Source organism: Sturnira hondurensis, unplaced genomic scaffold (genome assembly GCF_014824575.4).
Source record: "Sturnira hondurensis isolate 20B ecotype Veracruz unplaced genomic scaffold, ASM1482457v3 Scaffold0018728, whole genome shotgun sequence".
Lineage (NCBI taxonomy): Eukaryota > Metazoa > Chordata > Mammalia > Chiroptera > Phyllostomidae > Sturnira > Sturnira hondurensis.
In genome coordinates, this window is record NW_028091359.1 from 16,507,592 (window position 1) to 16,751,384 (window position 243,793).

At 49.5% G+C, this 243,793-nt stretch overlaps 16 protein-coding genes, 2 long non-coding RNA genes and 5 other non-coding genes across 49 annotated transcripts; 10 read left to right on the forward strand and 13 right to left on the reverse strand.

Moving 5' to 3' along the window:
• Positions 1–631: 631 nt before the first annotated feature.
• On the forward strand, positions 632–22,104 carry SLC13A2 (solute carrier family 13 member 2). The gene is made up of 12 exons (XM_037070087.1): positions 632–931; positions 13,233–13,361; positions 14,136–14,272; positions 14,381–14,586; positions 15,152–15,323; positions 15,410–15,532; positions 17,927–18,145; positions 18,384–18,472; positions 18,742–18,863; positions 20,006–20,167; positions 20,765–20,902; positions 21,424–22,104. Exons 1-12 carry the CDS (start codon positions 830–832, stop codon positions 21,589–21,591), a joined length of 1,767 nt encoding a protein of 588 aa, XP_036925982.1. The 5' UTR covers positions 632–829; the 3' UTR covers positions 21,592–22,104.
• Positions 22,105–29,873: 7,769 nt separating this feature from the next.
• FOXN1 (forkhead box N1) lies at positions 29,874–57,662 on the forward strand. 2 transcript variants are annotated; one of them, XM_037070244.1, is made up of 9 exons: positions 29,874–29,929; positions 43,529–43,665; positions 44,066–44,521; positions 46,885–46,995; positions 48,768–48,898; positions 50,204–50,300; positions 53,741–53,948; positions 54,130–54,621; positions 56,168–57,662. In XM_037070244.1, the coding sequence occupies exons 2-9, from the start codon at positions 43,543–43,545 to the stop codon at positions 56,485–56,487; spliced, it is 1,938 nt and encodes a 645-aa protein (XP_036926139.1). In that variant the 5' UTR covers positions 29,874–29,929; positions 43,529–43,542; the 3' UTR covers positions 56,488–57,662. The 2 variants fall into 2 exon arrangements, with proteins under 2 accessions (XP_036926139.1, XP_036926140.1); XM_037070245.1 differs by lacking the exon at positions 29,874–29,929 and having other exon boundaries at positions 43,514–43,665.
• A 7,211-nt stretch (positions 57,663–64,873) lies between these two features.
• On the reverse strand, positions 64,874–70,547 carry UNC119 (unc-119 lipid binding chaperone). Of its 4 annotated transcripts, none has more exons than XM_037069702.1 (5): positions 70,245–70,547; positions 66,750–66,863; positions 66,158–66,260; positions 65,832–66,004; positions 64,874–65,578 (listed from the first exon to the last, which is right to left on the reverse strand). In XM_037069702.1, exons 1-5 carry the CDS (start codon positions 70,468–70,470, stop codon positions 65,466–65,468), a joined length of 729 nt encoding a protein of 242 aa, XP_036925597.1. In that variant the 5' UTR covers positions 70,471–70,547; the 3' UTR covers positions 64,874–65,465. The 4 variants fall into 4 exon arrangements, with proteins under 4 accessions (XP_036925597.1, XP_036925600.1, XP_036925598.1 ...); XM_037069705.1 differs by having other exon boundaries at positions 66,750–66,814; positions 70,245–70,326; XM_037069703.1 differs by lacking the exon at positions 70,245–70,547 and adding an exon at positions 67,328–67,410.
• A 941-nt stretch (positions 70,548–71,488) lies between these two features.
• On the reverse strand, positions 71,489–83,927 carry PIGS (phosphatidylinositol glycan anchor biosynthesis class S). The gene is made up of 12 exons (XM_037069701.1): positions 83,856–83,927; positions 83,443–83,582; positions 83,246–83,357; positions 79,249–79,338; positions 78,881–78,972; positions 77,372–77,579; positions 76,740–76,882; positions 75,940–76,054; positions 74,667–74,812; positions 73,800–73,900; positions 72,819–73,029; positions 71,489–72,473 (listed from the first exon to the last, which is right to left on the reverse strand). Exons 1-12 carry the CDS (start codon positions 83,887–83,889, stop codon positions 72,198–72,200), a joined length of 1,668 nt encoding a protein of 555 aa, XP_036925596.1. The 5' UTR covers positions 83,890–83,927; the 3' UTR covers positions 71,489–72,197.
• Positions 83,928–85,939: 2,012 nt separating this feature from the next.
• Positions 85,940–90,262, reverse strand: ALDOC (aldolase, fructose-bisphosphate C). The gene is made up of 9 exons (XM_037070108.1): positions 90,155–90,262; positions 88,235–88,356; positions 87,937–88,148; positions 87,762–87,816; positions 87,507–87,667; positions 87,312–87,395; positions 86,890–87,064; positions 86,566–86,765; positions 85,940–86,444 (listed from the first exon to the last, which is right to left on the reverse strand). Exons 2-9 carry the CDS (start codon positions 88,344–88,346, stop codon positions 86,349–86,351), a joined length of 1,095 nt encoding a protein of 364 aa, XP_036926003.1. The 5' UTR covers positions 88,347–88,356; positions 90,155–90,262; the 3' UTR covers positions 85,940–86,348.
• A 413-nt stretch (positions 90,263–90,675) lies between these two features.
• On the reverse strand, positions 90,676–112,676 carry SPAG5 (sperm associated antigen 5). Its single transcript, XM_037070111.1, has 24 exons — positions 112,535–112,676; positions 112,219–112,344; positions 106,643–107,742; positions 106,360–106,543; positions 101,227–101,301; positions 100,651–100,743; positions 100,426–100,560; positions 100,090–100,209; positions 99,879–99,971; positions 99,663–99,776; positions 99,197–99,290; positions 98,895–99,042; positions 98,718–98,820; positions 98,408–98,541; positions 98,072–98,210; positions 93,360–93,471; positions 93,110–93,196; positions 92,726–92,846; positions 92,520–92,631; positions 92,043–92,123; positions 91,723–91,878; positions 91,564–91,638; positions 91,353–91,433; positions 90,676–91,136 (listed from the first exon to the last, which is right to left on the reverse strand). The coding sequence occupies exons 1-24, from the start codon at positions 112,571–112,573 to the stop codon at positions 91,065–91,067; spliced, it is 3,594 nt and encodes a 1,197-aa protein (XP_036926006.1). The 5' UTR covers positions 112,574–112,676; the 3' UTR covers positions 90,676–91,064.
• Positions 112,677–118,631: 5,955 nt separating this feature from the next.
• RSKR (ribosomal protein S6 kinase related) lies at positions 118,632–125,017 on the reverse strand. Of its 7 annotated transcripts, none has more exons than XM_037070344.1 (12): positions 124,723–125,017; positions 124,109–124,354; positions 123,928–124,011; positions 123,726–123,794; positions 121,403–121,472; positions 121,071–121,175; positions 120,839–120,879; positions 120,593–120,620; positions 120,370–120,459; positions 120,194–120,282; positions 119,920–120,030; positions 118,632–119,469 (listed from the first exon to the last, which is right to left on the reverse strand). In XM_037070344.1, exons 1-12 carry the CDS (start codon positions 124,861–124,863, stop codon positions 119,248–119,250), a joined length of 1,296 nt encoding a protein of 431 aa, XP_036926239.1. In that variant the 5' UTR covers positions 124,864–125,017; the 3' UTR covers positions 118,632–119,247. The 7 variants fall into 7 exon arrangements, with proteins under 7 accessions (XP_036926239.1, XP_036926240.1, XP_036926244.1 ...); XM_037070345.1 differs by having other exon boundaries at positions 123,738–123,794; positions 124,109–124,357; XM_037070349.1 differs by having other exon boundaries at positions 118,632–119,115; positions 124,109–124,357.
• Positions 125,018–125,170: 153 nt separating this feature from the next.
• On the reverse strand, positions 125,171–157,078 carry BLTP2 (bridge-like lipid transfer protein family member 2). 3 transcript variants are annotated; one of them, XM_037070341.1, is made up of 39 exons: positions 156,890–157,075; positions 155,990–156,110; positions 155,458–155,507; positions 155,013–155,160; positions 154,719–154,837; positions 154,221–154,281; positions 153,849–154,038; positions 152,948–153,071; positions 152,679–152,803; positions 152,376–152,443; positions 152,123–152,268; positions 151,077–151,195; positions 150,804–150,967; positions 150,388–150,646; positions 149,666–149,871; positions 147,442–148,537; positions 146,830–147,021; positions 146,488–146,690; positions 146,248–146,366; positions 145,903–146,123; positions 145,401–145,591; positions 145,170–145,269; positions 144,819–145,021; positions 141,695–141,989; positions 138,119–138,276; positions 137,341–137,547; positions 132,176–132,275; positions 131,755–131,937; positions 130,251–130,372; positions 129,594–129,749; positions 129,390–129,511; positions 128,632–128,812; positions 127,915–128,001; positions 127,607–127,717; positions 127,333–127,468; positions 127,093–127,223; positions 126,821–126,922; positions 126,395–126,529; positions 125,171–125,972 (listed from the first exon to the last, which is right to left on the reverse strand). In XM_037070341.1, the coding sequence occupies exons 1-39, from the start codon at positions 156,955–156,957 to the stop codon at positions 125,790–125,792; spliced, it is 6,702 nt and encodes a 2,233-aa protein (XP_036926236.1). In that variant the 5' UTR covers positions 156,958–157,075; the 3' UTR covers positions 125,171–125,789. The 3 variants fall into 3 exon arrangements, with proteins under 3 accessions (XP_036926236.1, XP_036926235.1, XP_036926237.1); XM_037070340.1 differs by having other exon boundaries at positions 155,987–156,110; XM_037070342.1 differs by lacking the exons at positions 125,171–125,972; positions 126,395–126,529; positions 126,821–126,922; positions 127,093–127,223 and having other exon boundaries at positions 127,334–127,484; positions 155,987–156,110; positions 156,890–157,078.
• A 2,993-nt stretch (positions 157,079–160,071) lies between these two features.
• Positions 160,072–169,296, reverse strand: SDF2 (stromal cell derived factor 2). The gene is made up of 3 exons (XM_037070339.1): positions 168,907–169,296; positions 163,338–163,534; positions 160,072–160,754 (listed from the first exon to the last, which is right to left on the reverse strand). Exons 1-3 carry the CDS (start codon positions 169,055–169,057, stop codon positions 160,467–160,469), a joined length of 636 nt encoding a protein of 211 aa, XP_036926234.1. The 5' UTR covers positions 169,058–169,296; the 3' UTR covers positions 160,072–160,466.
• On the reverse strand, positions 161,079–161,185 carry LOC119003839 (U6 spliceosomal RNA). Its single transcript, XR_005070042.1, has one exon. It is a non-coding gene; the product is annotated as a U6 spliceosomal RNA (small nuclear RNA).
• Positions 169,297–169,402: 106 nt separating the features above from the next.
• SUPT6H (SPT6 homolog, histone chaperone and transcription elongation factor) lies at positions 169,403–200,916 on the forward strand. 2 transcript variants are annotated; one of them, XM_037070337.1, is made up of 38 exons: positions 169,403–169,526; positions 174,614–174,689; positions 178,903–179,044; positions 179,806–179,958; positions 180,059–180,135; positions 180,495–180,687; positions 180,917–181,001; positions 181,616–181,889; positions 182,266–182,367; positions 182,620–182,736; positions 183,065–183,154; positions 183,360–183,502; positions 184,024–184,172; positions 184,322–184,420; positions 184,900–185,029; positions 185,113–185,263; positions 185,424–185,578; positions 185,769–185,964; positions 186,325–186,464; positions 186,582–186,699; positions 187,713–187,789; positions 188,023–188,158; positions 188,454–188,591; positions 188,671–188,838; positions 189,475–189,602; positions 190,880–191,087; positions 191,590–191,737; positions 192,565–192,707; positions 193,820–193,960; positions 194,997–195,192; positions 195,558–195,796; positions 196,371–196,484; positions 196,654–196,778; positions 198,495–198,607; positions 198,863–198,940; positions 199,035–199,201; positions 199,637–199,824; positions 200,133–200,916. In XM_037070337.1, exons 3-38 carry the CDS (start codon positions 178,936–178,938, stop codon positions 200,317–200,319), a joined length of 5,175 nt encoding a protein of 1,724 aa, XP_036926232.1. In that variant the 5' UTR covers positions 169,403–169,526; positions 174,614–174,689; positions 178,903–178,935; the 3' UTR covers positions 200,320–200,916. The 2 variants fall into 2 exon arrangements, with proteins under 2 accessions (XP_036926232.1, XP_036926231.1); XM_037070336.1 differs by lacking the exon at positions 174,614–174,689.
• A 1,585-nt stretch (positions 200,917–202,501) lies between these two features.
• On the reverse strand, positions 202,502–210,502 carry PROCA1 (protein interacting with cyclin A1). 5 transcript variants are annotated; one of them, XM_037070094.1, is made up of 6 exons: positions 210,053–210,502; positions 209,371–209,473; positions 206,184–206,270; positions 204,085–204,220; positions 203,633–203,794; positions 202,502–203,543 (listed from the first exon to the last, which is right to left on the reverse strand). In XM_037070094.1, exons 1-6 carry the CDS (start codon positions 210,080–210,082, stop codon positions 202,889–202,891), a joined length of 1,173 nt encoding a protein of 390 aa, XP_036925989.1. In that variant the 5' UTR covers positions 210,083–210,502; the 3' UTR covers positions 202,502–202,888. The 5 variants fall into 5 exon arrangements, with proteins under 5 accessions (XP_036925989.1, XP_036925990.1, XP_036925991.1 ...); XM_037070095.1 differs by lacking the exon at positions 209,371–209,473; XM_037070096.1 differs by lacking the exon at positions 206,184–206,270.
• A 2,090-nt stretch (positions 210,503–212,592) lies between these two features.
• RAB34 (RAB34, member RAS oncogene family) lies at positions 212,593–218,020 on the reverse strand. 7 transcript variants are annotated; one of them, XM_037069830.1, is made up of 11 exons: positions 217,551–218,020; positions 216,440–216,652; positions 216,136–216,227; positions 215,227–215,295; positions 215,034–215,135; positions 214,867–214,931; positions 214,681–214,732; positions 214,418–214,499; positions 213,823–213,913; positions 213,587–213,694; positions 213,096–213,503 (listed from the first exon to the last, which is right to left on the reverse strand). In XM_037069830.1, the coding sequence occupies exons 2-11, from the start codon at positions 216,491–216,493 to the stop codon at positions 213,436–213,438; spliced, it is 783 nt and encodes a 260-aa protein (XP_036925725.1). In that variant the 5' UTR covers positions 216,494–216,652; positions 217,551–218,020; the 3' UTR covers positions 213,096–213,435. The 7 variants fall into 7 exon arrangements, with proteins under 7 accessions (XP_036925728.1, XP_036925730.1, XP_036925729.1 ...); XM_037069831.1 differs by lacking the exon at positions 217,551–218,020 and adding an exon at positions 217,460–217,544; XM_037069832.1 differs by lacking the exon at positions 217,551–218,020 and adding an exon at positions 217,315–217,402 and having other exon boundaries at positions 215,227–215,292.
• Positions 218,021–218,650: 630 nt separating this feature from the next.
• Positions 218,651–222,438, forward strand: RPL23A (ribosomal protein L23a). Its single transcript, XM_037069838.1, has 5 exons — positions 218,651–218,755; positions 219,382–219,565; positions 221,213–221,389; positions 222,080–222,149; positions 222,378–222,438. The coding sequence occupies exons 1-5, from the start codon at positions 218,731–218,733 to the stop codon at positions 222,390–222,392; spliced, it is 471 nt and encodes a 156-aa protein (XP_036925733.1). The 5' UTR covers positions 218,651–218,730; the 3' UTR covers positions 222,393–222,438.
• LOC119003852 (small nucleolar RNA SNORD42) lies at positions 219,235–219,298 on the forward strand. Its single transcript, XR_005070054.1, has one exon. It is a non-coding gene; the product is annotated as a small nucleolar RNA SNORD42 (small nucleolar RNA).
• Positions 221,070–221,140, forward strand: LOC119003857 (small nucleolar RNA Z17). The gene has a single exon (XR_005070058.1). It is a non-coding gene; the product is annotated as a small nucleolar RNA Z17 (small nucleolar RNA).
• On the forward strand, positions 221,949–222,014 carry LOC119003853 (small nucleolar RNA SNORD42). The gene has a single exon (XR_005070055.1). It is a non-coding gene; the product is annotated as a small nucleolar RNA SNORD42 (small nucleolar RNA).
• On the forward strand, positions 222,194–222,265 carry LOC119003858 (small nucleolar RNA Z17). The gene has a single exon (XR_005070059.1). It is a non-coding gene; the product is annotated as a small nucleolar RNA Z17 (small nucleolar RNA).
• A 247-nt stretch (positions 222,439–222,685) lies between the features above and the next one.
• On the reverse strand, positions 222,686–225,383 carry TLCD1 (TLC domain containing 1). 2 transcript variants are annotated; one of them, XM_037069836.1, is made up of 5 exons: positions 225,269–225,383; positions 224,705–224,940; positions 224,301–224,383; positions 224,121–224,203; positions 222,686–223,400 (listed from the first exon to the last, which is right to left on the reverse strand). In XM_037069836.1, exons 2-5 carry the CDS (start codon positions 224,896–224,898, stop codon positions 223,017–223,019), a joined length of 744 nt encoding a protein of 247 aa, XP_036925731.1. In that variant the 5' UTR covers positions 224,899–224,940; positions 225,269–225,383; the 3' UTR covers positions 222,686–223,016. The 2 variants fall into 2 exon arrangements, with proteins under 2 accessions (XP_036925731.1, XP_036925732.1); XM_037069837.1 differs by lacking the exon at positions 224,705–224,940 and having other exon boundaries at positions 225,033–225,383.
• A 928-nt stretch (positions 225,384–226,311) lies between these two features.
• NEK8 (NIMA related kinase 8) lies at positions 226,312–236,620 on the forward strand. Of its 3 annotated transcripts, none has more exons than XM_037069822.1 (15): positions 226,312–226,536; positions 229,956–230,161; positions 230,400–230,632; positions 230,863–230,994; positions 231,931–232,139; positions 232,303–232,382; positions 232,466–232,647; positions 232,739–232,889; positions 233,293–233,369; positions 233,677–233,794; positions 234,410–234,560; positions 234,790–234,953; positions 235,061–235,219; positions 235,404–235,562; positions 235,943–236,620. In XM_037069822.1, the coding sequence occupies exons 2-15, from the start codon at positions 230,026–230,028 to the stop codon at positions 235,969–235,971; spliced, it is 1,980 nt and encodes a 659-aa protein (XP_036925717.1). In that variant the 5' UTR covers positions 226,312–226,536; positions 229,956–230,025; the 3' UTR covers positions 235,972–236,620. The 3 variants fall into 3 exon arrangements, with proteins under 3 accessions (XP_036925717.1, XP_036925716.1, XP_036925715.1); XM_037069821.1 differs by lacking the exon at positions 226,312–226,536 and adding an exon at positions 227,585–227,716; XM_037069820.1 differs by lacking the exon at positions 226,312–226,536 and adding an exon at positions 227,748–227,991.
• LOC119003471 (uncharacterized) lies at positions 231,071–238,117 on the reverse strand. The gene is made up of 3 exons (XR_005069970.1): positions 238,038–238,117; positions 233,835–233,842; positions 231,071–231,081 (listed from the first exon to the last, which is right to left on the reverse strand). It is a non-coding gene; the product is annotated as an uncharacterized LOC119003471 (long non-coding RNA).
• On the forward strand, positions 237,127–243,210 carry TRAF4 (TNF receptor associated factor 4). The gene is made up of 7 exons (XM_037069828.1): positions 237,127–237,442; positions 240,366–240,417; positions 241,003–241,107; positions 241,176–241,337; positions 241,427–241,588; positions 241,669–241,824; positions 242,081–243,210. The coding sequence occupies exons 1-7, from the start codon at positions 237,300–237,302 to the stop codon at positions 242,711–242,713; spliced, it is 1,413 nt and encodes a 470-aa protein (XP_036925723.1). The 5' UTR covers positions 237,127–237,299; the 3' UTR covers positions 242,714–243,210.
• LOC119003470 (uncharacterized) lies at positions 238,732–243,545 on the reverse strand. The gene is made up of 3 exons (XR_005069969.1): positions 243,466–243,545; positions 241,607–241,610; positions 238,732–238,742 (listed from the first exon to the last, which is right to left on the reverse strand). It is a non-coding gene; the product is annotated as an uncharacterized LOC119003470 (long non-coding RNA).
• Positions 243,546–243,793: the final 248 nt, after the last annotated feature.

Here is a 243,793-nt window from a genome sequence, read left to right on the forward strand (position 1 = left end):
ATGGCAGTTCAGGAAAAAAACTAAAAAACAAAAAACAAAAAACAAATGAACAACAACAAAAGAAAACCCTAAACTTTATTGTATACCTACCATATATCAAAGCTCGCCTTACCATCAATGGTCTAATCTGAGCCTCATGATAGGAAGAGATTGCAGCAGAATGAGGAGGAAGTGGCTATTCTGAGAGGTTAAGTCAGTTGATCAACATTATGAATTTAGTAAGAGACGGTCGGGACTGATAGATTTAGACAGCCTTTAATGCAGTTTTCTAAATGCTGAGAAGGAAGAAGAGGGCCCGCTCTGGGCCTCGGCTTCCCACCATCTTAGACTGGAAATTACTAGAGGGCAAGGCTGCCCCGCCCAGGGCCCTGTATAAACAGTTCACGAGAACCTGGTTTGGGGAATGAAAGGAGGGAGTGAAGGCTGGGCTAGGGGGAGAGCTCAGGGAGTTGCCCTCAGGAGCCCAGCTGTGGGGATTCCCATGTACCCTTCCTTCTCCCGCTCCTCCAGCCAAAACCCTTCTACAGCCTTCATAGACAGAAGGAGTTAATTCTTGTAACTTCTCAAAAGAGCCTGAAGCTTTTACTCCTTGATCTCACCCTCCTCCCTTTCTCTGCAAAGCCTTCCTGGTCTTTACACTTCCTGCAAGTCCCTCCTCCTTACTCTCACCCCCGGACTCCAAAAACACTAATTGCCAGGGTGGGTCAATGGTTAATGCGCCACCAGCTTTATATAAGCCTGCCCTGGCCACCTACCTGCTTTAGTCGGCCCTTAGTTCCCTGGAGTCCAGAAGAGACCGTGCCTCCAGCAGCCCTTCTGGGTCCACACCATGGCCACCTGCCGGCAGGCCCTGTGGGCTTATCGCTCCTACCTGCTTGTGTTGATCCTGCCCATTCTCCTGCTGCCTCTGCCCATCCTCATCCCCAGTAAGGTAAGAACTTGGGGCAAGAGAGGGACTGTTTGGGCCAGGGTTGGGGATCCTTAAGGACAGCTTAACCTACTCATCTGTCCCAGCCTGATAGTGAGGCTACAGTCTCCTGGCCTTCCGGAGGGGTAAAGGTTAACAGATCGATCAAGGCAGGCATTTGCTTGTCACCCAGGACTAGGAGCCCAGTGTGAGCTGTTTAGGTGCACTTGCAATTGACTGCCTTGGGAGTTAGGAAGCCAGTCACAGTAAAAGAGGTGCAGGTGGGATGGTGTTAGGCAGATGGTGTTATCTGCCTCCTATGTGCCCACGCTGCCCCGGCCTGGGCTCAGTGGCTAATGAGCAGGGCGAGCCTCTGGAGGGGACAGAAGGGGAATAGGGTGAACCTGGCCTCAGGCAGTCTGTGCCATTAAGAGTGTAAACAAATAGTGTCAACAATAAAAATAAAGAAAAAATAAACACGCTCAAAAGAAAAAAGAGAGAGCATATAAAGAGAAAGAGAAGGTACTCACCTGCGACCCTAAAAGCTGTCGGCCGAGAAGGAGGTGGGACCTTGTCCGTGGGCACCACAGACAGCTGGGTGGAGGGGAAGGGTCCCTTTCTCCAGCCCCCTGACCCCAGGTATTTATACACTTTGGGGGTCCTCTTGAAAGTAAAAGAACACAGAATTACAAATCTAAAATTAGTGCAGGGCTTGGGGAAGGGTCTGTTCAGGACCAGGGCCTGGAAGCTCAAGCTTCACAGTAAATCTCCCTCGGGCAGGTCCCACGATTAGAAAGCAGCAGAGCTGGGGGTGTGGCTCAGCTCCAAAGCCCGTGTTGTCTTCTGTCTACACACGACCTCTGGAAGGCTGGCAGAATCGTGGCCCAGGCCCACCCCACAGCCCCAGAACTGTCTACTGAGCCATATTCCTCCTTTGGTAACAGCTAGGGAAATTGAGGCAGGCTTTTTATTCATGCTGTCCAAAGGGGATGGGAAACTGGGGGTGGAGGGGCGCAGCCACTGGGCCCCTGACATCTGCTAAGTGACAAGGCTTGGAGGACTTTTGAAACAAACTTGGTCTCAGAAGTGATTCTCATTTTACCCTCAGGAAAGCACAGCCCAGAAAGAGTCAGCAACTTGCCCAAGGTCTCACTGGAAAGCCTGGGTCAGTACTAGAAGCCAGGCCTGCTGGTGGGCGTACAACACCTCAGGAACCTCCATCTCCCCTGTGCTGCACCCAGCTCCTGCCCACAGACACGCCTCCCCTGCCCTGAGTCAGATGACCTATCCCCAGTACTACCTAGGGAGGTCAGCCCCTCCGCTGGGATACTGGCTCCCAGCCCCATTCTAGGGCTTTGTCCCTGTAATTACCTTCTCTCTTTCCTACATCCAGTTCCCCTTCTCTGCCTGATCTCTCCCATTAGCACACACACGTGCTATAATGTCCCCCGTCTTAAAAAACAAGCCAACTCTTCACTGACCCTACATCCCCACCACATATGCTTCCATTCTCTCCCCTCTCACAGGGAAGGCCCCCAAGACCATCAGCATGCACACGTCTCTCCTGAGACCATCCTGGTCTCCAAGACCCTACCTACCCAGGGCTCTTCTTTGAGTCCCATTCACTTCCCTGTCACCAAACCTCTGGTCCCTACCCACCCACCTCAAACCCTCAGCAGCATTGCTCACAGCTCATCACCCCCTCTTTGCAATCCTATCATCTTTTGGCTTTGGTGACACCTTCTCCTGGTTTTCCTCCCCCCTTAACTTTTTCCTGGCTTCTCCTCCCTGTTCGTTTATTCTCCCCCAGGTGATCTTTTGCTGTCTCCTGCTTTAAAAAAGCATCTCTGCCTGGCCAAGTGGCTCAGTTGGTCAGAGCATCCTCCTACATATACGTCAGAAAGGTTGCAGGTTCAATCCCCAGTTGGGGTGCATACTTAAGTTGCCATTTTGATCCCCAGTCTGGGCACATGTGGAAGGCAACTGATGATGTTTCTCTCTCACACACCTCTCTCTCTCTCCCTCTCTCTAAAAAATCAATAGACATCTCCTAGAATGAGGATTAAAAATAAATAAAGGAACGTCTCTATGCTGATGAGTCCCCAGTCTGTAAGCCTAGCCCTAGCCTCTGAACCTGCATTATCCGACTAACACTAGACTCGTCCACCTGAGTACTGTCTTTAGGCAGCACCCACTTCCACACGTCTAGGACACAGCCCTCGTTGCCCATCTTTCCTAACTCGCTCCTCCTGCAGACTCACTCATCAATCAATATGTGTCAACCCTCTGTGTTGGAGCCGTTCCTGATTCCTCTCTTTCTGTCATCTCCACACGCACCAGCAGGTCCTGTTGCCTCAACATCCCCCAAATACTCTGAATGGGACCACTTTCCACTGCCTCCTCTCTTGTTCCGGCCTCCATCATTTCTCGCTTTTCCCTGTCCCTCCCCACACCATCCTTCACCCCACCACCTGGTCTTTTCAAAATGTAAGATCATGTCGCTAGCCTGCTCAAAACCCCACACTGGCTTCCCACCAAACTTCATATGAAATCCAAACCTCTGAGGGCAGCCACCAGTCCGTGGGGCTCCGCCCCCACAGACCCCTTCATCTCCACGCCCAGCATCCTGTCTCCAGTCCGCTCTGCTCCAGTGGCCCCACTTTCTCTCTGCGCCTCAGATTGCTCCTCTCCCTGCCTGGAATGTTCTTCTCCCAGATGCTTCCTTCTCCTCACCCCTTAGGTTTCAGCTTAAATTCACCTCCTTAGAAAGGCCTTCTCTGATTACCCCCAGTCAATCTTTATTACAGAACCCCGCGATTTTATTTAGAGGGCTTTACCGTCTGGAAGATGTATCTGCTTACCTTCTATCTACTCTCTGACTTTCTACATTAGAATGTAGGCTCCATGAGGACAGGGACTTTGTCTTTTTCCAGGCAGAGTCCACAGGGCCTGGCACATGGTGGATGCTCAGCAAACACCTGTGGAAGGAAGGCAGGGAGGGAGGGAGGGAGGGAGGGAGAGAGGGAGGAATGTGGGCAAATAGGGCCTTGTCCTGAATTCTGCTGAGTCCCTGCCCTCTGCGGTGAGTTCCTAAGCTGACTTCCATGCCCCTGGTCCCTGGGAAGGAGTGGTTCCAGGGTAGGCTCTGACCTGTGTCCATATGATAATGTTGACATTTATTTATTGAGTTTTTCTATTTTTTTAGATTGATTTTAAAGAGAAAGAGGATGGGACAGGTAAAGAGGGGGCAGAGTGAGAGAGGGAGGGAGGGAGACCGAGAGAAACATTGGTTTCCCGTTCCACTTATTTCTGCACTCACTGGTTCTAGTATGTGCGCTGATCAGGGATCAAACCCGTGACCTTGGGATATCAGTACAACGCTCTAACCAACTGAGCTACCCAGCCAGGGCTTGAATGTTTTGATGTGCTAGTCCTTGTGCCAAGCACCTTGAAGCACTAATCCACTTTACAGACTGTAAAGTTAGGCACACAGCAGTGATTTGCCTGAAGTCCCAACTAGTAAAAGGCAAAGGCTGGACTGGAACCTGATCTTGGGGTCTTGGTCTGAGGCTGTTCAGGGGTGCAGGGTGGTGGCCCTGCTGGGAGTCGGGCCTTGAGCCATCTGCCCCCACGTTCACCCAGCTGTCAGCCAACCCTCCCGCTGCCCATCAGTCTGGGATGTCGTTGGGTGCCTGCTCTGTGCTGCAGGTTACCGAAACAGAGTGCAGACATCTTGCCTTCGAGTTGTTCTCAGTGTAGAGGAACGTGTGTGTACGCAGAGGTACAGCCAGAGGCCTGCGGGAGCTCAGAGGAGGGGAAAGTTCCTCCAAGTGAGGCAAGGGAGAATCCTAGGTACGAGGTATTTGAGTTGAGCCTCGAAGGCTGAGTGAGATTCCAACAGTCAGAAGCATCTGTAGAGGGAAGGCCAGGTGAAGGGGCTGCAGGAGCAGAGGTGCAGGGGCTGGGGGACTAGCTACGGAATCCTTAAAATGTCTGTCACCTTCTGGTGGTCCCAGCAGGTGGGGGACAGCGGACCTGAGGCCTTCTCACTGCTCCCCCAGCCCTACAACCATACAGTGAAGAGGCATCATCCGTTTGCCAGAAACCTCGCATCCATTCACCCATTCATTCGTTCATCTATTCATTCACTTCTTAAGGGACACACTGTGTGTGACAGCACTGTTTAGGAGCGTTGTTGGGGGTGTGGTGGGAAAGCGGAAAGACACACAAAAAGCCTCATTGTCCATGCTGTGAAAACCAAACAGCAGCAGAGTCTGTGGCTTAGGGAGGAGCTGCTCTGGGTGCAGCGGTCAAGGGAGGCCTCCTGGGTGCTGATACTCACCGGAGGACCAGAACGGCAAGTAAGAGCCAACCAAGCACAGCTCGGCAAAGAGCAGTTTGAGCAGAACACACAATGCAAAGGCCTGAGGTCAGGGCTGGGCTCGAAAGGTGGAGGAATACACAAGGCTATTATGGCTGGGGGGGGGGGGCGGGGGGGGAGGGCGGCTCGAAGGGAGGAGACCACAGCTTAAGTTTAGTTTATTTATTTATTTAAAATTTTTTTATTTAATTATTTTTCAAGTACAGTTTTCTGTCTATTACTCCCATCCCATCCCACCCCCCTTAAGTTTAGTTTAGAGAGGAGGCAGGAAGAGGTCAGCCAATGTCAGCCCTTTAAGGCCAGGGTAAGGAGTAAGGGTTTTACGATGAGGGCCCATGTTGGGGTGAATACTTGCTCAGGAGTCAATCAGCTAGTAGGTTAGAATCAAAACCACAGATGTCTCCCAAGACCCAAGGGGACCTAAAAACAGCCTCCCAGTGGCACAATGTCTCCTGGGACAAAGCTTAGCCGAGATCTACATTGTATTCACAGTGAGAACAGAAGGTGGAATTCCTTAATCTGGATCACCTGTCCCCCTAAGACACAAACGTGTGCGCGTACACCCACTCAGAAATCTGTGTGACTGAAATACCCTCACTGCAAGCTGTCCCTGCACCCCAGGGGTGGGCTCGGGACTCAGATGACTCACTGCGGGCATGAAGACTGTCCGCACAAGGAATTTGGACCCCAGTTCTGGGACCCACCTCTACCTTTAGAGACTTCCTGGCTCTTGTCTGAGAAGGCAGAGTCCAGGGACCAAAACAGGGATTTGGGAGCCAGAGAGACGTGGGTCAAAATCCACTCTGCAGCGTGTGCGGTCGCGTGACCTTATCAGGCCTCTCGGAGCCTCTCACCCTCCAGGGGCTGTGGTGGGAATGAAATCACATAACCTGAACAGGTGCGGTATCACCAGCACTCCGGGCTCAATAAACAATGACTCCTTCTGCCCTTGGCCTCTTGTCTGAAGTCCTCGCCCCTGAAAAATAGGACTAGCCTCAGGCACTGTGTCGATGCCTGGCCTCTATACCATAGATGACTTTTGTTCAAACGAGCCATTGTAGGCCTCGGCGATTTCGCCTATGAAACAGGAAGACGAAGTATGCCTGGTCATCCCCACCAGAATGGTGAGGCGGGGTCCCTAAGTGTGACCCAGAGCAGCACTGGGACTGTGTGGAGGCAAATCTTCTGGCCTCTTGGGTTTCTGGGAGTAGGATTAGGAGAAGGAGCCAACCTCCAGGGCCAGGGGAATCCCTGGAGTAGGGACAGAAGGTTCCCCAACTTGAACTTCGCCCCAAGATGACCAAATCTGTCCATGTTTCTTGGCACCTGCTAAGTGAAGGTCGGGAAGGGGAATCCATGGTAGAATCTTCCACAGCACAGTTTCCTGGATACAATCCAGCAGTGAGGCCCAGGGCTGTTGTGGGGCTCAAACACTCAGAGGAGCGTGGGAATGCTTCGCTTGTCATCTCAGCTGTTTGGCTCTTTAGTGGACACAGGCAGGCCTGGCTCTAGCTCAGACCATGAGGTCAGGATTCTTTCTTCCACTGTTGTTTTCTCTGACACTCGGAAACCCATTGTTTTCCTTTGGCCTCTTAGAGCAGAAGATGATGCAACAAATTCATAAACATTAAGGTGCAAAAATAAATGAGATAACCCAGATGAGATCAGGCAAAGAATAGGAAGGGAGTCCGCCACCACCACTCGCTTTAGGCAGAGTCTCGAAGACAGGTAGGCAGGGGCTGGAGACATGTCCGAGTGGAAAAGGGAAGGCTTCGGGTGTTCCCTGATTAGAGGCTGTTGGCAGCGGGGAAGCTGGAGGCGTTGGGGTGGGAGGTTGCTGACTGCAAGCAGAACGTCCAGTGTAATGGGTTAGGGGAGCATATTTGGCTTTCACTGGTTGGTGCTGAGCTGGAAGTGGGGATAGAGAGTAGGGGGTACCATGAGGGAAGCTGGTGGTCCCTGAGCCAGTCCTGACTGTTTGGGGCCAACTGCTAGAGAGGTTGTGGTCCAGCTGCCCAGGCTGGTTGCTGCGGAGTTTGTATTTCAATCCACGGACTGGCCGTCTTTCCCTCTGTGTATTCAGTCTCTCAAAGGCAGTAGGCATTTGGCATGGGCCTGATATTCCTAGAAAGGCTACCACACCCCCCTACCCACCCTGGGCCTCCTTCCCCAAGTCTCCAGCCTGGCTTCTCCCCTCGTGGTCACTGCCTTGCAGGACAGGGCCCCGGGAGTTTCCTTCCTCCCATTCCTCCTCCTCACCTCATCAGCCACCACCCGGACCCTCTGTCTTCCAACTCCTGCCGTCTCTGGAGTCTGGCTTCTCTCCCCATCTCCACTGCCATGACCTGCCCTGAGCCCCTGCCGCCCTCTGCTGGACACCCAGCCCTTCCTCCTGGGGCCTCCCGGCCTCTCATCCTGTGTCTTCAGGTCCGTCTGCCATGAGACAGCGGGTGTAAGTCCTTATTCCCATCTCTATGTGATTTATTTTTTAGGTGGCACATGCACGTCATACAAACTTCAAAGCACAAAAAAGTGACATGGAGCGGTCCCCGTCCTGCACTCTGCCCCAGTGCCCGGCCTAAGGGCAGTCTCAGTGACCAGCATGGTGTCTGTCCCCCAGAGCAGGGACTCCACACCCTTGGGGATCTGAGGGGACAATTCAGGAGGGCTGTGGCCTTGGATGGAAAAAAGTACATTTTATTGCCAATAACCTCAATGAAAATTTAGCATTTTCTTCTGTTAGGGTGTAGATGACAAATCAAAATAGTATAATGATAGCTTTGACTTTGCCACCAGAAGAAACCACAAATAGTTTCATATCACATTGGAGCTGTTGCTGGTACCTTGAAATATATTGTTTATGTTCCTCATGACTTTCAAATTACAGTAGCTGGTAACCAGTGAAGGTCTACTAACTAAGAGAGAGTCACAGATGTCACTTTCTTACCCATTTTTATATTTTAATCACTCTATTTCAATACAATTAGTTTCCTTTGTAATCCTATGTATTTCATTTAATTCATTAAAAAATGTATTTTCTAAGGGGGTGGAAGTCTTCATCAGGCTGCCAAGGGCACCCTGGTACCAAAAAAAGGATAGGAACCTCTGAACCACACATTTAAAATACACATGTACATACGAGGTCTGTCCGGAAAAAGCCGAGCCATTGTTAGTGTAATGAGAATGATTTGCAGCCAAGGAGAGTGGACTGGAATGCGCATGTGTGAACAATGACGGCTTCACTGTACTAGTCAGTGGAGATGGTAGCTGCCATTGAATGAGTACATGTACTGTGTGGTCGTTACATTAAAAATGACTTTTTCCAAACAGACCTCGTGTGTCTCTGTGTGTATATACTTTCAAATGTATTTTTTAAATCACATGTGATAGCATCAGTGTAATCTTTCAGTAGAAACACCAATGTAACCACATCATTCTCTCTGCTTAAAACCCTTTGAGGGCCTCCCATCTCCACCTCTGTCTTCTGGATGAAGTCCTAGAGCCTTCTCAGGGCACAAAGGGCTCTTTCCAAGCATCACACCCCTCCGAGAAAGCACCTGGATCCTTTATGCCTCATTCTGTTTCCTCTGTGCTTATTCCCTCACCCCAGCACCTCTTCCCTCCCACCGAGCTCCTCATCCCTCAGTGCCCCCACAGCGTGTCCTCTCAGCCCAGAAGGAGGGAGACTCAGGGAAGGGGGCCCTTCTCCTCTATGACCCCACTTTTTGTCTTCCCTTTGCAGTAGGGCTTGGCAGTCTGCCACCCAGTGCCTTGCCTCACTCCTCAGACCCAGAAGTGCTTACTACCAGCAGCATCCCTAGTTGCCAGGGGCTGAGGGGCCAGTGGGAGCAGCCCTCTATGTGCCAGCTTGTCCCCCACCCTGGGTTAACCTTCAATGACCAGGGGAAATAAGTCGTGCCCCCTCCAAGACTGTGGGCATATTTGCCGCTGCCCAACAGCCACAGGCTGCTCTGCACCCATAACGAACGGGTAAAGGCCGCAATGCCCGCAGGTCCCACACCTTGCCCACAGCCAGGGTCCAGAGTCTGCCCTGGATTCCCTGGCACCGTCATCTTCATTCTGACCTCTGGCATTCACCCTGGTTCTCCAGCAGCCCAAGACGTTTCTGTCCCAACACTAGTGCTGCCCCCTACTGACTGCCATCTGCAGTCCGTTATAGTTTTCAGCTACATGTTCACATCCCTCGTTCTTATAACAACCCGGTAAAGAGGGTGTTTCTCTTATCTCGTTTGTGATAAAGAAACCTCATAACGGAGGTAAATGCGTCTACCACTAAAAATGCTCAGGGCTGCGCATCCAGAAAAAAGGCCGAGAGAACCCTGGCTGGTGCAGCTCCTCAGATTGAGTGCCCCTTGCAGGAATCTTGGAGACAGATGCTGCGGCTTGGACCAGGCTAGTGGCCCAGAGCTGGAGAGAAGTAAATGGGAGCATCTGAGGCAAAGGACTGGCAGGACTGGAGACCTGGAGCGGGAGCACATTTGTTAAATGAGTGTCTGGTGAATAGGTTTGATCCCCGAATTCCCACTTCTAAAGACGTAGGTGTTGACTGACATGAGACACATGTGAGGCCAATAGGAAAGGACCCCCAGGGCTCTCTCTATGGGAGGCCCAAGGGGCTGGCACCTGACTCAGAGTACAAATAGCTCCCCAAATCAAACCCAGGCCCTCCAAGGTTCAACCAATAAATGTCGGCAAGGCAACGCCAGCCTCCCTGAGTCTCGGTTTCCTCACCTCTCAATCCGGCTACTGAGGCCCGCTGTCACACGGAGATGTGATTGGGGAACGAACTGAGAGAGAACCTCTGCCTGACCCCGGAACTCTCCACCCTGGCTCACCTCTGTGCTGCTGCGGCTTCTAGAGCTCCCTTCTCCCTCCCACATAGGGGTGGGCCTGGAAGTTTAGGAAATTCCCAAAGCGATTCAGAGGGGCCACAGTAGTTGGTACCAGGTGAGTGTTTTCTTTCTCTCCTCTCGGGAATTCTAACCCATTTCTGAGCCACAGCTGCCTTTGGTTGTCTGGTGGACTGTGGCCCTTCTCGGAATACTGCTTTGAAATGCACAAAATAAAATGCATAGAATATCATAGGAAACCCATTATTTTGAAATTCAGCTATAAAATATGAAGAAATGAATTGCCATTCAGATATAGGTGCTTCTTCAGGAATGTGCTGAGTAAGATCTAGTGTGGGTTTAGGGACAACCATGATTTCAAAATACTGGTAAATGGAAACACTACTTTGAGATCCATTCTGAGATAACTGTAGCAACTGACCTGTGTGGGCATCTAACAGCTAACAGCCACAGTCAAGTCCCGTGAGGAAATCACCAGCAGTACCATTAATAGTTTTGTTGCCTAAGTTCATAACCTTCGGTAGCTGTTAGCAAAAAAGTGAGAGTTTTCCCACTGGACTTCACGGAGTTTGGGGATTCCATGCCCAGTTAAGAACCCCATGAACCAGGAAGAACAGGTCAGCAAGTTTTGCCACAGCTGCACAGACTCCCCAGGAAGGTGGGATGGGACGTGGGGCCAGAGCCACCAGGGCCAAGGAAGGCTCCTGGATGGAACTGTGAGACCAGTTCTGGGCTTTGATCCAGAGAGGGAGGGACATGGAGAAGTTGCAACACAGGTAAGGGAGCCTCAGACCGATCGCATCAGAGCTCCCAGGGGCAGGTTTGCCTACTAAACAGGCCCCTTCGGAGTGTGGAAATGGGGTCTGGGAAGTGAAGGGACTTGCATTGAGTCAGGTAACAGGAAGTGCCAGGGCCCATGGCAGATAGCTCTGTTTGGATTCTGTGCCCCCGACGCACCAGTAGCTACCGTGAGCCTGAAGCTGGGGGCCACCCCTCCAATGCAAGGGATTGAGCTCAGGGTAGAAGGTAAATGCTGGGGCTCAAGAACCTATGGCCTGGTTTCTCCACTTGTTTGTGTGCCTTTGAGACATTTATTCAATGTATTTGCACACTGGTTTCATACCTGTGAGATGAGAACAGTTGTCGTTACCTCAGAAAGCAACTAAATGCCATTAAAACACCTCTGAAGTACAGTGTGGAGAGCACAGTGCTTGGCATGAGGCAGTCCCCAGGACCCTTCTGCTGCGGTGATTGGCAGAGCTTCCTCCCTGATTCAGCAGAGTGATGGCCTCCCCAGCCCCCCTCCTTGGAGGGATGACAGGGTCCATGGGGCTGGCCTGCCCTTAGCCCCAGGGGAGGACGAGTAACTGGCTGCTTCAGTCTTTGCAGGTGAAAAAGTGATTAAGGAAACAGCAGCCTCAGCAGAATCAGCCTCCTGCTGGGGGAGGAGTAGGGGTGGCTCTCTGGTCAAGGGTCAAGGTGGCCCCACCCCTGGAGCCCAGGAGTTCAAGTTCAGGGTGAGGAGAGGTGGTAGGGGTTTGTTGGAAAGAGAGGGAGCCAGATATGAGATAGACCTGGCTCTCCGCCAGGGCCGTGTGCAGTACCGCTCTGGGACTGCTAGTTACATGCTACGTCCGACTTGGTGGGGACAAATCTCCTGGGGTTGTGCGGTCAGACACCTTTCCCAGGTCCCTTGCTGCCTCTGCTGCTCCCTAGTTTTGTGGCCTTGAGCCAGCCACTTACCCTCTCAAGCTCATCTCTGAGGGGACCACCATGCCCGCCTTAATGGCTATTTGAGTTTCTGTAACAACAAAAAAACAACAAGCTCCTAAGAATTGCTCCAGAAACAGCAGCTTCTTCTTCCCCCAGCCCCACCCTCACCCCCCGCCCCCGCCGAGGGACACACCCCAAGCTTCAGGGTACTAAGGGGTCGCGGTACTAAAGGGTGAGCCCAGCACGTAGCAAGGTTGTGGGGGAAACAAAGAGCGCAGGGCAGCTGAGGCAGGTAAGAGATGAGGGTCCCCCTAGCCCCACTATCCCAGCCTGCAGTGCCTTCTTTTGGCAAAGAATTGGCAGGTACCCCTGAGGAGGCAAGGATATATGCACCAGTCTCCACCCGACACAGGCTTCCTTCTGGCTGATTACCCCCCTGCCCCCTTCCCTGTCAGCCCCGCAGAGAGGCTCTGTCACTGAGGGTGGGCCTCTGACATCAGGTGTTGACTGTCCGACTCTCATTTCTGCTCCAGGCCTGAGGTCAGGTCTCCCTAGATTTGGAGGCCTCATTGCAGAAAGGGGGGCCTCTGGTACCCAAAGACTTACAAGACTACGACCCAGGGTTCACCCCACAATTCCCTACACAAACCTTTCCCATACTCTATCAAATGTGAATGGCACCTCCCAGAGTTGCACCATGCGATGCCCATGCCAGGTTACTGAGCGCTGCATGGTGATCCTGGCACATTTTCTTGCCATTCCCAGAGGGGATTCCCAAAGGGTTTTGCACCATTCCCAAAACTGAGTGACCCCTTTATGCGGGAAATCTTTGCCCGGAAGCCTGCTGAGTCTTGAGCGCGGAGGAGTCAGATGCCACAAAACTGACTGTCCTCACGGAGCTTCCCTCATAGCAGAGGGACCAAACGAATTAAATCATCACACAGATAAATACATTCTACAGGCCCTAAGAAAGCTAGGAAAGCCAGAGTACCAGCCAGGGGCCATGTTGCCCAGGCACCAGCCTGGCAGCCCCCCATCTCATCAAGGCCCCCCCCCCCGGGCCCTCTGCAGTCTCCTGGGGCTGGGGGCGCCTAACAGCCAACTCCAGACTCTCCAGCCCCTTCTGTGGGGCTGGATCACGATGTCTGGGTGCCCCAAAGTCAAAGCGGGGAGTGCCTTGCTTTGTTTTCCATTTCCATTTTGAAATGGAACCAAGGACTCAAAGATCGGTGACAGTGGGATTCACAGGCTCTCTCCACACTGTCACGGACGGCCTGTTTTCTCTGGGGAAAGGAAGTGACAACTCTGGGGTATAGGCCTGTCCCCTGCAAAACCTCTGTTGCTCTCCTCCTGCCCTCAGCAAGCCTACTGTGGCTACTCCATCATCCTCATGGCGCTCTTCTGGAGTATGGAGGTTCTGCCGCTGGCTGTCACTGCCCTCTTGCCCCTCATCCTGTTCCCCATGATGGGCATAATGACTGCTTCTGAGGTAAGCCACCCTCCCCCCCCCACCTGTCTACATGTGGAAGGGCTCTGGGGAAGGAGGGGTCTACTCCTACATGCTGGGGATCCAGGAAGCCCCTCAGAAGCAGGCCACACAGAAGAGGCGTCCCTGTCTCCGCCTGGCAGGTCAGAGAGCACTGAGGGAGGCGTAGGCTAGAACACAAAGGGGGAGGATATTCTAGAGGCGCCAAGTGCAAGGCTAGTGTCGCCAGCTGATGCAAAGTGGGAGTGATTAGGGTGAAGCCAAGGAGTTGGAAAGGCCTGGTGACAGGGGAAAAGGAGGAATCCCGCCAAAGAGCTTGATTTCTCTAGTTCAGTGGCTCTTCAACTTGAGTGTTCTTAAACTGGAGGGCTGATTAAAACAGAGATTGCACGGCCCCCACCAGAGTTTCTGATTCAACAGCTCTGGGCCAGGGCCTAAGCATCTCATTTCTAGCCAGTTTGAAGAACCACTGCTCTGGTTTCTAGAAACAACACTAAATGACCATCTCCCCGTCGGTGGCTGTAAACAGGACAGGGGTCAGGCTGGATTCTCTCCCAGGCACTCCTGAGGAGAGAAAGGGTGAGTTTGGCAGGAAGAGAGGAACCTGTTAATACTGAATAACAGGCAATCCGAAGATCATTTCCCTTTGGTTCCAAGAGCCCAGAGACTGACCTGTGTCTGTGGGAATGTCATGGTTGTGGCTGTACCCTGTAAGCCCAAGGGCCCCGGTAGGAGGCCCCAGGGTCTTCCTGCCTCTCAGCTGTCCCTGCCTACCAGGTCTGCCTCCTGTACCTCAAGGACACCAATATCCTGTTCATCGGCGGGCTGATGGTGGCCATTGCGATCGAGCACTGGAACCTGCACAAACGCATCGCCCTCCGAGTGCTCCTCATTGTCGGGGTGCGGCCCGCTCTGTGAGTTCCCACAAACCAGGCCAGGAGAAGCCAGTGCCAGGGGCGTTCTGGGCATCCAATCCCTGAAGGGACACTGGGACATCAGTGAGGCTGTCTGTCTGTCCCCAGGCTGATGCTGGGCTTCATGCTGGTCACAGCCTTCCTGTCCATGTGGATGAGCAACACGGCCACCACAGCCATGATGGTGCCCATTGCACACGCTGTCCTGCAGCAGCTGCACGGGGGCCACACGGACCAGGACCTCGAGGAGGGCAGGGACAACCCCACCTTTGAACTTCAGGAAGCAGGTCCCCAGAAGGAAGTGACCAGACTTGGTGAGAAAGATGAGGCTGGACCTTGCCCCAGCCCTTCGGCTCCCAGGGAGGGTCTGAGAAGACATCCATTCCCAAGGGTGGTCCTCTTGGATCCATTAGGGAAAGAGGGAGGCAAGAAGCGCTGTGGCCAACTTGTCCTGGTTTTCCTGGGATTTTCCTGGTTTTCAAATGTGGAGTCCCATGTGCTGGGAACCCCCTCAGTCCTGGCAAAATCGAGATGCTGAGTCACCTTGTGAGCGGAGCTAGAGTCTGAGTGCACGATCAGGGGTCCAGGCGCTATTCTTCCTGTGCACTTTGGATGATCCTGTGCCCTTTTCTAGGCTTTAGTCTCCTTCTCTCAAGAGAGGTTGGGCCAGATGGTGTCTGAGGTCATCCTAACCCGAGACCCCAAGGAGTGCTGGGCCCTCGCAGACCTGGAGGCAGTCTCTGCCCCGCAGCAGCCCAGGTCTGGGCTTCTCACCGACAAGGTCCCCTGCCTACACCTGAGGGACCCCAGAGCTCCAGCCACGATCCCCGGAGCTGACCCCACTCACACTTCCCAACCTGAGCTCTCTCTTGGTCCCAGATAATGGGCAGGTCCACCCTGGTCCTTTGAAGCCAAAGTCACAGAGGGACCGGGAGCAGCTCCGCTTTTCCCAGGGCATGAGCCTGTGCGTGTGCTACTCGGCCAGCATCGGGGGCATCGCCACACTGACTGGCACCGCCCCCAACCTGGTGCTGCAAGGCCAGGTCAATGAGTGAGTGACCAAGACACTCTCACTGGGTGGGAGGTGGGGCCTGGTGGTCATTGGCAATGCCAAGAGCAGCCTGTGTCCTTCTTCAGGCTCTTCCCGCGGAATCCCAATGTGGTGAATTTTGCCTCCTGGTTTGCCTTTGCCTTCCCCACCATGATCATCTTGCTGCTGCTTTCCTGGCTGTGGCTTCTGGTCCTCTTCCTGGGGTTCAAGTAAGTGTTGGAATGGGTGAGAGAGGCCCAGGTCCCTGCCCTCATCCCCCAGGAGCTTTCAGTTAGGTGCCCAGATGGCCGTGGTGGAGAAGGGTAAAATCACCGTCCCAGTGGGAAGCCCTCTCCCTCCCAAGGCCCCTCGGTGCACTTGGCCACCCCTCAGTCCCCTACCCTGTTTGAGGTCATTATTGGGCCAAGAGTGTTATTATCCCAGTTAGCAGATGAGCAAACTGGGTCTTAAGGACTGGTATACAACCAGATTTGGGTACTAGTGCTGTGGTTGAAAACCGGGTCTGCTGCCCAGGCCAGGCCCCGTTCCACAGCACCCCGCGGTCCTTTGGCTCCCCCGCAGCACCTCAAGGCACTGAAGGAAAACACACCGGGTGTGGTCAGTTGCAAAAGCATTATTGTGTCCCTGCTGGATGCCTGGTCCCATGCCGGGCACCTAGATCACTGAAAGGCATTGGGCACAGTCCCTGCCCTTGGAGCTGCCCCTCTGGTGGGTGAAGGCATGGTGGGGCAGTGACACTGGGAAACCCAGGTGCTGTGTGAGCACAGCCCATGAGTGTGGGGGCTCCAGAGCCCCTGGAGGAGAGGATGCCTGAACTGAGTCATGTGAAACTAGAAGTCAGCCAGGTAGAGAATAGGAAAAAGGCATTCAAGGCAGTGGGAACACTGTGCACGGAGGCACAGAGGCAAGAAAGAACACACGTTGGGGGTAACTCTAGTTCTGTGTGGCTGAAACATAAAGAACAAGAAGGAGGTCCTGGCTGGTGTGGCTCAGAGTCTTTCTCCCTCCCTTCCCCTCTCTCTAAACAATAAATTGTTTTTTAAAAAGAGAACAAAAAGGAGTATCAGGAGATAAAGTTAAAGAATACTCATGGGAAGGATTTTGGATGATTTCCTGAGCCATATAAAGAGTTAGAACCGCCCTGGCTGGTGTAACTCAGTGGATTGAGCACGGGCCTGCGAACCAGAGGATCACGGTTCGATTCCCAGTCAGGGCACATGCCTGGGTTGCAGGTGGGTTCCCTGCAGGCCAACTCCCAGCAAGGGACGCACAAAAGGCAACCATACATTGATGCTTCTCTCCCTCTCTCCTTCCCCTCTAAAGATAAATAAATAAAATCTTAAAAAAGAGAGAGAGAGTTAGAACCATGCCCTAGATGGTATGGCTCAGTGGATTAAGTGCCAGCCTGCAAACCAAAAGGTCTCAGGTTTGATTTCCAGTCAGGGCACATGCCTGGGTTGCAGGCCAGGTCCCCAGTTGGGGGTGTGTGAGAGGCAACCGATCAATGTATCTCTCACACACAGATGTTTCTCTCCCTCTCTTTCTCCCTTCCTTCCCCTCTCTCTAAAAATAAGTAAATAAATAGAATCTCTTTTTAAACTATAGTACAACTATATATAAGGAAAAAAAGTTGAAAACTTGTCCTTGAGGCCGCGTGCTAAATAGGTTTTATTCCTACTAATAGCCCTCGATTACTGTAGCCACTGGAGTTCTGAGCTGAAAATCACGTGAGACCTTGCTAGCTCTCAGTAGGAATAGAGTCTGGGATTGATTAGTCACGTCTGCTAAAAGTACAGGGTATGAGAATGGGTATGAGTTATATTGTGGTATGAGTTATTTGCCCTTCCTGCTTAAGCAGTGGGGAGCCACAGAAAGTTTTTAAGCATTGTTGCTGTGCTTTCGAAAAATCACTTGGGCTGGTAAGAGGAGGATGGATTGAGGTTGGGGGCTCATACAAGGCAAGATGGTAGTCAACGGGCCCAGCACAGTGCCAGGCACCATGTGGGATTCAAAGATGAATGAAGCATGGGTTTTGCCCTTGAGGAACTCACCATCCAGCAAGGGAATTGTGATTTGCCCAAGTGAAAAGTTGAAAGTCACCATGAGTTAAGTAGGTGGCATACAGAAATGGGCTAAAGCCTTTTTGGGGTATGATCTTGGTGGGGCTCAGGCTGGCAGAGGATGCCCAGAATCTGGCTGGAGAGGGACAGGAGGATTTCCTGAAAAGCCGTTGGAGGTGGGCAGCAGTGAGTCAGAGCCAGACAGAGGCATGGGATCGGGGCCTCCAGGTCCTCCTCACTCTGGGCAGCGGAGGACTTGGCTCAAGAGAAGCTTGGAAGGAACAGGGGGTCGGTGGGGCAGATGGAGCAGGGCCAAACATGGGAAAACCTAGCCCCCAGCCCCAACCTTGTCTCTGCCTCACGACCCCCCTCCCCAAATCTCTGCTCCTCTCCCAGAAAGTTGGGCGGATCCAGGGCCTTGGTGTAGCAACTCTGAGAAGGCCTCTGCAGGGCCTCAGCCTCTACATCACATGCACTCAGAGCCCCTTGCTCCCCTGCCTGGTGCAAAACCTTCATGGGCTGTCCCTGCCCCTCTACCTGCAGCTTCCGGAAGAACTTTGGTATTGGGGAAGAGGTACAGGAGCAAGAGAAGGCGGCCTTCCAAGTCATCAAAAAAGAGCACAAGCAGCTGGGCCCTATGAGCTTTGCAGAAATTGCTGTCACAATCCTTTTTGTCCTGATGGTACTGCTCTGGTTTACTCGGGACCCAGGCTTTTTCCTCGGCTGGGGCAACCTGGCTTTTCCTGATGACAAAGGGAATAGGTGAGCATTCTTGGGGGAGGGAATACTTTCAGGGGCTCACCTAGCTGAAGGAGGAGGGAAGAGAGCAGGGCCCCCAGAGAAGAGCAGGAGGTAACATTGGAGGGAAGGAAGGGGACACTTGCCAGGAGCTGGCACACCTGTGGGAGGGGCTCCTCTCTACCACCTCCTCCACCTTGCACCCATGAGCACCCTGAGCATCCCTGAGCCACTAAGCCTGCCCTCCCTGCCCCACCTGTAGCGTCGTGTCCGATGGGACAGTGGCCATCTTCATCTGCATAATTATGTTCGTCGTGCCCTCCAAGATCCCAGGGCTGACTCAGGATCCAGGTAAGCACCTGGGCTGCTTATTCTTTCAACTTAAGCAGGGAAGGGCCTCCGGGCATCTCATGCCTTCTGGCATGAAATGCATTTAGACCATATTTGGCAGGAGTAGACAAAGCCCTGAGAAGCTGGTGTGACTTGCCAAGGACACAAGGACTCAGGGACCCTCCTACACACATTGAGCTCTGATAGGGACCCGCACAGGAGGCCCCAGATGGAAGGGAAGGAAGGCCTGTTGACTCTTGGTGACCCATCCTCTTGTGCCTGGGGAGCAGAAAAACCAGGGAAGCTGAAGGCCCCTCCTGCCCTTCTCAACTGGAAGACAGTGAATCAGAAAATGCCCTGGAATGTCATGCTCCTGCTGGGCGGAGGCTTTGCCCTATCCAGAGGCAGTGAGGTGAGAACCCCAACCCTTCCACAGCCCGTTTGAGGGAGACCCTGTCTCAGGGAAAGAGGGGCCTTGCTTCTGTCCCTCACAGGAGAGACTTGATCCCCACTCTGGAGTGCCCTGGTGGTAGTCTTTGCAGCTGCTTGCTGGAGAGAGGTTTGAGTGTCCTCTGAGAGAGGGGGAAAAAACACCAGCCACAGGGATCTTTCCCCAGTTGGGTTCTCAAAGCCAAGGGGAGGCAGGTTCCTCTGGTGGACGGAGACTGTTCTCCATAACCACTCACCCACCACACTGCACCCTCTCATCCCTTCCAGGCAGAGAAGGACTAGAACCTGGGAGTAGCAGGCTTTGGGTTGAAAAAGGTCAGCCTGCTGCAGCCACCAGGGGGCGCTGTGATCACACCCAGCCAGGCTCTGGGACCAGGGCATCAATCATTTCCAGGGCCTCCACCCAAGAGGGAAATCCTGGAACCTGGACCCCTGGGCCCCAGTGTTCCGGCTAAGCCCATTCACTGCACACACAGGAGGCAACTTCCCAGGGTCAGGGATTGGTGCTGGGGACTCCTAGGTCTGAAGTTAGTTCATCCATCAAGCATTCACCAACTGTGCCATGCCCTGCCCTGGGCGCTGGGTAGCCACCCTGGAGCTCAGTCTAGTATTACAGATATGGACAGCACAAGACCTTCTGGCTCTTCTGACCCTGTGGACTTCTCCCAGGCCCCCTGCCTCCCCGCCCCACCCTCACCCCATCAGTCTCTGCTCATCTCCACCAGGACCCTTCCAGGCTCTCCCTCCTCTGGGACTGCCGTTAGTGCCTCTGGGCTTGAGGGGGCAGACAGAGGGTAAGGTTGGCCAGGGACCTCCTGAGAGAGGTCAGGAGAAGTCTGTACTCCCACCAAGTCCCAGGTTTCCCAAGAACGTCCTTTGACCCCCTTTCTGAGTTTCTTGTCTGCCCCTTCTCCCCACACTCTGTTCTTCAAGAGCAGAAGAAATGGCCTCTTGATTCTAGCTGGGTTTTCCCTCCCAAGATGCTCTTGATTTTGAAAAATCGTGAGAGGCATGGACAGGAAGGGGACCCTCCCAGAGCCTTGGCAGGGGCTCTGGGAGCCCAGACAGCCCAACCTCTCACATACCACCCTCTTCTGCCCACAGGAATCGGGCCTGTCAGCGTGGCTGGGGCAGAAACTGGCCCCACTGCAGGATTTGCCTGCTCCCACCATCATCTTCATCCTCTGCCTCCTGGTGGCCACCTTCACCGAGTGCGCCAGCAACGTGGCCACCGCCACTCTCTTCTTGCCCATCCTGGCCTCCCTGGTGAGCGAGTCCTGCAGGCCCTCCTCCTGCCCACCGTCACCCAGAGGCCCCACCTGTGGGTCACAGTGACTTGTCTGCACCTCCTCTCATTTCCAGGAGGGGACCTCTGAGCTACTACTACCTTTCCCCCGGGCTCTCCAGGTTCTTGGGCCCAAAGCTCCCTGGTCCTTGACTCACCCTATCCCTGGTGACGTCACCCCTTGAGTATCCTGATGAGGCCGATGGCCTCGCCCACCTCCCCAGCCCAGCCTCTGTTCTGGTCATTCCTGAGGTGATGGGGTGACATTGCTCCCAGAAGCGTCCCCAGCCCCTTCCTCCCAGGCGCGTTCCTGCAGCCTTTGATGATACCCCGAGCCCCTTTGAGATCTATTTTATGAGCCCCTCCCCTCACCACGTCCCACAGGGCAGGGCTGCACAGTCATTCTTTCCGGAGAGGTCAAGAGGCCCTTGCCAGGTCACCCAGTGCCTTCTGGCAGAAGTGGTGGGTTCATGGCCAGAGTGTGTGTTTGGGGTGAGAAGCAGGAGAATTGGGTGGCCACACCTTCCCCTCTGGGATGAGGACGACTAACAGCTCTTCCCCGATGTCTCCCCCTCCAGGCTCAGGCCATCTGCCTCCACCCTCTCTATGTCATGCTCCCTTGCACTCTGGCCTCCTCCCTGGCCTTCATGCTGCCTGTCGCCACCCCGCCCAATGCCATCGCCTTCTCTTATGGAGGCCTCAAAGTGTCTGATATGGTGAGTGGCAGGGGCCCCAAACGTCTCAGCACTCTTCCTGCTCTGCCTCCCCATCTGGGCAGACTACGAAGTAGCAGAAAGCCCCTGAGATTGTCAGAGTTCAGAGTGGACCCTGCCTGAGGTAGGGAGCAGCAGAGAGGTTGGGACATGACCCCCAGTTAGAGCACCTGCCAGGCAGGGTCCTGTCAGGCCCTGCCAGGCCCAGTCCATGTGAGTGGCAGAGATAGGGATGAGGGATTTTTAGGGAAGGTTCAAAGGTGCCAAGCAGCCACACCCAGGGAACTCAGAGGGAACAAGGCCCAGGACCCTGGAAGCTCATGAGGACCTTCTCTTTCTCCTGTTCGCACTGGGAGTAAGGCAAGAGGCAAAGGCATTGCCTAGTAGTGCAGGTTAGACACAAGGGAGGACTTCCTAAGAAAGAGTTTTGCTAGTGAGAGCTCCTGGACACCTACGGACACCGAAGGGCTGGGTGCTGGCCCAGCTCAGCGCTGGCTCACTCACACTGACTCTCTGCAAACCAGGCTCGGACAGGATTCATGCTCAACATCACCGGCGTGCTGGTCATCATGCTGGCCATCAACACCTGGAGCTACTCCATCTTCAGCCTGCACACATTCCCCTCCTGGGCCTACTCCAACACCACCTCCCAGTGCAAGGGCACACAGGCAAACGCCACCCTTAGACCATAGACCAGGGTATAGTCGGGCCGAGACCAGGAAGACCCTGCCCGTCCCTACATCTCTGAGTTGGGTGGAGACACCCAGGCTCCAAACCAAGCAGTGAGAGAAAGGGACATGTGCACACAGCCTGGAGTGTGTCTGTCAGGGGCTGTGTGTGCACTCAGTCCTGTGCGTCTGAAGACAGTGTGTATATAGTATGAACATGTCTGTGTGAGCATGTCTGAGAGGGGGTTGTGTGTGTGTATGTGATCCTAGGGGTACATGCTTAGCAGTACATATATGTAAGTTCACAGATGGTATTACATGCTCTCTCTGCACCCCAAATCTTGATCTCCCCAGCTTGGTGCATGACCCCTTTGTACTATATTTATTGAAGCTCAAGATTGGTGTGGCCTGTATAGCAGGGCCTACCAGTGGTTGCCATGGCAATAGCCTCTGGGACCTGCCCAGAATACTGTGCTTTCCCAGCCTCTCTGGTTTGGGGAAAGGGCTCCAATACTAATCACATTAAAGCTTTTTTCAGTCGAGTCTGGAATGGTTTTTCATAGCACTTTCCAGGGCTGGTCCAACACATAGTTCAAGACCTAGGTTGGGGATTATGGTGGGAAGGGGCCTGGCCTGTGTCCTGTATGGTGGCCCCCTTGGCACCCCTCCCACCCTGGGGAGAAGGTAATGGCCAGGAGCCCTTGCCAAGGCCAATCGGAGTGGGCGCAGCCACCCAGGAAAGCAGCACTGACGTCACCCGGCCTGGCTAATTGGGAGCTGCCAGTCCCTGCGTGTCTTTGGGAAAACCGGCCTCCAGGTTCCCAGAGCACTCCCTGGGCATTTACATAAAACCCTCGGCCCCTGCCAATTCCTCACCGACCCTTCATCCGGCCGGAAAAACCAGTCCCACCAGGCCAGGGGAGGCAGGCTGACCCATGCTAAGTGCCCACAAAGATGGACCCTCACCCACAATGGCAGCCTGCAGCAAGAAGGATGCAGGTGAGACTCACAGGAACAGGTTCAAAAACGGGCACAGCCTCCAGAGTTCAAAACCCGAGAACACTCTGGATCATTCTGCCTCCCCACCTCCCCACTACCCGCCCTTGCCTCCCCGCCTTCCTGAACTCTGAGTTTTTTCTACCTGGCAAGGTGAGATACGGGAATGGAGAAGGGCCGTACCACACCCACTGTCCTGGTAGACCGACATGCCTTCCTGGCTGGAAGGTCATCTTTATATCAGTCCTAAGTCTCCCTCATTGTGGACAGTGGTATCCAGAGGGAAGTTTCCAAGAGTCTTGTTCACTTCCCTCCTGTTACAGTGGGAGGAAAAAAAAGATTATTTGCCATCACTCTCATGCCCAATAAATGAAGGCTGAGTTGTAAAGAGAGAGAACCAGAAAGAATTTAATTCTAGATTTTCTCTGGTCTGGGCCTTCACTCAGCACTCCTGGATCTGGTGCTCAAGGGTGGTGGGCAGGCACAGATGGGAGGGACCTGCTGCAGGAGGGAGAACATGGCTGTCCCCAGGGGACAGGGGATCCTGACAGGACATGCCAGACAGCCAGTGGAGTGAGGAGTGTCAGGAGAATGGCTCCACCCCCACCCAGCCCCCCAGGCTGGCATTCCTCATTTATGAAGTACATCATAAATCACCGCTCCCACCCAGACCCACACTGAGACCCGAAAAGGCCCCAGGCAACAGCTCCCCCTGCTCCCCGCACCCCTGCCACCACCACCACCATTGGGAATGGGCCAGAGGCAGAATGGTAGGACTCCTTCAGAGGCTTACCCACAATGCAGTGGGTTTCTAAGGAGCAGCCCCAGCTTCATCTGCAAAAAAGACCCTATGCTACCACTTTCTTCTAGACCCTGGTTGGGTCCCTTAGTCCAGCCCTGGCTGGGGAAGAGGTGAATGTGCTTTTCAAGGGCACATGCCCCCCCCATTATCAGCTCCCCTTCATGCGTATCCTCTGACTTTCCCCTCAGTACTGCTCAGAGAGGACCAGAGGTGGACTAAGGTCACACAGGAGTCCCAAAGGATAAAGACCGGGCTGGCCCAGCCTTCTCCAGGGAGGAAGTAGGTGAAAGCTGGCCTGGGGTTTGGGGATCAGCTGTGGTGGGTGCCCTGGCAGAGCTTGGGGTCCAGGCCTCCCCCAGGTGCTCAGAAACCCTCCTCAGCAGGTGGGAGGGCAGACAGGAGGCAAGTGGCACCTGTCAGCATAATCACCGTCATTAGCTGGGCAATAAAGCAGCACAGACCAGGCCAGCCTTTGAAAGAAAGGCCTGTCAGCCCAGGTCAGGTGTGTGCAGGCTCAGCCCTCCTGCACACAAACTCAGGGCTGTGGCAGGTGGACAGGGCCCTGGGGGGACAAGGGTCTGCATCCTCTCTGCCTGGGCACCCACGCCCTTCACCTATGGCTTCCACAAAATATCCCAGCTGCTTTGGGTGTCTCCAACCAGCTGAATGTGTGCAGTGAGGGACTCAAGAATGGCCACGGAAGTGAGCTCCTCATTGCTGGAGGAGATCCACGAGGCCAGAAGCAACTGGAGGACAGTCTGCCTGATGCAGCTGTGTCCTCAGTTGTTCGCACAGGGCTTGAACCAGTGACTGTTGTATCATTGAGTGAATGTATCAGAGGTAGAGGGGGCTTCTTGCTCCTGGAGGGAAGTTGGACATGCTGCCCTCAGAGCCCCTTTCCAGGTTGCCGTGTGTGACGTGCTGTGTGACCGTGAGGCATCTTGGTCTCTCTGGGCCATTGTCATCTTAGGCTCAGCATAGGTCCAGACTTCTACTGGAGCCAACTCCTACTGTCTTCCCCTGCCCCTGTCCCCTGGGGTCATGGGAACGGCCCTGTTTGCCTCACCCTTCTCCTGCTGGCCAGCCCCAGCCCCAGAAGCCACTATGGCAGCCAGAGTGCCTGGGAAAAAGATATCGAGCCAAGGTTTTCAGGGAGAAAGGGGTAGAGAGGGGGCCCTTGTTATGAGATGGAGAAGGTGGGAGCGGGGCTACTGACCCCATTCTCTGGGTTCACCTTGACTTGGGCTTGGGTGAAGGGCAGCTCTAGCAGTTAGTGTCCTCAACTGCAGAGTAGGACCCTTGGGGTTTCAGGCCATGACTTCCCTGTCTCCTCAAAGCCTCAGAAGGGAGGCTGCTTCCTGAAGAGGGAGGGGTGAACTGTGCGGGGGGGAGGTGGTACAGCCGGGGTATGGAGTGAGGGGTAAGGGGTAGGGTAAGAATGGTATGGGTGAGGTTCTGGTGGGAGCCAGCCTGGGGAGGGTGCCTCCACCCCGTCAGGGCCCCATGATTCGTGATTAGCAGCGCCAAGAGGTTCTACTGGGGCAGGGTCCTGGGGAGCCCTTAACCTCAGGAAAGGGATCGGGGAGAAGAGGGCAGGTGGAGGTCAGCGAAAAGGACCAGAGCAGGTTGATTGGAAAGACTGACAGGAAGGAGTTGCTCTTAAGGGTGGGAGGCCCACAGAAATGCACACGCAGAGCTATGAATGCTCAGGTGCACACAGAACAACTCCCAGACCCAAGCACAGCGATGGATGCCTGCACACACAGTTACACACACAAACACTCGGTGTGCACAGTTACGGGCACACGCAGCTCTTCTACACCCAGAGTCATTCACAGACACACACACACACACACACACACACACACACACACATGCACGCCCTTGGTCGCACCTGTGAGCCCGAGAACAGAAGTATCAAATCTCACACACTCACTCTCACACACAGTGAACACGCACTCACAAACAGCAAACACACACTCTGGCACAGCTCCTCCCCGCCTTCATGACTGCACCTCCCTGTAACAGGAGGGATTAAGACAAGACAGGAGAAGCCTGCCCTCCCCACCCACAGGACTCTAGATCTGTCCCTCCCCACTGGACCCCCCCCCACCACCACCACCAAGCTCAGCAGTTGGAAACTCCCTGGATTTCCCAAAGGGTCAGCCAACCAGAACAGGCTCAGACCTCCCAACCCAGCGCCCCTGCCACACACCCTCCACAGGTCCGCCAGCTCTCCTCCATCACCCACAGCCACCGTGCTGCCTGGTCTCCCCACAGAAGCCTGTTCTGAGTAATCTCAGACCTCTCCAACCCTTCGTTGACATGGGGTGCTCCGGCCTCAGGGCCTCGTGGCAGCTCTGCTTGGGCCCAGACCCTCCACAGATGCTCTTAAGTGTCTTCTGTGCCAGTGGAGTGAGACGGAAGGCCTGGGAAGTAGCAGGCCCAGTCTTGGAAACCCATTCTAGGAGACAAGTCTGGCTCGCATTCAGCAGAATTGGACAGAAGATGGCCAGCCCTGATGTGGGGCATAGGGAGGGGGCCCTCCACCAGCACACTGGGGCTACCAAGGGTGGGAGCAAGCTCTTCCTTTTCCCTGGAGTCACCAGACTGGAGCCTGGCAGACATCGGTCCCCAGGGTTTTCATCCCTCAGCAGGGCTGCCACTGGCTCAGAGCAGCCCAGCCCTGGGCAGAGCCCAGCCGCAGACAGTGAACCAGTCCTGACCTTCAGGCTTCAGAAAGACAGAGCCTCCCCGGCCCAGGATGTATAACTGACTCCAGCTCCAGCCCATCCAGGCCAGAGCCCAGCTCAGCTACAGCTGCAGGCCCTGGATGCTGGAGTGTGGGGCCCCAAACCTCCAGCAAGAAGTCCCTTCCAAGGGGACCAGAGCCGACATTACAGCAGCTAGAGTTGAAGCTAGACACCAGAACAGACTTTCGGGGTCTAGGAGAGAATTCTGAGGAGCTGGCGTGATGAGAGAGGGAGAGGATGGTTCTGTCTGGGGGCAGAGAATGAGGGGAAGGACCCCCCAAAACCTCTAGCATTCCAAGGTTCTGTGGAATCCCTGAAGCTCCGGCTTCAACGCCCAGACCTCATGCAATGAGGAGACAGCTTCCCAGAGGAAAGAGGGAGCCAGCGTCCGCACCCACTCCCGGGGCAGAGGTGGGTCCCGTCTCAGGAGAGGGAGAGGCTCCTCTCACCCCTCAGAAGCAGTCTCCCTGTGGGAAGGGGGAAGCCGCCATCTTTCCTATCTCCCCATCACAGCCTTCCTGGGACCCTTGGGCCCTGAATTAATTTGCAATTCCTTGATTTTTAATGAAGTTGAAAAACTTTTCATTTGTTTACTGGCCATTTGCATTTTATCTGTGAATGCTTATTCATATCCTTTGCTCCATTATTCGGTGAGATTGTTCTTGCTTATTTAGAGGTGCTCTTTATATATTATGGGTATCACCCTTTTGTGATGTGTGTGGCAACACTTTCTTCCAGGCTGTTTTTTCACCTTTTAGCTTTTTTATGGTATCTTTCACTGTAATGAAATATTTAATTTTTACTTAGTTAAGTTACATATTCCTCTACAGGTTCTGGATTTGATGTAGTACTTTAAAAATGCCTTTTCCACTTCCTAATTATAAAAAATGTTTCCTATATTTTCTATTTACTTGTATGGTGTTCATTTTATATTGATCTTGAGTCCATCTGGATTTTTTTAAATGGATAGTGTGGAGTAAGCCCATCATCCCAAGTCCCCTTAATGAATTCTTTACGTTCCTGCCACTTTAAACCACTGTATGATCACACACCCGTCTCACAAACACCCAAGTTGACTCTGAACCCTGCTGTCTTCCATTAATGTATTTGCTAATTTGCACCAAAATCACACCATTTTAATTGCAGAGGGCTTTTGAGCACCTTCATATCTGGCAAAGCGGGTTCCCCCCTGTTAGACTTCTTTTTCAAAAACGTCTAAGCTCAGCTCATGTATGAACTCTCCCCCAAACTTTGGAATCCACTCGTGGAGTTGGGGGAGGGGGGGTTAGACTTTCGATCTGAATGGCCTTCAGTTTATAGGTTATTTAGGTCACAGTTGACATCTGCATAACATACTGAGCTTTGCAGTTCAAGAACGTGATATGCTTTTACATTTTTTCAGGTCTCACTTTACATCTGCCAGTAAAGTGCTATCATTTTGCTCATGTCGATTTTGTGCATTTCTTATCAAGTTTATTCCTGGGGATTCTGTAATGTTATTGCTACTGTGAATTGGATCGTTTGTCTCCTCACATTTTCCAATTGGTTATTTTAGTTGCATAGAAATGGGATTGGTTTTTCTATACTTAATGTATATCCTGCTGCCTTACTAATTTCTCTCAATAGTTCTAGTAGTTTTTCAGTTGATTCTCTTAGATTTCCTACGTAAACAATCACGCCATTGGTAATTCTTGAAGATTTTGCCTCTTTCCTTCTTAATGCTTGTGTCCCTTATTACTTTTTCTTATCTTATTGCACTTACCAGGGCCTTCACAACGATGTTGCCTGGTAGCAGCACTGCACTACTCCAGTTACCACTTTCCTGGTTCTCTGTGCCCAGATTATCTGGAATTGCCTGGGAGTCTAGAAGCAACCATTAGCCCTGTGCACATCAGACAGGAGCAAGCAGCAAACACGCTAGTAGGTCCTGCCCTTTCACTGTGAAACTTCACCAATGATTAGGTTAAGGGAGCACAGTTTTGATTGCTAGTGTGAGACCCAGGGAAAGGTGGGCTGAGTCAGGGGCCTTGTTCCAGCCCCAGAACACAATTCCCATTCCCAGGTGGGCAAACCAGCACACCCTCATGTCCCACCTAGCACCACTGGGCTTGGCGAAAGGGAGCTCACATTTATTGAGCATCTGCTATATACGAGGGATTGTCTAGGAACTCTAAACATTGTCTTCTTTAACCCCGCAACAACTCTGTGGGTAAATAATACTATTCCTTGTGAACAGATGAGGAAACCAAGGCTCGGCATAGTGCGCATGGAAGGAGCCACAGCTAACCACCCCTCCCAGATGGGCTCATTGTTATCTGCCTCCGCACCCCCTCTTCTGGGATGAATACTCCCTGCCTAGACAAAGAAGTCTCCAAATGCTTTAGTCTGCCCACACCGGTGCCAGGAGACTACCACCATCCCCTAGCCGAGGCTGACATTACCTCTCTCCTCGGAATGAGACAGAGTGAGCGGGGAGGAGCCGACCTATCTCGCCCTCAGGCCAGAAGCCAAGGCCCAGGTCTTGCTGGGCAGCAGATCTACTTCCACTAGGTCCCTGCAGCCTTCAGCTCTGGGGAGGCATGAAGTGGGCTTAGAGGACAAGAGGGTGTGGGGAGGAGGGAAAGAGTGGCCAGGGACAGGAGACAGGGGTGGGATACAGAAGATGACAACGGAAGCGGTGGGAACGTGGTAGGGGCAGGGTCTGGGCAGAAGCAGGGAGGGCTGTCAGGGACCCGGGACAGGCCCGAGGCTCAGTCCAGGCAGGAACAAGGGGCGGACTCCCAGGGCTCACCAGGCACTCTGCTCCCAAGGTGGACTCTGGGGGCCGGGACCAGAGCCCCCACCACGTGGGTTTGTGTTTCTGTTCTCTGGACCGCAGAGAGTGGCCCTGAGACTGGGACACAGAACCCTGGGGACCCTGATCTTCACATACTCGGTGACACAGATACACACACAAGGAAGAGGGCCAAGCCAGAGCAGAGACAGGGGGCCAGACGCGGTGACACGCAGGAGGACGCGGGCACAGGCCAATGCAGGGACCCAGAGCCACACACAGACCCGGAGAGGAGTGTGCAGGCACAGGAGAGACCCACATGCCACAGACACGTGCACACATGGGTGTGCGCACACCACACACAAGGAGACACCCCAAAGGTATCAGAGGGATCCCAGCAAGACACGGAGATGACCAGACCCCATGGACAGGCCATTCTCAGCAATCCGTGCTCATGCCTGGCCCTTGAGGGGTCACAACTACCACCTGCCCCCTAGGCCTCAGGGACCCCTGGACCACCACCTAGAGCTGCTCCCTAGAACCCTCTCGTCAGCCCCATGAACACACATGTTCACCCAGCTCTACTGACACGAGTGCATGTCCCAACAGGCCTGTGCCCCACCTCAGGGGGCTGACATCCCCCTTCTTGGGTGCAGGTGGGGGCCACAGGACAACCCCCTCCTTCATAGGCCACAGGCTGTGCCTGCTGGCAGACACAGGGGACCTGGGCTGGCTCAGGAGGAGGGAGGGGCTAGGGGGGCCAGGGCGCGGCTGGGGCGGGCACAAGAGCCCGTACCTGTCAAACAAGAGCCAAGGAGCAAACTAGCTTCTTAGTCACCTTGCTCTTCTCCCCGTTTTGGCAGCAGCCCCTCAGGGCAAGGGGAAGCTGATATCATAATTATTGGCTCACCCAGCAGCTGCCTCCCCTCACCTGATGTCAGCACAGACCCGGGACAGCCGAGCTGACGGACTGACAGACGGACTGAGCTCTTGGCCCCCCAGCTGCGGGCCCCCACGCCGACCTGCTTCATTGAGCAAGTAAGAGGAGACCCGGCCCAAGTCAGCCGTGGAGGCCAGCAGGGCCGGGCCAGGGCATGGGGTGGGAGGGGTTGCTTTTTTAACGGGCTGGGAAGTGACTAAGAGCGCTGGGGTCCTCCCCATCTTCTCACTGCAGCTCAAGGGAGACTCAGGAAGTGGGTGAGTGCCTGGAGGCCAGAGAGGACCCTCTCCTCCATGCTCGTCCCTCTTGCTCCTGTCTCAGGTTGTCTAACTTCAATCCTTCTTGCTGTAGCAAGGTTTTTCATTCTGGTGTTTGATGGATTTTGTGTGTGCCTCTGGGTGTTGAGAGGGTGTGCTTAGCCACTCTGTGCTTGAAGAAAATGAGGACTCGGAAGTGCTAGGACTGGAAAACTTGAGCTGAAAGACAGGGAGGCAGATTCCCAACATAGTGGTTTTTTCAGGTAGAGAGGGGAGAGCTCAGATCTGGAGGCTGGTGGTGCCAAGGGTGTGTTTTGACCAATGAATCACTCAGCACCTCAGGGCAGCCTGGGCTGGGGTCTAGATGCCTGGGGTCTTGGCGGAAGGTCTGACTTGTAGGAAGGAGGTGGTGCACCTGGCAGAGAAGCAGACAGGTGGCAGACAGGTGCTGTGACCAGTACCTGATGCTGAGCTCAAGGCAGAATCCCCCAGCAGCCTAGGACCACCTCTGTCCCTGAAGAACCCTGAAGCCAAGAGGCCCAGTGAGCAGACCTGGAACTTGCAGGGAGCTCTCAGACCCTTCAAGCCTAGAATTGGGGTCTGGGAAGTGAAAGCCCCTAGGGAACTGGCTGGAGCAGCAGGAAGCCCCCTCTGACTCCCACGGCTCCTCCCCATCCCCTCCCTGATCAGGTAAGGTTCCGGCATTCCCCGTGGAGTCCCCCAGGCCCTCCCTAAATGTCCAAAGAACATGTTAAATTTAGAAAAGACTCTACCAAGTGGGCGTGATTGCCTCTCCTCTCTGCACCTACAGGTGTGGGGGGATACCCTTGTATGTGCTTTGTGACCAGAGACAGCTGGTCGGAGGGAAAGGACCCGGGTGGAGAGGGCACATTCTCTTGAGAAGTCCTCTCACCTATCCTCCTGCCTCTAGGTTGGTCATTTCCCACACTGCACAGGGCAGTCCCCTCCTCGATTTCCTAAATGTGAGGAGGAAACTCGATCCACTCCCTCAGGGTCATGAAGTCTTTCTTGGAGTCTCAGGTCTCTGGTACTGCAGGGTCTGGCTCTGCTTGCCCTCAGAGCCTTCTCTTTTCCCCACTGAAAAACCCAGTTCCTCTGGGCTGACTGGGGAAGGGAGATGGGGGGACCATTACTCTCCAGGCTAGTCCCCATCACACCTGGCTCAGCCCTTTCACCCCCTCGGTCATTCCCTGACCCCCAGGATGCGGGCAGTAGAAGGTCACGCGGCACGGTTGGAGAGCAGCACCTCCCAGCCTGGCTCCCGTCTCCTGGCCGGCCAGGCTGGGCCTGCGTTGTGCTCGGGATCCTCAGAGGCAGAGGTGCCACTGGGAGAGGCACATGTCCTCCCAGCTCCCGCCCAGCCCCGCCCGCCCTGCCTCTGCCGAGCTCAGCTCCGGGCTCCAGGGCCTGCCGAGGCACGCTGCCCCCCCAGGCCCGGCGCCTCACTCACCTCCCAGGGCCGGGAACCTGTTCTCCCAGGAATGCCAGGGAGTTCTCAGAGGGTTTTATTTCCCAAGGGCTCAGAGAGTCCCAGAATCCTGTTGATTCTGCTCCTGGGAAGGCAAGAGAAAAATTAGGGGGGGTTGGGATCCCTCCCTGTTCCCCATCTTTGTCTCATCCACACACTGACCCCACATGGCCCCCGACTAACAGCTTTCATCATTCATGTGAGAAGGGAGAAAGCCTGATACAGTTAAAGACAAAGGGAAAGCCCACTAGTAACACACGCCTTCTGGGGAGCTGGCATGTATCCCCTCCTTGAGCCCCCATACAGAGTCCCATCTGCCCTCCAAGAAGGCAGTGCAGCACCATTTCCCATGGGCTGTCCATCCTTCCAAGCCAGGAAGTCCTTTTTGATGTCTAACCTCCCTTCTTCCAGCTTGAGTTTCGTGGATCAGAAGAACCCCCACTGCCTGCACAGGGCTCAAGCATATAGCCAGAGACTATTACCAAGTCACAGTGAAATTTCCTGGGAGTCTGTATACAAGAAGGGACAGAAAAAAGACCCCATGCCCAATGACCCTCTATTTCTCCATCTCCATACTCTAATGAGGAGAGGGCTTTGGAAGCCACTTCTGCCTGCCTCCTCTTGTTCCCCCATAATAGAGGGATTCAGGGGACAGAGGTCCTGCAGGTATGCCCTCCTGTCTTTCCTTCGAGGTCACAGCCCACCCTGGGGAAGCCTGAAGGTGGGAGCCCAACAACCCGAGATTGGCTTCTGCAGCAGGAGAGGTTGTCATAGGTCTTCAGAAAGACGTTCCAGCATCTTAGAGTGAGTTTGGCTGGACGGTGTGACCACAGGAGGTGGTTTCCTGAGTAGAGAAGCAACCATTGATCTGGGGTGGGTGTGGCAGGGCTGGCAGCATGCCCAGGAGCAGGGGAATGACAAGGTGACCTCCAGGACAGTGCATCTCAGAAGCATCAGTCAAAGGTCCCTGAGTAATTTTAGTCTTTCCAGTTGATCCATTCCCACCCTTTGTCCCTTCCTCCATCTCTCTGCCCATCCCCAGACTCAATCCCCACCCCACCACTCCATCCCAGTCTCCCTTCACAGCCCGACCCCATCCCCCGTTCCCATCTCCTACCCCAGCCCCACCCTTTTCCTATCTAACTCCCCATGCCCAATTTCACTTCCATCTCCAAACCCCATCCCTCACTTCTCTTTCCACCTTACCCCCTCAGCCCGGCCTCCATCTCCATCCCTAACACCATATTCTCATCCCCCACCATCCATGCCTCCCCAGGATGGATCTTTCCATACTTTGCAGATCCCCCTTGGGGTTCAACACCCGTCACCAGCGCCCACCCCAGGTGCTGGTCTGTCTTCCACCTTCTCCCATTTTTTGGGACAAGCCCAGAGCCAGGCTGCTGGACAAAATGGATGGGATGGGATCATCCCTGGAGGAGCCCTCAGGGATCCTGTCTGGACCTCAGGTCGGATGCCGGACAGACAGTTAGAATGGATTTGGGTACAACAAGACAAGTGAGGTCTGATGTCTCTACACTGCAGGTGGGTGGCAGGTAGGAGGGGACGTGGAGGCAGTGGCACCTTCCTCCGGAGGCTGGGAGTGTAATTGCTCTAATTTGCATGGCCAGTCCCAAGGCAGGGAAGGGAGAGGGACAGAAGCTGAAGCAAGGAGGCCTGCTGGGTTATTTAAGAGTGACTGCCATGGAGAGCATCCCCCGGTCTCTACCCCGCCTCTGGCTCTTGCTTAGTCAGCTCAGATTAATGGGGCTGGGGAGAGAATTAGCTGAATCGGGATCTCTCAGGGAACTTGACGAGAGAACCAGCTCTGAGTCACGGAGAAAAGGGGACCCATGCTCTCACGACTCCTCTGGAAGGGGCAGGGTGTAGGCACCCCTCAAGATCCCCAGAAATGTCACAGAGAGACCACTGGGAGGCCTGACCTAACCCTCCACCTCGGGCTCCTAAGAGCATGCATGGTCTGTCAGCTTCCAGCCCCGCTCTCCTACACTGAAACTCCTGCTTCTGATGAATTGCCACTGTCCCGGGCATCAACACACACACACACACACACACACACACACACACACAGAATGGGGCTTGTCTATGGAAACTGATCACCAGGAGGAGACAGTTGGGCATCCCACCTACACTAGTAAATTCCACAACAACGTCCCAGACGATACCCGCTCATCAGCCTTAGAAGGCATAGGTTATGCGCATGGACACGTGCACACACCCCCACTGTGATCAGAAAGTCTGATTACCAGACTCTGTACTTAGCACAGAAGTGTTCACTGCCCGAGGTGTCCCCAGCACCTCTCTGGGGAACAGGGGAGCCCACATGGGGCCTTGCAGGGCATGTGGCTTTGGGGAGAGGTCTCAGCCTGTTTGGAGCTTTCTATGAGCATGTCCAATCTGCCAGAGGTGGGATGGGCTTTGGAGAAGAACTTCTCTGGGACGACCATGCCAAGCCCAAGAGGCTCAGGGGCGGTCAAGAGAGAAAGGTGGGGTTGGGAGCCCAGGAGCTAGATGGGCTCAACACGCCCAGAACCTGCCACTTTGCATCCTTCTCCTCGCATGGGCACAAAAATGATCAAGTGTGCAGGGCTGGCTTCACCCAACCCAGGTGCCCGGGGGAAGGGCCAGTGTGCAGGTGCTGAGTGGCAGAGAACAGTCCCTTCCACTGGTGGGGCCTCAGTTTCCCCATCTGTCAGGTACAGAGGGGCTTGGGTGGGAGGGCCTTCCAGTGCTTTTCTCATTCCGGTGCTTATCAGTCCAGGCAGTTAACATACTGCATGCCTAACTCGTGCCTAGTACGTGTGCTAACTCGGCTCAGAGGCTGTGGGGGGGAAGGGCCCAGTCAGTACTTGTTTGTTTTGTGCTAGATCTCTATTATTAGTGGTGCTGGCAGAATTAATATCCTTAAAAATAGAAGGCTAATGATGAGCAGTCCTTCTGATAATGATATGTATCGAGTGTGAGAGGTCTGTGGCCCAGGGAATGGCAGGGTCCTGTGCCATCCCATGCCCCCACCGAGGCAGCAGAGAGGGGCGCAGGGGCTGGATGTGAGCGTTCTTGGCCACACCCGTGGGGAGCACCCTGGGAAGGGCAAATGGTTGAAGGGGAAAAGATCTCGGCCTCCACTCCCCTCCTGCAGTCCCCCGGGCCTGGGACCCCAAGGGAGGAGGCAGGAGCCCCAGACGAGACGGTGTTGCTTTATCTTCCTCAGAGCGTTTTGGACATTCTGGTTCTCACTGAGTCCCCAGGTCAGCTAAGCAAGGTATGTAGGGCAAAGATGAGGACCCCATTTTATAAAAGAAGAAACAAGGCGCATTCCTGTGGCTGTCCCACACTGATGGCAGAGATGGGAGAGGATGCTTCTGGAGGTCTTCGGTCAGCAGGACTCCCTGGGAGGGCCACGGGGGTGCAGGGGAGGCTTCTGAGATGATACAAGCCAAGCTAGGGTATAAGGTGAAGCAAGGTTCTGTCAGCCCTTTTGGTCTCACAGTTCAAATCCTCAGCTGCCAATCACCACCACAGCCAATCAGTTCTGTAGCCAGTTTTTTGCCAGCGCAGCCCACAGGAAGTTGAGGGTGGGACCACCGGGCTCAGCCCTGAGTGACTTCATATCGAGGAGGGACTTCTAGACCACAGGACAGCCCAGCTATTGGGCACTCAGAGTCATGGGACTTCCTCCCATTCCCCATCCCATTCCACCACCATGCTTCAGTGGGTGTGGCTCAGGGAAGGTGATGGAATTCTTCCTTTCAAGAAGGATGAAGACAGTATTTCATAATATGTAAAAAATCCCCTTGTTCCTTCAGTCACTCCCAATCTCACCATCCATTCTTTGGTCCTTTTCACAGCTGGGCAAATTAAGGGTTAGAAAAACCCTTCCTCTCTGGAAATCAGTGTGCGGACCTCAGACCTGCATTCCGCACACTACCCGCTGGGAGGATTGAGCAGGGAAGAAGTCCCCACCCCCTGGAGCCCAGCCCTCCAGTCAGGCCCCCAGTAGTTCTAGGACACTTTGGCCACCTGCATGTTCCTTGCCAGGCCTGTACACTCGCCATCAGATTCAGTCATGACTTTAAAAAGCCCTGGGGAAGATGGGAGGTTCGGGGGCATCTTCTCCTTAAGTTGCCCGTCTAAGTGTTTCATGTTCTTGGAATTGAGGAGTTTACTTCCCCCTCCCCTGCTCACCTTGGAGGGCAAGTGCACCTTGCTTCCGGGAGCAAGATCTGAAGCTGGGCTCACAGACACAGAGCTGGACTCCAGAGTAGGCAGGAGCGGGGAAAAGGCAGACTGTGAATGACGCCTAAGAGCAGCAGATCCCTGGGGCTGGGATCGTTTAGGGGGGAGGTCTCTGAGGAGAGGCCTCTAAGGAGTAGGGGGAGAGCCAACCTCTCAGACGAGGCGGCCATAACAGAGGAGAGAAGGGGTCCTGATAAGTGTGTCTCAGAACAGGATGGATGGGAGCTCTGAGGGTTAACATTTCCTGGTTTCCTTGAAACCAAGCATCCTTTCCTTCCCATCTACCAAATAAGCATCCACACGCAGGTCGAGGACTCCCATCGATCTGCCGTGTGTTCACCCTTCTGTCTGTTCATCTATCCATGTGTTCATCCTTCCATCCAGTCGTTCGTCCATCCATCAGTCTGTCCATCCATTGATCTGCCAATTCCACTTATCCATCCTCCCAATTCATTGATTCACCAATCCGTCCATTCATCCAACCACCCATCTGTCATTGTCCATCCACCCAGAGAGGTCAGGCCCCCGTTGGTCTCCCCAGCGGTGCTGGGAAGGGCCTGTGGTCCTGTGGCATTTATGGGGCATGTGACCTGCCTACCTGGCCTGGGGAAGCAGCCCCGCCCCAGCCCTCAGGCAGGGGGCTGGTCCAGGCATGTGGGAGTATTTATACCTCCATGGAGGCTCCTGGGGTGTTGCTGGCCTGATGACTCCCTGAAGCCGTGATGGTGGCCATGGCCCAGAGCCCACTGTGAGTGCTTGGATTCAGCCCCATTTGTCCCGAGGCTGGGTGGCAGGGGCTGGGGACAGGCTGAGAGATGGAAAGCTGCCCGGATGTGGTCAGGGATGGTGGAAAGGAAGGGGTGCTAGGCAAAGAAGAATGGGAAAACAGGGAACTGTTGGAGCCGGGCATCTGCAGCGAGACTGGGACCCACCCTGCAGGAGGGATGAATCCCTTGACGTTTACTAACCTCTGGAGGGTCCCACGAGGAATGGCAGGAAGGATAAAGTGAGAGGACTAAGATTAGAAGGGAGATTAAGGTTGGATATCTGGAAGAACTCCCAAATCAGCCCCGGGCATAGAAGGTAGTACAAGTGACTTTTCAGGATGGACATATAGAGGATGCCCTGGGACTAGCCTACTTCCAGAGGCAGGGGGGTGACTGAAGTGGCCCTGGAAGGGCCCTGGTTAGGGGGATGAGTGTGACTCTGCTGCAGGTGCCAGTGGCTCAGATTTGAGGGAAGCATCACACAGAGACCAAGTTATTCATCTTTTGTTCTTCTTCACTTCACCCTTGTCTATCTGTCTGTCTGTAGCTGCTTCTCAAAGCGCTGTCATCAGATCTCAAGGCAGGGGCAGCTGACCCATTTTCTAAAACCCAGGCAGGGTCAAGAGCCATAGGAGCCAGAATTTTGGCCTCAGAAACCCCAATCTTGGTGAGAGGAGAGGAGCCAGAGACACTCTCCTTCTTGGCACCCTCAGATTCGCAGTATCCTGGGGTGCCCAAGCCTCAGGAGGGGGCCTTCAGGCCCTTCCCTGCCCCCACCCCCAGGTAATTACTGAGCTGCCCCAGGGGACCCCTCCCAGCAGCCAGGCAGGCGGAGCCCCGGGTGGGGCCACAGGCAGCACTGGGCACGGGCCCCACCCCTCGTAAAACATGCTGCCGCAGCCAGCAACAGAAACCATTAAGGCGGAACTGCACTGTCTCCACCTCACTCATAAAGGGCAGGTAGGAGGCACCCCAGGTAGGATGCAGCCCAGGTGGGAGGGAGTGAGGAGAGCCCCATGAGGGTTCTCAGTGTCCCCTGTGACTCAGCTGCTCACAGGGGATACAGGGACAGACCCTTCCAAGGACACCTCCCACCTTGCCCCCGCCACCTGCCACTCCGGCTTCCAGGTGTGAGCAAGAAAGCTGAGGTGTTCCTGAAGCGAGGCCATGTGGCGTAGTGGTTAAGCCCACTGGCTTTGAAGCCTGTTTCTGATCCTGGGGAGCATAATTTACTAGCTGAGTGAACTTGGGCAAGTCTGGGTAACCTCTCTGTGCCTCAGTGTTCTCATCTATAAAATGAGGATGACAATACAGCACCTGCCTTCTGGGGTGTAATAACCTAGCCAGCTGATCCTGGTCCCCCTGAGGATTTCCTCAGGAAGGCCCCTCCTGAAGGCAGAGCGGGGCAAGGGCCCAGCTGACAGCTCTGTGGACTGCAGACGCCTCCCCCTGACCAGCGTCAGCATCTTTACATGCAACTTATTCCAGTGCCTCATTGTACTTATAAGCCAACTGAGTACAGAAAGGGGAAGTAACTTGTCTAAGGTCACACAGCCAACAAACCAGGTGTCCCCCGACCCCCACCCCCAAATGGTCCTTTTGGCCTGAGTCCTGACGTGCTGGGGAAACGGTCTTCTGGAGGTGGGAAGACATGCCAGGTGGAGGGGGCACAGGTCTGGCTGTCTGTGAGACAGGCACAGAGCAGGGGTTCCAGAAGGATCGCTGTTGACCCTGGTGTCATGCTCCGGGGGAATTTCTCACCTGCCACGCTCCTTACTCAAGTTAGAGGGCCATTTCTTTCTTTCCCCTGGCTCCAGGGGAGATGTGCTTCTCCCACCACGCCCCCTGCCCTCCCACTCCCCAGGGGTCATGGAAGAAGTTCCGAGAGCAGAGGGTGGACAGAATACCCAGACACTGAAATGGCAGGCCGCTAAAGTTTTTGCCGAGGTTGTACCCATGCAGTGTGTGTATGGGGATGTGGTTGGGGCTCCTGAGGCCTGAGAATCAGTAGATGTGGTTTTCCGTTTTAACTATGTGGCCCTGGGCTTGCTGCTTCTCGCTGGGCCTCGGTTCTCTTCCCTGAAAAATGGGGGTGATGACCTTACTTGGTGTGCTGATAAAGGTTCACCAACCAGCTCTCCAGAAAAAGGGGGCTCCAATTTATTGTTTGTAGTATTTACTAATATCTGTAGGAAACAACCCCCACCAAGGCTGATTTGGGCTGATTTCACTGAAAAGAGATCTGGAAAGAGACGGACACAGTTGGCTCTCGCAAGCCCAGAGCTGCCACCTCCAGCACACCACTGCCTGCTCCCCTCTGGGGCAAAGGGCAGGTGAAATGAGATGAGAGATACAAAGTGCTTTGTACACGGCAGAGCGCTTTATAGATGTGGAGCTGTGATGATGATCATCCTTGCAGTCAAAGGGACCCCGGGGCACATGGTGAGCCCTGGCCTAGCTCCACCCCAGAAGGCAGAGGGAGGTTGTGGGTTGTGGGTGCCCACACTCAATGTCATGTAGGGTAGCTCCTGGGATCTGAGCAAGGAGGAGAGCTGGCTGGACCTCCTGCGTTCATCTGCTGGGATTTGCAAACCCACGTCCCACCGTGCTTCCTGAAACTGAAGTGGGTAGCATGAAGGTGAGCTGTCAGTAAAGGATTCCTTCTGAATGCAGACGCCATCCCCAGGACACAGGGGCCATCAGAGAACCTCCTGAGGGATCCCAAGCAACCGTCACTCCCTCCTTACTCTAATCCCCGTGAGTTTCTTAAAGATTTATTTGTTTACTTTTAGAGAGGGAAAGGGAGGGAGGAAGAGAGAAAGAGAAACATCAATGTGCAAGAGATACATCAATCAATTGCTTCTCCCACATCCCCAGCTGGGGACCCGGCCCACAACCCAGGCATGTGCCCTGACTGGGAACTGAACCAGAAACCTTTGGATTGGCAGGCCGGTGCTCAGTCCACTGAACCACACCAGCCAGGCCCCCCATGAGTTTTTTCAGCCACTCCATCGCAGGGGGATGGCTGAAATGATCTCTGAGACCAGAGAATCAAGAGGAGGGAAGTTTAGTCCTGACTGGTGTGGCTCAGTAGATTGACCTTGGGCCTGCAAACCAGAGGATCTCGGTTCGATTCCCAGTCAGGGCACATGCCTGGGTTGCAGGCCAGTTCCCAGCAGGGGACGCACAAGAGGCAACCATACATTGATATTTCCCTCCCTCTCTCCTTCCCTTCCCTGATAAAGATAAATAATTTTTTTTAAATCTTTAAAAATATAATTTTTAAAAAGAGGAGGGAAGTTTAGGTTTTGCAAATGGGGTAGGAGGATGTCAGGGAGATGGAGGTCGGGGGGGGGCAGGAAGAGGCATTTCCTCTACTCTGTCTGCCCCCACACCTAGAGCTCATGCTTTAAATTAACTTTGCCCCACTGTTAATTATTAATAATAGCTATCATTTATTGAACACATACTACACATTAAGCTATTTACAAGCAATATTTCATCTAATCCTCCAGAGAGATACATATTATTAGCCCTATTTTACAAATGAGGAAACTGAGGCCTAGGCAAGGAAGTCGAGAAACTTGTCCCCCGAAGTCCCACAGTCACTGGGATTCAAATCCAGCTCTGACTCCAGAGCTCCTCAACTAGCTCATCCAACCTCGGAAGCTCCACCGGCCACTCTGGGTTGGAGTTGGGATCCAAGGCAGCCTCATCCCCTCCCTGCAGTGAGTCCCTCCCTGTGATGGACAGGTCTCCGTATATCCACCAAGCAGAGCCCCTCGGCCCACCCCTGAAGCAGAAGGGTCCTTTGGAATGAGGCTGGTGGAGGACCCCCTCTTTCTGGGACTATGTGATCTTAGGCAAGTCACTTAACCTCTTCTCTCAGCCTTCTTTCCTCATTTGTAAAATAGAGCTCTGGCTGAGGTCACCAAGGGGGTGCTATGGTCCCAGAATCAGGAGTCATTATTATCACACCTTCCCGGAGGAAAACCTGCACAGAGGGACTTCTGTATCCTCCATGCAAAGCAAGAGAGGGACCTCCAAACTCTGCATAGCCTCCCTAGCTCTAATCCTGCCCCAGGGGCTTGGAGGAGGTGGGGTGGTGGTTTGGCCAAGCCAGGGTATGAAAGTCAAGACTGTGAACTGAAGCTTGCAGTTAAGGCCTCTGACATGCAGGAGCTTAGCTAGAGCTACATACAGGCAATGTCCTAGGACAAAGGGACTGACACAGGGATGAGGGTTAGACAGATGCTACAAGGATCCTTCTGGGAAGGCCGGACCCTCAGCAGGAGATGCAGCCCAACCTGGCTCAGAGAGGCCTCCTCAGGGTCCTGTCTCAGAGGAGCAGAGCTGGGGTCTGAGCCCCCAGAGGCTGGGTTGAATGAAGGCCAGGCAGACGGGGCAGAACTGGCAAAGGGCAGCTGCCACCTCGGCATGGAGCCATTAGCCAGTCTCTCCAGGCCTGTCAGGCCTGAAGCAGCGAGGCCATCAGGAAACTGGAGTCTTGGGTCAGAGATGACAACCGCATTGGGCCAATGAAGCAAGATGTGCCACATGTGTCCTTAAGTATTTTCTATGTGTGGGGCACTTTATACACATAATCTCTCTTAATCTTCTTGACAGCCTTTGAGGTGGGTTCCCAGTGCCCATGGATCAGAGGAGCAAGGAAAGATACAGAGAATCACACAGTTTGTTCAGAGTCACCGAGCCAGGAGGTGACACAGCTGGGATTCAGACTCAAGTCAGCGGAAATCCTAATCCCTTGCTCGTAACCACACTTTATTCTGCCTCTGGAGAGGGGGCTGACCACCGCCCCACAGATTACACAGCCTGAGACCCGTGGGAGGAAGAGTCCCCCCACCCCCACCCTTGCCTCTGCAAACTCTGGGTCACAGCCAGGTGTGACAGGCGGGCCCCAGCTGTCCAGGAGCTGTCCAGGGAGTGGGGGCCAGACCAGGCGGTCATGCGGAGCCAGAGATGGGCCGCCCTGCACCTTGGGCCCCATGCCTGCTCCATTTCGGTGTCCAGTTACGGCCAGCTCTGCGCTTCCGCGGTCACGCCACATTTAGCATTGCCGAGTGAGCGGGCGCCTGGACATGGAGAAGGGGCGGTGGAGACTCTTGAAGGGGCGGGAGAGCCTCCCACCAGGCCCTTGCTGGACCCTAGCTGTCAGCCCCCTCCACCACTGATCCCCTGAGGGACTTTGGGCAAATGCCTTGTCGCTGTTAAGCCCCTGTCAAACGAAGGAGATACGTAGTTTACTGAGCAAAGCTGTGCTAACCCCAGGCTGGGCACCATGGAGTCACCAAGGCCACCCCTCCTTCCCAGAGCTCCTAGGAGGGCACAGCCGGGGAAACGTGGGGTTAGCCTGCTCTGCCTGAGTGGGTCTTGGGTAGGAGGCATAACCTCATGCTTTTCTTGTTGCCTGCCCCAACCGCAGCTAATCCCACCCCCACTGTGACCCTCACCAAATGAAGAAACTGTAAGACCAGTGCAGCCTCCAGAGTCAGACAGATTTGGGTTCAAATCCTGACTCCATTAAGGTCTAACTCTACGACCTGGTCAAGTCACATAACCCCCCTGGGCCTCAGTTTCCTCATCTGAAAAGTGGGATTAATAATGTACTTTCCTCTCAGAGGTTCTAATAAAACAATGAGAAAAATACTCCAAATCATTTACACAGTGGCCAGCCTGGATCGGTCACTCAGTAAACGGTAGCCTTTGTCAGAGATCATTTAGGGAAAGAGGAGTGAATTTGAGAGAAACTGCCCTTTGCACATGGTGGAGAAGGAGGAGATCTGAGTATGATAATGATAGTAAGAGCCATATAATAAGAATATTAATAATGACAGCTGGTGTTTACTGAGCACTGCCTACATGCTAGGCGCTGGGCTACGTTGTATGCATGGTTTTATTTGGTACAGCATGCCCGAGGGGGAGGCCCTAGCTCTCTCCCCAGTTTGGGGATAGTGATGCTGAGGCTCAGGGAGCTTTGCTGGTGCAGCCAGCAAGGAAAGGCCAAGGATGTCTTTGAGTTGAGTCCTCAACCGCATAGTTGTGCTGGGCACAGTGTACTCCTACAGTTCTAGAAGGTCTGAACAGAAAGAGCCCTCAGGTAATGTGTAGTCTAGCCTGTCGTTTTTTGAATGCTGAAACTACCGCTCAGAAAGGGCAGTGGCCTGCACAAAGCTTGGGGAACACAGGAGAGAACAGCGCATGCCAGGCACACCGCAGTGGACCGGTGATGGCGTCTTCTGTGCCGTGCCAGGTTTCCAAGGCCACCAGCAGTCAGGTCCCCTCAGGTCCCCAGTTCTACAGTGGTCATGCCAGCCAGGCCAAGGTGCCCGAGGGTGGCACCACAGGCCTGGCCTCTGCTGAGGGCTGGTCCCCTGCAGTATGAGGGTCACTCCCACCCCAGGCCTGGGCCTGGCCCACTTCCTTCCTTCTTCAGCTCCCCTTCCTCTCAGGGCCACCCACTCAGTGGCCCTTCCTCTCAGGGCCACTGCGCAGGGGCTGCTTGCCTCAGTTGCCTAGCCGAGTCCTTTATTGTGGAGACAGGAGAGAGAACAAAGGGGCCTGAGGCAGGGTCTTGCTGGGAACTGCTAGTTCACTGCTCTGTGGCTGCAGAGTCTGGGGCACCTCCCTCCCTAGTGGGCATGGGGGGCTCCTAACCCGTTCATTGTGGTCTCTCCCCAGGAGTCTTCTCTCTGTGTGTATTTTCCTAGTTCTGTCTCTTAGGTTGTTTACCTCCTTACCTCTGCTTCTGATGCTTTTCTGTCTGTCTGTCTGTCTGTCTGTCTTTCTCAAGATGGCTGGTTGGAGTCAGGGTACCAGCCCAGGGATGGGGCGGGAGTGGAGGTGGTGGACTTGGGATTGGTCACTCCTGGATGCTGGTTCTCATTCTCATCACAGCCAGCTTTCTTCGAGGCCAGGACTGGGTGATGGTGTCGCTACTTCCGCCACAGTCTGACGTCACGCTGCCGGGCCCCACCAGACTGGAGGGTGAGCCCCAAGGGGACCTCATGCAGGCCCCAGGCCTTCCAGGCTCTCCTGCCCCACAGAGCGTAAGTACCTGGCACCCAGGCCTGGGCCAAGGCCAGGGCTGCGGGCTGCATGGGAAACAGGTGAACAGTCACCCCGACTCTCCAGGGTCCTCCCTGGGGTCTGTCTTGTCCCTTCCACCAGCAAACAAATGCCCAGTGACTCCAAGATCCAGAAGTACTCAGATATACTTGCACCTTCAGTCTGGGACTTTCCCAGGGCAGGGACATGTGTCCACTACTGGGCACACCCCAATTTAAGAGCAGTGTACACTAATCAGATTGGGGTTTCCAAGGGCAGGCTGGGTCTCCTCCATCAGTTGGAGACTCCCCAGAGCTCAGCCCCAGCCCCTCTCTCCTAGCACAGAGTAGGATCCTTGTCCAGCCTGCGCTCACAGGTCTCTACCTTCTGTCCACCCCAAAGCACGCCGGCTTCAGCTGCTCGTCATTTGTGCCCGATGGCCCTCCGGAGAGGGCACCCTCACTGCCCCCCCACAGCCCCAGCATCGCGTCACCAGGCCCCGAGCAAGTCCAGTGCCCAGCTGGCCCAGGCCCTGGCCCTTTCCGGCTCTCCCCCTCAGACAAGTACTCCAACTTCAGCTTTGAAGACAGTCCAGCAAGCAGCCCCGGGCGCTTCCTCAAGGGAAGCCACGTGCCTTTTCACCCATACAAGCGGCATTTCCAGGAGGACGTCTTCCCTGAGGCTCAGACTGCCCTGGCCCTAGATGGGCACTCCTTCAAGCCCCCAGGGGTACTGGAGGCCTACGAAGAGATCCCCGTGGATGTGGGGGAGGCCGAGGCCTTCCTGCCTGGCTTCTCAGCAGAGGCCTGGTGCAACGGGCTCCCCTACTCCAGCCAGGAGCACAGTGCCCAGGTCATGGTAAGTACCAGTGGTCAGCCGGCATCCCCCACCCCCGTGCTTTGGGCCAGCTCCTAGCAGCCCAGTTGAGTCTGAGATCAAACTTCCAGCCTTCCCTTTCCAGACTTTTCCTCCCAAGTTCAGTGTATATCAGGGAAGCAGCAAGCTCAGAGACTAGAGGTCTCTTGGCTTCATTCTAGACCCCCAGGTCAGCTCGGGAGGAGATGCTGGCCTGGCCCAGTAAGGAATGGACAAGCGAGGTAGGCAGGCCAGGCTAAGGAAGCTGGCAACTTCCCAGTGGCTCCTGAGTCAGGATTCCAGTGTGTGACTTCTGTTTGTTTGAATGTCAAGAATCCCCAGCCAGACCTATACGCCCATATGCAAATGTGAGAAGAAAAACACATTCCAGAGGCCAAGAGAAAGGATGCAGGGAGGAGCCACAGAACACAATATTCCCTTCTGAGCATCTGCAGGCAGAGCTGAAAGAGGGCTCAGGTCTTCTCAAAGGACCTTCCTGTCCCCATTCTTTGCCCAGGTGGGGCCTGGGTACATTCATAAAAATATCTTGACACTTTGGGAGGTCAGCATGTCCTTCTACCACTACATCCACAAGCTGTGTGATCTTTGGCAAGTCACTTAAGCTCTCTGAGCCTCACTCGAAAAGTATGTATAACTGTCTACTTCATAGGCTTGTTGCCTTGGGATGAGGAAAGCCAAAAGGAGCTTTGCTCCCTGCTCCCCAGCTTTGGAGATCCCTGAGGTGGAATGCCCTGAGTGGGCCCAGCCCAGCCCATGCCTGCTAGATGCCCACCAGCCCTCTTCACCTCTTACCTTCAGATAAGCTCCCATGCATCACCCCCCCCCCCCCCGCCAGCCACGCCCAACAAAGGCCTCTTTCCAGGCCTCTTTCCTGTCTCTATCCCTGGGAGACAGAGACAGGTGTGGCCAAAATAGGACCTTGTTCTGGTTCTGGTTCTGAGGGCTCCTCCTCAGGCTATTGAACACGACAGCAGCTCACAGTGAGGGTGCCGTCATATCCGATGCTGCCCCCCACCCAGTGTTCACTCAGTGCCAGCCCCCGGCCACTCTGCCAGGTGATAGCTTTCAAGTGCCCTTTTTAATCCCCATGACAAACCTCTAAGGGCTTTCCACTATCTCCATTTTGCAGATGGGTACACTGAGGCTCTATAGAAGCCAAGTGATTTGTCCCTTAGCCTATAACAGGTGAGGCTGAGACTTGTGCCCATGCCCTTACCACCCGTGTGCCCACCACTGACAGTGGAGAAAAGCTCGAGCCCAGAGCCTCTCAGCTACCTACTTGACTCTCCAGCTGACCTGAGCACCTCACTTCTCCTTCATGGGCTCAGCCCCATCATCTGCCAAATGAGGGGGTTAGACATAGTGCTCTTGGCCCTTCCAGGCCTGAGATTCTATGATTATGGCTATCTTTGCATCAGCAACCCCAGGGCACACCCAGAAAGAGCTCACAGCTGATTTGACCCTCTGGGCCCAGATGCTGGTTCCCAAGTACCTTTATAACCCCTGGAAGGGTAGTCCACCTCCTCCAGGCCTTGTTCACCTTCCAGCCTAACTGTGCCCACCTCTCCCAGCCCCACTCAGGATAGAACTCTGTGCTAGGCCCTGAGGGCTCTGTGTGGGGCTCACAATTCATGGGAAGCCAGAGTCTGTCCAGCACCACTGGCAGCAGCTGCAGGCTCCTTGAGCCAGTTTGAGAGAGTGCCATTGTCTTGTGCAGACCAGGGATGGTGGGGCAGACTCCCCGGAGCAAGGAGCAGAGATTAATGGGGGGACAGAGCAGAGAGAAGATGCACCAGCCCCTTCCAGGGAGCCTGCTAGAGCTTCCTTGGCCTTTGCAAAAGAGGAAGTGTCAGGGCCTCAGGGGGCCCTGGTGGACCAACCCGTCTGGCCAGTTCCTGCGCTCACCTTACCATGGCTCTGCAGTGGGAATTCTGGAACTGTGGCCTTTTCTGTGGTGTTCTCTGTGGACCTGTTCTGAGAGGCTGGGGGCTCTGAACCAGCGAGCAGGCCCTGGGCTCAGCTTGGTGAGTTGGGCCAGGAACTGGCCCCACCCCAGCCTCAGTGAAACCACCGACAAGCCTCCCCAACTTCTCCAGACCTCCCACCCTCAGTCTCACACCTGCAGTGAGGTGGGAAGTAGTGAGCATTGTCAGTTCCAGCCCCAGCTCCACCACTAACTTGCTGAATCCCTTTGGGAAGATTTCTGTCCTTCTCTGTTCTCTGTTCTCCAGGAACAAACTTTGGGGGAGGCAGAGTAAAGGTTGTTTCTTTGGAAAGTTTAAGACGCAACAGAAGAAGGAAGAAAAACGTCTAGCCCAGTCATCTCTGCTTTTTTCCTCCATCAGGGATCAGAAGTCAAGGTCAAGCCTCCAGCTCTGGAGAGTGTTCCTGGCCTGTACTGTTTCCAGTCCCCCTTGCAGCACATGTATTGCCCCTCCCAACCTCCCTTCCACCAGGTGGGTCTGGGGCAAGCGGGCACACTTCCCCAGAGTCTCAGGGTATTATGAGGGTGTGCATGCACCTAGGTGGGCAGGTGAGGGCAGCAGGGCCCCAACCCTTGGCTGCCAACTGGGGTGGGGGACAGTGGTTCATGGGAAGGAAAGCAATTGCCCTTCTGGAGGATTAGGTGGGGCTTTTCTGAGACCTAGGCAGGATCTGAGAGGTCTCAGAAAAGAGAATGGGGCTGAGACGGGGGCAGGGCCCAGATATGAATGAAAAGGGAGGGTGGAGAGAACCAGACACAGTCGAGGGAGAGAGGAAAGGAGTATGTGGGGTGACACACCGGATGGACAGGGCTGGAAACCATGTGCTGCCGTCTGGGACAGCCACTATCTTGCTACGTGTCCTCAAACTTCCTTTTAGCCTGGACAGTGTGGGACCAGGGGTAGGGCTAGGGGAACTTCCCACCTGGAGGATCCTAGTCCCCATCGTCTTTGGCCCTTTCTCCCCTCCCCACCTCGCTGCCCGGCTTCAGCTCCTCCTAGATGTACCAAGTAATTAGCCCACACTGGCACGGGATGGAGGTTTTTAAAAAGAGAAAGAAAGAAAGGAGTCCCAGAGTAGCTAAGCAACTCCCAGGAGTCACTGGGCAAGACAGAGCAAGTGGCTGCCCAGCGCCCAGCTCCATCCACCTGCAGCCTGGCACTGAGACAGGCCCTGCCTGTGGAGCAGGTTCTACTCCCAGCCTTTGGCATTGGCCCTGATCGTGGCCCAGCCAGGGAAACAGGCACGTGGCAGGGGGAGGTAATCAGACAGCTTGCTCTGTGGGAAGAAAGAAAGAGATGGAGGGAAGCAGAGGAGACACATGAGTGGCCATCCCACGAGGGGCCCAGCCGGAACTGCCAGAGCCATCCTGAGGCTCACGGTCTGACCCAGAGTACGGGACGTGTGTCTGAGGCAGCCTGGCCCATCAGGAGCTGAACCACAGCAGGGTGAAGGGGCTACCACAGCCCTGTCCTCACTTAAATGTCCTCACCATGCCCAGCCCTGCTTTGATGCCCTCTACGTTCTGCACCCCATCCTCCGACAAAATGGCCGCACCCAGGGCTTTATGGAGCCTGCAGAGAGGGTGACTCAAGCACTAAGTGCCTCTCGGGTGACCTGGAAAAAGCACATCAGCTTGGAGCAGATGGGGGGGTCAGAGTCTCCCTCCCCCCTCGCCCCCATAAAACACCATCCCTGGCACCACAGCCACTCCCTTTGCTGTAAAACCACCTCCCACCCCCACCTGCCCACCACCATGACTGACCCGTTCAAAGAGCCACTGAAACTCATAAAAGGTGGCAGTGCCCAGCAAACGCCCAGACTGGACATCCCACTTCCTGCCGGGATGCTCCAGGAGAAGCAAGGGAGGCCTAGAGTGCCTGCCCAGGAGGGTTCGGAAGCCAGGACTACCCTTCGCACTTCTGGACCGGCCAGGCTGCTCTCCCAACACCACGGCAACCAGAGTACCTAGAGGGTCTGAGAGGGAAGAGCTGCAGGGAAGGAGCTTTGAGACCTCTGAGAGCCTGGATCCTAGAATGTGGCCCTCCTCACAGGCACTCAGAGGTCCACGCCCCTGGCCAGCCCCCTCAGATAGCTCTGCCACTAGGACCCACGACCCTGAGTAGTGGAGTCTAGGACTGGGGAGAGAAGAATCTAGCCTCAGCTCTCTCTCTGGGGGAAGGGGACCCTTCCTTGGGAAGGCTGGTTACCATGGCAACCACTCTGCCCCCTTTGACCTCAACAGTACTCACCAGGTGGCGGCAGCTACCCTGTTCCCTACCTGGGCTCCCCCCACTATCCGTACCAGCGGATTGCACCCCAGGCCAGCACCGATGGGCACCAGCCTCTCTTCCCCAAACCTATCTACTCCTACAGGTATGTCTCCCAACACTACTGGGTGGAACAAAGAGGGGTGAGAGGACCCCTGGGTAAACTGAGGCATGGTACAATGGTAATGGGGGTTATAGTCAGCGGGCTTCCAGAGCATGTTGGAGAAGGGGTTTTTTTCTTGGGGACAGGGGGACAGACTAGATCACCTCAGACCTCTCTCCTGACCCTGGGAGCCATGTCTGGCTCAGCTTAGCAGACCTGGTGCCCTGCGGTGAGCCTGCTAACTTCTAGCCTCCTGGGCCCCAGGGCCTGAGACTGAGAGTTGAGGAGGGATGCTTGCCCCATTTCCCCCCATCCCTCCCCAGACACAGAGAGAAGCCCCACCCCAAAGCTCTACTGAAAATAAGTGAGGAATGACGACTGCGGGTGTGACTCAATTATCCAGCATCTGCCAGATGGGGTGCACATGCTGCGGCGCCGGGGTTATAAGCACCAGGCCAGCAGCACCCAGCCTCTCTGGGAGACCTTCCACCTGAACCTTCTTTCATTCCAACAACAGTGTCATTCGACTTCCCGGGTGCCAGGCCCCACATGGGGTCGGGTCATTAGCCAGTGTGAGCTGGGGGTAGGAGAAGGAATTTAAACATCATCCAGGAACACAGAGGAGGGGTCTGTGGGAAGCACAATGATGCGTGGAAAGAAGCACACACAGCCCTTGGGGTCCGGCAGAGCCACGTTCAAGTTCAGGCTCTGGGATTTACTAGCTGTGAAACCTTGAGCAAAGTATTTCATATCTCTGAGCCTGTTTATTTATTTTTTAAAGCAATATTCAGGCCTTTAGAAGGATTAAGTGTGGGAATGTACCTGGCACATTGGAGAGGCTCGAGAAACCTTAATTCCCTCCCTTACTATGTAACATTTATGCAGTTGGCTGAGGGATGGCTGGTAATGACAGCTTCCATTTAATGAGTGCTTCTATGTGCTAGGCATCATCCTTAATCCTCACAATTCTGAGGTAGCTATTACATTCTTCATGTCAAAGCTGAGGAAACCGAGGCTCAGAGAGGTTTAGGCACTTGCCCAAGGTCACACAGCTAGTGAGTGGCTAAGCCAGGACTGCAACCCAGGTCTCTCAGATTCCACGGAATCCACATACACCTGTAATTCCCGGCTTCAGTGGACACTTTTTCATCCCTTCTCCTTTCGACCTCAGACAGCCTCTCACCCACTAATTCTGCAGAAGGCTATTGGTCCTCAACTACTCCAGCCAAGGCAGGGCAGGGCAGGGGGCTGGGGGAGTCTCTGGGCCTAGTCAGAGGTTAAAACTCTCAGGGTTTTCTCTGCCTTCAGCATCCTCATCTTCATGGCGCTTAAGAACAGTAAAACCGGGAGCCTTCCAGTCAGTGAGATCTACAATTTTATGACGGAGCACTTTCCTTACTTCAAGGTGAGCCCAAGGTCCACTCCCGCTCCCCCACGCCCAGATTCTGGGCGAGTCAGGCCTCTCTGGGCCAGAGGATCCAGTCGGGAGGTGGGAGAAGAGTTAGAATGAAAGCCAGCAGAGGGTTTGCTTCCTCTGCCAGCCCCCACATGCTTCCCCTTGTCTCCACTTCAGAAGGACAGAGTTCCACTTGAGGAAGAGAGCGAGCTCAAGCCATCCGCCCAAGGTCACAAAGCAGGCTGGAGTCAGACCCTATGCTGGTGGGAGGTGGACGCGCCAGTCCTGTTGGGCTTCAAGGAGCATCCACCTGCACCAAGTGGGGAGAGAGAACTGGGGAAGAAATGAGAGACTGTCCCCACCCTTGCCCCCGGGATGCTGTAGGGCTGGAGGAATTGGGATAGGAGCTGGCCAGCCAAGGCGCCATGGATGCTGGGACTGCAGAACCCATTGCCTTCCAGGGAGAGATTAGGATCTGCCTCTGTGGGCGGCAGGCTCAGCTGCAGTTCTGCCAAAAAGCGGGGTGTGGGCTTCATGGTCTCCGAGAATCCCAGGGAACTGGCTGGTTCACCTAACCTTCCCATGTACGGGATCGAGTTCCCATTATCCACAGAAGGGGCTTACGGGAGCTCTCCCAGACTCCCTCCCTAGAGGCAGGGCAGATGCCCTTCTCTCCTGATGGGCAAACACATCAGAGAGATTGATCCATCTGTTCAAAGTCACTCAGCAGGTGGGACCAGTCGCTGGCAGCAGCTGCTTGGCTTTCCCTTCCAACCCCAGACCCTGGAGTTCAGATCACCCCTCCTGGGGGGGGGGGAGGGAGCTGGGGCCCCGGCGATCCCCAGCTCCACTTGCCAGTGAGGGATCCCGGTTCCACATCTCTGCGGCTGTCCGGCCAGGGGATCACTGGAGGCTAGATATTCAAACAAGTTTGTACTTGCTGAGCTGCCATCAGAGGAGGAGTGGGCAAGATGGCCAGAATGGTCCTGCCAGGAATGGGAAATTAGGGTCATCTGCCAAAGGTTCTGGAAGGAAGAGGAGGAGGGAGGAGCGTAGTCTTTGGGACCCGAGAAGCGTGAACGCAGGTCCCCAGGGCTGCCCCTGTACCCCAGCAGGTCAGGAGCCAAGCTCGCCCAAACCCCTAAAGCCTTTGGAGGGTCCTCTAGGACCTTAAGGGGCCAGGCCCAAGAGAGGGAAGTGCGGGCCCTGCCCCACGGCTCTCAGCCTTTCCTCCCTGCCAACTCCCAACCTGGCCCAGCCCCTCCCTGCATCTCATCTGCCTGGCTTAATTATTTTTCCTGGGAGCTGTGTAATCCCTGTTTTATAGGGCTGGAGAGCAAAGAGGTCTGGCAGCTTTTTTTTTTTTTTTGGTTCTAGTTGTTGCTCTTAGCAGTTGCATCACTCCCTCACTCCAGAGTTTACGTTTGACTTCAGAGAGAAAGCATCTTTGAGGATGGCTTCACCCAGATGGGGAAGCCAGCCCCGTGGGGTGACCTGGGCAGGGCCCTTAACTATGGGACACAGTTGAAGTCTGGGCTCTGTCACTGCCTCCTTGTGTGATCAAGGGCTGGGCCCTTTCTTTTCCAAACCTCAGTTTCCCAATCTGTACAATGGTCCAGTTGAACCAGATGGCACATAGCTTCCTTCTCTCTCTGACACTTCCCCTCTGACCCACCTAAGGAATGAGTGCAAAGATCCCCTGACCCCTTCTCTCTCTCACTCCCCATTTGAAGATCCTTCTTCTGGGCAAAGACAGAGTGGACCCTGGGGTGGGCAGCACTCATGCCGAGGTAGCTGAGGTGGGTGTCCTGCAGCCCCATGAGTCAGGGCTGTAGGACTGGGGACATGTCCAGCCACTGGACATAATTGCTAGTGCTGACCGTCCTTCTTCCAAACAGGAAGTGGCTGGGGTGGGAGCTGCCCTGGCATCCACATTCAGATTTACGGGGCTATAAAGGGTCCAGTGCCCATTAACTCTGCCCATCGGGTGATACAGCCTTGACTCCTAGTAGGGACTGTCATGGGAGTTGAAGGTGGCTGGCTGGTCTCCCCAGCTGGCTGGCTGGTCTGGTGGCTCGAGAATTCTTCCTTGTGACCCTGGGAGCCTTGAGGGTCATCTCAACCAGCCCCTTGCCCCCAGGCCAGCTGCCCTTAAGAAAGTTTCTGGTAGCTCCTGCCAGCAACTTGCAGTGACTCGGGCATCAGGGCCCAGTTCTGCTGGGCATGATTCAGCCGGGCTGCTCCCTGGGGCAAGTGAGCTGGGGAGGTGGGAGTGGCCGGCCCTCATTAAGCAGAAACTGTGAGCTGAAAGGGAGAGAGGCCAAGGGGAGCGGGTGAAGGGCCCCCACCCCGAAGCAGGAACTCTCTCCACAGTCACCCCACTGGGTCTGGGACTGTCACAGAGCCCAAAACAGAGCTGGAGGGGGAAGGACTGCTGGCACCCCCACCACCGCCTCTCACCCAACTGAGTCAGCCTAATGGTTTTTACAACCCTCCCCAGGCACAATTACCGCACTGGTGGCAGGACCAGGCCTCCTAATGGGTGTTTATTTTGTGGGCACGAGCACCCCCAGCCTGAGGGCTGGCCTCCCCACCGGGGCACACCCCTGGGGCATGATCCGGTGAATGAACACTCCCACCCCCGTATGCATACAATCGTGGATACCCACACACCCCAGAGAGACTTTCTCACACACACACACACACACACACACACACACACACGTACCTTCAGGAACACACATCGTCACACTCAGGAATTCACAGACTCATACCCTGGAGACAAGCTCACACCAGGGAGAAGCACTTAGGGATATGTGCCTGCTCATACACAGCCTCTCTGTCTCTCTCACACTCACTCACACACACATTATACAGATAAACACACCTAAACTCAGATAAACATACCAGTTTATGTGCAACAGTGCACAAAGCCAAACACCAACCTCACCCACCTTTCTCTTCTGCCACATTTGTCCCAGTGGGAGTGTGACCGACCCAAGAGAACATTCCATAGCTTTGCCCTCAGTCCCTCTCCAAAGTTGGCACCAGAGACCTCAGAGCAGGGAGTTCTTTTTCCACAAAGGGCTCAAGCACAGGCTCCAAGACCCATGGGGAGCCTGATTCCAGGGGCGGGAGAAGCCAAGGCCTCTGTAGCACTCACCAGCCCTTTCCTTATGAGCCACCTCGGCCACCCTCACAGTCGGCCAGGGATGGGGTAGGAGGAAGGCAGTTATTTTAGGTGAAAATAACTTGTGGTCAAGGTCCCTGCCACCCCTCCCCCACCCCTGAAGGGCCGGAGCCTGGGCCGGGTGCTGAGGCAGATGAGCCCCAGTGCGGGGTGGGTGGTAGTTCTGTGCACTGAGTGGAGTTTTCCTGGAGCCCAGACCCAGAGCCGGCTCTGGCTGTCTGACCCTGGCCCAATTTCTTGTCTTCCTCTGCTCCGGCAGACGGCTCCCGATGGCTGGAAGAATTCTGTCCGCCACAACCTATCTCTCAACAAGTGCTTCGAGAAGGTGGAGAACAAATCAGGGAGCTCCTCTCGCAAGGGCTGCCTGTGGGCCCTCAACCCGGCCAAGATCGACAAGATGCAGGAGGAGCTGCAGAAGTGGAAGAGGAAAGACCCCATCGCTGTGCGCAAGAGCATGGCCAAGCCAGGTGAGGCTGTCGGGCTGCGTGAGGCAAGGCCCAGGGTCCCCACGCACCAAGGAGAGAGAGAGGAAAACTGGAAAAGGAGGGTCAGCGAGGAGGGAAGGGACCTGAGTGTAGTTCTAAGGCTGGGGAGGGTTTGTGGGGAAAGTGAAGTCTCATGATGTCCCTCTCTCTTGGGCTTTTTCAGAAGAGCTGGACAGCCTCATTGGAGACAAGAGGGAGAAGCTGGGTACCCCACTGCTGGGCTGCCCACCCCCTGGGCTGGCAGGGTCAGGCCCTGTCCAGCCTCTGGCACCTCCAGTTGGGCTCTCCCAGCCACTGCACTCAATCCACCCAGCTCCAGGTCCCATTCCTGGCAAGAACCCCCTGCAGGACCTACTTGGGGGGCATGCGCCCTCCTGCTATGGGCAAACATACTCACACCTCTCACCAGGCCTGGCCCCTCCTGGACCGCCCCAGCCATTGTTCCCACAGCCAGACGGGCACCTAGAGCTGCGGGCCCAGCCAGGCACCCCTCAGGACTCGCCTCTGCCTGCCCACACCCCGCCCAGTCACAGCACCAAGCTGCTGGCTGAGCCTTCCCCAGCCAGGACCATCCATGACACCCTGCTGCCAGACGGAGACCTTGGCACTGACCTGGATGCCATCAATCCCTCTCTCACCGACTTTGACTTCCAGGGTGAGCTGGGGGTGGGAACGGGGAGGTGGGACAAAACTGGAGATGTACACCTGGTGGCGTGGCCCATCCCCACCGAGTCTCCAGGCTGCAGCCTGCTGGCTACCAGGATTCCAGTGGACCGAAGCACAGAAGGCCCGAGCAGGCAGAGGTGTCAAGGCAAAGAGGAATGCCCTTGCCCTCCTCCTAGTGCCCCTGAACATGTTCCCACTGACCCCATCATCAACCACTCTCAGGTCTGGATAAGCTGGAAGGACCATACTTGGTGATGAGCAACCGATAGTCCTAACATTCCCAGAAGCAATTGTGTCTTCTGAGTTAACCTTTTCACACAGAAAAAGGATAGAGATCTTCCCCCTCCAGGACCTGTCTGCTTCTGAGGAAGAATGTGAGGCCTCAAAACAGGCAGGTCCTGGAGACATTTGGGGGTAGGAGTCTGGGGAGAGGTTCTACCCACTCCGCTCCACCTTGTCTGCTCCAACTCTGTATGTGGCCAGGCCCACCCATTTCCACCTGAACTCGTGTCCCCCGGGCCCTAGTTCTGGCCACAGGAGGTTCGGAGGACAGCTGAACCAGGCCTTCAGCACCCTGCGTACACGGAGATGAAAACATCCACAAGCAGGTGGAGGCAGCTGACCTGCGAGAGCTCCCGGTCTGACAGGGAGTTAGATCCTCAGCCCTGTCCAGAAGTGGGAAGTAGGGCTCAACAGCCTCAGAGGAAGCTACAAGCATGAACACTTACTTGACCTCCATTATCACACAGCATGCTAGTCGCTTTACATACACTCCCTTGGGGTTTGTGGGGTAGGAGGAACAATTAAACACATTTCGCAGAAGCACAGAGGTTAAGTAACTTGCTCGGGGTCACTTAGCTAGAAAGAGGAAGACTTAGGATTGGAACCCAGGCAGCAAATTTCAGTATATAGTCCAGCCTCCTTCCACCAGACCCTGCAACCCCGACACCCAGGGCCATCGCCAGGTCCCGGCTACCATCATGCAGGTCACTCGACGTAAAGAGGGGCATTAGGCAGCCGCTCTATTTTCTCGTTGGAGTAAGGTGTGCTTGTTGGCTCTGCTGCTGGTCCTTACCCTGCAGCAGAGGAGGCCCAGGAAGCCAAGTGCAGCCACCTCATCGGGCCCAGAAGTGCATCGTGGGAAGATCTGTGGTCTGGGCTGCAGATCTACTTTTCCTGGGAGCCTGGGTAGCAGCCAGGGAAAAGAATTCCTGGGGCCCCTCCACCAGGTGACCCTGGAGTGCACAGCAGCTGCACCAGCCCTTTCAATCAGCAGCTTTCAAATCCCCACCCCACTGTCCCCAACCCAGAAAGAGCCCCAGAGGCCGTCTGGGCTGTGGCTTTTAGGCCATATACAGGAGGAGGAACCAGAGAGGTTGGACAACTGCCTGGGGTCACACTGCTAGTGCCAGGGTCTGTTTCCCAGCAGATGTCACCCGAATCCCACTCTGTGTAGCGTGTGACAGTCATGGGGTGGAGGTCAGACAGGGCCCCTCAGGTGCCTCCCAATGATGCCTGTTCTCTCCCCCAACTAGGAAACCTGTGGGAACAGCTGAAGGATGACAGCTTGGCCCTCGACCCCTTGGTACTGGTGACCTCATCCCCGACATCATCTGCAATGCCACCACCTCCACCACCATCCCACTGCTTCCCCCCTGGGCCCTGTCTGGGAGAAACAGGCAGTGGGGCAGGTGACTTGGCATCACCAGGCAGCGGGGGCCCGGGAGCACTGGGTGACCTGCACCTCACCACCCTCTACTCAGCCTTCATGGAGCTGGAGCCCACGCCCCCCACGGCCCCTGCTGGCCCCTCCGTGTACCTCAGTCCCAGCTCTAAGCCCATGGCCCTAGCGTGAGCCACGCCCAGCAACAGCTCCAGCCTTTTCCTGGCCTGGAAGTCCTAGCTGACCGCCCACATCGGGCTCACCTTAAAGGTCAAAGAAGGAAAACTCCCAGTCCCCTATGCCTGTAAGCCAATTGTTTGTTAGCTGGCACCTGAGAGTGAAGACGACACCACCCAGGATGCTGCCCCTCACACATTTCTGCCACCTGGGGGCCAGTCCCTCAGGCAGAGCCCCTGGAGAGCAGTGTCTGGGCGTGAAGAACACACTCTTCTCCACATGCAAGGCTCCACGCAGGTGTGCACAGGCATGAGCACACACTTTTCTGACATACACCCCCACATACCTATGTCCAGAGGAATCAGAACTACATCACAGAGCCTGACTTCATTTCTGGGGCAGCTGAAAGCTGAGGGCTTCAGTTACCAAAAGCTCAGAGTCCCCATGCCAGGTCCAAGACCCCTCTGAACACTATTTGACCTCTGCATTCCCTTCAGGCCTGGCCCCCTGCAGGCACGATCCTTCCCAGAAGTCCCTGTATTTATTCTCCCGCCTAGATCCCAACAGCCCACAAAGGAGGCAATATGGAGCCTCTCCTCAAGCTGCCTGGAGACTCCCCAGGGGGCTGCTGTGCAACAGCCCTGCCCCTGCCAGGCCCTGCCCAACCTCAGCCGATGCTCTGTCCAGCCCCAGGGTGACCCACAGGAGGGGCCACGTCCACCCCAGGACCAAACTGAGCCCAATTCCGACACGAAGTGTTTGGAAAAGCCCCTGCCCTTGGAAACTTGAAAGTGTCCTTTTCTCCCAGCCCTGGGTGTAGGAAGGGTCCCTCCATGTCACTACAGTCTCACTCCTTCTCTATAAGAAGTTCAAGTAGTTTAGGCCCCAGCTTATTAATTACTTCTAACTGTCTGAGGCAGCCTGGGCATGCAGGGAAGGCAAGCCTGGCACAGGCTGGCCGGGGGAGCACCCACGTGGGTTGCAGCCCAGTGACCTGCTGTGCCCCACCTGAAAGCCCAACCCCCACCAAGTGGGGGCCTCAGCCTACCCTGGGCCGGGGGACAGCCAGAACCCCTCAGATGAGGCACAGCAGATCCCTCAGTGGCCCGCCATTGTCCCCTGTCCTGGAACAATAAAGCAAGTGTCTTTTGATCTCAGCTACTGAGCCTTCCTTTCTAGACCTCTCCTCCCTGGGGGGAAAGGTCAGGCCACACTGGTTATAGATATCCTGGGCCTGTGGCTTCATTCCACCGTCACCCAGGACTGGGAAGCATCTGGGAGGACTTCCGGACCAGCCCGAGGATGAGGGGCAGGCGGGCAGACTCTCTTCCCAGGAGAACTTGCACAGGGATGCGAAGCAGCAGCTGCCCTGACCAGAGGAAGAGAGGGGAAGCCCTCCCTGACATTCCTTCCAACTGCGGTTCACCCCTCCCTCCAGCAACCCTCATCTCCTTGCACAAGACGGGGTCGCTTCCGTGTCCAGGCTGTGGACACGGCTGTGCCTTCCTGCTCCTGCTCCTTCCCTGCCTGGGGCTCTGGGTCCCACAGGAGACATGGTTGGAGCACAGCCTGGGGCTCTGCTCCAAGGGGCCTGGAAAATGGCGTCTGGAGGATCAGGGGCCTGCTCCATCCCGCTTCAGACTCACCTCCCATGTGCTACCTCCAGGCAGGCGGCTACCACCAAAAGGCAGCCCGAGAGGCAGCCCCACACTCTGCCTGAACGGGGATGAGGAAGAAGTAGGAGCCAAAAGCAACACACGGGCCTCAAGTCTCACAGCAGCTACTGGTGGGGCCTCTACTTAGAAAGTTCTTCCAGGGACCAGGCCTGGAGGACAGCCAACTTCACCTGCCACCCCGGACGGCAGTTCTACAGGTCCCATAACAGAACCCCACCCTGCATCAGTACCCTCCCTACCAGAGGCTCTAAGGCTGGGTCTAGCCCAGAGGGATAGGGTGGGGCGAGGAGTAGAGGAAGGCATGGCCAGCTGGTGCACCCAAGAGGAAGATCCACCGGCCCCACCCCAGCCCTGCCTGTACAGGAAGAGGGTAAAGGGTCAATGTCAAGCCCCCAGATGATGTTGCACCCCAGTCCTGACCAACCCTGGGCCTGAGTCTTGATGCCCAAGCCCCTAAGAACAAGGCAAGTGTTTCATGGGAGAACTTTACTAGGTCCCACTTCCTTGCCTCAGACTCAGACCCTGGGGGCTCAGACAAACCTATTGCACCTCCAGCCTCTTTGGGGAGAAGAGGACAGCTCCAGGGGTCCTCGGTCAGACCTCAGTCCCACAGCCCATTCATCACACCTGTGAGTGCACTGGCCCCCCCACTGCTGAGTCAGGTGGCAAGCACACAGGACTTCAAGTCTCCTTTTTGTTGTTGTTGTTGTTTGTTTGTAACCAGGCTGGCCCTTAGGCTTTTAAAACTGAACAACGGTGCCTCTGTGAACAGAGCTCCACTATCCTGCTCATATGCTGCCCCCTGCTGGCCACCTCACATAAGTGTTCAACCACTATTTTAGGATGAGCAAGTCTCAAGGGACAGTCTGGAGGTCCCTGAGGGGAAATTACCCCTTTTGTTTAGGGGCTCTAAACCTGAGGGTTTTAAAACTGGTTAGAATTCATGGGTCTAATGAACTTTGATAAAGAAGTTATGGGGACTTCCGCCAAGATGGAGGCATAGGTGGAAACACTGTGCCTTCTCCCACAACCAAGTTTGAATACAACAAAGGTTTGGAGAACAAAGACACAGCCAAAGAACAGAAAATTGAATTATATGACAACAGTCCGACAACAACGAACCATTCAACCAGGATGGTAAGAGGGGCGGAGCCAGCAGCGGAGCAGGGTCGGGCAGGAAAGATCCCCCGACCTAGGCGCGCAGGTAGCCTGGACCCAGTCAGGGTGTGGGGCAGACTGACCGAGGTCGCACATTGGCGCACAGTGAGACGGACCACGCAGGCCCCAGGGGGTGAGGGCTGATGGCGGTGGCACACTCGCGTGCAGTGGGACGAAACGCGTGGGCCCCAGTGACAGTGGCAGCTGCGGCACCTGTGGCTGCGGTGGCGGGAGGTGGCAGACGGGATGCCATTGCTCCTCTGTGACCCCGCCCCCACATACAGCGTCACAACCCAGCGACTGAGTTGCTGTGCTCTGGTGAACACCTAGGGCTCCGATCCTGCTATGTAACAGGCACGAACAGCCCAAAAGATGGCACAAGAACTCAAAGTCCCAGAGCCGATAACTCTAAGCGACCAAGAGATTGCCAGCCTCTCAGATGCACAGTTCAAAACACTGGTCATCAGGATGCTCACAGAATTGGTTGATTATAGTCACAAATTAGAGGAACATATGAAGGCTAAACTAATTGAAATGAAGGGAGATGCACAGGAAACCAATAGTGATGGAAAGGAAACTGGGTCTCAAATCAATGGAATGGACCAGAAGGAAGAATGATACATCTAACCAGAAAAGAATGAAGAAATGAGAATTCAAAAAAATGAGGAGAGGCTTAGGAACCTCCAGGACATCTTTAAACGTTCCAACACCTGGATTATAGGGGTACCAGAAGGGGGAAAGAAACAGCCACGAGTGGAAAACCTATTTGAACAAATAATAAAGGAGAACTTCCCCAGTCTGGCAAAGGAAATAGACTTCCAGGAAATCCAGGAAGCTCAGAGAGTCCCAAAGAAGTTGGACCCAAGAAGGAACACACCAAGGCACATCATAATTACATTAGCCAAGACCAAAATGAAGGAGAGAATCCTAGAAGCATCAAGGGATAAGGGGACAGTCACCTACAAAGGAGTACCCATCAGACTGTCAGCGGATTTCTCAAAAGAGACCTTACAGGCAAGAAGGGGCTGGAAAGAAGTATCCCAAGTCATGAAATCCAAAGACCTACAGCCAAGATTGCTCTATCCAGCAAAGCTTTCATTTAGAATGGAAGGGCAGATAAACTGCTTCTCAGATAAGGTCAAGTTCAAGGAGTTCATCATCACTAAGCCCTTATTATATGAAATGCTAAAGGGACTTATATAAGAAAAAGAAGATGAACAATATGAACAGTGAAAGGACAGCAAACTCACAGTTAGTAACAACCACACCTAAAACAAAAGCAAACCAAGAGGACAGCTAGATCAGGAGTGGAACCATAGAAATGAAGAACACATGGAGGGTTAGCAACAGGGGAGTGGGAGGAGGAGAAGGGGGAGAAGGTACAGAAAATAGCATAGACAATAGGTAGAAAATAGATGGGGGGGAGGGCGAGAATAGTAGGGGAAATATAGAATCTAAAGAACTTGAGACACGTGGTTATAAACTAAGGAGGGGAGAATGGTGGGGGAGGGAGTTTGCAGGTGCAGGGGAATGAAGGGGGGGAATAGAACAACTGTAATGGTATAATCAATAAAAAATATTTTAAAAATTTAAAAGAAAAGAAATTATGCCTTCATAGCCTTGGCTGTGTAGTTTAATTGGTTAGAGCGTCATCCCAATACTCCAAGGTTGTGGGTTTGATCCCCAGTTAGGGCACATACAATAATCAACCAATGAATGCATGAATGGATGGAACAACAAATCAGTGTTTCTCTCTCTCTCTCTCCCAAATAAATAAATAAATAAATCTTTTAAAAATCTAAAAAAAATAACCAGAAAGACACCACACCTTCATTTTTATTCATCTCTACCTCAAATTTAGAATGCCCCTTGATTTTGAACGCCAGTGACAAACCACAATAGCTTTAGCAACCTCTGTGACTTCACCATTAGGAAGAGAAATCGCAAATGTTTAAATATTACATTATAGTGATTGCAGAATGGATATGGATAGAGGTGTCTATACACAGTTTTTAATTCCCCAAAATATAGGGTTACAGTATGTTTTATGCACATAAACACCTTACTGTCCGTGCACTCCAGCAGACGATAACAAAGGGGTCCAGGACACAAAAGAGAGTCAAGTATCTTTGCACTAGTTGCCAGATGGTGGGGAAGTGGTGGGTGGCTCTTAGACGACTCGGGAGGAAGGCCCAGGGGGGCTTGAGACAGCGGTTCTTCACCAGCTGGAAGGGAAACATCATGGTCTTTTACAGTGGGCTCAGCAGTCCCAAGTTCAGCCTGCAGCCAGCCCAGGTAAGCATGAATGGGCTGTCCCCCTCTAGTATCTGGGCTTTCCTGCTCAACCCAGTGGTAGGGTCTTCATGACACCCCTGAAGAGTCAAAGTAAAAATATCTGGCTAACTTCAAAGTGACAGAATCCAAGTGCAGTCCAGAACAACCTTCAAAGTCAATAGCTCGAGCTAATCACAGCCAGGACTAGCCCCACCCCACTGTGTCTTCCTCCTTCTACTGTCCAGGAATCCCCTAGGTTCTGAGGGAAAGTGCCAGGAACCAGACGCAGCAAGTGGCCCCACTAGCAGCCAGACAAATGCCAGAGACATAGAGACTTAAAAGGTGACAGGGGGCCAAGGGACACGGGCTTCTCTGGGTAAGTGCCAACTGGTACCTGGACACAGGCCTCTCTGGGTGAGTGCCAACCTGGTATCTGGACACAGGCCTCTCTGGGTGAGTGCCAACCTGGTACCGTGTTCTGAGGATGAGGACCTCAGAACATGGACGGCCCTCCCTGCCGGAAGGTGGATGTACAGCAGGCCCAACCCAGGCCCTCAGCCCAATCTGGCTTATAAGGCACGGTGGGGACTGTTATCCGGTGGCAGGAGAGGGTCCTCTTCCTGACACCAGTGTAGGCCCAAGAGGCCCTCTTATTCACCATAACTTCTCGTGTAACCCCACAAACGCCACCTCCAACCCCAAATACTGCTCTACTTATATAGCCTCATCTGCCAACCAGTCCCCAGCCCCACCCCATGCCCCTGCCTCGCCTCTGTGGCAACTTCTGACCCCCCACTTCTTGGTGAAATTCTTCGTTCCCTTTGCTTCAACATAACCAGCTGCTCTAAAGCAAGCTCCTGTGCCCACCGTTCTGGCCGCTGCCCCTGTCTCCATTGTCACCTCCTCCCCTCCACCCCGCTCTCAAACACTCCCCAGCCTTCCCTAGGGTTACACGCTCTTCTTCAGTGACCCTCAATTGCAGGTGTGGACTGTTGGCACTAAGTGCCCGTTAATTAGAGGACATTTGGCACTTCTGCCCCCTGCTCACAAAACCCCAGTAGTGCCAGCTGGGAACCCTGTAACCTCAGCCACCCTCATAATCACCAGCAATCAACTGTGACCACTGACCTCCAGGCATCACCGTCTCCAGCCTTCATCCCCTTCCGGGTCTCAGTGCCCAAATTTCCTGTCTCATGATCACCTCCACAAGGACACGTGGACCACACCACAGCAGGTTCCAACTTGAACTCACCACCTCTCACCAGCCCCCACCATGATCCAACCTGGGTTCCCAGGTCCGGGAACAACACCCCAATCCACTTGAACCCTCAGGTCAAAACCAGGGATTCAGCCCTGGCTGGTGTAGCTCAGTGGATTGAGCACGGGCCTGTGAACCAGAGGCTCGCGGTTCGATTCCCAGTCAGGGCACATACTGGGTTGCAGGCCAGTTCCCGGCAGGGGACACACAATACATTGTGTGTCCTCGGCAGAGGCAACCATACATTGATATTTCTCTCCCTCTCTCCTTCCCTTCCCCTCTAAAGATAAAGAAAAAAATATATATATATATACTTAAAACCAGGGATTCAACCTCGGCTCCTCCTTGTCTCCAAGTCCCTCACCCCATCTACCACCAGTCCTGGAGATTTCACCTCTTAAAAATCTCAGCTTCATGTCTTTCTCCCCATCTCCATGCATATGGGCCTGATTCAGTTCGCCTTCATCTCTCACCCAATCCCTGCTCCTCAGTGCACCCTCTGCCTCTGGAGGCAGAACAGACTCGGGGTCAGGCTGCCTGGATTCGAATCCTGACACCGCCACTTAACTGCAACGCGGGGCGAGGCAGATTAATCTCTCTGGGCCTGCATCTTCTGCAAAATGAGCATAACAGCGCCTTCCTCAGAAATTACTGAGCCTTCTGTTAACATATACAAAGTGCCCAGCTGTGGGCTCAGCACTCAATGTTATTTTTAGTCTCACTCTTTCCAATCCACCTTCCACTCAGCCAAAGATAATCTGACCACATCCTCCTCCTCTGTGCCCCCCATCTTCCTCAGGAGAAGCCCCAACATCTGACCAAGGCTCCACAGATCTGCCTTCCTTTCACACTATACTCTCTCTTGAACACACCTGACAAATCTTGCCTCCAAACCTTTGCTTTACGCTGTTCCCCGGGCCCAAACGTGCTCTTCCCCGTCTCTTCCCATCAAAGTTGTCCTGAGTTCTCTCACTATTCCAACCCTGCCTCCTCCAAGATTCCTCCCCAGAACCCTCCAAGCAGGTGGCTCTTGCTCCCCTATATGTCCAGCCCATTGCACTCTAGGGGCAGGTATTTTTTCCGTGTCTCACTCATTTTGGAATTCCCAGAGTGCAGCCCAGGCCCCGGCCCCCAGCAAGGGCTCCACAGGAACTGGCTAAATGCCAGTGCATCTAGGCCCCTTAAGGATTAGGTTTGACTCCTCAGCCCAGAGATGACTGGCACCAGACATATCCAAATTAGTGCCTGGAACAGTAGATGTGAATCCTGAGATAAACTCTCCACCTACCCGAGTTCCTGAACTTCCTCCATGAAGGAAATGAAGACCTCCTCTGGGGCTGGAGGCTGTGTTAAATGCAGGGGGCCCCACAAGGCAGCTGAGAGCAAGAGGGCTCCAGGCCCTGAGTCACAGCCCTGTCCACCTCCTCTCTCAGATGAGGACTGAAGGCACAACCTACTGGTCCTAGTGGCCTCAGGGGGTCGGAGAAGGTAGGGTGAAGAACAAGACCACCTCCCCGTATCTTCCCTGCCACCCGAGTTGGGGCCCTTGACCCACCAGCCTCTCTTCTGTCAGGGTTGGCTGTGACTTTGACCTAAGCTTCCCCTTTTGGGGTCTGAATCTCCTCCCCCCCTTTTTAAAAGATTTATTTATTTTTAGAGAGAGGAGAAAGGGGGAGGAGAGGGAAACATCGATGTGTGGCCAACTGGGGAGTGGCCGACAACCTAGGCATGTGCCCTGACCGAGAATCGAACTGATGGCCCTTTGGTTCACAGGCTGGCACTCCATCCACTGAGCCAAACCAGCCAGAGCTTGATTTTCTTTTAAATTATTGTTGCCATTTAGTCTTCTTACACCCCCTCCCCGCAGCAATCACCACACTGAATCTCCTTTATCAAAGGAAGAACCCTGTCCAGCTGTAACTAAATGCTGACTCTAGGTGCTGAGAGGATTAGGGCACAAGAGGACCGGGGACAACGTTATCACCTGATCCCCACCCCCACCTCCCCAACAGACATACACTGGTCCACAGCCAGAGAACAGAAAAGGAGAAAGAGTTTATTGAAAACTATATACAGTCGGTCTAGCCCCTACCACAGGTGGCAGTCTGGGCCAGTCCCTCCCACACCCCAGGCAGTGTCTTGGCCCCTGATGGAGGAGGCTAGGGCTGGGGCCAGGGCCCAGGCTCCCTTGGGAAGCTTGGCAGCCAGACCCTATCATGGATCTTCATCTGTGAATTAACGAATCTAAGTGGCCTGCCGGTGGTGGGCAGGAGACAAGGAACGGGCCCCTGCCCTGACCTAGTCAAAGCCTGGATAGGTGCACACTATTCTGAAACAGCCAAGAGGCCCAGCTAGGCTGTCCAGAGTCCCGTCTACTCCCACAGGAGGCCTTCCTGGACACGGAGGCAGAGAGCCTCCCTACCGCCTTGCCCCACCCCAGGTGCCAGAACCCAAGAGCTTTATGGGCTTAGACTGAGGACATCAGACACCCACCCTCCCAACACTGACTCAGGGTCCAGGGCTCCTGGGACGCTCCCCAGGCAGAAGACTTGGGGCTAAGAAGTGAGTGCTGGGGCAGTCGCAGCCGAGGGCCCGGGACTCTCCTGGGGCAGGGAGCAGCTGCGGGGTCAGGGTGTCCCACTGTAGGAATAGTCTGCTTTGTTGTGCATCACCAGCCGGTCGTCCACGAAGTAGAAGCTGTCAGACTGCGTCTCATATGGGTGGCGGATCATCTCATTAACTGCAAGAGAGGCCCAACCATGTGGGGCAAAGCTCAGGAGCCAGCTCCAGGCCACCGTAGGGCCTGCAGGACCATGGGATGGGGACCAGCCGGACAACCTCACAGGCCTCTTTGAGCCTGAGTTTCCCTATAGGTGACGTGGGAATGGTGGCCAGACACAAGACACCCGGGGTGGGAAGCAAGGCGGTCAGACCCAACCTCCCCCCAGCTTGGTCTCCCTGAGGCCCCTGCCCACGGGGCCTCGCCCACTCACTCAGCTCCTCAGACAGAGGCGGGAAGTCGTAGATGTGCTCGCAGGTGTTCTTGCTGCTGGGGATGCAGAAGCCAAAGTGGAAGTCAAAGCTTTTGAGCAGCTGGTTTCGGAAGTAGTGCCTCTCAATCATGCGGAAGTTGTTGACAGGCTTGTCTCCCACCGTGAACTCCACCCTGAGTGAGAGAAGGGGAGGGCTGAGCTCGGCCTGGGAGTCCGCCAGCCAGGTTCAGCAGACTGCCCCTGAGAGAGGCTCAGGGAGAACTCAGGAAGGGCTCACTTCCACCCACCCTCACCCCCGCCCTTGCCCCCCTGGCCCTGTGACTCACGTGGCTCCCACCTGCCTCAGGCGGAGGAAGGCAGGCGTGAACTGGTAGCGAACAAAGCGCCCGGCATTGGGGTCCAGGTCCCGCCGGTTGATGGGCAACTGCTCTGTAAGGCACCCCAGCTGGGGCTCAGTGGGCTTCAGATGGGGGCCCATGCCCACCCAGGGTTTCACCCCAGGGCCCCCATCTCTCAGAACTTTTAAAAATCCCAGGAGATTCTGATGCACACTGAGGGTCCAGACTTTCGGCTCAATGGTTCCATCTGGGGGTTCCAGGTCAGCAAGTCAAAATTTTCAACTGAGGTTCCGAGGGGCCACAAGCAGACACAAGGCCTGGGGCCTCTAGGACTGTAGTTCCCAGGAAGATCTTCAGAGGGCAAGCTGGCAGGGACTGAAGGGACAGAACTGTCCCAAAATGTCCAACCCCAAAAGCGGATGAGAAGGAAAACAAGAGGCGCGCCCTGCCCGAGGACTCCTGGGAATAATGGGGTCCAAGCCCAGCTCCGCTCTGACTCCTCTGCAGCCTGAACGGTCCCTGGGAGCCCACCTCACGGCTCATATCCACTCCCTCTGTCCATGGCCCACCCGTCACTCACCTGAGGCTGGGGGCTTCTTGATTTCAAAGAGGACAGTGCCTGAATCCATGTCCCGAATCTTGAACCTGATGAAGTCGATCTTATATATGTTCTCCTCTGGGGAGCACAGGTAGTCTAGGGGAGACAGATGGCTGCTGCCAGCTCAGCTTGTGTGGGACCCCGGACTAGCTACTACTTTCTCAGATCCCTAAGGTCACTCCCTTCCAAATAAAGAGAAATGAGCCCCTGCCCTTGAGGAACCCCACCGTGCAGAGGGAGGCAGCTCTGTGACTGGGATCTAATGGGGAACAAACAGCTCCTCCTAGTGGCCTCTGGGGGCAGGGAGGGGCAGGGCAGAGAAGAGTGGAAGACCCACTTTATCCCCACTTTATCCCTCCTACCCTGGAGCTGAGAGGGCCCTTATCCCAGACTTCGCTTTGCCAGGGTTGGCTTGGTGACTCTGAGTGAAATGGGTCTCCATTCTCACGGCAAGCTCCCAGCATGACAGGGCGGATACAGCCCTGCCTTTGGGAACCTTACTCTGAAAGGACACAGCCTGCCCTCAGGAGACATGGTGGTTCTCTGGGGGACACCCTCACCTCCGCCACATGCCTGCCCCTGGTGCCACATCTAGTGTGTCAGCCAAGGACCTCCCCTGGCCTGGGTAGTGATGGGGCAGGCGAACAGCCCTTCCCTGTTCTTCCTGAACCCTGCCCCCCTCCCCCACCCATCATCACCTCCTAGCCCCATAAGCAGCTTATACAAGCCTGGCTCCCCTAAGCAGCTTAGCCAAAGCTCTGCTGACTCAAATCCAGAGCCTGGAGTATTGGGGGAAGGGAGCCATCTCTGCCCCCCTCCCCTGTTGATCTCCAAATGGGAGGAAGTCTTAGCAAACAGAGGGAACCCCTTCAAAGGTCATTTAGCCAGCCTGGGCTCTGAGCCACTCCCAGAGAGAAGAGTGTGGGGGGGAGGGGGACAGGAAGAGGGTGTGGCAGGTGCAGCAGAGGGTGTGCATGGGGGTAAAGGGGAGTCTTCAGTATTCAAAAGAGGAACCAGGAACAGGGGTGGCCCCGCCTGAGGAAGCTCAGGAATACCAGGGCCTGATCCAACCCTCACCACTTACAGCAACTGCAAGTGCTCCTGAGGCCCTGGAGACAAATAGGAAGGGGCAGTGAGGGGCAGCGAGGGACTCTGGTGCTGTCAGCCTGTACAGCACCACATCCTCCCCATAGAGGCCCGGAAATCGCCACCCCCTATGGGCCACCTCCTATTCCTCTGGGGCAGGAAGAGGAAGTAAATGTAAAGTCATTCTCTCTTCCCCAAGCCAGGGGCAGCACCCTCCAGGAAGCCCTCCTGGTAGCCACCTAGCACCAAGGCGTCCAGCAGAAACTGCACTGGGCTTGGGAGGGGGCCTGAGCTCAGGCCTGTCCACCACAGCCCGTGCTGGGGAGAAGGCAGAAGGAGGAAATAGGAGTGGGCATCTCACGCTGTACACTCGTTATTTTCACAGAAAGTAAGCACTAGTCCAGAGATGTAGACAGAAGGTGCTGGGCGCAGGGAGAGGAGGCGGCAAAACTGGGAGCAGGATCCCAGCTCCATGTAAAACATCCCCTTCCTCTAGTCTCCAACTTTTGGAGCTTCTCCTCTCATTTGGGAACTTCCTGCGGTCTGATCTCAGTCTCTCCTACTGCAACTCAGCCTATCAACCCCTGGGTCCTCAGTGGAGGTGAGGGAAAGGGGATGCCAATGGCTCAGGACACCACAGCCACTCCCTCCCCCTCAGCCACAAATAGCTTCCTAAGCTGGATTCAGGGACCAGTAATCCAGGCGGAGCAAACCTCCAACCTATGTGATTAGGGTCAGAAGAAACCAGGAGGTGCCAGGATGGCAAGCCTTCGCACCCTGCCCTCAACTTCTATAGAGAAAAGAGCTTCCTCTATAAGCTCCTTCCTCTACTCATCCCCCACAGATGCCTCAGCTTAAGGTCTATGAATTTCCTCCAAGTGAGGAGACAATAGTGGTGTGTGGGCTGAACACCCCTCCCCCCCAGTAGGTGCAAAATAACCTCTAAAGTTACCTAGGACCTGTACAGGTCAGCCTGACCTCCAGACATCCTATAAGCAAGTTCTGCCCCAGAGCTAACCTGGATCCCAAATGCTGCTTTTGCCAATTATAGCCCAACTGGCACCAACATCAGACTGGTCCAGGGCCCCTCTCACTACCAGTGTCTACTTGAGCAAGGCAGTTCAGCACTCTGGAGGCCCAGCCAAGAATGGCTGCTGCCTGGCTCAGAGAGGAAGGAGAAGCTGGTCCCCCAGGGACCCAGATGTACAGGCCCAGACCTGCCATCATGGTCCCCTCCTCAGCTCTGTCTGGCAGCCCTGGGCCCTGCTGCTCCTACAGCTCCAGAGCTCAGGCCTGCACCTCCACAAAGAGGCCCCGAGTTGCTCATAGAGGGAGCCAGGGCAGGGTCACTGATGAATGAGGCCACAGCAAAAGGCAGTCAACTGCCTTTCCAAATGCCTCCTTCTGTTCTTTGAGGCTCAGCTACCACTTCTGCCATGAGGCTTCCTAGCCCTGTTCCCTGCCTATGGCGACCCCCCTCTGCTGCTCTGAATGCCCAGTTGTCTGCTTCCAGGCAGCAACCAGTAGCAGTCCTCTGGGGCCCTCAGTACTACTCACAACGGAGCCCTGTCACCAAGCATGCACAGCACACCAGGCACTGGTGCAAAATCAGAGAATTTATTTTCACAATGGCCCTGTAAGGTACATGCTGTTATCCCCATTTTACAGATGAACATGCTCAGAGAGGTGAGGTTACTTGCCCAAGGTCACACAGTAAGTTACATGGCACAGCTGGGACAACCCACGCAGTCCAACTGGGAAATTCAACCACCATGGAGATCTCTAGGCCCCCAAGAAGGGGACTGGGCCTGGTCCAGGCTAAGGTGGGTGGTAACCTACTCCCTTTGGAGGGCCCAGGCCCAACCCACTAAAGCTTCCTCCTCAGGTCCTTTCCTGGGGAGGGAGATGGCCCCAGACTTCCTAGGGGATCCAGAGTGAGAGCATTAACGATCAGGGAGACCTGAGGGTCTTCATGTTACCTAAGTAACTCAGCCTCTACGTCGCCTGCAGGCTGGGGACTGAGGACAGACTGCACTCAACCTCCCTCCTCATTACTGCAGAGGAACGACTCAAAGGGCTCTAAAAAACCTCCTGGGGAAGGGGTCGCAGTTGCAGCTGCTGCCCCACCTCCACCACGGGAAAGAGGGCTGGACTCCTCAAAAAGGAAGGAGTGGGGTGGAAATAAGTCTCTAAAGGGAGAGGAGAGAGCACAGGAGATCAGGGAAAGGGGAGACATGGAGATCTCAGGCTCAGCGGCAGAAGGGTACAGAACTCAGGCGAGGGGTACCCGGTGGGGGAGGCGAGGCAAGGGGAAGGCGGGAAAGGGGGCGGGGGGCGGGGTTCGCGAGGGCCCCCTCCCTCCCGCAGGCACGCTCCCTCGCCGGTGCTCACCGCCTGTGATCCGCTGAAGCCCCAGCACGTCCTCCGGCCCGATCGGCTGCCTTCTCTGCAGCGGCCCTGGCCTGGGCCCTGGGCCTACCTCAGGTTCCGACTCGGACCCGGATTCGGATTCCGCCTGAGGCTGCGGCTCTGGCTTTAGCTCCACGGTCAGGCCCGAGGTCCCTGGAGCGGACTCCGCCCCCGTTCCGGCCCCGCTGCAGCCCTGCTTCACCTTCATGGCCTCGTGGGGCCGCGGCTTGCCTGCTGCCGCTGTGGCTGCCTGCGCTGGCTGGAGCGAGCAGGGGGAGTCTGCAGCCCCACCCCCCGCCAGGGCCTCAGGTACCGCCCCGCCCCGCCCCTGGGCCCGCCCACCGAGCTGAAAGGATGGGGACGCGGGGACCCGACTTTCCACCCAGGGCAAGGTGGGGGCTCGCCCTTTGCTTCACTCATTTTTTCAAGGGGTCCTGGCTACCTTTCCTGTGCCTCGCCCCTCTGCCCTTCCCTCTGCCCACAAAGCGAGTTACATCTCAGGATCTTTGCCTGGAATACTTTTTCCCCAAGGTGGCCTCTTCTCCTGGTCTCAGCTCAAAGGCTCTCACACCTAATCCAAAGTACTCATGCCAGTCAGTACCTGACCAGCCTAGTTTTTCCTTCTAGTGCATTATCCAAAATGTTTCACTTGTACATTGACTCTTCCGCCTAAAACAACAGTTCTGAGAAAGCAGGGATCCTGCCTTTGCTCTCTGTAACTCACCACTTGGCACGGTACCAATGCTCAAAATACTTTAATTTGTTTAGGTTGATTTTTAGAGGAAGGGAGAAAGAAACATCAATTTGTTGTTCCACTTATTTATGAATTCATGGATTGATTCTTGTTTGTACCCTGCCAAGGGATCCAACCTGCAACTTTGGCACATGGGGGATGATGCTCTAACCAACTGAGCTACCTGGCCAGGGCAATATATTCTTTTCTTGAATTCATAAATGAGTTAGTTTCTGAGGTCTTACACTCATACAAGCCATTCTCTCCCAGACCCCCAGCTAAAAAGCAGAAGTAGATGTTAACAGCCTTACTGGGCAAGCCAGGACATGCCAAGGGACAACTGCCTAGTTGTCTAAGCCACCACAGGGCCCCCAGGACAAGGAGGCAGGAGGTCCCACGGCCAGTCAGAAGCATGATGGCCTGTCAGCCCAGGAGGAGATACTAGGGGACCATTACTTACATATGAATGAACCAAAGCTCTGCTCACACTTCATGTCATTCCAATTCAGTCAGTATTTATTGACAGCCTAGAATATGCCAGACACTTTCAAATGCGTATCACATTTAATCCTCACAACCACTTGGTAAGGGAAGTATCACTGGTGTTCTTTTAACGAATGAAAAACTGAGGCTCAGGGAGATTAAGTAGCTTATTCAGAGACCCCCAGATGGTAAGTACAGAAGCCAGGGTTTGAATTCAGGCATGTTTGATCCCAAGTCTCTATGAAAGGGTGAAGGGAAGCGCTGCCATACACAGCACCAGGCTGTACTCAACAGGTGTAACTAGCCAGGAGGGAGGGGAGCTCAGGAGGCGCCCCCAGAGGTGACCTGTGCCTGGCCCTTCCCCGAGAGCAGTGCTGGGCTCTCTCTGAGGGGCAGAAAGAAGCATGGAGGGGAAGGGGCTAGAAAACCACCTGGGCTTTTCCCTGATGTTCTCTCCCAGTGCAAAAGGGCTGGAACAGGGCAGAAGTACAAGCTGCCTCTGCCCCAGAGATAAGGGGCCTTCAAGCTCAGCCAAAGGAGGAGACCAAGATGACACATCTCTTGAGGACGGGGGTGGGACATCTGAGCCAGAAGAATGGAGTATTACACTTGGTGGCTGGAGACAGGTCATTCACGGCAGGCCCCATTTATGTGCCTCTCAATCTAGCATCTGCCGCCCTGGCCAGAAGGGAAGGCTTCCTACTGAGATGCTGCCCTGCTCAGTCTATCCTCACAGGCTTTTTCCAGGACTCGTGGATCTCCAGGAAGATCTTGACCAGAGACAGGATGATGGGCACAGCCATAGGCAGGAAGAGCGGGATGTAGATGGCAAACTTCTGGTCATCAGGGAAATAGAGGAGGTGGAGGAGTGAGGGATCAAAAAAGGCACGCTCCGAGGATGTCACAGCTTCCCGGCTGGCGACGAAGGCAGAGGCCAGGTGCCCAGAGGTCAACTGCAGTGCTGACTCATAGACTGCATCTACAGCCCTGTACACCTAGGAAGGGGGCAGGGGATTACCAGTGAGTCCTAGGCACTTATGAAGAGGGTGGGGGTGACAAGCTTCGCTGTTCCTTCCATCTACCAGACAGGTTACCTGGAGTTTGCCCAGGTTATAGGGAGGCTAGTATAAAAGGGCTGTGGTGTACTTTCTTAGTACCTTACATCCCCCCATCTGCACTCCTGCTGGGGGCTGGCACTGCCCTCTAGAGGAAGCCTCAGGCACTCAAGGCTGGCATGCCCACACACACCCTAGACCCCAGCTGGCTCTACTTTCCCCATACCCTGACCCTCAGTGGCCACTGCAATCCTGGGCCACTGAGTCCATTCCCCGCCCGCTTACCTCGGATGCCACATTGTCCTTAATGACAATGTTGCTGATCTTGCCCAGAAGCTGGGCCAGGGAAGTGAGAGTGGTGGTGGCCGTGGCCAGGTTCTCCACTGACCGAGCCCACAGGAGCCGATCTACCTCCCAAGTCATTAGCCCTTCACTCTTGGGCCCTGAAAACAGGCATTTTGGAGGCAACTTGGGCTGAGAAATTCCAAAGAGCAGCCTGTAGGAACAGCAAAGAGTGTCAAAGGGGCTGAGACTAGAATGTGGGAGAAGATGGCTGCAAGTCCTAGAATGACGGATTTTCAACCTCACCCAGACCCACAGGGGCTGCAGGGAAGGGCCTGGGGCTTCCTGGGAGGCCGGTGGCAACACTGAGCAACCCGGTGCCCCAAACTCTGGTTTACCTGTGCTTTAGCTTTTCCCTGTTTTACACTGGACTTCCAAGATCTTGTTTGACAAAAGGTCCCACGACTAAAATATTTCTGATAACACCAACTTAGTTTAATCCTCTCGCCTTATCTACCCTGTCTTTGGACAAATGGGGCCACCAAGCCTTCGTGAACGGATGATCCAGGACCACCTCTTAAAGATGCGTGTGCTGTGCCTCTCCATTCCTGCACCCATGGCAGAGACTGCTCATCAATCAGGATCCTCTTTCCTAATGAGCCCAAAGAATCTTTAACACAGGGCATCAAGCAGCCACTATCAATAGATCAGTTGGCATAAGAATTAATAGCCATTTTTCTTACACACCCCTAATTCCATCCCAGGGACCTGACAATTCATGAGCCTATTTTTTCTTAAAAGTTTTTGTCGGCAACTAGTTCTTCTTAGGAGAAAAACCAAGTGATCCTTGGAAACCTTTCTTGGTTTCCTGGGGTTCTAGGCACAGCTGAGGTGACCCTGCCAGGTGAGGTTTTACTGGAGTCAGCCCAGGAGGCTGTGGTCAGTCAGCAGCCATGTCCCCACGTGGATCCCCTAGGACCTCACCGCAACTGAGCCAGGAACACCTCCATCACTCGCTCCATGTCCACCTCAACTCGCACAGGCAGCTCCGAGGCATTGTAGGCTTTCGGGTCCACGTTGTACACCTGCACGGGGTGGGGAGGTGGCCTCACATCACACCGGGGCCATGCACAGCTGTGCCCTAGACGCTCTGGTGACCATGAGAGAAAAGACAGGCACAGTCTGTGCTCTCCAGAAATTATAAACCTGATGGTTCAGCTAATATTTTTTGAATATCTATTAGGAGCTTTCCATAAATTATCTTCATTACCCCCTCAAAAATCCTATAAAAAAGGTAATTTTTATTCCATTTTAGAGAAACTCCTAGTCTAATAGAAGAGACAAAATTCCCAAGTCTGCAAGAGGCCCACAAATAGGTCCAAGATCTAAGATGTACACTGAAGAGTCCTCAGGAAGTACAAACTGCTACACACAAAAAGGTCATACTTTAGCCCTGGCTGGTGTGGCTCAGTGGACTGAGCACTGGCCTGTGAAGCAAAGGGTCAACAGTTCGATTCCCAGTCAGGTCACATGGCTGGGTTACCAGCTAGGTCCCCAGTAGGGGGTGTCTGAGAGGCAACTACACATTGATGTTTCTCTCCCTCCCTTCCCCTCTGTCTAAAAATAAATAAATAAATCAGTCAGTCATATTTTAGAAAATATTGACATAATAAAAAACAGCAGGGGCTGGCAGAGGAGGGGCACGAGCTCACAGTACCCTCACTTCCTCGGTGCCTGCCCTCCGTGGCTGGGCCATGGACGATACCAGAGGAATAAGAGAAGAACCATCTCAGGGAACATCTGTGTGCCCCCAAAGCTTGGGCTCTGGGGTCTGCACAGTGCGAACATTACCATAATGCCACCCCAGCGGGGACTGTGGAAGGCGTTGGTGGCCACCGGAGCCCCATCCTTGTCCTGAATGTACAAGGGGGAGTGGGCAAGCTCAGGTACATAGAGCAGGAAGTTGAGCACAGGGTAAAGGGAGGCAGCACTGGACCCTGCAGTACAGAGAGAAGGGCAGTCAGAATGGTCAACAAGTCCGACCTAGATCCCAGTTCTAGTTCGGCCTCGAACACACCGTCACTGACTCTGGGCTTCATTTTTCCCAAATGAAAACCACTGGGATATTCTCCAGTCCCGAGTTCCTGTGGCAAAGAACCTCTGATCATTCTCCCAAGATGTATCACGTGCCTGAAGTGCAGTCCTTAGCCCCAAAATGCCCCGGAATCTCCCCTCCTCCAACAGGCCTCCCTTCACTGTCTAAGCGAGCTCTGGGGACTCCGGCCATTCACCCATATTATTGTAACTCGTTTTATGCACAAGTATAAATGTGACATCACGTCAGTTCCCTGCTTAGCACCCTTCCATGGCTAGCCACTCACGCCAAGTTAAAGTTCAAACTCCTCAGTGCAGTCCTTTATGATCTGATGCCTGCCTGCCTGCCTTGCCACCATCACCTTGGTCACCCTCTCGCAATTCAGCCACAGTAAACTTCTCTGAGCTTCCTGAAGGTCTATGTGCTCTTACTCTTCTACATCTAAGCTCACAGACAGTTCCCTTGCCTGAAATCTACCTCCATACACAGCACTGCTATAAAGCAGTCCCTCATACTCTGCTGAAAAGACAGGGTAGAATTTGCCAAGACCTCCCGTTCTGCCCCCGGGCCTAGCCCTGATGTCTTAAATTTCACAACTAGTGATACACTCATTTTCGTTTTCCTGTTTTGCAGTTCTTGGTGACACCTACTTTTCCTAGGTACACCCCCAAAATGAAAAACTGGAATCCTAGTTTCAAGGTTCCCCATTCTGCCTTCATGTACTTTTGCTGTTATCTTCCCTACATGTGTAACCTATTTTTTTCCTGGGTGGTTTGCAGGGAGAGAGACACACACTATCTGTTCATTTATAAAAAGTGCTGGAAACGTGTTTAATAAATGCTTTTGGATATGGTGATGTGGGGAGGGAGTACCACGATAAAGTAGCCTAAACGCCCAACACTCCCTTGACGTCCTCAGACCAACCCAACCTGGGGACCATCGCTGTACACAACCCACCTATGAGCGCAGGCTGAGGCTTCTGGGTCCCTCCCTGACCCAGCAGAAAGACCCCCAACCTCAGGAGCTCACCTAGGCGGGACTCCACTGGGTTGATGACATGGGGGAGGTTGTGTGCGGCCAAGTAGTAGCTGGAGGAAGCTGGGTCAAAGCGGGGGTTCACCCCCAATGCCGCATAGTAAAGGATCTAGAGAGCAAAGAGAATCTTATTTCATTTATTGACTTATAGTCCACTCTGTCCCAAAAAAGATCTGAGGAGGCTTAAAAAAATAAAACGATGACAAGACTAAATGTAATAGACCAAATCAGGGCTGAGAGAAAACAGGTGCAGGAAAAAATAACAAAGCCAAGGGTAAGGTTAGAATGCTAAATATGTTCTTTGAAAACCACAGTTTACCAGCCGTTCTCACAGCCTAAACAAAGAATAACAGAATTCAGATCAAACAGAATTTGGATCAAATCAAGTCGGTCAGTCAGAAGTACTTCCTCCCACTACCAAGACCTGAGAGAAATTTCCCCTAGATTTTCCCTCACTGTATTACACAGAAAGCTACATTCTTCTCTCTTTATTGTTACTACATTAGCGCAGTTCAGGAAGTTTTTTTGCTGTTGTGAGGACAGCATGACTGGTAAATACGGCTCTGGAGGGAGCCACAAGGAAGCCAGTTTTTAAACAAGCATGGATGGAACTCCCTGAGCTGCTCACAAGGAGGGGAAGTAGACACCAGTCACATACAAAGGAAATTCCTAGCCAGTCAACAAGCTCAAAGAGCTAAAAGAACACACTACACCTGTGGATACTAAATACGGATGGACTTTGAAAAGGACGGTGCAGTCCAGGAAAAGGACTCTTCCGCCTGCTCCAGCCTCACCTGAGAGTCCACAGAGAAGTTGCCGGCAGCACTGAGGGCATTCAGAAAGGGCTGCACGTAGCGCCGGACAGCTCCCTCAATGTCCCAGTGCACGTCATGAGACTTGGGGTCTGGGTTGAGTAAACTGAAGGTGATCTCATAGCCTAGGGAAACAGGAGTCAGGGAATCCAGAGGCTTTGGTGGATGAGGGGCAAGGCTGCCCCTGGCTGAGCTGAACTTGTTTCTGCTCTGCAAAGACACTGACTGTCATCACAGAACCAATGGGAGGGTAAAACTGGGGTGAGAAACACTGGGCGCTTTAAGAAAAAGCTACAGCCCTGGCTGGTGTAGCTCAGTGGATTGAGCTCAGGCCTTCGAACCAAAAGATTGTGGTTCGATTCCCAGTCAGGGCACATGCCTGGGTTGCAGGCCAGTTCCCAGCAGGGGACACAGGAGAGGCAACCATACATTGAGGTTTCTCTCCCTCTCTCCTTCCCTTCCCCTCTAAAGATAAATAAATAAAATCTAAAGAAAAAGAAAAAGAAAAAGCTACAGAAGAAAGAAGAGTTGGCATGCAGGTTCCCCTCTCGCCCCAATGCCTCCACATAATTCATTTCCCTCTCCCTTCCCGTAGTAAAGCCCGGTCACTCTACCCAAACTGGACTTGAGAGGCCGCCTCTTATCCGAGCTCCACTTGTCCTCCGGGAGGTGGTCAGCCAGGGCTGCAGCAAGCACATCCTCATTCAAAGACATGGCCTGGGCTATTTGGACTATGCGGCGCCCAATGATGTTAAAAGCCTGCCGGTGTATTATTCCCCTCATGAATGCTGTCCTGTTAGGCCCAATGTAGCTCATCATGTCCTACGAGGGGCAAGCAAGGAACAGAATGCCCGTGGCTCAGAGAAGAAAGCAGAAGAGCACTCTGGCTCCTGCTTCTGCGAATCTGGCCTTGTGCCGCTGACCAACAGGCATGCACCTCTTTAGATTCATAGTAACTGTTATCTCGGTATTTCTGAGCTATGGGTATATATGAGCGTCTTCCTTCATTTCAGTCCCCTCCTCATTCCCAAGAGACACAGTTCCAGGAAGTATCAAATCTTCACAGGCTGGAACTAAGAGACGGCATGCTGAACAAAAAAAGCAGGATAAACAGACGGTCTGATCTAGGGAAATGGCACAGGGCAAAGCCTCAAGTACAAGAATTCTCCCAGCAGCGCTATTTAAATAAAAAAAAATTAGCCCTGGCTGGTGTAGCTCAGTGGATTGAGTGCAGGCCCGCAAACCAGAGGATCGCGGTTTGATTCCCAGTCAGGGCACATGCCTGGGTGGCAGGCCGGTTCCCAGCAGGGGACTCACGAGAGGCAACCATACATTGATATTTCTCTCCCTCTTTCCTTCCCTTACCCTCTAAAGATAAATAAATAAAATATTAAAAAAAAAAACTGGAGACAATCCAAATGCCCATGAACAACAGAATGGATAAACTGTGATAAACTACAATGAAACACTGGGCAGACTTAAAAATGAAGCCACACATATTATCATGGATGATTCTCTCAAGTATAAATGTTGAGCAAACTGAAAGTTGCAGAATATGTGCTGTATTATACCATTTATATAAAGGTCAAAATATGTAAAATTAAAGGTACTGTTTATAGAGATGCAACAAATGATAAAACTTGAGTGGCCTGTAACCACAGAGACACATGGAGCTCCAACCATATCACTTTAATATTATAAGCTGAGGCTGGGTACTTAGACATTCATTAAAATTCTTCCCTCTTTTTATAGGAATTAAATATTTCATTATACATTCATAAAGAAAATGGTGCACAGCATAGCTTCCATGAAGCCAATGGTTCATGAGAAGTTCAATGTATTGCCCATGTTACCATCACTGCCCACTGAAACCTGCTTCTTTCTTTTATTCCTACTGATTTATTTTCCACTTTAAATGGTCACTGGAACTGTAACCATATAAAAGTCTTGGATTTTGAAAACCAAAGTTAATGAAAAAATTCGTATTTGCATTCTTTACAAAATATATTTGGAGAGTTTCCCATAGCAAATGGAAGAAATGGGCGGCAACACTGCAAGGAGTGACCAGGGAGAGGAGGAGCTGACGGGGTCAGGCAAGGCCACGGCCTCTCTGCTCACCCTACCTGGGGGAGAAGTGAGGAGCGTTCAGAGATCACGTACACATTCAGGGAGCCCACTACTTGCTCCTGCGACTTGGCTAACATGGTTTCTGCCTCTGGGGACAAGAGCAGGTGGTGTACCAGGAGCAAAAATGCCATTCCCTCTCCCTCTGGCCCCCATGGAGTGCCTAAGCCACCCCTCTACCTCCCACTGCCAGCCAGCTGACACTGTGGGCAGGCTTGGCCCTCGGTGGCCCAAGCTGCAACACATGTCATATACAGCTTTCCCAGAGGGATTTTGGAGTTAAGACAAGGTACAAAAACGATACCTTTAGGGATCAGAAGGGAACACAGGCCTTCATGTTAAATGGTGGGATCTTCCCTTCCAGTACCTTGCACACTGCTCAATGACAGGGCCTCTTCCTCATGGTCCAAAGCCATCCGATAGTCCTTCTGGAAACGGCACTTAATTTTCATTTTGTCTGAGGAGAAATGGAAGCAGCACGATGGGAGGAGCAAGTGTCAGAGCAATTCTAACAATTTCTGCACAGATGGCGTCAAACACACGACACTCCACCTCTTCCATCAGCCTGTGTACACTCTCCCTTCATCCTGAGGTCCTCTCCCACAGGGAGATCTACTACAATATTCATTACATGAATAGGTGAAAGGAGAAAAACCGTATGACCACTCTAGTAAGTGCCCCAAAGTAATTAAATTCAGTGAACATTCTGGATAAAAACAAACAACACAGTTAATAGAAAACACTAAATAAAGTTCTGCTAAAATTAGGAATAAAGCAAGATGCCTGCTAGTTCCTCTATTATTCAGCACTATTCTTTCTGAAGTTCCTGACCAATGTAACAAGAAAGAGAAACAGCCCTGACTGATATGGCTCAGTGGATTGAGTGCCGGCCTGCAAACCAAAGGGTCACCTGTGCAATTCCCAGTCAGGACACACACCTAGGTTACAGGCCAGATCTACAGTAAGTATGGGGTGCGTGAGAGGAAACCACACATTGATGTTTCTCTCCATCTTTCTCCCTCCCTTCTCCTCTTTAAAAATAAATAAGTATTTTTTTAAAAAGAGAGAAATACCTGGTCGGTGTAGCTCAGTGGATAGAGCACAGGCTGTGAACCAAAACATCACTGGTTCGATTCCCAGTCAGGGCATATGCCTGTGTTGCTGGCCAGTTCCCTAGTGGGGACCACATGACAGGAAACCACACATTGATGTTTCTCTCCCTCTCTTTCTCCCTACTTTCCCCTCTCTCTAATAAATAAAATATTTTTTAAATTAAAAAAAAAAGAAATAAAATATATTTGAAAGAAACAGACAAAATGGCCACTTTTTGTTGTTTTTTTCTTTAAAGATTTTATTTACTTATTTTTAGACAGGAAGGGAGGGAGAAAGAGAAACATCAGTGTGTTATTGCCTTGCACACACCCCCACTGGGGCTCTGGCCCACAACCCAGGCTTGTGTCCTGACTGGGAATAGAACCAGTGATCCTTTGGTTCACAGGCCAGTGCTCAATCCACTAAGCCACACCAGCCAGGAAAATGGCCCGTAGTATAATTTTTGAAGTAGTAAAATTATTTTCCAAGAGAATCCACTGAAAAACTATTAGAACTAGTGACAGTTTGGTGAGATGACTAGATACAAGAATCAGTAACTTTCTGATAAATGCCAGCAATATCTAATTAGAAAAGCAGGTATGTTTAAAAATTCCAACCGCAATAACTATAAAAAACATAAAGATACCCAGGAATGAATGTACAAAATTGTAAGAAAAACCCCGGAGACTTTACTGAAGGACATAAAAAACCTGATAAATGGAAAGCACATACAAGGCTCTTAGATGAAAAGATTAAATATCCTAAGTATGTCAATTCTCCCTAAGTTAATCTATACCTGTAAGACAATCTCAAAGTGATTTTTTTTTGTCCCTGAAACTTGACAAATACAACCTAAAATTTATTGAGAAAGTTCTTTATAGAATTCCAGGCCACATAAGCAGAAAAATGTCCCTGGCTGGTGTGGCTCAGTTGGTTGGGTATCATCCTGCAAACTCAAAGGTCACCAGTTCGATTCCCAGTCAGGGCACAAACCTGAGTTGCAGGTTCCATCCCCAGGTGGGACGTGTGCAGGAGGCACCAATTAATGTTTCCCTCCCTCTTTCTCCCTCCTTTCCCCTCTCTCTAAAAACAAATAATATCTTTTAAAAAAAAAGACAACCTTCAATGGCTTCCCTTCTCATCCAGAATAAAAGCTGTATGTGAGTCTGACCCCCTTTTGCCACTCTAGTTTCATTTTATTTCCTCTTACACTGTCCCTCATTCACCTCACTCTAGCCACAGTGGGATTCTTACTGTTCTGCAAAGAAAGGCACTGCCCCTCCTCCTACCTCAGAACCTTACACTTGCTTTACTCCCTGCCAAAATGCTCTTCTCCCAGATACCTACACAATTTACTCCTTCATCTTTTCCTTTTAGGTCCCTACTCAAATAGCCTGTTTTCAAATGATGCCTCCCCTGGCCACCCTATCTAAAATAGCCACGACCTCCCCATCTCCCTCAAAATAACCCTCCCTATCTCATTACCCAACTCTATTTCAGTCCTATCACCATTTAACATACATTTCACTTGTTTATCTTTTTAATTGTCTGTCTTCTCTGTCTATTTTGTTCACTGCTATATCTCTAGCAACCACAAAAATATCAATAAATAAATATCTGTTGAATAGATGAACAACCCTATTTCTATCCCTATTTAACAGATGAGAAAACCAAGGTTTAGAGAGGTTAACCTCACCCAAATTCACACAAACAAGTGGCAGAACCAAGCATTTAGTACCGCACTCTTAGACCAAAATTTCATACTCCTTGCCACTCCACTATTACTGAATAAATACTATGTCACTAACTATGAAGAAGTCCATAAGAAACTGACAATAATCAAGGTGCAATCTAACATGTGAGATACAATCCAATTTTTGTTTTGAGAAAGAAAAAGTATGTGTGTGTACATTAGGTTGAACCACATGAAATACTATTTATTTTTAAATGTGTGACCCAGGTTAAAGAGCTAGAAAGTAAATGGCACACAGGCACTTCCTGGTCCGGACTCAGCCTCCATCTCCCTTCACTCCCAGTCTTTCACTCCTCACTGGAAAGGTAAAGCTGCTTATGGACCGTCCCCCACAACATGCTAATTGACCCCTGCATGCTTTTATGCAGGAGGCAGCCAGCACAGTTTGTTGGTGAAAAGCTTTAACAATGGAATCAGTCAGGCCTGGGTTCAAACCTAATCCTACCTCTTACTAGCTAGCTGTGCGATCTTGTACAAATTAAAATCTCTAAGTCTGTTTTGTTTTGTTTTGTTTTTTCATTTACAAAAAAAAACATCCATTTTTTTTCAGTCTGTTTTTTCTCCATTTTTTCAAAGTGGAGATCATAATGTAAGAGGGTATGAAACGAGACAGCACATGTAAAGTGCTTCACCTAGTTTTTGGCATATAGTGAACAATGACTAATAATAGCTATCATTACTACTGGCTCACACTATTCCCTCTCACCTCCCCATTTAAACTGAATTTCTACACATCCGTTAAAAATCCAACTTAAAAATTACATCCCTCAAAACTTTCTCTGCCTTTCTTTCCTCCTAGAGAGCTAAAGGCTTTCTTAACTGCAATCTTTTTCTTATACATTCCTGTTTTCTTTTTTTAAAAGATTTTATTTATTTCCTTCTTTAGAGAGGGGAAGGAAGGGAGAAAGAGAGGGAGAGAAACATCTAGGTGTGGTTGCCTCTCTGGAGCCCCCAACTGGGGCTCAGGCAACCCAGGCATGTGCCCTGACTGGGAATTGAACTGGTGACCCTTCATTGAGCCTAAGCTCAATCCAGTGAGCCACACCAGCCAGGGCCGATTTCTTTATCTAAGTGTCTTTCTCCCCTACCAGAATATGAATTTTTTGAAAGCATTATTGGTTTCTCAGTCATCCCCAAATTCCTAGTACCTAATACTCAGTGTTTTTATTTATTTCCTAAGTGTTTAATGTTAAACTGAATGAGGTCTCTATACAAGTTCAACTTGATTCCAAATCCTGTATTCTTTCTACTACATCCCACTTCCTCCCCTGTCCTCTAATGAGCATCAACTAATTCTGATCAGGTTGCATGTTTATGAATAAAATTGCCTCCTTAATGCTGAATACTGAATTTAACGTTGTTTTTCTTCTAACCAAACACACTGTTCATTCACAGGGCCCTTTTCCTAAGTTTTTAACTACCTTTATGGGACTCCTACACCCCTACCCAATGCATATCTGAACTGAGCTCAGACCGAAAACGCAGCTCTGACTCCCCATCCCACCCCCCAGGAACTCACATTTCAGAGGGATCTCTCTCTCATACACAACGGTGAAGGGCAGCTTCACTGCATCGTCCAACGCCAGTGAATCTCGGGTAAACACGACAGTGACGGGCACCCGGAGCCGGAGCTGCGGGAAGGCGCATCAAGGCCATCAGGTGAGTCTGTACCTTATGGATGGGTTGTTCCCTAGCCCTTCCTCATCGAGGTCTCACCCGCAGGGAATTCAGCAAACTGATCTCGGAGTAAGGCAATGGGGCCCGGTAGGTCTCCGTGGTCTTCCACCAGAGCGGCAGCCCCAGCACGATGGCCACCGCCGCGAAGAAGAGAGCGGCGCGCTTGCCTCGGACCACCTCTGGAGGTACGCGGGTACAGAGTGAGGCGCCGGAAATGGGCGCAGGTGTCGGCCCCACCCACGACGCGGAGGGGCCCCTTAACCCGAAAGCGGAGGCCCTCGGCCAGTGCTCGTAGGAAAACCCGTGCGACCAACCGGCTTGGGCCTAAAGACATACTGTCTGCAACGACCCCCGACCCCTAATCCTCAGGACCTCTGGCACACCACAATCCCCGCCCCCTCATTCTTCCCTCGCACCCCGCGAATCTCACGCCCCAAACCGAATGTCACCACCTAGGTCTGAAGCTGCAGCTCCTGCAGCCGCCATGCTTGATTCTGACTACTCTAACCCTGGGGCGGAGCTGCGAAAGCCTCCCCCAATCAGAAACGGCTAGGGGGCGGGACAACAGGCTCAAACGCTGCCAATCGTGAGCGTCGCGCCGCACATCGTAGTAGTTAAATACTGATCTGGGTGACCACAAGAACCTCTATGTCTGTTTTTCATCTGAAAAATGGAGCTATTTAATAAAATGAGATCACTCATGTAAAGAACCTGACACATGGAAATGACTCAAATGTCACCCGTCACAATCAGTGCTTATCATCCCCATCATCGAGTTTCTCTTCCAGGTACCCTATCCTCAAGCCTCAAACATGGAGGTGGCGAGCTAGTGGTGCCTGTCTAGCTGTTTGACTCACTCGGTATTTTTAAAAAATCCTCACCTGAGGATATGTTTATTAATGTTTAGAGAAAGAAGAAGAGGGAAACATCCGTTGGTTGCCTCCCATCCGTGCTCCCACCGGGATGGAACTAGCAATCTAGGTATGTGTCCTGACCTGAGATCTAACCTGAAAACTTCTGGTGTACCTGACACTGCTCCACCCAACTGAGCCACCTGGCCAGGTTTAATTTTTATTCACTTACTGATTTGTGAGAGATCAGTTTGTCTTTCCACTTATCTATGTATTCACTGGTTGATTTATTTGCTTGTTTGTTTATAGAGAGGGAAGGGAGGTAGTAAGAGAGGGAGAGAAGCATTGATGTGCAAAAGAAACATTGATCTGCCACCTCTCACACGCCCCCAACCTGAAACGGCCTGCAACCCAGGTATGTGCCCTGACCAGGAATCCAAATGGCAACTCTGGTTTGCAGGAAGACACCCAACTGCTGAGCCACACCAGTCAGGGCCATTGGTTGATACTTGTGTGTTCCCTGACCCCCTATCCAATGTCCATCCTTGGTTTATCAGGACAATGCTTTAACCAATTGAACTATGCCACCAGGGCACTCATTCAGTACTTTTAAATTTTTCTTAATTCATTCCCAACTTGTAAATATCTGAATACTTAAAGTTCATAAGCACGAAATCTGTATTCTGATCACTTGGGTTCAAGTCCTGGCTTCACCCCTTCACCTGAGTATTCTTGAGAAGTTAATTAACCCCTCTGTGCCTATTTCCACATATTAAAATAGGGATAGTATATACTTTATATAGAGTTCTAGTAAATGAGTTAAAAACATAAAATGATTAGAATAGGGCCTGGCAGGAGCACATAGAAAGCAGTCGAAGTACTAGCTATTTTTGTTAATATAAAGTCAGCTCACACTGGGCCTACATTCCCATATTGCAATAATTAGCTGGTATAGCATTGATTGTGCACTTTACACACAGCAAGGCCTCTGCAGTTCACACAGGACACACCTAGAAGGTTTTCTTATCTTTTTATCTGCTCAGATAGACCCAAATGCTCACCCTAACCCCCACACCCCAGCCAAGTGGTCAAAGTTCATGAGAACTCACCAGAACTGCTCTTGCCTAGATCCTTAAACTGGGACCCCCTGTGGCCCCATCTACCCGAAATGGGAATGGGCAATAGATACCCTGATAGATATGCTGCTCAGTCTGGCCTTCCCAAGCCTTGGGGTTTCCCCTTCTTGGGCAGGAATCCAGGTGCTCCTCCTGCAGTGGCTCCCTCTAAGCAGAATGTGTCAAGCCTTGGCAGAACTCAACACAGCTGAGAGATGAGACTCCCAACCCCTCCTATCCCAGTTTTGGGCCTTGCACAAAAGCTGCCTTTAGGAATTGCTCGAGTCTTGCACCAAGCTGTCCTGCTACAGCTGCAGCTTACAGCCTGTAACTGAAAGCAGTTACTGAAAGACCTGCAGCACTTCATACTGCCACACTTCAGCCTTGGGCAGCAACAGGCAAGAGCCTGAGATGGGAATGGTGATGGGTGTGCCTTTCCCCCATGAATTTAAAAGCCCAGTGAAACTCAAAACCCATCTCTCCACCTCCACAGTCAGAGGACCTGGAGACAAATCAGCAGAGATCAGAAACGAGGAGGTAGGGACTTGATGTGTAAAACAGACAAAATAGCATGTTTTGCTATCATTTATTTGCAATGTGCTATGTACCCAAAGTATAAGTCAGGTCTAGTGTCCTACCCTCTGATCCCAAGAGAAAGGGCAGGCAAGGAGAGCCCAAGGACAAGCTACCCCATCATGGGGAAATTGCAGGGTCTGGCAAAGGCAGGGGGAGACCTGGGCATCCTGCTCTGACTTCTGGCAAGTTCTCCTGCCCTCAGCCATGAGGGGCTCCCTGCCCTCCCATCTAATGGTCCCAGGTGCAGCAATGGGAGAGGGGAGGAGAAGAGAAAAAGGAAGATGACTCAATGCTGGATGAAGGCATCTTTGCTCTGCAAGGCTATGTGGCCCAGGCTGTAAGTAACTACAGGCAAAATTGGGTGCAGGTGGCTAGGCCAAGAGCTGTGGAATCGAATGACTACTCAGTAGGCATGATTGGCAATATAGAGGGACTGTGCTGCCGCTCCACCATCTTCTCCACTGCCTTCATACTTGCCCTGGGCTGCAAGCCCATTCACCTGCAAAAGTGAGGGGAGGGAAGGTGTAAGCAGGCTAAGCCAGCCCACAGTTGCCAAAGGCTGTAGTCTCTGGGTGCTAGCCCCCCTGCCTAGCTACATACCCCCACCCCTAGCTCCCAACCTCAGCTCGCTTGACGAACTCCTCAGTGGCAGCCTCGGCATTGTCTCGTTGCCCTCGCCAGGCATTGAGTGCAGAGGCCTGCAGGGCACGCCCATAGGAGAAGGTGAGGGCCCAGGGCCTCGGTAGGGGGCAGCGGTTGATAGCATTGAGGTTCAGTGATGCCTCCTCTTCACTCTGACCTCCAGAGAGGAAGGTCACTCCTAGAGAGGAGAAAAACTGATTAATCACTCCCTGTTTTTCCAGGATAAGGGACTCTTGAAGGCCACAAGAAGAACCTAAGGACGGGTCTTAAGGATAGGAGCAGGTTTGGAAGCAGAGTGGTACCTGGGACAGCTGGGGGCACAGTTCGACGCAGGGCCGTGACAGTTGCCATGGCAACCTCCTCTGGGCTATACTTAATGGGACAGGCATGGCCAGGAGTCACCATGTTGGGCTTCAGCAGGGTCCCTTCCAGGTACACATGATGGTCATTCAGAGCCTTGTACACAGCAGCCAGGACCTAAGGATCAAAGGAGGTTCACTAAGGTCTGGGTCCTTGCCACTTACTGCTCTGTGCTCCCTGTCTAGGGGTGGCTGCATGGGCATGACTGTCCGGGCTAGTACAGGCTCACATTCACAGGTCTGTTGTAGGACCAAGTGAAAAAGTGCTTGGTAAAGTGCCTGCATCTGAACCAGAGACTGTGGCGAACAAGCTTCCTGTCAGGCTGTCCCTGTGGTAAGTGTCTGTGCCCAGGTTGTGGACCCACCTTCTCTGTAACATACTGGCAACGTTTGAGGTCATGGTCTCCATCAGGCAGGATTTCAGGTTCCACAATAGGCACAATGCCATTCTGCAGGTAAGAGAAGAGTAGCTTGGCAGGGGCAGCAGGTAGGATGGAAGAAAGTTCTCTTTCCACCAGGCACAGGTCCCCCACCTGAACCCCTCACATGTGCACACACACCTGCTGGCAGATGCTGGCATAGCGGGCCAGCACATTGGCATTCTCCAGAATGGCCAGTGCTGAGGGCGTGCGCTCACTGATTTTCAGCACACAGCGCCACTTGGCGAAGTCGGCGCCATCCTTCTTGTACTGGGCGCAGCGTTCTGAGAGCCCATCCAGCCCTGCAGGCATAGTGCCAGTCTCATCACTCTGCCCCTCTTTGCCAGCATCAACCACCCACTAACCCTGTGGTCCCGAAGCCCACCCATCCTGTACCTTGAGTGGTAGTTTCTCCATCAGTCCCAGATAGAGGCACTACACCTTTGTCAACCTGAAAGGGAAACAGGCAGAAGGCTAAACCCAGACAGGATTCTCCTTACCACCACCCCCCACACACACACACACACAACTATTTCCACACCCAGCCCCCATCCAGGGCCAGTGGCTGCACCTTGATGCCAACGACAATGCCCTTATCCTGGATGGTACGGACGAAGGGGACACCATTATCATCTTTCTGGTAAAGTGTCTCATGAAAGAAGATGACACCCCCAATGCACTTCTTCACACGGTCATCAGCGCTGAATAGGACCTGGCGATACAAACGGCGGTTCTCCTCTGTGTTCTCCACCCCAATCTGGCTCAGCCGCTTGGCCATGCTGCCTGGGGGCATACAAGGATGGGTCACGAGATCATCCCTAGGGCTTCCCGGCTACTTCTACCCTACCCAAACACAGGCCCCCACCTACCTACAGACTCATCTGCGGCCAGGATGCCTTTGCCTGGGGCCACAATCTGGAGGGCAATGTCAGACAACTCCTTTTTCTGCTCAGCAGAAAGGGCTGGGTATGAATGAGGCATGGTGACAGCTCTGTGGAATGGAGACAAGATATAAAAGCTGCACCCCATCCACTACCTCCTCTGCTTCCTCCCTTGGCCATATGGTCCAAGTGGCCCTCCCCACTGGCCCCCAAAAGCATGAGGCTGAGAACAGGGCAGCAGTCCTTGGCATGGGTCCTGGGCATCATCAAAGTGGCACCAATTTCTCTGACAGCTAGCAGGCTTAGTGCCCCAGTTCCCACATCTCCCTTTGTCCGTGATGGGCATCCTTCCCAGTCCCAGAGAAAGATGCATCGCGGGGGTGGGGAGGTAAGCAGCCCTGAAGCTACAGGTCTTCTTATGAAACTACTGCCCAAATGAAGATGCCAATCCNTCCAAGTGGCCCTCCCCACTGGCCCCCAAAAGCATGAGGCTGAGAACAGGGCAGCAGTCCTTGGCATGGGTCCTGGGCATCATCAAAGTGGCACCAATTTCTCTGACAGCTAGCAGGCTTAGCGCCCCAGTTCCCACATCTCCCTTTGTCTGTGATGGGCATCCTTCCCAGTCCCAGAGAAAGATGCATCGTGGGGGTGGGGAGGTAAGCAGCCCCGAAGCTACAGGTCTTCTTATGAAACTACTGCCCAAATGAAGATGCCAATCCTCCTTTCATTGAATTTGGCCCCTTCTTCAGGTAGGCATGAGCCCTGACCTTCAACTGCCTTTTTCTCATCCTTAACAGAGCCTCTAGGAAAAGTGCACTTACTTCCAACCCTTCAGAATGAGGCAAAAGGACCCATCACCCTTCTTCTCTTGGCTTGTGGAGGAAAAGGTTGGGAGCAGGAGAGTAGGTAGGGAAGAGTGGCAAGCTTCTATAACCTCTGCTTTCTATACCCCAATGCCTCTGCAGTCAGGAGATGGGAGCAGAGGATCAAGATGGAAAAGAATGAGCCCTGGCTGCTGTGGCTCAGTGGGTTGAGCGCCAGCCTGCGAACCAAAACGTTACTGGTTTAATTCCCAGTCCAGGCACAAGCCTGGGTTGCCGGCCAGGTCCCTACTTAGGCAACCGATTGATGTTTCTCTCACACATCAATGTTTCTCTCCCTTTCTTCCTCCCTCCTTTCCCCTCTCCCTCTAAAAAGAAAAGAAAAAAGGAAAGGAATGAGTAGAGAGGCTGAGGAAGGGGGAGAGAGATGCAGGAGGAGAAGGCAGGGTGATAGTGAGGCTAGCCAGTCAGGGTAAGGACCTAGAGAAAAGGCAAAAGAACTATAGAGGAAACTTAGCCAAGGAGAGAGAGCAGATGAGATTAAAATGGTCTTGGTGGCCCCGGCCAGGTGGCCTAGTTAGCTGGAGTATTGTCCCGTACACCAAAAGGCTGCAAGTTTCATTCCTGTTGAGGGCACATACAGAGATTTCGGGTTCGATCACCAGTGAGGGTGCGTTTGGGACGCAACCAATCGATGTTTCTTTCTCACATCGATGTTTCCCTTTCTCCCTTCCTCTCTGTCTAAAATCAAGAAACATATCCTCGGTGAGGATTATTTTTTACTGTTTTTTTTAAAGAATGGTCTTGGCGGAAGAGGGTGACCCCAAGAAAAAACCCAGTAGGCAGAGGAAGATTTGAATTGGAAAAACTGAGGTCCCAGCCTAATTGCTTAGAGGAAGGGGTGTTATGGGAGGTCTGAACCGTGGGTGGACAGAAAAGAGAGAGGATGTAAGGGAAGATGTAAGGATGTAAGAGGAAGCTGAGAAGGCACATCCAAGGGCCCCAAGGGGCAGGGCAAGGATGGCAGGGGGAAGTCAGGAAGAGGAAGCAGGGATGCTGAGCAGCTCCCGCCTCGCCCGGGTCTCACCTGTGCGCACTGAGTTAACGGCGGCAGCACATGAACAGACCAGTTTCAAGCCTGCAAGAGCTGTGGCTTCAGCCCGGGCTCCTGTAAATGAGGCTGAGGATGCCGCAGAGCTACGTGACTGCCAAGGGGGCGGGGTTGTCACCTCCCCGCCCAGGCCACGCCCCTCCCAAGGACTGGTGTTCTGTCGAAAGCCACGCCCACAGAGGCGGAGCAACGAGGTGGAGTGACTACCCTGCCAGGACCTTGGAGGCTCTAGTAGACTGTCCCCCTCCCACCTCTTGGATCGCTGCCACCAGGGCCCCAGAGGCAGGAAATGGCCTTGCCCTCATTTCTGCCACAATTGCCTTTACCGTGTGCTGGAGGTTGGGAATTAAGCCTGGTCTGGTGAAGGAGAGTTTCCTGAACAGTCACAACAGGTAGGGTAGGCAGCACAGAGGCACAAACACAATGTCAGAGCCCAGGACAGGGAGTAAGAAACTGATTTCCTCCGCCCTCACCCCCTTATTCACCAGGGCCTACCCTTGAGGGGGATGGAGAAAGTAAGAGAATGAAGCCTTGTCTGTCCCCCACACCCACCCCTCAGGCCGTAAGCCAGGGAACAAGCAGTCCAGTGCCCAGCATATTAGGGGAAGGGAGAGAAGGGAGGAAGGCAGCCAACTTTGGCCCTGGAGGCAGCGGAAGGGGTGAGTGGCATATCCCCAGGCTGCAGGGTGGGCCAAGCTGCTTCTCCCTGACTTTATCCATCCCCTCTCACCCAAGAAACAAGATTCAGTGAGCCTGAAGACATACATTAAATATACTTTATTTAAATAGCATTAAATCTAGCTGGCTCTATGCCAGTTGGTCCTGGTGTTGGGGTGAGGAAATATTGAAGGTAAAGAGGGGTAAAACAGATCCAGCTTTTAGTTTCTCAGCTCAGAAATTCCAGCAGTCCCTGTAGCTCCTTGCAACCCCTCACAACCTCTGGGATGGACAGCAGAGTCTGGGAAGAGAGGCAGAAAAGGCAGCTCAGAGTCACAGCCCCAGGAAGCACCCAGTGAATTAGAGGGGAGAAACCGAAGCCATAGCCACACAGAAGCCTGCAACAGTGAGCCAGACCCAGCTGCCAGCAGTCTGGGAACCAGAGCTATGTTCATCAGTATTTCCTGGGGCCAGGCCTTATACCAGGTGCCTCAGTTCAAGTCCCTCCCTCCTTTACCTCATAAATATGCTGAACAATGTCATCTAGTTTCTTTAACTCCTTGTCAGAGCGCCGAAGATTCTCCTCCAGGATGTTTCTCTAGAAAGCAAATAAGTTGCATAAGTCATATGCTTAAAAGAACAGTATAGCTTGTGGGGAAAGTAAACTATGGCAGGGCACTTGCTAGTGGTAATGACAACTGGCCCCCCAAAGGCATGGGAATTCTTACATGGCTCTGAAACTTGACCATGAGTTTTGCCTTCTCATTTTTCATCTCCAGGAACATCACCCTTAGTTTGTCTACCTGTAGAGAGATATGTTCGGCTCAGTAGGGGCACAGCCTCCAGTTCCCACCAGCTGCCCAGCTCCTGTGTTATCTCTGAGTCACCTCCTGGGAGAGCCACACTTTCTCCTGGATCCAGTTAGTGGCCATGGGCTGAGAGTTGGGGTCCAGCTGGCCTGCCAGAGTCTCTTGGAGCACCTTGGTCTCTGTCTCCGCACGCCGAAGCGAGCGAGTGAGCTGAGTCACCTCCTCTCTAAGACTCTGGGGATGAACATGGAGAGGTATTCAGTAGCCCTCAAAGGTCCTCTCCATCAAACTTATTCCATTCTGTGAACAAGGTAGACCAGCGGATCCAATTCCCATATATGAGACCCTGGCTACCAGTGACACATAAGGCAGAGGGCCAGGCATCATGATGAACATACGATGAGCTCGCCACTCTTGTCAATCTGCTCTAGAATCTTCTCATTCTGCTGCTGTATCACTTCCTGGAGCTCCTTTTCATTCTGTGAGGAAAATGGAGGTAAGAGGGCACTGAGAGAGCCGACTTCTTTGTAGCCTTTGCCAGGAGATAAGATTTAGTACCTGACCCATACTCAGCCCAGGTTGCTACCAAATGATAACACTCTTCTTCCTCTAGGGCTAAGTCAGGCTAGGCACATCCCAGTGTCGAAAGAGCTCTGCTAAGAGTTCCTGACTTCTAGGTCAGCCTGGGAGATGTGTCAGCCCATAGCTGATTCCCAAACATTTGAAATATCTGACCCCATGTAGGGCAAAACTAGGGCAGTGGTTGGAAAATCCCTACACCCAGATTCCCAGAGAGATGGAGAGACAATGGTTCCCAGTGGGCCAGTACCGCTGCCCCAGTTCTTCATCGCCCCACTTCTAGGCCCCTCCTTCACCTTGTAGCGCAAGCACAAGGCCTGGTTCAGCTTCTCTATGTCTGCTTCCTTTGCCTTCTGGGCTTCCTGATGCTCTTCTTCCTGGGCCTGGAGCCTCGCCTGCAGATCACAACTAGGGGAGAGACGAATCCAGCATTGTTCCTGTCTTCTCAGGAGCTGGGCCCTTGATATAAGGGGCTCTTTCACCAAGACTGTACCCAACTCACATCTTCTGCTGCAGAGCTCTGATGGCTTCTTCTTTAGACTCTTGCAGCAGGGAACACAGGCTCTGAAGCTCCAGAGTCGTAGTACTCATTTCTTCCAGGCTCTTTTCCATGCCTGGGATCTCTGAAAGAGAAAGTCCTGATAGAGGTGGGGCCCTCCAGCTCTGGATGGAAGGAGTGTGTGGTCATTATTTCCACAACTCTTATCCATGTTCCCTACCCATAGGATTTGAGTGTCCGGAACACTGCAGGTCCCAAAAGACAGAAATAAAATGAGCCCAAGTAGAATTGAGGTTTTTAGAGCAAAGCACTTTTCACTGCTTTAGTTAACTTTATCATCACTACATGATCTAGAAATGAGGCAGAATCCCTGGAGCCCACCCTAACCTGTAGGCTGAAGGGAAACCACTGATGCAACTCGGGTGAAAGCACTCTTGTCACTTCCAAGCAAGGACACAGGAGCCGATTCTGACTCTAAAACAAAAACAAACCATGGTAGAGGGCCTCTCTGGTGACCCAGTCAAGGTCCACCATAATGGAAGCCTGGGAGAGATAGGTCTGTTGGTGGGCATCTTTAACAGCTGAAGATATCAGCAGGGTAACAATTTTCCCACCCCTGAACCCCAGGGCCTTTAACCTCTGTCTGCCGTTACTGTCGATATGTTTCCCAAGAAGGTGCTGTTGGAGGGTGGAGAGTGTTCCTGGGCAGAAACACAGGCTGTGCTTTTTAGGAGGATCTCCGGTTCAGCCTAAAAGCAAATGAGAACAAAACATCAGCTGCTTTTCAGGCTTAGTGATCTCCCTAAACCACCACGTACTCACTAGACACCTCCTCTAGAATGTTGTTCTATTACCTCTCTTCTCTATCTTCAACTTCTCCCTTATCTCCTTTTCCTGAACTTAATTTTCTCTCACTAAAGCAACAACAATCATTTTTTAAAAAAACCTCTTCTTAACCCTAAATCCCCTTTTACCTACAGCCTTTTTTCTTTCCCTTCAACTACAAAGAAAGAAAAACCTACATTTCTTGCCTAAAATCCTCACCATCTGTTGACTCCCCAGCCCACTATACTAAGGCTTCTGCAACACTAATCCACCAAAATTCTATTATTTGGGTCAATGGCATCCTTACTTTCAAATGCAATGGACATTTTTCAGCTCTTATTTTACTTGACCTATTTGATAATCAATGACCATGTTCTTTAGAAACTTTCTTTTCTTAGCTTCTCGGACATGACTCTTTCTTCTTCATAGGTAGGCCTTATACCTTTCTGATATTTCTTCTCTCTACCCACAGGTCCTTAATTGTTGGGGTCCTCCTGGTTAAGCCTTAGCCCTCTTTACCCTCTAATCCACAGGTGGCAAATACAAGGCCCGTGGCCCTCCATCTTGTTTTCTGGCAACTTGTTTCTACCTGGCAGTGCCAAGCTGTTAAGGAGTAGTTACAGTTATACAGTTGTAAAATTACATTCGGCCCTTAGAAGGCAACCGCGAGCCTGACGTGGCCCCTGGTGAAAATAAATTTGATACCCCTGCTCGAATCCTTTCCCCAGGTGGCCTCGCCTTAAGAGCTCTATAAAAATATCCATTTCTACATGGATAACGCTTCACTCTGTTTGTCTTAACTGGATTTTTCCCCCAATTTCCAGACCTAGAAGCTCAACTGCCTGTGAAAAACCTACCAGAATGTACCACATTTCACCTGAAATTAGTATTCATAAAGCTGAGCTCACCATTCTCCCAGTCCCACTCTGTCTCTCCTGCATGTATGACCCAAGAGCAGGGGGCAGCTAATTACTGTCAGCAGCTCAAATCTGATCTGCTATCTGTTTTTGTAAATAAAGTTTTATTAGACAACGGCCACATCCATTCATTTACATACTATCTATGGCTGCTCTTGAGCTTCAAAGGCAAAGCTGAGTAGTTAAGACAGAGAGCACATAGTTCACAAAGCTGAAAATATTTATAACATTTCATGTTATAGGAAGTTTTCCAATCCCAGTTCTAGGAGTGTGACCATCTTTCCAGCAATTTAGAGATCATCATTCACTCTTCCACCATACTCCTACATCAAGTTGGTCACAAGGTTCTATTACTTCTACTTCCTAAATATGTATTGGATTCATCCAAACCACCACCTCCTATCTGCCCCATCTATAATTGCCATTAGTTCTGGCCTTCAAAATCTGGCTTCCTGCCTCCTTCTCCAGCCTTGTCTCCTTGTCATCCTTACCAAAAAAACACCTGTACTCTAATTATAAAGAGCTACTTCCCAGTCCCTAAACTTCCTGTCGCATTCTATATAAGCAGGGCTTTGCCTTGTTCACCTATATTCCCGCACCTCATCCAAACCTTGTTATGAGGTAGACACTACAAAAAAATTATACACAGTGCCTCTATGACTTTCATATACTGTTCCCTCTGCCTTGTGAGCCTTCTTATATACTCACTCCTGACAAACTTCTAAGCTTTAAGACTGCCCAAGGGTCACCTGCTTTGAGAAGACATCCTAACTCTCAAAGTCAGAACTGATGCTCCTTTCTCTGTGCTCCCACAGTGGTCATCCATGCAGACTTCTATCATGATCACGAGTCAGAATGACAAGTATACACATTCCTGTCTTCCATGCAAGACTACAGATTCTTTTGCATTTCTTGTGCTCAGCACATACTAGGGAAGAGGGTCAGATCACAAGCACTTTCATAGTTCAGGATCCTGTTGGTATAAGCTAATTAACTCTGTATTCTGAAAGATATCAACTATCTATTTATTTATTATATTTTTTAAAGATTTTATTTATTTATCTTAAGAGGGGAAGGGACGGAGAGAGGGAGAGAAACATCAATGTATGGTTGCCTCTCGTGCATCCCCTGCTGGGAACTGGACTGAAACCCAGGCATGTGCTCCAACTGGGAATCGAACTGTGATCCCTTGGCTTGCAGGCCCACACTCAGTCCACCGAGCCACACCAGCCAGGGCTCAACTATTTATTATTTAGGGTGCACTGCAGGGAAGCCAAAGAAGCAAACTAAATTTCTGCTTTCTTTTAAACACAGTCTAGTTGCAGAGACCAGACATCTAAGAAAAATTAAGAGAAGTTCAAAAGATCACTGAGTCCATGTGATCTGGTAACATATCAAAGAAGGTGAACTACAGAGTATTTTAATAGGAAAGGAAAAGGTGTTAATGGAGATGGGACATTTGTATAGTGTATAGGCAGCCTAGTCTAGTTGCAATAAAGGGTTCATAATAGGGAGATAGGAGACAATGAAAGAAAAGTTTGAGCCCTGGATATGTAGCTCAGTTGGTTAGAGCAGGGGTCCTCAACCTCCGGACCAGTACCAGTCCGGACCTGTTTGGCTGATCGTGGTCACATATTCATGTGCAGATAAACCAGCCAAAAAACGGGCAGTGAGACAGGCCGTGCAACCCAGGGCACCAGCGACAGGAAATAAAGCCTAAAAGCACCAATTGAAAACACTTATGAGAGTTGAGGTGCCGGCAGAGACTCCAAGCCTCACAGGAGAATTTGTTGGAGAGACCCACAGGGTCCTAGAATGTATACAAGCCCACCCACCCAGGAACCAGCACCAGAAGGGCCCAGTTTGCTTGTGGGAAGCGACAGAGGGGACTGAAATCCAAGGGAGAGCAAAGCAAGCGCCATCATTCCCACATACAGCATCACAACCCAGCACTGGGTTGACCCACCCTGGTGAACACCTAAGGCTCTGCTCCTCATATGTAACAGACGTGACCAGACCACAAAATTATGGCTCAAACAGAAGAACAAATCAAAGCCCCAGAGCAAATACTTTTAAGCAACCAAGAGATAGCCAACCTATCAGATGCATAGTTCTAAACACTGGTGATCAGGATGCTCACAGAACTGGTTGATTTTGGTTGCAAATTAGATGAACAAATGAAGGCTACACTAAGCGAAATGAAGGAAAATGCACAGGGAACCATTAGTGATGGAAAGAAAACTGGGACTCAAATCAATGGAGTGGACCAGAAGGAAGAAAGAAACAACCAAACAGAAAAGAAGGAAGAAACATGAATTCAAAAAAAATGAGGAGAGGCTTAGGAACCTCCAGGACATCTTTAAACGTTCCAACATCTGAATTATAGGGGTACCAAAAGAGGAAGAGGAAGAGCAACAAGTGGAAAACTTATTTGAACAAGTAATAAAGGAGAACTTCCCCAATCTGGCAAAGGCAATAGACTTCCAGGAAGTCCAGGAAGCTCAGAGAGTCCCAAAGAAGGTGGACCCAAGGAGGAACACACCAAGAAACATCACAATTACATTACCCAAGATTAAAATGAAGGAGAGAATTCTAGAAGCAGCAAGAGATAAGGAGACAGTTACCTACAAAGGAGTTCCCATCAGACTGTCAGCTGATTTCTCAAAAAAGACCTTGCAGGCAAGAAGGGGCTAGAAAGAAATATTCCAAGTCCTGAAATGCAAGGACCTACAGCCAAGATTGCTCTATTCAGCAAAACTTTCATTTAGAATGGAAGGGCAGATAAAGCACTTCTCAGATAAGGTTAAGTTCAAGGAGTTCATCATCACTAAGCCCTTATTATATGAAATGTTAAAGGGACTATCTAAGAAAAAGAAGATAAAAAATATGAACAGTGAAAGGATAACAAACTCATAGTTATTAACAACCATACCTAAAACAAAAGCAAACTAAGCAGACAGCTAAAACAGGAATGGAGCCACAGAAATGGAGATCACATGGAGGGTTAGCAATAGGGGAGTGGGAGGAGGAGAGGTGGGGAGAAAATACAGAGAATAAGTAGCATAGACGGTGTGGAGAAAATAGACAGGGGGAGGGCAAGAGTAGTGTGGGAAATGTAGAAGCTAAAGAACTTGTGACACATGGACATGAACTAAAGGGGAGGAATGGGGGGAGGGGGTGTGCTGGGGGGAGGGGAATGAAGGGGGGGAAATGGGACAACTGTAATGGCATAATCACTAAAATATATTATTAAAAAAGAGTAGTGTTTTAGGGAAACCATCCTACTGAATAAAGATACAACTGGGAAAATCTCAGTAAACTAGGAATAGAAAAAAACGTCCTCAACTTGATAAAGAATATCTATAAAAAGCCTACAGCCAACATCAGACTTAATGGTGAGCAACTTGAAGCTTCTCCTCTAAGATCAGGTACAAAACAAGGATGCCCCCTCTCACCACTCCTTCTCAACATCGTAGTGAAAGCTCTAACTAATGCAGTAAGACAAGAAAAGGAAATAAGAGATATTCAGATTGGGAAGGAAGGAATGAAACCATCTTTGTTTGAAGATACAATTGGAAGGAAAGAGAAGGAACACCCAGATCCTTACCTTCTCCTTTAGTTTTGTCTGTAGGAAGAGGGTCAGGCTCTGTAGTTGCTTAGTCAGCATCCTTAGCTCTTGGGCATACTGGCGTCTCTTCTCCAGTTCTTTCTCCTCATTCTCTGCTATGGTACTAGCCAGTTTAGCCCTGAAATAAGGAAGGAGCAGAGAGATTGTTACCTTCTCTGAACTCCTCTCCCAAATCCCACAGAGAGCTGCATTCAAAGAGGGAATTAAGGCTCTTGGACCCCATCACAATTCCATTCCTGGAGTCTTTAGCTTCTAACAGAGTTCCTGGGAAAGATAAGCACTTAGAAGGAAAGCACAGAAAGGCAGAGATCTTACTTCAGGTTCTCTACAGTGTCCTTGAGATCCTCACACTGCAGGCTGCGCTCCCGGAGCACTTCCAGTGTGGTTTTCAACTGACACTCAACCTGGCCCAGCTCCAAGTGAGCTACCTGATTCTCTTGGTCTGCAAACTGGGGAGACAGGAGAAGGAAGAAAGGAGGGAGAAAGGGTTGAGAGTGGGGTGATGAATCTAAGTGGGAAATGTTAGAGACCTGGGAACAGAGGCTTTTCCTAGTCCAGTCTCAAACCTCAACTCAGTACCCTCAGGTAAGAGTCTCACTCCTGCCAGCTCCCCTGCCCAACTTACCTCCAGAGTCTCCTTCAGGTCCTGCACCTCCTTGGCCAGGACAGCATGTTGTTGCTGCAGCTCTGCTTGCACATGTTTTAGTGCCATCTCTTCCTTTTTCCATCTGCCAGAGACATTAGATCCCTTTGGTCCTGTATCTTGTGCACCTACTGACACAATAACCTGACAGGAACTCACTGAGTAGCCTGCTCTTCATTGCTCTGGGTAAGCTGGCTGAGCAACTCATCCTTCGTGGCCAGGTCCTGGGCACAGTGGGCATGCTGACTCTGTAGCTCTTTTAGCTGACTCTGCGTGCTGGCCAGAATCTGCAGCTGAGCCCGGAGATCTAAACCAAAAGTATCCTAATGACACCATGTGGTCACCAGGCCAGAATCTCCCCACACCTGTGCTCTAAACAAGTGCTGTAGAGCACTTTCTTGCTCTATCACCACACCCCAAACCTTAGCAGGGCACAACTGCTTGCATGCATGCACACTCACCTGTTGCCAGGCGACTGTTTTCCAACTCCAGTTGTTCTATTTGGCCTTTGCAGTCCTCTAACTGGGTAGAGACTTGTTCCAGCTCCCTGGAAACCTAGGAAGAAAAGACAGTTTTCCTCCCACAGTTCCCCCCGAATCAAGAGTCCCAGGACTTGGTCCAGCTTCTCTTTCTGGACAGAACAGCAAACTACCTTGAAGCTGGGCAGCAACACTGCAGCAAATAAGCCTGATCCTCAGGAAAAAGTGGAAACAGGAGAAAAGTTGCTGAAGAAGATGCTGAAGGGCAAAGGAAACAACTGGGTCCAAAGCCATCTTACAGGGAAGGGACCTGGATGGTCTCCAAACCCACAAGGCAGAAAGAAGACAGGTCTAGGGTAAGAGGCTAACGATACTACTCATTTGAAAGGCCTTCTGTAGCGAAGGGGAAGGAACCCAGGCCTAAGCACTTGCCACTCCTGGTTTGTACCTGCTCCTTTTCCTCAATCGCAGCATCACGTTCCTGTAGGGTCTGCCGGCTCTTGGCTGTGAGTTTCTCTGTGAGTTGTCGAGACCGGCTCAGCAAAGCTGTCCATGTTATATACTACCAGGAGAAGCAAGCAGGTCAGTTAAGCACTCACAAAACAAGGTTTCTAATGGGGTTGGTTATGAGTAAAGGAATGGTATAATGCCCCCAAATACTCACATCCAGTTGCATGGATGTCCAATCCTGTTGCAAGATTGAAGTAAGACTCACTGCCTGCTGAGCCAACTCTTCTTGCTCAGTATGAAGACCTACCTACACAAGAAGAAGTGCCTATGGAAGGGGCCCCCTTCCTCTGGATGCAACAGGGAGGTAATGACCATCTTCCCGTGTATCAGCATGGATCTCAATAAAGAAAATGTCCTCAAATTACCAGTTGGGTCTGGGTTTCCTTCAAGAGTCCTCTGAATTCCCCCATGGATGCCAGGTCCTGCTCCAGCTGGCTGATGCGCTGACTGGCATGTGCACAGAAAGCCTCTAGCACTGTTTCTGCCTGTTTAGGGAAGAGGTTTAGAGGGCACGCCCAGCGGACAGAGGAGGGAAACAACACAAAAATCCATACTGTCTGCTACAATGTTAGTTTAATTCGTTGTTCCCCAGGGCAGGCAATTCTGAGACCACCCATCTCTGTCTCAAGTGAATTTGAGTTCGTGCAGGAACCCTAAGGAAGAAACCACTCACATCCAGGAACAAAATCCTGACATCTTACCGCATCCTTGCCTCTAAGAGCCATTTCCTCTCTGTGCTTTGCCTCCTCCCTTTCCGTTTTAAGGCTCTGGAGCCTTGCCCTCAATTTCTTCAACATGTCAAAACAGCAGGAAACCAAGGTTTCTGCATGCTGAGACTACAAAATAAAAATCACATGTGTATCTCGTTCCTTCTTTTGGCTTTCAGTCCCACCAGAGGCCTCTGCCTTAACCTACATGCTGCTTACCTCCTGATTCACAGTAGTTCTGTCTTCCTCTAAGTGCAACAGAGATAGGTGAAGCAAGGATACCAGCTCTTTAGAGACCAGCACCCATGATTGCTGTAAAGGGAGATGATTAGGCTAGATCAAATAAGTCACTAAGCAGGAAATAAAATAAGCAGGGACACACTGGTGAGGAAAGCCATTAACCCCAATTTTAAGCTCCAATAAGATGTTCTTAGCCCTGGCTGGCGTAGCTCAGTGGATTGAGTGCGGGCCTGCGAACCAGACAATCGCGGTTCGATTCCCAGTCAGGGCACATGCCTGGGTTGCAGGCCGGTTCCTTGCAAGCTAACTACCAGCAGGGGATGCACAAAAGGCAACCATACATTGATGTTTCTCTCCCTCTCTCCTTCCCCTCTAAAGATAAATAAATAAATAAAATCTTAAAAAAAAAAAAAAAAGATGTTCTTAACAAAGGTTTGGAGACCTCCCTCCCTTCATTACCACCACTGAGTACCACCATCGGCTAACCACCCAGGATTCTCCATTCTTGATTTTCACAGGAGACCCAGTGGTGGAATAAGATCAATGAACACTTACCATAACATTCCTGGTCTGCTGCAGAGTCTGTCCAATCTCTTGGGTCTTTCGAAGATGCTGAGGTTTCTTACTTACCTAGCCAGAGAAACAGCATTGTTCCTTTTGCGCAGGGAGCAAGCACCACAAGTACCTCATTTCCCACCCACCCACTGAGATACAAGAGCCTTCTCTATTAAAAACAGAAGCAAGGCCCGGCTGGTGTGGCTCAGTGGATTGAACACCTGCCCGTGAACCAAAAGGTCGCTGGTTTGATTCTTAGTCAGGGCACATGTCTGGGTTGCAGGCCAGGTTGGGGCCCTAGCAGGAGGTACAGAAGAGGCAATCACATATTGATGTCTCTCTCCCTCTCTTTCTCCTTTCCTTCCCCTCTCTAAAAATACATAAATAAATTAAAAAATTTTTTAAAGCAAGAGCTGCCCTGGCTGGTATAGCTCAGTGGATTGAGCATAGGCCTGTGAAGCAAAGGGTCATCAGTTTGATTCCCAGTCAGGGCACATGCCTGGGTTGCGGGCCAGGTCCCTGGGGGGATGCATGGGAGGCAACCACACACTGATGTTTCTTTCCCACTCTTTCTCCTTCCCTTCCTCTCTCTCTAAAAATAAATAAATAGCCCTGGCTGGTGTAGCTCAGTGGATTGAGCATGGGCCTGCGAAGCAAAGGGTCATCGGTTTGATTCCAAGTCAGGGCACATGCCTGGGTTGCAGGCCAGTTCCCAGCAAGGGACGCATGAAAGGCAACCACACATTGATGTTTCTCTTCCCCTCTAAAAATAAATGAATGAATGAATAAATAAAATATTTTTTAAAAAAGCAGGAGCAAGATCAAAGCTTGATGAAGCCAAGTCAGAAAAAATTCCGGAGATAGGTAAAAGTTTCCTTTTCAAAATGTCTTTTTTTCTACTTATAAGAATACTGTTTATTGTTAACATTTTGGAAATACAGAAGTGATTAAAATGGAAAAAGAAATCATTACCAATTTCATCACCTAGAGCAGTGACATTTAACCAACACTACCACACCTATTTCAAGAGATTTTGATTTACCTCCTCACTGAGATTTTGCTATCAGGATTTGCTGTAACTGGTGAGTATATTATAGTTCCCAGCTGCCAGGGGTTGGGGGATAGAGGGAGGTATAGACTACTAATTTCAAAGAAATTACCATATTCAGTAAATTTTAAGATGATTATATTTTTACATTTTTAGCACCACCAAAATTGGGATGCATCTCAATATTGTGTCAGATTTGATGAAAGACAGTAATGCTTAAGAAAAACCACAATTGAGATTATATATTTATTTATATTTGGTGGACTACTTTTATTACTTAATTAAATTACTACTTTTATTACTTAATTTCATTATACTAATGTTATTTAGCCCTGAATTTATATTCACTCTTATTGTAATAGCCTGAAACTGGGATATCTGCTTTAGAGGGACCTATCAAAGTGGAGCACCATCCATTTTTAACTTCTGCTGATAATTTACCTCACCTCAAATCCTCTCAGAGGTTATCTGAACTCCAATTTCCTTTCTTTAAAAACCTTGAACATGTTAAACTTATTTTCCCATGTTAAGAATTCTTCATAAACAAATTTTAAATAACTGTAAAATATCCCATCTTATGGATACACCATTATTTTTTTAAAAGATTTTATTTATTTTTGGAGATGGGAAGGGAGGGAGAAAAAGAGAGAAACATCAATGTGTGGTTGCGTCTCGCATGGCCCCCCACTGGGGATCTGGCCCGCAACCCAGGCATGTGCCCTGATTAGGAATCGAACCTGTGACCCTTTGGTTCACAGCCCATGCTCATTCCACTGAGCTACACCAACCAGGACAATAGACCATTATTTTTTATATTTTTCATTGTTTTTATGGGGTTTTTAAAAAGATTTTATTTTTTTGTAGAGAGAGGGGAAGGGAGGGAGAAAAAGAGGGAGAAAAACACCAGTGTGTGCAATTGGTTGCCTTTCACACGCCCCCAACTGGGGACCCCACCATGACCCAGGCATGTGCCCTGACTGGGAATCCAACTTGTGACCTTTGGTTCACAGGGCAGCGCTCAGTCCACTGAGCCACACTACCCAGAGCTCATTATTTTTGTTTTAAAGCTACCATCTTTATGCCAAAATTTTTCCCCTTAGGATATAGCCCTAGAAGTAAAGTTACTGGGTCAAAAAGCTTGAACTGCTTTAAGAATCTTACTTAAATGTCCTTCAAAAAAGGTTGAACCCTGCCCTGACTGGTGTAGCTCAGTGGATTGAGTGCGGGCCTGCGAACAAAAGGATTGCAATTTGATTCCCAGTCAGGGTACATGCCTGGGTTGCAGGCCAATTCCCAGCAGGGAGGCAACCATACATTGATATTTCTCTCCTTCTCTCCTTCCCTTCCCCTCTAAAGATAAATAAATAAAATCTTAAAAAAAAATAAGGTTGAACCCAAAAGATTGTGGGTTCGATTCCCAATCAGGCTACATGCCTAGGTTGAAGGTTTCGTCCCCAGTTGGGGCATGTACAAGAGGCAACCAGTTGATGTTTCTCTTTCACATTGATGTTTCTCTCCCTACCTGCCACTCTCTCTGAAATTGATAAGCATGTCCTTGGGTGAGGATTAAAAAAAAAAGTTGAGCCCTGGCTGGTGTAGCTCAGTGGATTGAGCGCGGGCCTGCGACTCAGACCATCGCGGTTTGATTCTCAGTCAGGGCACATGCCTGGGTTGCAGGCCGGTTCCCTGCAGGCCAACTCCCAGCAAGGGACTCATGAAAGGCAACCATACATTGATGTTTCTCTCCCTCTCCTTCCCTTCCCCTCTAAAGATAAATAAATAAAATCTTTAAAAAAAAAAAAAAGTTGAACCACCTTATATTCTACTGTCAGTAGGACAATGCTTACCAGCATTATCTATTTTATTCTTTGCTATTTTGTCAGAAGAAAATAGCATTACTGTTTCAATTTTCATTTTTCTGATCATCAGTAATGGTGAACTTCTCAAATATTTATTAGCCATTTTTATTTCCTTATTCTCTGTTCATCATCTTGGAGCAGATAAAAATCTTAGTGTGCTATGTAGAGTAGACACATATGATCTCAAAGGCAGCAGAGCTATGGAAAGACCGAAGTTCTGAGAGAAAAGCAGGGAGCCTTCATTACTGCTGAAAGGCAGTCATCATCTCTGGAAAAAAACTGACTGCTGGAGCAGCAGTGCCGAGTCACGACCTCACAACAGTCAGGATGTCACAGCAGTCTGGATTGAAGGGGGCAGATCTCTTAGAGTTCATCACTCCCTTCTCCAGCAAAGCAGTGATCACTCCCTCCTGTGTCGTGCAGCAAGGCACGGAGTACCCCATGAGCCCTGGACAAGGAGCACATGCTGTGCAGAGCTGGGCACTCAGGCAGGTGATGAGATTAGTGTGAAGGAGGAAGCCAAGCGGCAAGGACATGGCACTGTGAGGGGAATGGCTGAAGGTGCTGTCATTTCTCCTCTCTGGTTCTGCTTCAGTGGCCTCCAAAGGGATTTGGCAAGCTTCAGGGGAAGAGGTACAAGGCTGACTAGGGGATAGGGAACGAGGTCAAGGACAAGAGAAAAGGATACAAAAATAAGAAAACACAGGAGAGAAACTGAGCAGCTAAAGGACCAATAAGCCTATAGTTTCCAGGATTTGGGCAAAAGGTAAAGTCATCATTTGAGAATATTTTCAACACAAAAGACGCCTCTGGGCATTTGGAGAACATCTCTTCTTAGCAGCCGCCACCTATTAACCTCACCAGCCATGACACTGAGGCTCTCAATTCCACCCCCCACACCATCCCTCTCCCTCCTGAGCCTGTACTGTCGCCGCTGGAGTCCTTTACAATTCTTTCCCTCTCATATCTGCTGAAATAGTTTTAAAAGACTGGATGCCCTTAAGTTTAAATTGTTATAAAGGCTATAATTTCTACCATATTGAGAGTACTGACAGTTTGAAATAGAACTGTTAAATCACTCAAGTATATCCAGTGGTTTGAATACATACATCATAACGACTTAATGCCTATTTTATACCTTTAAAAATACATGGACAACCTCTTCTTTAACACCAGTCAGAAATGTTATATCATTTTTTCTTCTTGAACCTGTATTTCTAATGCTCACGGAATTTTATCCTAATGTATTTTTACCCTTGCAAGTCTCTTCTTAACCAATACATCTAGAACAACAAAAGTTCATTTAAATTTAAATTTAAATTTCTTTTAAATTCCTACGACCACAAACTTTTACACGAAAAAATTTCGTTTGGCTAGAGAAATATTTTTATTAATCGTATACTAATTATTGTAATGTTATAATTTTAATAAAATCACAAACATGCCTTAGAAAATTTGATTGGTGATCATCCATTAATGAAATGGATGAAGTCTTCCTCTACTTATTAGTTGATGCGCCTGAGGATTACTGTGATTGCTACAATAAGGCATGGTTCAGCAACAATTCTATGCCTACTTTCAATCCCTCTAGATGTGAGCACTGAGACATCTTCACAGAAGTAATGGGAATAAGAGTGAAACAAGGCAAGAAGAGCACGCCATCCAATTCTAAGCTCCTTTGCAGATACATGTCAAAAACCTCATAGTGAACTTTCATCAGAAATGTTTAATGATCCACTAAAATAATTAAAAGTTTTCCTTTGATTTTGTTAAAAGTGTGCAAAAATGACAGGTTATATGATTATTATAGTCATTCACTTTCTTAGCATGTACACAAATATTTTCTATTATTTGATTGCTATCCCCGGACAACCTAAGATTCAGGTTAGGCAGTAAATATGAGTGTCTCGTAAAGCGGGCAAGGGCAATTGAGAATGGGGAAGTAGGAAAGCAAAAAAATTAGCAGAGTCATTTGGAAGGTGAAGATCTAGAAACCAATTCCTTTAGGGCTTTCCTTGCTTACATTTCCTTGGAAAGTCTTGGTGTACCCAAGGGGTATAGTGAGTACCCACAGCTTTAAGGAATTTTCCAGATTCCATCTTTTACATATTCTAAGGGTGAACCTGTGGTTAAGGAGTCTCTTTCACCCTCTAGCAGTTTATTAGCTTAATTTCTGAGGAAGCGGGCCCACTGGAATCTTCCACACTTTGGGAGTAACCTCCTTACCCCACTGAGAGAGGTGTCAGTTGTGTCAGTCTGTGTGCTACTGTCCTGAACTTCTGGGTGAGGGGTAGTTAGCTGGCTCTTCCAATTCCGCAGATGGCGGGAGAGACCCTCCAGAATGACAAGAGAGTTCATCAGGGTATCTTCTAGGTCATGTCGAGATAAGGCAGTCAGATCTGGAGGATGGCTACAGCAGAAACAGAACATGAGAAAGCAGGGGAAGGGATGGGAGTGGCAGATCCAGGTTAACGGAGCCCAGGAGGCACAAGGATATAGGGACACTTACCCCCACAGGAGAGGCTCTCCCTCAGAAGTACTGTCCTTGGTGCCCACCGGGCCTGTCTGGGATGTGTTTGTACTCTTTTCCTGTGGTGGTGCTGGGGGAGTAAACCAAGTCCCCACCGAGCAAGTAGGGAAAGGAGTAGTGCCAGTTGCAGCATCCCGAAGCACAGAGGGAAGGGATAAGCTCTGGCGGAGATTTTCCAACATGACTGAGGTATTTAAACCTTTTTCCAGCCAGGCCAGTGGGGACATCCAAGGCTCTGCATCAGAGATGAGAATCCTACCAGCATCTTCTACTGCTGGGCCTGGAGCTGCCTGAGACTCCATTTCTCCTGGATTTGGGGTCAGGCATGTGAATGGAGTATCTTCCATATTGGAGACAAGTGCTTTATCTCCCAACTCAGCCTCCTCAGGGAATGTGGAAAAGCTCATCTCTCTTTCCTCAATAGCTCTGTGCTCTACTATTTCAATTTTCTCCCCTGAGTCCACATGACTGACAGGGAAATCTGCTGCTAAGGAAGTTGAAGAGGGAAGACAGAGCATGGAGGAAGGCAAGAAGGCATTACTTTCAGAAGACACTAAGTCCTCAGGCGCAGCCTCAGTTCTACTGCCTGTCAGGCTTTCCTTGGAGCACTGTAGCTGCTGCTCAGAACAAGGATTTGGTGGGTACTCCAAGAGATAGGATGGAGGATCCTGAAATGTAAGTTTCTCAAGCACAGCAGGAACAACTTCTGAAAAGGTGTCTTCCATGCAGGGTTCCACTTCCTTTCTCAGCAGCTCACCTGGTCTCAAAGGCTCGCCTAGAGAAAAACCATTTGTCTCTGCCTTGGTATTCAAATGGGCCTCAAATGTAATGTGTTGCTGCTGCCCTCCTGGAGAGGATACACAGACTGTGGTTTTAACCACATTGTTGTCCAGTGGGTCTACTGCTTCCTCGGACGTTTTAGGAGTAGAGTTGTTTTGGGGAATCAGATGTAGGGGCTGCTCATCTGATTCACGTTGACAAGTTTCTAGCCACTCTGAGGGATGGATGAACTGTTCTGATGGGGAGTCTGTCATCTTAGCATTTTCAAAATCCACCGAAGATGAGTTATTGTTGCCCTCCTGCCAAAGGAAACATAAGTAGTTGATTAAGGCAGTCAACTACGGTTCCCAACATAAAACGACGGGTACTGGATACTGTCCAAACTCAAAAAAAGAAGAGTTCTCATTTTCTCTGCTTAGGTAAGACTTTGGCTAAGCCTTGCTGCTCAGTACAGAGACCCAACAGCAGAGAAAGAAAAGCCAGAAGTCTTTTTGGGTCCTTCCAAGTGAACCCACCTACAATATAAACAAGGCTAAGATAATTCATCTATACCACAGGGAGAAGGTAGCTTGAAAGTGAGCCCACTCCTCTTCAATTCTGACTCCAGCTCATTTCAAGGCGGAATAGCAGGAGCACTCCCTAGGCTCAAGCTCTGTTAGAATTTAGAGTTGGTACAAGATTTTCTTCCTTCCAGAACAGATGAGAAATTGGGAACCAGCATCAGAGAGCACTTGGCCCACAGAGATCCATGGATCCTAAGGGAAAAGGGCAACATCAACCTGTGCCAGTAACCTAGTCTCCCTGAACCCCAAGAGCTGAAGGTATGCTAACCACATGGGTCGACCATTTAACCCTTGGATTTGAAGGGCTCTAGCCTTTGTAGGAGAAGAGAATAAAGGGCAGAGAGTCCCACCTGGTGCCCTAATAAGAGACTGACAAGCTCCTTCCTGCTGGTTCATGGGGACAAGGACCACTGTACCTTCTACCACTTCAGGGTTGCTGGTCCTGAGACTCAATGAACAAGAAAAGGAAAATATGAATGTACTTAAGTGGATGTAGTAGTCAGAGAAAGAACAAATCCTAACATAGTTAGGAAAGGCAGACACCAACAAAACACAGCTGATGGAAGAAAGAGACGACAATTTGAACCAAAAAAATAAATGAGCGTATAAAAAAAGGTCAAGTACAACACACAGACACACAGACTTTCTGATAATAATAAATAAATATTACTGTTAAACAAAAAATATATAGTGAAAAGAACTATAAGAGGATGGCCTGAGTTGAGACTGGAATTACTGGCCTGGACAATCAAATGGAAGAAATACTTTAAAGAAAAGATAAAAGTACCCCCCAAAATATAAATATTAGGGAAAAGCTGAGAGAATTGGAATATAAATCCAACACAGCTAATATGGGGCCCTGGCTGGTGTAGCTCAGTGGATTGAGTACCAGCATGTGAACAAAAAGGTCACTGGTTGGATTCCCAGTCAGGGCACACACATGCCTGGGTTGCGGACCACATTCCCAGTTGGGGTCGTGCGAGAAGCAACCAATAGATGTATCTATCACACATCAATGTTTCTCTCCCTCTCTCTCTCCCTTCCTCTCTCTCCAAAAATAAATCAATAAAATCTAAAAAAAAGAAATTAAAGAAAAATAACAACCCAGAATAATCTGAAATTATTATTTAAAAAAACCCCAAATACCTAACATTTGAACAAAACAAGTTCCAGGAGGAAAGAGAACACATACAAATGAGATACTGATTAATAAATACAGGCTGGGGCAAAAGTAAGTTTATAGTTGCTCATATGGAAAATAATACAATAATTAATAAATAATAATACAAGAATAAACTCTGTGTTTTGTGTACTCACAACAGTAAACCTACTTTTGCCCTACCCTGTATTAGGAGAAAATTTCTCTAAGGTTAAGAAAGACCTGAGTTTGCATAGGATTAACAAGAAAAAAATACAAAAAGAGATAAAACTTCTGGGCTACAAAGAAGACAAAACTATCTGAGAAGTTTCAGACAGAAAGACAAATTATTAAAAAAAGAAAAAGAAAAAAGAATCAGACTTACAGGAAAAGTCTAAAAAGGGCTTCTAAAAAGGGTCTGCAAATGTCCTATTTACTGACCTGAATATTGGTTACAATGATGGGTGCTTTACACAAATGTGTTAAGCTATATGTTTAATGTACTTTCACATATTTTAAGTTTTAAAAGTTTTTCTTTAAAGATTCATTCATCATTTATAAATGTTCTGGTATGCATTCTTTATAGCAAAGTGTTACTAACATCACATCTTATTTATTTTGCAAATCAATATATTTTCTGTATTTATTTTTTTTAATTTTTTTAATTTATCTTTAGAGGGGAAGGGAAGGAGAGAAGGAGAGAAATATCAATGTATGGTTGCCTCTCGTGAGTCCCCTGCTGGGAACTGGCCTGCAACCCAGGCATGTGCCCTGCCTGGGAATCGAACCTCGATCGTGTGGTTCGCAGGCCCGCACTCAATCCACTGAGCTACACCAGTTAGAGGCAATTTTCTGTATTTAATTATAAAAGTTTTTGAAATTTACTTGCAAATACACTTTTTCCATTTGGCTCTATGATTTGTTAACCTAAAGCTGTCCATATACTTAATTTTCTTAAGTATTCATTTTAAGTAAAGCACTCATTATACAGGAATTTGTATTTTGGGAGTGCTTGATCTATCTACAAAGAAAATTAGGAAAAACCATATCATAAAATGCTCCTAGAAGACTCAATTGTATTTTTTTAAACTGTTAATATTAGACTTGTATAAATGGAAGTAATTAAGGTATATCATTACTGTAGTTTAAAAGTTATACATGATAAGACATACTTTATTTTTACTGTATGCTTCTACTGAATGATCTATTCCCAATGCCAAGGCAAGCATGAATAAAATTAGGTTAACTGTAAAAAAAGCTTTTTTTTCTTTCAAAGTACTGAAGGAAAAGTAGAAAATAAATGAGATAGCAAAGAGCTACCTGGCAAAGCAAAAAGAGAGCACAGGCAGCAATAACATAAGAAAACAAAGAATGTAAGGTTATAGCCCTGGCTGGTGTAGCTCAATGGATTGAGCACTGGCCTGCAAACCAAAGGGTCACCAGTTTGATTCCCAATCAGGGCACATGCCTGGGTTGCAGGCCAGGTCCCCAGTGGGAGCCACATGAGGGGCAACCACACATTGATGTTTCTCTCCCTCTCTTTCTCCTTCCCTTCCCCTCTCTCTAAAAAATAAATAAAATCTTTAAAAGAAAAAGAATGTAAAGTTATAGCACTATTATGATAGAAGATATAACTATATATGATATAAAAATATAAATTAGTCAATACTAAATATTGACTAATATACAGAAGCTAAATATACAAACTAAAGACTTTTAGATGCAAAAGTACACCTTAAAGTTCTTGTTGTGTTTATCAAGTTCCTATTTATCCTATTTAAAAATATCTTAAGAACAAAATATTTGCATATCATAAAACTGATAAGGGATTAATATCCAGAATATATAAAGAACTCCTAAAAACTCAACAGCAAAAATCCCAAACAAATCAACTTGAAAATGGGCAAAGGACTAGCCCTGGCTGGGTAGCTCAACTGGTTAGATGCCATCCTGATACACCAAAGTTGCAGGTTCAATTCCCAGTCAGGGCACATACAAGAAGCAAACAATGAGCCCTGGCTGGTGTGGCTCAGTGGGTTAAGTGCTGCCCTGCAGATGGATGGAAAGGTTGCTGGTTTGATTCCAGGTGGGGACACATGCCTGGGTTGCAGGCCAGGTTTCTAGTAGGGGGGTGAGAGAGGCAATTGATCAACGTTTCTCTCTCACATCAATATCTCTCTCTCTCTCTTTCTCCCTCCCTTCCCCTCTTTCTAAAAATAAGTAAATAAATATTTTTTTAAATAAAAAATAATTTATAAAAAAAGACCACTACCCTCATACATCTGTTACTCAGGCTGTCATCCGTCTTCACATATACTTCTTTCTTCCTCTAACCTATTTTATTTATATCCCATCACCTTCCAAAAATAATTCAGACTGCATGAAAAACAGATAGATTGAGAAGTCACTTGATCAGGTTAATGAAATACAAAATCATAATAAAAAAATAAAAAGCAAATCTTCCTATTTCAAAGAGTATGCTAGCTATATCTGATCATCAGATTTAATCCCGAGCTTTCTGAAGCCACAGCAATAGGGAAAACATGGCAAACTACCTAGTTTTCATTATCAGAATGGGAAAGGAATAGAATGGATAGAAACAGGGTGGGGCAAAAGTAGGTTTACCGTTGTGAGCATGTGAAACAGAGCTTATTCTTGTATTATTTATTAATGATTGTATTATTTTCCATAGAATGACTGTAAACCTACCTTTGCTCCACCCTGTACTGCCTCATTCTGGCAGCTAGCTGTCTGACCTCTACAGAAGTGAGCCCATGTTAGAGGGAGACTACTAATCAAAATGATATTGTAGAATTTTTCTCTAGTTTCATAAAGATTAAACGGGGCAGGAGGTAATAAAATCCTACAGCTAAATAGAGGTACAGGTTCTCAGTGGATTTCTTTTAACCACCCTAGGGCACCTCTCTGTTGGCCTGAATAGCTGTAAATGGATGTCACTAAGGTAGAAGACTTCATTATCGTTATTAATTACGTTCTAGCTGTGGCCCTCAGTTCCTCTGAGCTCTCGGCCTCGGCAAAAAGCCCAGTGGAGAAGCTGGCCAGGTGAAGCTCACCTGCAGCCCCAGTTTGCACAGTGATGGGGTCAGCGAGTAGCATGTCTGGAGCCTTTTTCCAGAGCCGGTGAGGGCACCGGGCTGCAGGTTAAGTTCTTGGAGAGGAGTTCTCATAGCTGGTTTTCCCTGAGAAAGAAAGGAGAGTGTGAGGAAGCCCAGACTCTCAGCCCGTTCCTCCTCCTAAGCAGTCTAGGACGCAAGAGGCTCCTACCCCAGTGGCGAGGAAGCGCCAGGACCAACAAAACCTTCCACACGCCTCCACCCTCGCCCCCAAGCTCGACTCAGCTGTCTTTCCCCATGTGGCTCTCCCGCTCACCGGTTGGGGAGAAGGCGACAATTTTTTTACACGCCACATCTTCAACACAGAACGCAGAACGATCACCTCGCAGATCTAAGAGGTGACGGCTACTTCACCCGCCGTCTACGTTTAAAACTGCGCCTCGCTTCCGGATTGGCTGCGGAACCTCAGTGCGTCAGTCTAGCGCGTTGGCTCGGGGATCAAGACCAGTGGGCGGAGGGCGGGGCCAGCGGGGGCCACGCCCCTCCCGACTGACGGTCGCACGCTTGCCCTTGGTGGATCCCTACCCGCTGACGCTCGCTGAAGGGTCGGAGGTTCGTCAGGCCTAAGGCCGGTAGGTGACCACTCCCTCAGGGGAGTCCATCTCTTCTGCTTCCAGTGGCCCACTCTCACATCCTGTCAGAAAAGTTGTCTGCGTGGCCTGGCCTTTGGAAATTTCTCCTCAGGTTTCCCTCAGTTTACCTCTCGCCTCAGCCTCGACTAGAAAGAGCCGGCCAGGGAGTCTGTAAGGGAAAACTGAGTGGAGCGGTTTTTACTCAGGCTTGGTCTGTCCATGCATACTTGTAGGTTCTGCGGCAGTAACGGCCTGAGACCTAGTTCTCAACCCCATTTTATCCCCATTTTACAGACGAAGGAATTGAGTCATCGGTCATGAAATTTGCCCAGTGCCCCGCAGGTAGTAAATGACTGTCAAGATTGCAATCCACACTACCAACTACATTTTCCAGTCACTTAATTCCTCTATGTATGGGAAATCTAGCTTAGCTGTTGAAGGTGGAAACAATAAAGGCAAGTATTCAGAGATACAAATTTATAATTATGTTCCTTTGAACACTTACAGCACCTTATTTACACTATTGAATATTTCAAGTGTGGCTAGTCCAAATTAAGATGTTATAGGTATAACATACCAACTGCATTTAGAAGACTTTGTATTTTAAAAAAAAAGAGTGTAAAACATATTATTTTTAAAATATTGGCCCTGGCTGGTATAGCTCAGTGGATTGAGTGCTGGCCTGCGAACCAAAGGGTTGAGGGTTTGATTCCCAGTCAGGGCGCATGCCTGGGTTGTGGGCCAGGTCCCCAGTAGGGGGCGCGCAAGAGGCAACCACGCATTGATGTTTCTTGCCCTCTCTTTCTCCTATTTCCTTCTGTCAAAAATAAATAAACTTTTAAAAAATATTGATTACATGTTGAAATATTGTAGGTATATTGGGTTAAATAAAATACATTAAAAGTAATTTCTCCTGTTTCTTTTTACCTTTTTAATGTAGCTACTAGCAAACTTGAAATTACTTATGAGTCTTACATTTCTGTTGGATAACACTGCTCTGGAAAGATAATGGTCCCAGACTGCAGGCACTAGAAGTAGCAGTTGCTTGAATGAAAAACTGGGAGAAAGACAAAGTAAAAACACAAATTTGAGATTGCCCAAGACTCAGCAGGAGTCCCAATGTATATGTACTTCTGGTCAGAAATATTCAACAAATGAAACAAAGGTGGGAAGTGACAAAAAAAACACAATGGAAAACTTTTAAGTGCTAGTAGAAAAGCTTGTATATTATAGAAATGTGTGAATCAGAATGCTTAGCAATTAGTATGTCAGATGCCAAGTGAGTAGCCAAAGGATATGGTGCTTCCAGCAGCAAATTAAAAGGGATATGGAAGGGTAGATATGAGAGGGAGAACACAATTGTAAATAGGTGTCTAAAACAATTAATTTGCTGGTGTTGTATAAATTTTTTTAATTTAGTGTTTTTTAATTATAAAAATAGCAGATGCTTGTTACAGGAAGTGAAATGATACAATGCAAAGATGTATTAAAGGCAAAGCTTCCTGTCTGCTGTAAACAAAATATGTACACCTTTATAAAAACATGCACACACACGTGTTTTGTGTTTACACACATTTTTTTTTACCATCAAAATTAACAGATGTGCACACTGGGGTGTCTAGAATTAAGAGCTAGTGCCTTTCTATTTTTTCCCTCTTTCCATGTGCATTACTCCTCTCTCCCTTCCATGTTCACTTTTTCATGTTCTTTCTCTTACATACACACGCAAGGAAGGGGAAGAACGCATTGAGTCCTTTACACAAATAACATCATTTCTTATACCCCTGCATTTTTTTCCTCGATGTCTTCTATAGAGCCTCTAAGTCAATGGATATAGATCTAGTTGACTTGTCACGTCATATTCCTTGCCCTTAAAAATAGGTTCTCTTTTATAGTTTTTAAAGAGTTCTGTTATAGGCATTAACTGTCATCATGTTGCAAGTATTTTTTAAGATCTATTTTTTGTCCATTGACTTTATTAATGCTATCTTTAGCCAAAGATAAAACTCGTGTGGTGAATATATTTATCTTTTCTTTCAGAGCATCTGGCTTTCTTGAGTGATTCATTCATCAAATTTTTATGTAATTGTTTTTCTCTTTTATAGTGCTTTCATTTTCTGTTCTTGGTCTAGGTATCTATTCTAGTCCTTGATAGGTCTAGCCTCCCAAATGTTCTTCTAAGATTAATGTTTTGATGTTCACATTTAAACCCTTAATGTATCTAGAATTAAGTCTTGTTTGTGATATATAGTAAGAGTCCAGGTATTTAAAAACAACTGTAGTTTTTACATTTTAGGATTAAAGCCCTGGCTGGTGTAGCTCAGTGGATTGAGCACAGGCCTGGGAACCAGAGGATCGAGGTTCGATTCCCAGTCAGGGCACATGCCTGGGTTGCAGGCCAGGTCCCCAATTGGGGATGCATGAGAGGCAACCACACATTGATGCTTTTCTCTCTCTTTCTCCCTCCCTTCCTTTCTCTAAAACTAAATGTTTTTTTTAAAAGATTTAACTAAGGAATAGAGATTACCAGTTTTTAAAAATCAGTGATGGGAGAAAAAAAATCAGTGAACAAGTAAACAAAAGAAGAAATCAATATATTGTAAAGTAATTTAGATTGGGGTGAGAAACAATGAGTAGAACTACAAAGACACTGTTCTAGAAGAAGTACATAGGATTGGTCTTGAGGCTAATTGTCAATTCTTTTTATTTTATATTTTAGAGAGTGGGGAAAGGAGGGAGAAAGAGAAACACTGATGTAAGAAACAAAAAGACTGGCTCTCATCCATGCCCTGACTGGGGACCGGACCCACAACCCAGGTATATGCCCTGACCAGAATCAAACCAGCAACCTTTCACTCTGCCAGACAACAGTCAACCAACTGAGCCACATTGGTCAGGGCTTAATCTTAAATTCTTAAAAAAGGCAGAGGGAGTAAAGGCAACATATCCATATTTACAGGTGAATCTGATTTCTTCTAGGTAATTAAAGCATAGGCTTAAACTTAAAAGATCATTTCAGGTTGTACATTTAAAAATTTTAAGTGAATTTAATATATATAAATAAAAAGTATTATATTTATAGGCCAGTGATTCTGAATGGCAGTAAAGGGTGCCTTCCAAGGATGAACATAACAAAACTAGGGGGTATGGGACAGTGCTTTTTTCAAAGTATACTACCTGAAACTTTGATTTTCTGTCTCCCCCTCCACTCAGCCCTAAAAAATCACTGTTGTAGTGTACCACTGACTGAATAGATTGTGTTCACAATATCCTCATTTGGTAAGAAATTATTCAAACTACACTTACATGATGATGGTCTCTAAGCAATCTAATATGACCTAGAAAAGGGACCCTAGTGACATGCTAAGTTCACCATGTCCTAAAGACCTTAACTCAATATGCTGCTGTGACTAGAGAGGCTATATAATGTTAGGTGACCTGAATATTAATTAACACTGAGCCAGACACACAGAATCATTACACCGTCTGCATCCTACCTTTGAAAAAGCATTACAGAAATCTGAAACCCATCCCTCACAATTAAGAACCAGTGGTTACAACCCCCTCATTTTATACATGGGAAACGAAGATCCAGAGAGGTTAAAATAACTTGTGTAAGGCACTGAGATAGTTATGGATGGATCCAGGCACCAGATCTCCTAAATTCCGATATAAAACTCTTTAACTACTATTTTAGAAACCATTAATTCCTATTTCTAGTATTCATGGTTTTTATCCAATGTGCAGTTCTGGTCACTAAATGTAAATTTAAAACAGCTTTAAAAAGGTGTCTAAAAAGAAACAAATTAGATAATCAAAAAATATTAAGGATACATTCTTTTACTTTTTTTCAAAGATTTTATTTATTTACTTTTTTGACAGAGGGGAAGGGAGGGAAGAAGAGAGGAAAAGAAATATAGAGAAACATCAATCTGTTGCCTCTTACACACCCCAAACTGAGGACCAGGCCAGCAACCCAGGGATGTGCCCTGACTGGGAACTGAAGCTGCATCCTTTCAGTTTGCAGGCCAGCACTCAATCCACTGAGCCACGCCAGCCAGGGCTCCTTTTATTTATTTATATCCCAGCCTCATTCCCAGAAGGCTTGCAAAGATGCAGATAATATAGTAAGATAAAACTGAAAAATAAGAATTAGGAAAGTAAGGGTAGAAAATAAAGGAAACGAAGGAAAAACGTATCTGTTAGGCAGGGTAGATAGCAAACCAAGGAAGGGAAAGGAAGGGAGATACGTCTCACCCATTAATTCAGCAGTCCTGAGCCTGGTCAGATAAGATTGCCAGGTGTTCCGAAAATCAAAAGAAAGACTGTGATAAGTGCAGGAGGAGGGAGCCTTATGTATCATTTCCGCTATCTGGGAAAGGAAGCCTTTGAAACTGTATGTTAATACCAAGGTATGGAGAAGGGAGGAGGAGGGGGAAATTAGAAACTGGCTACAAGCATAAAACCCCTAAAATCCCAATAGTAGGTGCATACAGTCTACCAGGTGCCCACTTGCACCTTAGTGCTCAAGTATATTTCCTAAATAAACTTACTATCTCATTTCTACTCTACTTGTTATCTCTTGACTGAATTCATCTCTCAAGAGTGAGACAAGAACCAAAGAGGGGGAGCCCCCTAACTCAGGTCTTCCTGATAACTGTAGCTACCATACAAAATACACAATGTGAAGTCTTAAACCCTTGCTGGAGCTGGGCCACAATTTGGCTCTAAGTAGTCTAGCATCAATATGAAAAGAAAACTACAGTCAGTTGAATATTTAGTGTCTTTAAGGTAAAACCAAACAGCAATTCAGGGAAAGTACAACTGGGTTCAGAGAAAATTTCTCCTATGCATCTTTAAAAAGAACATTATGAATTGTAATCATAAATACCCTTCACAGTATCTACAACAATTAAGTTTCATAGGAATTTGATACATGTTGCCAAAGTATAATCCAGAAAAAGCAATTCTATAAGAGGCAAATAAATGCTATCTATGTATAGGGAAAATCTGGCTTAATCCAGGACAGAATTAATAGAAGTACACAGAATATTTTACAGACTCCTTTTGGTCTGAAAAAAGAAATCAGGTATGACTGAAGAAAAATAAAAATGAAGCTTTTGAGAAGTTAAATAAAAATAAAAAGAAGTCAAAAGGCCGGAAATATATATAAATTTAAGGTCCAAATGATTTTTCTTACTAAAGGAAAAAGTTCTTAAATGTTAAGGTTGATGTCATGCCTCTTGATCCCTTGGTTTACCCATTAGAAACTGAATCCTGGGATGTCTAGGGCAATGATCAGTTTAAGAATCCTTATGTCAGCCCTGGACAGGTAGCTCAGTTGGTTGGAGCATCATCCTGATACACCAGGGTTGCAGGTTTGATCCCCGGTCAGGATACCTGCAAGAGTTGGCCAATGAATACATAAGTGGAACAATGAATTGATGTTTCTCTCTCCCTCTCTCAGATCAATAAATAAAAAAATTTTAAAAAAGAATCCTTATGTCTTTCAAAGAGGTTTTGTTTTGGAAAAAATGTGGATAGCTATTCCAGTTACCCTTTTTTTTTCTTTTTCTTTTTTTAAAGATTTTATTTATTTATATTTAGAGGGGAAGGGAAGGAAAGAGCGAGAGAAATATCAATGTATGGTTGCCTCTCATGCATCCCCTACTGGGAACTGGCCTGCAACCCAGGCATGTGCCCTGACTGGGAATTGAACCATGATCCCTTAGTTCGCAGGCCTGTGCTCAATCCACTGAGCTACACCAGCCAGGGCTCCAGTTACCCTTAATATTTAACACACCTATGTTTTACTTCCTATTTATTCTCTTTCTCACATTAGGCTACTGTGATTCACTTTTCAAATTTTTTAAAATTAAATTTATTACAGACTGGCTTTGTGCCCCCAGAATCATATGATTTAGATACATATTTAGGGGTTGAAATGCTAGCTTTTGAGACCTCTGAGAAATATTCATACTGCTTTTGACAAGCCTGTTAAACATATAAATAGCACCTTGGGAACCCATGAAATGTTATTATTGCTCAAGAAAGGAAAAATGATGCATAAAAAAAGTGTAAAAGTGAAATAAGCCTCTGGCTAAAAGCTTCAGGGTTTGAGCACTGGAGAAATGAAAACCGAAAGAGGTCAACACTCTGATCTGAGATGTTGAATTGAGAGGTGGGTTATATGATGCAGGAAGGGCTAGGGCCAGTTATGGCTGCCAGTAGCAGAATGCCCAAGAATTAATCTCTGGTACAATGCCTAGAAGAAGAACACAATGACAAGAAGTTATAAAGTAAAAATAAACTGGATCATCAAGGTGGTCATACTGAGTAGGCAGTGGAGGTGATCCTCAGGTTCCCAAATAGGCCCCTCAATCTATAGTAGAGGGCCTCAAGCAGGACTGGAGTGGACCAGGTAGGACTCCAGGTTACAGTCAAAGTCCTCAAACAGCATGGATTCTGATGGACTAGGCTGGGTAGCTTGGGTCTCCATGACAAAGTTCACTGGCTGCTTCTGTAAGAGTTCTGGGTCAAAGGCCACACCCCGAAAAAAAGGGTGGACCTGGAAGTGATGCAAATGCCGTAGACGCTGGAGAGGATTCTGGCATAAGAGCTGAAGGGAAATAAAGCAACAAGGATAAGGAACTGGGATAGGAAAGGGGCTGTTAACCAGGACACTGGAAAAGGAAAAAGAAGTTCATGGAGCCATGGAGGGCAGGAAAAAGAACCCTAAAAAGGAAAGGTTTTCTGAGAGAGGGAAATAGGCTAATGTAGAGGCAAAGGCAGGAATAAAGGAGCTGCGCCGGTAAAAAGGTATCATTGACCCATTCTCATTAGTGACCTATTATGGATGGGGAGGATATATCTGGAGGACCAGGAACTCAGGAATGAAATTTGAAATGCTGGTTAGAGGACAAATAGTGACATAATACTTGATCAAGTTGGAACCCTGCCCTTCAAATAATTAATCAGTGGAATGGGGAAATACCACTTCAATGACAGGGAAAGGAGAGAGTGAATGGTTTGTCTGGTAGTCAAGAAGGAAAGCAGTGCTCACCCTTACCTCATGGAGCAGAAGTGAAAGCCCCTGGTTAAGAGAAGCTGGGATCTCAGAGCCATAGTGGGTCACACTTGCCAACATGGCCACGTGATCTCTCGCTGCAGCCACTGGGAACTGAGTTAAGAGGTGGGGGGGGTGTCATTTCTTAGCAGGAAGGAGGCAAGGTTTCCTAAGGTTTCCTAAGGTGGGAAGACCTTAGTTTTTGGTCAAAACTAACTTTTTGCCCACAGGGCAAAAACTTTTCTCTGCCCAGCATCAATACCATTCATTCTCTCACCTTTCCAGTTGCCAGAGAGAAAAGCAAGACACCCAGGGACCACCAATCAGCAGCATGGTTGTAAGGCCCTCCACTCAAGACCTCAGGGGCTACAGATTTGAAAGATACTTGTCATTGACATTGGTTGGCTATGCTCCTGCCCAATGCTTGCCCACCAGCTTTAGCTTTTTTCTTACCCATGTACTGAAGAGTGCCACAGATAGTATAGGCTCGAGCTCCCTGGGGCAGGTGGCGGGACAGACCAAAGTCTGTCAATTTCAGATGACCTATAAAAGATAGTGCAATGAAAAAAAAAAAGATAGTGCAATAGCACTACTCTGTTCCATCCCTCATCAGCCATGGCTTATTCCCAAACTGAAATACCTCTCATTCTGCGACTAGGAAAAGAAAAGGACTTACCTCGTTTATCCAGAAGTATATTCTCCATCTGAAAAATCACAGGGGAGAAGTTATTATTCATCCTCTTCCTGGATACCCCACAGCTGAAGAAGACACCCTACTCAACATTCAGGTCTATATTTGGAAGGACCTTGTACATCAGGGCCCCAAGGTCAGTTGTTTTCAGCTACTCCATGTTTTCTTAGACATGTGGAACTTCTTACTAAGGCCCCTCCTCAGACAAAGAAAAAAAGCACTTAACTCTACCTTCACATCTCGATGGATGATGCCCAAGTCATGGAGATAGCCTGTGGATGACAGCAAGTGCATGGGGTGTGCTGCAGCTCTCCTGTCCTTTCCAGTCACCCTGGTGGCCCCACCCCATCCCTATCCCTGTTCTTTGACCTCCAGAGTTACTACCAATTTTCTTCTTTCTGTCCCCCCCATCCCCCGCCATTAACTCTTCCCTCATTTCCATTGCCACTCCTGTTTCACTTACACAGCACAAGGACCAGCTCAGCAGCAAAGAGGCGAATGGAAGCCTCAGCAAAGCAGCCAACCGTGGACCACAGGGAGTACAGATCTGTGCTGCAGTAGCTGCACACTGCAAAGCACCAGAAGTCTGGGCGAATTTGGGGCCTATTGTGCCTGGGCTCAAGGCACTGTAGACCTTCCGCCCAAACTGATGCCATAAGCTGTTCCCTCTCACTTTGGGAGAGAGAAATGCTGTGAGGAAATAAGGCAAAGGCAGAACAAGCCAAAGGGGTGGATAATCTCAGGTGGGGAATATGATAGGAGGACCTTGGGAATGAGGAGAGACCAGTCACTCACTAATGAAGAGGTGCCGTTTTCCCTGCCAGCTGTCCCCCAAACTGTGTACAAAAGGATGGTTGATCTGTCGCTGGGGACAAAGAAAACAGGAAATTAGGGAAAAACAGGGTCACTGAGGATCAAGGCAGCCAAGAAGTCAGAATATATCTACTTGTGCGGAAATATATTGCCTCCACCTCTAAGGTTAACTGAACTAAATTGGGACTGTCTGCCTGGGACTGTCCAGGAACCAGCATAATACTAAAAAACACACTAGGACATGCTGGAGAGATTTCCCTAGCACCGCAGCAACAGCTGGGGCAGATAGGCCATTGCCCAGGCTAAGGGGTACCCAAGACGAGGCTAAGTTTGGGGTGGGGGCAGGGGCAGCAATAGCTGGAGGAAGCCACTGCCACCAGACCCCCCCACCCCAGCATGAGAATCAAGAAGGTGAGGAAAGGATAGAGATGGGGGAAGGGGGGAAGATATTTTAATGTACATTTTATTGAGGAGTGCATTTTACTGTAGAACCAACAGAAGTTGTGAATAAAGGTAACTGTGTCAGCAAATCTCAGCAACAACACAACAAACACTTCTTCCAAAGGGACTAGACCCTCTGAAGGGAGCAGTCTTGTGGGGTGGCTCTCAGAAACCCATGATAGCAGCAACATGGCAGAGAAGGTGGCTCTGAGCTCCCCCAGGATGTGCCAGGTACAGAGGGCAGTGTATTAGTGCCTGTCATGGGGGGAATCCTTCCCTTTTGTAGTAAATGCTGAATGTATGTTCACTCAAGCCACCTGCTTACATTAAGTGCCATCCCTGATTGCTAAACTGTCACCTAACAATCGAAGTTTGACATGTTCTTGCAGTTAGTGCTTGAAACTCATAAACATCATGCTTTTTAAAGTTCACTTAGCTGTTTTTGTCTAATAGACTTTTGTATATTAGACTTTTAGTCTAATATACAAAAATATTTGTATATTTTATCACCAGACCATAGTGGCAGATATTTTGTTTTTAAACACTTACATACTAATGGCTCAGTACTGAATGATTTGACCTTTCCAATTCTGTATGTGTTAACAGATTAATTTTATGTTTGCATGTGCATTTTAACATTTTAAACCCTAATTTTTATTACAGGAGCTATATGTATTTTTCAAAAAACAAATTAAAAAATTTAGATGAGTGGGGAGCACTGGGGTGGGGTGGGCTGGGATGGGAGTAGAAGGCAGAAAACTGTACTTGAACAACAATTAAATTTAAAAAAATTTTAGATGAGTAAAACAAGAAAATAAACACTGGCTATTCCACTAAAAATCAAGAATTATAGTTAATAACCTTGATGGAAATCCTGATTTTTTCCTATGTATTATAAAAATGTTACATAATTCTTTTCTCTCCTCCCCCTTTCCTTTATTTTAGTCATTCTAGTAGGAATGGGGGTGCTATTTAATTTTGGTTTGAACTTGCTGTTCCCTGGTAACTAAGGATGTTGAGCATCTTTTCACGTGTTTATGTTTTTATGTGTATATATGTATATGTGTATGTATATACAGGTCATTCAGATATATTCTTCTGTGAAGTGCCTGTGGGTTCCTTTGTTCACATTCTCTTAAGTAGTTTCCTTTTTTGTTTGTGGTTGTTTCACAGGTGAGGGTAAATCCAGTCCCTCTACTCCATCTTGACTGGAAGCAGAAGTTCCTACATTGATTTTTAAAAGTGTTAACCCAATCTTACTGTATTTTTTGGACTATAAGACACACTCCCCCCACAATTTGGGAGGAATAATGGTTGTTAATGCTGCTGTTGAGTCCTGTTTACATTTACTTTAATGAAATATTATTATTTATGTTATTAAATATTTTACCACATTTTTTGCTTCAAAAATTTTCTCCCTATTTTCCTCCTTTAAAATCTAGGTGTGTCTTATGGTCCAAAAATATGGTATATTCCTAGAATAAATATAACTTGGTTGTGATGTATTTTCATATTTATATATTGCTGCACACAGATTAATATTTTGTTTATGATTTTTGTATCTACTTTCATGAGTGAAACTGTTTACAGTTTTTCTTCTCTGATAATGTCCATGCCAGGCTTTGGTGTCAAGATTATGCTGGCTTCATAAAATGAGTTGGAACAAGTTCTCAACAACAAACAAAAAAAAGAACCTAGACTAACCCTGCTGATAGCTACTTTTCTCAGGATCTACTTTGGTTGGATCAGAGGGATGGGCAGAACCAGGAAAAGCAGGACATTTGTACATTTGTACAAAAAAGGTACTTTCTCCACCTGTAGTTAATAGTTCTTCCTAGGATCCTTTCCAGGGCTCTGTGCATACCTGGATGCTAACCTCCTCTTTGCACTGCCTCAGGATGTCCCTCTGGAGGACCTTGACCTTGGGCACCACCTGTAACAGGACAGGGATGATAACTCCCAGAGGGGAATAATGCTACTGAATTGTTGATTCCTCCCAACCTTTCCAGAATCAAAACTGGAGGCAGGGACTAGAGAATAATGTGGAAGAGTACCTAGGTCCCTACCTTCACTGCAAACACTGCTTTCCGGCCACAGTCTAGCACCTTGAAGACAGTTCCAAAGGAGCCTTTAGCCACAAGACCTAAAATCTGTACAGAAAAATGGAGAACAGAGCAGTTGAGACTCTGGTCATTTATAGATTTCTCCCCAAAACCAAGATGTCTTCCAGTGATTCCATTGACCTACCTTCAGCGGCCGATGCCCCCTAAGGGGCCTAATGGGAAACTCCGGCAGAAAGAGGTTGATGATCTGAGGCACTGGCCACTCAGACAGAGGCTTCTCAATTGGCGGTGGGGCTGACTCCAGGGGATTCTGGTGCTGGCACTGATGCCCCAGTAGTCCCCACAGTTCTTCCAGGCCTGACCTGGTGGTCCCCACACCTGACCAGAGGCCCTTCCAGCCTCGGACCCAGGGGCCCTGGATGTTACCACCCTGCTGAGAACCAAGGGAGGCCACTCTAAACCTGTGCCTGAGGCATTACAGATTCAGCAGGCACTTCCTCTAATAGCAACTCTAGAGACCAGGCAAAATTGCCACCATTATTCTTGCTTTGGGTCAAGATCTAGATTTCCTGAACGTGATTCAAATCCTCTAGGAAGGCAATGTTTGGATATTTTCTCCATGAGGCTTCCAAGATTCAGCCTGCACCTCCCAGTATGGAGCTGGGATACTTTCACAGTACAGCCTTCCCACCCCCACAGTGGGCATCACTAACATGCTCCTCACCAGTCATTTCTCAGGCCTCAAGCCCAGGTCTTCTTCACCTCCCCTAGACAGGCTGCCAGAGCCCCACAGCCTACCTCATGAAGAGCAGCTGCCCGGGCATGTCCCTGCCGACAGCTCGCTGTTCCCATTCTCAGCCTCTGCTTCTTCTCTCCTTTCGCTAAATCTGCTATCCCAGTTACATAAGCAATTCCTCCCCCTGATGTTGCATTACACATGAACCCTGGTTCTTGCTATTCGTGACTAGGAATGCAAGTGATGCAGCCAAACCTCACCCTGATCCCCAAATCCTATTACCCCTGGTCAGAACAAGTTTACAGCCAGAACTAAAATGTACAGAGAGACTTATCAGCATAGGGCTAGTGTCACACCAGAGCTGGGAAATATCTGCAATACAGTTTTAGACAGGAGGGAAGAGGCTACCCTCTTTAGAGTGGCAGCTAGAGTTATGTATCTTCGGTTGATTGGGAGGGAAGGATATAGACAAGATGAACCCATGCACTCAACACAATTAAAAAAACAGCATCAAATTTAAAATATATATTTTTCTCCTTAAATCATTTTCTTACCATTTTCAAGGGCATATCCCAGGGGGACCCATGGCCAGTCCTGGCTCCCACAGCCATCTCTCCAAGTGAGCTTGGCACAGATTGTGGGAGGGGCTCATTCCCCTCGAACACTAATACCTCTTTCATACAAGGCAGTGGAACGAGGCACAGGTCAGCCCTCTGCCCCCAACTTTCTGGCACAGGGGAAAGAGCAGCTATACTTAGAGAAATATATATGTATTTATACATGTCTATTTATAAAAAATTTATCACACTTGATCAGAACTGTCCCTCACCCTTTCAGCTGACCCCAGGGGAACCAGATCCTCCTGGGGCCATTCCCTGGGTCTTGCTCTTGATGCCTCTCTGGCCCTGGGCCTGCTGATCAGTGTGAGGTAGAACTCAGAATTATTACCCACCACTCTCCGCAGAGAACAGACCAGCTGCTAAAAAGCAGTGCCCCTCTCTGCAGTACCCCGTGGGATCCTAACCCCAACAAATCCTGATGGATAAAGGTAAGTGCCTCCCACCCCACAAGTCTCTGGGGTCTGAGCCAGAGTCAGATCCTGTACTGCAGCCACTCTTGGATTGCTGGATCACTTGCGCCTGCCAAAAATGGACTTCTTGCCAGGGTTCTTGTTGCCCACACTTAGACCAATGAGGAGCCGGGCTTTCTCCTCTTCTTCCTGCTGTTGCATGTTGAGGTCGGATTTAGTTTCTAGCTTTCCCCGGACCTCTGACCCCGTTGCAGGCTTCAGCCTTAGCTTCTCTTTGATTACCTGATAGAGGAGTAAAAGGGAGGGTAAATATTAGTGGAATGGGAAGAATTAATCACAGAATTAATCACATTAACCAATTCAATGATTTATTAAATATACACAAAGGCAAAATGGAGCAATTCAAATCCTAAAATGATCTCTGCTTTCAAGCTTACAGTCTAACTAGAACCCATTCTAAACCTGAAATTGTGCCAGCCCTCAGTTTCCTAAAAATTGACAGTAGTTAACTTATACAAAATAGTAATCACTCAATTTAATCTGAGTGAAGTCATGGAGAGAGCAGAGATAAAAGTTGCTCACTTTATTCACCCGCCCCATCCCAAGACTGCTTGTTAATACATCCTACAATGAAATGCTCCTGGGCAGAGGATATGTGTTGCCAGACCCTGCTAACCAAACAGCCATGAACTCTGCTGGGATACCTGGGCAACCAGGGCTTTCCGGCTGTCCCTCTTGACAGCCATGGCAAAGTCTAGCCATGTCCATGTGTTGTTGTGATACTCCAGACAGGGCAGCACCAGGTTAAGGTCACCCCAATCCACACTGTTCTTCTCACCCTGCAAGAGACGGATGGGTAGGGAAGAGAAGAAGGGAAAGAAATATGTCAGTTACCACTTTTAGTTCAGGTTACCACTTTTACTCAGTTACCACTTGAGTCCAAGTCTAGTACCTTCCTGTAGCTGCAACCTACAACTATTGATTACCCCTTACCTCAGTTTGATAATGGGAGCAGAGAAAACTTACCACTCATGGGTCAACTTCATAAGCTGGACTATCTTCATCTTTTATGATGATCTTAGCTGGTTCCCTTCCCACCCTGTTCTAGAAAGTGCTGGGGAGGAACCGACCTTGTAGCTGACACACAGTGGAACCTGTGGAATCTTTATGTAGATGAAGGAGTTGTTCATCGCAGCTCGCTCTTTCATCTTGTCAATATCATCCACAGGGTGCTAGGAAAGGCAGGAAAGGAGTATGAGCCCCTGAAACTTAGGACTCCAAACATCTCCATCTTCTTGCATGTCTGGAGTAGACTCAAAGGCAACAGAGGAAATCCCAAGCCTGCCCTAACAGTGTCCTAGGACTGTTCCATTTTTTTCATCACCAGGGGCACGTCCAGTACCTCAGGGACTTTGCGAAATGACCTTCTGACCCCAGAACTCCGATTCAAGCCCTGTGCCACACCCTTCCCAGGGCCCAGTGCTGCTGCATCATCTGTTGCAATCAGCTGTCGAGGCTTCACCACTGGTATTCCTGTGAAAAAACAAGCACACCAGCTGTTGTCCTCTTTCTGAAGCTTCAGCTGTCTCTGAGGCTGCTGTGCTACCCCAGTCTTCTGGAGCTCCACAATAAAAGTTCTCACCAGTAGTCACCAGTTTGGACTTATCTTCCTCATCACCAACCTCATCATCTTCCACACTTCGGCCAGGAAAGAAAAACCCCATTATTCTATGAAAGAACTGGTGTGTCAGCTGGATGGTGAGAGGCACCACATTTACCTAAAGAGGAAAAAGGCTGAAGAAGCAATTAAGTTCAGACACCATCCCTGAGTTTACCTACCCCTAATGGCGTAACACAGCACACGGATAGCTTTGACTGCCCTTTGTTCCTGGATCCCCAAAAGACTGTTTACTAACCTCAAAGTGCTCCTTAACAGAGATACCCCCAACAGGGGGCCGGACTTTGCTGAAGAGACGGAGGGCTAGCTGTCGTCCAGACTGGCAGGAGCTCTGGGGCCGTAGGACTACCTGTAGGACAGAGTGATAAATCAACCTCCAAATCCTCTATAGACTAAGAGAAGCACTGGTCTTGCTAAGACAGGCAAGCTTTCACCATCTCAGATCACCACACTGTTTCCCATTGTGGGGTTATATGGAAGGACCATCACAAATGGCCTGGACTAGAAAGTATGTGAATGGGCCAGGAATAGGGAAATAAGACTTGCCTTATAGACAGCATTGGGGAGGAGGTTGTTCATAGTGAACCAGCCCAACTCCAGAAGATGTTCTGCTGTGTCATCAGACTTATTCACCTATAAAGACAGATTACCCCCCCAACCCCCAATCCATTATATGCCTTTCTCCGGCACTTGCTAGAGAATTACTATATATCCTACTTGTTTTAGGTTTTCCATATGCCTAACCCCAAACTTTGGTATCTTTTTCACCTCATATAGTCAATGTACCCTCTAATCCCATATTTCTTATGGGTGCTACCAGCCAAGGCACTAAATGCCAGGAGTACTTCCAAGTTGCTATGACATTCAAAAATGGTCTCATTCATTACCAAACACCCTGGAGGGGGATGGGGGGAGTAAGGAAAAATGAACAATGTCCACTCCTTCATGCCATGGATAATTGCAAGAGAGTTTATGCCAGTATAGTATAATTAAGGTTCTATTCCAAGCAGGGCCACATTTCTAGGGATAAGATTATTCATTGAGGAAAGCACTTGATCACCTTCATCTTTATCTGCAATACTTAATATTACAAACATGTATCTAAGGGGAATGCTGCTCATGTATCATTAATAAACTTTAATACTATCATCAATAGTTAAATAATAACTAGCTCCATTTTGTTTCTTTCTGTGAGTTATACTCATGAGACAGGTCAGTGTCTCTCAATACAGCTGCCCTTGTGTGACTGTGTATATCCAATACCTTGCTATAAAGGAACCGCTGCAGCTCCAGTTCAGCAATTCCTAGCTGTCCATCTTCCTCTGTTAGGCGCCATCGTGCCTGAGCAAAGTAGAACTCAGTGCGACGGACCACGCTCACATCTTCCTGCTGCTTTCGCAGCTCCATCTTGTTGGCTTGCTGCAACTGGAAATCCTTAAAACACCTATAAATGGACAGAAAGGTCAGAGACAATAGGGGTAACAGCATTTGGTTCAAGGGTGGAGTGAAATGCTCTAGAATGATGCAGGAGATAAACCCAGAGACGGACCTATTCTGGAACAGCTCTTCTCAATTTTCTGCACTGAATTCATTGCTTCTCATACCCTGCTATGTGATTACAAATCCCATCTTTCAGTACTAAAGCTTCTTAATTTCTCTGAAGTAATGTTTTTGAACTAATAACCCCTATAATATCTACAATTGTGTTCCTTACTGATCAGCTCAAGATATTTTACTTTCAGTTCAGCTACACGGTATTAAGACAACAAAAGTAATCTTTCCCAACTACCCATCTTTCTCCTTTCCCAGGAAGTATTCTATTGATGATCCACAGGAAAGGCTCTCTTGTTCTCAACTTCTTGGCTATGTTCAGTAAGGCTCATTCAGGAAGAGGTGCCTGAATTTACTACATCAACCTTTGATCATGCACTAGGCCTAATACCTATCAGAATGTGGGCAGAGAAGAGAAATTGACTCCATCTGGGGAACTGAAAAAGGGCAGAAAAAGAATGCTATTTCACCTGATGAGGATATTAAGCTCTTCACTTTCCAGCGTTAGATTGGCCTTCTCCTGGTTTAGCTGCAACTGAAGCTTTTGGTTCAGGTCAAGAAGGTTCTCATTCTTGCTGTCATCCTGCAAAGACTAGGGAGCCAGAACAGGAGAAACTGAGAGATTTCCCTTGACCTAGGAGACGTCCCTCTCCTCAGACTGCCCAGGTGACTACCTTCATGATAGAATACATCTGCTTTTCCAGCTGCCGTATCTGGGCCACATGCTGCCGCACAGCCTCCTGCAAATGTAATATGCTGCTGCGCTGTTCCTCAGGATTGCTAGAAATCTCAAGCTGGAACCTGACCCGCTGCTTCTTCTCACTATGCTCCTAAAGGAATAAAAAAGAAAACGAACAAGATTTTATAATAGACAAGCCTTATAGTAAATTGAAAAGAGAAAGGATAATGAATGGCAATCTCTTCTGAACAGCTCACCTTTATCTGTCACCATCAGCAGCAACAATAAGGGGTGGGCCCATTTGGAAGATTTGGTAATTGTTGTATTTCACAATAAGCCAATCAATCCCACAGGGTAGGGGTGGTAGGGATGGTGGAAGCAGGGAACAGTTACTGTTCTTAGAGGTATGTAAATGACTGAGTAGAGAACTGACCAAGAAACACAAGTAAACAAGCTCTATAGTCTCAGGGACACTCAGACCCTTCCAAGATAAGTGAAACTTCAACTGCTGCTGTTGACTAATAGATTATAAACCAACAGCAAAGCCCTTTTGCAGTCTGAAACATGGCTTTTCTTAATGGATTCCAAATAAAGCACAAAGTCTAAGGGTTCCTATGAGGATAACTGGCATCCTGTAAGAGCCCACACTCACCTTCCGCTTGGGTTCTACATGGAGCAGCAGGTTGTTGACAATGTCCAGGATCATGGCATACTGAGCTGGGTTGGTGGAGATTTCCAGCTCATGATGGATGAGGGTGAAGGTATCCACAGCCCCTAAGTAATTGTTAGCAGCTAATTAAGAGGCTCAAGTTCCTCTTTAAATATCTACCCCGCTTCTTAAGCCGTATTTGGAACCACTCTATTAGTTAACCTCATAGAAAGGGCTTGGTGAGAAATGCTCACGGGTAGAAATATGTTTGTTTATTTAAAAATCAAACAATACCATTATCCATAGTTCTAAGAGTACAGGTTTGCTGTTTTTTTCAACATACCTAAGTGGTTTATTAAGATAACAATTAATTCATCCAAAACTAATTCATGTGAAACATACAGGCTACTGGCAACCACTGTCCTAAAATTATGTAAGTACAAATAAACGTACTGAAATGCGTAAAATTCTAAGTTTTTAAAAAAGATTTTATTTATTTATCTTTAGAAGAGAAGGGAAAGGCAGAGAAACATCAATGTATTGTTGCCTCTCATGCGTTCCCCACTAGGAACTGTCCTGCAACCCAGGCACGTGCCCTGACTGGGAATCGAACCACGATCCTTTGGTTCGCAGGCCTGCACTCAATCCACTGAGCTACACCAGCCAGGGCTGAAATTCTAAGTTTTTAAACCAGAATATTTCTATACTACACACTTATATTAATGACATATAAAAAAATAAAAACTTTATTAAAAAAATAAGTTACACTTGCCTCTAGCTTACAGTATAAAACAATTTTATTTGCAAGAATGCAAAATGATTGTTTGCCATGAGCATTTTGAACATATGTCTAATTTTCTTGTTCAATTTGCATTTATTGGGGAAACTGGTGTGTATAAAACCTTAAGTATAATAAGCTCTGATCTTCATTGTGGTGCCCATTGGGTATGTGATATAACTGCAGTATGCCTCTGGGGAAGGGGAAAAGGGATTTCTTTGTACCAAGTCCTAATTAAACTATAATTTCACTTTTGACTTTTAAGCTATCAATTTTGGACTTGGAAAAAAAATTTGAGGGTGATTCAATAGAGGATGCTTCACCACTGAACACTCGCTGTTAAGAGTGCAGGTTTTTGCCCTGGCTGGTGTAGCTCAGTGGATTGAGTGCAGGCCTGCGAACCACACGATCGCGGTTCGATTCCCAGTCAGGTCAGGACACATGCCTGGGTTGCAGGCCAGTTCCTGGCGGGGGACTCATAAGAAGCAACCATACATTGGTATTTCTCTCCTTCCCTCCCCCTCTAAAGATAAATAAATAAAATCTTTAAGAAAAAAAGTGCAGGTTTTTATGTCATAGAAGAACTTACAAAATGTAGACAAAGGGAAATGTTAATGTCTAGTGCAAAGTAAAACTTTTAATAGCACCACTGCCTCAAAATCACTAAGGAAATAACTACTGTCATAAATTTTTTAGTACCCCCCTAAAAGGCTTGCAAGCTCTGAATACCTTCCTGCTTCTTTAGGAGATCTTCCTTTTCCTGTTTCTCATGAACCTCAGGTGGCTTAATCTGAGTTGCCAGTTCAGGATCAATGTCATGGCTGTAACTAATATAGTACATTCGGCAACTGCAGCGTGAAATGATCCGCTGGACTTGCTGGGCTTGTTGTGCCTCAGCTGGCTGGTTCCAATCTGGGAAGAGGTGGGAAAGAGATAAGAGAAAGACATTGTCAACAGAGGTATTTTGAGAGCCTTCCAGCTAGCTACGTGTGATGTCTAGGGAACTTCAGACACTTGCTTTCAAACTAGCCTAATACAAAATGGTCCTACTCCAGCATTAGGAATAGGAAACGAAATCAGGATCCTTTGGGATGCACATCTGCTCCTAACCATATAGTAACCGTATGATGAGGAAGAGAGGAGAGCTGACCTGTGGTAGTGGTAACCATGCCTCCCACTGCTTGCCCGCTCTCCATCAGCTCTTGCACAGAGTCCAGACTACGCTGCCGGTGCTCCTCAATATTCTTCACCTGAAGATAGAGATATAGGCACCTTTACCTCCTGGGGGCTCATAGCTTGTCCTGGCCAACTGGGCCACTGATCTCCATGATGCAAGTAGTTACACTAACTATCTAGATTGACTAACTATCTAAATTTCCATTTCCTGGAATAGCTTAAAGGATCTCTCAAGGTAGAGGACACATATGTCTCTTTTGTGGCCCAAACCACCCAAATTCTAAGTTACATGCACATTCTGCCAGGCCCACAGGCCTCAGGATAAAAAAACAAGCTAGGATAAAATCAAATCTTGTCCTACCACACATCCATTAGGATGGCTAATTATCAAAAAAATGGAAAATAACAAGTGTTGACAACAATGTGCAGAAATCAGAACTTGCACCATTGGTGGGAACGTAATGGTACAACCACTGAGGAAAACTGTGGGAGCCTGCCAGGCCACAGGGGATCAAGGACAGAGTTCTCCACTGTGAAAATGGTGGATGAACTTGGTTTCTGGTCCCTGGAGCCGGCGGGTACCTTGACATTTCCCTAACCTTCTCATTCCCAGCCTTGAAGGAATGATATAACAAGATTTTGGCATATGTGTCATGTTCCAAGAAAATGACGGTTATGAGAACATCTTGCCCTTTTGATAGCTTAAGGGAGTACACGAACTTTGAAAAACAACATTGTTTCTAGTTCCTTGCGGTCTTGCTTCAGGCGTTAGCAGTTTGTATTTAAGACAGCTGTTCCTTGAATAAAGTTGCCATTTGCCAGCAGAGCATTTGGTCCTCTCCATTCTTTTAAGTCCCTCGCCTCACCTCGCGACCACCCTTGCTGCGCCGGGCGCGGCAGAGTGGCGCCCGAACAACAGGGACCCTGAAACAGGGGGTCTCGGGGGAACCTGAGGAGTCCTAATCGCGAGGATAGAGGAGCCCGAGAGGACCGCTGCTACGGGGTCCCGGTAAGTTAAAAGCGAAAGTAGCAGGGAGCGGTTTTGGAGAGTTTATAATCATGGGGATTTCACACTCATCAGATCGGGGACTTTTTGAACAAGTCCTTTGCTCCTTATTAAGGGGGCGAGGCACTGCCACTTCTAAGGGTCAAATACATCGTTTTGTTGACTTTATTCAACAAGTTTGCCCCTGGTTCCCGGAAGAAGGAACCATCAATATGGAAATTTGGAAAAAGGTAGAACGTATTCGTGAACACTACCATGCTCACAGTCCAGAGAAAACTCCTGTTGATGCATTTTCTTTGTGGACACTAGTAAGAGACTGTCTCAGGGGTGATTCTGAGTTTGACAAATGGGAGCGTGGGACTCGCAGTAGCCTGCGAGCCACTCGTTCGGCAGAGGATCTTTCTCGCCATCCACCTCCATTGCCGAATGCTCCGCCTCCAACGACTTGGGAGTCGCCACGGTATGAGGAACCTGATCTTAAGGTGGCGGCTGTTCAATCGGGGCCGTCAAACCCTGATGAAGTAGATTGGGGAGATTTAGCAGATCAAGCGGCCGCCTATGACCCCTCCCATGGGGCTTTTCTTAATGTAAAGAAAATAAATGAGAATCCAAAGGAGACAGAACTGGATTTTAATTTTAAAGACCTCCTTCATCTTCTTCAGGCTTTAAAAAAGCAGACTTATGAAACTAAGGAGGAACCAGTTCAGGATACAGTCCCAATGGCTCTTCCTTCTGAGGATCCCATGTTTCCAGACAGCTCTACTACCCCTTATTAATAGCATCCCCATTACAGATGGCGATGCGGCGGGCATTTCATGAGGACGAATCCATAGAGGGATTTTCCTCTACTCCTCATATTTTCCCTGTTATCCAACAGCAGAACCAAGGCCAGCAGTGGCGAGATTACGAGCCCGGATAGCTCAGTCGGTAGAGCATCAGACTTTTAATCTGAGGGTCCAGGGTTCAAGTCCCTAGATGGTATGATCCTCATTCTCCTAAACTGTTAGTGTCACATTCCTTATTTGTTCTTAACTTTTTAACTTTGGATGTAGAGGGACACTCCGCAGCTGATCGGCATTGGGGGCCGCGTATGCGGCATAACCCGTTGGTGTATTGGAGAGACCCCATAGATGGGTCTCGTCATGGACCTGACTCAGTTTTAGTTTGGGGCAGAGGGCGTGTTTGTGTTTTTCCAACAGACGCAGAAGCCCCTCGTTGGCTTCCCGAACGCTGTGTCAGACATGCCCAGAAGCAAGATGAACCGGCTACGGAGACGGCTAGCACGCCTGACAATACAACCTCGCCTCAACCACCTGGAGCGAGCTCGGAGAAGACTCCAACATCCCCCCTTTAAGCATAGATATTGCTCGAGATGCTCAGAATTTCTTGTCCGCTTTATCCAAGCAGTTTCCCTCTTTTGAACATTTTCTTTATAATTGGATAGGTTTTGGTATCTTCGTTATTCTGCTTTTGTTGTGTATACCTTGCATTATTCGGCTTTTTATCAAACAAATCGGTGGCTTATAGGTAGACCTCAAAAAACATAAGCTGAACATGACAAAGGATGTAGAGCCAGTGCGCTATATAAAATAAAAAAGGGGGAGATGTGGGAGCCTGCGGCAGAAAACAGTACAATATAGTTCCTCAAAAATTAAAAATAGAATTACTATATGATCCAGTAACTCTACTTCTGTATACATATGCAAAAGAACTGAAAGCAGGGTCTCAAAGATATATTTGTACACCCATGTCCACAGCAGCATTATTCACAATAGCTGAAATATGGAAACAAATCAAGTGTCCATTGGTGGATGAATAAATAAGCAATATGTGGTATTTATGTACAATGTATTCATCCTTAAAAAGGAAATTCTGACATGCTACAACATGGGTGAAACTTGAGAACAGTATACTAAGTGAAATAAGCCAGTATCTCTCTCTCGCTCTCTCTCTCTCTCTCACACACACACACACACACACACATACTGCATGACTCCACTTACATGAGGTACTTAAGTAGCTAAAATCATAGAGACAGGAAGTAGAATGGTGGTTGCCAAGGACTGGGGGAAAGGGAAAGCGGGGAGTTATTGTTTAACAGGTATAGAGTTTCAATTTTATAAGATAAAAACTTATGAAGGTAGAGTGCAGTAATGGTTGTATAACATTTTGAATATATTTAATACCACTGAACTATACACTTAAAAATGGTTAAGAGGGTAATTTTATAACGTGTATTTTCCATCTTGGAAAGTTGGAAAAAAATCAAATCATGTCATAAGCAAAATTTTCACCAAATCCAAAATTTCCCACCACTTCGGTATTTATGTTTTTGTGTTCTTGCTCTTTTCTGTCCTCAGAGAGATAACCATTCTAACACTGTTGCCATGGGGGAAGGGGACTGAACTATTTTGACTCTCTCTGCCTAGCTGGAGTCAAAGTGAATAACAATGAATAATACAGAACAACACAGCAGGTCTGCCAAGTCACACAAAAATGTATATAGGAAAGGCAAGATCAAAGTCCCTCCGACCTAAGCCAAGGACATTCCACTTCAATACTAATATCATAGCCTGGGGGTTGTGGGGAGAAGGGTTCATGTGCAAAAGAAGGCATGCCTAAAGAAGCAGAGACCCAGCACATGTAATAGAGGTAAATCTAGCATATCTCATCCTGCCCACCTGCACATGAATATTTAACACCTTCTGTGCCCACCTCCTGAGACTACTAGTAAAGGGCACTGCTGGCCTGAACCATACCTTTAATATATCAGCATGCCCTCTATAAGTATCAATAACCTAACCCTTACTTGGCTTGGCATCTGATGAGATGCTTCTTACTTATATAATTAAACTAGAGGTTGCCTGGATTGAGCTACTGGAGTAAGCTCAGTAAGGTCACTAGAGTAAGAAGCACCAGGCAAGGTGGAGGGAGAAGGGCATTAGCTTTATCCCAATTGACTACAGAATGGCAAATGATGTTTTCACATTGTATCTAGTAACTCATTTGGTAGACCACACCCAGCACAATGTGAACACTTAATACTTACTAAGTAGTAATGACAATGTAGGATATTGACATCTCATAACCATTATATAGCCCAATAATAATATTATATCCTATCAATTATAGCACAAATTCAGTTTTACCAAGAAGCTGAAAAGAAGATTTTAGAGCCACTACTCAATCTCACCATCTAACAAAAACATTATCTTGACACATACAGATAGATGCCCCCTTATACACACTGACCTAAAAAAAAAGATAAGACCACCTTCCATCTGAATGAAGCTTTATATTTTTCAAAGTACTTTCTCATTTGATCCCTTCATTTGATCTTGTCAAGGTGAAGTATTAGAGCTCCATCTCACAAATAAAGGTGACTTGCCCAAGGGCTCATGGCTACTATACTGGCAAAGCTGGCATCAGAACTCTCATAATCCGATTCCTACACAGGCAGTCTTTCTATTCAACCTTACTGCCTTGCTGAAAAAAACACTCAGTCATCTTCACTGAGATCAGAGAGCCCTGGTGGGTGTGGCTCAGTGGGCTGGGCATCATCCCACAGACTAAAAGATTGCAGGTTCTAATCCCAGCCAGGGCACCTACCTGGGTTGCCAGCGGGTCCCCAGTTGGGGGCACGTGACAGACCACAGATTGATGTTTGTCTCCCTCTTTTTCTCCCTCCCATCCCCCTCTCTTAAAATAAACACAATCTTTTTTAAGAGAGAGAAAAAGATCAGAGAAAAGGCAGACAGACAGCTTATCTAAAATTCTGACTTATTGCCTGTTTTCAGGCTTCCTGACTACCGTGATGTTAACAGGGGTTGACAAACTTTCAAAAGTTCCAACCCATTTTGTTGTAGCACTGGGAAATGAGAATTTTCCTTGCAATGAAATAGAATAGCATGATATTTTTTCAAAGGAATGCTATACTCACTGACACACAGACCAAAGACTACCTATAGTTCCTACATTCAAGGTGTCACCAGTCTCATTATTCTGCTGAGCTGGCAGCAACAGGTACTGTCGAATTATAATTGCAACAGGTACTTGCAATTATTCTGGGTGGCAGGGGCCAACTACAGAAAACAGGATGTAATGGGTCTTCCTTCCTCACCCTGTTGACTAACCTCTAACCAGAGCTGTCGGCCATCCTGCTCAGTGGGGCTGCTTTCAGTGGTGGCAAAGTACTGCATGCCATCCAGTAGGCAAGTCCACGATGTTTTTTGCTTCAATGTGTCACCATACCAGGCTGGATGATGTTGACACTGCAGCAGCTGGGCTTTAGCAGCTGACACAATGACACAGCCTTCTGTTTCTGCTCCACGAAGAACCATCTGTGTCAGAGAGAGAAGCAAAATCATAGCATCAGAGCCACCAAGAAAGATGAGAACAGTTAGAGAAGTGTACCAATGACTGCAGCTGGGTCCAGTTCTGGCTTATTGAGTGAACTCTACTGGCTTTTAGAAATGGTAGGGATTATCCCTGATACCTGCTGCAAGGAATAATTTTTTGGAGCTCTACCCACCCATTCTTACTTAGAGGTGGGGGAAGGTGAACACATTATGATTATGGCCTAGCCCAGTGTTGGGGTGCTCTGATAAAGAGATGGTACCTGGCAGTTGACCAGCTCAATTAGGCAGTTNAGCAAAATCATAGCATCAGAGCCACCAAGAAAGATGAGAACAGTTAGAGAAGTGTACCAATGACTGCAGCTGGGTCCAGTTCTGGCTTATTGAGTGAACTCTACTGGCTTTTAGAAATGGTAGGGATTATCTCTGATACCTGCTGCAAGGAATAATTTTTTGGAGCTCTACCCACCCATTCTTACTTAGAGGTGGGGGAAGGTGAACACGTTATGATTATGGCCTAGCCCAGTGTTGGGGTGCTCTGATAAAGAGATGGTACCTGGCAGTTGACCAGCTCAATTAGGCAGTTTCGGTTATATATATCATCCGTCTGGCAGGCAGCAATGCCACACAACTGCTCACTCACACCTGACTCGTCTTCTGTGAACACTACAAACCTATCTGTCTCTTCAATCAGCTTCTGCAACATATAGGCACCTGGCAGAGAAACAGGAAGCAGAAGAAGTCACAGTCTCAAAGGGATAAAATCCAAACTGATCTTCCTTCCATATTGCTGACTAAGTAAGGGCTAGAACATATTGTCCCCAACCTGCAATTCCAGCCCACCCCACCCCACCCCACCCCTTGACCTCTCAGGACAAAATAAGGGCTGCCACTTCACTTTCCCCTCAATTTCAATGAAAGAAACAGATTTCCTCGCTGGTCAGTGTGGCTCAGTGGAATGAGCACCAGCCTGCAAACCAAAAGATCATTGCTTCAAGTCGCTGGTTCGATTCCAAGTTAGGGCACATGCCTGGGTTGTGGGCTGGGTTCCCCCGTTGGGGGCCTGTAAGAGGCAACTGATCAATGTGTCTCTCACACACTGATATTTCTTTCCCTCTCTTTCTCCCTCCCTTCCCTTCTCTCAAAAAAGTAAATAAATGAAATCTTAAAAAGAAAAAAGGAACAGATTCTCTTAAAAGTAAGAGAAACTATATAAGTAGTAGCATTTTCTTCTCTTAGGTATAGCCACCTCTGGATTACTCTAGGATCTCCACCCCACCCATTTTGTTCCTTATAATTTTCAAATTATTTGAAATGCTATTTGTTGACCACTCATTTCCATGTGAAACCTCTCCCTTGCCATCAGCGCCATTGTGTTCTAGCTCTACTGCTCCCTCTGATTATGCTCCCTCTAGACCTCCTGCCTTCTCCCAGGTTTAGAAGTTAAGTATCTCCTAAGGTCTATCCTTGGCACATTCCCTTCTCTTTCCTACTCTTTCTTCTAGTGAATTTGTCTAACAGTGTTTTGGTTAAAAGCACAATCTTCAGACTTAAGACTAGTCTGTCTCTGCTTAAGATCCTATCTATCAGTGACTTGATTTGTGAACCTCAGCAGCTTGCTTTTAACATGTGTTCTATTTCCTTGCCCGTAAAATAATAGTAACTATCTCATAAGGTTGTTGAGAGAATTTAATGGAATAATATATGAAAGTATTTTGCAGAGGATCTGCCACACAGTAAGCAACTATTATTATCTCCTTTGCATTAACTCTTAACTCTATGCTAAAATTCCCAAGTTTCTATCTCTAGCCCTAAGCTTTTAGACCCTCATTCCCAGCTGTTTGTTAAACATTACCTTGATGTACTGTTTGCACCACAAACTCAGTACGTCCAAATCAACAAGTCTAACCTCCCCAATGCTGTTTAGCCTCAAATTTTCTCTTTCCCCATTTTAATTCCTTTTTCCAACCAGTTGCCAAATCTCTTATATGCACAAGAACATTTTTATCCATCCTGCATCTTCATGCCCACTGCTTCTACCTATTCAGGCCCTTGTTGCTTCTTGTTGAAACACCACAATAGTTTCCTCATTTGTCTCCCCATCTACAAGTCCTTCCTCTCCAGTCCTTTTCTGCACTGCCAAATTTTTCTTCCTAAAATTAAAACTCTAATGATGACACACCCTTATCAAAAACTTTCAGTAGTTCACTACTGTCTACCGAGTAAGAACAAAAAGCCTCTTAGCCTTGGACCTGGCTGGGTAGCTCAGTTGGTTGGAGCATCATCCTGATATGTCAAAGTTGTAGGTTCAATCCCCAGTTAGGAAACATACAAGAATCAACCAATGAATGCATAAAGTGGAACAACAAATTGATGTTTCATTCTAAAATTAATAGATAAAAAATGTTTAAAGCATGTTAAAATCTTAAAAAGAAAAAAACTCTTTAGCCTTGTATGAAAGGCTTTTGATGATCTACCTCCAGCTTTTCTTTCCAGCATCTTCTCTCACTCCTCTCTTTTAGCCACTCTCTAGGCCAGACTGTTCCCTCTCCTTTGAACATACTAAGCTCTATCAACTCCACTCCCTTGGGATGTTCCCTCTGCTGTGAATGCCTTTCCTCCCCATTTCCACATGTTCAAACCATACCAAGCCTTCAAAGGTCCAGCTGAAATGCTATTTCCTCAAAAAACCTTCCCTGAGTGCATTCTCTCCTTCATTCCAGTCAAGAACTTCCGCATTCTTTAATTTCTTCCCTGTGGCATTTATCACTTTTCACCTTGTTCTTTTTTTTTTTTTTTTAAGATTTTATTTATTTATCTTAGAGGGGAAGGGAGGGAGAAAGAGAGAAATATCAGTGTATGGTTGCCTCTAGTGCATCCCCTGCCAGGAACTGGTCTGCAACCCAGGCATGTGCCCTGACTGGGAATCAAACTGCGATCATGTGGTTCGCAGGCCCGCGCTCAATCCACTGAGCGACACCAGCCAGGGCTCACCTTGTTCTTAATGCACTCCTCTATACTTGTTATTTCCTCTTCCTAAAATGCCCTCTCTTCTTTCCTCACCTGTCAAACTCTTACTCATATTTTAAGATGCACCTCCATTATCAACTTCTCTATGAAGGCTTTCTAGACTTCCCTATGCTAATTTAAATGCTTTCTTCTTTAACATTTTTACAAACCATTTTCATAATTAAATAATTTGCATACCTTTATATCTACCAGTTTCTAAGCTTCCTCCCATCTTTGTATTCCTAAAGTCTAGGGATGTCTGGTACATTATAAAACCTCAATAAAGCTAAAATGAATCTACGGATAAATGAGTGATTGAGTGAACTCATCTTAGCTCATCCAGAGGTAACAACCTGTTGAGGCAAGTTGAGTATCATGCATTCCATGAACCCAACACAGTGCTTTGTGCTGTTAATTACTCAATAAATACTTGTTGATTGAAAATAATTTATTAAAACATAAAACAATTCTCTAATCCTTTGCTTTTTTCCCTTACTCATCCTATGTTGGCCCCACTATTCCTTCCTGATTCTCCCCCTGACTACAGACTACATGCTTTAATGCCTCATATCATTGGGGTTTTTTTTAAGATTTTATTTATTGGGGAAAAGGGGAAGGACTCACATGAAGAAGTATAAAGGACACATGGCCAATAACTGGGGTGGGGGTGGAGATGGGAGGGAGGTGGGGAGCACTGGGGGGGCAGGGCTGGGAATACAAGACAGAATACTGTACTTGAACAAGAGTTAAATAAAAATTAAAAAAATATTTTATTTATTTATCTTTAGAGGGGAAAGGAAGGAGAGAAGGAGAGAAATATCAAGGTATGGTTGCCTCTTGTGAGTCCCCTGCTGGGAACTGGCCTACAACCCTGGAATGTGCCCTAACTGGGAACTGAACTGCGATAGTGTGGTTCGTAAGCCCTCACTCAATCCACTGAGCTACACCAGCCAGGGCTTCATATCATTGTTATGTAACACTTAAGTGGCCTAATATGGAAAAATAATGGTTTCATCTCTATGCTTAGATGGAACCAGCCGTGACTTAGTGCTTTTCAAACTCCTGTCCAAGCCAATGTACATATCCTAAAGCTAACCCAGCAGACTCTATCTCCCCAGCTTACCTCCTGATGACCCCTTATCAGGCTGTCCACTAAAGCTGGGAGTGCTCACAGGAGGTGGGGCTGGGGCACTGGTCGGGACACTTTGTTTTGGCTTTTTGGCTGGCATCTGGGGATCAATCTTTAACCCCTTCAGGGCCTCAGTGGAGAGATTACGTTTGAGTACAGCTGCCTTTTTGTAGCCATCATATAAACCAAAGGCAATGTCCCGATTAGTCGTCGTCCAGGAAGCCCGTAAATCCACCAAGTGCAGCTGGTGTGTGTGAAAGGCAGGATCCCCAATTCGAGCAGAGAGCTCCTAAGAAACAGGAAGAGAACCTCAGGGTAGCATGGAAATTCCCACCATTTCTCCTGGACCACAAATGCAGAGATAAGAAAACAAGTTTGTGACTTCTGGCCAACATGGAGGCATAGGTGGAACACTGTGCCTCCTTGCACAACCAAGTTTAAAGACAACAAAGTTTTAGTAACAAGAGCGCAACCAAAACACAGAAAATTGAACTGTAACAGAAGTCTGACAACAACGAACCATTCAGCCAGACTGGTAAGAAGGGCAGAGTCAGTGGCTGGTGGAGCGGAGTTAAGCAGGCAAAAGCGGCCTGACTGACCCAGGAGTGCAGGTGGCAGATGGCAGCTCCCAGGTGTGGAGTGGCAGTGGGCAGACCCAGTGGGGGCACAAGGCAGCTGGCTGACTGCGGCCACACATTCCCGCGCAAATAAAACAGGTGAAGGAGTGAGCAGTGAGACAGATCGCACAGGCTAGGGCCCCAGGGCCTGGAGTTAAAGCCTGAAAACACCAATTGGAGAAACTTTCAGGGTTGAGGTGCCGGGAGAAGTTCCTAGGCTCACAGAGAGTTTGTTGGAGAGACCCACAGTGTCCTGGAGGGTGCACAGGCCCACACACCTGGGAGCCAGCACCAGGAAGGCCCGGCTTGCTTGCAGGAAGTAGCAGAGGGGACCGAAATCCGAGAAAGAGTGGAACAAAAGCCATTGCCCCTCCCTGACCCCACTCCCACATACGTACGGCCCCAGCTACTGGGTTGCCCCACCCTGGTGAATACCTAAGGATCCGCCCCTCATATGTAATAGGTGTGACCTGACCAAAACATTATGGCTCAAGTAGAAAACGAGCTCAAAGCCAAGCTTAGAGCCAATAATTTTAAGCGACCAAGAAATAGCCAACCTATCAGATGCACAGTTCAAAACACTGGTGATCAGGATGCCCAGAGAACTGGTTGATTTTAGTCACAAATTAGAGGAAGAAATGAAGGCTAAACTAATTGAAATGAAGGGAAATGCATAGGAAACCAATAGTGATGGAAAGGAAACCTGGACTCAAATCAATCGAGTGGACCAGAAGGAAGAAAAAAATGACCAAACAGAAAAGAATAAAGAAACAAGAATTCAAAAAAATGAGGAGAGGCTTAGGAACCTCCAGGACATCTTTAAACATTCCAACATCTGAATTATAGGGGTATCAGAAGGGGAAGAGGAACAGCCACAAGTAGAACATTTATTTGAACAAATAATAAAGGAGAACTTCCCCAATCTGGCAAAGGAAATAGACTTCCAGGAAATCCAGGAAGCTCAGAGAGTCCCAAAGAAGGTGGACCCAAGAAGGAACATACCAAAGCACATCATAGTTACATTACCCAAGATTAAAATGAAGGGAAGAATTCTAGAAGCAGCAAGAGATAAGGGGACAGTCACCTACAAAGGAATTCTCATCAGACTGTCAGCTCATTTCTCAAAAGAGACCTTACAGGCAAGAAGGGGCTGGAAAGAAGTATCCCAAGTCATGAAATCTAAAGACCTACATCCAAGATTGCTCTATCCAGCAAAGCTTTCATTTAGAATGGAAGGGCAGATAAAGTGCTTCTCAAATAAGGTCAAGTTCAAGGAGTTCATCATCATCAAGCCCTTATTATATGAAATGTTCAAGGGACTTATCTAAGAAAAAGAGGATAAAAAATATGAACAGTGAAAGGACAGCAAACTCACAGTTATTAACAACCACACCTAAAACAAAAGCAAACTAAGAGGACAGCTAGATTGGGAGCGGAACCATAGAAATGGAGATCACATGGAGGGTCAGCAACAGGGGAGTGGGAGGAGGAGAAGTGGGGAGAAGGTACAGAGAATAAGTAGCATAGACAGTAGATAGAAAATAGACAGGGGGGAGGGCAAGAATAGTATGGGAAATATAGAATCTGAAGAACTTATGACACATGAACATAAACTAAAGGGGGGGAATGGTAGGGGAGGGGGTGTGCAGAGTGGAGGGGAATGAAGGGGGGGAATGGGACAACTGTAATGGCATAATCAATAAAATATATTTTTTTTTAAAAAGAAAAGAAGTTTGTTGAATAAACCTGTTCTGGGAGAGACAAGAAGGCCTGGAAAAGAGAAACTAAGTGGTCTTAGCATGTACGTTAGATATACCCACTGTATTTTAAATGACTCAGAGAATTTCCACTTACACTCCTTCCTGAATTGGGAAGAAAAACACCAAATAAGGTGCTAGGGGAAAAGTTGTACTCTATTTCCTGAAAGGCAAGAGACTATGTTTAGAAGCAAAGAGAGAAAAGTACTTTTCAAAAAGAGTGATGCTGATACAGCTGATCCAAGTGAGTGCATCATTCAGCAGTGACATATAGGCTTGGAATATACTTAGGAACACTACCAGGGACTTAGTCTGAAACCTACTGATATAGACTGAGTTGTGTCCCTCTCCCCCAAATTTATATGTTAAGGCCACAATCCCAGTGAGATGGTATTTGGAGATGGGGCCTTTAGAAGGTAACCAGGTTTAGATTAGGTCATGAGGATGAGGTCCTGGTGATGGGATTTGTAACCAGAGAGCCTGAAATACCAGAGAGTTTGTATTTTCTTTTGGTGACATGTGAAGACACAGAAGGCAGCCATCTACAGGCCAGAAAGACAGCCCTCGCCAGAACCTGACCATGCTGGGACCCTGATCTTAGACTTCTCAGCCTCCAGACTCATGGAGGAATAAATTACTGTTATTTATACATCAAGTCTATGGTATTTTGTTATGGTAGCTTGAGAAGAACTGAGATATCTACTGATACAAACAAAGTAGTAAAGAGCTTGTTTCACACGGTACCTCCTCTGCCGTGCGATTGCTATGTCGTTGGTACGTGAGAGAAGACAGGCTCAGTAGGTGGGTCTTTGTTACCGAGGGATCAAGGCAGTGATCAGCACTCTCTTCGGTGGGCGAGGCCATCAGATGAACAGTCACCTGACTTAAGTCACTAACCATCTGGGTCACACTCCAGTCAGAGATGAGGCGCCGCATCACTGTGCCCGCTGAGAAAAGGAAGCATACAGGGCCTATGCAGGGCCAGTCCAGAAGAACAGTGTGGGACAGCAAGAGGGAAAGGGAGGGGAACTGAGGAAGGGAAAGAAGACAAGGAATAGGCTAGGAGAAATAAAGGGAGTTCATTTTTTACCTTACCTTGAGGTATAAGCCGCTGAGTTCCCCGAGTGAAAACATGGCCCTGACTGCACTCAATCTGGATGCCCCGCTGCTGGGCAAATGAGGCCCAATAATGTACCTGGTCACAAGAAGTTAACACTGAATGAAGAATGGCATTGGAGAGATGATTAAAAGACCAGATAAGAAAAAATAAATGAACAAGTGAAGGAGAACAGAATGAAGATGTCAGCAAGGATGCCAGAGCCTGACCTGCAGCTGGGGAAAGAGTGCAGTAAAGGAAAGCTGCTTGTAGTGCTGGCCAAGTTTCTTCTTGCCGGGTTTCAGATTATTGAAGAGCTTTCCCCTGCAGATAGGCCTTGTGACACTAGTCCAAGTTGCCCAGAAGTTCTGCATCCAGCGCAGGGTACTACTATATAGCAGAATTCGGGGCTGGGCTATTGCTGCAAAGGAAGACATAGACATTTCCTAGCTATAGTTAAAACATAGGGAAGAAGCTAAATCCTTCCCTAACTTCAGATTTTAGAGGTTTAAAAACCCAAACAGTACTCAGCCTCACATTAAATATCCCAACACCCTCTCCTTTCCAAGATCCAAGTTCTTTACTTTCACCAACCCTCTTTGAAAAGGTACTAACCCAAACCCTCCCTTGACCTTTCCCCTGTCCCCTCCCCAGAGAACTGAGCTGAAGTCCTCAATGTCCAAGCCTATCCCCCCAGCACTTCCTCCCCACTGTCCCAGACCCAAGCCTCACTCCCGCTGTTCCGAGTCAGATCCATCTTGATGGAGAGATTAAGGTTCTCAGAGCGGAAGGCCCGGTAGGAGTCATGAAGCTGGCCCAAGGGCACCTCAGGCAGGAACTCTGGGGCCCGAAGAGTGACACCATGGTGATCATGGGGGTTTCCATGGCATAGCCACTGCAAGTCCAGTGTCATGCAGAGGTCAGGCAGGTGAAGGAAGCAGCAGTCGTCATACCTGCCTCACAACAGAATCCCAGTCCTCAGTGCTCTGGTCACTTGTACCCCTTGGCTCTTCCCCTCTCCCTCCACCCTGAGTCCCTCACCCTGTTAAGGCTCCACCCACCCATCATGCCACTTACTTAGAGGCTGTTCTCACGTTGACATCCAAGTCACCCTTGAACACAAACTGACCAGGTTTCCAGTGAAACGACAGGTGGCTCCACTCCCAGTGCATATTCTCAGTTGTATTGTATGGATCCTATAACCACCCACAAAAATGCGGTAAGACGTGGGTAAGGATATCACCCTCATCTGTCAAATCGTACCTTTGTACAAGCCCCAACCATCCCAATAAGAAAACAACTCATCTGGACCCTCACCTCAGTAGCCAGCTGGTGCAGGTTCGCCTGTTCAACATCCATGTGCCAGTCCCCATGAAACAGAAGACGACTCTTGTCCCACCAGGGCAAGGGTGGGCTGGGGTCAGCTGAAGGCTTGGTCAAGAGGTCCACGGATTGGCCAATCAGTGTCCAGGCTGGATCCCAGCATGGACCCCACACTACCGTGTACTGAAAGATTTCCGCTGGGATAGAGGGGCAAAGGGTAAGCTTGTTACACAACTTAACCCCACTCCTCTTCCTTCAGTAGAGAGGCCTCAGCGCATCTTCCACCCCAGCTGTCACGACATCCCTCAGCCAAACCAACTGCTGTCCTCTACTCACAATGAAAGTCGTGGTAGAATTTGAGTGGGGGCATGTTCCTCTCTACTGCCACATTACCCCAAGGTAGCCCCAAGTGCAGGATTTGACGCCGACGGGAACAAGGGTGACCACTCTGCTCGGTGCCCACAAGTCGACCCATTAGCCGCCAGTCACGGATCTCAAACAGGTACCGGGGATAATCTCTTATCCGAACTGTTATAGGGAAGATACACACTGGCTATTCAGGGAATGGTCTCAGCGTTCTCAGGCACTTTTTCCCCTGCCGCTACTTTTACCCATATATTTTACAAAGTCAACTGGGAGAACAAAAGCTAGTCATTGGTAACAAAGCTGAAAAAGGGCACTGAAATCCTAAGCAGATGGTAAGAATAACACTGAGATCTAAAAGCCACACTAACCCCGAAGATGACTGAATTAGTTGTTCCTTGAAGTTAGCCATGTAATTTCAGGGTGAAATTCAGGAACAAAAAAAGGAAAGAGGAGCCTACCCATCCCACTCTACCCATCCAAAATCAGCCAGAGTTCCCAATATAACCAAGTTCCTCTGTAATCACTTAAAGAGCTCCCTAGGGCTCCAAGGGCAAACACCAGACTTTGCAAATAAAGACTTACCTAGAAAAGTCTTGACACTGCACTTGATCATACGACACCACTGAGTAACAAGATCGACTCCCTCAGCAGGAAAAGGGCTGCCTGGATCAAGCTCTCGAACCTGCTCAATCACACGTTCAGGCCCATGGAAGGAGGCATCTGCCAGAGCCACCAGCTCTAGCCCTGCCAGGCTCCAAGTGAGCAGTGCCCTGCGCATAGGTGTGTTGCCATAGAGACGACGTGAGCGCTGGATGTAGATTTCAATGTTTTTGTGTTCCAAAGAGGCGTAGAGCTCCTCAATTTTGCGGGCTGGCAGTAACTCCCCATGCTGCTTTCGAAGGGCAGCTACTTTGGCATCTAGCAGCTGTAGCCTTTTGGCACTCTCCTTACTTTCATCCTTCATCAGTTCATAATTATCACGAAGTTTCACCTCAAATATGTCATCCAGGAAAACCCATGAGAAGTGCTGAACCTTCAAGAGCAGATCAGGTGGGAGCAGGGCAGGGCTTGGACAGGCCTGAGCATGAGCTTCACCTCGATGCAGCCCCTTCAGCCATTTCTGAACTCCCACAGCCTCATCCAGAGTTTGAGAAAAATCATACTGATAAGGAAACTCCACTGACACTGAGCCGAAGGAGAAGAACCAGACACGGTTCCACAGGGTCTGCAGCGCAGGGAAGGGGTTCCGGTGGAGGATCATTTCCTCCAGCTCAGGTAGCAGCTGCACCTCCACCTCCTTGAAGTTGAAAATGCTATTGCCATCAAAGCCAGCAGCCAGCTCGGGGCAGTAAACCTGAAGTGAACCCCCATGCCGGCTCAGTGACACGTTCTCTGCAGCCAGGGTTATGAACTTGTCCTCAGCTACAAAAGCAGTCAGCTTGGCTGAGCTCACCTCTAGTGTCAGGTTTAGCAGCCTCTTTGGGGTAGATGGCTCAGGGGGACGGCCTTCTGGTTCAGAAGTGGTCCCTGGAGTCTCTAGTGCAAGGAGTGAAGCGGTCTCAGGAAACAGAGTGGCTCTTAGTAGGTCTCGGCATTGCAGGGTGGCCAGGATATGCTGGTACAGGTACATGTGGTCTGGGGGACTCCAGAGTAAGGTCAGCCCTGTACCACACTGAACCTTTAGGGAGCGAGAGAAAAGGATCTGTCAGTCACCATGCCCCAGAACAGGAGAGATGACAGGGATTATCATACATGCTTACATGACTCAAGAGCCTTCCTCACCTAGAAGTCTTTCCTGAGTAACCCTTGACTTGTTCTTAGCACCAAGAGCACGTAAGAGCATTCATATCTAAGTTCTCCTTAACTAGATCCTAAATGGTTTTAGAGTAAAGGCCATGTATTTTAATTTTTTGGTATCTATCAAAGTACATCTAGCATATATATCACATAATAAACCATCTGGCTTTATATTTCTTCTAAGTTATCTTTCTATAACTGCCATACTATGTATAATAACCTCTGCAACAACCAGTTTGAAAATGTTTCATATACTGATTTCATCTTAACTAAATTCTTAAAAAAGTACAAAAAGTAATGACCACACACATCAAGATAGCAACTGACTTATGTGAAAGTATGCCCCAAAGAAGGGAGCTTGAAAAACAAAGTCAGTTCTGAACAGCTAAGTGGACAGGGAAAATTTAAATTCCAGGGTAGAAAAATTCCTTTGAGCTCCAACTAACTCTTCAGGGTCCAAAGGAAGCTGAAGTCTGACAAACAGGAAGATACCCCACTCTCCTCCTAAGCGGGTCCCTTGTCCATCTGATACCCTGAGAGAAGTGTTGGAAAGCTTCTCAAACTTGCCAGCACCTCCATCTTCCAGCCTTTTGATGAGCTGAGTGTTTCAGCAACATGACACAAGATTATGATCTTTAAAAAGCTCCATATGTTTCAGAGATATGCATTGAAATATTTATGGTGAATATTATTGGTCTAGTATCTGCTTCAAAATAATCCCAGAGCCAGAAGGCAGGGGCCGTTGGTGGAAGTATAGATGAAGCAAGTTGGTGATAAGCTGGTAATTATTAGGGCTGGGTATGAACACATGGAAGTTCATATTGTCTATAGTTTTCCATATACTTTAAATTCCATAATAAAGAATTAAAAAATGTTCAAAACAAGCCAGGAAGAAAGAACACCAGGTGCTGTATTTCTTATAGACAGTTTCACATCACTCAAAAGACTGGAAAATGATCTAAGTGTAGGGAAAACCCAACCTGACTCAACCCCCGCATAGAAGCAGTACCTCGAGAGCACGGATGCTGTTGTGATAGGTGATGGAGAGCATGGAGAGGCTGAGCACTGGGGCAGGGATGTCAGGAGCCTTGCAACAGGGCTGCATCTTCTCCGTGACCGACTTCACCAGTGCAAGCACAAATCCTTGAATACCCACAGTGGAGGTTTCGGCACTTCCCAGGACAGTCAGTGTGTCTAATCGGACCTCTGATGCCCCTGACATCCAGAAACCATGTTGGCCTTGATTCTCAACTTCCAACGGACAACTTCAGTCCTCACTCTCCTTGGTTACTTTTTCTCTTCACTCAAGTTATCTTTATTCCCCGTACCTCTCTAAATTCATTCCTCATGTTACAGGGAAATATTTCCTTTCTCATCTTAACCTAAACTTCTGGCAGGGCCAAAGAAGTTCCCTAACTTCTGCAAATTGCCCAGAGATACATTAGTTACTAAACACAAGGGAAGGAAAAATAAAAATAAAAAACTACATGCACCTCATTCTCTTGATCAGACATCAAGGCTATCTTTTTCTTACATATTTTGCTTAATACTAACCTTGTATAAGCCCTTAAAAAATAACAAGAAGCTAAAAGTTATATAGGACATTCTAGCTTCTTAGCTTCTAACATAGAAAAATTACAGATAATTAGCTTCATTAAATGAGAAGGAACCATCATAATGTGCTTAGGTTACAAACTACTCACTTTGGTACAGACTCCCTGACCTACTTACCAACGAGGGCAGAAAGGGTGAACAAGTTCATATCCTCCACCTTCAAGTCCACCTTCCAAAGTAATGACACAGATTCTCCAAATGAAGATTCCCTAGAGACTGTTGACTTCCCAGACTGTGTGCCCATCAAGGATAACATCCGAGAGAGACACTGGGCACAGGTGTCTGATGTTTCTACCTGCAACCCTCGGATAGTACAATCAAGAAAGAGGGTATCCGACTGGGTGCTGGACAGGCCCAGAGGCTGATTATAGCTACCCTAGAAAAGAAGCAGAGGGACCTCAATAGGAGCATGCAGATACACACTTCTATAAGACACTAAGGCATCACCTGCTGCTAAAAAGGTGCTCCGTGCTCTGAAGCAGGGCAGGATGAGGAAACCGCATGGACTCCTGTTCACCGAAGTCCGTGCCTACCTGTAGTGTGAAGGAGTCCAGGACAAGTGCCTCACCCCAAACATGCATATTGGGTGGGTGTGGTGCCCGCTGAATGTGGGAGTCACTGCCCACTCTCCAGCAGAGGTGGTCCACAGTTAGGATGCCCCGCTGATGGATACTTTGTGGCCTCAGGTGCTGGTAATCTAAAGCAAAGAGATAGAAGAGGGGCATTCTATGGAGCCACTGTGGCCACTGATTGTCCAGCTCCACACCAGGTCAGGTTTTTGTGCCTTTTCCACCCAAGAGCCTTACCCAGAGAGATGGAGTTGAATCCCAGGGCAAAGGGCGGTGTATCTCCAAGCTGAATGGAAATGTTGACATTGGAGATGGAGGTACTAAAGATGATAGGAGCCAGGATTTGGGGAAAAGTCCTACATAGGGACAAGACAAGACATCATTGTTTGATAAGGAAAGAATTGCAGCTTCCTATAATGGAAGCTCTCAAAAATCAGGGTGAGTTTTATTGTGGTTCTTAGGAATAGATGTAACTAGAAAATAAAAGACTGGCCCTGGCTGGTGTGGCTCAGTGGATTGAGCATCAGCCTGCAAACCGGAGGGTCACTGGTTCAATTCCTGGTCAGGGCACATGCCTGGGTTGCGGGCCAGGTCCCCAGTTGGGGGAGCGCAAGAGGCAACCAGTCAATGCTTCTCTTACACACTGATGTTTCTCTCCCTCTCTTCCTCCCTCCCTCTCCTCTCTCTAAAAATAAGTAAATAAAATCTTTTTTTAAAAAAAAGAAAATATTGAACTCATCAGTTCACCACTACTTTGAATGGTTAATCTGCAGGAATGGCAGAAAAGTATTATGTTGAACCATACAAAATGGCCATTTCATAGGTCAAATATGGTGAACATTAGGAGGTCACAGAATTCAACCTAGTACAACCAAGGAATATCGCTTCCAAACCATTAACCTTAAGTTCTCTACTCCACACAATGCAAACACTACACAAAAAGAGATATGGCACTGCTAACATGTCCTGTCACCTTACAATACAAGGCAGACAAGATACCATTTATCATTTAAGTTCAGTTCAACAAACATTTAATTTGTTTAATAAGGCACTGTGCCAGGTACTGAGGACATAAAAAAGAGCATCATCCTACCACCGAAGAGTCTAATCTAATGGGGAAGATATATAAAATAGGATTGTTACTGAGACTGGTCCAGTAGATTAGATTAGATTTAGAAAGATCAAACAGTCAAATACATATTTCACACAAGATGACACTTCACGCCAAAAGAATTGCAGGGAATCCATCTGATGAGATAGCAGGTAAAAAAGATTACACTGACCTTTTCCCCCTTTGCTTAAGAACAGATGGACTAGACCCTTGGGTCTCAAGTGCTAGCATGTGCACCCAGTGAGAGAACTCCTGGTGCCGGTAATGAATGATGCAAGTGTTCAGAACCAGGGAGGCTGAGAGGTCGATGGTGGTCACCTAGAAATGAGAACGCAGGAACTATGAGCTTGGATTTCATCTCATACGGCACTGATGTAGGAAAAGAACAGAGAAAGGAATGATTTTTGGTACCACAATCACTACACCTGCACACTAGCCTTGAGGGAGTTGAGGCAGACAATGCGCTGGCGGCTCTGAGACAGCAACAACCCATCTGTAACGGCAGAGGGTAGATCTGAGAACACTGAGAGCAAAAGGTAAAACTACAGGCAGGCAGGGAGATAAACAGATTGTCACTAATGCTCAAGAGTTGGGGCTATTTTCTCTCAGTGTGGTTCCCTCCACACCCTTCCCACTGATATCAAATTAAGAAGCCCACATGGCACATGGGGAAAAGGAGTGTCTGGTCCGCCCATTCTCTCTCAGTAACAGCATTCCCACCCACAAACCTTTTAGTAGGAGTTCAGTGCTCATCTGTGCCATGTCAGAGTTTGCCGTGAAGCTTCGAAGGGGCAGCTGATCCTCATCACGGTGGTAGAGGAAATGCAGCAGCTTCAGCGTCCAGTTCAGATGCCTGGACCAGAAATAGACTCTAGCTCAGAAATATGTGGAATGCCCTTTCTCGCCACAGATGAACTCAGTGCAGCTACTAGCTGCGTATACCAGCATGTAGCTCCAACTATCACTTTCCACACCTCTGTGCCAGGAGAGATCTCACCTCTTTTGACTATTCATGGACAGCACCACACTTGTGATCTCCATTTTCACCTTCACCTGGTCTGGCAGCTGCTGAAGGAGGTATAGGCCAGGAAGAGTTGGCTCAGTCAAGTCCTTTGTCACCTCTGAAAATATGAATGAATAATAAAAGATCCACAAATCCTTAATATTCCCGAATCTCCAAAAATTCCCTGCCCTCTTTGGCCCAAATGTCCCATATAAAATAAGCTAAGCAAATGCCCAATCTTAGGCTACAAGGCAAATATCCCAGAGATTAAGGTACCTGCTGTACTTCCTTCCCCAGAGTCTAAAAAATAGTATGGGGAGCAGATTAGTATACTAGATCAAATATGGGCTTTAGGGTCAAATAATTTAAACCCCACTTTTATTTTTTTTAAGATTTTATTTATTTATTTTTAGAGGGGAAGGGAAGAAGAGAGGGAGAGAAATATCAATGTGTGGTTGCCTCCCATGTGCCCCCCACAGGGAACTGGCCTGCAACCCAGGCATGTGCCCTGACTGGGAATCGAACCACGATTCCCTGGTTCGCAGGCCCACACTCAATCCTCTGAGCTATACCAGCCAGGACTAAACCCCACTTTTAATGTCAACTAGCTGTGTACTAGCTGACCTTCATAGGCTTCAGTGTCCTAATTTGTGCAGTGCTGACAGGACATATATAAAACACATAGTACAGGTTTAATCTACGATAATCACCCACTAAATGTTGGTTCTTTCTCCTACCACAAATAAATGTCCTATTTCCTCTATCTATTCTCAGGGTCCAAGGCCATGATGACTAACAAATCACACCTAAAAGAATAGTGAAACTGCTATTTTTTTCTACTTCCAAAACAACCTGAGAACAGGGCAACCAAGAAGTTCACTGACTGGGGCTTTACCTGAACAGGGAACAGGCTTGGGTGCAAGACTCGGGCCCTGGTGCAGCAGCTGACTATGGAAGAGGCCCTCATGCAGTTCAGCATGAAGTGTCCACACATCCACAGTGATCGCCTTCAGGTGCCGACTCCTGATGCCCACCTCTAGACACAGCTTTAGGGCCAGTGAGAGCTCTGCGAGACAGGTGTCCTCCTGCAGAAGAATAAGCTTATAAGGTGTGTATGTGTAGGGAGCTTGGGAATTTTGGGTAAAAAGCAGTGGTCTGGAACACTACCTTGAGAGAACCCTACAAGGAAACAATCTATGGATAAGCCCTAAATTCTTTGATACACACAGAAAGATACAAGGCAGCTTAAGGACCATCGCATACTCACCAACTGGCCACTCTTTAGAACTTTGCTGTTGATCTGACTTAAGCTCACCTCACATTTTAGCCTGGGAAAGGAAAAAAATTAAAATCACTTGGCCCCTTTCCTCACTGTTTACCTTCAATCAAGCTTTGTTGGCTGGTAGGGACAAGGCAAGCAAAAGTGCCTAACCTTAGCCTCTCCTTAAATTACATGGAATGAGCCCTGGCTAGTGTGGCTTAGTTTACTGAGTGCCAGCCTTGGAACCAAAGGGTTGCCAGTTCAATTCCCAGTCAGGCACATGCCTGGGTTGCAGACCAGGTCCCCAGTAGGGGGTGCTCGAGAGGCAACCACACATTGCTGTTTCTCTCCCTCTCTTTCTCCCTCCCTGCCCCTCTCTAAAAATAAACAAACAAAATCTTTAAACACAATTACATGGAATGAGAAGGCCCTGACAGCTGTCCACCCTGAAACAACTATAAGGAAAGAATGGAACTACTAGACCCCTTTCTACTCAGAGTTTACCTTTTCCCATCACTATCCAAAAGAAAGCTGCTTTCTCTGATCTGAATATGCCACAAAGACTCAGAAGTAGCCACCTTGAGGACCATGATGTTTATAGAATCTACATGAATGGAGAATAGCTGGAAGGAATAAACAAAGAACAACAATTAATGCTAAGGCACTGCCTTTCTTTTCCAAAGAAAAAGAGTAAGAGGCAGCTCTTAGTATCATGCCTCACAAACAGAGAAATCCACCCATGACTCCAAAGCCAGTCATTTCTAGAATAGTCAAAAAAAGTGGGAGAGGTAGTCTGACCTGACATAAGATCTTCAATAAGGCTGGGCTGAAGGACAGCTCCTTTTGATGCACTCCAGTGCTCTGGGAGAACGGAGCAAATAGGCCAGAAGCCTTCTGTAGGTCAGTTCTGATACGCACTTCTCCAAAGCACAATGCCACATAGCGCCTGCCCAGAAGAGAAACCTCATGCCATCAGGCCCATCCCTTCCACAGCTGTCTCTTCTTCCTCATATTCACTCCCCCATCCTCCCTAAAAATGGAGCTCAAATCATTGAGGATGATCTCATAGTAGTTATCAATATCTGTCTCATAAGATAATCACTTCCGGGCTAACCATGAGACATCAAGCCAAGAGCCCACTTCCCTTCTTAGACTTTGAGGCCTGTATAGAAGAATTTCATTTTCTGCAAACCCCAAACCCAAAATATTCCCCAAAAGAAAAGTGAGGATATAGGGTACTCACGGCAGATCATGGCTAAGGAGTTTACTGGAAATCCACAGGCTATCAATTTCCTAAAACAAGGGAGAAAGCTTTGTACAGTAGCTGCTGGATAAGATATGAGCAGCTTGACAAGTCAGGAAAGGTTCTGAGAACAGGAAGAAGTACTATATCCCTTCCATGAATTATCCTCCATTCCATTTGTATGGGCTTCTCTCCTCTGCACTAGATCCTGCTCCTAACAATGAAGTTAGTATTCCTCTTTTATGGATAAGTTACCCCTTTCCCCCTCTTAAAGTAGAACAGTAAGCTCTTCTAGTTCCTGTTATCTTTCTTTGTGCCTTATAAGCATTTTTAATTGAACAATTTACATCAATCCCAGCATTCCCAAAATAACACTAAGATCATCTTGGCAAAGAGGTGGCAAGACTGGGTTAACAAGGAAAGTCATCCAGAATTCTTTTTGAAAGAAAATTAAAAGCTGAAGTTCAGCTGAATCAACTGTCCCCCACACACATACACAAACACACCCAGGGAGTTCTCCAGGACTCACCACCGTTTGCTGGTGCTGCTGAAACTTAAGACTGACATTCTGGATCCAAAAAAAAGAGCCAATCTTTAGCTCTGCCTGCAGCTTCTGCTGACACCACTTGGTGACCAACCGGACCACAAGCCACCTACAGAAAAATCCCTGTGAGTTCATAGGATCTTCTCCCAATTATGTCTTTCCTCACTCCTTGTTGGTCCTAGAAGGGTCAAATCCTGAGGCCGGGTCTTCTGGGCAACTCTCCTGTCTGCCAAACATCAGGCTGTCCCATACATTCAGCCACAACGATCAGAACAGTTGCCCTAGGTTGTCCCCTTCACCCAGATGTAATCAGATTAACTAAACTAAGTTGAAGACAAAGAAAGCAACCCCTGAAATCTTTAGGAACCCTAAAGATAGAAAGATGAGGATCCAACAAGAGTCGAAGTACAAGCAGCCGTGTCAGACGTGCCATCACACACTCCCCAAAGAGTCTATGTCTTCGCCCTCCAGACAGATGTCCGCAAGAAGGCACTGTGGGGTCACACTCGGCCAGCTCTAATGCAACTCTTCCCTGGGCAGCCAAACCTGTCCGGCTTCCCAGGGCAGGCTGCAGGTGCCCTTCGTATTCGGTGGAGGAGACACTCAGGGGCATGTTGAGTTAAAAAGGGAGACCACTGAGCCGAGCCCCCTCCCCACACACATTCATCTCAGGCCTCACCCGCTCCCCAATCCCAGCTCCTCCGCGCCTGCTCCGGCCCCGAGCCTCCGACCGACCCCTCCCCCGCCGCCCCCCGCCAGCGCACCAACCCCTCTAGCGCTTTCCCCATCTGCCTCCCCCTCCCGCGCGCCTCTATTCAGCGCCCCCCCTCTTCAGCCTCTCTTCTTCCCACCGTCTCCGCCACCCTGCCGTAACCGGGATCCCCTCACCGGCCTAGGAAGAGGGCGAACACCGCAACCAACAGCAAGGCCAACAGCGCAGCGAAGAACATGGGCATTACGGCCCCGGCCCCGCCTGGCTCCGGCCCGGCTCCGGCCCGGCCTGGCTCCGGCCCCCCGCCCGGCCGGGTCCCACCCCCCCGCCTCCAGTTCTCCACTGCTCAGGGTTGGGCCGACCAGCCGAGCGCGCAGGGACTACGCGGGACCAGGAAGCGTTGAGCGCGTACGCCACGCCCCCCCGCCCCCCCCCGCCCCACAACCAGCCAGCCAGCCAGCAGCTGTGTCGTTGCCCCGCCCCCCCTACCCGGTGCGCACAATCCGGCAGGGCCGACCAGCTGTAAGCCCGAAGTGAAGGCGTGGCTCTGGAAGGAAAGTGCTTGGGAGTGGATCTCGAGCGGACTGACAAACACACCTTACTCCCAGCCGCACCCTTCTGTGCCCGGAAATGCGGGGCCGCGGGGCCGCGGGGCCGAGGACTCCAGCGGTACAGTCTGAACTGTTCCCTGTTTTGCAGTGGATCTGGCCGGCCTCTGAGAGTTCCACTTACAAAACAGTTTCCTAGGATAGTTATAGAGTCTGCTTGCCCACTTAAGGTCTGGGAGTACACTGCAGAAGTTATACCTCTGAGTCATACAAGTAGCTCTCCTGTGTTATTCAAGGGCCTTGTCTAAAAATCATTGAGAAAACCAAAGAGGTACTGTAAGGCCTGAAAGGAATTAGTTTTTAATTCACTAAGAAGTGAATTTCACTGTTGGAATACTGTTCTAGTCAGTTAATATGTATTGACCTGTTGTGTGGGCGGCACCATTTTGAACCTTACTTGGAGTTTTCAGGCCTGTGCAGTGTGCAATCTGGGCGCGGAGACGCCGGGGACGGGGAGAGCAGATACCATAAAGGTAGTAGAGGATAGTGTTCTTGCCCTTCAGCAACAAAAAGTTGGCCTGGGAAGCAAACAGTTACACGAAATGGGAGAAATTCAGGTCGATTTTGTCTGTTTCCTTCTCGGATAAAGGACCCTTCCAACTCTATTCTAGTGATGTTACTACAATACAAGCTGAAGAAATTCTGAGGATTTCAAGATAGGTATTTCACATCCTTTACTATCACATCCTAATGTCCATAAATGTCCTTCAAGATTTTATTTGGAGACTCTTATTCCTTCAGATAAAGCACCATTTCAACTTTCATCTGGGCTGTCCGAAGTTGCTTTTACCCTTCCAACTGGTTTCCTTCCTTCTCTAGCCCTCTCATCACTAATTTCACATCTCCCTCATGGCTTCCTCACTGCTTCTTTCTTTATAGTTCATGCCTATCTCTCAAGCACCATTGTTCTAGGGTCCTCCTAGTAATCTGCAGCCTGCCAACAGGGTGCGTTCTGTCAGTGAACCTTCAGGGAAGGCCCAATAACTCAGGGGACACTGTCCAAGCCAAGGAGTGGCACCTTGCAACACAGCTCCCTACTCCCATTCATCTCTTCCAATCTGTTCCCTTTATGCAGCTGATTTCTAACATTTCCTTTCTTCTTCCCAGACTTACCATCCTACCAACTAACTGAGCCTGAAATGTTGACTTTATCATTTGTCTCCTTTCTGGAGAGCTCTCAAGGGATCAATGCAACTGAAGTGGAATAGTAGGGAGAGAGCATAGCTGGAGTTAAACTAGTTCATGGTGTCAACTTACTGAAACAAATCCTCCTAAAAGAAATGTTTCTTAATGTAAGGGGCCATGTCTGGCACAGACCTGTACAGGTTTCCAGCTATCTGAAAGTAGAGTGTACCTACAAAACCTTTAATAAGCTGAAATGGCATAAAGCGAAGAGTATCCCCAGCTATCCTGAAGTTCACATTATTACCTATTTTTACTAACTGAAGATAACTGAAAATCATTTTGCTTGGATGAAAAGTCATTGAACACTTAGTTCTTTTGTGAAAGGTAAGTAGTGTATAACAGGAACTTTTGGAAAGTCGGGGAGACCTGTATCCCCAATGTGTTCTACCTTAACTTCCTAAAGCAAACAGGAAAAAAAAATCTAGAAGTTTCCAAAAATAAAAAGACCTGTTAATCACTAAAATTCCAGCAAGTGGCAGAAACCCTCACTCACTGCTGCATGCTTGAAGGACATAGAAGCAAACTTTCTCCACTAGTGAGGACAGGGAGAAAATGAGGTGAGCAGAGGACAAGTTTTCTACCTACCTTTTCAGGGAAAGATATTCCTACATTGTCCCCAAAAGAGTAGTTATCTACCAAGAGCTAAACATTATTGTAGTGTAGTAAAAACAACACATGCTAGGCTGGCCTGGTGTGGCTCAGTTGCTTGAGCCTCATTCCATGCACCAAAAGATGGATTTCCCAGTATGGGCACATGCCTAGGTTGCAGGTCCGGTCCTGGATAGGGTGTGTGCAAAACACAACAGATAGATGTTTCTCTCCCTCTGCACCCCTCACTCTAAAATCAATGAGCATGTCCCTAGATGAGAATTGAAAGGAAGAAAAAAAAGAACATGTGCCAGATAAAGCTGGATTCCTATCCTCAAATTATTTACTACCTTTAAGAATTCAGGCAGTTACTCATCTTTTCTGTTCTGCATTGGCAAAATTGTATCATCTACCCTTATCTGTGAAGATTAAATGAGTTAATATCTGCAACATTGTGCCTAGTATTTAGCAGACAATGAATAAATGTGGATTCCTCTTTTTACTACTACCCTTTTCTCAACTGCAGTAACAGATCTAGAATAAAACAATTTTTGAGGGTCTTTAGTCATAATTTTAGTGAAAAATCTACCAATGAGGTGCTAGACAAGTGAAAGTAGAAAAAGGAAAAATTTGGATGCAAGTAAGGCTCTTAAAAGGGCCCACACCAAAGGTTTGCAGCATTTCAAAAGGATGATAGCAATGACTCTCAGCACTCAAGGATTAATCAGATCATGGAATAGCACCCTTGACCCTGGCTGGTATGGTTCAGTGGAGTGCCGGCCTGCAAACCAAAAGGTCACTGGTTTGATCCCAGTCAGGGCACATGCCTGGGTTGCAGGCCAGGTCCCCATTTAGGGACCTACAACAGGCAACCAATTGATGTTTCCGTATTCTTTCTCTCTGTCTCCCTCCCTTCCCCTCTCTCTGAAAATAAATGAATAAAAAATAGCACACCTAATAAATGACAACACAGTGGCTAACCATGAAATCTCTTTATCATTTTAGAGAAAGAAAGCAAGGAAAAAGTCACACACATTAATAATCCATGATGCCAAACTTCTGAAGAATAAAAATTGTCCAGCTAGGAGGGATTTCTCCCTCAGTTTCTGTTTTATCAATATAAGTAAAATGCACCTGCTCCTTTACCAACAAGTCTTGCACTCAGAAAGAATGGACCCAAGTCTGGGAGAACAACCATTTCAACTGTGAAGGGCCAAAGCTTCAACACACAATTACTGTTTTCTGCGTCCATCTTCATCTCAGTGGTGACATGGCCAATGCCCAGAGAGACCCTGTGCCAGGGATCCCAAGCTGAGACAGCAGCAGGTGTCAATGAACACTATGCGGTGACAGTGGCTCACAGCCTGCAGACTCAGAGCTCTGCATGGTGGGCTTCTACCTTCAGCAACTCACTGGGTTTCATGAAGATGCCTTCCATGGTTTTCCAGTAGTTGTTCTGGCTTGGCTGAGCCATGCCATGCACCTCCTTTTGCCCACTGATGGGTCGACCATATTGTTCTCCTGTGACAGACAGCAGAACCTCAGTGGAAGAATGCTTGAACCGCACCTCACCATCCCTCACCCAGTAGGGCCCATTACAGAGCACTGTCCAGTCATCCAGATAATCGCCTTCACCTTCCTCACCAAAAGCACTCACTTCCTGGAAGACATAAATGGTAGTAGCAACATTAGCATGGCCGGTGCATAGGCTTGGAAAGGGAAGGAAGGCAGTAAGAAGAAAAACAAGATTACCTAAAAGGGAAAAATGAGAAGCTTTCTAGGATTGTTTAAAAATAAGTAAATAATTTAAATTGCGGGAAAAAGACAAGACATAATGGAGACAAAATCAATTGCCATAATATATGGTCCAAACACTTATTTTGCAAATAACCCTTTATTTGCCTTGTATTTTCTATTATAGTCTTAAAATACTTTATAGCTATTTTTTAACTTATTTTAATTGTTGTTCAAGTACAGTTTTCTGAAAAATATGGAACAGTTCACGAATTTGCATGTCATCCTTGTGCAGGGACCACGCTAACCTTCTCTGTATCGTTCCAATGTTAGTATATGTGCTGCCGGAGCGAGCACCTTATAGCTCTTTTTATTTGACTTTAAATATTTCTGCTTCATTCCCTTAACTAGATTTTAAGTGACCTGGTGAGAAACTCAAGCTAGAGACAAGCAGACCCTGAATCTCAGCTCTACACCTTCCTATGTAACTCCTTCAAACCTTCATTTTCTCTTCTATAAAATGATAATAATATCATCTTAAAGATTATGAGAATTAAATAAAGTAAGAAATGTTAATTGAGCAGATTATAGCAGATCCTGTCTTCCACTCCTTTTTTAATCCCATTCCCCTTAGGGCCAAATATTCAGAGTTTCTATCACAACAAAAAAGTTGCTGATTAATTCAGAAATATAATTTAAACGAACATTAATAGCTATGTAATTTTAAGTGGCTATGTATACCACCACTATATTTGTATACTAGAACTGCGCATGCTGGTAAATGGATGGCAGTGGGGCCGGGTATCTCACTGTTAGAGCGGGAATTTACAAATAAGCAAAGGAAGAAGGCTAGAATGATCTATGTGGTAATAGAGTTGGAGACATCATTAAGAAATCATGTTTAACTTAATATACATACAAATGATTACACGAACAAACATTTATAGATATGTAAACATTTATAGATAAATATGTTTACATACATGTTTCTTTGCTCTGTTAGTTGAGAAGGCCTAAAAGTAAAACACTACTTCAGCCAGGTAATTGATATCAACAGTAATAAATCATGTACATAGTATGCATCCTTGATATGATGTGATGAAAATGGCACTTTATCTCTGTGACCTTTCTCCCAAAAACCCTTATAAATCCAGTCAAATCATAGGAAAAACATCAAACAAATTCCAATGGAGGAGCACCCTATGATATACTAACCAGCACTCCTCAAAACTGTCAATCAAGGTCATCAAAAACAAGAGGAATCTGAGAACTGTCACAACCAAGAGAAGCTTAAAGAGACATGACAACTAAATGTGATGCAGTATCTGGGATGGGATTCTAGAACAGAAAAAGGAGAGTAGTAAAAACTAAGGAAACTGGAATAACCTATGGACTTAAGTAGATAACAATGTATCAATATTATCAATTAACTATAGCAAACCTATCATACCTATGTAAGATGTTAATAGGGAAAACTATAAACAGAGCGGGAGTGGGAGGGAAGCAGATATTAAGAGCTTCTACATCCCCCGAAAACTCAAGGCTTAAAGAACATGGCACAGGACCTGGCCAGGTAGCTCAGTTGGTTGGAGCATTGTCCCAATATGCCAAGGTTGCAGGTTTGATCCCCAGTCAAGGTATGTACAGGAAACAACCAATGAATGCATAAATAAGTAAAACAATGAATCAATATTTCTCTTTCTCTCTCTAAAAGAGCAATAAATATTTTTTTAAAGATTTTTATTTATTTATCTTTAGAGGGGAAGGGAAGGAGAGAGGGAGAGACACATCAATGTATGGTTGCCTCTTGTGCATCCCCTGTTGGGAACTGGCCTGCAACCCAGGAATGTGCCCTGACTGGGAATCGAACTGCAGTTGTTTGGTTCATAGGCCCACGCTAATCCACTGAGCTACACCAGCCAGGGCTAATAAAAAAATTTTTAATGACACAATATCTAATTCATTTTCCTAGTGGTCAGTTGGCATCATTAAAATAATAATAGGCCTGGCTGGTGTAGCTCAGTGGATTGACTGTGGGCTGCGAACCAAAGGGTCGCCAGTTCGATTCTCAGTCAGGGCACATGCCTAGGTTACAGACCAGGTCCCCCAGTAGGGGCCACGTGAGAGGCAACCACACATTGATGTTTCTCTCCCTCTCTTTCTTCCTACCCGCCCCCTCTCAAAAAATAACTAAAACCTTAAAAAATAATTTATATTGCAAGTTTGAAAAACATTAGGTTTCTTTATTGTAAGATTTATCAAGATAACTCATGATATGCTAATGGTACTTATTCTGTCTCTCTTCCTCATTTCTTGACTTGATCTAGATGTAAAGTCTCCATTTTGACCAGAAACAACTTCTTTCACATGTATGTGACAAAGCCAATTCTCCAGGTCTGCAGAGCAGAGAACATCTACACCTAAAAAAGAAAGGACTAACAAGTAAGCTGTCAAACAACTCAACTGAGTAAAGCACCAAGCAGCCACGACCCACAGGACGCCACTTCACCTGGTTTCTAGAAAGCGGTGAAATGAAGTGATGACTATGGAGGTTTCGGCCAGTGTTGACATGTGTCAGCCGGATAGGCTGGCCACATCTGATGGGGGTTCCCCTCTCACACACTGTGGAGGTCTTTCCCCGTATCCTCCAGTAGCTGTTGCTGTCATCCACAGAGGTCACACCTGTCACTGACTGCTGCCCACTACCTGCAGTCCAAAAAAAAAAAAAAGAAAGAAAAGAGGTTAAGTTCAACTGGACCCTTGTTTCTTTCCTATTGCCAATAATGTGCCCCATGTCATACAATAGGCTTGGAGGGGTGGGGAGGAAACCGTATGCTTAGTAATAACTTTTTCTCCTATAATGTCAATATTTGTGTAGGTACCAATACACATACTAATGTATGTGAGAAATACTAAATGTATTTATGTAGTATTAGTTATGAGTGATAAACTATATCTAAGAGTGCACCATATTAGAAAATTCCAAAAATTTGCATCAAAGGGCACTAAATAAATGAACATATGTAGGTTTTTTGGAAGCACACTCAGTGTTTACCTATACATACTACTGGGATAGCCTGTAGTATATGCCAGGTGTCTACTCATATAATTGTAACATGTTTGTGATATTATTCAATGTTTACTATCTATTAAAATAATTTATCACATTTTACAATTGAGACCAGTTTTTGCTGTCAACTTTAATCCAAACAGCCATATGGCTCCCAAATTCCTGTAAGTGATCTATCAATATATTATAAAAGTACCCTCAAGTCATCTAAATTTGGTCAACACTGCCTAAACTGGTAAAGTCCTGCAAGTTAAGATGCACTAGGTTCCTGGCTGATGTGGCTCAGTAGATTGGGCGCCCGCCTGTGAACCAGAGGGTTGCCAGTTTGGTCCCCAGACAGGGCTCATGCCTGGGTTGCTTGCTGGGCCCCTAGCGGGGGCAGTGCTTGGGAGGCAACCACACATTGATGTTTCTCTCCCTCTCTTTCTCCCTCTAAAATAAATAAAATCTAAAAAAAAAAAAAAGGCACTGGGTTAAACATGTAGCTTAACAAAGAAGATGCAAGTAATTGCTAGCTAATTAATGTGTACTGAGCACTTACTAGATGTCAGATACTAACCAAAGCTTTTTGACTGAATATTCATATTAGGTACACACATCTATTACTGTATTATCACCTGTATTTTACACTGGAGTGTCAGTGAGGCTGAATAGTATGCCCAAAGTCACACAACCCTAACAGTGCTCAGGTTCGACTCTCAATGCTCTAACTCTAGAACTCACATTCTTAATCTCTACCACATGGCCTCCCACAAAGCTTTATTTTCTGTCAAATTCCCCCAGATAGGCCACTCTCCCATATAAACACCAGGGGTATTCTCTTCCCTAGGCCTCATGCACTACACAAATCTTTAAAGGTACCCCATATTTCCCAGATACCTTCTTTAGATATTCTTGCCTATTCCTCCTACTTTTGCCTTCAGTCCCTTGGTTTCCCTACTGCAGCTTTTTTTTTTTTTTTTCTATCTTTAGAGGGGAAGGAGAGAGAGAGAGAAACATCAATGTATGGTTGCCTTTTGTGCATCTCCTGCTGGGAGTTGGCCTGCAGGGAACCAGCCTGCAACCCAGGCATGTGCCCCGACTGGGAATCGAACCGCAACCCTCTGGTTCACAGGCGGGCGCTCAGTCCACTGAGCTACACCAGCCAGGGCCCGACTGCAGCTTTTTAATGATACCCTTTTTACTACTTGACACGTGATGTCTTATCCCAGAGTTATCTGGGTGAATGTTTGTAACGAAACTACCGGCTTCTCTCTATTGCTTCTTCCACTCATGCGTTTTTACATCTTCAAAAAAAGTCTCAAACTCGCCCCTTCCTCCTTATTTCTGGTTATTACCTTACAGTTCTCGTGGTTGGTCCTTAACTACCATGTTTTACTAAATCATGATCTATACTTTCTGTCTTCTACTTCTTCACTTTCTATTATATCCCCACTTCCCCTTCCATCCTTAAACCTTATGATTACCCAGAGTTCTGTATCTGGCACTTATCCACTTTTAAAAATATATTTCATTGACTATGCCATTACAGTTGTCCTATTTCACCCCCTTCATCCCCCTCCACCCTGCACACCCCCTCCCCTACCATTCCCCCCCTTTAGTTTATGTTCATGTGTCATAAGTTCTTTAGATTCTATATTTCCTATACTATTCTTGCCCTCTCCCATCCATTTTCTACCTACTGTCTATGCTACTTATTCTCTGTACCTTCTCCCTTCTCCTCCCTGTTGCTAGTCCTCCATAAGATCTCCATTTCTATGGTTCCGCTCCCAATCTAGCTGTCCTCTTAGTTTGCTTTTGTTTTAGGTGTGGTTGTTAATAACTGTGAGTTTGCTGTCCTTTCACTGTTCATATTTTTCATCTTCTTTTTCTTAGAGAAGTCCCTTTAACATTTCATATAATAAGGGCTTGGTGATGATGAACTCCTTGAACTTGACCTTATCTGAGAAGCAGTTTATCTGCCCTTCCATTCTAAATGAAAGCTTTGCTGGATAGAGCAATCTTGGATGTAGGTCTTTGGATTTCATGACTTGGAATACTTCTTCCCAGCTCCTTCTTGCCTGTAAGGTCTCTTTTGAGAAATGAGCTGACAGTCTGATGGGAACTCCTTTGTAGGTGACTGTCCCCTTATCTCTTGCTGCTTCTAGGATTCTCTCCTTCATTTTAATGTTGGCTAATGTAATTATGATGTGCTTTGGTGTGTTCCTCCTTGGGTCCACCTTCTTTAGGACTCTCTGAGCTTCCTGGATTTCCTGGAAGTCTATTTCCTTTGTCAGACTGGGGAAGTTCTCCTTTATTATTTGTTCAAATAAGTTTTCCATTTGTCGTTCTTCTGGTACCCCTATAATTTGGATGTTGGAATGTTTAAACATGTCCTGAAGGTTCCTAAGCCTCTCCTCATTTTTTTGAATTCTTGTTTCTCCATTCTTTTCTATTTGGTCGTTTTTTTCTTCCTTCTGGTCCACTCAATTGATTTGAGTCCAGGTTTCCTTTCCATCACTATTGGTTTCCTGTGCATTTCCCTTCATTTCAATTAGTTTAGCCTTCATTTGTTCCTCTAATTTGTGACTAAAATCGACCAGTTCTGTGAGCATCCTGATCACCAGTGTTTTGAACTGTGCATCTGACAGGTTGGCCATTTCATGGTCACTTAGAGTTACTGGCTCTGGGGCTTTGAGTTCTTCTTGAGCCACAATGTCTTGCTCTGTTCGCGCCTGTTACATATGAGGGGCAGAGCCCTAGGTGTTCACCAGGGCGGGGCAACTCAGTCGCTGGGTTGTGACTCTGTACGTGGGCGCAGGGTCAAAGAAGGGCAATGGCGGTCCCTTCTGCTGCTTCCCACCACTGGGGCCTGCACGGTCTGCCTCACTACTTGCTCCTTTGCCTGGTTTATCTGAGTGTGAATGTGTGACCACGGTCAACCTGCCACCTTGCACCCTCACCGGGTGTGCCAGTTGCCACCCCACACCTGGGATCCACCAATGGCTGCTGTGTACCAGTGGATCTTTCCTGCACAACCCCACTCTGCCACTGGCTTCACCCCTCTTACCGGTCTGGCTGGACGGTTCGTTGTGGTCGGACTTCCGTATAGTTCAATTTTCTGTCTTTTGGTTGCATTTTTTTGTTACTAAAACTTTGTTGTCTTTAAACTTGGTTGTGCGAGGAGGCACAGTGTTTCCACCTACGCCTCCATCTTGGCCGGAAGTCCACTTATCCATTCTTAAATACAGTTATACCTCTGTACTCATCAGCTTCAGTACTCATCAAACCCTGTATTTGTCACATGTTGATGAGAAAAAAAATGTTTCAGCATTCAGTGCTTGCTTGGGACTTGTCGCACATGCTAGAACTTGTGTGAGTCAGGACACTGCCCCGCAAGAGAAAATGCTTCATCACTCCTCACAATCAGTTCTCATTGGTTTCTGCACTCATCATGAGTTCTGGAACAAATTAACAACGAGTACCAAGGTACCACTGTACTTGTTGGGAGTCAAGACAAAAGCATGTATAAGCCCTTCAACCACTTTTTCAAGTGATTCAAATTGACACCAGATTGAGGACCACACTTCATCTTGGGCAATCTCATTTACTCTGCCCATGTCTTTAACCACCACCTATACAATGATGTTGAACAGATGCTCCTCAATGTATGACAATGGGTTGTGTCCTGATAAATCCATCGTATGTTGAAAGATAGTAAGTCAAAATGTATTTAATACCTAACCTACCAAACACCAGAGATTAGCCTAGCTTGTTTCTTTCTACTGAATATGTACTGCTTTCACACCACTGTAAAGCTGAAAAAATTTTAAACTGGGGACCATCTGTATCTTGGGCTCAGCACAGATTTCTAAGCTCTAGACTGAACCTGGTTCTCAAATCTGGCTATCCATCAGGAGCACCTGAAGAGCTTTTTAAACTTACAGATTCCTACCAGTAGGACTCTGATTCAGTAATAATAAGCAAAATAGAAAGCTAGATCAATTTAAAAGTAATAAACCAGACTCGCAGAAGGTGTTCACTGAATGACTGCTAGGATTGTTAAGACATCCCAACAATGACAACTCAGTTCCTTTCCAAATCTAACTGGTCAGACAGGTTTTGAGAAACATGAACCACAAACTAGCCTCCACCTGAGAGATCTCCTTCCTCTCTTAGCTATCAGCATCACAATTCATCCAACACAGACACGAAGCAGTCACTAGTTAGCTTTTTCTTCTGTTTGTTTTCTTGTAACTTGCTAACTGATCACCATATCTCCTGTATTGAGAACAACAGGCACACAGTAGGAGCTCATTAATCTAGACTGAATGAATCCATAAATAATTGCTGCATTATAAATGAACACACAAACAGAGCATTTTAATTTCATATGATAAAAAACTTTCAAATCGGTTTCCTCTCCAGTTCCAGTGGGTGCTTTAGTTTAAATTCTTTACCAGAAGAAGGGTAAGGTTTGAATAAAAAGAGGCCAAAGGAAGAGTTGAAGAGCAAGTGTTACTGTGAAGAGCATGAGCTAGAACAGAGGGTCGTAGTCAAAGAGTGGGTTCTTGGAGTTCAAAACTTCAGAGACACAGCTCTTAACTACAATTTTTCTACATGTCTCTCCCATACCGAGTAGTGCTAGCCAGGAGTAACTGAGAAAAGGCTTTGAACCTAGGCAGATTTAGATCAAACTGCGTCTCCGTCATTCATTAGCTGCAAAGCTTTGAGCAAGCGATTTACCGTGTTTCCTCATCTATGAAGTGAGGATATCAGTAGTCTCTACTTCGTATGAATGTTACATATAAGAGTATATATGTACACTCCGTAGCTGACCAGAATGAAGTTGGTATTATGATTAAGACGCCTTAGAACAACTCAATTCTCCGATTCTCCGCCTCCAGACCTCAGGAACCGTGCCAGGGCTCCCCAAACCTTCCCAGACCACACCCCTCAGATTTTCTCTAGGCCCCGCCCCCAGAAACTACAAGGCCTTCCCAGCCCACCCAAACCCGGGCCACAGTACCTGACCCATAGCGCACGTCGTGTGAGTGCAGTCGCACGTTGTGGCGCGTATTAAGTAACTTCACCACAGAACCGCACGTAACGACAGCCAGATTGGACGCTCCCACAGCACTACACAAAGTCGTGAACAACAGAAGCAATACCACAGCCATTCTGGATGTCAGGCAGTGCCTCTAACCCCGAAGAAAACTCCGCCCCTCCCCGGAACCGGAAGCTAAGAGCGGAATCACAGAGAAGAGGAAATGAAAAAGCCCTAGTTTGGTCTTTATGGTTGCTTTGGCTAGAGCGGCCTGAGGAATCCACTAAGCCTGGTTGCTTCCGATCCGCTCGCTCTGTTCCCGTGGCTCTGTCCTGATAGCTGCCTTCCTGAACTGCTTCTGCCAGTTTTTGTGACCTCCTGACCGAAGCCCGGAGAGCTGGGTAGGGGAAGAGACCAAGGAATGGCCCGCCCACTCCCAATGACAGGGAGCCGGAAGTGACGTAGCACGTTGACGCAGCAGCGGCGGCGGTGGCGGTGGAGGATCGGTGCGGTGGGAGCTTACTATCCTTTCCCGGTCTCGGTTTGACGACTCCATTTTCCTCTGTGGGGGTTTAGCGCAACGGAGAAGCGGCGGGCTACCGGTAGGTAAAGTTCGGACTGGAAAACGTGTTGCTTGAATGGGTCAGGTGAGGCACCAGGCTCCTAAGGCCTGGTCCTGTAAGGGAAGAGGTATTGGGGAGTCGTATGCGGGAACATCTGGGGTCCCCGGCCTTCCCAGCTCAATGAGGGAGAAGGAGGAGGAAAGCGGGATAGTTGCTCAAAATCTCAAGGCATATCCGAACCCTGAGCCACCCGGAGCCCGTGAATTGGGCGACCGGTTTTATCAACAGTTTTACTCGAATTCCGTCCTTCTGTCGTAGCTTTTGAAAACTGGGCCACGCGAAAGGATTGGAAATGGAGTGGGTCTGTGGCTTCTGAGTCAGGATTAGATTATTGAATTATTTGTTCTGGAGATGTATCTATGAAGCTTTCAGCATCTCGACCATCAGGCCTAAAGGCCTATGCCAAATTCCATCTTTTTCCGTATTATTGAATAGTAAAGTTAGAACTTTTTGTAGAGAACTGTCTGCATCCACAAACTCCTACCACAGACATCAAAATGGGCTATTAAGTCAAAATGTTGTTTTCTTCCAGTTTCTGCCTTTCTTTCCAGGCATTTCCTTGAACCAGCTGGAGCAGTCAGTCCGTTTCCCTTGGTTGTTGCAAGAATTAATACTTTTTCTTTTTTAAGAGGAGACCTAAGCTCTCCGAAAATATGCCCATGGAAATTCACTGTAATGTCAGAAATAACTAGGGATTGTTGAGTTATACCACTGCTACTAATAAACATGGAGAGTATAAACAATTTTGAATTTGATTAATTTCTTGGAGGTGTGTGGCCTGGTTCTCTGTTTATCTGAAAATTACCCAAGTCTTCGTTGCATTGATTACAAAAGTATGATTGCTTCCCTGTCAGCCCTGAATTTAGAGCCCTTTTCCATAACTTTTATCTGTTCAGCCAGTACTAGCCCATTCTTACTCAGTTGGTTTGTCTGGCTACCACATTAGATTAGCATAGTATTGTTGTTCCCTTAGAAGTTTAAACCTCATCAAGAAATTAGTTACATCAAGCCATTGTGCTTTGGGCACATTTTATACTTCTTCCTCAGAAGACCTTGGCAAGTAAGGAAGCTTGCCCAGGTCTTTGGGGGCAAATAAATTGGCTCTTGCTCTCAAGTCCTTGGTCTCAATAATGGCATCACATTCAGAAAGAATCCTGTGTATATAATCCTTACATTTTTCTTCTCTGTTATTCCCAATAATATCAATCACCAAATCCTACCTCTCTATAAAAGTCTGTTCCCATCAATATACACATTATGTTCTTTCTGGTATTCCTCTTAACCACCTCCAACTACTACTACTTTTTAAAAATTTCCCTTCATAGCCAGATTTCTACTTCTGTCAACTTTCTCCGCTTTTATTTGGTTTTCACCCTATACCAGTCTGATTTCTCTTTTAACCACTCTGTTGAAATTCCTCTTATTAAGACCACCAGTGACTTCTATATTACCAAGTTCTAGGCATACATTGTTTCCATTTTCCTCATTGTCTGAGGAAAATATTCAAGACAGTTTACTCCTTTCTTGAAACATTCTCTTTTCTTCATGGACACGTCACTCTTGGATATTCTCCACTTGTCTAACTGCTTCTCGGTCTCCTTTGCTGGCCACTTTTGCTCTCTGCATGGTGTCTAACCATTGAATTTTCTTCACAGTTTAACCCTGGGCTTTCTGTATGTTCCTTCAGGTGATCCAGTCCCATGGCTTTAATAACCGTCTGAAAGCATGGTTAAATCTCTAGTCCAGTCCTCCTTCCTCTGTGTTGAAGAATCGTGCAGAGAGTATGCCAGTATAATAACTGTGTGCGGATGACTCTTAAATGTCCCAAACCTAACATAGCATAAAGAAAATTTTGGTTTTCCCTTTGTTCCAAACCTGGTCTTCCCTACATCACTAAGCGATACTCTCATCCACATGGTTACGAAAGCCAGGGACACCTTGGATCCTCCCCTGCTCTCCCCATCCCCAAGTCTTGTAGTAAGCCATGTCATTTCTACCTCCAAAATATGTTTCATATATGTCTTCTAGCCTTCATCTTCACTGCTACCTCCCTGTTCCAAGCCACCATCATCTTTTTATCCTCAGTTCACCTTGCTTACACTCAGATCCCTTCTGATCTGTTTTCCATATTGCAGGATCAGGTCAGGTCACATCATGTCATTTCCCTGTTTAAAATACTCCAATGGCTTTCCATGGCCTTCATAACCCTGCTTAAGGAGGCCCTTCCCTCTCACATTCTGCTGCCTTCACCGTTCTCTGGCTGTACTAGCCTTAGAACATCACATACTATATGCCAAGTTCTTTCCTGTCTTTTCTACCAGGAGCCTCTTCCCTTGGCTTTGCATACCACATCCTACCCATTCTTCCTATCTCAACCTGAACTCGCAGAGCTAAGGGTGTTTATTTCCTTCCTCCCACTTATAACAGGTCTATATAATTTATGATTTTTCTCCTGCACCAGAACACAGGTATCAAAGGGACAGGAACTTTGTCTTCTATATGGCATGTAATAGGCACTCATTAAATTTTTTTTTCGTTAAATATTTTTGAATAAGCGAGTAAATACTGTCAGTTCTCTGTTTAAAACTCCACAGAGGCTTCCCAGCACCGTTCAGATAGAGTCCAAAGTCTTAACATCCTACCAAGATCCTTATAACTTCATTTCCAATTCATTATGAACCTTTCTTTCTCTTCCCAAAGTAGCCATCGCTGTTCCTGCCACACTGCATCCTAGGCCTCATCCTGGAGTGCTCTTCTCCAACACCACACTTCTCGACCCACTTCTGAAGGAGCCAGCTCCTCCACTTAGCTAATTCTTCCTTACTCTTAAAGTTTGTGTTTAAAGTTACTTCCTCAAAACCAGGTTAAGGTCCTCTGTTACAGGTTCCCGTGGTACCTTTGTCAGTTTATTAAGGGCCTCTACGTGTAGGGGGTTTGTTGTTGTTGTTTTTATGTATTGATTTGAGAGAGAGAGAAACATTGATTTGTTGCTTCACTTATATATGCATTCATTGATTGACTTTTATATGTGCCCTGACCAGGAATCGAACCCACAACCTTGGCATGTGGGAATGATGCTCTAACCAACCAAGTTACCAGGCCAGGGCAGAAGATCTCTACTTTGAGGTTAGAAGTCACCAAACTAAGTCTCCTGGACCATTACAAGTTGTGTCTGCTTTTGTGCTAAAGTGGCAGGTCTGGCCCTCTGTAGATTGCCAACCCTGTGCTACAGTAGTATACAAGATATACTGTTGTATATGTTTCCTAACTGTGTGCAAGGCTCAGTAGCCATCACTCCCTCCTTGTGTTGCAGGAATTCTGAATCTGGTTACAAATTTCAGTTGTTTCTGCTCCTCCTTGTTCCCCAGGGAAACTTGGAAAGAAAGGGGATAACTAATATATATTTTTAAGACTTTATTTGTTTATCCTTAGAGGGGAAGGGAAGGAGAGAGGGAGAGAAATATCAATGTGTGATTGCCTCTTGTGTGTCCCCTCCTGGGAACTGACCTGCAACCCAGCATGTGCCCTGACTGGGAATCAAACCACAATACTTTTTTGGTTCACAGGCCCGCGCTCAATCCACTGAGCTACACCAGCCAGAGCTCGGATGACTAATATTTTTAAATTACTTATTATGTGAACCATTATTAACAGTAGTGCTTTTTATACCCTGACATTGAAAAGATTCTAAAATCATTTCTCACAAATATGATGTGTGTGCATGTTAAAATTATTATATATAGAATTAGCCTCTTCTATATTTTAACATAGGTGGAATTAGAATATTTCATAACAGAGTTCTGAATCCAAATTTAAAAGAAGGTTGTCTTACGTGGACTCTGAATACTTTTATTTATTGGCCCTGGCCAGGTACCTCAGTTGGTTAGAGTGTCATCCCAGTATGCCAAGGTTGCAAGTTCAATTCCCGGTCAGGGCACATACAAAAATCAACCAATGAATGCATAAATAAGTGGAACAACAAACTGATATTTCTCTCTGTCTCTCAAATCAATAAATAAAAAGAATACTTTTATTTATTGAACTTTTATGTTTTTGGATTCCAAATTGGGTAGTCATTGATGAACTATCCAATTTGGCTTAGTCCTTGCTCATAAAGTACAGAGTGTCTTGTAGTTTAAACTCCACACCAAACTTCCAGGGCTGTTCCCCAGACCACTAGGCCCTTTCAAACCTAAGCCTTTGCTCATGTTCCCTTTCTCCAGACTATCTTCTTAACTCCTCTCAACTCAGGCATCACTTTTTCTGAGGTATTTCCTGACCTCCCTCTTCAAATTACTTTCATAATCTTGGTATATGACTATCATGTAACATTTATTATGTTTTGTCGTGACTTTATAAGTGTTTTGAGACAGGTTGTGAACACGGGGGTAAAAAAGCACATTTTACTCATTTTTATATACCCAAATCCCAGCAAAGAACTTGACCCTAAAAAAAACAAAAAGCAAAGGTTAATTGAAGCTGCTAGTGGAGGGAATTAACAGACATCTCTTTTTGCTCTGGTCTCCTTTTAATTGCCTCCTACATCATGTTCAAAGGGAGGGACTGCGGAGGCCTCCCCTGTGGCAATCTGATCCCAGCTCCATTCGTCTTCCAGAGAATGTCATGGTAACCGCCAGCCTCTCCCTCTGAGCCCCACCTTGCACTGCAGCTGTGCTTCTGTCTGGAGAAACCTTCTCCTTTCACCACCCCACTCCCCTTCTGGACCTATTTCAGTAGCAAATTTAACCTGCAGTCATAATGTGGGTAATATTCAAGAGCATAAGTATTAAATACTAAATACAAAATTCAAATTATATCAGGCTCATCTCAGGTATCGTGTAGTAATATTAATCATATACTAATAAGTAGCAGTGTTTTTGTTCTGGAATATTTGCCAACCTCAGCCTGCAGCACTGCTGCAGCATCCTTTGCACATCTAGCTCCCACAAGTTGCAGCAAGTTGGGATTGTGTCTGGCACAGCTCTTTTAACTGGAAGTCTTGGCAGTGAGCTAGTTTGGAGGCATTCCCCCACTACAGCACAGCATGTACTTTATTGCTAACCTAGGGAATGAGAGAAAAGCTGCGTGCCGCACAGAGTACCAGCCACCCTTGGGATGGAAGAAAGCCGTTGTTTTCATCAGGTAGGCTGTCTGTTTCTCTCTGTTGAGTAGGCTGTAGGGCATCTGGTCTGCAGGAGATAGCTAGCATTTAATGTGAAGGTGTTGAGGCCTTACAAGATTGAATTCGTGGGTTTGATAGCTTAATTAGAGCAAACTTGTGTAGGGGCTGCAGTACCCAAATCTATTTTTAATGGCTGAGGGGAAGCGGTGTCAAAATTAGAACACCAGATTAATTGGCAGAAGTTTTAAATACTCATTTTTTGGCACCAGTCAAACTATATGGCCTTAAGGGTACAGATCTTAGAGGGGGAAAGGGCATGGATCTAACCCCAAGACTTCCCTGCGTCACCACCTTGCAGGGCCTGTACCATGGTCCAGTGCAGTGGCTCTCAAACCTTTTGATCTCGAGACCCCTTTATACTCTTAAAAATAATTTAAGACTCCAAAGATTATTTTGTTTGTGTGAGTTATAGCTATTGATGTTTATGAGATTTATATATGTTGAGGTATACAGGATTAGATGTGAAAATGAAAAACACACATTTTAAATAATAAAGCTACTACAAAAAAGTAATTATTTTGCAAAATACAGGTACATCAAATCAACACTTATACAACTCAAACTTATATAATGTTATGTGTTGATTATATCTCATTAGAGAAAATAATCCTACTACATTTAAACATAAATAATACTTTTAATGAAAAACAAGTATAATCTTCAGAATAAAAAAATAGTGAGAAGAGTGGCATTGTTTTACTTCCTGTTTGCTTGTCTGTTTTTCATCTTTTTAACGTCTGCTTTAACAGATTACAGCTGAATTTCTCATGTCTGCTTCTGCATTCAGTCTGTTTGGTACATGTCATCTAGCATCTGGCAAACACTGCCGTAAACTCGTGGGAGAGAGTTTACGGCGGTAAAAGGAGGGTGTGTTCCCGGACCACACCGAGAACTGCTGATACAGCAGAAACAGCTGTGACTTTGGAGTCAGACATATCTTGACTCAGATCTCAGCTCTTGTGGTTGTTGTTTGTGTCGCTTGAACAGCTGGCTTTATCTCTGAGTCTGTTTCCTCTGTTGGACAGAGTGATAAGTGTGCTGTAACTCATAGGACAATGTAAAGGTTAATATGTGTTTGTTAAGTGTCTAGAACTTGGTAGGTGTGTGATAAATATTATTTGGGGGGTACTTTTTTTTAATTGTTTAAAAATACCCTAGGCCCTGGCTGGTGTAGCTCAGTGGATTGAGCGCGGACCTGCGAACCAGATGATCGCGGTTCGATTCCCAGTCAGGGCACATGCCTGGGTTGCAGGCCAGTTCCCTGCAGGCCAACTCCCAGCAGGGGACGCACGAAAGGCAACCATACATTGATATTTCTCTCCCTCTCTCCTTCCCTTCCCCTCTAAAGATAAATAAATAAAATATTAAAAAATAAAAATTAAATAAAAATACCCTAGCCTTTCTAGGGTACTTTAGAAACCCACCCAGTTTTGCTTGGGTTTTTGTGTGAGTGTTTTGGGTTTGTTTTCTGATTCTCTTCCTGTGCCTGCTCTATACGAATATAATAATATATAAAATTATTTTAGGATCCTTATTTGTTTTCATGTCTTTCTCCTACTAGCAGTCAACTCCTTGAGAACCAACAATCCGGTTTCTCTTCCATTTCCCAATTCCTAGTAGACTGTGTGTACATGGTAGGCTTTTAGTAAAGTTTGAAAAAAAATGGCATCTGAAACCTCAGCCTAAAATTGAACATAAGACCGTATCATTGCCTTTCCTTTTCCACCAGAATTCAGTACCTTTAGTTGTGTTCCCTTGAGCTTAGTTGATCTTAAGTTAATTAGTTGTGGCATCAGTTGATGTCAGAACAGGTAATTTTCTGAAGAATTAGAGCCACAGAACCTAAAGCTCGTGCTAGACTTAGATCACTTCAGGTAGCCTTTAGCCACCCTCCTGTTCTCTCCCTTCCCACTGCCGACTTCCACTGGGATGATGGCAACAATATGGAAAAGTAAGTAGTATTTAACAGATACTTAGCATTTATATTTTGTGAAGAGCACAAAGAAGGATATAAATAGCTTACCTGGTACAGAATCACAGAGTATCACAGATGCCTCTCAGAGTGCCATTTATGTTTTCATAGTTTTTTTAAAATTTTTATTCATTTAAGTGAGGGAGAAAGGGAGATAAACATCAATGTGTGGTTGCCTCTTGTGCGTCCCCACCTGGGGACCTGGCCTGCAACCCAAGCATGTGCCCTGACTGGAAATTGAACCAGTGACCTGTTGGTTCCCAGGCCCAAGCTCAATGCATTGAGCCATGCCAGCCAGTGCTATTTTTATTTTTAGAGAGAAGGGAAAGGAGAGAGGGAGAGAAACACTGATATGCAAAAGAAACATGATCTGTTGTCTCCCACACAGCCCCTAACCAGGAACCTGGCCCACAACCCACGCATGTACTCTGACAGGGAATCAAACCCTTGCCCTCTCTCTTCACATGTGGATGCTCAGTCCATGAGCCACACCAGCCAGGGCTGTTTTCATAGTTTTTATTACCCCTTCAATTGGAGAGAGTCTCCAACTTTCATAGGCCTATAGTCTGAGTGGAGAAAATAGACATGTACACAATGACCGTAATTCAGAACAAGATGAGGGGTGATGTTGAGTTTATCAGCAACCAGCTTCAGGATTCCAGAGTCAAATCTTGATGGTATAATTTGTATGATATATGCTGTTTTTTAAAGTTCTTATCAAGTCCCGGGAAGCTCCATGTTTTTGGCATTGTGCACTGCAGTTTCCGGGCTTTGGATCAGTCAGAAATCAGGGAAGTAGAAGACAAAGTTGGGATTGATGGATACAAAATTACAGAATGCGAAGGAAAATTAAGTCTGGAAATCATATTCAAACTTAGTTAACATTTATTGAAACAGTATATGCTAGGTTCTTTCCCCTATGTCATATAATATCCTCAGCTACCTTGTAGGTGGATACACTGTTGCCATTTTCTAGATGGGGAAATTGATACTCACACATTCAATCATTTGCTCAGGTTTATATACCTGGTACATGATGGGACCAGGATTTGATCTCTACCCTTAAGCTTAGCAATCTTTGCATTTAACTAAATTATGTTTATTTAGTAGACCCTGTAAATCTTTTTCAAAGTGCTGTGGTTTCTCTTGTTGTTTTGCTGGGTTGGAGGAAAGGAGATAATGGTAAAAGTAGAGTCATGATTCTAATGTTGCTAAAAAGGTGGGCTCAAGTTAATGAAATGTTTAATTTATTGAAAAGTTCTTTTGTCTCTGCCAATAGCCAGGTATATTGTATATGAAAATGTCTGTCATTAATTTGGCACTTAATTGTTTTCAAACTTATTTTTTTTCTTTAATTTTTTTTTAATATTTTTTTTTAAAGATTTTATTTGTTTATTTATCTTTAGAGGGGAAGGAGAGAGGGAGAGAAACATCAATGTATGGTTGCCTTTTGTGCGTCCCCTGCTGGTAGTTAGCCTGCAAGGAACTGGCCTGCAACCCAGGCATGTGCCCTGACTGGGAATCGAACCGCGATCATCTGGTTCGCAGGCCCGTGCTCAATCCACTGAGCTACGCCAGCCAGGGCCCAAACTTATTTTTTTAATATTTTATTTATTTATTTTTAGAGAAAGGAGAATCGTGGGGGAAAAGGGGGGAGAAATATGGATGTGTGAGAGATACATCGATTGATTGCCTCTCTCACACTCCCAACTGGGGCCCTGGCCCACAGCCCAGGCACGTGCCCTGACTAGGAATTGAAGCGGCAACCTTTTGGTTCTCGGGCCAATGCTCAATCCACTGAGCCACACCAGCCAGGCCTGTTTTCAAACTTCTTGATGAGCAAATCACATAATCTCCATACCACCATCCTATATAATTATTTCTACACTAATTTTTTTCCTCATTTGACCATTTCTGCCCCCAAATGGAAAAGTGAGTAAAACTCTTTGGGGAAGTAAGATAGCATGTATAGAGAGAAGTCCAGTATAATCACCTTTTTAAAGGTACAAATGAGAGGAGCATCCATGGAAGAATGGAAAATAGAAGAGATGGAGTCATCCGATGCTTATGCTCTCCTCCCCAGGTGGAGTTGATTGGGCAGAGCGGTTGCATGTGGCTAAAAGTCTGTCTGTGAAAAGGTGTAGGGCCTCTGTAAAGTCACGTGTCTCATTCTTTTGTCACCGTCGCTCTTCCTTCTCTAGTCTTTTTCAGGCAGGCCGTGACAAGCTGCAGCGATGTCTGATTTTGTAGAAAGTGAAGCCGAGGAGTCAGAGGAAGAGTACAACGATGAAGGCGAGGTGGTGCCCCGAGTCACCAAGAAATTTGTGGAAGAAGAGGATGACGGTGAGGAGTCCCCAGCCTCCAGCTTCTTCCCACTATTGCTAAGCTTTGGATAGTTGGATTCTTGCTGATGGGAGGCTCAGGCTAAGCACAGAAGTTATCACACATGAGGTACCAGCTTGAGAATTTTCAGTCATTTCGTAGAGAGTATTTATTGTGTATCTATCTATCTGCTGTATGCCAGGCACTGTGCTTAGAATGAACAATACAAAATAAAACCCAGCTATTGTAGAGTTTACATTAAGGGTAGAGGACAGACAGTAAACAAATACATATGTAGTGTTTCCCTCTTAGAGACCTAGTAGTGTTGGTATTCATGCACCCAGTTTTCTATTTTTCTGACCAAACCCAACCATTAGGGTCACCAGCAGAGGACCGTGAAATAGCTTTAAAGGCAGAAAGGAAAATATAAGTTTCATCAAAAGAATTATGATGAAAGAAGGAATATAATTGCTGAGTTTATAAACTGAGAGGAAAGCAAAGGTAGTATCGGTGGCGTTAAAGCCTCTGGTAAAGAGCCAAAGTAATTAGGGAATCGTCTTACCTACAAACTGATGGTAAATAGGAGAAAGAGAGAGTCTCTTCCACATCCTTGTGTTCTAAGTCAGTGGTCATGTTTTACACCTTTAGATGAAGCAGAAGAGTTAGCATGGCACCCAGGCCGTTCGGTTCAGAGTAGATGGAAAACCACAGTTAAGCAGGTGGCCCTGCCCCACAACAACATGTTTCCCAAACCTCATGTCTCAAACGTGGATGTTTTATAGATGAGGAGGAGGAGGAGGAGAACCCCGATGATCAGGATGAGCAGGGTAACCTGAAAGGCTTTATCAATGACGATGAAGATGAAGGGGAGGAGGATGAGGGTAGCGACTCTGGTGATTCAGAAGATGATGTTGGTCACAAGAAGAGAAAACGCAGTGAGTAGTCATCTCTCCTCAAGTGAAGCGAGGTTGGGGTGGGAGTTACCATGGAAAAGGGGCCTGTCGGTCACCATGGGTAACACTTTGTTTTCTCCAGCATCTTTTGATGACCGCCTGGAGGATGATGATTTTGACCTCATTGAGGAGAATTTGGGTGTCAAAGTCAAAAGAGGAGTAAGTGTTATTCTTTGTCTCTGTCCCTGGGGGTGAAGGAGAAAGCCCTTGAAATTCAGTTACTTCTGGGGAAAAAGGCACATCCAAAACAGTTTGGAGAACATCAGAGAAGAGAGAGTTGCCCAGTAGCGTTGTGCTGTGGAGTCTGGATTTATATCTGAGACCTGCGTGCCTGTCAGAGAAAGGCTTGTGAGCATTTCAGGGGTAGGCTTTGGGGCTGAAAGAGCTCCACGTAATGTGGTTCTCTCCCACCTCCCTTGGTCAGCGTAACCCGTGGGAAAACGTGAGTGAGACTGGAGAGCAGACCTCCTTATGCCAGTCCCCTCAGACCCTGATGAAGCAGGTTTTCCCACCCCTAGCAAAAATATCGACGTGTCAAAAAAATGTCAGACGATGAGGACGACGACGAGGAGGAATATGGCAAGGAGGAACATGAGAAAGAGGCCATTGCAGAGGAAATCTTCCAGGATGGCGAAGGGGAAGAAGGGCAGGAGGCCATGGAGGCTCCCATGGCTCCCGCAGAGGAGGAGGAGGAAGATGATGAAGAGTCAGGTATGTAGCATCGGGCAGGGAAGCCAGTGCTGGGGTGAGCGTTAGGGTTTCCTAGCCCTTAGGAATAGGGTGGGGAACCATTCATCAGCTCTAGGACCCCAGCGTTTGACACAGAAAAAGTTCATTTTTAGGAGATTCCCTACTCTCCTCCTCACTGGCCACTCACATAGTAGGAACTAAAGCCACCTAGTCCTGGCTCTGAGCACTAATCCCTCCCTTTCCTGCCCAGACATTGATGACTTCATTGTGGATGATGATGGACAGCCTCTGAAAAAACCTAAATGGCGGAAGAAGCTTCCTGGATACACAGATGCGTGAGTGGGGTCTGGTACAAGGTAGTGATAATAACATATGAGTGAATCCAGTCGAGGAGGTTAGAGGCTCCTGCCAAAAATGGGACATTGGTGGTTCTCAGCTATTTTGCTTTCCTGCTACAAGTGCCATTTGCTAGGCAGTGATGTCAGCCTGCTCCTAGAAGCTCCTAGAGCGAGCGCCCTCTGCATTATAGGATCACTGTGGGATTGGGTGGGCAAGACTCCAGTCTCTCTCTTCAGCCTGCAGGTCCACGTTCATTCATTTATATGGTAACCTTCTAAATAGAATTTTGTCGGAAGAAAGGTTTTGCCCTAAGGTACACAGAAATGCCTTAGCAGAAGACAGATCCACTGAGTTGGATCTGAACACATTTGCCCTCTTGCTACTTGATCCCTGTCACTAACGTGTCAAAGATGGGCTTTTTATCCTCCATAAATAACATCCCTAGAAACATCCCCCAGCTAAGCCTCTTTTCCACAGTGAAAACGCTTTTTGATTTGCCTTTCTCTTAACCTTCTCAGTTCCCTTGGGGCAAGTAAAGGGTCTATTCAGGGGCTGCATGTCTCTCCTCTCACCAGAACCTGGGCCTATTGCCCCTTGCTCTCACCTACAGGGCCCTGCAAGAAGCCCAGGAGATTTTTGGTGTAGACTTTGACTACGACGAATTTGAGAAATACAATGAGTATGATGAAGAACTAGAGGAAGAGTATGAGTATGAGGATGATGAGGCTGAGGGTGAGATCCGAGTGCGCCCCAAAAAGACCGCCAAGAAACGTGTGAGCCGCAGGAGCATCTTTGAGATGTACGAGCCCAGCGAGCTGGAAAGCAGTCACCTCACAGACCAGGACAATGAAATTCGAGCCACTGACCTGCCTGAGAGGTTCCAGGTAAGAAACTACCAGCCTCTGTCCTGCTGACCTGTCATCACCAGCTCTGAGCCTCCTGCTGCAAGGGTGTAGCAGAGAAACCATCTTAACAACAGTGACAGCAAATGTGATCTAAGAAGTTGGCTGTCAGTGCAACCTGACTGGGCGGTACAGGGTCCAGCTCTCCAAGGGGGGGAGACGAACTTGTGCTGCTTCTGGATCCTGAAATGGCACTCTCTTTAGCAACATGTGAAGTGCCTACTTCTTGCCAGGACGACAGTCCTTTGGGTCCTGGAATTGTGTGCCTGCAGAGCACACATTTTTGTCCAGAATGGTGTGTGTTTCTCCTACGTGGGATGCAAGAGAAAGCCTCACTCGGTTGTCTTGTCCCGTGCAGCTCCGCTCCATCCCAGTCAAAGGGGCCGAAGACGATGAACTAGAAGAGGAAGCTGACTGGATCTACAGGAACGCTTTTGCCACACCAACTATTTCTTTGCAGGTACCCCCCAAAAAGGTCCTTGTGTTTGACATGAACCAGAAGTTGAGGGGCTGCTCCTCTGCCACCCCAAACATTTGTGTGCCTGTTGTGGAACTCTGTGTGTGTCTGCGCGCGTATGCGCGCGCACGCACAGATGAGAGGGGTTTTCCTCGGTTTCATCTGACGGTCATCCTGTGACATGCGCAGTTTCATGTGTGGTGAGATAAAGCAAGTGACAGTGCTGTTGCTGTTTCTTTTTTATTCCGACTATAGGAAAGCTGTGATTACCTGGACAGAGGACAGCCAACCAGCAGCTTCAGTCGAAAAGGGCCCAGCACAATTCAGAAGATTAAAGAGGCCCTGGGCTTCATGCGAAATCAGCATTTTGAGGTAGCACCTCAATCTCTAGTGACCCGTTTCCAGTGTTAGAAATTCAGCCAGGGGATGAGGGACAAGGTAACTACCTTAGTCAGGTGGGAATCCCCCTTTTCCAGTCCTCAGCAGTGGCCCCTAGACTTAAGTGTGAGGACTACAGGAGACTGGTGATTGGGAGAACGGTGCTGCCCTGTCTGCAGCATTTTCTTCCCCAGTGGCAGAGAGCATGCACCCTGGATGGGCCTGTGAGGGAGGCCAGTCTTCCAAACCGAGGAATTTCCTGGCAAAGGCAATCCATACAGAGTTTTCCCTCTGGTTGAGTGTTGTCTCCTTGCCACCCCAGGTGCCTTTTATTGCCTTCTACCGGAAGGAGTATGTGGAGCCTGAGTTGCACATCAATGACTTGTGGAGGGTGTGGCAGTGGGATGAAAAGGTAATGTGGTTCCACGCTCCCCAGGGGGTTGAGGACTGGATTGGACACTGCTATTATCAGGGCCCAAGCTCTCTGAGCAGCCCAAACCCCCAACACCACCCCCAGGCCTGTTAGTTTTCCCCAAAGTCTCCTGGTAAGGAATGGAACAGCCTTGAGACTCCAAGGCTGAACACCAGCCCTTAACTGCTGTCCTATCCTGTCCTAGTGGACCCAGCTAAGGATCCGCAAAGAGAACCTAACGCGGCTATTTGAGAAGATGCAGGCTTATCAGTATGAGCAAATTTCTGCTGACCCTGACAAACCTCTCGCTGATGGCATCCGGGCTCTGGACACCACCGACATGGAGAGGTAGCATATGCAGGGTTCACTGCATGACACGGAGCCCTCAGATCAAAGGCAGCCCCACCACCAACCCCAGGCGAGCGTAACCTTGCAAAATTCTCAGCATATGTATATGAAGTTACTTAGGAAACCAAATTATAACCAGAAAGTAGCTTGGTGAGCCCGAAGTCAGAGGGATGTGAGGTGGAAGCAAATGATTTTAGTGGCCAGTATTGTGAAACTGGGGGGTGCGGCAAGGACTGAGTCAAGGAGTGAACTTCACTGAAGACTTGCTGCCTTGTCTTTCTCTCCGTTTCTGTTTGTACTTCTAACAACCAGCAACCATCATTTGTTTGTCATATTTGTCCTTTAAGATACCTTGGTTGTAATTAAGTGTCGGTCTGGGGCCACTGAGTGTCCATAGTAATTGGAGAATCCAGGCACCCGTCCTGGTTGGGATCTTGCCTGGTGGGAATTGGATCTCTTGTAGCAGAACTGGGGTATGCTCTTCCTTAGTGACAAGTGAGGTCTTACGTCCCTTCCTTCAGGCTCAAGGATGTACAGTCAATGGATGAGCTGAAAGATGTTTACAGCCATTTCCTGCTTTATTACGGCCGTGACATCCCCAAGATGCAGAATGCTGCCAAGGCCAACCGCAAGAAGTTGAAGCGTGTAAGGGAAGAGGGAGATGAGGAAGGTGAGTGCTGGGAAAGAAGTCCCAGGAGGTTCGATGGCCGTGACATGTCCAAGGATGCCCTTGGCTGAGTGCCTTTTGGGGCTTCTCTGTATGCATCAGATCCTTGGGAGTGATTGGAAACCAGCGAAAAACTCCTTTTTCCCTCCCAGGTGAAGGTGAGGAGGCAGAAGATGAGGAGCAGAGGGGGCCAGAGCTCAAGCAGGCTTCCCGCCGAGACATGTACACCATCTGCCAGAGTGCCGGCTTAGGTAAAAGCCAGCCATTAGGACCAGGGCATTCCAGCCTCAAGCGAGGCAGGGGAGTCCCGGATTGTCACTGGTGGGTGGGAAGAGCATTTAAGGAACATCTGAGTGGATGACCAGTTTGGCTCTGAGCACTTGCGCCCATGTCCCACACTCACCCCATAGTCAGTGGTCCAGCCTCTCCCTAAATTCCTGAAGGGATGGAAACACATGTCTAGAGGGAGACAGCCCATCCTATCTTTGGGAGATTCTTTTATTAAGCTGTAGCTTCCACCTTAGTTCTGAGCCCAAGAGTCACATAGAAAATTTCTATTTCTTCTGCCTCATAACAACCTGTTAGATATTTCAAGTCAGTTTTTTCGTTGCTCTTTGTAAGACACCCTGGTCCTGTTCATTCATGACCTCTTTAAAGTCTGGTGCCAGAATTGCTGCTCTATACCCTTAAGAGTCTGTTGCCTTACCTTTCACTCTCCTGGTTATTTTAGATGGTCTGGCCAAAAAGTTTGGCCTTACTCCTGAGCAGTTTGGGGAAAACCTCCGGGACAGCTACCAGCGGCACGAGACAGAACAGTTTCCTGCGGAGCCCTTGGAGCTGGCCAAGGATTATGTTTGCAGGTAGGCAAGCAACAGGTAGCTGCCAGGAGGAGGGGCCTGAAGCCAACACACCTGCCTCTGTAACTCCTCCATTTTCCCCACAGCCAGTTCCCTACACCAGAAGCTGTGCTAGAAGGTGCCCGCTACATGGTAGCCCTGCAGATTGCTCGAGAGCCCCTGGTTCGGCAGGTGCTGAGGCAGACTTTTCAGGAGCGAGCCAAGCTAAATATAACCCCCACCAAGAAAGGTAGAAAGGTGAGCTCTGGATAAAGGACTTTAATCCAGCAGGTGGCCCAGCTTGCTGATTGAGCTGAATTTCCTGTAGCTCAGCTCTCTGCCTGAGAGCACAGAGATAGTCTTTTCTCCCATCGCCAAGCCAGCCTGTAGGCTGATGATTCCCTCTTGATGTATATAGGATGTGGATGAGGCTCACTACGCTTACTCCTTCAAGTACTTAAAGAACAAGCCTGTCAAGGAACTTAGAGATGACCAGTTCCTGAAGATGTGCCTGGCTGAAGAGGAAGGGCTGCTCACCATTGACATCAGCATAGATATGAAGGGCGTGGAAGGGTAAGCAAAGCTCTGGGGTCGGGGCTCTTGGGGAGGGCTTGGAGAGGAATCTCTTGGAGGAAGGGGTCCCTCAGGAATGTGAACCACAATTTCAAAATTGAGCAAGCGATTGTAGTGGCTCATTCGCACTGTCTGGGAAGTTGGGCATCACCTTTTCTCATCCCTAAACCACGGTGTTGTCATTTCTCAGGTATGGCAGTGACCAGACGTATTTCGAAGAGATCAAACAGTTCTACTATCGAGATGAGTTCAGCCATCAGGTGCAGGAGTGGAACCGGCAGCGCACCATGGCCATTGAGCGAGCTCTGCAGCAGTTCCTCTATGTGCAGATGGCCAAAGAACTCAAGAACAAGCTGCTGGTCGAAGCCAAAGAATATGTCATAAAGGTGAGAACAGAAACTCATGATTTCCCCAAACTAGAGCTGAGAGTGAAGGAACCCCTAACAGCTGAAGGAGAAACTCTGGGGGCAGGCAGAGCAGAATTTGAGAGGGAGTACAAACAGGGCTTGGGTCATTGCAAGACCCCTCTACTGGAGCAACCTCTTCCCCCACTCCACCCCTACCTGCCAATCCAAACAGTTATTGTTTATGTTGCTGTCCTCTGTGTACTTTGCAGTTTCCAAAAGCAAGGTATGCCCTCTGGTTGTAAGCCTGCCAAAGGCTAGGAACATGTGCATATGAATACACACATGTGCCTGCATCTGTTTCCTTAGCATGCTATGGTGTCTGGTGTGTCTCCTCCCCAGGCCTGTAGTCGAAAGCTCTACAACTGGTTGAAGGTAGCACCCTACCGGCCAGATCAACAGGTAGAGGAAGATGATGACTTTATGGATGAGAACCAAGGAAAAGGCATCCGCGTCCTAGGCATTGCTTTCTCCTCTGCCAGGTAACTCACTATTTCTGCCTACCTGCCGTCACTCTTACCTGTGTTCCATTCTTATTCTCTTATTCATATCCTCATATTGCTGAGTATCACACTGTTCTTTTCTTGTTCGGCTGTCAGAGATCACCCTGTGTTTTGCGCCTTGGTCAACGGTGAAGGAGAAGTGACAGACTTTCTCCGGCTGCCCCATTTTACCAAACGGCGAACTGCTTGGAGAGAGGAAGAACGGGAGAAAAAGGCAAGTGACTGGGGTGGGTCACCAAGTATACATCTTGAATATTATCTTCTAACTCAGGGGGGTTAAGTGCTTATGGTCTAAGCAACATCCCATGCAAGACCCTGAATGTCTCTGACCTGGTTGCTTACCCCTCAAGTCCTAGGATAAGTCTCACTTCCTTAGGCACTAGATGGCACTCAAGTTCTGGTGCAGAATTTACTTCTGGCTTGAGGCCAGTTCCTCAGCCTTGTGTGCTTGGGAGTTGCCCTTGACTGCCTCTGTTCTCACAGCATCTGGGTCAGCCTGTTCCAGAAGCTGAAAGCCACTGAGGCGTTAAGCCAGCCTTTTCCGTGCTGTAGTCTTTCAGTGTCTGTTTTTCTAAGGGAAGGAATTTGAATTCATCTCATGTGTATACTTCTGATTTTTTAACCTAACTCTGTCTTTCAATTTTCTTGAGAGTGCCCATTCTAAAAAGTAATTTTTAACAAACAACTAAAAAAGAGAGAAAAATCTTGAATTGGAAATCAGAATAGTCCTGACTGTCAGGCAATGGTTTACGTTAAAACAGAGCCAAGTGTTTTTATTTTATATATATATTTTTTATTAATTTATTGATTTGAGAGAGAAAAGAAGGGGGGGAGAGAGAGAAATCGGCCTGTTCCATCTATTCAGTCTGTTCATGCACTCATGGGTTGGTTTTTGTACACTCCCTGACGAGGGATCACACCCATAGCCCTGGTGTATGGGGATGACCCTCTAACTGTTCGAACTACTCAGCCAGGGCAAAGCCTCGTATTTTTAGTTAACCACAGCCCAAGTGTAACCCATAGTATAAGAACCTCAGAAGACATTAACAGGTGTGTAGTATTCCATCCAGAGAGCCTAGTCCTTCTGTTTTGCATTCCAGCTAGACAACATGTGATATACATCATTGTTCTCTAGTTTTGTAAGGTCTTGAGCTACTTAGGGAGAGAGAACTTCTTGAAATCTCCCTATTTTCAGAGTCATTTAACTTCAATTTTCTTTCAATCCAGGCTCAAGATATTGAAACCCTGAAGAAATTTCTTCTGAACAAAAAGCCCCATGTGGTGACAGTTGCAGGAGAAAACAGGTAGGTGGGCACCAGGGGATTGGGCCAGACTTGGTTTAAAGTCACTCATCTTTTGTTGTTGAGTCTCGCATGTGCTTGTGTAGATCCTTGGTAATATCCCCATCCCAAGGGAATATTCCTGGAAATATTGTACCTTGTCTTCACAGCTCTCTCCTCCCCACAGCCCCACCCCCTATCCCTCCCATGAGAAACTGTGCAGAAATAGCCCTGATTAATACCCTTCATCTCTCCAGGGATGCCCAGATGTTGATTGAGGATGTGAAGCGCATTGTGCATGAGCTGGACCAGGGCCAGCAGCTTTCCTCTATTGGGGTGGAGCTGGTTGACAACGAGTTGGCCATTCTCTATATGAACAGCAAAAAATCAGAGGTAATGCTGGACCCTTAGACCTGCACAGCCTAGAGCTATCATTCCCGGAGAGACTTAGTAGGGGAAACAGAGGTTTTTCGGGCCACAGGGCTACACCTGTTTCTTTACCTATGGAGAGGTTTTCCATTTTTGTCAGTCATGGTTCAGACTAGAAACCTCATAGATTAAATTGGTCCCCAGAAAAATGGTCCCAAAGGAGGAGAGAAGGTGACTTAAAGCCAGAACAGTTCGGATTTTCTCTTGCTGTTGGAGCCGAGGGAACTTTATGGCTCTGCTGACCCTCATTTGACTCTAGGCAGAGTTCCGGGATTACCCGCCAGTGCTGAGACAAGCTGTCTCCCTGGCCCGGCGCATCCAGGACCCTCTGATCGAATTTGCCCAGGTGTGCAGCTCTGACGAAGACATCCTGTGTCTCAAGTTTCACCCTTTGCAGGTGAGTAGGATTTGACAGGCAGGTCTAGGTGGGCAGAGTAGCACAGTAACCTTATTCCCTGCCTGCTGTGTGTCGACAGGAGCATGTGGTGAAAGAGGAGCTGCTCAATGCCTTGTACTGTGAATTTATCAACCGAGTCAATGAGGTTGGGGTCGATGTCAACCGTGCCATTGCCCATCCTTATAGTCAGGCCTTAATCCAGTATGTGTGTGGCCTGGGACCTCGAAAAGGGACCCATCTTCTGAAGGTAAGATTGGGTTGAATCAGGGAATAGGAAAAGTTCCCATTTCCTTGAACCTTTATACCATGCCAATATGATTAGACAGGAAGACTAAACTCAGAGGAGTAAAGGGCCTTGTCCAGAGTCATCCAGCTAATGGGAGTCGGAGTCAGACTTCATTCAGACCTGGTAGCCACAGCTGTGCTCTTCACTACTTTACTGTAGTGGCTCATGGAAAGATAGCGGTAAGCCATGGAGGAAAACAGATGGAGAATGGCAAGAGAGTATCAGGCCCAAACCTTGGGATAGTGGGATTTTTTCCACTGGAAAGAAAAAGGATTTTAATTAGGGGGAATGGAGCATGCAGGAAGATTCAAAGTTATTGATGATAATATTTTTTCTAAAGGTTAGTGATGGGTACTTGAGTATATATTTTATCATGATCTTTTAAGGTATGTATTAGTTATATATTACCTTTGGTGGGTATAACATAGGTCATTAAAATAATTTTTTGGTAGCAGACAGTAGTATGGTGTAGTGCTCAGTTAGACAGTGGGGCACAGGGACAGAGTTCCCATCATGGAGAGTTTCCCAGAAACCTGAAAGCAGCCTGGGAGGTGGGGCCTGCCTCCTGCTCTGACTAACTCCAGTCCTCAACCCTAGATCCTGAAGCAGAACAACACCAGGCTCGAGAGCCGGACCCAGCTGGTCACCATGTGCCACATGGGTCCCAAAGTCTTCATGAATTGTGCTGGCTTCCTCAAGATCGACACAGCCTCCCTGGGGGACAGGTGATGCCTCGCCTGGGTAAACCAGGAGAGATTCCCATGGGCTTTGCTTGGGGCTTCAGGGGCTTAGGGCTGCCACAGGGCCACAAGCTGTTTAAATTAAGAAATGTTTTAAAACAAAGATGAAACCTTTGTTCAGTCAAGAGCCTCTGACCTATGGAAAAGATCGGTTCAATTATGTGAAGTTTTTCTTGGTGAGAGAAACATAAAAAGAACCAACCTAGGGCCCTGGCCAGGTAGCTCAGTTGGTTAGAGCGTCCTGCTACTCCAAGGCTGCGGGGTCAATCCCCAGTCAGGGCATATACAAGAATCAACTCATGGACGCATCAATAAGTGGAACAGCAAACTAATGTTTCTCTCTCCTTTCCTCTCTCTAAAATCAGTAAATTTTTAAAAAATTTTAAAGAGGGAAGGTTTTATTCATTAAACAAATTTGTTGTGGTGGTGTGTCATGGCTTATAAGGGTGGGTATAGCAGGGGCAGTGGAAAAGGAGAATGGGGTTATGAGGAGATACGGAAGGGGGAAAGAGATTCAGTGTGTTTTGAGATGATGTTATTGAGAGAAAGTTTTATTCACTTGGACTTTGGACTTCACTATTGACCTCTTCCTCTCCAGAAGTTATCAACTCAGTCTTTGGAGGATCTTTTCCACGGGCACATAGCTCCTCATTCAGTAATGGAAATCAGTGGGGAAATAGGCTTCAAGTTGTAAAACTTCATTTTCCACCCAGCTTTGCTGTAACACTCCACGAATAACATAGGTCCATGTGAGTGCACGGGCAAGACCAGCCTGGGAAGGCTTTATGGGGGAAAATAGTTGTCAGCAAATTTTCAAAGGTCTTTTTCCCCCTTCTTGCGTTATCTTATTAAAAGACTTGTGAAAGTTCATTATATAAAATTCAACATACAGAAATATTATGCAGAAAGTGGATGTCCCCCATAATCCCACTCCCCAGAGATAACTACTATAACAATTTGATGTATACTGCAACTTTTCTAAATTTTATTTTTGCTATGCATTTACTAACTACCCATTTACTACAAAAATGGGATCATATGGTTCATAGTGTTTTGCAGTGCATTTTTCATGTATCGATATATCGTGGCCATTTTTCCATGTCAGCACACATAGATTTACCTCATTCTTTTTAATGGCTGTATAGTACTCCACTGTATGGAGGTACCCTAATTTATTCAACCAGTTCCCTACTAGTGGACATTTGGACTATTACCAGAAACTTTTCATTACATACCCTGCCCATTTTCTGCCTTTCCTTTAGCACTGACTCATATATTGAAGTCCTTGATGGTTCTCGAGTCCATCCTGAGACCTATGAGTGGGCCAGGAAAATGGCAGTGGATGCTCTGGAATATGATGAATCAGCTGAAGATGCCAATCCTGCTGGAGCCCTTGAGGAGATCTTGGAAAACCCGGAGCGGCTCAAGGACCTGGACCTAGATGCCTTTGCAGAAGAACTGGAAAGGCAGGTGGGTAACAGGGTAGAAAGCCTGGTGTAAACACCATCCCAGTGGCCTAGTTGGGAGGAGAGCTGGACAGCAAGGCTCCAGAGAAACCCCCAGTATTATTAGTGTGAGAAGCTTGATTTTCTCTTCTCCCTCCATCCACACTGGGTGTCTCAAAGAAGTTTTCATCTGCTTTTTAAGGATCCAAGGCAACTGCAGTTATTGTGAGGGGCGGGAAGGAGCTGGGAGGGGCTAGGTAATAGTTTCCTTCTGGGCCCTCCTCCTCCCTTCCAGCATTGCAGCTTCACACTTGCCTGTTTTGTACATGGGGTTCTCCAAAGCCCTTTTATTATAGACCAGTATTTTACGGATAAGAAGAAGTTTGAAAACCTTCTGTAGTTAATCCTGGGGGAAAGAAGAAAAGAAGCCCTGACAGAAACCATTTAGCCTACTGCTTTCATTGAAAGGCTCAGGGTTTGGGTTGAGGAGCGGTTGCAAGGCTCTTGTTGATGAGCTTCTTCCCCAGGGATATGGTGATAAACATATCACCCTGTACGACATCCGGGCAGAGCTGAGCTGTCGGTATAAGGACCTGCGGACAGCCTACCGCTCTCCCAACACAGAAGAAATCTTCAACATGTTAACCAAAGAAACACCAGAGACCTTCTACATTGGTAAATGCTGGGTCTAGTTTTAGTTGGAAAAGGATATGTAGGGGTGGGGAGGATACACTTACTGCAGTGGTCCCCAAACTTTTTGGCATCAGGAACCAGTTTTCCACAGACTGGGTGGGAGCAGACAGGAGGCTGAGCTCAGGCGGTGGGGTGGGGGGTGATCAGAATGCAGAGTTCAGGCAAGCTTCGTAACTGGCCACAGATCTTAGGGTCTGAGGCCCCAGTGCTTGGGGAACCAAGGTTTACTATATAAATTTAAACCAAGCAGTGATTCCAACAGAATAAGGCAGGTTTTTACTGTGCCTGGGGAGCTTTTAAAAAGATTAAAGATCCCTAGACTGGAGTCAAAGCTGAGTTCAAGGTCAAATTACGTTTTTAACCTGAAATCTTTTTTTTTTAAGATTTTACTTATTAATTTTTAGAGAAAGGTGAAGGGAGGGAAAAAGAGAAGGAGAGAAACAGTGACTAGCAAGAGAAACATCAATTGGTTGGTTGCCTCCAACACCCCCCCCCAAAGGGGGACCTGGCCCACAACCCAAGTGTGTGCCCTCCTGACTGGGAGTTGAACCCGCAACCCCTCAACTTGCAGGGCAGTGCTCAGTCCACTGAGACACACCAGCCAGGGCTGCTGTGGAATCTTTATGAATTCACTTTTATAAGCCTCATTTTCCTATGTCTACAAATCAGGGGAGGATCCTCCTTGTCAAAGACATGAGGGAAATCAGTGCAGATGCTGTAAGGCAGATGTTCTGTCAGCAAAAGGTTGATGGAAGAAGTTGCCTCTCCAGTTCTCTCAGCTGGCTCCTATTCTCTTTCCCTTCCTCCAGGAAAGCTCATCATCTGCAATGTCACTGGCATTGCCCACAGGCGGCCACAGGGTGAGAGCTATGACCAGGCAATCCGAAACGACGAGACTGGGCTGTGGCAGTGCCCTTTCTGTCAGCAGGACAATTTCCCAGAACTAAGCGAGGTATGTGCTGCGGTTACCATGGTCACTGAACTTCCTTGCATAAATGGTATGAGTGCCCTTGAAAGGAGTAGGCAATAGGGGTGTTTCGATAATGCTTTCCCAAATGATACACAAAGATGGAAGAAGACTAGGACACAAACAGGTCTAACATGAAGTCCCTCCGTGTGCTAGTGAGTGATGATCTGTGCACTTTCTTCTGTTCTGACTCAGCCCTTAATCCCTGTTTCCCATTCTCTGGGCGCCTAGCTCAACCAGATTAGAGACGTGAGGACACGAGTTTCTGACCTGCAGAGCTGGCACAGTGTCCCTTTGCTAGTTAGACGGTATCTCTAGGCTCCCTTCAACTTTTTTTGTTCTCCAAACACATTTTAATTTTTTCCCACATTCCTCTAGACAGTCATCTGCCTTTCTCATAGTCAGAACTCTATTAATGCTTTTTCATGGTCTTCAAATGTTAGGCAGACTGTAAAAGACAGTTTTTTATCTTTACTCAATAAAAGAAGCGGATGGGATCTGTCCAGAATATATGGAAAGCCAAGAGGCAACTGGTTCTCTGAGGAGACTGACTTTGATGTTGCTTACGCCCACTAGGTCAGAACAAACTGGGAGAGGGGAGCCTCAGTTTCAGCTAGAAGGACATATAGGTTAGCGTAAAACTCACAGTTGATTTGATGGCCAGTGGTGCCAAACGTGAGTTACAAGTGAAAGAATGTTGAGGATGTTCATGTTCTGTGTTGGTGGGTGGCTGAGTCATTGTGTGTTCAAACCATTTTACCAGGTGTCGATGGTAAATTACGACACCCTTGGCAGCTCTTTTCAGAATGTGTGATTTCCAGAATCTTTTTTAGTTTTGCTTCTTACTTTTTAAAAAGATTTTTGTTTTTATTCATTGAAAGGGGAAGGAGAAAGAGAGGGAGAGAAACATTAATGTGTGGTTGCCTCTCACATGCCCCCCAACTGGGGACCTAGCTCATAACCCAGGCATGTGCCCTGACTGGAATCAAACCATTGCTTTTGGTTTGCGGGCTCACACTCCATCCACGGAGCCACACCTGCCAGGGCTGATTTCCAGAATCTTAATGCTCAAGCTTCTCTCCTGGTGCCTTCTTTAGGTCTGGAACCACTTTGACAGTGGTTCATGCCCAGGCCAAGCCATCGGTGTCAAAACACGACTAGACAATGGTGTCACCGGCTTCATCCCCACCAAATTCCTCAGTGACAAAGTGGTAAAGCGACCAGAAGAGCGAGTGAAGGTAGATGAATGACTGGGTTAAGGCACTGGTTTTCAGCTGCCTAAATTGGGTTCTCTTTAACATTGGGCTGCCCCCATGAAAAGTTAGGCTCTGTTCCCAGTGGCTGTTGGTGGGGGGAGAGTTTCAGGAGGATTTATAACTAATTGAAAGAAGCCAAGGCAAGAAACATCTGAATGCTTTTGTTTAGTGCCTTGCGAAATTTCGTCAAGCTGCCAGCCCTGTGGGAGAGGGCTTTCTCTTCCAGTGTGGGAAGCTGTGGCTTAGTCCAGGGGGCAGGAAGCAGGGCCCAGCATTGAATGCTGAGAAACACAGAGGCCAAGTTCCCTTTCTGTTCTAATAGTCTCCTGCCATTAATTATGTGTAAATACACTAGATATAGCACTTGACATTTACCTGTGTTGTCTCTAATCTCACCACCTGATGGGGAAGGAAATAGTACTTTCTTTTTTTCAGAAAAATTCAAATGCCTCTTCCAGATTACCCAGTTTAGTTTGTAACATGGCTAGTCCTGGTTCTGCCAAATTCTCTGGTTTAAGTGTTGTGAACCCTGAGAACTCCAGACTCAGGAAAGCTGGGCAAAGACTCTTTGTTTCTAATAAATTAAGCTAGGGAGATTTTCAAAGGGTGAGCTGTGCAGAGTGACTGCCTTTTATCACTGTTTAGACAGATAGGCTCAAGTCAAGGGTAAAGTACAAAAAATGCCTATTACTTCCTTCCCCTCCAAGGGCAACCAGACTGATACCTCCTAGGAGCAGTAACTAGGCAACTTTATGGGAGAAGGTAATAGGCCCAGTGACAGGATAAGTCCCTGTAAACTCCAGTTGGTTTTCCTGCCTAGAGTAGGAGGCATCAGGACAAGACATAGCCTATAGTCTGCAGACCAGACTCAACCCTGAACTTACCTGCCATCAGTAGCTGGCTGGCTTTGGGCAAGTCACTTCATCTTTCAGCCTGGACTTTTGTTCACTCAAATGCAAACAGGGCCTCGGGCTAGATTGTCTTTGTCCCTTCCAGCTCAAATGTTCTGTGGATCTAGGTGGGAATGACTGTTCACTGCCGCATCATGAAGATTGACATCGAGAAGTTTAGCGCGGACCTGACCTGCCGCACCTCAGACCTCATGGACAGGAACAACGAGTGGAAACTGCCCAAGGACACCTACTATGACTTCGACACTGAAGCAGCAGACCACAAGCAGGAGGAGGACATGAAGCGGAAGCAGCAGCGGACCAGTGAGTATGCCCACCACCGTGCCTCTGACCCCCCGTCTGAGCCTCTTTGCCCCTGCAGGATGCACGTGCTGATGGCAGTTTCCCTTGCTCAGCCTCCCTGTGGGAGTGAGTGCTTGGCTTCGAGGAGCTGAGGCCCAGAGATATCTAAAGGGAGTCGTTGGCAGGGCCAGGTCTCTGGGGTCACATTTTCTTTGCTAATGCATTATTACTCTTAAAACTTCATTCTGTCAGCACCCAAGGGCCCCAATGAACACATCTTTCATATCAGAGTTGAGGCTCAGAATTCAATAGTGGGTCAGAGATTAAGCCATTGCTGTTGGTCTCCAGTTTCGTCTCCTGATCTGCTTCTTTCCTGCCCTCTTCAGCATATATCAAGCGAGTGATCGCACATCCGTCCTTCCATAACATAAATTTCAAGCAAGCAGAAAAGATGATGGAGACCATGGACCAGGGCGACGTGATCATTCGACCAAGCAGCAAGGGTGAGAATCATCTGACAGTGACATGGAAGGTCAGCGATGGTATCTACCAGCACGTGGATGTGCGGGAAGAGGGCAAGGAAAATGCTTTCAGCCTGGGAGCCACTCTGTGGATCAACAGCGAGGTGAGAGCCAGGCCCTGCTCACTTCCCATCCCCACTCCTGCTTCCAAACACAAGCCATTTCTGGCCACTTCATGTCATCTGACATTAATGACTTGTATGCATTACATGTATTTTAGCTACACAAACCACCAAGTAGGAGGTTGGTTGTGAAACAAATCACTTGATACTAATTTTGTATATTTGGCCCTGTTTCCCTGTCCTCCAAATTTTAAAGTAAACTACCTAAAGAGAGCCTGTGGAAGAAGAGAAAACATGCATGCTGGCGTAGGCACACATGCACACGTCACATTTCTCTGTCCTGTTTGCAGTGGAGTGACATTTTATGACGTTCCCTGTTCTCAAGCACCATAGGAGAATCAAAAGTTATTCAAATGATTTTGTGCCTCGTAAACTTTAAATATGCATACAACTCAAACAAATGGCTGAATTGAAGGGACTTTGTAATGCATGATGCCGCAGCAGGTCTGGGAAGTCCACCCCCTCCCATGAGTTCTAGTCCGAGGAGATTTGATAAAGAGCCAGGAGTCTCTCCGCTCTGGGCAGGACACACGAGGCCTTTCCCTTCTCCCCACAGGAATTTGAAGACTTGGATGAGATTGTTGCCCGCTATGTCCAGCCCATGGCATCCTTTGCCCGGGACCTTCTGAACCACAAGTATTATCAGGACTGCAGTGGTGGGGACCGTAAGGTGAGCACAGGGCCCCTTGAGGGATGACACCAGTCACTTGAGAATGTATGAGTTTCCTTCAGTGTAGGGGTCCCTCAGCTGGTGAAGGAGGTGTACAGTCATGTGTGCTCCAGACATTGTCTACCAAGCATGCTGCTATCCCAACCTCTCCCCCTGATTCTACCCCCAGAAATTAGAGGAGCTGCTCATCAAAACTAAGAAGGAGAAGCCCACCTTCATCCCTTATTTCATCTGTGCCTGCAAGGAACTGCCCGGCAAGTTCCTACTGGGATACCAGCCCCGGGGTAAACCCAGGTGAGCACTGGTGCTGAGAAGGTGCTGCCGCTGGGGTCCACAGACAAGCTAGCAGGGGAGTCAGAGGCCCTGAACAGTAGTTTCTGGTTCTGCCTGCCTTTCTCCCTGTATCTGTTTAGAATAGAGGCGGAGGTTGGAGGTGGGATAAGAGGATGATAATTTAGAGTCTGAAGGCAAAGCTTCAGTAAGAAAGGTGCTTTTCTCAACCCTGTGAAAAGGAGTTCCCTTTGCCTCTTCTGCCCCTCCGAGGAGCGATGGAAATCATCAGATACTCTATCCACCTGACTGGCAGAGATCGGGGCCGGCACACCCATCTCTCCTTTCCACTGTGTGCTTCACCCTTGCCAGGGCTCTCTGCACATGGTGGCTTGCTGTTGTTCTAGTGTGCTGACTTCTCCCTGCGTTGAAGGGGCGGGTCAGGAGAGCATCTTCTTCCTACCATTGACCTCTGCTCCCTTTCTGTATGACTAAGAGGCCAGCCTTCTTTTATCTGGGTCCCTCTGCTGCTCACCCTGAATAGGAAAAAGTCCAATTTCCTTAGACTTATTTCCTTTGTGTTTGTTACCCAGACTGATAACCATACCAGCCTTCTCTGTGGCCCCATCGTCCCTTTGGCCCTTAGCCAAGGCCTGTGCATTTCTGCTCTGATCTCTTTACTGCCTGTACGTGATGCACAGCACAGCTAATATTAGTAAGGGACTTAGTAGCCAAATGACAAGAGGCTCTAGACTCTGGCCCTTGCATAGCTTGGGCACATCTGGAATGTCGTGCTCATTTTGGAGAAGTTTTTTCTGACTCACCATCATGCTTCCAGGGGTTTGCAGCCAGGGCTCTGGGGGGGTTGGCAGCTGTCCCATAGGGAACAGTTAAGCAAGCAGAACCTTCAACCAGGAGCAGGAGCAACATGATAGCTTCTTGTGGAAAGGGGCACAGACTCTTGTGTTGCAGAAGGAACTCTTGAGTAGAAAATCATGAAGCATGTTTTAGCTTAATATAAATGAGAGCTTTGCCATGCTTATATTAAGCGTTTTGTACAACAGCACCATGTGTTGACAACTGTTCTTTATCCAGCACAGCTCTGTTAGATGTTATGCAATGAGTGCTTTACATGCACTGTCTCATTTGTTCTTCATGCCTACCCTGTAGGTTTAAGAACTGTTACCCTCATTTTACAAGTGAAGCTGAGATTCATGTTTTAGTAACTTTGGACAGTCATCTAGGGGATAAACGGCAGAGCCAAAACTAGAACTAGAACTGAGTGTGTGAACCCATCGCCCATCCTCTTTATCCACACTCTGCTCTGCAACGTGGGTAAGGGCAGACTAACCACTTTCCAGAAGCACTTCCAGATTCCAGTTCATGGGGAGTTGTGCTTTGCTGCCCTGGAAGACCCTTTCCAGCTCTGACTTTCTGTGACCTAAGTTTCACCCTCACCTGCAGCCCAGGATGGTGGCCCAGCCCCCAGCAAGTCTTCTGGTGGTGACCTGTACAGAGCACACCAGGGGCTACTGACTCCTGGCCTTGACATACTCTGCTATGTACACCTCACCTCCCCAGAGCGTGGCCTCCTTTTACAGGGTCAGGGACTGGCTCTTTCATCTCTTCTTTCCCCTAGCACCCAGTGTGACTACTTCACATGGTGGAGATCTGTTCTGGCCGCTCTCTCACAGCTGGTCCCAAGTGGTATCTGATGTGTGTTTCCTTCCAAAATCCCAGGATAGAATATGTAACGGTGACTCCAGAAGGATTCCGGTACCGAGGCCAAATCTTCCCAACTGTGAATGGGCTTTTCAGATGGTTTAAGGACCATTACCAGGATCCCGTACCAGGTGAGTTATACTCTCTGACTTCTGGGGTGTGATTGGGGGGGACACCTAGCCCCTGAACCAAGGTAATCACTAATAGCCTTCTGTGTGGGAGTGAAACATAAGCTGTCATTTCAGCTCTCTTCTACTTCAGCTTCGTAGCATCAGGAAGTTTCTGCATCCACTTTGCCTATTTATCTTCATTTTTTTCTCAGTGCCTCCTTCAGTCCCCTAAATTATGAAACCAGAAACATTACTGACTCTGGCTATTTCCTGTAGGAATCACCCCAAGTAGCAGCAGCAGGACCCGGACACCTGCTTCTATCAATGCTACCCCAGCTAACATCAACCTTGCGGGTAAGGAGCTCACGCCTAGGACTGCGGCTCAGAAATAAAGCTGGGAGGACTTTGACCTCTAATGTGCCGGCCTTCCACCTCTTTGTGCTTACAGATCTGACACGGGCTGTGAATGCACTTCCCCAGAACATGACCTCACAAATGTTCAGTGCCATTGCTGCTGTGACAAGCCAAGGACAGAACCCTAATGCCACCCCAGCCCAGTGGGCCTCCAGCCAGTATGGCTATGGGGGCAGTGGAGGAGGCAGCAGCGCTTACCACGTACGTGGCTTGGGGAGGAAGCTCTTTGCAGAGGGTGGGGAAGAGCGACAGGGAACAATCATCTTTTAGATGTCCACAGACTGGCCGCTGCCAGTGCCCACCTTGACATGCACAGATGGGCCTTAGGAACTGTCTCCAACAGATGTTCCTTGTCCTCAGACCCACTTGAGGGGAAAAGGAGTAAGAGAAGGCCTGGCCTTTCTACAGAGTCCTTTGGGGTCTTTGGAACCCTCAAGCCACTAGAAACCTCAAGGGGTCAGGACTGGGAGGCCCTATTGTCGTGCTGGTCCCATCCTATTTGGCTGCCTCTGCTGCTCAGGAGAGGGTCAGCTGGAAAGCTCTGTGCTGAACCCAGATTTCTAGCTTTCCAGAAACTCATGGAAAGGATAAATATGCCACAAGCCCATTCCCATTTAACTGTTCACTCTCCTCCAGGTATTCCCAACGCCAGCCCAGCAGCCAGTGGCCACGCCACTAATGACCCCCAGCTACTCCTACACGACTCCAAGCCAGCCCATCACCACACCACAGTACCACCAGCTCCAGGCCAGCACCACCCCACAGTCTGCCCAGGCCCAGCCCCAGCCCTCCTCCAGCTCTCGGCAACGGCAGCAGCAGCCAAAGTAAGTACACAGATTGTGGCCTAGAGCGGGGTCTTAGTGAGGACAGGGTACATCAGGAGACCGAAGGACTTAGCACAGACAGGCACTCTGGATCTTCTGAGGGCCATGACCCAAATAAAGTTCCACTGAGGGCTGCTTTCTGAGAGATGACAGAGCAGGGCAGTGTGGCAGCCGGCCACAGCTGCCGCCTGTAGGTACGAGGTCCATTTCTGCAAGGGTGGATGTTCACCAGTGATTGGTGGGAAGGCTTCCTTCTAGTAAGCCTCGGGAGAGTTCTGGTCTGAAAAGCCGCTTCTTCTCCCTCCCAGGTCCAACAGCCACGCAGCCATCGACTGGGGGAAGATGGCAGAGCAGTGGCTGCAGGAGAAGGAGGCAGAGCGACGGAAACAGAAGCAGCGGCTGACACCTCGGCCATCCCCCAGCCCTATGATCGAAAGCACCCCCATGTCCATTGCTGGCGATGCCACCCCGCTCTTGGATGAGATGGATCGGTAGGGGGCCTACTCCTAGGACTCTGGTTACCTATGAGGCTGGGAGAGGCCTGCCTCATTCCCTGCCCTTCCTTTTCTGTCCATAAAGTGGAGTGAATTGACGTTCTCCTTGGTGGTCAGCCTGGATGGCCGACAGGCTGGATGGCCTTGCAAACGAGCTCAGTGTACGCTAGGCGACAGTTCTCCCACACCAGGCCCTCACCGACCACCTCTCCTGGGACCAGGCTGGAAAGGGAGTGTGGCAGGGAGGAGGAGGAAGAGGACGAGAGTGAGAGTGGAACAGTTTTGTATTCTACTCCCCTACAAGCCATTTTGAGCTTCTGCCCTCACCTGACTCTGGGCTGTGACGGGGCAGCAAGCTCAGCACATGAGTCTCCCCCAGCTCTTGTGGAGAGACAGATGCTATTTATTCAGTTTGGGGCAGGAGGAAGAGGAGGGGAAGTGTTTCTGACCCTGACACCAACAACTTGGGTGGCTATCAAAGCAGGACTGCAGGGGACATAGGGTTGCAGTGCTAACCTGCCCACCTGGCTACCTTCACCCACCTGCCGCCATGCCGCTTCCTGCCTGTCATTTGAATAAACAGTGTTTCTACAGAGCACTTGGCAAAGCCTCTCTCTCCCTCTCTGGCTCTTGAGGGGTGGTTTTCCGAGCAGTGCTTGGAGCTCAGAAGGGTTCCCGTCTCCCTCAGAGAGGCAGTGACTCAGGAAAGCAGGCAGCTTCCGCATCAGATTGCCTGGTGTCACTTTCCTGTTCCACTTCCAGCCCTGTGACCTGGAGCGCACTCCTATTATCTAAGCCAGTTTATCTGTCAAATGGAGGTGGTGATACCTACCTCATCAGGGCATCTGTGAGGACAAATAGAATGTGTGAAGTCCTTGGCCAAGTGCCTGGGACTCTGTAAGGCCTCAGTAAATGTTAGCTGCGCTTACTGTATTATTTCAACTCCCACACAGCCACCCCCATGCACTCTGCCTACTACAGATGGCCCCCAACTTAACCATGGTTCAACTTAAGATTTTTTTCACTTCACAATGGTGTGAAAGCTACACATACTCAATAGAAACTGTACTTCAAATTTTGAATGTTGCTGTTTTCCTGGGCCAGCGAGGTGCAGCGGGATACTCTTGTGATGCTAGGCGGCCGTGGCAGTGAGCCCCAGGCACCAGGGTGAACTACAGATACTCAAAGTGTGTTCATGTTAGATGCTTTCTCCCAACTGTAAGCTAATGTAAGTTTAAAGTAGACTGGGCTAAGTTTGGGTGTTCAGGTGTGTTAAATGCATTTTTTACCTGATGATATTTCCAACCTTACAATGGGCTTATCAGGATGTAAACCCATTGTAAGTCAGGGAGCACCTGTGGACCTCTTTGGCATGTTTGAGAAAGGCCACAAGTGAATCTGGGTTTCCCGACGTGAGCCTCTGCATGCTCTTTCCTTTTTGCAGCTGGGCCTTAGTCTCTGACAGTGCTTCTACTCCGGTCAAGCCTGTCTGCCCCAGGGTGGGCCTCACACTCACCTACTACTGCTGCACAGACACTGGCCCTGGGAGGAAGGGGCGGGGCTGTTGCAGGGCTGGCTAGTCCCAGGCCCTAGTACTTTCCCCCAGCCCTGCTGGACTTTTCTTCTGGGCTTCGGACCTCCCTAGTTTCTTCACGAGACTTGTCTCAGTTCTGTAGGGCTGGGAAAGTGAGGCTTTCCCGCTCCCCGCCCTCTGCCTGAGGCTCAGCAGAGAAGTCAAAAAAGGCCACCGCTGCCCAAACTTGGTGAGTTCTCTTCCTTGCTTTTCATTTATTTCTCTTTTTTAATTTATTAATTTGAGAGAGAGAAAAATCGATTTGTTGCTCCACTCATTTATTGGTTAATTCTTGTATGTGCCCTGACTGGAGATCTAAACCACAACCTTGGTGCACTCTGACCAACTGAGCTACACCAGCCAGGGACCTTCCTTTCTTTTCTTCCTTCAAGATCTCTGCCTTTTGGTTGGTAAGAGTTAGGGGGGAGTGAGGAAGGGACTGGCTTTCTGTGGGGAACCCAGTTCAGTTCACTTTAGCACAAATGGTCTAGAAGGGCCTAGCAGGAGCAAGGACATACAACTGATAAGATCATGTTCCCTTTGGTTTACCAGCACCTTCTCCAGGGCCACTAAAAGGAGGGAAAGGCCAGGCACAGCGAGCGGCAGAGTAGGTGAAAAGGTTCAGTTTATTAGTGGTATCACTATAGACAGTCCTACCTGTCCCTGAGTGGATTTAACAGAGACCAGTCTCCCAGTAGACAGAAGCCGTCTTCCCACCCAACCCAGCTGTGCTCTCCTGCCCTGGGCCTAGGATGTTAGGGAGAGGGGCTGTTACAGTCCCCTTCCCCTGCCCTCCAACCTGCCTTCACATGGGCTTCCTCTTGAAAGATGGATTGCCCTTTAGAAACCCCCGCAGCCCTGTAGCCCCTTTGTTCCAGCTATGCCCAGAGCCCACCCTCTACCCACAGAAGTAGCCAAGTTGGAGGGAGAGAGAACAGCAGCAGGGGATCAGCTACAGGCTTGATTGTATTTATTCTTCACCCCGGTCGCCCTGGCCTCAACCGAGGTTTGATGCTGGGGGAGATTTTCTCTTGTTGACCTTGACTGGAGAGGCCTTCGCTCCAACTTTCTTGGCCTGGACCGTGTTCTTCTCTCTCTTTCTGGGTGATGAAGACTCCATAACATCATCGCTAAAGGGCTCCTCCTGCCTTTGGTCGTTGTAACTGTCCTCACTCTCCAGGTCCTCCCTGCTCTCTGGGCTGGACTCTGACATCCTAGCCAGTTCCCTTGGGCTTGCTGATCTGCTCAAGTCTGGAGGCGAGGGTTCTGATTTCACTGGGCTTTTCTTTTTAGTCAACTTGCCTTTCTTAATTTTTTTCTTCAGCTTTGCCTTCTCATCTATCTCCTCCTCACTTTTCTCTTTTTCATTTTTCTTCTTGACCTTCTTGACAACTTTGCTGCCCTGGGACTTCCCTGTGGGACTCTCAGAGCGCCAGATGGTGATGGGAGCCGCCGAGTCTGGGGTACCCGGGATTGTGCCCATTCCTCTGCCTGTGTCAGTGGGTGCAGTGGTGGTGGGCCCCACCTGGATCGGGATGGGAGGCTTGCTCTCTTCCTCCTCTTCCTCTTCTTCATTTAGGTCGTCTGCCCCACACTCATGGTGGATGGGATGGTGGATCACTGCCACAGAGACAGGCCTGTAGCTCTTGCACCTGGGAGGGAAGAGGACAGGGAAAGAGAAGGTTGGTGGAGAGCGAGGGCCTGTGCCCCGCAGAGCCCCCGTCGGCCTGCCAGCACTCACCAGCCGTACCAGAACCGCTCCACACACTCTTCCTCTGGGATGAGCTTTGCAAAGCAAGGGGTCTGGATGATGTTGAGACAGGTTGAGCCCACATCTCGGGAACAGGTCGGGCCTACGTCCCGGGAGCTGCTTCTATTTGTCTTCTCTGAGTAGTCCTTCACCCTGCCACACGGAACTCAGCCTGGCTCCCACGCCTCCAGGATTCCCCAGCAGCCCAGAGCCAGAAGAAGCCTGAGGACAGTGGGCTTTCCCAGTGGTAACTCCAGGCTCAGCCCAGGCCGAAAAAAAGACCTCCTCCCCATTGCTCTTGGAGTAGAGCCAGGTTTGTAAAGCTGGGGCTGGGCAGGCAGCCTTTGGTCAGAGCTGAAGGAGGGAACCGCAGTGAGAGTTTGGACCTGGCTCTGCCCGGGAGTTTCCTGGTCTGCGAGCCTCCCAAGGAGGAGGGTCCTTACCTGCAGTCACAGCCGCAGTGGCTGATGGAGTGCAGGTGCAGTTTGTAGTGGCCATAGTCGGAGGTGAAGGGGTGGATGAGATGCCCCGTGCACTGCTTGTGTTTCCAGCAGCACCTGTCAATGTCTTTGAATTCACCTGAGGGGTAGGGGTTTGAGTCACACAAGGGTAGCAGCAGCGGCAGCACATCAGTGGGTCTCCCTGCAGCTCAGTCTGAAGGCTTCACCACATTCACCTGCCACCACCACCACCCCAGAGCTGTCTCTACTTCATGATAGTAATTCAGCCCAGTAGTAACTCCAGGTCTCAGCACTCTGCTTTCCCCAGTCCCCTGCATGAATCTGCTGCCCCCTGCAAGCTCCCAGGAAAATATCTCACCAAGATCCTCACCAAATCCCCTGTGCTGTCCTGTGACACCTGCCTCCTTCCCTCCCCTCCCAGTCTCCCATGGGAGCCTGCCCCGCTGGAGCCCTCCACTGGCTCTTGCTTGCCTTTCACCCAGCTGCTGGGAGTTTGCTACCTTCACAGAGTGCCTGGTAGGGGACGGATGGTTCCTTTACCGTGGCAGGCTGTGGAATGCCACTTCAGAGTCCCCAGTGATTAGAGCCAGTAACGGCAACCTTAGTACCTGTGAGGCCTTCATCTGAGCCCTCAGAGCCTCTGAAGCCATTCTGGCCCCAAGGCTGCCTACGGCATGGTGGCTCCAGCCTGGAGGGCAACTGAGGCCTGGCCTACCACACATCTTGTGCTCCTGACTGCTTCTCTTGACTCTGGTCCTTTGTTTTTTCCACCTCTCTTCAAGCCCCTTCTCTCCAGACACCTTTCTCACTTCTCTCCCCTTTCCCATGCCCACTCTCGATTCTTTCCCTGCTGTTTGTTTAATCATCAAATGCCCATTCCTCCATTCTTTCCAGTCCTTAGAGTCATGAACTTGAACCCATCCCAGCCTGAGCTCTTCTGCCCCTTGTAGGCTGCACAGATACTATGTCCCCTTTCCCAGAGCACAGGGGAGAAGCTGCTGCAGTGACAGTTTGGGATTAGGGGGAAGCCCTGGAGAAAGGTTCCTTCATCTTTTCCTCAACTGAATGCAAGTCCTGGACACACACTGGAGTCTCCCAGCCTCTACCTGCACCGCCTCACCTCTGACCCTGCCCAAGGCTCCAGTCTATTGGTGGGTCTCCCTTCTGCCCACCCTCTAAAAGGTAAGCCTGCGAAGTGATTCCACGTGCCCAGGATTTCACACACTAGAGCAGAGTGGACAAGGCACCTTCTTGCAGGTCCCTTTGGACTCTGTCTCCGTCCCCCTTGGGAGGAAGAAGTGGGCAAGCACCAGTGACTTCCTTGGCAACCTGAGATCCTAGGGCTGGCTCACTGCCCCTTAACAGACCAGGAGGATTGATCCAGCCCCTACGAGGTGTGACACAGGCATGAGCTCCTATAACCCAGGCTGAAGGTGTGTTAGTCCAAGTGGCCTTAAAGCACTTGAGGGATGAGTGGACTGCAGCTTGGTTTGAGCCTTGCCCCACATCCCTCCCCCACTCCTCCCCAGCAGGCTGTGAGGGTCCCAGGTCCTCCATACACTCCTGACCCACTTGGTGGCCTCCTTTTCTGATTCCTCTCCCCTCTTGCCCTTCGTCAGTGTGTGAGGTGGGCCCTTGCAATACCACCACCACCTCCGCCTGCTTCAGCACTGCTGAAGGGGGGCAAGGAGGGGCAAAGTGATGGCAAGTGTCCTGAGCCTGAAGCCAGGGAGGCCTGCATCCAGTGTTCACTCTATCACTAGCTGGGTGCCTGAGGGCCAGTTATTTTACTTCTGCCTTGTCCACAAAATGGGGGTGGTGGTAACACCTATTTTGCAGGGCTGTTGGGATGCCTCAGTTCACATGTAAAGATACCCTGCCCCACAAAGTGCTATGCAAAGGGGTGATCGTGGGCTCCAGAGAGGGGCCCTGCCCTCTCTGGCATGAATAGGTGATGGGGTGGGGTGGTGGGGTAACCCCTTCAGGACCAAACCCTCCCTCCTGCCTACCACCAAGTGTCAGCTTTCCCATGTCAGGGGTGGCAGGGGGACCCCTGGGGCCAGAGATTCCCCTGGACCCACCTTCAGAGGAGAAGGTAGATGCGTCAGTGCTAGACGCCACAGCAGCCAGCAGATGTCCTCTCTCCCAGCTGGGCAACCTGTTTGCATCTGAGAGAGCACAGAGTGGCAGCAGCAGTGCCCCCCCCCCCGCCCCCAGACATTTTCTGAGACTTTCTAGGTGTCAGACCCCAGCCACGTCCAAGATGCTAAGATTTAAAAAAAAGTACCCCCCCAAAAAGTCCCCACCTCAAGGGGCTGGGAGAAGGTTGTGGAGGGGACAGTTTGTGTGGAACAGTTGGTGACAGTGGTGTGGTGCAGGACAGACAGGGCAGGGGACAGTGGGTGGGAGGCCCTGGGAAGCAGAGAGCGAGGGCACCTACTGAGACAGTGGGGGTGGGGGTAAGATTAGGAAAGTCTTCCCAGGAAGAAGCATAATAGGAGCTGAATCTGGAGGAATCGTAGGACTGAGCCAGTCTAGGCAAGGAAGGGCAGCTCGGGTGATTGTCATAGAGTGTGGACCTGGGTCAGAAGTTGACCCAGCAGAACACCGGCTGGGACAGCAGCTGCATCAACAACCACAGGGCAGAGTCTGCCACTTTACTTTTCTTCCCAAGATTAGCTTTATCCTTTGGGGCATCAGGAACTGAGTTCTGCTTAAGGAGGGGAAGCTGATTGCTTAGCGACTGCAGCTGGGCCTTCATTGGCACTTGGTCATCTACAGTTCCCTGGTCGGCTCCTGTTTTCCATAGAACAGTAAGTACTCGAAATTTATCGAACGTTTGAATGAAGTTTTAAGCACTTCCCTGGGAACTCCTCCCCTGCTGCTGTTCCTCTCAGCAGGTCATTGCACCAGCCTTCTCTGTGGCTGCCCCCAGCCTAGGGAAGCATCCCTCCTTCCTCCTGCCCAAGGCACCTGAACTCTAGGTCCCAGCCAGAATTGTCACTTTCTCCTTTAATGGTTTTTTCCCTACAGGCTATGAACACTTTTCAACAAAACAATCTACGAGCCCTATTTCTCCCTCTACCACTGCATATCCTTCCTTCTCCTTTTGCAATTCAAGTTTATCCACTCATTTAACAGACATGTTGAATGGCTTCTTCACTAGACCCCAGTCAGGAGGCCCGGTCTCCTGCTTTATTGACCGGTCAATAAATTCCAGTCACCGCCTTCAGTGAGCTCAGAACTCTCCATTCCAGTCACCTGCCCACGGCAGCCGTCCCAGACCCTCTGTCAGACCAGCCCAGGCCAAGGCTATCGGCAGTTTATAGTAGCCAGACCCATTGGCCTCCTTTTCATCTTATCTCACTTACCCGGTTAACCAGTCATCCTTTTTTCCTGCATGCTCTGTTTCTTTGGCTGGCATGCAGACCTCTCTCATCCCTCTCTTTCTTCTCTGACTAGCTCTTCAATTCTTTAACTCCTTTCTTAACATCTTGGCTGCACACCTTAAATCGATGATTACCAGGGTTCTATCTTGGCTTTCCTTCTCAAAGTACAAGATTGTCTCACCTAAGGTCATCCAAGTCCATGGTTGCAGGGTCTACCAATAAGATGATGTACAACTGGATGGATCTCCTGTCCTGACCGCTTTCCTGAGCACATGGCCAATATCCTCTCTGACGTTCCCAAACACCCTAGACCAACAGGTCCCACACAAGCCTGCCACCTTCTCCCCACCCTGCACGACCCACCCCCTCTTGTCTCTTCCATTTCAGAGAGCAGCAGCCACCACAGCTAGAAGTCCTTTCCCTCATCCCTACGCCAGCTTGATGACCAAGTCTTGTCCTGCCCATCTGCTCCCACTTCTGCCTGTGGCTTGGTTCACACTCTCCTTATCTCTGACCAAGACACTGCAGTAGCCTCCTGCCTGGCCTCCCTGCCTCCTGTCTCACTTCCTTCATCCAGTCCGCACGATGCGGCCAGACTGGGTTTTCCAGAATGCCAGCTGGCCCACCGTGTTCCTCTTCTTTAACAGCATTTTACTACCTTGTCATGACGTAGCTCCTTATCTTGCCTTCACCCCAGAACCCAGGTCCTCCCACTTACTCAGTTATCAGTTCCTCCCACTCATCCATCCCTTCTCCATTCCTTCTCCCCTGCTTTCCACTCCCCAGGAGTACCTGCTCATCTTGGAGAGAACAACGATATCCTAGTAGGGTTAGTCACACATAGCTTGTTCCCCTTTACCCCGCCAGGGTTCCTTATGTATTTATAGCATCTTGAGAACAAGTCCCATAGTTCATCTGTTTCTACAGATCCTGGGACATGGAAAGTACTCAATAAATGTTGGTTGATAGAATAAATCAGGGTGTCAAACTCTTTTTCACCGGGGGCCTGTTCTACTCTCTTCAATTCTACTTGTGCATTTATTCACTGGAATAAATGCATGAGTAAAAGAGAATAAACCCTCTATTGGAGCAAAGAAGCTATGGCAGTGGAAATTCTGCCCAGGGTTCAAACCTGGAGGCTTCTTGGGGGAAAAAGAATTGACCGAGGGTGAGCATCCTCACAGTGTCAGGCACTGTGCTGGGCTTTTAAAAGACACCTTCGATTCTAGATGCTCTCTCCACAGCCCATTCTCTGAATGGGGACAGATATATTCAGAATAAGTAAGTTGTCCAAAGACCCAATTTAATAGATGGCAGAGCAGGATTCGAACCCAGCCTTCCTGGCTCAATAATCTGTGCTGTTCAGTTGTTTGGGAATCCGATCCAAAACCTGTGCTGCCAGATGTCACTTCCTACTACACCTGCTCAGCTCTAACTCAGCTGATTCCCCATCCTCTGGCTTTTCCCAATCCTGACACCCACAGCCTCCCTATCCACAGCCTGGTCCTAAGGTTAGGCCAGGGGGCCCTGAGCCAGGATTCAAACTCTGCTTTGTCTGACTCCACTTCCCTTGTTCTCTCCAGAGTCCCCATGGAAAGGCCTATATGCAGGGTCCACTAACAAGCCCCAGGAAGCTCATATTGGAGCTAAATCCCAAGGACTGGGATTTAGTAACTCCTCAGGTCTGAGGAAGGCAACCTGCTTTCTAGCTTCACAGGTATCAGAGAGCTTCACTGAATCAGTCCAGAGCTCCAGCGGCAGAAGCATATAGATACGTGGCAGGATGGGGTGGGTGATAGCTTGAAAGGAAGAGGGAGGCTTGTGGTCTCTTTCTCCGCAGGACATTAAACGGGGTACAGGGTCCTAACTCAAAACTCACAGGTGATGCTCATTTGTACAGAATCCTCCCAGTCCTGAGGGTCGAGGAGCTTCCCCGCCCTTGCAGCACAGACGGTGGGGTTCCAGGTTGGACACCAGAGCAGCTGAATAGGGGAAGGAGGGAAGGAAGGTGGAAGGGAGAAAGGAAGGGAGGAAAAAACCAGGAAGGGAAGGAGGGAAGAGGAGGGAGCAAAGCAGGGGAAGTGTGCACGGTCTCCTTGGAAATGCAGCCTTGGCCCCGCCCACATCTGAAGGCGATTGTGATGTCACACACGGAACCTCCAGATTCCTTTTTGCCCTCAGAGTCAGTAGAACTTTCTGCCCAAGCTCCGGCGGCAGGTTGGACGCTGGACCATGGGCTCCAGCCAGGCCCAGCCCTTCTCGGGCTACTGCACAGCAATGCCTCCCAGCCGTGCAAAGAGGAGTTACAGCTCTCACTCCAGCCAGAGGGCCTCAGCCAAACCCAGAGGTTACTCTCCAAGGCTTAAGGTCCCGAATCACTCCGTGACTCCACGTGAGCCCGTCCCCAAGATCTAATCCGCCCCATCCTAGCCCTTGGCCCCGCCTCCTTTGTCAGGCTCACTGGTTCCACAGCCTCCTCGGGTCCTCAAGCTAGCCCCCACACCCTGCCCAGGCCGCAGCTCCAAGCCCTCCCCTAATTTTCTGCCCCGCCCTCTCCTTACCACTGCTGCTCTCATTCCAGATGTTGGCATTGTCCTCAGTCTTTTCCTTAGTCCACCTTTCAATCGTCATTCTCGTTCCGACCCACATAGCTCTCAGCCCAGTTTTTCCTCTACAAGACTCTTCCTCACAGAAGTCCAATTCTAAACCTGAGCTTGGCCGAGCCAACCGTAAACCTCAGTTTCAGCTTCGCTCCCGTCCAGCCCTCAACAAAGCCTCATGCTTGCCCGACCTCTCCACCTACCTTCCCCTGCCCCCCCACCCCGTTCTAGGTTGTGCTGTCTTCTCAGCCCAAGTCTAAGCTTCAGCCGAGCTCTTCTTCCGAGGCACCCCAGGTCCTTCCAAGTTCTTCCCTCTTTGTCCCACTTTAACCTCAGTGCCTCACCTTTATCTCAGGCCTTAACTTTAGCTCGGCTGCTCAGGCCCAGCTCTCAGTTCCATCCCTCTCCAGATCTACCCCCAGCTCTTAACCCCACCCCAATTTGGCCCCGCCCCTAGCCGTTCTTAGCCCCGCCCCGTCCATTCTCTCAACCTGACGCTGCCCTCTGCTCCGGCCCCTCCCAATCCCTTCGGAACCCTGCAGCGCCCCTTAGCTCCGCCCCCAAACCACTACTACCTCTCTCCGAGTTGGGAAGAGACCCTTCGAACCACACCACCCACCCATCCCGGCTCTTCTGAGGTTCCTCCAGCCGTGGAAGGCCAGGCTCAATCGCTCTCTCCGCCTGCAGGCTCCTCTGTTGAGGACTTGCCAATTCTCAGCCGCCCTGTGGGGCCCAACCCCAGAGCCTCTTAGCAGTGTTCCCTTCTAGCTCGGATGGGGCACCCTGATCCAGAGAAATACTGCGCAATAAAGATGTTAACATAGAGCTTGGGCCTTGGTCACTTTTTCCCAACAGTTATAATGGTTAAGATTTTTCAGTTCTTCTATGTTTGTACTTTCTTATTTCATTCCTGCAAATTTATGTGTCTCCATTGGCTTGCCCAATACTGGGAGCAGGGTCCATTGCATTAATCCCTCACACCCTACAACCCTCACACCTTAAAGTATAGCATACACATTGCACATGCTTGTATCACACACGTAGTGTACCTAAAAAATTTACTTGCCACACAGCCTGATACAATGTGCACATGCCCCTCAGAGGCTACCCAAAACAAAGCGTACCCCTGCTCCCCACACTTTTCTCAGCACAAACACTCCACAGCGGTGTTGTGATGCCAACTACACACACAAACATACACACACACAGTTAGAGGCTCTGTGCAAGGCAAGGGGTGATGAGCAGTCCTATGTGGGAGCAAAGATAAACAAACAAAAAATTCCAGTAGAGTGTGAAAAAGCGTTAGCACCATAGAACCAACATTCCCACATCACACCCCTCCGTTTCTCTTGGCACCAGGCTCCAAAGCCAAGCTATGCCTCAAAGGATGAAAAGGAAAACATGGTTTTTAAACTTTGTTTTCTCCAGAGAAACCAAGGCCTCTCCCACTGCTGCTCCACATGATACCCTCCTTCACTTTCCCCCAGACCCAGCAACCTGTGTGGGGAGGGTCACCACCAAAAACCTCCAGCTCCAGGAACAGCAGGGGAGGGGGGACAGGAAAAAGGGGAGTGTGCAGAAAACCAACCCTCCCAGAACGGAGGAGCGGAGAGAATGAAAGCAGGCACGGAATGGACAGAACACTTGCTGACTGGGAACCAGGATCTGTGTTCTAATCTTGATGCTCCACAGCCTCCCAGGATGATACCAGGCCACAGGTGTCCCTTTGTTGCTGGGCCAGTTGCCTGAGATACTCCAGCCAATCTACTCTTTTTTTTTTTAAGATTTTATTTCTTTATCTTTAGAGAGGAAGGGGAGGAGAAAGGGAGAGAAACATCAATGTATGGTTGCCTCTCGTGGGTCCCCTGCTGGGAACTGGCCTGCAACTCAGGCATGTGCCCTGACTGGGAATCGAACCTCGATCGTCTGGTTCGCAGGCCCGAGCTCAATCCACTGAGCTACACCAGCCAGGACCAGCCAATCTACTCTTATAGCTCTGGGTCAGATGTCAACAATGAGCCAGGTTCTTGCTCACTCGTCCTATAGAGAGTTATAAACCCTGGCTGGTGTGGCTCAGTGGATTGAGCACTGGCCTGCAAACTGAGGTGTTGGTTTGATTCCCTGTCAAGGCGCATGTCTGGGTCACAGGCCAGGTCCCTAGTTGAGGGCATGGGAGAGGTAACCGATGGATGTACTCATTGGTTTCTCCCCCTCTCTTTCTCCCTCCCTTCTCTCTCTAAAAGTAAATAAGATCTTTTAAGAAAAAGGATATAATTTTTAAGGTTTTTGAGCCCTTCCTACATGTTAGTGCTTGCTTATTTAACCCGGGAAATCTCATCAGCATTGTTAGCCTCATTTTACAGAAGAGAACACGGAGGCACACAGGCTAAGTGGTTTGCCTGAGTGTCTCAGGAGGCACAGTGAGGATTCAAGTGCAGGTCCTCCTTAGAGTACCTCTCTCTCTCTTTTTGAAGAGGGAAAAACACACACAGTACTTTTTATTCAATTTAGTTTAATCATGTTTTAAACTGTCAAAAGACACCACTCATGACTTTATGTTTGTACCTCGAATATAGTTCGATGTGAGATTATCTTCTGAACAAGAGCCCAGCCCCTACCCTCCCTGCGCCAAAGGTATCCAAAACCCAATCACTTCCGTGTTCCTCTCAGACAACTGTCTGTTAAAGGAAAGGTGAGAAGAGGCTAAAAAATAAAATATTATCAATGATAGAAATTTTGTTCTAAGCTCTGAGTAGGACACATTTGGGGGGAAGGGACCAAAGGAAAGGGCTCTCAACAACAATTCAGATCTCACCCAATGAGAATACAGCTCCCCCCAGCCCAGTGAGAGTACAGCTGGGTCCCTAAGAACCCAGCTTGCCTGAGGCCTCCCCCAGGGCCAGAGAGGGCCAGCATCCCGGCAGGAGACTCCAGTTCCAAGATCGCCATACAGCCCTGCCCATTCCATATCCCTCATCCCCACAAAGAACTCCAACCCCCAAACTGCTAATAACAGCAAGTTTAATGCAAAAGGCACGGTGTAAGGCTGGGACCATTAAGCATCCTCATACCCAAAGGGCCCAGCAGGTGGAGCAAAAGCAGCAGGGACCATCTCTCCACTCCTGGGCACCCTACAGAGCCCATGAAGGAAGGGGGCATCCAGTCTTTGGTATGATGCCTAGTGGCAGGAAGTGACTAGCATGATCCCAACTACCCCTCTGGGGGTACTGCCACCAAGGGGCAGCTCTTTGGTCTGTAATAGCAGTCAGTGCAAATGCCCAGGGGTAGAGGTCTGGGGGAGTCAAGACAGCACACTGCCCCAGGGCTGAGCAACCCCTCATCTCTCAAAAGCAACATGTAGGCTTCTTCTTGCTGGCAGTTAGGTACAGGTTGTTGTCATCACTGTTGATGCCTGAAGAAGAGCGGGAAATATGTGAAGCAGGGACTGGAGGCTCCCTGCACTCTCTGCCACCCACACCCAGGAGGGGCACTCACGGACAACATCCCCTATGCTCCGAGCCCCCGACTTCTCCAGCTCAGCCAGCACGTTGGCCTCAAAGGTCAGCGCCGCCACACGGAAAAAGAATTCCCGGACATTTTCACCTGACACAGGGAACAGATGGGTGCTTAGGGGCAGCTCTAGGCCTGGGGTCATTGGGCACAGCTGGAGTTGTAGGAGTGAGAGGCGAGGCAGGCAGGAATGCCACAGCAGAAGGCCTGAAGCCTCTTACCAGTGAGAGATGAGACCGCCCAGTACTCAGCCTTCATCTCTTGGGCCATCTTGAGTGCGTCTCTCTCCATTAGCACATACTGAGCAGGAGTCTGAAGGGAAGTCAGAATCAGCCTTGGCAGGAGCTCAGTTCATTAAAGCATGGTCTCACAACACCAAGGTTGTGGGTTTGATCCCCAGTCAGGGCACATACAAGAATCAACTAATGAGTACACAAATAAGTGGAATAAATTGATGTTTCTCTCTCTCTCCCCCTTCCTCTCTCTTTTCAAAATCAATCAATTAAAAAAATTTTTTTGTTCAATTGAAAAAATAAAAAGCCCTGGCCAGTGTGGCTCAGTTGGTTGGAGGGTCACCTGGTTGGGGCACACATCTAAGTTACAGATTCGATCCCCAGTTGGGGTGCCTACAAGAGACAGGCAACCAATCGATGTTTCTCTCCCTCCCTCTCAAATCAATAAGCATGTCCCCAGGGACAAAAATAAATAAGTAAATAAACAGTAAAATTAAAATAAGGAAGTCAGGGTTAGATGCAGGCGGGTTCTCACACCACGCTGGGAAGCCTCCCCCTGCCCCCCACACAGAGGCTCACTCACACTCAGGTCCTTCTTGGAACCCACAAGGAAGAGAAGCGCGCTGGAAGGGTCGTTCTCCTTGAGCGCATCAGTGAGCCACTGCCTGCCACAGAGGAAGGACAGCAAGAGATGAGCTGGGCAGGCCCCCTGCTGACACTCACACGCCCGATTATCCTCCCTCTGCTCCTAGTTGCCGTCTTCCCCTCCCCACCATGCCCTGAGCACCCCTCTTTTCTGAACTCTCTCTTCCCAGAGCCCCAATATATTTCAGCATCCCCATGTACCTGGTATGTTCCAAGGAGGCAACATCATTCAGACTGAAGACAATGATGATGGCTGAAAAAGTGGCAGAAACAGTCCCAGGCTGATGGGGAAACACTACCCCCATTTTCGGCTCATTTCCACAATCCCCTCAGTCCACGATTAGAAGTGAGGCGCACCCACCTACTCCACTTCATCCAGCCCCTTACCTTGAGCTCCTCGGTAGTAGGTTGATGCAATGCATTTGAATCTCTCCTGTCCAGCAGTATCCCAGCTGGGAGGAAGAAGGGGTGAAACAGAGGCATGGGGATGGGAGTGGGGTAGGATGTAGGTGCTAGAGGAAGAAATGGCTGGAAGAGGTAGAGGAAGCACTTACAGCTGCAGACTGAAGGGAACGCCCAACACCTCAAATCTTTCCATCTCAAAGTCCACTCCAATGGTGGCCTTGTAATTCTTATCAAAGGTGTCTTTGCAGAACCTGAGGGGGCACCAGATGCTCTGGCCCTGAGCCCCGCTGATCTGGCTAGGCTTGGCCCTCCCCTCCCCAGCCCAGTCCAGCACCCTCTTACCTATTAATGAGACAAGTCTTCCCCACTGACAGGTCCCCCACCACAATGACCTTGGAGATTTTAAATCTGCTGGACACAAGAGGAGGCAGGAGTGGGCCCTAGTTGTCTCACTCTAGGGAGTCCCCAAGTTCCCTGGGAAGTCTACAGAGGTAGCTGCATCCAGGCTGCAGTTCCCAGAGACACCAGGCCTCCTGGGCAGCTTTCTTGGACAGACAGATGTGCTGGCCAGGAGTGTTTTGTGCTTCAGTGTAAGAGAGACATGAATTTGAGTTCCAGGTACTTACTATTCACACTTACTAGCTGTGTGACTTAGGACAAGTTACCTAGCCTCTCTGTCTCAGTTTCAACATATAAGTGGGTATTTAAAATCTGTTTTATTGGGATGTCGAGAAGGTTAAAATGAGATAAATGTTCTATATTGTGAAACATACCTCCCACACACATACATTTTAACATCTCTGAAACCAGGATACATCTTAAATGTGATGTGTTTTCCACTGAATAAAAGGCAGTAACAGTATCCAACACAGTGCCTGGCACAGGGCAAACCCTACACTAATGGTGGCAATCGTCACCAGTGTTCCCTTTTTACCCACACTTGGACTCACAGATGAAGACACAGTCCCTGCCCTGGGGCTCGAACAGATGGTATGTGGGAAGCTGAGCTGGGGACCACATCCTTCTCTGTCAGAAACTGAACTGCCACCTTTCAGCCAAACCCGTTTCATTGGACTCACTATAACCTTGCTGAAAATAAAGGAGTCGATGCAGGGTCATAAAAAGGGGGAATAACAACATAGCTGGTAGGCAGAAGGTTCAATGGAGCCCCAAGGGTGTGGACGTTACCACTGCCTTGACTACAGAGTTTCCTGGGACTTCCTTTCTGTATTTTGGGTGTCTCCAACTCACCCCACGGTGCCTGTCCGGTGCTCCTGACAAGCGCAGGTGACCCGGGGATGGAAGTCTTTGCGCATGTGCAAAGCGGCTTCCTTCCTCAGGTACTGAAAGGGATGGAAGATAATGAGACTCACCCTCCACCAGCTCTCTCTGGCAGCCAAGCAGCCTGGGGCTGGGGGTGAGGAGGGGACCACCCAGAAGCAGCAGGCCTAGCTGGGTGGCAGGGCTGGGCCCAAGCCTCCAACTGGCCTGGTGCCGCCTCCTCCCCGCCCACACACCACCGCAGCCAGAAGCCCGACGTGGCCCCGTTGCCTACCTGGGGCAGCTCCGCCAGGACGCGGTCCCTCCGCACGGGCGCCAGAATGTTCATCTTGCCTGAGGCCTTGTCGGGCGCCCTGAGAAGGCGCGGAGGCCTGATCCGCCCCAGCGACCCGGGCCCGTGAGGACCCGACAATCACCCGCGACCGAGGAGTGCCGACTATAACTCGGGGGCACGGGGAGCCTGCGGGAGCCCGCGGCCTCGGGGATGCTACGGTCACCGAGGGCCACGGAGATGAGGCAGTCACCCGGGGCTGGGGTGAACCCACAATCACCCGGGGCCGGACCGTCCCGAAGACGACTCGGGGGCGGGGAGACCCCTCGGCCGCCAAATGGGGACTGGGAACCCCGTCCCGGGGATCCCGGGCCCGCGCAGACCCGACGATAACTCGGGGCCGGATAGTTCCTACGATAACTCGAGGCCGCAGAGACCCGACGACAAGTCGGGGTTGGGGCGGCCCCACCATCACAGAGCGGTCCAAGGGCGCGGGAGCGGCCCCACCACACGGGGTCAGTGTGGGCAGGGACCGCACTGCGAGGCCGCGGGCCGCTGGAGGAGGGGGCGCAGGGCCCGGCCCGCCGCGGGGCCCCGCGTCCCACTCGACTGTCCCTCTGCGAGCTCTGTAACATGATCCCCGGAAATTCCTGGAGAAGGGCCGCCCCCCGCCCCTCTCCCGGCAGCTCGCGGTCTCGCAACCAGCCCGGGACACCCCATCCCCTCCTCCTCCCTGCACTGCCCTAGGCTCCCTCGACAGACGCCTCATCCGGGACCAGGGCCGCCCCCACCCAGGCTGGAACGTGCCCAGATAGGGATCCCCAGGTGGCTCTGCCCTGCACCTCTGTGCCGGGCTGCATCTCCACGGGGACCCTTACCCAGCCGAACTGGTGATGGGGAATCGGTGATTGCCGCGCAGCATCTGGCTGCGCCAGGACCGGCGGGGAGGGGTAAGGGGGAGAGAAGGGGCCCAAGGAGAGGCGGCGCTTCCCTCCTCAACTCCAGGCCCAGGACGTGACTCACCGAGTCTGCCCCCGCTTGCCGCCCTTCAGCCCTGGGAGTTGGGGGGGTGGGTAGCATAGAGGGGGTGCCGGAGAAGGAGCTGGATGCCCACCGTGGAGATAGACGACCGAGGTCTGGAGTCTTTTCCTTGAAAGCTACGGAGTAAATTGAGGGGTGGGCGGGCTGTAGACCAAGCCTCCTCCCTCGATGGTGGATAAGGAGGGCTAGATGGATCAGGAACTCCGCCCTTGGGGGGAGGTCACTGCTCTGGAGCACGGGGACTCTCCTCTGGTACTAGCCTTCTCTTTGCCTCCTTTGGAACCTTCCCAAGGACTTTCCCACTTTGCGGTTCTTTCGGATAGAGTCGGGATAGCACAATTCAAATCTCACCCTTAAAGGGGGAAGCAGGTTCCAAGAGGCGAGGAGGAAGATAAAAAGGGAGGGGTGAAGGCGGAGTAGACACCCGCCTCTGAGAAGCAAACTAGAGCCTTACTGAACTTTGCTGTGTGTCCGGAACTGAATTTAAGGATGCAGAGATGACCGGGGCAGGGAAGGCAAGACTACTTAAAGGGAAGGGACTGTGAATGGAAAAACTACAAGAAAAGCTAGCAAGTGCTGGAGAAATCTGTGCGCTGGTTTTGGAATATTAGTCGTTTTTCCAGAGTATTGTCGAGAAAGCGTATGAAATCGACGTACATGAAGAGGGGAGTTGTGGCCACCTCCCACCTCCTCTAGTTCTTCGCTCCTCCCCTCTGCCTGACTCGATTTTTTTCTGACACAAAATCACCCTTATTGATAAGCCACGTCACAATCTCGGGGCATCAATTTCCACAAATGTTATTTGAAGTAGTTGGGCCTGACAAATTCTGCTCTAACGTTCTAGAACTTTGCTTCGCTCTCCCTGAGTCAATCTAACTATATCTATTACAGGCTGCAGTGTTACTGCCTCCTGGGACTGCAGTTCTTTTCTCTGAAGTTGCTCCAGATGAGAAACGCTCAGCTCAGGACCAGACGCGAGTATCAGTCGGTTTATCCGCTTCGGCGGATAAACACGTCTCAAAAAAACTACAACCCCCAAGAAGCTCTACGGTCTTACCAGGCCCTTCTTACCAAGGGAGGCGTGGCGCATGCTTAGTCCCTCTCCCGAGGCGATTAAACTTAACTACTACTCCCGGCGGGCGCCGCGCTACAGAGCACCCAATCAGCTTTAAGTAAAAAAGCATCGCGAGTCTTCGGTGAGCCTTAGTTCTACAAGCCCGTTGGAACGGGTCTTGGAAACCCTTTTCACGAAGATGGCGCCCAAAGCGAAGAAGGAAGGTGTGTGTTGGGGCTTGGGGGAAACGTGGCTGGTTGGACTCGGACCCCTAGAGAGTGAACGAACGGAAAGGACAGTGACTAACCTAAGACTTAGGTGTCAGCTCCGGAGCTGCTGCTCCCGTTTCGGCCAGGCTGCGGTGCGCGTGGGCCCAACCGCATGCGCTGGGCTCCGGCTGAAGGGTGAGGGGAGGGAAGCTGACAGTCAGATAGTGAGGACTTGGGAACTACACACATCCACAGATCACAGCTCCATGTTTCCAGATTTGTATGAAATCCGTTCCCTAGACTTCACTTTTTTCCTTTATTTTTTTAACTTCTCATTTTCATTACAGACGGCTATGTAATCTCCCAGGATGGCTGTGCGATAGTCTGTATAAAACTACTCGCATGCATCCTGGCAAGTATCAAGCGTTTGAGCATTGCTAGTTACTTTTTTCTGTGTTGGATACCTGGAGTTACTCCAAGTGCGCCCCATTACCGTGCATATGATGGAAAATGTTTAATCTGAGACTTGTGATGTCTTCAAAGGAACCACTGATGCACATGTGGCCTGGGGCGCCCACTACCGGTCTTCGGGCCAGAAGTGATCGATTTCTGAAACCCGCTTCCACATTTTCTTTTCTCAGCTCCTGCGCCTCCCAAAGCCGAAGCCAAGGCAAAGGCTTTGAAGGCAAAGAAAGCAGTGCTAAAAGGCGTCCACAGCCACAAAAAGAAGAAGATCCGCACGTCACCCACCTTCAGGAGGCCTAAGACACTGCGGCTCCGAAGGCAGCCTAAATATCCTCGGAAGAGCGCCCCCAGGAGAAACAAGTCAGTACTGCCCTGTACTCTTCCTCCTCTGCCCCCCTCCCCTTTATAAGAGAAAGTTTAGGAAGTAATAGAGGTAAGAGAAGTGAGCCAGGTGGCTGTGTAGGCTACCAGACTTAGAGCTTGGCTTCTCAAAAACATGTAGTACTTCTCGTGTTTTTAAGTGGGATTGTGAGGAGATTGTTAATGCCTTATTTATGAACAAGAAGAGACTTTTCACTATTGGCAGGAATTGTTTAAAACAATCCATAGTTAGTGCCAGGGTTAATTAATTGTTAGGTTAATTATCACTTTATATGTTAGGGTCCACCTTCTTAGAAGTACGAAGTAAGACTTAGATGTTCTCTGTTGTAGGGCTTCAGGTTTAGTTCATTCCTCATAGCACCTTTTGCTGCAGGGAGTAGTTGTTGAAGGTGGCAACGTGGCGTGATCTGGGTTGATAAAGGAGATTTATTCATCTGTACTGGACAGTGAAGGCCTGCAACATTGTATGGAAACTGCCTTCTCATTCACTCTCAGATTTTTACACTTGGTAATGGTTAGTGGGAAATTGCACAAAAGGTTGGGATATGTCAGTATTTTTGGTGTCGTGCTTCTGTTAATAACTGATCTTAGGAACCACACATTAGACACAAGCTACGGTAGCAGAATAGAGTGGGTTGTGTTCCTCTGTGGAGGAAAGCAAGCACTTGACAATCTTTTTACCCCTTTTGGACTTAGCATTTAGTGTAATAAGAGATTGAGACCTGACTTCCAACTTCAAAATGAGAAGGTAGTGTCCGTGTGGATAGAGTGTTTCTTCTCTGAATTTCAGGGGGGAAACTGTTGTAGTTGTGTTCAAGTCACTGTAAGTTTAACTTGAGCTATAAATAAAAAGTTGTTCTCAAGAATTGATGGTCCAGGCAAAAAACTGTACTTGAACAACAATTTGGGGGGGGGGGTAAAAAAAAAAAGAATTGATGGTCTTCAAGCTACCAAAATGGGTGGAAATAGCCTCATAGTGAAGCAGCAACATTCTTGGGAACTCTAGCCTGGATTTCAGGATGTTGCAGTCTGGCTTTGTGCTCTTCAGTTTTAACTTCTCAAGTCTCAATTTTATCCACAAATTCTCCCTTCAGAAATGTTGAAGTCAAGGATTTAAAAAAAAAAAAAAAAACTCCCTGGCTGGCATGGCTCAGTGGATTGACCACCATCCTGTGACCCAGGGGATCATTGGCCCAATTCCTAGTAGGGACACATCCCTGGGTTGTGGGCCAGGTCTCCAGCAGGGGGCATATTAGAGGCAACCACGTGTTGATGTTTCTGTCTCTCTCCCTCCCTTCCTCTCTAAAGATTAATAAAATCTTAAAACAATAAAAAGCGATTTTTTTTCTTAAGAGAAAGAAATGGTGAGGTCAAATAAAGAATGAGGGGTTCGGGACTCAAGATGATTCTTTAATTACTTAAAGGATGAAAGCCCTTCAAGTGAAATAGAGTGCATATGGTTCTCCAGGTCCCTAGGTTTCAGGTTGCAGATGATGACACTGTTTGGCGACCAAAGTCTGACAAAAATGATTGCTACTCATTGTCTGATGCACCTGGGCTTCAAAAGTGGTCCCATCCTTTCTTTTACTGGGCTCAGGCCAGGTGACCCCATTTTACCTCCCCCAGGCTTGACCACTATGCCATCATCAAGTTCCCCCTGACTACTGAGTCAGCCATGAAGAAGATAGAAGACAACAATACACTTGTGTTCATTGTGGATGTCAAGGCCAACAAGCACCAGATCAAACAGGCTGTGAAGAAGCTCTATGACATTGATGTAGCCAAGGTCAACACGCTGATCAGGTGAGTGGGGCTCCAAGGGCTGAGGAGGATACTGGGGCCTCAAGTTAGGAAACCTGGATGGCATGAAATTCCTTAAAATTCCTTGATGCTGCTTCTTGGGTCAGAGTAGGTTTCAGAGTGTGCAAGCCTTGAGAAATGAGCAGCCCCTGCTGTAATTACAGTCCATTGTGTGGACTACAGACTTTTGAGGCATCATCAGCTCTCCTGCCTCTAGGATTTGATTTATGGCACAGGTGGCAAATAAGGCCCACGGGCTGAATGTCTCCCTCCACCTTGTTTCTACTGGGCGGCAGCACCGAGCTCTCACTTAACTGTTATGGAGTAGTTATGTTTATACAGTCCTAAAATACATTCGGCCCTTTGAAGGCAACTGCAAGGCTGATGTGGGCCCTGGTGAAAATTAGTTTGACACTGTTATTTGTGGGGTTGGTGCTCATTTTCTTGATTCCTACCCCTAGACAGCCCCTCGAATAAGAGAAAATGATGTCTGCATTATCCTGTGGTGTTTCCCAAAAAGGCATTGGCTTTGTTTGTAGCCTAGTGGCTTCTTAACCTTCCTGTGCCAATGACAGGAAAATATAACTGTTTGGAAAAGACTATATGAACAAAGGAACCCCTGATGCACCAGAAGACTCGGGGTGGGGGGGGCACTACGGGCAGCAGGGACTAAGGCTGCCTTCTCCACCCTAGGCCTGATGGGGAGAAGAAGGCATATGTTCGACTGGCTCCAGACTATGATGCTTTGGATGTTGCCAACAAAGTAAGCCTCCTTGGTCATGAAACTCCTTAACCAGCCACCCCCTGGGTGCAAATGATGTGTCTGTTTGCGACCAAAGTCTGATGTTTGCTGATTAGCTTTAACTGACTGACTGCACCCCTCTCCTTAATAGGCCTTACCCTGTGCCCACATTATGCTTTTTTAACCATGAAATTCCGACTTAATCTTTACATTTCAACTTCAGTAACAAAGCTTCCTTTTGTTTTTCAGATTGGGATCATCTAAACTGAGTCCAGCTGGCTAATTCTAAATATAAAAATTTCATACTATATGCTTCTTTATGTTGATTTCTGGTTGGGCTGGGAGGGCACCATACTGTAGTATATACATACTAAACAGTAGTTTGTGTAAGACTCCTGGCCCACTTACCCTATTGGAACATGCAGTGCCCTCATTTCACCATACCAGTTATAATCCTAGTGGCAAGAGTTCAGATTTTTGTGATCCAGACTTGGGGTAGTCGTCCTAGGACAACTAGAATTTGCCTCTGTCATAGGATTAAGTGAATAAGCAAGCAGTTTTATCAGAACCCCTTTTATCCCTGGAAGAAGAGGCTTTGTATGAAACCAATACCTGGAGTTCATTAGCATCCATTTCGGGGCAGTGTGGGCTGGGTAGCACCTTGTCCCCACACCCATCTACCATGTCCAACCGGTCTGTCTGCTTTCCTCAGCCTTGCCCAAGAAATGACAAGGACTTCAGAGGAGTGTTTTCAGTAGTGGATGCAGGCTTGAAAGGTGGAGAACCCGGATGCCCCAGCTTTGAGTCTTGAGTCTTGACCTCAGTTTATGAGTGAGGCTGTTCTTGGCTGTTTGCTGTCCTTGCCACAAGTTGCAGGCTCTGTGCCTCTCACTCTGTTAAGAACTTGTCTTTGTGTTGTGGGCTAGGCACACGTTCAGGGCAAAAGTCCGAGCGGAGGAGGCGGGAAAAGTAGATGAGGATCATGATGTCCAGCATGAGCAGGATACCCAGAAGGAAGGTGCCTTGGGTTCCCTGTCCCACATATTGCAGGAAGAAATAGGTGAGGTAGGCTTGGGGGGCCAGCCGGAAGAGAAAATACATGATCAAGTTGACATACTTGTTGATCCGGTACAGGAGGAGATTCTGGGCATTGTTGATCTTCATCATCATGCGAATGGTGAGGAAAATGTTGCTGACCTCTACCAGTAGTGTTATGACACCCCCACCTACAAAACTGCTCCGAAAGATGCCTGAAAAGAAGGCACCCATGGCCTAGAGGGCAAAGGTGAGAACAGGTTAGGTAATAAATACCAAGGCTTTCCTGGAAGTTGGGAGTTTCAGGACTATCAGATTAAGGCCTGGCTGTTGTGGCTCAGTGGATCCAGCACCAGCTTGCAAACTCATGGGTCAATAGTCAGGGTGCATGCCTGGGTTTCAGTGGGGGCATATATAAGAAGCAACCAATGCGTGTTTCCCTCCCTGCCCCTCCCCTGTCTCAAAGCATTGAAAAAGAAAAAAGGCCCCGGCTGGTGTGGCTCAGTGGATTGAGCACGGGCCTGGGGCCTGCAAACCAAAGGATTGTGGTTCAATTTCCGGTTGGGGCACATGCCTGGGTTTCGGGCCAGTTCCCAGAGGGGGACCCATGAGAGGTAACCATACATTGATATTTCTCTCCTTCCCTTCCTCTCTAAAAATGAGTAAATAAAATATTTTTAAGAAAGAAAAAAGGCTATTAGATTGAGACTGGAAAATCTTACCGTTTGCTTTCTTCTGGCATATAGTTTATAGTGAGTTAAACGCAATTAAATTTTGATCCCTGTATAGTTAACTGCGGTCAGTACTAGGTGAGGTTATGAAACGCTGGTCTTACATAGTGAACCAAGGGCCCAGATTAGCATCTGGAGATGAAAGATGTAGGACACCGTGTGAATGGACTTAAGAGGGTGGAGAGCAAAGTTGACAGCGCCAGGCCTATACCACACCCCACCTTACCATGACATGATGGACCAGGTATTCCCAAGAAGCTCGAGCCTGACGACTAACCACGATGTCCACGGTGTCGTGGATGAAATAACCTAGTAGAGGGATGGGTGAAGAGGTCATGAAGAGGATTGAACAAGAACCTCCTCCCCTGTTCCTCTACCTACTTAATGCTTACTGGGCAAGACTTACCTGCGGAGAAGCAAACGAGCAGATAGCCAGAAAGCGACCATGCCGTCTCAATCTCTACTAGCAGTTCTGGGGTCTGCCAAACACTGAAAGGGAGGGGAGAGAGTAGGCAGGCGTTCATCTCCCCATTCCCAAAGGCCTTCCAGCTCCCCGATTATCCTTGCCAGCCCAGGAGGAGTCTAAGCTCACTATATTAACTGGGAAGCGAGTAGGGGCTTGGCTGAAACCCAGGTGTCTTCCCTTTCCCAGGTGAGATCCCCTTCTCCTGGGGCCGCAGCCGCTCAGGATTGAATAGCCTTCCAGATAGGGAATCATGTGAGACTGCATGGCCTCAGCCCGCCCGTGAGTGATGGGGAGAGTAATGCGGGATTCCCTGGCCACCTTCATTGCCCCGGTTCTTCACTCACCACAGCAAAGCCCAGATCCCTGACACAATGGAATGGGCGAAGGAGACGAGTAGGTTGTGCCAGCGCCAGGTGCGCAGGGGGTCGGCGCGCACGTGAGCGGGCAAAGGTAGGCGACTGAGCGCGCGCCGGAGTGCTCGGAAGGTCAGCGTGGCGCCCAGGAGCAGCAGCAGGGCGGGGTGCAGCAGTAGGGGCATGCTGGCCCTCCCTGCCGTCCTTCTGTCCCCCTTCTAGCCGGCCTCCTCGGACTATCCGGCAAANCGCCCGTGAGTGATGGGGAGAGTAATGCGGGATTCCCTGGCCACCTTCATTGCCCCGGTTCTTCACTCACCACAGCAAAGCCCAGATCCCTGACACAATGGAATGGGCGAAGGAGACGAGTAGGTTGTGCCAGCGCCAGGTGCGCAGGGGGTCGGCGCGCACGTGAGCGGGCAAAGGTAGGCGACTGAGCGCGCGCCGGAGTGCCCGGAAGGTCAGCGTGGCGCCCAGGAGCAGCAGCAGGGCGGGGTGCAGCAGTAGGGGCATGCTGGCCCTCCCTGCCGTCCTTCTGTCCCCCTTCTAGCCGGCCTCCTCGGACTGTCCGGCAAATGGAGTTCCCTCTCGGTTCAGTCCACTCCGGACGCCTCTCCCGCCGGCCTCCAGCTTCACACAGTTTCTCCACGGAGCCCTCTAGGCCCCTACGCTCCTCCTGTCCCCTCCCAGCGGGCCTCTGCCCCCGCCCCTGGCCGTCCGGGCCCCCGCCCCGCCCCGCCCCGCCTCCTTGCCCCCGCCCCTCCGGCGCCTCTGCTGAACAGAGGGCACTATCCCCATTTCCCAGGGGCTTGGGACGGGGGTAGGTTCCTCGTCCTGCCTCTCTCCCGTGGACTTCGGGGGCTATCCTGGGCAGCCGCCACAGAGGTATCCCCCGCTGGCGCCTCCCAATTGCCGACTCGCTTTCTGCTTCATTATCCGGCGTCCTCACTTTCTCCCGCCACCGGCTCCCCAGTCTGAGTGGGTATTGTGAGCACTCACTCCACCCTCAACTCCACGACTTTTAAGCCCGGGATTTGGGGATGGGTCGGAGTCCCGCCTTGGTCTACAATCTCTGCTCAGTCCCTGTTCTTTCACTAGATCACTAGCTTTTTCAGGCTAGAGACGGACGTGTTTACCTGCCTCTACAACGCCCTGCTTAGAGTCGGTGCCTAGAAACTATTGATTAACCCATCACCACCCCTCTTCCCAGACCGCTTTTGGGCTCCTGGGGCCAAGCGACTGTACCAATCTGCCTTCAGACAGTGCCAGCTCTCTTCTCCCGGCTCCCTGGAGGCCGGAGCGGAGAAGACAGCTGATTTTGCTATCTCCCGGCTCCCTGGAGGCCGGAGCGGGGAAGACAGCTGATTTTGCTGGGGTGACCCTCACTCTTCAGGCCAGTGGCCTGGAGCACTTGCAGTTTATGGCCACTAGGTGTCAGTCTGTACTCACCATGGCGTGGGATTAACAACACCCCCACCCGGCCCCACCTCCAAAGAAATGAGGTGGTACTTTAAGGGGAGAGTTAGCCAGCCAGACTCTAGGGAACAGAGGAGCCGCTAAAAGCCGCTAACAGTCGGGAGTAGGGGGAGAGAAAGGGGAGGTAGGCGAGGCTAGGAAAGTTGTAGGGTCGTAGTTGGGGGCGAGGGAAGACGTGCTGCGAGAGGGAGGAAAAGCCAGAAACCTGAGGCGGCAGAGTCCCGGGGGCCGAGAGGTTTGGGTGTTTGCTTTGCTTCGCTTCTTCCAAGGTTACACATTAACCCCTGTGGGGCTCCTGGGTCAACCAAGTCCCTCTTGGTTTCTAGGTGAGAGCATGAGTGTCCCAGGTGAGCAGCTTTCTCCCTTTGTGCTTGCTTCCGCTCCCCTGGGCAGCTTTGTCTGCCGGCTAACACCGGCCTGAGCCCGCAAGGGGCCCTCCTGGGGCTCTTCTAGTGGTCATTCCACGTGGGCAGGTTTGGGCACCCTTTTAAGGGATGTGATGGGAGCAGAAGATAAACACCCCATTCCTCATTCACTCATAAATAGGGACGCTATCCCTTAGCTAATCACCATCCTCTTGCTCCTTAAATTAGTTTTTATTGACTTAACGCAGAGCAGGAGGTTCCAGGAAGACACCTGTAATTAAGCTCACTTCTGGTCAAGACCCTAAACAATCGTACTAACTTCTGGACAGAAACTTAGAACGTATGGGCCGAGCGGTTGTCTTTCCTCTTCTCCCTGACGCTGTAAGATAGTGGTCCACTTCACTCCCATCTTCCCTTATGGAGGTTCTCCCTAGCTGAGCGTTGAAGGCAGGTTATCCTGTGGCAGCACTGTGTCTGTGCAGCTGGGGGCTGAGAGTGCTGACAAGCGTGCTGTTCCCTAGTCGGGGCAGCCTGGAAACCGTGTCGCATCCTCCGTAGGTGAATCAACTTACAGAGGTCGGGGTTTCGCTAGTCCCTCCCTAGGCAAACACGAAACTAACTGGCTCCCTGCCCCATAGACCGAGAGCAACGCACTCGATTTAATTTTGGTAGAGTTAGTCGTTTGTGTGCCAGTGAGAATTTGCTCTTTTCGAAACAGTCATTAGTAGGCAAAGATGGGGGCAGAAAGAGGTTGGTGCTTATTTCTCACCCTCACTTGACCTGCGCAGGGCACCCCTCGCTTTAGGAAGCTCTGCAAGGGGCGGATGAGGTCACGAATGTGGGGGAGGTATAGTGCAGGCCATTGCGAAGCGCGCCAAGAAATTGCATGTCGCCCCGTTCTCCCTTGGACCCTGGAAAAGCAACCCCACTGATCCGGGTTGTAGAAACGTTGAAAAATCGCAGAGCGATGCGAAGCTTAAGCCGACACCTAATTCCATTTGCAGCTCCCAGCAATTACATTGCAGTGCGGGGGGCGTGGCTCTAGAGTGGGCGGGTTCGCGCACGCGCTGGATCTAGGTGTGGGGGGGGTCCCGGAAATGTGACTGAGAAATAAGATGGAGAAGTACGAGCGGATTCGAGTGGTGGGGAGAGGTGCCTTCGGGTGAGCCAGGGCTCTGGGGGAGGAAATTACTCAGGGAGAGGGAGAGTAAACCCCAACTCTGTCCGCGAAATCGCTGCCCGGTTAGTCCCGCCCCGAGGCTTGAGCGCCCACTTTGGGTAGCCCCGCCCAAGCTTCCGGTCCAGGTCGGGACTGCGAGACTGAACTTCTAAGGAGGTCACGCCTTCGGCAAGCCTTTGCGCCCCCGCAGAGTTCTGGTGTTAAATGAAGGACTCATTCATTCAACAAATATTGAGGCTTTCGGCGCTGGGAATACAGTTAAGAACAGGCGTGATCTTTCCCCCCTCAGCTTACAGACTATACGGAAAATGTACAATAAACAAGACTTTGTGAAAGCAGTTATTAACAAGCTGCGAGGACAGGACATAATACCAGAGAAGTATTTTTAGGGGGGGTGATCAAGGAAATTTCTCTGAGAGGTGAAGTTTTAAGCCAAGGCTTGAGGTATGAGTACCTGTTTGACGGTGAAGGCAGAGCTTTTCAGGTCTTCACATGGGAAGAAATTCAAAGTACTCAAGGAACTAAGAAAAAAGTCTGGTGTAGTTGGAATGTAGTGTGCAAGATAAAGAATGCTATAAAATGTGGGGACGGAGCCAGAATCTAGCCTTAGGCTTAGTAGGTAAGAGGTGTTAGATTTATTTGCAGTGTAAAGGGAAGAGGTTTACCAGAGGATATGTTCTTGATATGATTTGCTTTTTTTTTTCCCTACCCTCTTCTACTTACCCCCACCCTACATGAAACTCTATCTTTTGATTTGCATTTTGAAAAGATCACTCTGGCTGCTGTGTGGAATTTAGATTTGAGGGTGACATTTTGAAGGCTAGCACAGTGTTTTAGGCAAGAAATGATGGTTTTGCGAAGAGCTGTACCAAAGGACACAGGAAATGGATGGGTTCACAATATTTTGGAGGTAGAGACAGGATTTACTGATGTGTTAGTGTGAAATGGCGGAAGGATTCTGGCATGATTTTCAGGTGTCTGGCTTTAATAACTGGGGAATGGTGGTGATATTTGATGACGTGGAATAGACTGAAGAAGAAGAAGTTTTGGGGATAGGAATCAAGAGTTTTATTTTGAATTTGATAAAATTTAAGATGCTTGTGAGACATTCAGGTAGAGATGCAAAGTAGATAGTTGGATATGTGAGTAGGGCTCGAGGAGAGGTCAGAGCTAGAAATACAAAGTTGGTATTTAGATGATCATCTTATATCTTATAGTCCATTCATTCAGCAGATACCGGGCTCCTACTATGTGCTGAGATATGTACTAGATTATGCACTGGGGATGTCATGGTGAACAAGAAAGAGCAAGAACCCTGCTTTTAAAAAGAAAACGATTGTGCCCTGGCTGGTGTGACTCAGTGGATTGAGCGCGGGCTGCGAACTAAAGGGTCGCTGGTTCAATTCCTAGTCATGGCACATGCCTGGGTTGCAAGCCAGGTCCCCAGTGGCAGCCACGGGAGAGGCAACCACACACTCTTGTTTCTCTCCCTCCCTTCCTCTCTCTCTAAAAATAAATAAATATTTTTAAAATAAAATAAAAAATTGTATTTATTTATTTTTAGGGAGGGGAAGGGAGGGAGAAACAGATAGAAACACAGATCGTTTGTCTCTCGTGTGTGCCCCAGTGGGGGACAACCCCACAACCCAGGCATGTGCCCCAACACAGACTTGAACTGGCACCCTTTTGCCTTGTGGGAGGACGCCTAACCAACCGAACCACACTGGTCAGGGCAAGAACCATACGTTTGTGAACAACGACCATAGACTTGAAAGAAAAATAATATGAATGGCTTCTACTCACTGAGCATTTTTCATGTGCCAGGCACTGTGCTAAAGGCCTTACATGTATTTTCTCATTTGATCTCCTCAACAACCCTATGAGGTCAATTCTGTTTTCCAGATGATGATGTCACAGAATCTAAGACCAGATAATTAGTAGGAGGAAGAGCCAGGATTTGAACCCAGACAGTTAACTTCAGTGTCTGTGGAAACTTAAAGAGATGAAGACTAACTTTGCCATATTGGGCCTGTGGTGAAACTGAGTCTCATGTAAGCTAACTGACTTGCCCAAGGTCTCAGTTTGTGGTTAGTGCCCCCCATTCCTAAACTCAGTGTTCTGTGCACTCAGATGCCCTTAGTCACTAGCCAGTCAACAGGTCTTCCCAGCCTGATGCAAGGCCAGAGGCTGACCAGTACCCACTGCTGTACTGTGTCCTCAGGATTGTGCACCTGTGCCTGCGCAAGGCGGACCAGAAGCTGGTGATCATCAAGCAGATCCCAGTGGAGCAGATGACCAAGGAAGAGCGGCAGGCAGCCCAAAATGAGTGTCAGGTCCTCAAGCTGCTCAACCACCCCAATGTCATTGAGTACTACGAGAACTTCCTGGAGGACAAGGCCCTCATGATTGCCATGGAATACGCACCAGGTGGGCCGGCCTCCTTGTACTAGCCTGGCTCTCAGGGCCTCTCACCTCTGGGACAGACAGACATAGATTAGCCAGCTTCCCTCCTTGGAATGGGCCTGGCTGAGGGTCAGAGGTAAAGAATTCTGACCCCAGTCGTGTGATGCTGGGAGGCCCTTGCCTTGTCTGGGTATTTAGTTTCATAAAAGGAAAGTCCCAGGCGTGGAAGAGATTGGATCTTGACCAGTCCCTGTGGCTGCAGGTGGCACCCTGGCGGAGTTCATCCAAAAGCGCTGTAACTCCCTGCTGGAGGAGGAGACCATCATGCACTTCTTTGTGCAGATCCTGCTTGCACTGCATCACGTGCACACTCACCTCATCTTACACCGGGACCTCAAGACCCAAAACATCCTTCTTGACAAACATCGCATGATTGTCAAGATTGGTGATTTTGGCATCTCCAAGATCCTTAGCAGCAAAAGCAAAGCCTACACGGTGCCTGGGCATGGAGGGGACCTCAAGGGTGCTGGAGGTTTTGAGGGCCAAGGCTCACTCTGTAACCCTATCTCCCACCCCAAGATTTCGGCTCCTTAACCCCTGGCTGGGTTGTCTGTCAGGAGGAAGCACTTTGGCCTGCATGGGGGTGAAGCTCTCTCCAAGTGGCCCTGTGGGCAGAGCTCTTGGTCTTCCCTCCCTGGGTTGTAATTTTAGCTTCCTTCCTGCAGGTGGTGGGCACGCCATGCTACATCTCCCCTGAACTGTGTGAGGGCAAGCCCTACAACCAGAAGAGCGACATCTGGGCCCTGGGCTGCGTTCTCTATGAGCTGGCCAGCCTCAAGAGGGCCTTTGAGGCTGCGGTGAGTAAGCAACCCCAAGGGGACAGCCTGGAAATCTCTATCTCTCTCCCTCTGAAGTCCCAGGCTCCAACTGCTTCTGTGATTCTTCTGTGTCTGAGTCACATCTCCCTCATCAGACTGGTGGATTACACCAGGGCAGGGCTGTGGCTTTCTTCAGACTATAGATTCCTGAGGGTAGGGCTTGGGCCCCCCCTTTAAACTGAGGGCTCCTGCCTTGGCCAAGTGGCTCAGGTGGTTGGACCATCATCCCGTACACCAAAAGGTTTCAGGTTTGATCCTAGGGCACATCCCTAGGTTGTGGTTTGATACCTGGTCAGGGTACATACAGGAGGCAGCCAATCCATGCTTCTCTCTCACATGGATGTTTCTCTCTCTCTCTCAAATCAATGAACATATCCTCAGGTGAGGATTAAACTGAGGGCTGCTGAAAGCAGGGCTCCCCCATCAGCTTAGTGACCCTACTAAAGTCAAGACTTAACTTTTCCCAGCAATTTGGGGTTTTCCAGGACATAGCTCTCCTATGAGAGGTTCTTTTTTTTCTTTTTAAAAAGATTTTATTTATTTATCTTTAGAGGGGAAGGGAAGGAGAGCAAAAGAGAAATATCAGTGTATGGTTGCCTCTCTTGTGTCCCCTGCTGGGAACTGGCCTGCAACCCAGGCATGTGCCCTGACTGGGAATCGAACCGCTTTTGTTTGGTTCGTAGGCCCGTGCTCGGTCCACTGAGCTACACCAGCCAGGGCTGCCTATGAGAGGTTCTTGAAAGCAGGGTTTGGGTCCTGTAATCCCCTATCATTTTGGGAGTCCCCTCACCAGACTGAAGGCTCCTGAGCACAGGGCTCTGTCTACCCATCAAATGAGGGGCTGGGGCTGGGGCTGGAGCCACCTACGAGCCTGGCCTGAGGCTCTGGCCGGCCCCCCAACTTGTGCCTTCACAGAATCTGCCAGCACTGGTGCTGAAGATCATGAGTGGCACTTTTGCACCCATCTCTGACCGGTACAGCCCGGAGCTACGCCAGCTCGTCCTGAGCCTGCTCAGCCTGGAGCCGGCGCAGCGGCCACCGCTCAGCCACATCATGGCGCAGCCTCTCTGCATCCGTGCCCTCCTCAACCTCCACACGGACGTGGGCAGTGTCCGCATGCGGAGGCCTGTGCAGGGAGTAGGGGAGGGAGCCCTGGGCAGCAGGGGGCACCCAGTGGGAACACAGAAGACTGGGGCATAGGGGCCCTCAGGACAAGTCCTCCATTCCTGTATCTGGGAATACCAGGGAGGGTTGGTTGGTGTCCTAAGGCCCCCATTTGTCCCACAGGGCAGAGAGGTCCTTGGCCACTGGGCCACCCCTGGCCCCAGGCAGCACAGGGAGCAGGACCACCAGTGCCCGCTGCAGGGGTAAGTTCGGCTGACTTGCTGAGTCCCTGTGGACACCCTTCCGTTCCCGCCAGTGTAATGGGCCTGATGAGCTGCTCCCACAGGCATCCCCCGGGGACCCACACGGCCAGCCATTCCACCACCACTGTCCTCCGTTTACACGTGGGGCGGGGGGCTCAGCGCTCCTCTGCGGCTGCCCATGCTCAACACAGAGGTGGTTCAGGTGGCTGCGGGGCGCACTCAGAAGGCTGGCGTCACACGCTCTGGGCGCCTCATCCTGTGGGAGGTGAGTAGGCTGGGGTGGGCCTAGAGTGTGCTGACGGTGTGCCATAAGAAAGGGGTGCCAGGTTCCATGCCCTCCCCTGCCTCCTCTGCAGGCCCCGCCCCTAGGTGCGGGAGGGGGCGCCCTCCTTCCGGGGGCAGTGGAGCAGCAGCAGCCCCAGTTCATCTCACGTTTCCTGGAGGGCCAGTCAGGTGTGACCATCAAGCACGTGGCCTGTGGGGACCTCTTCACAGCCTGCCTGACTGGTTAGTGGAGTCCAGAGACAACCCTGCGGGGACCCTGCTAGCAGAGGCCTCCCAGAGCAACTTCCCTCCTTGCCTGTCATTTACAAACTGCTCGATTAATAATGCTTCTGTCTACGTGTTACTAAGCACCAGGGGGCTACTCACACTCTTTCACCCTTCATGATAGGCCTGGGGGGTCGTCGAAGTAACCCATTTGACAGATCTGGAATCCAAGGCTCAGAGGCTGAGTCACTTGTCCAACGTCACACACTTGAGAAAGGAGACCCTTGTCCTTATCATTCTTTTAGCCTTAGCCTCCAACTAACTTTTTCTTGCTTCTCCAACCCAAGGTTGGACTGGTCTCTTTGGAGAGACCAGTCTCTAATCTCTCTCCCTTCCCTTTGCTCAACGGCCCGTTCCCAAGACCGAGGTATCATCATGACTTTTGGCAGTGGCAGCAATGGGTGCCTAGGCCATGGCAGCCTCAATGACATCAGCCAGGTGGGTGCTGCATGTACCTTGGGGAGGAGGAAGTGGGGGAGATGGCAAGGAGCCTGTCTGAGAGCTGACACCATGTTGGGGGAGGGGGAATCTTCAGCAACCACAGGTCCCTCCAGCTCCCAGGCTGCACCTGTTCTGGGCAACAGTAGGGGAAGTACAGAAAGACCAGGCTTCCCCCAGTGGTTACAGACGTGGTGGGGGGAGTTAAAGAAACAGGCATCTCATGGAAATTTGCTGCTTCCGATGGGGCCCCTACAGGGGATGCTGTGTCCGGATCCTTTGCCCACAGCTTCCTCTCTTACTCTAGCCCACCATCGTGGAGGCCCTGCTGGGCTATGAGATGGTGCAGGTGGCCTGCGGGGCGTCTCATGTGCTGGCTCTGTCCACTGAGCGGGAATTATTTGCCTGGGGTCGTGGAGATGGTGGTAAGCTCTCCGCCCTGTTCCAGCCTTAGCTCCACCTCACAGCTCCCCCTGGCTGTGCTTTGTTCCCCTTTGCTCCCACCTTCCACCCCGTGGCCTGTTTTCTCCTCCCTCTTTTCTCCAATCCCATTCATTTATCCGCTCGGCAAACCATTGCACACCCACTATGTGCCCACCCTGTGCCGTGTGCTGAAACAAGACGATCAAGATGTCAGTTCCTTCAGGTACTTCTGAGGGAGAGTTCATTCACTTGCAGTTTTCACTGTGGCCCTCTCTGGGCCAGGCATCAGTCTGGGCATTGAAACTAGAGATGACTTAGATGCAGTTCCTGTCCTCTTGGAGGACTCTGATGGGGGAAGAATGACACATCATCATGACAGAGGACAGAGAGCATTAGTGCTCCACCCAAGGTCCAGAGATGTGGGAACTCAAGGAATGGCAAGGGACTCCACCTGGAGGAGAAGTGGTGGCACTTGAGCAGGACCTTAAAGGAGTAGGATTTTGACCACAGGGGCCAAGGATGGGCCTTTCAGGCTGTTACTCCCTCCCCAGGGGTCCTTATCCTGGCATCACCAACCCTGATGCTCAAAGTAGCCCCATCCCGGCTTCCCCTTCCAGGCCGGCTGGGACTAGGCACCAGGGAGTCTCACAGCTGCCCTCAGCAGGTGCCCGTGCCGCCAGGACAGGAGGCCCAGCGGGTTGTGTGTGGCATTGACTCCTCCATGATTCTCACTGTGCCTGGCCAAGTCCTGGCCTGTGGGAGCAACAGGTAAGCAGGTGCCCCAGGATGACCCGACTGTCCCCTCGCCACCCTTGACTGCTAATGTTCCATCTGTCCTTGCCTACCCTCCACCAGGGATTCGAACTCAGAAGGGCTGGGAGTGCTGTTGGTTCAACTCAGGGTGGGATCTGTCCCTTGGTGCATCCACTCCTGCCCAGTAAGTGGAGGTAGAGTCTATACATTGTCATTTGGGCTTGGCTTCTGGCTCTGCCTTCAGATTCAACAAGCTGGGCCTGGACCACCTGGCCCTGGGGGAGGATCCTGGCCCCCACCAACAGGTGGAGGAGGCTCTGAGCTTCACGCCACTAGGTTCTGCACCCCTGGCCCAGGAGCCCCTGCTGAGTGTGGACCTGGGCACTGCTCATTCAGCTGCTGTGACTGGTGAGCAGGAGGGCCTGGACAAGGAGGCAGGAGGGGGGCTCTGCTGGCCTCTTCGGGACCTCAGTTGAGGCACCCCGTTCCTTCCTTACCCCTCTCCTCCCTTACAGCCTCTGGTGACTGCTATACTTTCGGCAGCAATCAGCATGGGCAGTTGGGTGCCAATGCTCGCCGGGTCAGCCGGGCACCTTGTCAAGTTCAAGGCCTCCAGGGCATCAGGATAGCCATGGTGGCCTGTGGGGATGCCTTCACTGTAGCTATTGGAGCAGGTGATTGGTGGACCCAGTGGGAGCAGATAGGGGTATGGGCAGGCCCATGGGCAATGCGAGTGGTATGCTCGGGTCTGCTGAACTCAGCAACCTCGCACTGGGACCAGTACAGCCGTCTGGGAGAACCACTGCTCACTGAGCTGTGTCCTCTAACTGTTTCCTTCTTTGGGGTTTTCTTTGGCAGAAGGTGAAGTATATTCTTGGGGCAAAGGGGCTCGAGGTCGACTGGGAAGGAGGGATGAAGATGCTGGACTCCCTCGTCCAGTGCAGCTGGATGAAACACACCCCTACACAGTGACTTCTGTGTCCTGTTGCCATGGAAACACTCTTCTGGCTGTTCGCCGTGAGTTATAAGTCTTCCCACCTCATCCACACGGGGTTGACCCACCTGGCTCCTGCCCATACTCCCACCCCCAGTGGTCACAGCCCAAATCACTGAAAGCATCTTTAGTCCTCAAATGAATGAAAGCAGAAGCTGTGGGGTAAAACTGTTTCCTGCCTGGGGTGGGCACTTTGGGGCTTCATTAAAGGGCTGCCTTCACTGCTCCCAGGCCCAAATGCATTTTTCTCCTCCTGCCCCTAGTTCAGTTTAGTTTAAACCTCTATTTCTGGTGTGGCAGAGTCTGGGCCCAGTGTGTGGGCGGGGGGCAGGCAGGCGATGCTTGCTGGAGGCTCTGCCCGCAGGGAGCCTGCAGAGGTTGGTTTCTCTTTTGTCCTCTCTAGCCATCACAGATGAGCCCGTCCCCCCATGAGGCAGCTGGATACACCTCTGTACCACCCTACTATTGCTTTTCGGAACATTCTTGAAAAGTACAGGTGCCTGAGGCACGACTGTCCCCACCCATGGCCCTTGGATTGTGTCCAGTGGAGTATAAGAACTAGTGAAGTATCTGAGCTGCTTTTGGCCCTGAATGTATAAAACTCAACCCACCCCATCCCCCTAACACTTCTGTTTTTCCTCCTCACCTCTTCTTAAGTCAGGGCCCCCAGGGCCCAGCATGCCCAGAGTTGGAAGCCAGACCTAACCTTTGGAAACAGGGTGGTCTTCAGAGCCTTGGCAGAAAAAGGCTGGAGATGGATGTGGCTCTGCCCAGACCCTGCCCCTAGCCCTGGTAGAAAATGCGTCCCTGACACCCATGGGGACTGCAGCTCAGTGCTTTGGAGCAGGATGGGCAGAGCCTGCCTGGACTGGCCATTCCAGTGGCCTAGCCTGCGCATTGCCTGGGGCCAGGAGGTCCTAGGGAGCTTACGTCAACTACATGTCACCTGGCATCCTTGCTGAAGGTTGCCCCTCAACCCTTGCCATTCCTCCAAAACAGGTTGGCGGGGGAAGGGTAACTGGCTGGAGCAGGCCAGTTTCCAGATGCCTGGGAAGTAGTGCCAATAAAAACATCAGCTGCCTGCCTAGAGTGTGGTCTCTTCAGGAACGGGAGTGGCTGCCCAACACCCTAGAGTTGGGCTGGGTCCCCCATCTCAACTGCAGGGCCATGGTCAAGGAAAGAATGTGGGCGCAGCCTAAGGCTGGGGCCAAGTTTGCTCTGGCCCAGCGCCCAGCCCTGCCTCCCCTCCCCAGCTGAGCTCCCCAGATCTGGTTGCCAGGCTTCGGCTGCCTAGCACCTGGAAGCTGGAGTCCTGGGCTCCTGGGCGACACGTGGCCCCCGAGAGCGAGAGTGCGAGTGAGCTGTACACCCGAGAGAAGTGAACCTTTGTGGTGCGGCCTGGCGGGTCCCCTGGGGCCCCCCTGCCCCACTCCTTCGCAGCTCTGGGAAGAAGCGGAGCCACGATCTCCCTTCCCAAGGGGAAAGAGGAGCCCCTGCGTCGGGGACGGAGCAAGCCCGGCCAAGTGCCGACCTCGAACTGCGTCCTCACGGGTGGGAGGGAGGCGCGGCTGTCACTGGCGCTAGGACCCAGCGGGCGCGGCTCCGCCCCCTCTTCCGGCCTGCGGCGGGCGGGCGGGCTGAGCGGCCGGCCGTGGCCAACATTCGGTGCCGCCCGGAGCCGGGAGTGCGGCCCGAGCGAGGCGCGGGCTGTGGGGCCGCCGCGTGCCCGGCCCCTGCTCGCCCATGCCCGCTGGCTCGCCATGCCCGGCTTCGACTACAAGTTCCTGGAGAAGCCCAAGCGGCGACTGCTGTGCCCGCTGTGCGGGAAGCCTATGCGCGAGCCCGTGCAGGTTTCTACCTGCGGCCACCGCTTCTGCGACACCTGCCTGCAGGAGTTTCTCAGGTGCGGGAAGGGGGTAACGGGGATGGCAGGTTGGGGGGGGCGGGGGGAGGGACACTGCATGGGGAGGGGCCCAGGCCGGAGGTACACTGGGCCTTTGTCTGCACCTGGCCCCTGACCTCAGGGGCTCCCACCGTGACTTCACGGGGTGGCGGTGACGTCAGGCTCCGAAGGAAAATCCCGAACACGACTAGACTAATCTGTAGGGTTCCGGGTGCCATCAGCTCCCGCGCCCGGACCGAAGAATTCAATGCCTCTCTGCGGATTGGTGGTGGGAAAAAACGCCCTTCCTGACTGGTAGCCGGCCCTTCCCCCTCACCTGGGAGCCACAGCAGCCTCATCCTTGAACTTTGAGTCCTTCTGGGAAGAGGAAGACAAAACCCTCCCTCCAGCATTGCACCTTAAACCTCCGGCATTTTCACCCATTTAACTAATCTCTTTCAATTCTTCCAACATGACAAGAATGGCAGCTATTGTTCTCCCATTTCACAGAAAGATTCTAACAAAGGCTATGACTTGCCTATGGTCACACAGTTTCTTAAAGGCTTATCTGGGATTTAAGTCCCAGCTGTGTGTGGTCACACAATAGAGGGAGGACTGAAGAGGAAGCTTTTGGGTGTCCCTTCTGATCCCTTGGGGGTCTTGAGTGCCTTGGGTGGTCTATAGATGTTAGGGACCCAGGTACCTCCTGGGGCTCTTGGCATCCGTTGGGTTCTGTTCTGGGTGCCCTGTGGTCTTGAATCTCCTGCCCACGCTTGTAGCTGCTCAGGCCAGGTGTGGGGAGGTTGTGTCCCAAGATCACCAGGGAAGCCTGGGCCAGCCACTGCCATGTGTCAGGAGGCTGTTTGCCGAAGGGTGTGGGCTGGGAGAGCATCTATGGGGCTCCTGCCTTTACTGCACCCTCCCTTCCTCCCTCCCTCCTTCCTTCCTTCCTTCCCTCCCTCCCTCCGGCTGCCTCCGCTGTCCTCTGCAGTTCCTAGGCTGGCGGAAATCTCAGCAGGCCCTTTGTTTTCTGTTCCCCGAAGCCTGGGCCGGCTCCTGCCCTCACATATGCTCCTGCACACGCTGCTGTGCTGCCCCCTCCTCCTTTTCCCTCACCCTCCTTCCTCCCTCCCTCCCTCCTGTGTACACACATACTCCCCTACAACACACAGCCCCATTGTCTTCTCCAGTGCCCTTCCCCAGCCCTCTGGTTTCCAGATGAGGCCAGCTGAGCACCCCCCCAATGTAGCTGACCCACCCCCACTGCCTCAGGGAAGGATCCAGGAGGGGGCTGCCAGGCCCCCCTGCACTGCTTCTGCCCCTCCTTCCCCCGGAAATCCCCTCTTCCTCTCCCACAGCCCCCTACCCCCATCCTGTCTTCTCCCCTGGGCCTGGGCCTCCACTGCACAGCCTGGAGCAGTCTCTGCCCCTGCCTCCCCCTTTCCCCTAGTGCCTGAGTGTTGCTGCTGAGGCCACTGGAGGGAGGAGGGAAGAGGTGGTTGGACGGGCTCTGCCCCTCACCATTGCACGATACTGTACGAGGAAGGGTGTCCACAGCACTGGCAGGGAACTTTGTCCTGGTGGGGCCCCCAGCTGCCCAGGCTAATCTGCCCGCAGCCTGGGGACTTGCCTCAGTCCCCTCCTTGTCTCCAAAACCTGTGGTCAGCACATTCCTGAAGCAATCAAGCAGACCCCCCTCCCCCACAGCCTACCCCTGTTAACCCACTCCTGCCAGGTTGGTCTCCTGGGCGTGGGCACACCTCATCAGTGCCTGGGCATGTATTGTTCTCTGCATCGTTGGCATGACCAATGGTAGTAGTGGGGTCCACGAGAGGAGGTAGGTGCCAGAAGTCCTTTGGGCATCTGGGGCATGAACTGCCCAGGTCCTGCCAAGTACCATTACTGACAGTGCCACCGTGTGGCCTCTGCTTCTGCCCCGTTCCTGCCTGCTTCCCACATAACTGACTCAGAAACGCCATGCCTGAGGGCCTCCAGTCCTGCTGGGTAAGCCCTTGTTCTGCCTAGGCCATGGCAGGCATGTTTGACTTGTCCTGGCCAGGGTCAGCAAGGCTGTGTAGGCAGAAGGAGGCATGCCAGCAGGTTCCTTGAGTGCTAACTGCCTGGTGGAGAGGCAGGGCAGCGGGCTTCAGATGCATGCTGTGCAGAGTGTTGGCTGTGCTTGCCTTGACAGTTTGCCGTGCCCTAGCCTCTCTTCTGGGTGCTGTATGGTATAGCAGAACCTGTCTGAGCTGTGGAATCAGGCACATCCAGGTGCTGCTTCAGCTGTAGCATCAGCGTTCATCTGCAAAATAGGGATATTCAGCCCCTTCTCAGAGACAGGTGGTGAGGACTGGATGGGAGTGTAGTAAACACAGTGCCTTGAAGTGAGCCTTTCCTCCTCCTTGCTTTAGGTGACACACCTTCATAAGAAGGCGGGAAAGGATGGGGTGAGGTGGCCTCTAGCTGACCTTTGCCCAGGGTTCTTGGCTGGGCACTTTCACAGGGGTTGGGAAGCCCTGGCACTTAATCTCAGCCCATCCCTGTTCACCCTGCTTGCCCCCCACTCCCACCCCATCAGCTTTTCATCCAGCCAATGAAAACTAACCTGGGAGGAGGGGATGGCTGGGCTGCCTGTTCTTTCCCAGTCCAGCTGCCATCCTGGGGGGAGGGGTGCCAGCTGCCACCTGTTGGCCAAATGCTGTCTGAGGCAGCTGTCTTTGCTGCCACTGGGCCCAGAACTCCCCTCCCCAGGACAAGAGCTGGGATCATCTGGGGTCCTGGGGAAGCCAGTACCCTCAGGATTCCCCTTGCCCTCTCAGGTGGGGCTGGCTAGGAACCGGTCTGGTGAGGGAAGGAGGCAGCCCTGGCTGAGGGGGTGGAGCCTGAGGTTCTCCCTTCCCAGTTAGTGTGGGGAGCCTTGACCCTGTCCCCTCCCCTTTCACAGTGAAGGCGTCTTCAAATGCCCCGAGGACCAGCTTCCTCTGGACTATGCCAAGGTGAGTCCACTGAACCAGGCAGAGGCCCAGGTACATGCTCTTGCCCTTGGTGGAGGGTGAGCTACTGGCAGCCAGTAGGCTCAGGGCCAATGTCAACCTAGTGTTTCTGAATCATGCGCCCCCGACAAAAGTGGCCTGTTCCCTCCCACCAAGCCAGTTTGCAAATGAGGCCCATATTTGCCCTGGAGGACAGGCACTATGCCCAGCTGTGGGGGTGCAGAGGTGCTCTGTGCCCACAAGAAGTGCTCCCCTCCCCTCCAGGTGGCAGGCCAGACCCGTGGCTGGGGGCCAGGACCCTTCTACCAAAGGGAAGGAAGCAGGGAGTTTGGAGGCTTCCTGAGACTGAGCAGGCTGATTGGCTGCCACTCCAAAGGGAGTATCATGTGCAGACATATTGGGGACCCCAGGATCCAGAATGGAGCAGATACTGTTTGCTGTGCCCTTTATCCCTGGGCACGGAGGGGAACGTAGCCCAGAAGAGGCCTTATTGGCTCCAAGGTAGAGCTAGCTTCTCTGGTGGTGGAGGAGGAAGTGGGGAGTGTAGCAGGCTCTGACCCCGCCAATTTCTCCCACCGCCATGCCCAGATCTACCCGGACCCAGAGCTGGAGGTACAGGTACTGAGCCTGCCTATTCGCTGCATCCACAGTGAGGAGGGCTGCCGCTGGAGTGGGCCACTGCGCCACCTGCAGGTAAGGCTCTGATGAGGGTGGGGACTGCCCTTCACTTGGCAGGCACTAACCACAGCCTTTCCCACCAGGGTCACCTGAATACCTGCAGCTTCAATGTGGTCCCCTGCCCCAATCGCTGCCCCACAAAGCTGAGCCGCCGAGACCTGCCTGCACACTTGCAGCACGACTGCCCCAAGCGGCGCCTCAAGTGCGAGTTTTGTGGCTGTGACTTCAGTGGGGAGGCCTTCGAGGTGGGTGGGGCTTGGCTGAGCGTAAAGGAAGACTGGGGCACCTGGTGGCCCAGGGATCCCTTGACTCAGCCCCTCTGGCTTTTCCACAGAGTCACGAGGGTGTGTGTCCCCAAGAGAGTGTGTACTGTGAGAACAAGTGTGGTGCCCGCATGATGCGACGGCTACTAGGCCAGCATGCCACCTCTGAGTGTCCCAAGCGCACCCAGCCTTGCACATACTGTACCAAGGAGTTCGTCTTCGACACCATCCAGGTGAAGCCCTTACTGAACTGGGCTGTGGGGTAGGTAGCAGGGAGTCCGGCTACTACTGACCACTGTCTCCACGGCCCTAGAGCCACCAGTACCAGTGCCCAAGGTTGCCTGTGCCCTGCCCCAACCAGTGTGGTGTGGGAACCGTGGCTCGGGAGGATCTGCCAGGCCATCTGAAGGACAGCTGTAGCACTGCCCTAGTGCTGTGTCCATTCAAAGACTCCGGCTGCAAGCACAGGGTAAGATGCCCCTCCTCCTTCCTGTCAGCCTCCTTCTTGGTCCTTGAAGCCTCAGGCACGTACAAAGGGGCCTGAGCCCTTGGCGGTCCCTGCTCTGCAGCTATGAACCTTTCAGTCCTTCCCCTTGCTGCCAGCCTCCTTCTCACTGAGAACTGGATACCTGCCACCCTGTGTACCCACTCCTCCCCTCTGCTCTGGGTCTGCCCCTACTGATAACCCTTCTCCTTTGCCCCATGGCCTGGGGCTTTGCCAACAGTGCCCGAAGCTGGCAATGGCGAGACATGTGGAGGAGAGCGTGAAGCCCCATCTGGCCATGATGTGTGCCCTGGTGAACCGGCAGCGGCAGGAGCTGCAGGAGCTGCGCAGAGAGCTGGAGGAGCTGTCCGTGGGGAGTGACGGCGTGCTCATCTGGAAGATTGGCAGTTACGGGCGACGGCTGCAGGAAGCCAAAGCCAAGCCCAACCTCGAGTGCTTTAGCCCGGCCTTCTACACACATAAGTATGGCTACAAGCTGCAGGTGTCTGCATTCCTCAATGGCAATGGCAGTGGTGAGGGCACACATCTCTCGCTCTACATTCGTGTGCTGCCAGGTGCCTTTGACAATCTCCTTGAGTGGCCCTTTGCCCGCCGTGTCACCTTCTCCTTGCTGGATCAGAGTGACCCTGGGTTGGCTAAGCCACAGCATGTCACTGAGACCTTTCACCCTGACCCAAACTGGAAGAATTTCCAAAAACCAGGCACTTGGCGGGGCTCCCTGGATGAGAGTTCTCTGGGCTTTGGTTACCCCAAGTTCATCTCCCACCAGGATATCCGCAAGCGAAACTATGTGCGGGATGATGCAGTCTTCATCCGTGCCTCGGTTGAATTACCCCGGAAGATCCTCAGCTGAGCACACACAGGGCTCCAGGAGAAAGGGGGGTGGGGCACGACCTCTGTCAGGCACTGGCTGAGCCTGGAGAAGCGGGCAGGATCCTCTTTAGGCTGTTTCTGCAAGCCTAGGTTCTGTTACCCTCTCCCTCCTCCCTCTTCCTTACCACCCTCAGGTGCCTCCTATTGGTGCTTCAGCCCTGGCCCCTGTGGCAAGCAGGTCTTGGGGTTGTCAAGGGCTTGGAAACAAGTGATCCTAGGGCCTGTCTCCTCTCCTGGGCAGGGCAAACATGCCTTGGTGCCAGCCACACTCTACCTGGACTGAGATGCCTGCTGGTGCTATGTCCCAAGAGCCATAGGGGAAAGGAGGAGTTGGGTAGCTACAACAATCTGTCTTGAGACCTGATTTCTCTTGCCCTTTCCCCAGCTGTACCTTCTCTGGTTATTTATTTACTTAGTGCCAGGAGGGCGCAGCAGGGGAGGCCTGATTTTTAATAAATCCTGAATTGTATTTATTAATTTGGTTCCAGTCTGACTTATCTGTGTTGGTTAGGGTCCCGGAAGGCTGGGCCCAATGGTGAAAGCAAAGGACCAGTCCGAGATAGGCTGCAGCCACTCTGGCGCCAGGATCCAGCTGCCCTGCTGGGTTGCCCTCTGGTGGACGACAGGGGAAGTGCACGGGGCTTTGTGTGGATGAGATGCCTGCGCTGTCCTCTGGCGGTTAAAGGGCGAAGGCGCAGGTTCTGAACATTACAAAGTTGGAATCCCAGAGACGAAGTCTTTCTTGGTCTAGTGATAATAGCTACCACTTATTTAGTACTTTCATGTGGCAGACACTGCTAAGCACTCTACCTTTGTTATTTCATTTAATGCAACAGTCAAGTTAAATAGCTTTTATCACAATAGAAGAGCCTACCTTAGTAGGCCGTAGTGAAGACTTAATCAGACAAATCATGTTTCTGGCACAAAATAAGTGCTCGATGAATGTTAACCTGACTCCAAAGTCCAGCCCACATCCAGAGGCTGAGCTGAGCAAAGGGGCCTTCAAGGTGTACAAGGCAATTGTATTTTCTCATTTGTACTCACTGTTTTCCTATTAAGC

What these genes read in the sequence shown, in the direction of transcription:
- SLC13A2 (XM_037070087.1), top strand. Translation starts at nt 830, where the DNA reads ATGGCCACCTGCCGGCAGGCCCTGTGGGCTTATCGCTCCTACCTGCTT. An exon ending in GAAGGAAGTGACCAGACTTG is followed by an intron (nt 14,587 to 15,151) that starts GTGAGAAAGATG and finishes TCTTGGTCCCAG; the next exon opens with ATAATGGGCAGGTCCACCCT. An exon ending in GCCTCAAAGTGTCTGATATG is followed by an intron (nt 20,903 to 21,423) that starts GTGAGTGGCAGG and finishes TCTGCAAACCAG; the next exon opens with GCTCGGACAGGATTCATGCT.
- FOXN1 (XM_037070244.1), top strand. Translation starts at nt 43,543, where the DNA reads ATGGTGTCGCTACTTCCGCCACAGTCTGACGTCACGCTGCCGGGCCCC. An exon ending in AAACCTATCTACTCCTACAG is followed by an intron (nt 48,899 to 50,203) that starts GTATGTCTCCCA and finishes CTCTGCCTTCAG; the next exon opens with CATCCTCATCTTCATGGCGC. An exon ending in AGCACTTTCCTTACTTCAAG is followed by an intron (nt 50,301 to 53,740) that starts GTGAGCCCAAGG and finishes CTGCTCCGGCAG; the next exon opens with ACGGCTCCCGATGGCTGGAA.
- UNC119 (XM_037069702.1), bottom strand. Translation starts at nt 70,470, where the DNA reads ATGAAGGTGAAGCAGGGCTGCAGCGGGGCCGGAACGGGGGCGGAGTCC. An exon ending in GCTTCAGCGGATCACAGGCG is followed by an intron (nt 66,864 to 70,244) that starts GTGAGCACCGGC and finishes TGTCTCCCCTAG; the next exon opens with ACTACCTGTGCTCCCCAGAG. An exon ending in GCCTCTGTCTGAGGAGCTGA is followed by an intron (nt 65,579 to 65,831) that starts GTGAGTGGGCGA and finishes CCTCTCTTGCAG; the next exon opens with TTAATGAGATGATCCGCCAC.
- PIGS (XM_037069701.1), bottom strand. Translation starts at nt 83,889, where the DNA reads ATGGCGGCTGCAGGAGCTGCAGCTTCAGACCTAG. An exon ending in AGCTGCAGCTTCAGACCTAG is followed by an intron (nt 83,583 to 83,855) that starts GTGGTGACATTC and finishes GCGTACCTCCAG; the next exon opens with AGGTGGTCCGAGGCAAGCGC. An exon ending in GCCTCTCAAGTCCAGTTTGG is followed by an intron (nt 76,883 to 77,371) that starts GTAGAGTGACCG and finishes CTGTTTCCCTAG; the next exon opens with GCTATGAGATCACCTTCAGT.
- ALDOC (XM_037070108.1), bottom strand. Translation starts at nt 88,346, where the DNA reads ATGCCTCATTCATACCCAGCCCTTTCTGCTGAGCAGAAAAAGGAGTTG. An exon ending in TGGAGAAACTACCACTCAAG is followed by an intron (nt 87,668 to 87,761) that starts GTACAGGATGGG and finishes CTATGCCTGCAG; the next exon opens with GGCTGGATGGGCTCTCAGAA. An exon ending in AGTTCGTCAAGCGAGCTGAG is followed by an intron (nt 86,445 to 86,565) that starts GTTGGGAGCTAG and finishes TCACTTTTGCAG; the next exon opens with GTGAATGGGCTTGCAGCCCA.
- SPAG5 (XM_037070111.1), bottom strand. Translation starts at nt 112,573, where the DNA reads ATGTGGCGTGTAAAAAAATTGTCGCCTTCTCCCCAACCG. An exon ending in TGTCGCCTTCTCCCCAACCG is followed by an intron (nt 112,345 to 112,534) that starts GTGAGCGGGAGA and finishes TTTCTTTCTCAG; the next exon opens with GGAAAACCAGCTATGAGAAC. An exon ending in CGATTGAGGAAAAGGAGCAG is followed by an intron (nt 99,291 to 99,662) that starts GTACAAACCAGG and finishes TTTTCTTCCTAG; the next exon opens with GTTTCCAGGGAGCTGGAACA.
- RSKR (XM_037070343.1), bottom strand. Translation starts at nt 124,863, where the DNA reads ATGTGTAATGCAACATCAGGGGGAGGAATTGCTTATGTAACTGGGATA. An exon ending in TGAGCTGGTCCTTGTGCTGT is followed by an intron (nt 120,880 to 121,070) that starts GTAAGTGAAACA and finishes TGTCATCCACAG; the next exon opens with GCTATCTCCATGACTTGGGC. An exon ending in TATACTTCTGGATAAACGAG is followed by an intron (nt 120,460 to 120,592) that starts GTAAGTCCTTTT and finishes TATCTTTTATAG; the next exon opens with GTCATCTGAAATTGACAGAC.
- BLTP2 (XM_037070340.1), bottom strand. Translation starts at nt 156,957, where the DNA reads ATGCCCATGTTCTTCGCTGCGCTGTTGGCCTTGCTGTTGGTTGCGGTG. An exon ending in TGATAAGGGGTCATCAGGAG is followed by an intron (nt 138,277 to 141,694) that starts GTAAGCTGGGGA and finishes TTTCTCTGCCAG; the next exon opens with GTGCCTATATGTTGCAGAAG. An exon ending in TTGAGCTGGTCAACTGCCAG is followed by an intron (nt 137,548 to 138,118) that starts GTACCATCTCTT and finishes TCTCTGACACAG; the next exon opens with ATGGTTCTTCGTGGAGCAGA.
- SDF2 (XM_037070339.1), bottom strand. Translation starts at nt 169,057, where the DNA reads ATGGCTGTGGTATTGCTTCTGTTGTTCACGACTTTGTGTAGTGCTGTG. An exon ending in CGACGTGCGCTATGGGTCAG is followed by an intron (nt 163,535 to 168,906) that starts GTACTGTGGCCC and finishes TTTGGACTGCAG; the next exon opens with GTAGTGGGCAGCAGTCAGTG. An exon ending in CACCGCTTTCTAGAAACCAG is followed by an intron (nt 160,755 to 163,337) that starts GTGAAGTGGCGT and finishes TATGTCTTCCAG; the next exon opens with GAAGTGAGTGCTTTTGGTGA.
- SUPT6H (XM_037070337.1), top strand. Translation starts at nt 178,936, where the DNA reads ATGTCTGATTTTGTAGAAAGTGAAGCCGAGGAGTCAGAGGAAGAGTAC. An exon ending in GCCAAGGATTATGTTTGCAG is followed by an intron (nt 185,030 to 185,112) that starts GTAGGCAAGCAA and finishes TTTTCCCCACAG; the next exon opens with CCAGTTCCCTACACCAGAAG. An exon ending in GCGGAAGCAGCAGCGGACCA is followed by an intron (nt 195,193 to 195,557) that starts GTGAGTATGCCC and finishes TGCCCTCTTCAG; the next exon opens with CATATATCAAGCGAGTGATC.
- PROCA1 (XM_037070094.1), bottom strand. Translation starts at nt 210,082, where the DNA reads ATGCCAACATCTGGAATGAGAGCAGCAGTG. An exon ending in CTGGAATGAGAGCAGCAGTG is followed by an intron (nt 209,474 to 210,052) that starts GTAAGGAGAGGG and finishes TCCCCTATTCAG; the next exon opens with CTGCTCTGGTGTCCAACCTG. An exon ending in GAGCGGTTCTGGTACGGCTG is followed by an intron (nt 203,544 to 203,632) that starts GTGAGTGCTGGC and finishes CTTCCCTCCCAG; the next exon opens with GTGCAAGAGCTACAGGCCTG.
- RAB34 (XM_037069830.1), bottom strand. Translation starts at nt 216,493, where the DNA reads ATGAACATTCTGGCGCCCGTGCGGAGGGACCGCGTCCTGGCGGAGCTG. An exon ending in TCCTGGCGGAGCTGCCCCAG is followed by an intron (nt 216,228 to 216,439) that starts GTAGGCAACGGG and finishes CATCCCTTTCAG; the next exon opens with TACCTGAGGAAGGAAGCCGC. An exon ending in CTACTACCGAGGAGCTCAAG is followed by an intron (nt 214,733 to 214,866) that starts GTAAGGGGCTGG and finishes CCACTTTTTCAG; the next exon opens with CCATCATCATTGTCTTCAGT.
- RPL23A (XM_037069838.1), top strand. Translation starts at nt 218,731, where the DNA reads ATGGCGCCCAAAGCGAAGAAGGAAG. An exon ending in GCCCAAAGCGAAGAAGGAAG is followed by an intron (nt 218,756 to 219,381) that starts GTGTGTGTTGGG and finishes TTCTTTTCTCAG; the next exon opens with CTCCTGCGCCTCCCAAAGCC. An exon ending in AAGGTCAACACGCTGATCAG is followed by an intron (nt 221,390 to 222,079) that starts GTGAGTGGGGCT and finishes TCTCCACCCTAG; the next exon opens with GCCTGATGGGGAGAAGAAGG.
- TLCD1 (XM_037069836.1), bottom strand. Translation starts at nt 224,898, where the DNA reads ATGCCCCTACTGCTGCACCCCGCCCTGCTGCTGCTCCTGGGCGCCACG. An exon ending in GGGATCTGGGCTTTGCTGTG is followed by an intron (nt 224,384 to 224,704) that starts GTGAGTGAAGAA and finishes CCTCCCTTTCAG; the next exon opens with TGTTTGGCAGACCCCAGAAC. An exon ending in GCTCGTTTGCTTCTCCGCAG is followed by an intron (nt 224,204 to 224,300) that starts GTAAGTCTTGCC and finishes TCCCTCTACTAG; the next exon opens with GTTATTTCATCCACGACACC.
- NEK8 (XM_037069820.1), top strand. Translation starts at nt 227,939, where the DNA reads ATGAAGGACTCATTCATTCAACAAATATTGAGGCTTTCGGCGCTGGGA. An exon ending in GCCTCAATGACATCAGCCAG is followed by an intron (nt 233,370 to 233,676) that starts GTGGGTGCTGCA and finishes CTCTTACTCTAG; the next exon opens with CCCACCATCGTGGAGGCCCT. An exon ending in CACTGTAGCTATTGGAGCAG is followed by an intron (nt 235,220 to 235,403) that starts GTGATTGGTGGA and finishes TTTCTTTGGCAG; the next exon opens with AAGGTGAAGTATATTCTTGG.
- TRAF4 (XM_037069828.1), top strand. Translation starts at nt 237,300, where the DNA reads ATGCCCGGCTTCGACTACAAGTTCCTGGAGAAGCCCAAGCGGCGACTG. An exon ending in TTCCTCTGGACTATGCCAAG is followed by an intron (nt 240,418 to 241,002) that starts GTGAGTCCACTG and finishes CGCCATGCCCAG; the next exon opens with ATCTACCCGGACCCAGAGCT. An exon ending in TCAGTGGGGAGGCCTTCGAG is followed by an intron (nt 241,338 to 241,426) that starts GTGGGTGGGGCT and finishes GCTTTTCCACAG; the next exon opens with AGTCACGAGGGTGTGTGTCC.